The sequence below is a fragment of the Tenrec ecaudatus genome, chromosome 10 (assembly GCF_050624435.1).
Source record: "Tenrec ecaudatus isolate mTenEca1 chromosome 10, mTenEca1.hap1, whole genome shotgun sequence".
In the NCBI taxonomy this organism is placed as follows: domain Eukaryota; kingdom Metazoa; phylum Chordata; class Mammalia; order Afrosoricida; family Tenrecidae; genus Tenrec; species Tenrec ecaudatus.
The window spans coordinates 50,914,118-51,120,578 of NC_134539.1; the positions used below are offsets into that span (position 1 = coordinate 50,914,118).

The 206,461-nt window shown below is 57.0% G+C and overlaps 3 protein-coding genes and 1 long non-coding RNA gene across 6 annotated transcripts; 2 read left to right on the plus strand and 2 right to left on the minus strand.

Moving 5' to 3' along the window:
- The first annotated feature begins 3,180 nt into the window (after positions 1 to 3,180).
- COL27A1 (collagen type XXVII alpha 1 chain) lies at positions 3,181 to 139,382 on the plus strand. Its single transcript, XM_075560363.1, has 61 exons — positions 3,181 to 3,702; positions 9,614 to 9,684; positions 13,576 to 15,320; positions 23,916 to 23,969; positions 28,876 to 28,929; positions 36,461 to 36,514; positions 37,790 to 37,843; positions 44,552 to 44,596; positions 45,214 to 45,267; positions 45,615 to 45,659; positions 48,285 to 48,338; positions 48,438 to 48,482; positions 56,992 to 57,045; positions 59,604 to 59,648; positions 66,547 to 66,600; positions 67,239 to 67,283; positions 70,193 to 70,246; positions 71,450 to 71,503; positions 72,195 to 72,248; positions 74,795 to 74,848; positions 74,978 to 75,031; positions 76,616 to 76,660; positions 77,798 to 77,851; positions 79,755 to 79,799; positions 87,693 to 87,746; positions 89,470 to 89,523; positions 89,706 to 89,759; positions 94,573 to 94,626; positions 99,805 to 99,858; positions 100,465 to 100,509; positions 100,616 to 100,660; positions 101,127 to 101,180; positions 102,044 to 102,097; positions 102,736 to 102,789; positions 103,912 to 103,965; positions 104,841 to 104,894; positions 110,425 to 110,532; positions 115,328 to 115,381; positions 115,463 to 115,570; positions 117,247 to 117,300; positions 118,107 to 118,160; positions 120,445 to 120,501; positions 120,593 to 120,646; positions 120,969 to 121,022; positions 121,274 to 121,327; positions 121,984 to 122,037; positions 122,115 to 122,222; positions 122,650 to 122,757; positions 123,866 to 123,973; positions 127,738 to 127,791; positions 128,310 to 128,372; positions 128,709 to 128,762; positions 128,901 to 128,936; positions 129,040 to 129,057; positions 129,244 to 129,279; positions 129,483 to 129,509; positions 131,570 to 131,635; positions 132,311 to 132,473; positions 133,329 to 133,438; positions 134,840 to 135,058; positions 137,516 to 139,382. The coding sequence occupies exons 1-61, from the start codon at positions 3,650 to 3,652 to the stop codon at positions 137,660 to 137,662; spliced, it is 5,538 nt and encodes a 1,845-aa protein (XP_075416478.1). The 5' UTR covers positions 3,181 to 3,649; the 3' UTR covers positions 137,663 to 139,382.
- LOC142459123 (uncharacterized) lies at positions 103,383 to 111,465 on the minus strand. The gene is made up of 3 exons (XR_012786447.1): positions 111,123 to 111,465; positions 109,302 to 109,523; positions 103,383 to 104,157 (listed from the first exon to the last, which is right to left on the minus strand). It is a non-coding gene; the product is annotated as an uncharacterized LOC142459123 (long non-coding RNA).
- Positions 139,383 to 144,414: 5,032 nt separating the features above from the next.
- On the plus strand, positions 144,415 to 147,672 carry ORM1 (orosomucoid 1). Its single transcript, XM_075559523.1, has 6 exons — positions 144,415 to 144,528; positions 144,805 to 144,947; positions 145,143 to 145,213; positions 146,253 to 146,360; positions 146,480 to 146,583; positions 147,589 to 147,672. Exons 1-6 carry the CDS (start codon positions 144,415 to 144,417, stop codon positions 147,670 to 147,672), a joined length of 624 nt encoding a protein of 207 aa, XP_075415638.1.
- Positions 147,673 to 149,703: 2,031 nt separating this feature from the next.
- AKNA (AT-hook transcription factor) lies at positions 149,704 to 203,399 on the minus strand. 3 transcript variants are annotated; one of them, XM_075560364.1, is made up of 23 exons: positions 203,304 to 203,399; positions 187,017 to 187,376; positions 181,557 to 182,605; positions 180,159 to 180,233; positions 175,236 to 175,392; positions 174,381 to 174,535; positions 171,699 to 171,758; positions 168,701 to 168,828; positions 168,227 to 168,428; positions 165,702 to 165,835; positions 165,399 to 165,575; positions 163,572 to 163,803; positions 162,474 to 162,580; positions 161,650 to 161,870; positions 159,960 to 160,116; positions 158,239 to 158,400; positions 157,453 to 157,568; positions 156,764 to 156,910; positions 154,579 to 154,674; positions 152,818 to 152,994; positions 152,497 to 152,680; positions 151,638 to 151,817; positions 149,704 to 150,773 (listed from the first exon to the last, which is right to left on the minus strand). In XM_075560364.1, exons 2-23 carry the CDS (start codon positions 187,282 to 187,284, stop codon positions 150,515 to 150,517), a joined length of 4,443 nt encoding a protein of 1,480 aa, XP_075416479.1. In that variant the 5' UTR covers positions 187,285 to 187,376; positions 203,304 to 203,399; the 3' UTR covers positions 149,704 to 150,514. The 3 variants fall into 3 exon arrangements, with proteins under 3 accessions (XP_075416479.1, XP_075416480.1, XP_075416481.1); XM_075560365.1 differs by lacking the exon at positions 203,304 to 203,399 and adding an exon at positions 197,802 to 197,952; XM_075560366.1 differs by lacking the exon at positions 151,638 to 151,817.
- Between the last annotated feature and the right edge of the window lie 3,062 nt (positions 203,400 to 206,461).

Sequence of the window (206,461 nt, forward strand, 5' to 3'; positions counted from 1 at the left end):
CCCCGCTTCAGCTGGCAAGGCTCACTTCCTGCAAGACATCCCTGAGGAGAAGCCACATAGATTTATTCCGATGCAGCCATGGGTGCTGGAGCGGCCATGTGGATTTCCTTGCCAGTGCTGAGATGCTTACACGTTCACTGACTCAGCTTTCCTCCTGCGGTTGGCATCATTGCATGTGTTTTTGTGAGGTGGAGGAGAACTTTGTGGATTGGTGTCAGACAAATGGACTAATGTTGGATTTGTGGGCTTGGGCAGCACTGGGTTAGGATGTTTCTTTATATAAAACTCTCTCTTCTCTTATACGTATGAGTTTCTGTGGATTTGTTTCTCTATTGTACCCAGACTAACACACTTTGGTAATATCAACCACACTCTCCCTGTATTATCATGATGACGGAGGGCTTTCTGTTACAGAGCAGATGTCTGAGGTGTCCCATGCTGGCTGGCTTTCCTAATCTGTGTTTGTCTTCTGTCCACGTTACAAGCATTCACATGCCCATTTGGCAGGACCGTGTACAAATGTCTGTCCCTACTCACATTGTGACAGGCCCACTTCCCCCCAAGCTTGGCGCAGAGGCTTGTACACCACAGGAGTAAAATAAACACTTTTTTCAATGACCACTGGGTTGAGTATATATCGTGTCCCAGGCCCATGCTGGGGGAGGGGACGCAGAGTTTGATCTGACTTGACAATGTCATGTGACATGTGCGACACTATGGGTGCAGCACAGAGCCTCTGGTCAGAGTCCAGGAAGCTTTGAGCACCATCTAGAAGGGCAAAGAAGCCGTGAACAGGTAGCAATGGGAGAGAGGAGTGAACTGGGAAGAAACAGCAGGGACCGCAGGCCTCGAAGTGGCCCAAGTCCAACTTTTCCAGGGTCTAGTTGTAAGTATTAGGGAGACTGGCGCTTTCAGGAAGCTGGGGAGGCCGGCAAGGATCTGCTCAGAATCTCTTAGAGGCTAAGATTTGGGTCATTGTGTCCAGAGGCAGACAGCAGACAACCCAAGTCAGACTCGCTGGGTCTAAACCCTACCTCCACCACTGAACAGTTGCGTGGTCTCTGGAAATTTATTTAATGTTTCAGAAGCTCAGCTTCTTCAACCTTACATGGATGCCAAGAGTATGTAGCACAGGGTCTGTTAGGTTGAGGTCAGTAAGAACCCGAATTATTAGGGGGACCAAAACCAACCAACCATAACACACACACACACACACACACACACACACACACACACACACACACACACACACACACACACACATACACCCTCAGTAATCTAGCTATAAAATAGTTTATGCAGAATGCGATGTTTTAAAAAGACAAATTAACGCGAAATCCAGAAGAAACAAAATACCAAGGTCTTAAATAAATGTAGGGACTTCTCTCTCCAGGCGCAGGAGCACACACCGTTTGTTCGCAGCATCGGGTGCTCCCGCACGCACGTGCCCAGGCTCGTTCGCACGGAGGCCAAGAGGCCAGGTTCAACGTGGTGGTGCTGCGTCCCTGGGGGCTCCGCGCGCTCGCCACCGCCAGTGAACGTCTAGGCACCCGCCGACCCTCCTTCCCGGCCGGCCGCCGGCCACGGGCGCTCTGCCCCCTGCAGGAAGCAGCCAGCGAGCAACTCTGAAACCCTTTCTGCTTCTTTTTAAACCACTGCCCCCCTCTCTGGCTTGGGACTTTTCCTAAAGTTTACTGAAACCAGACACCTGGCTCGGCCGAGCCCGCGTGCTGCCGCGGTTTAAAAGGCCGCCTTCGGCGCCCCCTCCCCGCCCCCAGCGGAGACTTCAAAAGGCTCGGCGGGCGCCGCGGCCCCAGCACCTATGAGCCACCCCCTGAGCCCGGAGCCCGCGCCGGAGCTGGAGGACGCAAAACGGCCACAGTTCCAGCGCAGGCGGACCGAACTGGCGGCGCAGTCCCGAGCGCTCATGCCCCTCCCGGCGCCGCTGCGCTCCGCGCGCCCGCGCCCCGTTTAGGGAAGGGGACTCCGCACCCCCGCCTCCGCGCCCGTGCCCGGGGCTGCGGGGACCCATGAATACAAATGCCGTTAGGCGCCGGAGGAAGGACCGACCGGCCAGCCTGGAACCACAAGACCCGGTAAGTGGCTAGAGGCTCCTAGGAGCGCCGGGGATATCTGAGTGTATGCTCAGAGGTGTGTGCGCATGGGGAGGGCGAATGTGCACGCGTGTGTTGGGCACTTGGGAGGGCTGTGTGCACCTAGGGGGTCCTCGGGGTGTGTGCACGTGTGATGTGTGTGTGTTTGTTTATGTGTGTGCGCGCGTGTGCTGTGTGTAGTGGGAAGATCTGACTCGCCAGTTCGGTCCAAATCTTCGGAGTACGCTTTATAGGAGCCCCGCGTAGTGCGCAGCTGTGCCTACACGGGAAAGAGTGCGTCCGTGTGGGTGACTGGATGTGGATGCGCACCAGTGACTGTGTGCGAGAGAGGCTCTTCGCTTGTGAGGTGGAGAAGGCTTCTTGTAACAGAGCTCTGCCCGATCGGAGTTCAGGAGTAACAGTTTGCCCAGGTGTTTGGGGCACCTCAAGATGCTCAGTTGTGTTACAGCAGGCTAGGATCAGAGGGTGTCTTTGGACAAGTTTCCGTGCTTCCCAGGAGTGGTTAAGAGTCCCCTTTCTTTCTGAAAGGAGAGGGAAGAGAGGATGTGTGTGTGTGTGTGTGTGTGTGTGTGTGACAACACTTAACAAGCGACCCCCCCACCCCCGCCCACGGTGTGCCTAGGGCAGCTCTCTAGGGCGCTCTCAATCTGGGAGCGGCGGGGTGGGAGCGGGGGGGAGGGTGGCGATCTGGACACTGGTTGTCTCTGGATCTGGGACATCCAGTCTTGGCTTCATCGCTGTCCCTAGAACTCCCAGATTCCATTCAGTAGACTATGTCCCCTTCTAAACGACCCTCCTCCCACCCCCACCCCCACCCCCCGCAAATCGGAGACCCTAAGCCTCACAAGCGAGAAGTCCTGGATTTCAGAACCATGACCTCGCCGGCTGCGTGACCTGGGTTGAGCGCTGCGCTCTGGGAAGCTCTTTTTTCCCATCCGCACCGGGATGCAGGGCTAGGTAGCTTCTCGCTGGCCGGGCCACCTCGGGTCGGCGGCGCTGTGTCCCGGATGTGGCCGGCAGGGGGCGGCAGCGGGCAGCCCGAGCGCGGCTGGGAGGGGAGGGGGAAGGTGGAGAGCCGCCGCGGGCCGAGACTTTAAATCGCCTTCATTTCCCCCAAATCCTTCCTTTTCCACTCCTCCCCCAGGCCGGCGGGGAGTCGGCTTCCACCGCCCTCCGCGCGCCCTCGCCCGGCCTCACTCGGCCTCCGGGGACGGCCAGCAGCCCGCCTCCAGAAGTTTGATCCTCCCTCCCCCCTCCCCCCGCTTCCCCTTCCTTTTCGGTGGAGGCAGAAGAGCGGCGAGGCGGGGGCGAGCGCGGCGCCCCGACTCCTGGGACCATGGGCCTGGCGCGGGCGCCCGCGGGGCCCCGGCTGCTCTGCAGGCCCGCTCCAGCTCCGCGGGGCGCGGGGCTGCGCTGGGGCCGCGGGGCGCGCGCGCTCTGAGCCGGCCTGGCGCGGCGGGGCGGGGGGCTGGCCGCCCCATGGGGCGCGCCCACACTTGCCCCCCGGGCTCGGAAGCATGAAGTAGGGGCCTGCCATGGGAGCGGGATCGGCGCTGGGGGCCCGAGGCACAACGGCGGCGCGCGGGGGGTGAGTACGAGCTCCGGGATGCCCTCTGCCTCTGCTCCAGCGTCGTTCGGGGAGGGCTGGGCTTCCCTGCCGCGCTGGACGCTTCCTGCGGAACGTCAGCTTCCTGCCCCTTCCAGCGCCCCGCGAGGCGGGCAGCCAAGGGTTAACGCGGACTGAGTTCCAGGCGCAGGCGAAGATTGGCCGGGGCTGCCCCGGGCTCCCCAGTCTTGCTAGGACGGGGCCCGAGTTAGGGAGGGTCAGTACTGGGCCAGCCCCCCCCCCCCCGGGTCCAGGGGTGGGGGGTGGACGGTGGCTCCTGGAGCCGCAGGGGCCTTTCTGGATGCCTGGGGCAGGCTGAATCTGCAGGTCCTGAGCCTGGACATGTCTGTCGCCGTTTCTGTCTGTCCTTGTGAAACTGCCCACAGTTTTCCAGGTGTGTGTGTGTGTGTGTGTGTGTGTGTGTACGCGCGCGCGCGCGTGTGTGTATGAGAGAGAGAGAGAGAATGAGAGAAAGAGAGAGAGAGAGAGAGAGAGAGAGAGAGAGAGAGAGAGAGAGAGAGAGAGAGAGAGAGAGAGAGAGACAGAATTAGCATTGCAAGGGCTCTGTGAAGTCAGAAAGCTCAGCCCCTTCAGCCTACAGATGTGCATATCCCTGAGGCCGGCCGCAGGACTTTCAGCCTTTCAGCGGAGATGCTGTGAAGTGGGAATCGTAGCCAGGGGAGCGTGGACCAGAGCGAGTCACCGCGTGTGGGGGTGTGGGGCTAGGCCCTGGGTCCTGTAAGCCCGTGGCTCTTCCACAGTGCTAGGAGAAGCACAGCACCAAGCTCTCTTCCCACCGCCCCAGGGCCCAGGAAGACACTCCCCAGAGGCTACTCAAGCTGTAGCCCCGCCCTCCCCACATGCCCTGCCCCCTCTGAGCTGGAAGCAGGGGGAATGATGCCCCCCTTCTTCTCCATGTCTTGGAAAAAACTGGCAGCCTGAGATTCCCTGTCCTCCACCGCAACATGGGCACGGGTGCGCATACACACACACACACACACACACACACACACACACACGGCACACTGACTAGTTTTCTCCAGGAGACCTTGTGCTAGGGCACATGCCGGTGGGTAGGCACTGAAGTGCTGCCTGGCCAGCACCTCACAGTGGGCCAAAATTTGCTCCAGTGGGCAGTAGTGGCGCTTTGAGCCGAAACATTTGACTTCTCCTGCCTCCTGTCACCCTCACCCCTGCACTGCCGGACCTTGCGCCCTTGGCTCCCGGTGGGCCTTTCAGCCTCACTGCCCGTTGCACTTGGCTCCCTGACCAGGCTCCCGGGAGTCTGCGTCTAAGGCACATCCTGGGCTCTTCTATCCTTTCACCTCCTCTCTCCATCCAGAACACCCTCCGTCTTCCTACTGCCACCGGTTCTGCTGTCCTGGGGGCTCAACTACCTGCCTCCTTGGTAGAAGGAGAGGCCTCCCCCCGCCCCATATTGTAAGTGCCTTCTGCCTTGCTCTGAGCACACGTCCCTGTGTGACGGTTACTTTGCTGGGATATTCTTTTTTCATTTCTGTGTCCAGGGACCTAGCAGGGGGGCGTGGGGGCCCACATCAATCAGCAGGGGTTTTACAGTGGTACACAGGCTGCAGGGCAGAAAGGACCAGACCTGGATGGAAGATCTTGATTTTGCCCTGTGAACCTGGGAGAGCCACTTGCCTCTGCTGCTTGGTGATCCCGTCTGCAAAGTGGGCCTCTCGGTGTCCCGCTCGCTCGCAGGGCTTTTGTGAGGATGAATGGGATGGTGCCTGTAAAGGACTTCGTGCAGTGTCTGGCATGTAGTAAGCACTCAATAAACGACAGCTGCTATTTTCATTCTTCCTCACGCCACCATGAATGGCTGTGTGAGTCAAGGGAATTGCTCTGGGCTGCATTCTTTCCAGCCAGACGACTTCCCTGGGCTCCCACGGAGGAGGCGGAAGGTGTGAAGAAAGGCCCTTGGGCGTTGCCATCTATGTACCTGGAGCCTCATCCGTCCATCCCTTCCCAGTGCCATGTCTCCCTAAGAAACTCCCTTCCTGGCAGATGCTGTGGGAACACAGCCAAGTGCCCACAGGGCTGCCTTTTGTTTGTTTCTGCTCCTGAGGTTGGTTGGGTTTCGGTGCAGAGCTCCCTGCAGAAGCTCAAGCTATGGGAGGGGCCTGCAGGATCCAGGGTGTCCCCAGGTAGCAAGAGAACAACCAGGCAGTCTGGCTGTGGGTTCTGTAGCTTAGCTGTCCCAGAGTAGCTGTACTTGGCACATTGACTAGGAGACGTAGGGGACAGGAACACCTGGAGTCCCGTCTTGTGGGGGCTGTGTGGCCTACTTGTGTCTCCAAGGCCGGGCTCTTGTCTCTGTGGTCCCTGCTTTGCTGTTGTCTGTCCTCTTTGGCCCCTGTGCTCTGGCCTTCGCAACATGCAGAGCCCTGGGTTCCCCAAGCCAAGACCCACGAGGCCGGGTGAAAACAGAAGTCTGGAAGAACACCGCCCAAGCCAGCGCCTGCACTGAACGTTATGAACAGTAGCCTAAACACGACTGGAATGGAAGCAAGTGAATCCGCAGGGCCTCCTTCCAGGAGCCAACTTTCCATGCTGGGAGCTTCGATGGCTCGCTGGCTCCCCGGGCTGCACCACTGTTTCCGTTGGTGAGAGCTGAGCCTCTGGTCTCTGGCAAGTTGGATTTCTTCTCGCCAGCAGCAGACAGTCACATGAACAGGACTGTCTTTTAAGTGGTACTAATCATGTGTATCACGGACATGCCGTGTGGCTTTGGACAAGTCACGCTGCCCCTTAGTTTCCCAGGGCTGCGATGAGGGCCTGGGACTAGAGGCTGGTTGCTGGATGAGCACCAAGGGCCTTGGCCTGCTCTGAAGTGCTTGAGCAGTTAGAAGTTTATGGATCAACACACACAAAATCCAGTTGCACTTGGCCTGGACTAATGAATGGGGAGGGGGTCCTTTGTCACAGGCCATAAGGGCTGAACATTTCAAACCAGAAGCTATGGTGTTAGGAGGTTTGGTTGAAGAGGAGATTTTGATCCTGTCTCCCCTGTGAGTATTTCTCTTGGCCCTTTGGGGGAAAATATTTCCCCCCACATTTACCTTCATAGTCACTTGGGAGTAGCCATACCAGCCCCCAAAAATGGGCTGAGAAGGATCTGTGTGGTTCCTGCATCTTCACCTGTCCACCTGGCGTCTCTTGATCAGTTTGAGAAATATGCCAAGGTGGATCTAATACAGGAGGGAGTCACGGGGTGAGGGCTGGTGTCAGAAGGAGGCTGGGAGGAGAGGGCGGGTCAGGAGGAAAATGAAATAGAAACAAGTGGGATGCTGGGAAGCGGAGGGCTGGAGGACAGCATCTTCTAAGGAAAGTGGAGCCAGCCTTTGGAGGAGAAGTGAGCCCCTGGTCTGCGCTTAGGGAATGCCGAGTGACAAAGCGTAGCCAGCGTGTTGGTGGCAAGGCTTCACCGAGCCTTTGTCTGCAGTGTGCCATGAGAGCTTCCCAGACTGGACTCTCCGAGATAGCTCTTCCTCAGCCTACCTACCCACAGCTCCCTGGAGGCCCTGCCGAGGCAGGTTGCTAACTCCTCTGTGGGTTAGCCATTCGTCAAATAAACAAAGCGTCTCACACCTAGACAGGTAGGCAGGTCGTGCCATGAGGGCAGCCTCTGCCCTCCTCTCCAGCAACCCCAGGGGAGCTGGCCACTCTGACCTTTTGTTGGGGCCAGTGGTGGGCTGGAAGGGAAGGCACGGAGCTGCAGGGGCTAAGGCCCCCTCGAGCAAGGCTTTTTCCAAACCAAACTGCCCTGGGATTGAGACCAACTTACTGTCTCCCTACAGGACACGGTAGAACTGCCCCCTGAGTTTCCGAGACCATAACTCTTTAGGGGGATGGAAAGCCTGCCTTTCTCCCCCAGAGTGCCGGGTGGTTTCCAAACTGCTGACATGTGGTTAGCAGCCTGATGTGTAATTACTAAGCCTCTGGGGATCCTGGAGCAAGGCTTGAGGGAGACAAACGCTTTAAAGTCCAAAGTTCTGTGGTAACAGGCGATAGCCATCCCTTCAGCCAAACCCAGACAGGAGTTGGTCGGATGCTGGGAATACAAGAGGGGGCCAAATGGACACGTCCTCCATCCTCCAAAGACTTCAGCCAGAAAGGGCATGGCAACGGTGGCCACCTAGGGCCTGCTGGCTGAGGCAAGTCTGTGCAGCCAGCTAGGGGAGTTGGCATCTAAACCCTTCACGATGTACGAGAAGGGACCCGGGTAGGCAGGAGCAGTGTGTCTGGAGAGGGGCGCACCGGCTGCCTGACTCAGAGGCTGGAGAAGGCTTCCCACGAACCACCGTCAGCCTCTGAGTGCTGTTTCAGCAAGTTTGCCTCCAGCCGCAGGAAGACAGAACTCAGCGCGGCTTACGCAGTCAAGAGGACTCAAGGAAGAGCAGGGCTAGGCTCCGTTCCTTCAACATCTCCACTTCTTTGCAGCTCTGTCTTCCGTCGTTCGCGCAAATTCACTGCCGCCTAGGGGCTAGACACCTCACCGCTCCATACCCTACATGTTCACGCAACAGTGTAAGGGACCCAGAAGAAAACCTCTCTTTGAAGCACTTTTCCTTGAGCCCCCGACAGCCGTCCCTCATGGATCACTGGCCAGACGATCACTCACAATCTTATACTGAAACCAGTTAGTGGCATGGCAATGGAAAGCCCAGAAGGAGCCTCCCAGCCTCCTTCGGAAAGTGCTGGAGGCCATGCTTACAGTCATGCCGCTAGGAACCCCAGGTGTCAGCCCGTGTCCCGGTTATTACTGAGCATAATTGCTACTGGAGTAGAAAGTAGAGGGGGCCGGCAGAGGCTATGATCTTGTCCTTCAAGGCCTTGACTGATACATTTCCTAGATAACCTGGTTCCCCAGCTGTGCCACCCCCACCCGTACCCTCCCCAGCACCCCAGCTTCCCTCTGGGGAGAGGAGCCCTAGCCTGCTGGCCTGTCCGGCCCAGCCTTAGCTCTCACCACCTGGCTGGTGCTGCTCCCTGCCCGTGACCTGGCTGGCTGGCCACGTGCCGCCCTCCCCTCTGTCTGCTCTGGGATCAGATGCCCTGGGTGGCTTTGAGTGTCTGCGGTGGCTGCTCCCACAGGAAGGGGAAATCGGATCACCGCCTCTTGTCCATCTTGGCAGGGACAACCGAGCAGAGCATTAACCCTTCCTGTCGGCAGAAGGGGGCCTCAGGGGCCTTCTCGGCAGCATTTTGGTGGCTGGTGCCAGACTCAGCCCCAGACTTACAGGGGTTCATCTGATTCTCACACCTGTCCTGCAAGGTAGGGAGTGACAGCTAGGCTGCTGAGCAGGAGCAGGCTCAGTGAGGCTGAGTGACCGACCTGTCCTTCCCTGCCACACTGTCCGCAAGCAGCAGGGCCAGGTTGGACCCGGGTCTCCACTGCCTCTGCCCTCCCCTCTTGTTTCCCGTTAGCACAAGGTCATGTGGGCAGTGCTAGTCCTGGTGAATCCCCTCTGTCCTGTCTGCGGACTGGCCTGGCGTCCTTGCTAACTCTTGGGCCCTGCTTCTGCTGGGTGGAGTGTTGGGCGGGAGACTGAGGACCAGAGAGGGAGGGCGGCTTGTCCAGGTTGCCCAGGGGACTTGGTGGAGCTTGCTTGAGCTGAACCCTAGTCTCCTCTCCTTGCCCTGCCCTGCCCTGTGAACTTGACCTACTGATCTCAAAGAAGTGATGTTTGTACTATGGGCCAGGTCCTGTCCGGGAAGGCTGTGCCGGGGGGTGGGGGAGAGCTGGCATGTGGGCTGCACCCTTCAGGTGCGAGCCCTGCACTTCTCCCCCCACCCCTGGGTGAGGCTGTGATGGGGCCAGATCTGGGCCCCAGGGGCAGAAGCTGATACTCTGTCTCCCGGTCTCTAGGGGGTATCTCTTCACCTGGATCGTAGTCTCCTTTACCTGTCACCTGGCCTCCACCCAAGGAGCTCCTGAAGGTAATTTTCTCTTCTTTGTCCAAGAGGGAGGCGGGTGTGTGTGTGTGTGTGTGTGTGTGTGTGTGTGTGTGTGTAAACAGAAAGGGCCTGGGAACGTGGGGATAGTAGATATATCCCTGTCCCTAATCAGAACCGATTGCCTCAGTTTGCCCATTTGTAATTTGGGCACGGTTTTCTTTGGACTTGAAAGAGCAACCTTCGATGTTTTGTTAAAGTCTGGTGCAGCAATGTTTAGGAAAGGTGACCCTACAGCTCTGGTCTGAGCCAGGGTTTGAATAAGTCACTTTGGCTCAATCGGTCTCTGTTGTCCCCATAAGTTGAATGGGGACTCCAGGTCTGCTGAGAGCCAAGGCCACAAATGTGTCTGCCCAAGCCGGGGATCCACTTTCTTTCTCCAGAGAGCCTGCTTCCCCGCCCCTATTTTGGAGGAACTGTCCATTGGAGGAACTGTCCAGGGGACTGAGGCCGGGGCCTGGGCTGGGGCTGGGGCCGGGGGAGCTGCTACCCAGCTGCCCATGGAAATCGAAACCTCTCCCACATTTGCTTGTCCAGCAGCCACAAGGCCTCTTAAAATAGCCACCCCTTCCCTCCCCACCCTGCCGTGTGCAGGGCAGGCAGGGTACCCCGGAGCCCCGGTGGCCTGACCTGGCCTCTGAGCAAGGATTGGGCCCATGGGAGGGCAGGGCCTTGCCGGAAGACTCCTGCTGCCTGGTAACATTTTGTGCAACTGTCATATTTTCCAAGCTTGCTGTTTCCCCGGCAAAGTAGGTGAACAGCTGTCCAGAGTCCTGAGTCAGGCACTGGGGGCTGGGGAGAGGCGGAGCGTGTGGAGCCAGGTTTATGTAATAAAGGGATCCTGCTGGGGCCAGCTGGCTGGGTTCTCCCATCTAAGTATTGGGACGGTGCTCAGTTCCCGGTCCCCTATCTCCTTGCCCCTGGGGAGGTCCTGGCTGTGGCTCCACTGGACCTTGCAACTGACGGGGCTGAGGGGCAGGGAGACAGCTTCCAGCTGTAGCTCGGGGCCTCAGTGCAGGGCCCCTGGGACTCACTGGCATGGCTTCACATCCCACCCTGGCTGTGCCTTTGACAAGCTGGGTGACCTTGGGCAAGTTGCTCCCTGTAACTTTCCTGAAACTCACTGTCCCATCTATAAAATGGACATAAGACACAGTCCCTGGCCCAGAGGTGGTTGAAATCATGCCTGTGAAACACTTGGTTCATAGTAGGTGCTCAATAAGTCCCAGTTTTTATTATTGTTGGTAAATATTTTTATTAACCCCAAGAACCTTGGGACAGACGGGTCCCTCCTTAATCCCTTCCAGCCCCACAGTGGCCGGAGGTGCACACAAGCTGAGCGCTGACCGCCTGTGTCAGCGCCGGACAGCACCCTGGAGTTGGCCTCCCTAGCTGCAGACGGTCTTCTGCGTGAAGGGAGGTCCTGGGATGTCCTTGGCTCTGAAGCCCACCCGGATAGGATGATGAGGGGCAACCTCACTGTGGCTGCCTGGCCAGTTGGGCTCCTCCCCAGTCCGCAGCTCTCGGCAGCCTCCTCTGAAGCAGTGTGTGAGGAAGCATGGGGGTGGGGTGGCCTTCTGTCCTCTTCCCTCCCCCCTCCAAGTGGTTCCGTCTGCTTCCAAGTATTTCATAGTGAATCATGTTTCATAATAGACAGCGCTCCCGAGATGAATGCCTAGGGGTTCGCCTGCTACTGACAGCACCCTTAAGCAGTGGTTTGCTTTAGCTTGAAATCTGGAGACAGGAGCAGGGGTGCAGGGCTGGAAGGAGGAATTTGAGAGGAGGGGAGGCCCTTGTGGCTCTAGGGTAGGGGTGGGGGTGGGAGTAAAAGGTCTTCACCCCAAGCCAACCTGAACCAGCAACGACCTGGAGCTTTGGAATCCTTAGTGCCCTGTTAGCCCTTTGTGGTCTACCTTGGGGTCAGCTGGAGGGCCTCGGAGGGCCTGGGGTCAGGAGGATACTCTCCCATAGCCAGTTGGTGCAGGCTTTGGGTGTAAATTGTGAGAGAATGATGGGCTCATCCTCTTGTTGATGCTAGGACTGTGAGCATTTTTCTTAGCCCCATGCTCTAGGTGAGGAAACTGTCTCAGAGGTGCACAAAATCCTGCCTTTGCAACCCAAAACCTACTGGGCAGGGGAACTGTGATACCGTGTGCCCACCAGGCTCTCTGTTCTCCCCTCCCTCTCAGTTGTCCCTCCGTCCATTCATCCGCCCATCAGTCCGTCCATTCTGAAGTCGACGGAGGGTCTACGACGTGCCAAGTGCAGCCTTCGGCCTGTGGGTCTCTTCCCCAATGCTCAACGTTGTGCCAGGGAGCCCAGGGGTGCCCCTCGGTGCTGGGTGGGGTGGCTGCACTCTGCAGGGGTCCTGGTGCTGGAGCTGGCCTCTCCCTGTTGGGCAGCAGGGAGGGAGCTGGTTGTTTCAGATAGTGGGGGCTCAGCCAACTCCAAGAGCTCCAGTGACCCTGGAGGGGCAAGGTCAGAAAGCCTTTCCATAAACACCCTGGAAGCCCTCGAGCTGCTCTGGCAGGCCCTGCAGCCACAATTACTGAGCGGATGTGACCTGGCCAGTTGTCCCAAGCCTGCGCCAGGGGCCAGAGGTTGTGCGGGTGGGTGCCTTGAGTCCTTCTCCTGCCTGCTGCAGAAGAACCGAGGAGGAGGAGCCAGAGACATGGTCCCGCCCTGCTGCGTGGAGCAAGCACCTCCTGACATTGGATTGTAGGTGTTGACCCCTGCTTGAGAGAGCTCAGGATCGGCCAGGGCACCTGCGTGGACTCCCAGGAGACCACCTGGACATCCTAACCAAGCTCCGGGGACACTTCCGCAACTGTCAACCTTGGCCCTTCACTTCTGGGACAGCTTCCTGGAAGCGCCAGTTTTTGAGGCTGGGCCAGCCCTAGGAGTGCTTGCCCTCGAAATTGAAGAGGGTCTTTCTTTCCACTCCTGCTGTTAGCTGCCTTGGAGTCAGCACTGACTCCTGGGACCCTGTGAACAGCAGAGCAGAGTACTGCCTGGGCCCGGGCCATCTCCACCACCGTGGGATGCTCCTGAGCATTGTTTCCATCACTGCCTTCCAACATCTTCCTCCCGCTCCATAGTGGATGCACTCTATGGTTAGCCAGGGGGTCCTCATCAGCCCATTTCCACCAGCACATTGCCCGGCCTTTCTTACTTGTCAGTTTGCCGAAAGCTCCACTGAAACCTCCCACTCTGCCAGACTCTGAAAGGCCGGTTGCACAACTTCCAGCGTCATAGCAACAGCTGAGCCAGCACCGTACGACAAGCTGACAGACAGGTGGAGGTTTGCATTCGAAAGTGCTTTTGTTGTGCCAGGGAGCCTTGGTGTTGTGGTGTTGGCCTGCTAACCTCAGGATCGGCAGTTTGAACCCACCAGCCACTCCTCGGGAGCAAGATGAAGCAATCTGCTTTCGTCAAGGCTTCTCAGCTTGACGAAGCGGTTTTAGTCCATCCTATAGGATCACCTATCGATTGACAACCGTGGGCTCAGTTTGGTTCTGTGCCAGAAACGGTGTTGTTTTTTTTTATTAAGTATCTTAGTTTGTTTAACCTTTACAAGATCGTTTTGAGGTCGGTACTGTTTTTCTTCCATTTAATAGATGGGAAAGCTGAGGCATTCAGGTCCCAGAACTAGGAAGTGGTGAGCTGGGATTTGTGTTTGAACGTGCTCCTCAAGACCACATGAGCAGAGGGGCATGGCGTCTGGCTCACCCTGATCTTGGCCAGCACTGTGGTGCAGCCTGCCCAGGTGTCTGTAGGCAGACAGTGCCCGCTTGCTGTGTGCTTGGAGCTTGGGTATCTGTGGCTGGGGCAGGCCCTGATGGTACCCTCCCTTTCTCCTTCTCCCCCTCCCTCCAGATGTGGATGTCCTCCGGCAGCTGGGCCTTGGCAGGACCAAGGTGGCAGGCGGGCGGAGCCCTGCCCCCCTAGGGGTCATTCCTTTCCAGCTGGGGTTCATCTTCACGCCACGGGCCCGGCTCCAGGCGCCCACAGCCGCTGTCATCCCTGCTGCCCTGGGCACCGAGCTGGCGCTGGTGCTGAGCCTCTGCTCCCATCGGGTGAACCATGCCTTCCTCTTCGCCATCCGCAGCCGGAAGCACAAGCTGCAGCTGGGCCTGCAGTTCCTCCCCGGCAAGACGGTTGTTCACCTGGGGCCCCGGCGCTCTGTGGCCTTCGACCTGGACGTGCACGATGGCCGCTGGCACCACCTGGCCCTGGAGCTCCGAAGCCGCACAGTCACCCTGGTGACAGCCTGTGGGCAGCGCCGGGAGGCTGTCCCCCTGACTTTCCACGGGGACTCCGCACTTGACCCTGAGGGCACCTTCCTCTTCGGGAGGATGAGCCTGCACGCTGTCCAGTTTGAAGGTGCCCTTTGCCAGTTCAGTGTCTACCCTTTGACGCAGGCTGCCCACAACTACTGTACCCATCTGAGGAAGCAGTGCGGGCAGGCTGACACGTACCGGCCCCAGCTGGGACCCCTCTTTCCCCGGGACTCTAGCTCCCCCTTCACCCTCCAGACCAGTGTCCAACTGCTGGGTCTGGAGAACCTGACTATGGCCACACCAACTCTGTGGTCACGGCCAGCAGTCAAGGAGACCAAGGGGATGGTGGCACCTGCCACGCTCACCAAGCCCCTAAGGACTAGCACCACAGGCTCTTACCAGCATGTCGCGGCCAAGGGCCCAGTCAAGACCCCACTGCCACCTGCTAAGCTACTGACCAGTCATGTACTTCCTCCTGAGCCCCCGGGCTCCCTGGCCAGCACCTCCAATGCTCCCCACCCAGCAACCCTACCTGGCCAACCATCCCGGAAGGGTGCAGGCACCAAGGGTCTTCCAGCTGAGCCTTCCACTCCTCCCTCAGCTCCCCATATCAGAAGTCCACGGCCCACCCAGAAGGCAGCTCCCCCACGTCAGCCTTCCTCCCTGGCAGCAGCTCCACCAACCTCCCGCCCCATGCCAGCCAAAGCCTCCAATCCCATGGTGAGGCCAACCCAGAGGCACATCCCCCGGACGCCCAGACCACCACCCCCAAGTTCCCAGCCCCTGCCTTCTGCTCTGGTCCCCCGCAAAGCCCTCTTTCCCAAAGCAGCTCAGAACAAGGCTAAGATGAGCAGTCATGCCAGGAAGCCCACCTCTGCCCGCTCCACCACTCATGTACTGCCCCATACCAAGGTTTTGCCCCCATCTCCTTCTAGTCCTGTCTCCACCAGGACCCTGGGGCCACTAGCCACAGTGGCATCTCCACTCTCAGCCACTAGAACTCCCCCAAAGGCCCCTCCTGCCACCACTCCGGCTTCAACCACCACGAGAAACAAGAAGCCCACTCGTTCAGAAGTCACAAAGAAAGTTGGACCCAAGAGCAGCTCCCGGAAGCCTGCTCCCTTCCGTCCTGGGAAGGCAGCCAGGGATGCCCCGTCAGGCAAGCTGTTGAACCGACCCAGCCAGCAGACCACCCCGGCCCCAGCCCCGGCCCCGGCGAGATTCCTGTCATCCAGTCCTGGGCCCACGAGCAGCGGCTACCCATTCTTCCACCTGCTGGGGCCTACGCCATTCTCCCTGCTGGTGGGACCTCCAGGGCCCAAGGGAGACTCTGGCTTGCCGGTAAGACAGGGTGGGGTCTGCATGCTGCTGGGGCTCCAGCGGCTGGCTGGAGCAGGTGACTAGAGCAGGTTGCTCCAGGACTCCTGGGAGGGCAGCGACCAGAGCACTGCAGAGCAGGGAACTCTGACCTGAGCCTCCAGGTGACTGCCCACTGCCTGGTCTGGTGGCTCCCTTCAGGTGAGGAACACCTCCGGGTGTCTTCATGACAGCAACAATGGGTTTGCCTGGGTCAGGCTCCCAAACCGAGCCCGAGTGGGGAGCCCTGGATAGGTTCGGCTTGGCATGAGCAGGAATCTTTTTCATTTTAAACTCAACCGTTGACTCACATTTAAAAGGAGCCTCCTGTGGAGTGGTGGGTTACGCGTCAGGCTGCTAACCGCAGAGCCATCAGCTGGAAGGCGGCAGGTGCTTCCCGGGAAAAGGATGAGCCTCCCATGCCTGTCAAGTTACCGTCTGGGAAGCCCCCTGGGACAGTCCGGCCCTGTCTCAGGGTCACTCTGAGTCAGCACCCACTCCATGCAGTGAGAGATCAATGAAAAGCAACACAAAGTGAGGTTGCAAGAACGGCAGGGTGGGCCTGGCCAGGATGCCCTCTCCTCTCTGCTCCTCCCACTCGTTCCTGCCCGGACATTTTTGATTTGTGGCTCCTGGGACAGGCGTGTGGGATGGACCGATGGACAGAGGTCAGGCCAGCCTGGAGCCTGGAGAATAGTCACAGGGTCTCAGGGTGGCTGCTTCTGGTCTGCCTGGGACGATCTCCCGGGCAACGACCTTTCCACAGCTGGGGGCGACAGCAGATGGGCTGTGACTCTCTGGGAACCCAGTGGAGGAATTTGATCCATACAAAAACCAACTTGTCCTGTCTCCCGGAGGTTCCACAGAGCTACCCTGCCAGTGGGGTAAAGGGGCCATGGGGAGGGGGGAGACACAGGCTTTGGCGTTAGAATGCCCCCGAGTTGCACCATTCCCACATCCGTCCATCCAGGCGGCTGGTCATTGAGTGCTTTTCTGGTGGCTGGTGCTGTGTGAGTTTGCAAGTCACCTACCGTCTCTGAGGCTACTTCTGTGAAGTGGCCCTATGGCACCCCTCCCTTCCCGTGGGGCTGCTGGATGGGTTCAGGGGATGAGGGATGGAGTTCCTAGAAAACTCATCCTGCTCGGTCTCCTTCCTCCCAGGAGGTGACTCCCTCCTCCTCCCGCCTGCTGATGACCTCAGCACATCTCCCCTCCCCCCTCCTTCCTGGGGGCTGACTCTGCCACTAGGCTCAGTGTTTGAACTGAGGGCTCCCCGCAAAGTGAAGACAGTGGCGGGAATTCCTGGGCCTTCCAGAGGCACTTAATTAGTTTTAAATAATCATTTGGAATAATATTTATCCAGCCCGTCTCCAAGGGGACCAAGAGTCTGCTTCTATTGTAACCATATTGTGCGATTTATGGAGAGCGTGTGCATTGCTGTGCAGTGACGTCAGCCTGCACTCCGAGTCCCCTCTTCTGGAGTTGGCAGGGGAGTGGCTGGGAACTGCCACTTTCCTAAGGAAGAACAAGGAGCCCTCTCCAACCCTGCAGGCTACTGGGGCCCTGCACACATACAAACACGCGCGTGCGTGCGGCAGGCACCAGGTGCCAGGCCTCTCTGGTCTTTGAAGTCACCAAGGGTGAATGATCCTACTGGAGGGTGGAGCGTTCAGGGTCTCCCCCAGCCCCGAGGTACACACGCAGCAGGAGGAGACCAACACTGCCTCTCAGGGCTCTGGGTGGTGTGGAGTGAGGCCGCTCTCTGTCCAGGCTTGCAGATGGAGCCAGGGTGGGGTTGTCGGACCTGCCTGTGCATGTCTGAGCCACGGACTCCTTCCCTGACTAGAAGCTCTAGGCCTGGGTGAGGGGCTGCCAGATCACTTCCCTGAATTTTCCCCATCACTAATATCTGACCCCTAGTGGGTCATTTCCTTCAATCCCCCTCAGTGGGCAGGAGGGGGAGACTGGAGAGTGTGCCAAGAGAGAGCCAGGGCATTCCCTGGGCCCCACAGCATGTAGATGGTAGAGCTGCAGTGTGCATGCCAGCTCTGGACCCCAGGATAAATGATGCCCGTCTCAGCCCACTGACTGCCCACTCTCTGAGAGCTGGGGGCGGGGCTACCCAGAGGAAGCAGGCCCTGTCCTTGGTCTTGAAGGAAGGCTCGATGTCTGAAGATGTTTCTGCTTTGACAACTGGTCAGATTTATGAACTGCTTCTGTATGTGGTGTCCTTTAGGACCCCAGGGACTGGTTGAGGAGAGCAGGGTGCGTGTGACAATCCTATTGTACAAGTGAGGGGACAGGGGACACCCAGAATGCTCTTGTAGGAGCTAGACTGCAGCTCCAGGTCCATGAACTCCAGGGAAGCCCAAGACTCCTTCTGCCTCTTTTGTCGGCTACTATCTCATCCCCAAGCATCTTCTAGAACCTTCATCTGGTCCCGAGTGTGTCACCCTGGCCCTTTATTTTCCCCAGGGACCAGAAATAGTATCATAACTGAGGTGCCATCATTAAGCAGCAGTGAGCTCTTGCCTAGAGTCACCCCAACATTCGGCATCTAAACCCAGCAAAGCCGATATGGTGTCTGGGGCACAGGGCAGAGGACAGGCAGACCTGGCTCAAACCCCAGCTCTGCCAGGTACTAACTCCGTGACCCATAAGGAGCCTCCGTTCTATAAAAAGTGACATGGTAAATGCTCTCAGGTCCCTGGTCCAGGGACAGAAATGGGTTTTTTTTTTTTTTTTCGGAGAAAGTAGCAGTGTGGGAGGGAAGTGTTCTAGCCGATATCCAGGGGCACCTGCAGTGTACAGCTGTGCTGAGTGATTTGGGGGAGCTCTTTTATCTCCCTGAGGCTGTTTCCAATCTGTTAATCAGGACCTAAGAATTCCCTTTTGAGACGGTCGGTCCGTGGGGACCTCTCCTTGCCTGAGGCGGGTGCTGGGGCAAGGCTGCACACAGGTACCTGTTCTATTGGCTCCAAAGGGCCTGGGCAAGGCTGAGGCAAAGGCTGCCAGTCCTGTAGCCACTGAGTGAGGAGGCTCCGTGGGAGCCCCGAGCGTGGGGGGAGCATGGAAAAGCTGAGCTTGGCCCTTCTCACAGAGGCTCACAAAAGCCCCACGCCCGGGGGGAGGCCAGGCAAGGCCTTACTGATTCACCATCGGGCTGCTGGCATTTACACTCGCCCGCTGTGAGAGTCCTCTTAGGGAGGACCCAGCACAGGGCCTACCCACAGCACATGGGCTGTGACTCTGGGAACCCAGTGGAGGAATTTCATCCTTACAAAAACCAACTTGTCCTGTCTCCTGGAGGTTCCACAGAACTCCCCTGCCAGTGGGGTAAAGGGGCCACGGGGAGGGGACAGACACAGGCTTTGGCATTAGAATGACCCCGTCCACACCCATCCATCCAGGCGGCTGGTCACTGAGTGCCATTCTGCTGGCTGGTGCTGTGTGACCTTGGGCAAGTCACCTACCGTCTCTGAGGCTGCTTCTGTGAAGTGGCCCTATGGCACCCCTCCCTTCCCGTGAGGCTGCTGGGTGGGTGCAGGGGTTGAGGGATGCCTCGCACACTGCCCTGGCACCTGGGTCTCAGAGTGTCTTTGTGACAGCTTGTACACAGCCAGGGGGGCGTGAAGGCAGGGACATGGTTTCATTACGAGGACACGGCCTCTCCTTGACTTGGAGAGCTGTACAGCCCGAGGTCCCAGAATGGACAGGAGACTAACTGGTAGCGCGGGGACAGGAGCAAGCTTGGCTCAGAGTGCCTTGACCAGTGTCTCCCCCTCTGCTCCTGTGGCTTCTCTCCCAGCCCCTGGCTGTGTTCTCACCTGCTTGTCTTTTTCCTAGGAGCCCTGGTGGCATAGTGGTTGGGCTGCGATCCACAAGGTTGGCAGTTCAAAACCACCAGCTGCTCTGCAGGAGAAAGGGCTTTCTACTCCCCCACACAGCTACTGTCTTAGAAATTCACAGGGGCCGTTCTGCTTGGTTGCTATGAGTTGGCATTGACTTGATGGCAGTGAGTTTGTTCGTTTTCTCCTGCAGAGTGGCTGGTGGGTTCAAATTGCCAACCTTACAGTTGGCAGCCCACCGCCTGCCCTACAGCACCCTCAGGGCTCCTTAAAGAAGAGTCACCATCAAAGTACGGCATGGTGGTGGTGGTGGGGCAACCAGGGATAAATATTCCCTCCTTTCTCTCCTTCATTCCCCCCTGACTCTTGTCTGGGTCCCCTATTAGCCATACCCAGCCAGAATCCAGGGTGCAAGGGAGCCCCGAGTGCAGCCCCAAAGGTCAGCTTCCCAGGGCCCAGACTGTGGAGAAGAGCAGCTTGCACACAGAGACGTTATCCCCAAAGATGGGTTGTATGTGTCCATTTCACAGCTGGAGACGCTGTGGACTCCGAAGGCTGAAGCCATTCATGCAGGCCATGCAGGACCAGATTCTCCCCCAGAGGCTCTGGCCAAGCTGATCGTACCTAGGACAGAGGCTAGGGCAGGCTCACCATTCCCCGCAGCTTCCTCTTGCCCCCACCACTTCCCCGGAGCTAGTCTTAGGAAGATGGTCAGAGAAAGGCGAGAGGCCCAGACATCCCAGGCTACAGGCAGGAACCAGAGGCCCAGAGATCAAAAGGCCCTTGCTCAGGGTCCCACGGCAGTTAACCCAGCGGGACAATGCCTGGCCTCTGGTCTCCCAGGTCCTAGGCCTGGGAAATCTCCCCTTGTTCCCTGCCAAGGGAGGTGCCAACCAGGCCCTCTTTCCTTGTGATGGGGTCTGGCGACTGGACACAGGGTGGATTTGTTCCGTGGGCTGGGGTTCCCCCAGGCTTGGCTGTCCAAGGCTGGGACTCTTGGGGGAAGCCCAGAGGGCTGCTTGGCCGTTTCCATGGTGTGGTTTGCATGTGTCCTGGCTGGGCCTCCCCCGGACAGGCCTGCAGCCCTCCCCTTCTGCTCCAGGCCCTCTCTGAGGCCCCGTTGTTTGCAGTGTGGAGTGGAAAATCCCACCCCGGCCTTGTGAATCATCCCGCCATCACCCGCTCAGGCGGCCCTGGAAAGAAACGGCGGCATTTTTCCACTGTGAAAAATAGGCATGGTCTCCCATCAAGGGAGAGGGGGCATGGGGTGCCCGCCCTCGCCCAACCACTAACAAAGTGAGCACTGAGTTGGGAGTGTGGGGAAGGGTCAGATCTCAAGCTGGAGCAGGGTGGCCGGGCACCCAGTGGCCCAGCCCAGGTTGGTGGAGCGTCCGGGACTGGCTGCCTGCTGTGGGGGCTGGGCAGTCGTGGGCTGACATCAGCAGGCCATGCCGTGGGTCCTAACTGGCACGGGGCTGCTCTGCAGATGTTGTGGATGAGGTCAGACTTCAGCCTGGACACCCCTGTTTCTGGGGCACAAGGAATGCCAAGAGGGAGTGTCCAGGGCTCTGCTGCCGTGGTTCCAGGAGGGGCCACGTGGGAGCTACACCCACAGAGCCTGGACCTTCCCGGCCCTCGCCCCATGTCTCCTCAGGGACATGGAATTGACCCCATTTTACCTCTTCCTCCTGGCGGGGAGGAGATGCTAGCAGTGGAGCATGGCTGCGTGGATGCTCCTGTCACAGATGCCACGTGGGAAAGTACTTGATCCAGGTCACACCTCATCTGAGACATGCCTGACCCAGGTTCTTAGTCAGCCTGGCGGCTGATGGTGCAGAGGGGGACGACTTTGAATGCAGACTGTCCTGTCAGCATGTAACCATGGACAAGCCACTGGTCTCTAGGGGCCTTCTCCCTCGGGCTTCTCGTCTGTTGAAACAGCGTGGCCATGCCTCAGGGCATCCTTAGCTGCTGCTGGGTTAGACCCCACGTGCCACGCACCCCCTCCAGGCCACACACACGCTCCACTCCTGGTGACCCTGCATAGGGGGACAGAATGCCACCCTGTCCTGCACCATCCCTATGAACAGCTGCAGAGTGGCCTGCTGTGGTCAACAGGTCTGTCATTGGCTGGTATTGGGAAGTAGTTTGCCAGGCCTTCTTAGTCTATTGGCCATCATGGCCACATGCCAGGCTCTGCGGACAGCCAGGTGGTGGCTTCACAGCAGGGGCACTGGCTAGGAATTGGGTCCAGATTCCCAGGAGGAGAAAACTCCCCAAACCGTTACGGTCTCAGCCCTTAGCCTTAACTGCTGTACTTCCCTTTAATTCCAGGTCACACGAGAGAGGGGATCAGCGAGCCTTCTGGGAATGGATGTCTTTTGCTGACCTCCCCAAACAGATAAGGGCATAAGTAGGGTGTCCAGAAAGGCAGGTCCCAGGAGCCCCCTTCAGAGACAAGACTGCTCAGAGCTTTGGCGCATTAACTGTGCCTCAAGCACCTTCCCGAGGTCTCTCTCTGCCAACGATTACTAGCATCCTCATTTCACATTTACAGGGAGAGAGAGGCTCAGAGACGGGCGCATTTGCCCAGAGCCACACAGCCAGTAGTGGAGTGTGCCCACCCCGGGCACAGACGTCCTTCCTCTCAGGCCCCCTGTCTTCCAACCAACGCCCCCATGGAAGTGGGGAGGGAGGGAGAACTGAATCCCAAACCCGCAGGATTGGCTGTGGGCACTAGCGACTGGCTGCCTGAGCTCTGGCAGGCTGCAGGCCAGGAAGTGGCCTCCTCCCCTCTCCCCTGCCCTTTCCCAGTGACCGTGCAGCCTGGGCGCCCGTATCTGCCTGTCAGGATCTCCGTTCACGGCCCAGCAAGCACGGGGCGCTCACAGGCCAGGACTGTGAGCAGACGCTGCCCAGCATGCGATCTGGGTTAATTACCAGCCAAACCGTGCTGGGTTTTCAACACCGATTTTAACTCCGGGCAGGAAACCTGGCATCGCATTGATGGTTATTTGAAACAAATGAATTCCCCAGGCCTCACACATCCTCGAAAGCCTGGCTTCTTCCCACGCAGGCGTCCGTGGGCCCTCACTCCTGCGAGGCAGGTGGGCAGTCACTCTCGGGCCCGTTTATAGTGGGGCAGCGCGGCAGGCTGAGGGCCGTGGGCAGAGTCTGCAGCAGCTCGAGGGCAAACAGGCATTTGGACCCAGGCCAGCCCCCCTGCTTCGTTTAGTGAGTCAGCTTGACCGACCGCCTCCCCTCAGAGGCATGGGGCCAGAGAGGAAGGGGCAAGGGGTGGGACCAGACCTGTGAATGCCACGCTTCAGAGAGGCCCTTCTGTGTGGGCAGCGGGGAGTCCTCTCCGCGTTGTCCGGCTGGTGGCTGTGTGGAGGAGGGCTGCTGGGGATCAGGAGGACAGAGGCTGGCAAGGCAACAAGGGTGCTGTTATGGAGTCCGGGCAGTGGAGAGGAAGGCTGGTTGGACAGATGGAAACATCGAGCACTGATCGTTCCAGGCACGATGCTCAGGGCTTGCTACCAAATCTCCTTTTGTCCTCATGATGACTGGGCAGGGCCTATTGTTGCTCTTATTTTAAAGGCCCCCCCCCCCCCGTGCTGCGGCAGGATAGACTCGACCTCCATAGGGTTTGCAAGACCGACACTTCATACGAGGAGAGTCTCATCTTTGTGGTGAAGCGTGGCAGCATCGCTACCGTGGGTGGCGGCTTTGCTGCTCGGTGCTGTTGCGCCCTTGCGTACAATAGAAGGCACGCACCTGGCCCCAACTGTCCTCGCGTTTGTGCCTGTGTCTGAGCTCACAGTGGCAGCAACCGTGTCAGTCCGTCTTGTCGAGGGCCTTCTACTTTGCCTTGACCCCTCGGCTTTAGCAAGCAGGATGCCCTTCGCCAGGGACTGCTCTCTCCTGACAGCGTGTCCAGAGTACACGAGACGAAGTCTCACCACCCTGGCCCCTAAGGAACATTCTGGCTGCAGTACCTCCCAGAGGTCACTTTGTTCGGCTGGCAGTCCAAGGTACTTTCGGTATGCTTTGCCAGCCCTGGGATTCACATGCATCAATTTTTCTCCAGTCCAATACTCAACCCACTGCGTCACCAAGATTCCTGTTTCATCAGTGCATACTGGCTAAAGAACTTGCCCGTGTCTAGCTGGTAAGCAGCAGCATTGGGATTCGCAAGTCTGCCTTTCCTTGGTACTAAGGCACTCAGTGTGACTTTGGACAAGTCCCTTCTCTGCTCTGTCTCTGCAGAGACCTTGGCTGGGCCCTACGATCTCTTTCCTGCTTGGCTTGATCAAACAGGCAGGTGAGCCTTGTGGGTAAAGAGAGAACGCTGGCCCAGTTGGTACCTTTGAGAAGAGCGTGGGCAAATGGGACAGGTGGGCTTATAAGCAGACAAGTAATATCGAGGGAAAAAAGGGACCTGAGCTGACTTGGAGAAGGGATCCAGGAAGGCTTCCTGGAGGAGGTAACATCCTGACTCCTGGATAAACTACGAAGAGGGCCTCAAAGGCTGAGAAACAGCATGCAAAGGTCTGAAAGCCATCCCCCCCAACTGAGCGTGTTTCCCCAGGCAGGGACCTCAGGGGGCCTCTCTTCTCAGCCATGGAGTTCAGGGCCCTTAGAGCTGGGCAGACGTGTGGGATGACAGATCAAATTCATTCCCTGAAGCTGTTTGTCTGACAGCATCTTCTTGCTTCCTCTCTCTCCTCAGGGACCCTCGGGGCTCCCTGGGCTGCCTGGACCCCCTGGTGCTCGAGGGCCTCGGGTAAGTAAGTGGGCACACACAGTCCTTTGGGGTTCTGGTTGCCCCTTGGCCTGCACTCCACGCTCCTGAAATCCCAGCCTCACTGTGGGTCATGGCTTGCTCTCTGACTCGGGCCTCTTGCTAACATTCTGCCTCATGGGAGTAGACTTGGCACTGAGAACAGATGTGGCACGGGACACGGATGACCTCCTAGGGCAGTGGTTCTCAACTTTCCCAATGCCGTGACCCTTTTATATAGTTCCTCGTGTTGTGGTGCCCCCCCCCAACCATAAAACTATTTTCGTTGCTACTTCATCACTGTCATTTTACTACTGTTAAGAATCGGGTGACCCCTGTGAAAGGGTCATTCGACCTTCAAAGGGGTTACAACCCACAGATTGAGATCCGCTGTCCTAGGGTCTCAGTTATCCATTGTGTTGTGTGTGGGGGGGGGGAGGGAGGGGCACCCTTGGGACAGGTGAGGTGGTCCGAAGACCGCATCCTCTGGGCAGATGGACTTTGACGTAATTCAAGGCAAAAGCTGACTTGGGATCCCATGGCCCTCGCAGCCTTGGCCCGTCTCTGCCTCTGCAGGGCTCTCCTCGGGTTGGGGTGCTGATCGGTGTCTGGGAGGACTGAGTGCCTATCCTGGGGGATCCGACTGGGGGCTCCTGAGCCTCAGAGGGGGCACAAGGGCGAGGTTGGTCATGAAAACAACCCAACAGGTGATCCTTGACAAGTGCCAGGCCCTCCATGAACCCATCTGACACTCTTGTTTTCGGAATAAGGAAACCGAACATCCGGGAAATGGCAAAGCCAGAACCCAAAGCTAAGCTCCTAACTCACCAGATACTGGGGCCTTGGAGGGGAATCTGGCCCCTGCCACTGGGCGGCCGTACCTAGACTGAATCAGCAGTTCCCACGCGGTGTGATTGGCGAGGCCCTGGCAGAGAGATAGCTGCCTCAGGCGTATTTTTAGCTCTGGGCCCAGCGGATGGTTCTGGTTATGCAATTACATGAGCCCTGGTTCCCTCCAGGCCTGGCCTTACGCTCCCTGGCCCAGGGCTCAGAGTCTGCTGGCTGCGCGGCATTTCCTCCTGGCTATAGCCATTGCACGGAACACGTGGCCAGAGCCAGGGACCACTTAGGTATGGTGGATTCTGCTGGCCTGGGGCCTTGTGGCCCGGGACTGAGATGATGCCCTTTGATCTGGTCTTCTAGCCCCTGTGGCCTGCCCCTGCCACCAGACTGACCAGGCATGTCTCCCTTCATCAGCCCCTCCTTCATGGCTCAGATCAAATGCCACCACCTCTTCTGATGGGAACTCCACACCCGTCTGGGAGCTCCGTGAAGCTAGCCATCCCTGCCCCTCCAGGGACACGGGTCACTCTGTGTACCAAGAATGGCCACCGAGGTCTGTGGCTGAGCTGCATCTTCCCAGCCACCCTCAGAAACAGGCCTTGAGATGGTCCCATGTTACAGGATGCCGAGGCTCAGAAAGATGAAGTCACAGTGCCTCAGGTCACAGGAGAGAAACCTGGCAGTCTGACTCCAGAGCCTCTGTCTAGCGTGCTGAATTTTCTGTTTACTCAACCACGGCCCTGTAGACAGACTGCCGCCCCCACACTGCCACTGAGTTGGTTTCCGGCTCTGAGAGACCTGACACAGGAGATGAGGTTTTCTACTCCCTTATATCTCAGGGACCCACAGGGGCAGCTCTGCTCTGCTCTATAGGGTCGCCATGAGTGGCCATTGACTCCGTGGCAGTGAGTCTGGGTTTAGAAATTTATGGGAGCAGCTAGACTCCACTGTGCCCTGCAGCTGCGGGTGGGTCTGGACTCTGTGGCATATCTTGTGATGCTGCCACCAGGTCTTGTTCATTCTTCTCTTGCTCTGCGCCGAGCAGAGTACCCTGCATGTGACAGATGCTGAGGAAATGGGTGTAAAAGCAGCAAGTTGGGGGGGGCAAGATCATTTCCACCAAGGCGCTGTGTGCTCCCCTCTCTGGGCCTCAGTTTCCCCATCTATAAAACTAGGCATTGTGGTAAGGCAGTTCCACGGTTCCTACCAGCTCTGAAATTCACAAGTGCATGACTCTGCTGACAGCCTCCTCGGGCTCTTTGCCGACGCTGCCCTCCCTCCTTCATGCCCCCCCCCCCTCCACTCCCGGCCACTGTCCTGTTTCTAGACTAGAAATTCCACAGATGACAGAATTCCAAAGATAACAGAACACCAGGATTAAACAATCCCAGCTCCTCTCTTCGCAAATGGGGACTTGGTCATCCAGAGCTCTGTGGCGGGCACCGTCTGACCTCCACGGACTCCGCCAGCCCTCGAATCGCCTGGCCCTCCCCCAGCCCGACTTTCTGGACCACAGTTTTTACAGCATCGGTCTGCTTGGCCCATGGTCAACTATGTGCTTCAGTTCTCTGCGAAGCTGTGTCTAGAGAGGGGTGGGGATGGGATGGGGAGCAGGAGGCAGGAAGCCCTCACCCTCCTGGGCTGTGGCATTTTGGTCCTGCCTTTGGGGGACAGCTAGGGCATGATGGGGAAGGAGCAATCCTCACATAGCCCCTGGCTGGTTCTCGGGGTGCTGGGTACCTCCTCAGACACCCTTGTGTAATCCTGATCCAGGTCAAACCGAGCTTAGCTCCCAGGAGCCTGTCTGGGGAGGGCATCCTGGCTCTCCCAGGATCCTTAAAAACTACTGGGTCCAACTTCCTCCTCAGTCCCATGGGGAGACTGAGGCCAAGGGCATGGTGGGCAGATCAGAACCGGGGCCAGGCTTTGACCCTTCCATGTGGCACCAGGCACTAGGAGATCTCTCAAGGGATGCTGGGAGGGGGCAGCCAGACCCTGCATGGTGTCTCTTCCAGCACATAGCGACCCCACAGACCTGGGCACAGCTGCTCTGTAGCGGTTCTGAGACTGTGATTCCTTAGTGGGAGCAGGCCACCTCCCCTGTGTCCATCCATAGGAGTATCTAGTGTGTTTGAATCTCGGACCTTGCAGTTAACACCATAACTCACCATGCCACCAAGGAGTGGGCAGGCTAGCCTGTTGAGAGGGAGGGTGACACGTGACAGTGTTACCAACTGCCCAGGCTGAGTGTGTGCTGTGAGCACTGTTGCTTCTGGCACCTTTGGGTCCCAGTTCAGCTGTCGAGGAAGAGGGAGGGGCCTGGGTTGGACTGTGACAGGCGGCAGCTGGGAGGTTGGCCTCGGAGCAGGAGGGAGGAAGCAAGTCCATGCACAGAGAGCCAGATGGATCAAGAAGAGGCAAGGGAGGAGGGCCGGATGTTCGGTGCTGGTATGCTAGGACGACCAGCGGGCCCTTTGGGGTGTCTCTCACCATCCTCAGCACCCTGGATTATCCCTGGGTCATTTATCTGCTGGACAAAGACCCTTGGGTCCTCATCCAACTCAGGGCTCTGTTTATACTACGGGACTTGACGCTTCTAGCCTTGGGCTGTGATGGGAGAGAGGGGACGTCAGAAGACCCAGTGTTGTCAGGGGACTTGGATATGGCCCAGGAAGCTCTAGCACTGAGAATCAGCCCAGTAACTCACGCCAGCAGACTCAGACCCCCCCCTCACTTGGCCACTGCTCTGCTGTGTGTCTTTGGCCAAGATTCTGGGCCCAGCCTTCCCGGCTTCTCCACGGTCCCTTGCGTGCTCTGCGAGCTTGGAGCCTGCACGCATGTAAGGGAGAGAGCCTACGGCATGTGCTACCAGCAGAGGCGGGGAGCCTCTGTTCAGAAGAAGCCAAGTGCCCCCCTTCTACTTCAAGCACTCTGAAAGTCCAGTCGGATGAACAGGAGAAACCCAAGAATGTTTCCTAGAGGAGGTGGCCCTGAGCCAGGCCTTGACGAATGGGAAAGGCATTCCAGCTGGTGGGAATAGCCTGGGCAAAGGGAGAGGAGCAGATGGCCGAGTGTGGTTGGGGAGTCAGGAGAGCAGTCTGGGGCCCGGCTCAGTGAGCAAGAGAATGAGTGAGGTCAGGAGGGGCAGGCGATGGAACCCCGGGGGAAAGACCTGCCCTCTGAAATCAGGCAGATCTGAGACTGTGGTCCTTGGCTTCCTCTTCTTCAAAAAGAGGAATCAGAGCCATCCCCAACTTGTAAGCTGATAGAACCCCACCGCCTCTGAGCCCAATCCAACTCCTAGTGACCCTGTAGGACAGAGTGGACTGCTCCTTAGGGCATTGGGGACAGAGGTCCTCATCTTTATCCCACGGAGTGGCTGGTGAGAACCTGACAGTAAAAAAAACCCAGCACTTAACCCGCGGTGCTACCTGGGCTTCTTAGGTTGGTCCCCACCCAACCCACTGTTGAGTCAATTCCAACTCATAGCGACCCTGTACAGCAGCAGTTCTCAACCTGGGGGGGGGGGAGCGTCAAAGGACCCTTTCACAGGGTTCGCCCGATTCGTAACAGTAGCAAAATGACAGTGATGAAGTAGCAATGCAAATAACGTTACGGTTGGGGGGGTCACCAGCACACGAGGAATGAATGGAAGGGCCTGGGCATCAGGAAGGCCGAGAACCACTGCTGTGGACGGTTTCTGAGGCTGGTCACTATCCATGTGCACAGGAACAGCCAGCCTCCTCGTTCTGCTGCAGAACCCCTGCTGGGCGTGTACTGCCCACCTTGTGGCTGCTAGCCCGGGGGCTTAGCCCACAGGGCCACCAGGGCGCCCTGGGTTGAGGGTCAGGATCAAACTAAGTGACATGTGGAGAGAATTTAGCACAGGGCCTGGTGTCAAGGGAGCCCTGTGGGAGCAGGCTGCCATGAAGTTATCATGAAGACTTGGTCTGGGGATGGGATGTCCCCACAGAGAGCCCGAGCCAGGGGGATGATGCGGAGCCAGGGGGAAGGGAGTGAGGTGGCCTCACTTTTCTCTCATCTGTGTGTTCCCTTTCCTTTCCAGGGTTCTCCTGGACCTTACGGAAACCCAGGCCTCCCAGGACCTCCTGGGGCCAAAGTGAGTATTTGTTGTGGGACTTGGGGCGGTGCTGTGCAGTGGGCATGGGGACTGGGGGCCAGTTCTAGGAGCTTCCTGCGGGTTCTGTGGAAGGGATTGCCCCTCCTGCCCCCCAGGCACTTCCTGAGCAGCTCTGAGGTCAGATCCTTGCAGGGGTGGGAGATCCAGAGCTGAATCCTGCCCTTCACTCCCGACTGGGAGGGACTGGAGAGAGAAGGGCAGTTAGAACCGAGAGCCCTCACGGGGTCAGAAGAAAAAGGGACTGGATGCTCAGAGGGAGGGTCCTGAATGCCAGCATCAGGACTAGGGTCAGCCCAAGTTTACTGGACTGGAGGGTGAACCCCGGGGTGTTCTGCCAATCTCTGGATGGAGAAAGAGACAAAAGATTGTGTTTTAGAAAGATTGGATGGATTGAAGTGCCGACCAGAGTAGAGACAGGGTGGCAGGGTGATATGGGAGGGAGATGAGAGGAACACGGGCTGGCTGAGGGATGTAGGGGGTTGAAAAGTGGGGGCCGTCATCTAACCATGTGGAGGTAGGGTGTAATGGATGCAGATGAAGAAAGGAAAACTCTCTGGCATTCCCCTGAGGGACTGACCAGGGGCCCCGGAGAAGGAAGGGGTCAGGAGACCTGGCTTTGGGAACCTGTAGACTGTCTAGACCCAGAAGACCATTCATGGACAGACATTCTGAAACTCAGACCTGGGCTCAATTGGAGATAGAGCCCAGAGAGTGGCCAGTTGGAGCTGGGCCTCCTAGCCCCTCCTCAGGGAGCTTTCTTGAGCCATTCCAGTTAACTTGTGCAGGAGGCCCTAAGCTGAGCGTGTGGTACACGGTGCTCTGATGATGATGACGGGGAGAGCCTGGCCCTCAAGCTCTTCAGCCAGCTTCTGGCGCTCAGGCAGAGGATGGGGAGTGGACAGGGCTGTCCAGGGAGTGTGGAGGAAAAGGCTCAGAGGCTCAAGAGGAGAGCTGGGGCAGCAACATTGAGGACCTGGACAAGAACACAAGCTCCCAAAGCAATATCTCCTGAGCCCTTCCAGTGGGCCTTGGCCAGGCATGAAGTCTCAGGGAATGACTGGAGGAGAGAAGGAAAGAAGGATTAGGTCAAGGAAGCTAAGAGGCCGTACCCAAGGATACAGGGTAGGCCAGGAGAAGCCCTGGGGTAACCTCCGAGCCCAGCCTGGGCATTGGGAACCCAGGAGGCATCTGGGGTCCTCGGTGGAGTAACGAGGACATGGCATGAGTGTGGACGCAGTGCCCTTGCACTGAGCTGCAGGATTCCAGGCCTGGAATCTCCTCAAGTTCCCTGGCTGGGTGACAGGGCCTGGCTGGGGTCCTGCTTGGATGGTAGGCTCTTGAGTCTCAGATGGCCAGTTCTCAGTGATGCCTGGGGGCGCTGGAACTTCCACCCTCCATATTAAACCCGTTTTGTGTGCTTAGGCACTGTGCACGATCCCCTAAAGCTGGGAAGAGATGGGTGGGGCTATTGACCCTGTTTCCAGGTGGGCACGTGGAAGCAGATTGAGACATTTAGAGAAAGAGGCAACCAGAGTTCCCCCTCCCGACACACACACACACAGAGGGGAGCACTTCTGGAGGCTCCTACTTTGAGAGGCTGGGGTCCTCCAGGCCACAGGTCCACCAAGGTGCTGAGGATGTGCAGCTGTCTCTGCCTGTCCAGTTTGCTCAGGAAACGCGTCTTTGCTGGCCCACTCTGAGTTGGGCGTGGGCCCTTCCTCACAGACTGACCCCCTGCTTCTGTGGCAGCCCAAGCTCCCACCACCTGCCCCTCTCTGGCCCATGCTGGCCCCACTCACTCGGTGAGTGCTGCAGGGCCTCCGCCCCAGGCCCCAGCAGCCATGGCCAGCCTGCCAACAGATATGCTAAGGCGCTGCCAGCGGTTTTTCCCTCCGCTTTGCAAAGCTGCTCTGGATGTGCCGTGATCTGGACCTGGCAGGTGAGACCTCCTGCTGCCACCTGTGGACCCAGTGCCTCAGGGCCAGGACCTCAGCCAGCTTCTGGGGATGAGGGACTTCGAATCGTTAGTGGGAGCATCCCTTTGCCTTTCAAGTCGGTGCTTTCTGCAAAGTTTGACGCCCCCTCTGAGAACAGAGCAGGGTGTGGGCTCTGGACCGAGCACTGGCGTGAGAAGCTGCTTCTCCCGCTGGGACCCTTGGCCCTGAGTCCTGGGCGAACAGAAGTGACCGCAGGGCAGGTCAGTTGGGTAGGGGACCCAGGCCTGCCTGGGTTTGGGCCTGCTCTCGATCCGTGATATGGCCAGGACAGGGCTGAAGTTGACCTGGTTGACCTGGTTGACCTCCATGACTTTACTGAGATTGGATGAGAATGCTGTGTATCTGCCCGTGTATGGGCAGGTCCTCACTGCTGACTGCTGGATTGTAGGACTGGCCTCCCCAAGTCCCATGCCTGTCTCTTCTTTCAGCGCAGTGCCCCTTCCTGTCCATCTGTGCTGCACCTCGGGCAACAGCTGTTTGTCCAGCACCTACTATGTGCTGCTGACCGAGCAGTGGGTCACGCAGTCAGGGCCTTCCTGCCCTGTGGCCCAGTCATGACCACCTTTCATTCAGGGCACTCACAGAACCCCTGGGTCTGGTGGCCTGGGGGCAAGACAGGTGGGTGCAGGGAGAGCCAGAGGGGACAAGAGAAGAAGGCCTGGGCCCCCATGAAGTCACAGAGAAGAGATGGCCCAAAGGGCCCGGGTGGCGTGATCAGGCTGCCTTGCTCGCAGCATGAGGGCGGCATTGGGGGTCTGCTTGCCTGAAGATGCTTGTCAGGACTCCACCGCTGCTCCTGGCTGGCCCGCCCTGGGCTTCAGCCCATCTGCCCTGTCAGAGCCCTCCGAGAGGGGTCTGTCCAAGTCCGTCCAGGCGAGGGCTTGTCAGCTCCCGCAGAGTGAGAGCGAGGCGTTCAGAGCGCACGGAGCCTGGGAGGGGGTGCTGGCTGGAGGGGGGTGCTGGGTGGCTACAGTTGACGTAGCTGCTGCTGCAGGAGAGGCAGTACTTGAAGACCCAGGCTCTGGGACACAAACCCTGCTCTGCGCCTCCTGGTTCCCATGACCACAGACAAGTTCATGGACCTCCGCGTGCCTCACGATGCAGCCGTGGTGGTGTAGTGGGTTGAGGACTGGGGCGGCAGTTCAAACCCATGAGGCGGTGGTTGTTAGGGTTGAGGTGACTCATGAGAATTTTTATGTGTGCACACGGATGATGAAGGCTTTACTTCTTCTAAGGATATATATATATATATATATATATATATATATATATATATATATATATATATATATATATATATATATATATATATATATATATATTCAGTTTGTTGTTTGCCTATTGAGAGCATCCGGGAAGATGTTGCCAGTGAAGGTCCATGAACTTGTTTGTTTCTTCCTCACCTCAGCCCTAACTAGCGTTGATGAGGTGTCCCTATGGTACCACCTATGGTTCTTTCTTGCCCTTATCGACTTAGACCTTTTTCTCCCATCCTAAGATCAGATCAGATCAGATCAGTATCCACTTAGGTTTCTAGTCGTTTTAAAAGTGTCCGTTGTACTCTTAAAAAAGGGACTCCTTGTGCAATATTAAGCTTCGTGGGAATGTGCGAGGTAAATTCACTTCTCCCCACAGCCAGCCGTTTCCCAAGGAAACTTCCCTCAACTGGCCGGGCCGGGTCCACGCTGTTATGTTCATGGCTCTATTTGTATATTTTCATGCTAGTAAAATATTATTTTATGTGACATTTACTATGCTGACATATGGGCTTCTCCTTGTTCTGCTTCTTGTAAAGCATTGCAGGCTATTTATTTTTCCAGAGGAAACTTAGACCCATCTGAATCACTCTTTTAAAAAAAACACTTTATTTGGATTGTATTAAATGTATGCATTAATTTATGAAGCCTTGACTTCTTTTAAATATTGAGATTTTCCTTTCTGCAGACATGATATGTCTCCCCCATTTACTTGTTCTGAGGACATCCTTTATTGCATAAGCTCTGCATAGTTCTTAAGCTTATATTTAGAAATTTAATATGTCTTGTCACCGCTGTGAATGAAATTTGTTTCCTCTTTTATTTTCTCTCTGGCCTGCAGCTCTTGAAGAAAATGATCGATTTTTGCTATTTGGTGTTGATTATTGAAAGCACGCCCCTTACTGGATAATCTCCCTAGCTTTGCTGAGTTCTCCAGAGAGCCTGTCATATTGTTTATAAAGCGAGACCTTTGTTTGAAGAGGTATCTCCTGCCCAACTGCTGCATCCTGGATGTCCGAAGTGTGAATTGGTAGTGGTGATAGGGAAGGACCAGGAACTCTTTGGAGAAGGTTCCTCAACTGGGGCCAGACCCAGTCTCACACCGTCCCTAGAAGGCTTGTCTTTTTGAGACTCCATTCATCGATTTGCTAATTTGTGAGATGGTTGATGAGTACCCACTCTGTTGCAGGCCCTGTGCTAGGCTCTTGGGACCAGAGAGGACTTACCCCAGGGGACCAGTCCAGAACTTCCCAGTCCTTGGCGAGCTTTCCTCCCTTATCTCAGCCTTCCTCGCCGCCTCGGCCATCCAGCGCCCTCTCATGCCTCCCACACTCAGCACCCCTGTAGAAAAAGAACCCACACGGTCCCGCATAGCTAGCCCTTTGAATCGGAAAGCCACTCCCGCTCTCTCCTTCCAGTGCCCCACAACTCGGCCCGAGCCCACCATTCCCCACTCTGAGAGGGCGAGGGGCTCTCCCAAGGCTCGGAGGCGCAGGGCCTGGAGAACTCGGTTCTCGTCCCCATCCAAGCACCCAAGTGACCAGCACCCAAACCAAACCAACCTCACTGCCAGCGAGCCAAGGTGCTTATCCTCCCGTGCCTTAGTGTTTTCTTCTGTAAAATGGGGTCAGGATGGTTGCTGCTAACTGGATTCAGTGTGAGGATGAACTGAGAGCGCTCAACGCTAGTGTACATATTCATCCCTGGCCTCTCTGCCTCTCCCAGGAGTTCTCCACAGGCACGAGCTGTGTCCTGTTCGGTGGTCACATTCCCGGTATCTACGGGCTGCTGCGTGGCTCAGAGTAGATGTTCGGTGCATCCCTGTATTGGCTGATGTTGAACTTGGGCAGGGAGTACACAGTAGGCACTGTGCTGGCAGCTGGGAGCACAGAGAGAAATTCATGCATCACTTAAAGGCTCCAGGTGAAGAACCTGGGTAGGGACTCGGGGCAAGTGAGCAGGTGTGTCACCTCTCCTGGTCTCATTTGCTCCTTTCGTATGAAGACAAAAGAATTGGTCTCTGAAAGCTGGTACGTCCCTCTCCTCTCTAGGCTGCAGGCAGATGGGGGCAAGGGCAGGGTGTGAAGGAGCTGCTGCCCTTTTTTGGCCATGAGCGTCCCTAGTAGTCCCGGATCTGGCCTGGCCTTGCTTCATGAACATAAAAGGCGCTGGAGCTGGGTTTGTGCACGCTGAGGTGGGCACGCGCCCGGGGGTGCAGCGGGGGCGGGCGAGTGTGTGTGGCTGCAGCGGAAGGTGCAGGCTCCTGGAGGTGGGTCCTGCAGAGGCAGTGGCCACAGGCCCAGGGGCTTTACTAGAGGGACGCATTCCCCTAACTGGTGTCTGTGCGGAAGCTCAGGTGGACAAAGAGTTGGGGTTCTGAAGCCTAGTGTGGGGCTGCTGGTGGGTGGGGGGCAGTGTGGGAGAAGCATCCAGATTTCAGTTTGTGAACCAGGCCTTTGAAGCCAGACAGACTGGGGAATAGGCAGCCTTTGCCTCTGACCCACCGCGGACTTCTCAAACCCCAGTCGGTGTTGCAACCGGGACAGGTGGGTGTCATGAGGGCGCAAGGAATCTGTGCCTGGAACAATATGCTTTCTAGAACTCGACCGGGAAGACTGTTCCTGATCGGTGGAATGCAGCCGCTTCCAGCAGGCGGAATCAGGACCCAAGAGCTCTGAGTTCTGCCGAAGGGAAGACCGCCCAATGGGAACTAATTAAAGTTGACACACCGCTTGCATCACGCCCATTATTGTGAAGCCAAGTGATGTGTGTGTGCGCGTGTGTGCGTGTGCATGCGCGTGACCTCACTCACGTGTGCACACACTTACTTCCTAGGTGAGGCATCTGAGGCACAGAGATGTGAAGTGAGTCACTGAGTCTCACTATGTGACCATGACAGGCCCAGTGCTTCGTCTCCCACCTTATGATGTGGGCCCACCTGAGGTAGGAGGCAGGGGATGTAGCTCAGAGGATCCTGGAAGGTGACATCAGCGGTCCAGCCTTCTGAGCATGTGAGCAGGGACCAGGAGCATGTGCATTACCTGTAGGAGACGTAGTTGGTGAGCCTTTCTTCTGAGCTCCTGCTTTGGGTCACAGGGTCCTCGTGGTGGGGACCTCCCGCCGGGGGTCCAGCTGGAGGTATCCAGTCCACTCCAGGAGCTCTCTGAGCAGCGCTAAGCAAACAAGGCAGGAGGCACGAGCCCCAGCTCCTCACCTGTGTGGTGGGCGCCGCCACAGTTGGCAGGTTGGCTGGGGAGGACGTGTTGGAGTGGCATCTTGAAGCGTGCACAGGGTTTGCGGAGTGATGCAGGGCTGGGTGGGAGGCAGCCTAGGCTAGGCCCTGGCTGAGCTGTCAGGTCTGGCCGGCCTGTGGTCTGCGCTGCAGGCTGCAGCCTGGTGACTGGAGCAGGTGCAGTGGGGCAGAGGGCCCAGCCCAGCCAGGTGACTGGCTAGGTGATGGAAGACTCGGGGCCACTGGCAAGAGCAGCTTGGATCTTGTCATTGTGCAGCCAGCGGGATGTGGACCGTGTCGGAGCTGGGGAGTGATGGGTCCAGAGGGCTATGAGTCCGGGGTGTGGGAGTGGTGGGCGAGGCTGTAAGAAGGCTTTGTGGGAGGATGTACACTGGTACAGATAGGAACTGGAAACACAGGGAATCCAGGACAGTGAACGCCTCAGGACCAGTGGTGAGAGTGGCGATACCGGGAGGGAGGAGGGAAGGTGGGATAGAAAGGGGGAACTGATTATAAGGATCTACATATAACCCCCACCCTCGGGGACGGACAACAGAAAAGTGGGTGAAGGGAGACGTTGGACAGTGTAAGACATGACAAAATAATAATAATTTCTAAATTATCAAGGGTTCATGGGGGAGGGGGTGTGGGGAGGGAGGGTAAAATGAGTGGATACCAAGGGCTCAAGTAGAAAGCAAATGTTTTGAGACTGATGAGGGTAACAAATATACAAATGTTCTTGACACAATGGATGGATGTATGGATTGTGATAAGAGTTGTACAAACTCTCAATAAAATAATTTTTAAAAATTAGGAGCTGATACAATGGGCTCAAGTAGAAAGAAAATGTTTGGAAGTGATGGTGGCAACATATGTACCAATGTGCTTGATACAATTGATGTATGGATTGTTGTAAGAGCCCCCAATAAAAATGACTTCTTAAAAAAAAATAAAAGAAGGCTTTGTGGGAAGATAAAACTCTAGACATGACTCTGCCGCCAAAAGTGGACTTGTTTTTGTTTCAGGGACAGAAAGGTGACCCTGGGCTCTCACCAGGAAAAGCCTACGATGGGGCAAAGGTAGGTTTCCAGGGACGCCGGGGACACCTGGGAATAACCACACTCTTGGGAGGTGGTGTGTGTGTGTGCATTCTGGCCCCTGCCTGACAGAGCATGGGAAGCGGAGCGGTGACCGAGAGCAGGGTTTGGATGTTTGTTTGAAGTTCTTCACGCCTTTCCAACACCGAAACCAAGACCTTTTCCCACTGCCTTCCTCTAGGGAGCAGCCAAGACATAGAACATTTTTTTTTGGGCGGGGGGAGGGAGTGGGAGGACGGTGATGGTCATCCAGGGAAGTGCCTGTCCAGGAAGCTTCCGGCAGACAGACTGCAGAGTGCCCCTGAGTTGTGAGCTTGAACTGGGTGGTGGGAAGGGAATGGGTCTGAGCTGAAGAGGGCATCATGCATGGAGGGAGCGCTCTCTCTCTTGACCAAAGGAGTCAGGAGAGGAAACACGTCATTCCCAAACTTGCTGCCCTGAACCATCCACCCCAGAAACTGAGCCAGGGCACCGGTGGGTCAGGACAGGTGAAAACAGGTTACGCCCAGACCTGCCTGCAAGGTTTCCCAGTATCCCTGATGTCCATACCTTGGAAGGAGCATGCAGGCCCATCTAGTCTCTTTCTGGGCCCAGCCCAGTGGTCATCCCACACAGCATCACTACTCAGTTCAGCCCACTGTGCTTGTGTGCCTGGTAGTGTTGATTTCTGGCTCCATTGATTTCCTGAGACACACCACTCTCACACTTCCCCGTTGATTCCCCGCCCCCCCCACCCCAGTATCCCAGCATTCCAAGACCATCTCCACTCTGCATCTGTCACCAATAACACGTGTGTCGTGTGGCTCTCACATGTTAGCTTCCCAGGCTTGGTGCTGGTGCATCACCACCTGGGTTAGTTATGCAGCCAGCTCATCATTGCTTTATAAGCCAGGACCAAGGGGGCCAGGTCACAGGCAGGAAACCTGGGCCCCAGGGAGGGCAGCCTCACCCCAGGTCATGTTGCTGGCGAGTGGCAGGGATGGGACTTGTGTCTAGGTCTTACAGCGTCCAGTGGGGAGCAGGTCCTGGGGGCAGTAGGCTTGGGCCCTCATCAAATGGTATCTTATGCTGAAGCCCCTTCTGTAGACTAGTGCCCAAGTTGATTTTTGGGGTGGATGAGACTTCCCTGTCTTCTCTCCAGGCTGTTTCCAAGGCTCCAGGCCTATGAACCCAGCTGGGGAACAACCGGTCACCATTCAAGGTCACGCCTGCGTTTGCACGTGTTCTTGCCTCACGCCTCTTGTCTGTGTTTTGCAGGGTGATGCTGGCTTGACTGGGCATCCTGGGAATCCAGGACCTCTTGGACGAAAGGTACACCCTTGGTTTTGATGCTGTGCCTTGCCAAGTTGGGGTGCTGATGAGCACACCCTCTGGGCTAGAGATGGGTATGCGTGCGTACATGTGTGCTTGCCTGCCTCTCCTAGATCAGCCTGGCCTGGCTCCCCAGGGCACAGGACATGTTGGTAGGAAGTGTCAAGAGCTTCTTGGAGGTCCTCTAGGCCTTCCAGGTGCCCTGATCCTCCCTGTTTTGGGGCAGGGAGCACCTGCACATGGAGTAGATGCCCCCCCTCCCCCAATTAATGAGGTGTGATCTTGGCACGGTTTTCTGCCTCCTGGGGCCCCCTCAGGAGAGGGTGGTGGGTAGAAGGAGTGCAGTCCTCCCCGACAGGAGGACCCTGCTGGCCCTGCGCCTGGAGGACTCTTCTCTGAGTCTCGAGTCTCTTTCTGCGGGAGGTGGAGCTGGTGCTTGGTGTTGCCCACTGACCGGGACCCTGACGCTGGCAGTAACCCTGAAAGAGAGATTTGGAGAGCGTGGCTTCTGGGGTCACCCCAGCTGCACCCTCTTCTAGTAGGGTGACCGTGGGCACATCAGCGACTTCTTTGAATCTGATTTCCGTTCTTCCCTGATAGGCCACAGGTGAGCGCCAGTCACCAGCAGTGACATTCCAGTTAGAGATGGGGAGCCTACGGGGAAGGCACATGGACTTAGGAACATTGCTCTGTGGTCCCCCCGAGCCCTGACACACACACACACACACACACACACACACACACACACACACACACACACACACACACCCTGCTTTGCTGTGCTGCAGGAACTGCTCCTCCCCACCTTGTAGTGAGAGTACATTTTCCTTGTTCTAACCGACAGTGCCCCTGGATTCCTAAAGGCACTTTCTCTGCTGCACCTCATTCGTCCGTCTCTCGATCCCCCTACTCCAGGAAGCCCTCCCAGAACACTCTGCCTCTGGGCTGTGGGCCCACTGGTTATTTAGCCACGCTCAGCTTAGTCATTTTCAGCCAGTCTACCTCGCCACAACAGATTGAGAACAATGTAGGCCAAAGGTCAATTGCTTTTTTTTGCAGAAAATCCCAAATTGCTGATGGGTTTTCCAGTAGATCCATGAAGCGAGGTCACGTGCTAAGCTCAGGCCCTGGCTCCTAGCTGTGGCCACAGCTGCCCTCTCTCTGGGGCCCTCTGGTGCTTGGTGAGACAGCTGCGGCGTCTCCTAGCTCCATCCAGCACTGAGGGTCCCCATGGTGCAAGGGGACTTGGAAGGTCATGTTCTCTCATCCGTCTCTCCAACCTCCTTGGTTAGAGGCGGACAGGATCCCGGCTGCCTTTTGCTGGCACAGAGGGACGCCCTACCCCAGGTGTCCCCTCCGGGCTGCAGGTCTTTCTGATGGATGAGGTGTGAGTGGAAAAGGCTCCTTCCAGCCCCGGCTCATAAAGCAGCCAGTGGTGGTCTCGCTCTGCATGGGGGCGGGAGCCTCGCCTCAGTGGCGGAGACAGGAAAACAGACTTGGCCCAGTGCCTGGCTGGGGCCCCAGGGCTCCCCAAGGAGGCCAAGCGCCTCAACAATGAGGAAGCAGCTCACCTGAGGTGGCGGAGGCTAAATCAAAGAAGAGCCTCTGGGCGGCTGGAAACAGATTTGGCAGAAACCATTTGCTCTGAGTTCCCTGGCTCGGGCCCAGGTGAGCGCAGAGGCATTTGGTCCGTGGCAGGCCAGCAGCACCCACTCAGCTCTGGAGCATGTGGCGAGAGTAACAGGGAGCTAAGGGCCCAAGACCGAACCCTTGTCTGGCGGTGGGCGTCTGGGAGGAGGACTGATGGGGTGGACAGCCGTGCCGAGTTGGCACTGTTGGTAACATCTCCATCTGATGACCACAATGGTCCTTTTCTCCTGGCCTCTTGCTTACTTTTTCTGCCCCTTCTCCTGTGGTAAAGCTGGGGAGCGGAGGGGGACGTGGGGTGGGGGGGCAGGGGTGAGGTCAGCTTCCTTCTCCCTTACCGCCTTGTTGGATATTGGTGTCCCTTTGAGGTGATGCTGCCAATCCTGCTCATTTACTCTTCATTCATTCATTCACGGCACAGGGAAGGCAGTGAGTGACTCAGCCTGTCGCAGCTCCCATCCTTGTGGGGAGACAGGCAGTGAATTGAAAAACAGCGCAGAGCTGAGGCCACTAAGGAGCTGAGCAGTAAGAGGGGACAGAGGAGCTTTGGTGGAAGGGTCCCACTGTTGATGGCAGGTGAGATGCTGTCCCTGGGCCCTCATGTCCTTACCATCGTCCCAGCACTACTCCTCTCTTACAGCTGGGAAACTGAGGCCCATAGGTCTTATCCACCCATCCATTCATTCTGGTTACTCAGAAGACCATGTGCGAGGCCCTGGGCTGCCTCTGGCATTCAGCAGCAAATGGGCTCCTCTGGGGTGCACTCCAGAGCTGGGGTTCCAGTCTCAGGGCCTTCCTGCGAGCTGCAGTTCTGCCCCCCCCCACACCCCCAAGGATGCTGGTTCAATTGGTCTGAGAGTGGGCGTAGAGAGTGGGCTCTACCTCCTAGTGACCCCCATGCACAGTAGACAGACACAGCATCTGGCCCTGCATCATCCTGAATTGTTTGAGCCCATCACTGCGGCCACTTGGGCGTGGGGATGAGGCAAGGCATAGGCATCAGAAGTTCTAAAAGCATCCCGAGTGGTTCTCACCTGAACCCAGTGAAAAGTCTCTGGTTTAGGGACACACCTACCTTTCCTCTCACTGGTGATGCCGTGGTTACGCATTGGGCTGCCATCTGCACGGTTACTTGGGAATCACCAGCAGTGCCTCGGGAGAAAGACAGGGCTGTCCACTCCCGTGAGCAAGTGACTGTCCTGGGATCCCACAGGGGTTGCCATGATGCAGCACGGGGACTTGATGGCCGTGAGAAGTGGCAGGGCTGGGATTTGAACCCTGGTCTTCTTCACTTCGAAGGAAGCCAAGGCTGAGGTGGAGCTTGGGTGAACAGTGGAGATCCTGGGGACCTCCCAGACCCCTAGGCAAGGACTGGTTGCCCTGCCCCCCCCCTCTGCTCAAAGCCCGAACAGCATCCCCACTGGATGGGAAGACTGTCTACAGCAGCAGTGAGGTGATGTCTGGCTTCTCTGTGCATACTGTAAGCAATGATTAATCTGGCTCGGAAACCAAAATATAGACCGAGCTCTATTATAAACACGGTCCTGTGGAGACCCGCCTGCTCAGCTGCCCGAGGCCCCTCACAGGCTCCCTCCCACTCCGCACCCCCACCCACCCCAGTCCTCAAAGCTTTCCTGAAGCACCCATCTCCCCTGTACCAGCCAGACACCCATCACACGTGGGGCAATCACTGTCCCTGGGTCCGTCCACCTTGTGCCCAGCACCCGCCCTGTAATTGCTGGGGCCCAGAGAAGATGATGACTTAGATTCTTGCGGGTGCTGGGCCCTGTCATTTCGAGCAGTGTGGCTGGGCCCAGCTTGGTAAACATTGCTAAGGTGATTCCAGGAAGCTGAAGAGCCCCTCCCCACCTCCACCTTGTCCGCGTGCAGACCCCGATGGCCCAGCCTGCCATGAGAAACCGGGAGGTTTGGGGCAGCATCCATGGTTCTTCCAGGGCCATTGGCTGGGAGAGAGTTAGGAACCACGGTCTTCTGGACAACACAGAGCTGAGCAGGCCCAGCAGCCTGGGCATAATCTGAGCTTGGCCATGTCACCGTGGGCTCGTGCCTTCCCCTCTCGGAGGCCTGGTTTCTCAGTCTGCTCAATGAGGCTGTCGGAAGGATGGCTGGGGTCCCTTCAAGCTCAGCTGCTCTAGCCTGTGGCCAGCCTCTACCTGAGCATTGCTGCTTGGATTCTTCAGGTCTGTCCCTGGCAGGAGGTCCCCGGGGTCTTTCCTAAGGTGTCCCTGATGCTCTTCTAGAAGCTCTCAGCCCAGGACTTGGTCAGCCCAGACAGGTCTTGACCTGGCCCGGCCCTGGGGAGCTGTAGGGCCTTGGAAAGGTGTCTGAGCCAGTGGCACTGCCCTCCCTCTGCCCCATGAGAGTGATTGCCTGAAGTGAGTGAGCTGATGTGTCCCCGTGCTGGGCCGGACATGGGGCCAGCGACTGTCCTTGTCCCTGACGGTCACTTGTTTCCTTCTGGCTGCAACCTGAGTCACAGGTGAACTTGAAGACCTCCTTCTCCTCCTCAACCCCCGTTTCGGGCTGAAATGCAGAATTTCTACAGGCTTCTATGGGGCTGCAGATGCCCGTAACTCTGGGCCTCGTTGGTGCTTCTCTGAGGGATCCTGGCCCCTCTGATCCCACTCTGCAGAGGGAGGCTCAGAGAGGACAATGACCGGGGCCAGGACACACAGCCCGGAATGGAGGCGAAATTCAGCTCATCACTGCAGGGAAGCATTGCTTCTTCCTTCTCACCAAGAGCTGCCAAACGGCAGCACCATACAAATGGCGATGATGTCCCTCTTGTCCCGGGGCCCGGTGGTACAGCAGTTAAGCACTCAGCTGCGCACCAAAGGTGCTGGCGTTTGGAGCCCACCCAGAGCTCTGTGGGAGAGAGATCTGATGGCCTGATTCTGCCAGGGCTGCAACAGGACCTGGGGCCACTCCCCCTGTTCCCTCGAGTCACGCTGAGTGGCAGTCAACTTAGTAGCACCTCACAACATGCGTCTGTGCTGTCCCAACCCCCAGCCCTCCATGGCCGCCTCCCACTTCAGAGAAAACACAACAACAACACACACACAGCCCTCCATCAGTCTGGACTCTGCTGTGTTCTGACTCCAGGGTTTTTCTTGTCTTTCTCTCTCTCTTTCTACCAGTCCCTCCTCACCCCTCCCTCCTTCTGCTCTTCCTGAAGCCCCCCGGAAGCATCCTTCCACACCCCAATCCTGTCACTCCCTGGTCCCCCCTCCCCCACCCCTACAAGTCACTACCCTGCCGTTCTCATGCACCTAACTGCTGCATAGGGTCTGTGATTCCCAGACATAGTCTTTTCTTAGCATCTCTGTGAGGAAAACACAGATGCCATTCAGATGGAAGATGCTGTCAGCCTCACTCACCCCAGGCCTGGGACAGTGCTGCCCCCAGAGCTCAGGAGGTACCTACTGCACAAATGCATGAATGAGGAAGATCACACTGAGAGTAGCAGCTGGTCTCCCAAGGGCCCCGGGGGCCAGACTCTGAGTGAGTGTCGCGCCCACCTGGACCATGGAGCCCACCGGCCAGCCTGGTCACCCGGCCGGCCAGGAGGGGCACGGGATTGGAACCCAGGGCAGTTCAAAAGGGTAGACCTGACCCACTCTGCTTTCTGATCTCTGACTGAGGCCCATGGCTCAGTTGGCCCATGGCAGGAAGGGGCACACAGCCCAGGGGGGACACTCTCCCCCAGCCTCGCTGCATCAGTGCCCACAGGCAGTTTCCTCGCCGAGTGGTCTTGCGGCCTGAGTCCGGGCAGAAGGAACCCTTGTCAAGTCCCCAGAGCACTTGGACCAGACGGACATGCCTGTTATAATTACGAATCCCTGTTTCCTGGGCGCTCAGGGGTGAGGGGTGGGAGCGAGTACATGTGCCTGTGTGTTTGCGTACGTGCGTGGGGACCTTTGCCAGAATGCCCTGGTGGTGAGCGGTGAGTCAGCCCCTCCTGGGATCTCCCAGGGGCGTGCTGTCCCATCTGCAGAGGGGAGGCTCCCCCCACCGTTTTCAGGGTGAGGTGGTACAAGGTCTGCACTCTGGAAGGGTGTGTGCATGGAGGATTCCATGGAAGCCCGGTCCCTGGTGGTATGCTGTGGGGAGGACTTGGAACTGTGAGGGTTAAAGGCTTTGCACCGAAGGTGGGTGGGTGGGTGAGGGGGGCTTGAGAATTTAAACTCCTGCGCTGCAAGTGCAGGGAAGGCCAGTGATCGTTTGCCCAACGCTGCCCGGGGGTCAAGGGCATTGTCTAAACCACGTGGCAGGACTCCTTGTGTGAGGGGCTCTAATGTCCGACGCCCGCCCGCCCTCACGTAGTCTCTTGTGCACAACAGCCCTTAGCTGATCGAGGCTTGAAGCCTGGCGTTTTCGCCGGAGACCTCTAGGCGCTAAGGGAATATGGCAGACCTCCAGCCTGCTGGACAGCTACTGTTTGATTCTCTGGACCTAGAGGCGCGCCTGGACTCCCTGGGACCATACTTGGCAGTTGGACCTTGAGGACACTGGGTGACAGTGCTGGGATGTTCCCAGGGCCTCTCAGGCAGGAATTTGGATGATCTTTTCCTCCCTGGAGTCAACAATGCCTCGGAGGGAGGCAGCTGTGTCGGCTGACATGCTTGGTGGCTATGTGAGGTCTTTCTTTTCTGAGCTGCGGTTTATGAGAAGAGGCTGGTCCTAAGGCCAGCATCTCATGGCCGCTAGACATGCCCTATCCCTGAGGTCCTGTCCCATCTGTCTATCTATCCATCCATCCATCCATCCCCAGCCCCCCACAGCCTCCCCTCTGGCCAGTCAAGGAAGGATGCTTGGGACACAGTACACTCTGTCCTGGTTGTGCCTCCCCTCGCTGGGTCCCTCAGCCTAAGGACAGTGGTCGCAGAGAGGAATGTGTAGGAAACGGTGAATCCTGACTCACGGAGCACATCTGCCCCGCAAGTGCAGACTGCGACGACAGGGGTAGGCGGGGAGGTAGGGCCTCGACCTCTGCAGCCCCACACGTGCCCACCTGCCTGACCTGGCTCTCCTTCCCCACAGGGCCTCAAGGGCTACCCTGGACCTGCGGGGCACCCCGGAGAACAGGTGAGGGCAGCCGCCTCAACCCCACCCCCTGCACTGCCTCCTCCCTGGGCCCTGTGCTGCTCCACACCAGGCTGCCTCTCCCCCACCCCCACTTGCCCCATGGGATCTCCATCCCACCCACCTCCCCTGCAGCCATACCTCACGGCCTGAGAGAGCCAGTGTCGGCGCCTGCCTGGTGCTGGCATGGGCTGCTCGGCTCTGGTCAGAGCCATGAATAGCTGGCCTGTCCCCTAAGATGTTAGGGGATATTTATGATCCACACCGCCACGGGGTTTGTAGGAATTTGGGCTGCCCTGGCCCAAGTTAAACAGCAGCACTGCCAGCGTGGGAGAGCTGGCCAGTCTTCAGTGCCCTCTGATTCCTGGGCTTCACACAGGGGTAGGGGGTGGGGTGGGCCCTGTAGGCCCTCAGAGCTTGTCTGACCGGTTTCCCAGGGTGGGCTTGGGGGCCCTGCAGGTGGTTGCCTCCTATTCTCACCCCCCCCTTCATCTCACATTCCTGGTCCCCTCTTTGTCCATTGTAAGTCCCAGGCCCTCTGTGGCCCACCCCCCACCCCTCCCCTGGGGTGGAACTGGGCAGGGTCTCCTGTCCTCATCACTTTCTCCATTCTTTTGCAGGGGCGGGCAGGACCTGAGGGCAGCCCAGGGGCCAAAGGTTACCCTGGCAGGCAGGTGCAGTATATGGCTTCCAGAAGCTCTGGTGGCCGATGTGGTGTGGATGGCCACGGGGTGCCCAGGCAGAGGGAGAGGCTCGGGCTAGGGAGCTGCACCCTCTGGGTGGAGGCCAGGCCAGCAAAGTGGGGTGGGGGTGGTGGTTGCAGGAGGCAGCAGGGAGGCTACTGAGTAACAGAGCTCTGGGTCTGGGGCGGTGGGGGGGGTTTGGGGGACACAGTGAAGATACCCCTCATTTAGCTCCCACCCCAGTTTTCCGGAGGGGCAGCTGAGACCCAAAGGAGGCAGACCTCCCGGGGCTGCTGGCAGCAACTCCATATGTCCCTGCCTTTTGTCTTGTGTTTCAGGGCTTACCTGGCCCAGTAGGAGCCCCAGGCCCCAAAGGCAGTCGGGTAAGTGTTCCTTCGCAAATGTCATACACGTGGGGCCCTGGGTGGGCATTTCTTGCCCCTTCTGCCTGGCAAGACTGCTGGGAGCCAAGGGCTGTAAGACCTCCCTCAACCCTGTGGCCTGAGGCCTGGGACCAAGTGCCTCTCCCTCAAGTGTCCCCTGCAGAGTGGGGGAACAGTAAGATGACAAGCAAGGTGATGAGGGACCCTTGAGCCAGGCAAGCCGACTTGGTCTCCGTGGCTGGGCAGCTAGACCCACTGGAAGCTGAGCCAGGATCGGCTGCAAACACCCGGTGTTTGCTTGGCATGCCTCTGGCACATCCCAGGTAGCCGGCTGGAGCACCAGCACCAGGGGTCCCCAGGTTACCCATGGTTGGAGACCTCAGGACTCCCTCCTGGACTGGGACTGGGAATGGGCAGCCAGTGCTGCCTGGGGGTGACAGCTGCCCAGACCTGTGGTGGACGGACCGTTGGCTCGCCCTGCCCTTCCAGGCCAGCCTGGGAAGAGCTTGAGAGGCGACCAGCCTGCTTGCCCATCTTTACAAGAGGGTGTTAACAGCTTGGTTATGGGGGTGCCAGGATTTGGAACCAAGCCCTCAGGTGTGCTGGGGCGGGCGGGGTAAGAAGGTTCCAGGTGAATCGGGTGAAGGCCAGTATAGTGAGGAAGTCTCACAGGAGGTCTGGCTGGGTCCTCTCTTTGACAGGGCAGTTGGCTTCCCTGTGGGGACTGACCACCCAGTTCTTGATGTCCTTCTGATGGGGACCCAGGTGTCACCCAGTCCTTGCTGGGGCAGATCACTCGTGATATATCCCCCCTCCTACTGGAAGACAGGGCCTCCAGCACCATGGACTAAAGCCTCTCTGCAGGAAGGAGGGGTCAGGATGCCACAAACTGGGCCCCAGGCCTGTGAACTTCAGGGTGGGGGTAACAGGGTTCCCAGAGGTGCGTAGGCTGAGCAGGGCTGAGGAGGTGCCTAGCAGACTGGGCTCCCCACCCTCTACTCAGCTGCTCCCTCTGGGGACCTCAGCCCAACTCGGTTCGACATGCCAGGACCTGCCAAGACGAGGGGCAGGAGGACATGCTGGTGACATCTGGGGCCTCCTGGTGTTTGGGGAGCTGGTGGCTTCTTGAAGCCACATGATGGCTGGAGGGAGGGGGCGCTGGCACCTGCTGCCCTCCCAGCCCTGCTGCTGCTTGTCTCCGGTTATGAAGCAGGCAGTGTGTAGACTGGGGCATCAGGACCATGGGCTGTGTGATGTGGAGCCAGTTGCTGGGCCTCTCTGTGCTCAGTTCTCCCCTGCCCGTCTGGGCTTCTAGCCCTGCTTGGAAGGCCCAGTATAAGAGTCCCTTGGTAAGACTGTGGGTACTGATCCCACTGGACACTCAGGATGAGGCCTGGGCAGCTGCGTGGTCGTCCGGAGTGTCCCTTGTTTGGGATTGGAGGTGGTATTGCAGGGTGGTTAGAAGCCTAGGCCCTTGAGTCAGACGACTTGAATTCGGAGGCCATTTCTGACCCATTCCAGCTGTGTGCACGCACCAGAGCACTGGGGCCCTGCCTGGCACCTAGCGAACACCCCGCCAAGCGAGCCTTAGTCACGGTCCTTTGACCAAGGCCCCCCATCTCTAGGGTGTCCATCGTGCAGAAGCACTGGGCTCCAGTTACTGAAGACACGGCTAGTGGAGACACGTGGACAGTGGTCAATGCTGCTCCACCACTTACCTCTCAGTTGACACAGCCTCGCATGTGTGGGGTTGGGGGGTGGGTGGGGGGCTTTTCCCTGTGAGGTCGTCCATGGCGGCCTTTTCAGAAGGTGATCCCCAGGCCCTTCTCCTTCATGCACCTCTGCCCCAACCCCAGTGCCCAGCCTCTCAGCCAGCGGCTACATATATTCACCAGGGACTCCTGGATGTCCCTGCCTGGGATGTAGACATGGTGCTGGGGGTCAGGCCAGCAAGGCTGCCTTGCCAGTGGGGGCAACTTTGAGCTGGGCCCCGGCGGATGTGAGGCGGGGGAAGGGCAAGCTAGGAGGAAGGCTCGGAGGGGACGCAGCCTGGGTGTCAGCAAGCAGAGGCAGGTGCACTCACGGTAGGTCCCAGGGTCAGCTGAACCCAACCTGGCCACCTGGTCTGTGCGGTGAGGGGTGCCAGTTAATGGGCAGGGCCCTTGCGGGTGACGAGTGCCTGTACGTGCCTGCATGACAGGACATTGGCACCACTGAGTGGCCACGGCTCTTGCTGCTGCTGCACTCAGGTGCCCAGGGGGAAGTCCCACGCCCCCCTGGGAGTGGCTGGGCCCTGGTGTCAGCCTGTAATGCAGCCTGGAGCTTCCTTCCCACCCACAGGTCCTGCCCCCACAGCAGCGCCCGCGCCCTTCCCTGGCGTGAGGGTATGTGCCTTTGGACTACATCGTGGAAGCCAGCACCATGCAGTCCATGGGCATATACACTTGCCTCAAGGTCTATGTCATCGAGGAGCCGTTGGAGCCACCCGCCCGCTGCCCCAGCGTGGAAGAGGAGCAAGGGCGCGGGGGGAAGGGGGGCAGCCTAGGAGGTGGGGGGAGCAGGAGCTGTGGAGGCAGCCACATCGCACCGCTCGTCCCCGCTGACCCTCCATCTGCTCTTTCCTAGGGCTACATCGGACTCCCTGGCCTCGTGGGCCTGCCAGGTTCCGATGGAGAGCGGGTGAGTATGCTTGCTCCGACCCTCCCTCCACCCTCCAGCTCTGCGGGCTCTCACCTGCCCTGCCCTGCCCTGATCTCCTCCCCATCTCTCCCCCTACAGGGTCCGCCTGGCGTTCCTGGCAAGAGGGGCAAGATGGGTAGGCCGGTAAAGATTTTCCGTGTCTATTACGCAGACTCTAGGGGTGAACCACCTCGGGCTGGCCACGCTCTCCGTCTGCCTGTGGTCTGGGCAGTCTCTGCTTTGTCTGCCCGCGCCTTGAGCCCCTGTCAGACTCCAGCAGGTGTCCTGCTGCCAGAATGGCTTCATGGCTGCTGCCTGGGTGGGGTGGGGTCGGGTGGGAGCTTGGGGCAGGATGGAGGGAGGGGGCTCTGGGGCTCTGGATTGCATTTGGCCTATTCCTCTCTGTGAGCTGTGTCGGGGGGCAGGTGGGTGGGGGCTTCTGCCTGGGGTGTTCTCCATGGGGTGTTCTCCAAGGCCGAGCCCTTGGTCAGGCAGGTGAGCAGACAGTAAGTACCCAGTACTCCACTTACCAATCTCTCAGACTCAGCCCCCAGTTCATCTCGGTCACCCAGCTTGTTCACACCAAGGCCCAAGGACAGTGGGGGTGTGAGCAGCCCCGACAGCCTCAGAGGTCACTCCCCAGCCCACAGTTCTGTACCTGCTTCTGGACGGCACCACGTTGTGCAGGGCCATGGGTCGGTTCTGACTCTTAGGGACCCTGTTTGGGATGTCTGAGGCCACCATGGCAGCCACTGTGTCTGTCCATCTCATTGGGGATCTTCCTCTTTTCCGGTGACTCTCTACCAAGCCGGATGTCCTTGTCCAGGGACTGGTCTCTTCTAACAGCATGCCCCCGAGAACATGCCCAGAGTATGCAAGACCCGAGCCTGGGCATCTTGCTTCTCAGGTGCTGAACTCTGTCTGTCCTTCTGTGAGGACACGTGTGCCTCTCCTTCTGGCCGTCCACGGTACTTTGAGTATTCTTCACCAGCCCCGTCATTCAAACGCACCGATCCTCTACAGGCTCCTTCAGTCGTTGCCCAGCTTTCACGTGCACAGGCGGCAGTTGGAAAGCACTCCAGCCAGGGCACCTTAGTCCTCAAAGCGGCATCCGGGTGCTTCCGTACTTGAGCCATCTCGTGCAGCAGATCTTTGCAGTGCAGTACGCCCATGGCTCTCTTCGCCGCTTCTCCCGAGCGTGTCCATTGTGGATCTAAGCAAAATTAAATCCCTGACGATTTCAGCCGTCATGATAGTATCTCTGGGTGTCTCTGGTGGTGGTGGGAGATGGTTCTGCTTCCTGTCTGGACATTCTGGGGTCACACCCGAGGGAAGGGAAGCCTGCTGAATTTTCACCATGGGTTAGCAGTGGAGCCGGGATTGGCTGGTTTGCTGTCAGGTGCTCAGAGCTTCTCGTTGGTGTTGATTCTGTCAGAGCAGATTCCCCTAGACCCCTAGCCTGTGGGGAAAGGCCTGGTGCTAGTCAACTCATCATCAGGCTCTGAGAGGCTGAGCACTATGGCCAGCCGGAGACAGACAGAGCCTGGGGGCCAGCGGAGGCTCTGTGCTGCCCTGGGGGGCAGATCCTGGTCATTGTTTCTGCTGCTGGGCAGCACGTGGTGACAGGAAAGCATGACTTGCCTCAGGCATTTTCTGAGGGTCAGAGGTTGACTTTGCTGTGTGCTTCTGGCTCAGGGTCTCTCATGAAGCTGCAGTTCACGGTGTTGGCGGGGCTGCAGCGCCTGTAGTTCGCGCGTATGGCCGTGGGCAGGGGTTCTCTGCTCCTCCTCATGTGGTCTCGCTATAATGGAGGGTGTTTTTTGGAAGGCCCCTCCTAGAGAACACTCAAGCAGGACATGGAAGGGGCGGGGGCAGAAGCAGCAACCTCTTCTAAGTCCCGTATTTGGAGGTCAAATGCCATTCCTTTGAGTTCTGTGGGCCTTGCCGCTCAATCCCGGTGGCAGGGGAGGGGACTTCACCAGGGCCCAGATGCCAGGAGGTGGGCACTGTTGGGTGCCACCTTGAAGCTGCCTGCCCAGGAGAGTGCCTTCCTTGTGGGCCTGCTGGAAGTCTGTGGAGCAAGGCAAAGGGTGTGGCATGTGGATGACCCTCCATCAGCGGGTGCTGTTCCTCCCGGGCAGGATGCCTCAGGACCCGGAGAGAGAAGACGGTGCTTGGTTGGATGCCATCTTTCTTCCTTGGGGGAATCCAGACCCAACACAGGATTCTAGAGGACCCCTGGCCCGGTTGGTGCCAGGAGGCCCCAGTGCTAGTGTGTACCTCACTGCTAATTCATGAGGTGACCTCGGGGAAGCCTGTGTCCTCTCGGGGCCTCAGTTTCCCCATCCCTTCATCTCTCTGAAAAGTGATGGCATTCGGCTCTTTTCTGAAGGATCCCTGCTCCTCAGCCTCGTCCCGTCCCGCCCTGCCTCTGGCTGACTGTGAGACAGCTCTTGGAGGGTTTGGGCCACAGCTCCCCCGCTACCTGGAGCCCCTCTCTGCTCCCACCACCAGCTGCTGCTCCGTTCTCCTCTGTGACCCTGTCTCCTCTCTGCTGGGCCTTGTGTTCTCCTTGGACGTGTGGCTCAGAAGGTGGCATCCTGCCCTGGGGCTCAACACCGTTTTCCCAAGGGGCCCTTCGTTCCGGTCATACAGATGGACGGAGCACCAGGATCTGCCAGGAGCCGGGATAGCGGGGACAACACAGACGTGGTCTCCGATGCGACACACATTTTAGAGAGGGAGATGGCCAGTAAGCATGAGATGGCCGTGGCACACTGTGGCACAGTCCTCTGAGGCCCTCTCCCTGCCAAGCCCATGTGACCCCCCAGTACTCTGTAGGGGAGAGATTGTTGGTCCCCATTCCCAGATGAGGACACGGAGGCTGGGAGATCAAAGTCGCTTGTCTAGAGACCCTGTGAGGCTTCCTGGGGACTTGGGTCTCATCCCTGATGCATCCTCCCTGCTTCTTTGCTCTGTGGACCATCTTAAATGCTGCCTGCCTCAGGCTTCAGCTCCTCAGGTCAGTCCTGTCCTCCCTGACCACGTGTCCTTAGGGTGCCATGGGCGGGTGGGAGAAGGACCCTCAAAGACCCCATGGCCACACACTACCCTGGAGGGCCACAAAAGCACCCTGAGCTCATAGCCAGCTCATTGGCCAGGTCTCCATAGGCTATGATGCCATGTGTTGACTGGGACTTGGTGTCGTCTGAATCCCTGTGGCTTTATCTCGGCCTCTGCCTTGGCCCCTGAGACCACCATGCCCTACCACCCACACACTCCTCCAGGGGTCTTTGGGGTCATCTCCCAGTTGCCAGTGTTTCTGCCTCCTTGAGCCATCTTGTGGGGTGGGGAGCATCTTCCCAAGGTAGCTGTTCCCCTTCTCGCCAGCACTTTGGGCCCAGAGGCTTCTAGGCACTCCTTAGTGAGAGGCAGTGTCAGGAGAGTAAGCTGAATTCCCTTGTGCCGCCTGCTGGCCTCCTTTCCGGTGGAGCTAGGGATGATGTCACCGTGGCAGGTGCCCATCCCGATTACCCCCACCCCCACCTGCAGGCAGAGCCACCCCCACCTTCTCCGTGCCCAGTGTGTGGATCTTTGGCTAATAGGAGCCCCCCCCCAAAAAAGGGAGGTCATGGATGGTAGAAGCCAGGAGCATGGTGCTGACATGGTCGAGCCCTTTGTCAGACAGGTGAGCAGACAGTACCCAGAGAGGGCGAGGACCTTGGCCATGATCACACTGCAAGTTGGTGCCACAGTCAAGACTCAAGCCCAGGACCCGGCCCGGCGGATACAGGATGTTCTGCACGGCAGCCCCGCCTCCTTTCCCTGAGCTCCTCTCTCCGTGCTCCAGAGGGCAGGCCATGTGCAGGCCACGTGCTGGCCTCAGGGCCCTGTCACGCAGGTAGTGGTTTCCTGATGAAGAGGGTGCACGCTCCCGAAGCCTTCGGCTTGTTTGGGGCACAAGGCAGTGTGGGAAGAGCCTCGGGGCTGGCTCTCCGGAAGCTGCTGAGAAGCTGCTGTCACCATCTCCCTCTCCCGGACTCCGGGCATTCCCACCGCACTGCCTGGAGTCCCTGGAAAGACTAACCACCACACGTAGCTGTGTTCATGCCCAGGCCAGGCTGGCCGAGGCGGGCTTGTGAGGGAGATCCTGACGTCCACCGCTGGAAGGACCCGGCTCTGGCCCCAGCCTCTTCGGAGTGTGGCTCCAGGCAGCCTAGGGCTTGGGCAGTGCCAGCCCACAGCTCACCCTTGTGGTACAGGGCTTCAAGCTCAGGGCTTTCCCTTCCTCAGACTTCAGGCAGCAGGGAGCATGCCAGAGGTCTTCTGTTTCCATGTGGGGTAACTGAGGCCAGCATGGATTAAAAGGCTGGTGACACTCTGACCTAGAGATGTGGTCCCCAGAGTCCCAGACATGAGCCAGACTGATTGGTGACCCTGGGGCCCTGGTAGGACCTCTGCCTGCCCATCTGGTCCTTGTTTCCTGCAGTGATCTTTCCTGGGTGGATTTCAAAAGGCTCCAATAGACAACATGCCCAGCATTGTGAGACCACGATACTGGGGGATGCTGAGGGCTCTTTCTGTGTTGGCACATGTGGGGTGCATGCCTCCTCTAGAAAATTGTTCACACTGTTTTAAGTGCAGTAGGAAGGATGCAGGTTAGACTTGTACAGGAACTTCCTGACTTTGGAAAATGTGAACGTCCTAAGGAGGCCTCTGAGACCTTTCTGTGGGCTCTTCTCAGGGGTTATTAGCTGTCCCCTCTGTGATGCAAACCCCAGCTAGCAGACTGCTTAGCGTTTAGTGTGACTTCTTTACCCTGGCCTTAAGAAGTGAGCTGGTCAGGAATGACCACTTTGAGCCTTAGAGACCGTTTCCTCCCCTTCTATCCCACCTTCGGGGCAGACGGTTGGGACAGGAACTGCCTGGAGGCTTCAGAGACTGCTCCAGCCCTCAGAGTCCTGCCTGGACATTGTGCCGAGGCCTCTCCTTGTCCTTGGCCTATTCCTCTGGGAATACGGAGTCTCATCCCCTCCCAAGCTTTGTGCTACTCAGAGCACACGGCGTTCACTTCCCCAGATCGGCCAGTGGAGAAACCACGTGGCTGGGGCGCTGGCTTTGGTCCTCAGGCCGGGCTGCTGCAGCTGGGAGCCGGCCTGCAGAGAAGGTCCTCACCCCCCACTGACCTGGGGTGATCACCATGGGGTCGCCTCTCACAGGCAGGCACAGCCAGGGACGGAGTGGGCCCCATGCTGCCTCCCTGAGACCCTGCGGGCCTAACCTGGGGGTTCCTGGGCTGAGCCCCTAGCTCTGCTAGGGAGTGGGGTATGAGGCAAGATTATGGGGCATTGGGGCCTTCCCTGTGCCTCAGTTTCCCCACTGGTCCAGTGATGTACTGAATGCCAAGAGCACCTAGGGTCCTTCCACTTAGCTCACCTGTGAGCGTTCCAACCAAAGCATTGTTCCTGCCTTCTTAGAGCGCATCACTTTCCCCAGCCTTGTGTCCTCCGTTAGAAACCTGTACCCCCCACGGCCATTGCTTAACCCCTTCATCTGGAGGGTGAGTCTGAAGTCAGAGGTGGCATGGGGGATGATGCACGAGGTCCCTCGGCGATGCCACCTCATTTTGTGTCTTGGCTCAGGGTCTGCCATCCGCTCTGTGCAGTGACAACTAAGAGAACAGACTCTGGAGTCAGGCTCCTTGCGTTCAAACCCCAATTCTGCTCTCTAGTAACTGAGCCTTTAGACAGTTCCCTAACCTCTTGGACCTGTTTGCTCTCTTCCCACCCCTGCCGGTCTAATACAGGACCGGCACTAGGTCATGTCCATTGGGCTGTGGGGAGGTTACTTCTGGAACTGACTGTCACTGTCATAAATACTGCCCAACCTGCCTCGTCCACTGGCCTGTCTGCCCTTGGCTGTACTTTGCTCTTCAGACGCAAAGTCATCATGGGAGGACGTCTATTCTGAAGGCCTCCACCTCTGAGACGTGCCCACACACTGTCGGTGCCCGCTGTGGGCTGGCCAGGGCTTCCTGCCCATGGTATTCTCACCTCCCCATTGTACAGCCAAGAAAACAGAGTGGTGGACGCCGGCCTGGACTCAGGAGGCTGGTTTCAGAGCCTCCCGGGGAAGGTGGGCCCACAGCTGGTCTGAGAGGAGCCCACGGACTAGCCTGGAGTGGCCACTGACTGAGGGTCTCAGGAGACCTCCCTGAGCATATGGGGTAAGGCAGCCAGGATGGGTTGCAGGTTGAAGGGTGCCCCCCAGGTTAGGCCTTGTCTAGGGCTTGGGCGGAGCTCATAGGCCCCTTGGAGACCACATAGCCCCACCCTGATCAGGCCAGGTGACTGAGTGGAGGCTGAAGAGGGCAGGACCGGCCCAGAGCAATGGTGGCTGGAGGTGAGCAGGCGAGAGTGCCAGGCTATCCCCAGACACTGCTCGGGTCCTGCCCCTGGTGAGTCATGTGGAGCTGACCGAGGGCCCAACTGGACAACAACCTCCTGTCCCTTGAGGGGCTTGCCCTCCTCTCTTGCCAGGGCACCCCCAATCTCCATGCCTCTGGGACGTTCCTTTGACCGTAACCCACCTGATTGATGTCTGCCCTTCCAGGTGAGAGAGATTGAGGGGTGTCTGGAATTTGCCAGGGCAGCTCTAAGGATGTGGAGGAGAGAGCTTGGGTAGGGTCAGATGCTCCCCTCCCTCTCACCTAAGACATGACTGGAGAGGGCCCTGTGTATGTGTTCGTGTGCGGCGCACCTCCTTCCCCAGAATCCCCTTCCCCAGGACCCCCACCTCCAGGACCCCCGAGTCCCTCTCGAGTCCCTTGGGTATACATCTGAGCAGCCAGCCTGCCTGCCAGGCTTTGCCCAGGTGCAGCTCACACAGATAGGGTCCAGTTCAGAGAGCAGACCTGGGTCCAGGTGTGACCACACCTGGCTTTCTGACTCGTGTCCCCAGAGACTCAATTTCTCCATCTGTTAGCAGATCCCTCACCTTCCCCCCAAGGCATGCTGTCAGGGTGTGGTGAGGCGTTGTATGCAAAGGGACGTCCTTGGCCCCACCACATTATCTTGTCCTTACCCCCTCCTTTGGTGCCTGAACGTAGTGGGTTGAATGCTGATCCCACAGCCCCTTCTGGCCTGAGAGGGTTTCCTGCTGCAGGAGCGCTCTGCAGGGGGCAGGGCTGTGGGCAGGACGGGACCAAGGGCTTGAGCACACAGAGATGGCAATGTCTCTCCTCAGCCAGGAGCCCGGGTGGCACAGTGGCTAAGCACTCGACTGCTTGCTGAAGGTCAGCCGTTCGAACCCACCAGCCACGCCATGGGAGAATGATGTGACTGTCCACCCCCATAACTATGTCCAGTTCTGGGGGCCCTCTGCATTGTTCTCCTCTGTCCCCTGGGGTCACTTCGGCGAATCGGAGTGGACACAGGGGCAGTGAGTTTGGCTCTTGGTTTGCCCAGCCAGTGATCAACTTCATCACTGGGTGTGCGTCTGATGTAACAGAGGAGTTCTTTGCTGCTGCTGTTGCTGAGCACACACATAGCGAAGCCTACCGCCGGCCCAGCAGTTTCCGGGTGGGTGTCCGCTCCCATGCCTGGACACCTTCAAGCCCTGCGAGCGCTCTCACGGGCCGTCTCCTGGTTGTCTCTCCCTCGCCAGCCTGACCTTGCCCGCCCAAGGTCCCCTCTCATCAGTCAAAGACCTTTGGATCATTCTTAGCGCGCGCCCTCTGTTAGCAGCTCGGCTCGCCCGTGCTCCGCTTTAGACCCTGGCAGACGCCCCGTGAAGACTCACTGTTGTTTGAACAGCCCGGGCATCTGCTTGGTCCCAAGAACACGTGCTCTGTTTTTATTACATTTCCCTGGAAAAGCAATCATTTGAATTCAGGGAGGGAGGGAAGGATGGGCTTCCCCAAAGGCCCAGCAGGAGGACTTTCCCTTTTGAAGTGGGAGTGGTGTTTCCTCCCCAATCCGAGCCTGGATGTTGTTCCAGCAGCTTCTGACCCCAGAGAGCAGGCTCCGGCCGGCTGGGGGCAGGGCAGGGCAGGCCTGAGTGGGCCAGATTGGCCTAGGCTGGCTCCAAGCGACGGACGCCCCACGGTCTGGTTGGCACGAGCGGTGTGACCTCATGAGACCTTTCCTTGCCTGGCTTTTCCCCATCTGCCAAGTGGGTGGGTGGTTTGGGAAGAGCACTTCACCAGGATCGGAGCGTCCATCAACTGAGCTAGAAAATGCACAGGGACCTTCCACCAACAAAGGGAACCAAGTTCACATCTCGCCAGCAAGTCAGTGGGGCTGGTGAGACCTAGCCTCGATTCCTGACCCCCCAGTTTGTGCAGCTCTCACTGCATTGCACTGACGAGGGGGGCCCTGCAGGGTTGGGTTGGCACTGTCTCCATACAGGGGAGCCTGGTGCCAATTTCCTTCCGGGCGTTCTGCACAGCTCTTTGTGGGGGCTGTTTGTAATGGGGAGGCGGGCTGAGGATCTTCCTTGTTGGCCATATTAACGTCGGGCCCCTGCTGCCTGCCCAGGACCAGAAGTTAGGACGTGAGATGCTTGGGCAGTGCCCGGGCTCCTGTGACAAGGGGCTGGGCCACAGCTGCCCTGACGTCCACTCACCTGCAGTATCTGCTCTCTCCCGACTCAGGGCTTTCCTGGAGACTTCGGGGAACGAGGCCCTCCGGGACTGGACGGAAACCCCGTAAGTATTTCAAGTCTTTGAGCACAGGAAAGAGATTCTGAGGAAATGCGCCCCAGTTGGTTTTAGGAGCCCAGAGGTTGGGGTTTGATAGATCCGGCTCAAAGCCCAGTCCATCCTGGGTCCCTCGTCACACAAGAAGCCAGTGCTGCCGCCTTCTTAGAATGGTTCAGAAATGTTTTCAGGCCGGCAGATGTGGAAGCAGATGGTGTACGGGCCCCGTCAGGAGAGAAGAGCCGACATGTAGAGGATTCTGCACCATGGCCGTGTTGACAGACTTTGTAAATAACCGGAGGCTGCCCTCTGCTCCACAGAGGAGTGGGGTCAGCCTGCCCTGGGGTGTGAGCTCGCCTCTCCCACCCATCCAAGCCTTCGGGCTTGAGTGGGAGAGGGCATTTGTTCTCAGCCTGAGTGGGTGTAGACTGGGATCAGGGCTCCTGGGACCAACTGCCATGTCCCCCCATCTCCCTGAAGCCAGAGGACACCAGGCTCCTTGGGTTTCCTGTCTGAGTACCCGTGCCTAGCCCTGTACCTAACCATGCCCTGCATGGTCAGCAGTCAGTAGTCAGTCATGAGCTAGCCAATCCTGCAAATACTCTGGAGCTCACCTGCCTAGAGCTCAACCTGGGCCGGGCTGGCCACCAGGCTCACGTAGGAGACAGCATCCTGGCCTTGGAGCCAGATGGGCCTGAGGTTGGGCATGACTGCACCTCCCCCAGTTCTAGGGACTCTAATACACAGGTTCATGTCTCTGCGTGCCGCTTTCCTCCCCTGGGCGCGGGGGTCAGAGGCCAGCCTCAGAGCCTCCCTAGGAAAGAAATAGGAAGGTGCTTGGCCCCACTGGCCAATGGAGCTGCTGTCAGTAGTCCTAATAGCAGGAGGCCACAAGCTCTCTCCCCCGTCCCCGGCAGGAGGCACAGTGAGGCCGGCTGAGCAGAGGTCTCCAGTGTGGTGGGAAGAGCAGGGCAGGTGCCTGGGGAAGGAGGCTTTGCAGCTGGGCTGAGCAAGACATGAGGGGACATTCTGGGCAGGGAGAAGAACTTAGGTGGGGAGTCAGGTCCTGTGCAAAGTCATGCACAACATCTGACATTGTTCTGGAAGATTCTTTGGATGAAAGGCAGCCATGTCTTTATACTCCACAGCCTAGAGGGACAGAACAAGGACTGAGCACTTGCCATCTGGTCCCAGCTCTGCCACACAGTGACAGTCTGACCCTGGGCAAGTCTCCCTTCTTTAAGCTCAGTTGTTGTGTGCTGTTGAGCCTTTCCCGACCCCTGGGAGCTCCGTGGGACAGGGTTGAACTGCCCCGTAGAGTTTCCTGGGCTGCATTGGTGGCCTAGTGGATTATGACCTCATGGCCAGCAGCTGGACACAGGCCAGTGTGTGGGAGAAAGATGAGGCCCCCTACTCTCTCGAGAGTGGCAGTCTCAGGAACCCAAGGGCAGGCCTACCCTTTCCCATAGTGTCACTGTGAGTCAGAATTGACCCGCCAGTAGTCTGTAAATTTAATCTTTATGGGAGCAAATCAGCAGGCCTTTTCTGTGGAGCAGCTGGTGGGTTTGAACTGCTGACCTTGCGGTGAGTGGCCGAGCGCATGGCTGGTGCCGCCTTATCGGGACGTCCTCCTTACAGCCGAGGTGCTCTCTCGTCTCCCTGGGAGGAAGTCGGCAGTTCTCACGGCAAAGCTTGTTTCCAGAGCACCTGTTTTTATTCATGCCATTGCATTTTGAACTTGACCCAGCCTCTTCTGCCTGTCTCTCTCCCGGGCACTGCAGGGCCCACATGTAGTGAGGAAGAGACAGAGGCTTGGAGGGCTGACCTGCTAACATGCCCATCACAATGCTTTAGTGGCCAAGCTGAGCCTAGAACCGTGTCTCTTCCGACTGCAGGCACGAACTCTTCTTAGCATCTTCTCGGGCCTGGAAGGAGACGTGTGAGGGCCTGGGGTGCTGGCTGAGGGTGGCGTAGATTTCCCCAGCACCCCCGGCACCTCCTGGTGGCTGCGGACTCTCGCCCTTGCTGTTCTGTCCGTTGCTTGCTTGGGATCCTGAGCAAATCAGCTAACTTCTCAGTTTACCCGCCTTCAACGTGAGGGTGAAATGAGGTTGTCCAGGTCAGCGCCCGGCAGGTGGCTGGTACCCACACCGCACGGTCAGGGATGAGGTTCCGTTCATTCCTTCAGACGTTCAGTTGGAAGCTACTAGATGTGACAGCCGATTGCCACGCAGGAACAGGTCTGGCCCAAGCCCATGGTACAGCTGTGGCATGCCCTGCCAGCAGGCGGTGCGGGGAGATTCCAGGTCAGCTAGGGGAGGTGGCGGCCATGAGGGTGAGCCGCAGGTGGTGAGGTCCGAGCAGGCCTTGGACATTGGAGGCTGGAAGGCGAAGCCCAGGGGGGGTCCCTGACCTTGGGATTAGGAGTGAGGTTCAGCAGCTCCCCAAGGGTCCTGCTGCTGCCCACCTGGAGGAAGGTTAACGATGCAGGGAGGGGGCTCAGGGAGACAGGGCAAGGCTGGACCTCACTTGAGGCAGTAACCACCTTAATTTCCTTCTTTTTGCAGGGAGAATTGGGGCTGCCAGGGCCCCCAGGAGTCCCCGGCCTCATTGTAAGTACACAGATATGTGGACCAGGGGGCTGTGGTGGAGCGTGGGCATGGGAGTAAGCCACTGACCCTGCAGCTGAGGCTGAAGGGGTCTTTCTTTCCTCAGACCCCAGCATAGGCTCAGGGAACAGGACAGACTGGCCTGGACATGGGGTTGAGGGTAGGAAGCCTACTGTGTGGTCTTGCTTGGGCCGCCTGCTTCTTCCGAGCCTGATTCTCTATGCGTTCGTTAAAACAGGACATGGGCACCAGATGCAGTTGCACACCTGCTGCCGGCCCATTGCTCTGTCACCAGGGGTGGGTGGGTGGATGGGGGACAGCATGTCCAGCCCACAGGTGAGGGGCGTCAGGCCCAGAGGGAGGAAATGGCCAGCAGAGCCGCTGAGACTCGGCCACACTGGGCAACCTTCCCCGCCCTTTTGCTCAGAGTCAGACTCCCTCTGTTCAAGACACAGCTCTGCTGCGTAGCCTAAGGCAGGTCACTTCCTCTTTCTGAGTCTCAGGGCCTGGTGGTCAAAGGGGGGCATTAGAAGAAGAGTCTGTGAGGCACTGCAGGTACTGTCTGTGGCTTCACACCAGCAGCTAGCACCTAGTAGGTGCTCGGTCCATGGGAGATGTCATTCCAGGACACAGTGTGATTGGTCCTTGACATGCCCAGAACAGAGCCACAGCTGTAGCGTGGCAAAGCGAGTGGCAGAGGGAGCCTGGGAAACAGCTCTAGGAGCTTCCCCTGACGTCAGATGCCCCTTCTGCCCTGGCCTCTAGCTCATAGGAATAGGGGTTTCATTCGGGTACCAAGGAAGGACATCCCTTAGCAGCCACTTTACTGAGAAATACAACTCAGAGGGAGGCTGCCCAAAGCCCTGGGGAGTAGTGAGGCACCGCTGCTCATGGCAGGCTGGCCTGGAAGAAGACCCGGAGGCTCCGAGCGGCACCCTGCTCCTGCGGAGGTGTGTTTAGGATGGGGCCTGGGCAGTGGAGGAGGAGTCTCTCCATTGGTGTCTGAATCCCTGGTCTTGCCCCCTCCTGTCTTGGCAACCTTCCCTGAGCTGTGGGGACCCTCCACCCCGCCGTGAGTGGAATGACTGTATCCAGTCCAGTGGTAAAGAGGACAGTCCCAGAGGTCAGACCTCCTTCACCTTGACTTCTTCATCTGTGAAGTGGGGGCAATGTCTTTAGCAAACATAGAGGGCTGTCGTGAGGATTTGGAGGAGCGAGATAATCTATGCAAAGGGCCACAAAGGGCCACGGGCCTAGCAGGCAGGCAGGAAGTATTAGTCACGATATCCATGGTTACTATTGTCATGCAGACACCCCTGGGGTGTGTGATGCCCGGCAGTAACCGCTGTCTGGGTGGCAGAACTAAGATCTCAAACTCACTCTGGAGCTCCGTGGCAGAGTGCTGAAAATGTTAGCGATGTCCAGCTTGACGTCAGATGGAGGAGGGCCAAGCCACGAGTCAGGTCTCTGCTGCGCACCTTCTTTGGCAGAAGGTTTTGACTTAGATGCTTTGGGAAAAAAGTAACCAGTCTCTCTGACTCACACGATGCATTTCAGTTACGACACACATGCTTCAGGCCACTGGCTTTGTCTTGCCTTGTTTTCTCTTGGTGTCCCTTCCGGTCAGATGTACAGAACAGACCGATGTAGGAGGGTGAGACAGGGTAGGTCGGCAGCGGCAGCCTGGGGTGACCTGCATTTCTTTGTCCACAACATCTAGGGCGGTGCCTTTTGCCAAAGGTGCTCGGAAAGATCTGCTGAGTGCGCCTCCGGGATGTCAAATGCCTGGCTCGTGTGTCCGCATTGGTAGCATCGTTGGCCTGCTAACCATGAGCTTAGTGGTTCAAAGCCAGCAGCGGCTCCATGGGAGAGAGATGAGGCTTTCTGCTCCAGTAAAGATTTATATCCTTGGAAACTCTTAAGAAACAGTTCTGCTGTGCCCTATAGGGTCACTAGGGGGTCGCTACGGGATCGAGTCAGCATCGACTTGATGGCAGTAGGCTGGGTCTGGCTTATCGTTTGTGATCTGCGCTCCATCCGGTACTGCAGTGTGCAATCTTCTGACCGTGTCATTCTAGCCCAACCCCCCGAAGGAGAATGCAGGGTTTATAAAGACACGGATAATAAAAAGCAATAATAATGAAAACTGAAAACCATTTCAGAAGAAGTATTGAAATATTCAGGACAGGACAGGAGGGAACCCTGTTGTAAAGTGTGCCCCCCCCATATCTGGTCTGAGAGTTAGAGCGTCGGAGTTTATAGGGCCCACTCTGCAGCCTCTCAGCCCAATGGAGCTCCTTCCCCTTAGACTCCCCTTTGGACACCTCCGGCTCCCCTACGTCCCCTCACTCTGGCCGCAGCCCAGGCTGGCAAGACAGAGCTCTCATTGTGCAGCGGCTATATGTATCCTCGGAGCCTGCTGTCCCAGCCGCGCACCATCCGAGCTGTGAAGACAGCCACTGTCTGCCCTGCCCAAGGCTCCCCCTTTCAGCCCCAACAATCCGAGTCCCCAAAGCTTTTCTACAGGGATGCCGACCTGTTCTGGCTGCCATCCTTGGCACAGGCCCTGCCTGTCACAGCCCGGGCATCCGCTGGCGGGGCTGTTGGAAGGGCAAGAGTATTGGTTGGCTGAAGAAGCCGGGTTCTGGAGGCCCTCGGCTCTCTTGGCTCTTTACAAAGCCCTCTCCCCCTCTGGTCTCCTTTGCTCTCTCTGTAGGTAGGTCCGCCAGCTAAAACATGAGATGCTCAGGAAAGCTGGGGTTTCAGATGCAACCTTTAGAACATGTTTATACAAAAATAGCATTCGTTGTTTATTTGAAATTCAAATTGTAAAAGGCATCCGGTGTTTTTTAACGTGCTAAACTTGGCAAGCCCCATTCACAGTATCTCTGACGAGAGTCCCATTTAGCGGACAGGAAGATGGAAGTCCCTGGTCAAAGTCACCCACCAGGCAGGGGAGGATAGGGCTGTAATCACAGGCGTGGTCTCCTTGCCCCTGCCTGATTCAGGGTACTCCACTCTAGGTCCCCGGCTGGGCACAGAGCTCAGCTTCTGAACCTGGGTGGGAAGCCCCTTTCCAAAGAGCTCCCTGCCCAGCCTTGTGGCTCAGCCATACCCTGTGTTCTTTCTCCAGTCCCTTTCCTGCCTCAATTCCCCCCTCCCCCTTCCTGGCTTTCTGCCTCCTCTTGCTGCCAAGGTGAAATTCTCCTTTGCCTCATCCCTGGAGGTCACATGGCTGGCCTGGGCTCTCCCACTCTGGAGTTTGGGGCACAGCTGCTTCTGCCTGGGGAAGACTGGATCTTCCCGAAGAGCCAGGGAAGAAAGGAATGTTTCTAACCAGGAGCTGTAGGGAAAGAGGGAGTGAGTCGCCAGTGGTCTTCCAGGGGATGTGGGCTTTGCGCCCAGCACAGGGGGAGTCTACGTATTGATATTCATGCTCGTGGACATGCAGATTCACTCTGGGCCTTTGGTCTAGGCAGCTGAGGTGATTAGCATGCAGACCGTGGCCACCGAAGTCCTTACAGCTGGGAGGAAAGGCAGGAGAGGACAGACCCAGGCTTGCGGGTCACCTGTCTATTCTGCCTGTGGGTCTCGTGCATGAGGCTGCACGAACCCTACCATACTCCAACTGGGTGGCAGTGCAGGGGGCCGGGAAGCTGGGGCCTGAGGCCACTAGCTGAGGAATGGCAGTGCAGGACATGAGCCCCGGGCCTGTGCCCACCCCCATCCAAACAAACCGCCGGTGGCCCCTCTCAGCCTTCAAGGTGAGACTGCCGCCAAGCGGCCCCCTCTTGAGTAATGGAGACCCCCCTTTTGGCCGGCTCTCAAGAACACGGTGACTGGCTCCAGAGTCTGCCCAACAAAGAAGTTTCTGTCCTGTTTTTATGCTGAGTGACTCGACGGGAATGAGACCCAAGAGCACGTGACCTGGCCAGAACCCAGCGTTCAAGATCTGGTGTGCCGGTCAACAGGAGTGACCCTGTGAAGGAAGCGTCTGCCTTTTGTTTCCTTGTCCGTGAAGCCGACCAGGGGCTCCAGGAGCTGACTTGTCTCGGACCTTTGTGTGCCAGGCTCTGTGCTAAAGATTTAGCCCAGGGTAGGAAGTGGTGTCGCCATCCCATAGTCTAGGAAGCTGAGGCTCAGAGAAGCTAAACGCCTGCCCAAGGTCACTCACCAATCCACCGGACCCAGGTTCTTCAGCCTCCCGGCTCAGGTTCATGTCACGGCTGGTGATCCTCGCCGGGGTTTCTGGAAAGAGGCTCTGTTGCTCTTGAAGCAGAGACCAGGACAGCCCAGCAAGGTTTTTCCCCAGAGGGTTTGCCGGGGTGAGGGTGCAGGCTTCTTTCCCATCTGTCCATGCAGCTGCTTTTCTTGGGGGGCTGCCCTCAACCTGGTGGGTGGACAGGCCACAGCCACCTGCGCACACACGCAGATGATCATCGTGAGCTCTGGGCTCTGGCGGCAGAGGCAAATCTGGGAGGCCGGAGTGGCTAGTCTCTGCATTTTGCAGCAAGTGCAGCCAAGATTCCCTCCTTCGGGGCCACCGACCCTTGGTTCAGCTCCACTGTGTGGCCTGTGCACACCTTTCGGCTCCACCTTTGTGACACTGCTGCTGCTTTCAAACAATGGAGGGCCTGGGCAGTTTCACAGGTGGTCTTAAAATGGACCCGAAGGTCCAGCCCTGTGGATCTGCATGATTTTGTGGGGTTTTCTGAGTCCAGCGAGTAGTGAACCATTTTGGTAGACCACCTCAGGCCGCTGCGGGCAGAGCTAGAAGCAGGATTTCTCAGCAGAGGTCCAGACAGAGCAGTGGTTCTCACCCTTCCTAATGCCACGACCCCTTCATACACTTCCTCACGTGCTGGTGGCCCCTCCAAACATAACATTATTTTCATTGCTACGTCATCACTGTCATAGTGCTACGGTGATAACTTGGGCAACCCCTGTGAAAGGGTCGTTCGACCCCCAAAGGGGTCACGACCCACAGGTTGAGAACCGCTGAGCTGGACGAGGTTGAGGAACCCTGTCCCATCCAGCGGCATTGTAATGCCTGGAGAGGGAAGTGGAAGTGTTTTGCCAGAGGGACACGGCCAGTGGTGGGTGGGGGTGGGTAGGAGCCAGGGTAGGGCTGCTCTTTTAGGTGTGGTTGGGTTTTGACTCATGGTGACACTACAGGACAGTGGGACTGGCCCCATCAGCTGTCCCGGCGGTGTTGGGATGGGAGCTGAAGGCCAGGCCTGTCTCCCACCAAGGTGGGCATGACCTCAGCCTTTTGGCAGATCTTCAAGCACCTAACCATGTGTGCCACCAGAGCGCCTTGTGGGACAGTCATCATGGTCCCCACTCCACCAGCAGGGTCACTCCATGGCACTGCCCAACTGTGGGAGACAGGCTGCAATGCAGATTTCCATTCATGGTCCACGCCTCCCTCTGCGATGCGGTCTCCAGGAGGCTGAGCTAGGAGCCCTCATTTCTCACGCCTGGCTACCTGTGGCAGCCGCGGGTGCTCCCGGTCTCCTCTCTGAGGCTCGCGCGCTGATCTGGCCTGGAGAAGTGGGAGACGGAGGGTCAGAGGGGCCAAGTGCATAGATGGAGGCCCTACAGCAGCTAGACACTTGGATCGGCCCCAGAGGCTGGAATAGGGAGAACAGAAAATATCTTCGGGGAGTGGGGGCACTGCGGCAGGGCCTGGCCTGAGGAGGAAAACAGCAGTAGGAGTGGGCAGAAGTGTGAAGCCTGGGGGAAAGATGGCAGCCCGTTTAGAGCAAGTGGACCAGAGATCTTCCCCCAGAGCCTCCGCAGTGACTCCTCGTAGCAACCCCCAAGCTGTGTCTACCCCAAATGCCTCCCCGCCTTGCCAGGTGCTTGATACGTGTTAGCTAGTGAAAGGAGCCTGGTGGGATAGCATGAAGCTCCCAGCTGCTTCCTCAGGCTTGGTGGTGTGAATGTCATCACCATCAGCTCTCCTGGGGAGGGGGGAGAGAGAAACAGAGAGAGAGAGAGGTGGATGCCCACTCCTGGAACCGTTACAGCCTTGGAAACCTTCTGGGGGCAGTTCGCTGACCTGCAGGTGGGTGCGGAGTCAGAATTGGCTCAGTGACCGTGAGCTGGACACCTGCAAGCAGTTAGGTCCGAGGAGGTAATACGGGTCTCCGGTTGTTAGATGAAGAAATAGGGGCTCCGAGAGGTCACCCCGGTTGTCTGGTGGAGTCCAGCACAGAGTGAGTGACCTGGCAAAGCAGGAAAATAAGGCTCCTGCTGCTTCTTCGGGTTTCTGAGGCTGCATCTCCCTTTATGGGAGCAAACAGCCGCCTCTTCCTCCTGGGGAACCTGGAGAGGCAGCTGGTGCGTTCGAGCTGGTCGCCATTGAAGAAGTTGGGTCTCCTGCCCGTGGTCTAGGCCTACCAGCTGATGTCGGCATCCTATGGTCTGTCTCCGGCTCGGAGGTTTCTGGGGTTGGCAGCCCACTCCTCACCGCTCCACAAACATGACCGACTCTCCGGCAAGCAGGAAGCACCGCCCTCTCCCTTGGCCGGGAGGCCCGAGTTGTGCCATCTTTAGCCTTTTCGCTGCCTCTGGGGTGGAGGGATCACGGCCCTCGGCCTACGGGTGGGGAGACTGAGGTCTGAAGGAGTCCACTGCAGCCCAGGTCCCTGAGTTAGTGTGGTTCTCCTGCTCCCCAGGGGAAGGAGGAAGTGTGTCAGGGGGTGCAGAGGCAGCAACCCAGAAATGATTCCAGCACTTCCAGGGAGGTAGATAGAATGAGAGGTGCTCAGTGCCCACATATGTCCAGAGGCCTTTGTCCATGAAAGCCCAGCCACAGGGCCCTCAGGCCGCAATGCTCTGGGGCCAGCCTCCCATAGGCTGTCTCTCACAACATCACCTCCTTCTCTCTCCCCAGGGTGACATGGGATCATTGGGTCCTATTGGTTACCCAGGACCCAAAGGCATGAAGGTAAATGGGAGCCATCCCTTAACTGGGGCCTTATCCACTCACTCCTTTCAATCCCAAGGAAGAGAGTCTTTGGTACCTGCATGAGTGAGGGCTGTGGGAGGGAGGGAGGCTGTCTGGAGGGAGGGCTGGGGAGTGGGCACCAGGGCATGGCAGGCACTCAGGTCTTCTCTGACCCAGACAGTCACTGTTTGCCTGATGTCTGTGGCAACCATCTTTACTGGACGCTGGTTCTCAGGCTGAGCATGAGCCCCCTGTGGTCCTGGGCCTCTGGGTGCTGGAATTCGAGTCAGGGAGGGAGATGGCCAGGGGCAGAAGCAGCCGTGTCTGAGTGCTACTGAGCTCATGACATCCCTGGCAAGAGGAAAGGGGTTCGAGGTGCTATGCCACATTGTGAGGATGACAGCCCTGGGCGAGTGGGCATGCGGCACAGCCCACAGGCTCCTGTCACCCTGTCAGCAGGGGTTCCCGAGTCTAATGCCCCTTCTCATCCTCCACTATCTCGGGAGATGGGGGTCAGGGTCTCCGTTCCGGTAGGATAAAGCTGAGCACTGGGCTTGAGGGTTAAGGGTGCCTGGGGGTTCCTGGCCTTTGTCACTCTGAGCCTCCCTCACAACTGATCACGGGCCTTTGTCTTTCAGGGACTGATGGGGAACGTGGGGGAGCCCGGACTGAAAGGTGATAAGGTGATCGGAATACTCCCTTATTGCACTGTGTTTATCTGCATGTGAACCCCCTCTTACCTCAACACTGCTGCTGCTGCCTGTTCACCTGCCTTCCACTCCTGCCACTCCCCATGGAGACCCGCAGGGGACTCTGGGAACATGAAGGTTTCAGCCAGAGAGCTCACTCGGGGAATGGAGAGAAGTGAGATCAAGGGTGGGAGGGTAAGCTCAGTCTATCTGAATCCAGCCTTGCCAGCACCAGGACCTTGAGGCCAAAGCCAGGGGCCATGGAGTTGGGGCACTTAGATGAGGTCCTGAGGCAGGCAGCAGCTGGGGTCCTGTGCCTGGGAGAGGCTTCAGAGGACATAAAACCGCAGGGACTGTCCTGCTATGGAATTTGGAACCCACCCCAAAGCACATGTGCTCTGATTCTACAGCCGGAAACGCAGAGCAGGCTTCGGAGCTCCTGGGGGCTCCTCCTAGCTGCCTCTAGGGAGTGGGTGGGGGTGGGATGTACACTAGCCATATGTTCCCTAAACAGCCCTGCAGTTGAACCCACGCACCCTCCCAGCGCCCAGCTCACAGTCACATGCACAAGTGGGGCCCAAGGGCCCAAGAACAGCGGCGGGGAGGACAGACGCAATGTGGCTCTGGTGCCCTGCTCTGTGCCCGTCTCCTCCATGTCCCGCGGGGACCTCCATGTGGCATTCTGCAGGAATTCCGGGGGGCTCTGGTGCAGCAGTCCAAGTATCCCCCAGAAGCTGAGCCTCCAGATCCCCTTTCTGCACCTGTCTTCAGGTGGCTCTCCTGGAGTACCAGGCACAGCCTGGACAGCCTCTCCCAGGGATTGGAAGCTGGCCCGAGGCTAGTGTCAGGATTCAAACTCAGACCATGCCGAGCTGAGGTCATTGCTGATGAGGCCTCGGGGGTGGGGGCAGGGGGGTGCGCAAGGAGGGCCACCGCCTTCACTGCCTGCCCCTTAGAGATGGAGGAGCTGAGCCCCAGTGAAGGGAGATTTGCCTCATTGTAAAGGAGACAGTGATTTACCAGGGGAAATTAGAATCGTGGGGCTGTAGCTCACACACCCAGCCCCTCTGCCTTCCACACTCCAGCTCTGGCCCCCTGACTCCACCCTGCTGGCTGCTTGCCCCCCCCTCCCCTCTCTAGATTAAGGGTTTTTTTTGGGGGGGTAGCGTTTCCCCGCAGCTACCTGCTTCTCCCGAGGCTCGAGACTAGAGATTTCAGTGTGCTGGAAAGGCTGATGTCCTGGACGAGGGCAAGAGAAAGGCAATCGGGGGTGGGGGACGGGGAGGGTGGGAAGGAGCTTTTTATAGGTCCCTCTGCAGAACTGGCCGCCAGCTCCCCACTTCTTGAGGAACATGGAAATGAATGTGTTACGTGTATATACTGAGCTCAGTTGGCTCACTGACTGGTGGGGCTGGGGACATGGAGAAATGTCAAAGCTCTGGGAAAGAAAGGGGGTGGGGGCAGCAGGAAGAAATGGTCTCCCTTCCCATAGCTTTTAAGAAAACCCCGTCAGTTTCTGGGGGAGAGAAAAGGCAAGTCTTATGTCTGATCAGCCTCCTGTCCCCTCACTTTCCCTTTGCATGACAGAGCCAGCCCTTGGTGCTCTGTGGTCGCTCCTGCCTGGAAGCCCACATTTTCCATGACCCAGCCTGGCCCCTGTCCCACTTACAGCCTGCTTCCCTCCACTCCCAGTGCTGGAGGCGCCTCCTCCCCGCCGCACCCCCCTCCCCGCCCCGCCACCGCCAATGGTCCTGACTGCTTATGTGGCTTTTAAATTTTCCTTTAAAAGCTATGTTTACCCCCCTCTTGGACATTAAACCTCTTGGACATTAGCAACAACAAAAAAGTGTTCGTTAGTTCTCTAGACGCTAGGATATGGGCCAGGATTTTCCAAACTGGAAAATCCAAAGTAAGTCCATTCTGGCTTTCCATCTCCCAGGACCATCCTGCCGCCTGCTGTGGCCGCAGCAGCTCAGTGCGGGCTCTCTGAGGTTCCCTATCCTTCCTGGACTTTGCTCTCCTCTCTGCCTTCTGAGGCCCGTGCCTCTGCCTTCTGAGGCCTGTTGGCCCTCTGTTCCTCAGTTGGGAAGCTGGGCGTGGGGAAGGCTGTGAGAGACAGTTCTTCATATGGGCCCGTCTATGTCTGCCCCAGCTCCCTTCTGGGGTGTTGGTCTCAGTGGGCAGAACATGGCTGTAAGCAGGGAGGCAGCAGAACTGGCTTCTGATCATCAGAATGGGGATACCCAGTCTGTGCCCCCGACATCCGCTTAGAGCAGAAATACCCAGTTTAGCAGCTCCCCCACCCCCTGCGCCCCTGACAAGGCAGTTGGGTGTCAGATGAGGAGGATGCTGTGAAGGGGCTTTCAATGGCTGATGCTTTGGGAAGCCAATTTCCAGGTCTTTCTTCCAAGGTGCCTGAGGGGGCGGACTTGCACCTCCAGCCTTTCAGTCGCAGCTGCGTGCGTGAGGGAGGGGTTGCAGGCCCAGAAATCCCAACAGAAAGCCGAGGCGAGGGCTCCCAGCCTGGTGATGCAGTATCAGGAGGCAGGGGCAAGCCCCCAGAAGCCACCAGGGTGCAGGGCCCAGGCTGCACTTCCCCGTGTGACAGCGTTGGTTGAAGATGAAGAGGTGGAAGGATCAAGAAATTGTCTGTCCTAGTACTACCAGTTCTCCAGGAGAGGGCTGGTGACTGGGGCTGGTTTAGCATCCCTTAGAGCCGTTTCAGCGGCGTGCGCTGGCCCCAGCAGGTGCTAACCTCCCCGCAGCAGCCTGCTGTGTTGTACTCTAACAAGGCCCTTGATGGTCAGGTGGACACTGCACCCTGACTGCTGGGTCTGGAGGCTGGGGAGGACTCCAGCTCACCACGGTGCCCATTGTAACCGTCTTTGCTGATGTGCATTTAGGGTGAACACGGGGCTCCAGGTGTGTCAGGGGACCCCGGATTCCAAGGAGACAAGGTTAGTGCGTCTGATTCTCATCCCTGCCCCAAGCCCTCCTGTCCTGACCTCCTCCTCAGAGCCAGGGTCTCCTGTGGGAGGAGTCCCTTTCCAACAGCCTGTCCCCTCCATCCCCAAGCCACTCTGACCACCTCTTTCCCACACTGTGCCGCAACTTGCTAGCATAACAGGGGGCTTCAACAAGTTCATGGAGAGATTCCAGTATCTTCCAATCCCATTTTGCCACGGCCGTTATGAAGCCCTCTCTTATTTCTAGGGCCCGGCCACTTGCTCTCCAGTTTCTCATTCTCACTGTTCCCAGACGGCAGAAGCAATTCTGCTCTGTGTCCAGGGATTGTCTGTGGCTCTCATCTGCTCCCACAGTAAAGACTTGGCCCCACACCCTGGACTCCCAGGACCCTTCTGCCCTCCTCTGTCCTCCACTCCAACCTCACTCGGCTGCCTAGGGTACCTCGGGGCTTTTGCGACTTACTGCTTCCACCTGGACCACCTACCGCCCCGCCTCTGTGGCTGACCCAGCCCTGCAGGGCTGGCCTTTTGGGCCCCATTCGGTTGTCACTCTTGCACCTGGCTGGGGAGGGGCCCTTTCCTGCTCCAGACACCTGAGCAGCATGCCTGCCCCTCTGATTGGACTGCCTTTTCCCCCCGGACGTGTACCGGAGTCCCTGGGGCAGGGCCCTATCCTTCCTTGCTAGAGCTGGGCTCAGGGTCCTGACCCAGCAGCCGCCGTTGAGGGCTGGCACATGCACTGAATAATAGGCCTTCCTGACTGATCGCCCGCCCCTGGGACCAATCAGGGCCTCCTCGACTCTCCACACCCCACCACACGCCTGCTAGGGCGAGCTCCTCTTTTTGCCAGAGTCCAGCACCGTGGCCAACATCTGGCCCTTGCCCCGCCAGTCAATGAGGCCCAGATGTTGGCTAGTTCACCCTCTTCCAACCTCCCTCCCATGGGCTGCCCTGCCCAGGCCTTGGTGTCTCCTGGGCTTGTGTTAGGAGGAGCCACACAGGGCTGCCCTCATACCCCCTGCCCAGGGAACTTGAGCATAAAGTGCCTGCTTGGGGCCCAGGGGCCAGGACCCGGGCGGGTGTGCACCAAACTGGGGCCTGCAAGTGAACAAAGTGGGGTGGCTGTCCTCCAGGCCTGGCTTGGCTGGCCGCGGTCTGCCCCTCCCCAACTCCAGCCCTCTGGGTCTTTTCCAGGGAAGCCAGGGTATGCCAGGGTTCCCCGGTGCACGTGGGAAGCCAGGACCTCCGGTAAGTACCTCCTCCCACACCCCTGACCTTGACCTCAGTCGTACTTATGGAGGGCAGGTCCTTCACACCTCGGACTCGGACCTTCCTCTGCAGCGCCGAGGGACACGCTGAGCAGGGCAGGGAAGAGTGCTTGCCCTCGTTACAGAGAGGCCACTGGGGACCAGCCTCTTAGATGGCTGCTAGACACCAGCAGGGTTCTGCTGGGAATCATAACTACTAGAAAGGTTGGCCATGTGAGCCCGCGGCCTTGACACCCCCTTAGAGCTCAGCCCTGCTGTTGAGGGCCTGGGGCTACCACCATCTCAACTGGTTTTGTACTTTGGTTTTTACTGCCTCGTGGACGCTAGTCACGTTACTAATACGTGGTGCTATTAACAAGAGCAGGCGTCTCCGAGCGTGACCATGTGGCTCAGACACTCGCTGCACCGTCTCTCTGAAGGCTGCCAGCAGCCCCCAGGAGGGCAAGGGGACTGCTAGGGCTCCCGTTGTACAGGCGCGGAGACCGAGGGTCCTCGAGGAGAGGCCATTTCCCTCACCCTGTGACTAGGAAGCACAACATCTCCATCCGTGTGGCTAGGCAGAGTGCGTGCACAGGGCCCCGGCCTTTCCCAGCCAGCCGGACCAGGAGACTAACCCAGGGAGCCGGTGGGCTTGTGCTTACCCACTCCCTGCCACCCCTTCTCTTCCGTAGGGCAAAGCTGGAGACAAAGGACCACTTGGCTTTCCGGGGCCCCCTGGACCTGAGGTATGCTCCTATTTCTCTGGCTGGCTGGCTCCTGGGACAGGGGGTTGTCCTGGGGAAACTGAGACCCAGAGAAGGGGAGAGACTTGCCAGAGGACACATAGCAAGTGAGAGACGGCAGAGAACTCCCTAGGCCAGCATTCATTCCTCTCAGGGGGGGGCCTCTTCCAGTTTGCCCAGGGACACTCAAAGCACCCAAGGACAAGAAGTGGCCCCCAGGCTCCCCTCCAGCCTGTGGGACCTCAGCCACTCCAGGCGTTGACTGGAAAGCCAGCTATGCTCTCTTGTCTGGGCCCTCAGCTAGCGCTCCCCACCCTCTGCCCACGGAATGAGCTCTGCGGCCCTTCCCTACAGTGGGAGCAGCTCCCAGGAGGAGCTGGTGGCTTCTCCTGTCTCCCTCTCCTCCGAGTGGAGTTAGAGAACCAGGCAGAGCAGGAAGCAGGGCTGTGGGTCTCAGGATCGGCAGCACCCCGGCCCTCCTGGGTCTAGGCCATCTGCAGGGTCTCTCCAGTTGAAAGAAAAGTCTGGCTCTGCTAGATGTCTGGTCCCCTCCAAAGATGACTCCTGGGACGGCCCGGATGGGTGAGGGAATGTTTCCTGAAACTACAGCAAGTTCGGACTTTCCACTGTGTTGACTTTGGCCCCAGCAAAGTCCTATCTTTAGACAGATGGTGTTGGCCCCTCTCCTCTGGCCATGGCCCTGATTCCCGCCTGGTCACTGGGAGTCGGAATTTCCCAGTGGTCTGGCCAGGGAAGTTTAAGCGAAGCCTGCTCACTGGCTCTCAGGAAGGACCTAGGTGGACGCTTAGGGGTGGGAACTTGTTGCCTGGCCCCCCTACCTGTGTGACCACCGCCGTTTCACAGATGAGGAAACTGAGCCACAGAGCCCAGCACAGCCACCTCCTTGGGGTCACTGTGATGGTGATTGGCTCTGCCCAGGGTCCCTTGACAAGTCTGGGGTCTGCCTCTCCCCTATTCCTGTCCTGCATCAGTGGTGGCCTCGGTACCCAGGCAACTGGCTGAAGACGGAAGCTGACAGCACCTCCGGCCTCCCTGTCGCTTGCCTCCTTCCCCAGAGCCCATTTCCAATCCTGCCTCCAGCTGAGTTTTATCTCTCACTCATCAATGGGCCAGATGGAGGGAGCAGGCCCGCCCAGCCGCTGGCTGCTTTCTCAGGACTCCGGACCCTGCGTCATTTTGGATGCAGATTTTATTGAGTGCTTCCTGAGGGCCAGGCACTGAGCGGAGAGGGCTTTCCTCACCTACCCAGTCGGAGCCTCCCACTAGCTCTGTAAGGTGCGCACCGCAGCACCCTCTCTCAGATGGGGAGGCTGAGGCCGCTGCGGGGCGCTGCCAGGCCTGCCTGCAGAGGGGCACACCGAGTCTCTGATCGATGGGGTCTTGAGGCTCCGTCTTAAAGAAAATTACTTTTAATGTGTTATGTTGGCTCCACACCCAGGAGCGTTCTTGCCTTTTCATGGTGAGACATGTGAGAGGGTATGTAGGTTGGAACAAAGCAGAAATTACTGGAACGCTGGAAGAGAGAGAGAGAGACGCAGGTTGGGTGTTGTGGCTACGGGGACTCCAGTTTTCAGCTGGCAGAGAACTGAGAGAGAGGACTGGGGCTGCCCTGGGAGCCATGAGGCTCAGGCTGGATTAGCACAGGTCACCCTAACACAAGAGTGGGGCTTTGCATACTATCCTGGGGGGTGTGTGTGTCACAGTCCCCCTTGGGCTTCCCGCTACTCAGAGCGCTCTCCCGGGAATACCACCCACCGCAGAAGCTGTGCAGCGGAGGACCCTGGCTACTAGGGGTGAGGGGACAGAAGAGGGGGCTGCTCCTGGGCCTGGGGTGGCCAGCCTTCACGTGATACAAGGCCTTTGTGGGCAAGCGGAGTCCCCATGCTCTGTCAGGGCCGGAGAGGCAGGGCAGGGATGCTGAGAGATGAGGGAGGGGAGTCCACTCCATGTCAGGAAGGATTTTCCATGTGGCAGTTGGCCAATCCAGCTGGGCAGGCGGCAGCAGGCTCCTAGTGGTGGTGTGGGCAGTGTCCATCAGACTTGGCCCGGAGGGCAGGGGATTTCCACTGTGATGGGAGTGGGCTTGGTCAGCAGTGAGCCTCCCAGCTGTTTGGCGGACACAGCCAATGCTGAAAACAATTGCAGTTGGTCTCCCTGCAGACCCAGGATGGGCTGTCTTGGACAGGGCTGGAAACCCCGGGGTGGGGGTGGGTGCTACCCAGGCCCTACCCAGCCTCCTCTAGGCCTAAGGTGGAGTGACACCTTCACACACACGCCACACCCCCACCCTGCCCCCTAACTGCTTTTGAGCAGCACGTGAAGCAGGAGACCCCAGGCTGTCCCTTTGGCCAGTGCTTGCCCACACCTTCATCTAATCATCTCAGCAACTCTGAGGTCCCTGCTGACACTGCCCTCCCCATTGGGAGGTGCGGATTCTGGGCCAGGGTCAGCATGACGGGTGGCAGCCCAGGTCAGCCCCACGCCCTTCACAAGCCCTGCGGATGACCCTTCTCTCTGCTTTCCCCTAGGGGTTCCCTGGCGACATTGGCATCCCTGGGGACAATGGCCCCGAAGGCATGAAGGTGAGCGGCTGCCCTGGTCGGTGACCCGCCAGTGAAGAGTTGGCAGCTTCGGGCTTCCAGGGCTGGCTTGGGAGGAGGGGGCATCTTGTCTGCTCCTGATGGAGACTTTTTTTGTCCCCTTCTCTCCAGGGGAAGCCTGGAGCTCGAGGTCTGCCGGGACCCCGAGGGCAGCTGGGATCAGAGGTGAGACCACCTGGCCCTACCCAATGAACACCCCCATGCCCATCCACTCCACCACGTCCACCCTGACTGGGGACACCCCTGTCCTAATAGTGAGGACTGAGCTGGGGCTGGAGAGCCCTCAGTGGGAAACTGCCTCCAGTTCCTCCTTGTCCCTTCTAGGCCCCTGCTCGGCTCTGGTGTCCAAGAGTGTGTCCCCTCCCTCAGAGGCTCTCTTCACCCCACCCCACCCTGCCCATTCTCTCCCAGGGCCACCCTCACTGCTCATGGGCATCATAGCACCCTTCAGGAGGGCTTATGTCTGTGGGACTGCGGTGGGCTTGGCAGCCCCCTTTAGCGTGATGAGGCCAAGTGAGACCGAAGGAGGGGTCCCCTGGTGAGCAGCAGGTAGCATGGATTCCAACCCAGGCCTGCCTGAGTCCAAAGTTTGTGGTGGAAGCCTGTGCTGCCACCGTCCGTGTGCCCAGGCCCGGGGGTTGGCACCCAGAGAGTGGTACCCCTGGCACAGGGTCACACAGCCAGCAAGTGTAAAGGCCTGCCTGATCCCTCGTGTGTGAGGCTGCAGGGGATCCAGGGTCAGGGTGCAGTCCTCCCTGCAGGCCTGCTCTGCTCATGCCCAGCCCCTCCTAGTGCTCCTCCCCAGTTCACCTTGGCGAGGACCCAGGGCTGTCCCGACCCACAGTCTTGGGAGAGGAGGCAGAGGGCTGGGACTGTTCACCGCAGGCAGGCATCCTGCTGACATGGAGCCCTGCTCAGGGCTGGGTGTGGGTTTGGTAGGATCCCAGCTCTAGTGCTTTCGCTGGGAGCCACCACATGGGGCCTTTCCTGGAAGCTGGGGGGCAGGGGCGGGGGGGACTGGCTCCAGAGGGAGCTCCTTGGTTAGGCCTGCCCTACCAGAACAGCCAGTTTGGAGGCTGCCTGGGCCAGCGGGAGAGTCTGGAGTGTCCCTGTGGTTCAGAAGGGGTAGGGGTGGGGGGGGGGCGGCAGTGTGAGCCTACGTCTGTCTTCCTGAGTCATCCCCTGGAAGCCCATTAGGCAGCACCAGCTCCAGGCTTTATGAATTTACCAGTGCGCTTGCTCATTCAGCCCCACACTCTAATTCAGTTCTCCCCACGCGAACACCCACGTGCCATCCTCGGCAGCAGTGCTGGGCCCTGGTTTCCAGAGAGGGTAAGGCCTCATCTCTGGCCTCCAGTAGTTCAGTGTAAGCCAGTCCTCATGTTTAAGCTCGATCTTCTCCACTTTGTGCCATGCACAGACAGGGAAACTGAGGCATGTGGAAGGCAAGTGACCAGGGAGACTGGTTGAGCTCAGGATGGAGCCTGCACCTGGGAGCGGCAGGCTCGGGCTCGGGCTCTGTTCCACAGCACACACAGCTCTGCCCTGAACCTGCGCTGATAACATTCAGTTGATACCACCGCACCCCCATTTATCCAGAAGCCCAGGCTGTGGCTCTGGGTGTGTCTGGCGGGTGGACCAGGAGCCCTGCTTCTCTCTTCCCACTCTTTTCCTCCCAAAAGGACTAATCCTCTAAGAGCCCCACTGGATTAACTGCCTCCCTTTTACCTCTGTCTTCCCCCACTCTAGGGAGACGAGGGGCCCATGGGGCCTCCGGGGGCACCCGGCGTGGAGGTGAGTGTCCTTGTCAGAGCTGAGTCAGCTGTCCAGCTGGTGAGGCCAGTAATGTCACAGGGGAGGATGGGGGGCCAGCCAGACAGCAGCCGGGACTAGGATAGAACCCAGAGGTGGGTGGGGAGAGGCGGCACGCTGGCCGGCATGCAGCACGCCTGCTGGTTGGGGAAATGGAGTCCCCATGCACGTTTGGAAGCCCCCTCCTGTGTGCTGGATGCTGTGAGCCCATTTCCCCTCTGAGTCTCCCACAAGGGAGGCACAAGAGACCAAAATCACTGGGGGGCGGGACCCAGCCCCGCCTTTCCCTGCTGCTCTGCACAGCCTCATGGAAGTCACAGATCCCGGCTGCCCACCTTCTGCATACACCCCCAACAACGGCATAAGCAGCCGTGCATCAGGCGTGCGTCAGAGTGGTCTTGAGAATTATTGAGGACCTCAAAATGCTCTGGGCTGTGTGGGGCACAGCTGTGAGGACTTACCACATTGATAGTAGTGAACACTCAGGTATTGAAAAGGAACCGTCTCTGTGGTTTCATCTCCAACGAAGACCGAGCTACTGCACGTTGCAGCAAACAATGCGGTGATGAACGCAGCCATAGGATCCAAAGCAAAATAATTTAGCGAAAGTAGTGGCGCTTTTTTTAAATGAAAAGAAAAGCATTTTTGCAAATCTCTTTCACATCTGGTTTAATGAGAGCCAGCTGGCCGTTCACACCTGCTTCTTCGTGCAGCCTGTTGCCATACTGGACCACTTCCTTCCACTTCAGCTCCCAAGAGAAGCTGGGGAGGGCAAAGTGGAATGGGGCTTTTGGATTATGAGGGACATTGCTCTGACTTTGTGAGTTCCTGGAAGAGCCTCAGGGACACCCAAGGGTCCCCTGGCCCCTTTATGCTCTGTCAACACACCTCATTTGCCCTCACTCCTTGAAGCTGGGAGCACCACCCCCATTTACAAGTGAAGAGAGCAGCCCAGAGAGGACTCCCTGGAGCTCAGGGCTGGAGACTGCCCCACTGGGATCAGCCTGGCACCACGGGGGCCCTCCCTGCCCGTGGCTCCGCCATGCCAGGTCCCCCAGGCCCTGGTCCTCCAGCATCGCTGCCCCCAGCAGCCCCTCCTACTCTCTTTCTCGGTTGCAGGGCCAGCTCGGCCGGAAGGGCTTTCCTGGGAGGCCTGGCCCCGATGGCATGAAGGTGAGAGCAGCTGGGCATGGGTGTTGAGTGTCAGCTGATGGAAGCTGGGTTTGGGGGGGCGGGCGGGGAGCAGAGGTATGAGAAGACCAGGGGAAGAGGAGGGAAGGAGCCAACCCAGGACAAGGCCTGTACCCACAGCCACTTGTGGAATGGTGGTGGTGGGGGGGGGGCAAGGATGTGGTGGTGCATAGCGGAGTGTAACGTCATAGGAGTCAGACAGCCAGCAAGGTGGCTGCGTGGGTTGTCTCAGTGTTGAGATGGGGAGATACCACGGCAGGTGGGAGCCCAGCAGGCTCTCAAATGGGAAGCAAGGAGACCTGGTGTGGCTCCAAGGTTAAGCACTCAGCAGCTAAACCAAAGGTCAGAGGTTCAAGCCCAGCAGCCTCTCTGTGGAAGGAGGACATGGCAGTCAGAAATGCAGCTACGCCACGGGGTTGCCTGTAGCATGGCTGTGGGTCATCATCAACTCGGTGGCAGTGGGTTTGGTTTTGGTGAAAGATGACCTTGCTGTAGAGCTAGGGAAGACCAGGACCCGTCTCAGCCCAGAGCAGAGGCAGGAAGGTTGATGGCAGAGGCTGGCATCCAGGATTACAAGAGAGTTCTTTTCTTCTCCGGCTCCCTGTCTGTCTCCATGTGTACAGTGAGCATCACACAGCTCGGCAGTGTGTACGTGCAGGCACCAGTGTGACGATCACATTCACCATGTGGGCCAGCCCGCTGTACTATCGGCTTCCAAAATCCGCCTTCACCCCCAAAATGTGTGACTTTGTTAACAGTTTTTCTCCCTTTTAAAAGTCATTGGAAGAGAATCGGCCTGGGTGGGAGAGGCAGGGGGGAGCAGGAATTGTCGGGCCTGGTTTACAAGTGGACAAAACCAGCAGAGGACCCTCAGGTCTCCTGCTCCCCGGGCTCAGGGCTCCATTCTTCTCCCCTCGGCAGGAATGGCCCACCTTACAGCCTGGCCTGAGCATGAGGTCTGGGGCAGGACTCTGGGCGAGGCCAGCGCTTTGACGGCATTGCAATGAACCGTGTCCAGTTTTGAGCCAGAGCGTGGAAGAGACTTGGCTGCTCTGAGCCCGTGCCCTGCCCACTGAGGTGGCAGCCTGGCTCCCCCAGGCACCAGCTGTGCTTCTGTGGGGGAGCAGTGATAGGCCTGGTAGATTGGGCCCATGGCCTTATCCCATGACCAGCCACCTCTGTCCCGCTCACTCAGATTGAGTTACACTACTCTGGGCCCCGGCTACCATTTCCAGGGGCTTTGGGGATCCAAGAGGGCAGCCTCCTTTCCTTCTGGCTGTCTGAATCTACAAACCACCCCTGCCTGGGATGGAGTTGACAGACAAGGCTGTGAAAGGTAGAAATGACCCCCGTCCCAAAGAAGACTGGATCGCACGTGATCACTGGGGAGGCTGAGCCCATCCCGGTGAGAGGCAGACTTGTGATGGTCAGGCCAGAGCTGCTAGCAGAGCTCAGGTGGGTTGGGGTCTTGGGTGCTCCAGCTCAAACCGTGTGATGAATGGGAGTTCAAGTCAGGTAGGCCAAGGGTCAAGTCTAGCCCCACCTGTGTGACCTTGGGCAGGTTACTTCATCTCTCCGGGCCTACGCTTCCACTTCCATAAAACAGTTATGGGTTAATAGGAGCCTCGATCACTTGTAAGCATTAGGGTGCTCAGTAATCTGCCTAGGGTCACTCAGAAGGAGTGGCTAACAAGGTCATCCCTGGGGCCAGCGGTTCTGTCTAAGCATCCTTTGTCCCTAATTTGTTTGGTGGTGTCCACAACCAAACTTTGGTCATGAAATTCCCGGGTCATCCCTACCAATGAAACAAAGTTTGGCAAGTCCCCCGGAAGGCCTAGACACCCACCTGCTATCCTGAGTGGCCCTCATCTTTGTTTCTTTGCAGGGAGAGCCAGGGAACCCTGGGCGGCCTGGACCCATGGGCGAGCTGGTGAGTCTCTGAACCGCCTGTCTCTGTGTATGGAGCAGTTCCAATATGCCTCCCTCTCTGTGCTTAGCACTCTGCATACACCACCCCCCTCAGTTCTCAGACCGGCCCTCTGGGGAGGCCCACTGACCCTCCCTGCTCGGGGATGGGGACACGGTGTCACTGGGTGGGAGGCCTGGTCCCCGAGGCCTGATACCACGGCCTTACCCCAGTGAGGCTTCAGGCGATCGCTCCAAGCAGTTTGCCGCTGGAGGAGTCCTGAAAGGTTTTGTGTGTGTGTGTGTGTGTGTGTGTGTGTGTGTTCTCCTCAGTGCACCGAAGGGCAAGCCAAAGATTGGAGTGTAGCGGCTTGCCCAGCTCTGTTGGTCCAGGCCTCTCTAAATTACAGAGAACATGAAATTCAAACCAGCGGCGCAGCCTGTGGGCAGCCTGGCCGCGGTCTGAACAGGAGAAGAGGCGACCACTAGCCATGAGAGAGGTTTGAGGCCCTGCTTTCCACTGATCTAAGTGCCAGGGCTCTGGGTGCTGGACAGAGACCGCTGGTGAGACGGACAGCTCCAAGTCCTTTTCCCAGGCCCCCGTGCCTCCTGGAAGCTTGACATCTGGGCTCAAAGGGTGGGAGGTGACGCTCTCTCCTGCTCCTGTAATGAAGGACCCCCCTCCCACCCACTCCAGAGTCCCAGCAACCTGGGGATAGGGGGGCAGGGTAGACGGGAGCAGAAGGGAAGCTGAAGAACCTTGCTGCTGTCTGGAGAAGCACCCATGGTGGTCTGAGAAATGCGCAGGATGGGTTTCCTCCGCAGACCTGCCCCGTCTGTCAGGGAGGAGGGAGGAACTAGAAGAGGGGGGGGGGGGCAGCTTGGAGTTTTGAAATCTTTCCAGCATCATTCAAGTACATGCTGTGGGAAGCCCGGGAGTTTGGAAAGGCTGCCACAGCCTGGATATGTTTTCCGACTGGAAAAGCAAACTCAAATTTTTGGCTATGCAGGCGGGTAGGTCCCCAGGGAATGTGTATGCTCAGAGCCCTAGAATGCCAGGACACACTGGTTTCTATTGTTGTGAGGTGCCAACAAGTCAGCTGCCACCCAGAGTGACTCTGTGGACAGCAGAAGGAAGCACTGCTGGACTCTGTCCCACTGCCTCGGGGTCCTGTGGCTGCCCCGGGATCAGTCCGTCTCGCTGAGGGCCTTCCTCTGTTCACTCACCCTCTGTTTCACCAACATAGCCTGCTTCAGGGGTCAGAACGTCCTGATAACATCTCCAAAACAAGCGAGACAAGTTTCCTCACCCTTGCTTCTCAGGAGGTTGTGGCTGTACTTCTTCCAAGACAGACACGTGTGTCCTAGTAGTCCACGGCATGGTCCTGGGGAGTTCCTTTAGCCACGTGCTCCTAACTTTTCTATGTCTCCGACCCCTTGGAGGTCTCTCCAGAACAGAGATCTTAGGTGAATAGAATTGACACACACACAAAGGAGGACCAAGGGTGGCCATGGTATTGCAATATGATTACGAACCAATGCGGAGATGATATATTTCTAGGTAGGTGTCTTTACGAATACACTAAATAATGAGATCTAGCCAGGAGCGTCCGCCTTTTGCCTGTCACTTTGTCAGACTGTCGTGGTTTCCATGTTTCTATGCTGCAGGGAGCTGCTAATTGGATGTGCAGGTGGGTCGCCCACAGTGGACAGGCTTTAGTGAGGCTTCCAGCCTGAGACAGACTGGGGAAAGGACGTGGTGATCCATTTCTGAAATACCTCCTGAATGGCAGAGAAGCACTATCTGATACAGTGGTGGATCGCAGGCCCCGCAGATGAGAGAGCCCTCGACATATGAGCGCTGCCCCCTCATTGTAGACCTTAATGGTGTGGTGGAGTAAGACATGTGGGACATCCGCTTGATGATGTGGCAAGACTCAAAATGATAAGACAGAACTCCAAACAGCCATTAGTAATCAGTATGTGAAACATGCAAAATATAAACATCGGAAAATTGAAAAATGGTCTAAATTAAATGGAACCCTTACAGGTGCATGTTCTAGACGTTGATGAGCGGAAATAGACAGGTATTATGGTCTACTATGCCGGAAGTGTCAAATCAAGCCGGAATGTCTTTGTGTTCATCATCAGAAAGGACTTCTAAGATCCACCCTAATGTACAATGCAGCCAGTGATGGAGTGATACCCAGACATCAGCAAGGAAGCCAACTAATATGACCATCATGCAACTTTATGCACCAACTACTAATACTAAAGGTGAAGAAATTGAGATTTTTATCTGAATTGGATCAAGTGTACAGCCAGGATGCATGGCCAGTTCCCAGTCATTGGGATCCGAGAGCTGGTCGCAGAGAGGATCTGTAGCTGGAAAATAGGTCCAGTGGTTGATTTCAGAAACACCACCAGAGATCACAGTGTAGCGCTCTTCAAGCCCACTGACTTATTCACTGCTAATATCCTTACATTTTTCCTCACAACGTGAACAATGGCTGTACGCACAAACCTCCCAGGGTGGGATGCACAGAAATCGAATCACTTACATCTGTGGAAAGAGATGGAGAAATTCACTATCTTTACCCAAAACAAGGCCAGGGGCTGACTGTGAAACAAACCATCAATGGCTCACAGGCAAGCTCCAGCTGCAGCTGTAGAAAAAGAAAAGTCCACCAAAGCCAAATGATCACCTGGGGCATAACCTGTTTCGACCGAGAGGCTATTATCTCAACCATAGATGTGATGCAGCATCAATGGCCGAAGACCAGAGAAGTCATGGGGAGACGTCACGGTCATCATACCTGAAGAAGGAGATCATTTAAAAGAAAGAAAGGACCAACAGGGATGTCAGAAGAGACTCTGAAACTTGTTCTTGAATGTAGAGTAACTCAAATAAATGAAAGCAATGGCTAAGCGAAGGCGCTGCACAGAAGCACTCAAAGGGCAGCTGGAGAAGGTACCGCACAGAGTTATAATGAATAGAGAAAGACGAACAGAAATCCAAGGGGGGAGAATACATGCTACATTTCTCATGCTGAGGGAGCTGAAGAACAGTGAAATTCAAGCCTCCAGTTGTAACATTGGCAGAGTCTTTGCACAGTTAACACCGTGGAAAGCATCGAAGGAGGCCAGAGTCACTGTACTGAAAAAGAGTGGACCAACATCCAACCGTTTCAAGAGGTCGCAGGTGACCAAGAACTGATTAGACTAAAGGAAGACGCCGCAGCTGCCCTAAAGGCATTGGCACGCCAATAAGTAACAAGGCTCCAGGAACAGAAGGAATATCCATTGAGATGTTTCAATAAATATGCAGTGTGGACCTTCTCGCTGATCTCTGCCAAGAACTTGAAAGACAGCTGTCTGACCGAACAATGGAAAGAGATCCCTATTTGTGCTCATTCCAAAAAAAAGTTGGCCCAACAGCATGCAGGGATTATTGAACAGGATCATGAACATCACACACCAGTAAAATGTTGCTGAAGGTGATTAAAAACCATTGTGTGGACAGGGAATTGCCCAGAAATGCCAGGCACGCCGAGACGACGACGTGGAATGAGAGGTATCACTGCTGGTGTCAGATGGCTCTTAGCTAAAATTTGAGGATACCAGAAAGGTGTTCACCTGTGCCTTACTGATGGTGCAAAGACACCAGATCCTGCGAATCCCAACAAATTATGGCTAGCATTGAAGTGGGAATTCCAGAGCACTAGACTGCTCAAATCGAACCTGAACACAGACCACGAGGCCACTGTCGGACCAGAGCTAGAGAATGCCGTATGGTTTTAAATCAGGAAGATGGTGTGTCAGGGTTGTAGCCTTTCTGTAAATGATCTGAGAAACTGGACCATATGAGGAAGATCATGGCATCAGGATTGGAGGAAGGCTCATTAACAACCTGTGATCTGCACATGACCCAACCTTGCTTGCTGAAGATGAGGAGCACTTGAAGCCCTTGCTGATGAAGATCAGGATGGGAGTCTGTGGTGTGGATTGTACTCTCTGTGCATCAAGCCAACATCACGACGATGGGCCCACTAGATACAAGCTGTCAAGGATTCCATTGTCCTGAGAGCCATAACCAATGCCCATGGAAGAGGCAGCCGTGGGATCAGATGATGTATTGCCCTGGGTCAATCAGGTGCAAAAGACCGTGTTAATGTGTTAAAAATAAAACAGAGATGCTGCCTTGAGAACTAAGACCCAAGCCACGGTATTTTCAATCATTTCCTACGCATGGGAACGCTAGACAGTGGGTGAAGAAAACTGAAGAATTGATGTCTTTGAATTGTGGGGTTGGCGAAGATTGTCAGATAGACGATGGACTGTCAGAAGCATGGGAGCCCTGGTGTCGCAGTGGTTACAAGTTGGGCTGGTGATCGGAAGGTCGGCAGTTTGAAACCACCAGCTGCTCCAAAAGAGAAAGCCAGAGCTGTACTCCCATAAAGTCTCAGAAACCCACAGGGTCAGTTCTACCTTGTTCTATAGGATCCGGGCAGTTATCTCCTGTCCTCTAGGGTCAAGATAGCAAGTGGGTTGTTTTGTGGTTTGGTCAGAGGAGCGAACCAATCTATCTTTGGGAAGCACAACGGGAGTGAACGCAAGGGGGTCAAGACAGTCTTTGGACATGCTAGCAGGAGAGGGCATGCTTGGTGAAGTCGAGGGTTGGCCAACTAGAGGGAGACTCTCAACCAGATGGGTTGGCACGGTGGCTGAGAGCCTGGGCTTCGTCTCATCTATGGCTGGGAGGGAGGTACAGGACTGGGCTGTGCCCGCTTCGTGTCCACAGTGTTGACGTGAGGCCATTTAGCAACAGCAAACAGCAGCAGGCCCACAGCTGCCTTCATTTCAGAGAAGCGCCAAGCCTTCCCGAGCCATCTTGTGGGCTTATGCAGCAACAAGGGCCTTGTGGCGATTACATGCCCCTGACAAACTCATAGATGTCCCACAATTGGGGGAGAGGAACATGGGAAACTGTCCTTTCCCCCATGCACGGACCCCCTGAATTCCATCCATGTAGACTTCTATGAGCCCCCGGGGCAGAGCCCCTGGATACTAGTCTACACCGGCAGTCCTGGGATCATGAAGGACACATTGGATCACAGTGCCAAAGCTGGATAGGGGCAAAGCTGGAACTTGGAGGCTCATCAGCACTCCCAGCCAGCTTGGCCAAAGCAAGAAGGAGAGGCCTGCCGTCCTCATGGCCCTGTGGTCACGGTGGGAGGGTGGGGTGGGGGGAGGGGACAGCCATTTCCAGCTACGGCAGAATCGTAGCAGAGGAGGGAGACCTAGAAGGAGTTGTAAAGCGCACGGAGCAGGACAACAGCTACATTGACCGGGCACCTGCTACAAACCTGCGCGACACCTGCTGTTCTCTCCAGCACCCCCCAGCAGGAGCTATTATCTCCATTGTGCAAATGAGGTAGCCCAGGCTCTGGGAGCCTGAGTCATTTACCTGAGATCACACAGGTGATAACCGTTTGAGCTCAGCCTGACACCTACGTCTGTGGATTCCCAAGATCACACTCTGTCCACGTCCTCAAAGCCTTGCTTCTGCCTATGAGCCCTAGTCGCTGGCTGCTGACTGGGCCCTGTCCTAGGTGCTGGGGATGCAGGGTGATGACGTGGTTGAGAGCCTTCAGGAGCCTCTGTCAATCGGGCAAGCCCAGCATACAGATACCTAACTCTGAGAAATCTGGCCCCTGTGGAGATCCATGACCATCTTGTTCTCTTTCACACCTCCCAGCACCTAGAGAGAGAGAGAGAGAGAAAGAGTGAGAGAGAGAGAGAGAGAGAGAGAGAGAGAGAGAGAGAGAGAGAGAGAGACTCTCCTAGCAAACAGTGGCCCTGCCTGTGGTCCACCCAAGGTCCAGGACCCTCTGCTCTCCTGAATCAGAGCCCAGGTCCTGCCTGTGCAGTGCTGGCTGTAGGGAGCCTGATGCCTCCTACCCACACCCTCCTGCCAGCCCCATAGGAGCCAGCCGTACCCACAGTGCCTTACAGAAGCATCCCCCGCTGTCCTGGGCCTCCGCCTGGCCTCCACCCGCAGGAGGCCTGCCAGGATGTTCTCGGGCAGTCCCCTGGGGGTGGGGACGTCTCACGGTGGGGCTGTGGAGCGGGCCACTGGTTGTATGGTCCTTATTCATTGGGATCCTGTCTAGCTTCTTGTTAGAGGTTTATGACCTGCCTGCCTTCCAGGCCCTAACAACTCATAAATTTAAAGTAGCTATGAAATTTCTGTGTCCCTGGGCCAGTGAAGCCGGGGCCTCTGGACAGAGTGGGTTTTATCCCCTCCATCCGGCGGCATTTGGCATCTTCTGACTGCTCGCTTTCGGGGTGGGCAGCCCTCGGGCTTCACCCCCGTGCCCCTTAAAAACAGCTTGCGGGTGGGATTGGAGGGAGAGCACTTTTGTGGAGTGGCTGGGTGTGTCTCTCATAATCTCGGATCCTCTGAACCCACCCCGGAGGTCAGGGCCTTCAACCCCCCACCCCACCCTGCAGGCAAGGTTGAGAGGGGTTCAGAGACTTCCCTGGGGTGCCCCCCACTTGACGATTACGTGGCAGATTGCATAGGTTAAGTGCCAGGCAGACACGCTGGGCACACGTGAAGTACTGCATGGGTTGTGGCTACGATCGTCGACGCGGCTGGTGCTTTAAAGGAAGCTGCTCCCGGGGTCAGGCACTGGGTGATTCTTTGCCACATGCCAGCTGTGACCTCACACCTCGGGCTGCACCCTCACTCCTCAAGGGTCGGACACAGGGTCCCCACATGTGGTGGCAGTGCCGGGTGTCAGGGGGCTCTGTGTCCCAAGCACAGCCATCCTCTTTGGGGCCTCAGGGTGGAGGGAAGGGGTGTGGGCACAGAACCCAGCGGACTAGCCGACATTACCATGCTAGAGCTGCCTTTTAGATCTCCAAGTGCCAGTCTTTTAAGACTTGCTACCCCCACCCCTACGTCCACCCCAGTTACCTCCTGAGCATGTGACTGCGGACCTGTTTCCATTCGGGTCCTGTTCTTCTCTGGCCACGTGTTAGGGGCTGAGGGTAGGTTGCGGGGGTGGGGGGTGCGATCTCCCCACCTCTTCGTTCTCTTAGACACGTGTGCTTCTCCCAGAGCCACTCAGGAAGCCCCCTCAGGGTGCAGGAAGGAGCTCGGGGCCTGAAAAAGAAATTGAGATCCCTGGCTTCCGGGCCTGCTTTCCAGGGGGCCTTATGTGCCCCTTGCTGTGTGCATGGGAATTTGCCAGGTCAGGGGGCTACAGCAGCGAGGCCAGCAGCCCCCTGGGATAGAAGCAGCAGCTCACGCCACCCCTCCACCCCCATCCCCTGTGGAGTCACAGAGCAACCGGAACAGTGTGTGTGTGTCCGTGTCCGTGTGCACGCGGGCACGCGTGTGTGCGTGCAAGAGAGGAGAGAGGAAGCCTGTGAGAAGACAGAAAGGCCTTCACTTCCTAGCTTCCCATCGGGTCTCTTGGCAGAGCCTGTTCGTCTTCTTCTGCTCCAGCCAGAGGGCTGTGCCTCCCTTGGAAACAGCCCCGGGGCCCCGAAAGATGGGGACAGATTTGTTCCAGGCAGGCTTCTTGCCAGCACAGCTCAGCGCGTGGGTCCCCTGCCCCACCCCCTCCACACGTGGCCGCCTCCCAGCCTGCTCCTGGCCCGGGAGGAATGTGTGGCTCTCCTCGCGATGCTGGCAGCGGCCCCACCACTTGGCTCCCATCTCAGAGCCATCTGGGGGAGTGAGGGTGAGAGCCTGGTTGCCCAGAGAGGGGAGCCCTCGGCAGTGGGGAGGACCAGGCGCGGGCAGGGGACACGGGGTGGAGCTGCCTTTACAACTCAACAACTTAGCTCGGTGCCGCATTCACACTGCACCCCGCTTCCTCCTGCCCACTTCACTGTTTTCTCCCAGGGCCTGCCAGGCTTCATCGGTCTGGTCGGGGAGCCAGGCATCGTGGGAGAAAAGGTACGTTTGTGCGGAGTGGAAAGAAGTAAACAGAGCTGGTGTTTTGAAATGTTTAAAGGGTGAAGGGGGTCCCTAACCTGGGGAGTCCGAGGACCCTCCCCTGGTGGCCCAAGTCCCCACTGCCAGACATTCAAAGGCCATCGTCCCATTTCCCAGCATCCCCTGGAACTCCTGCCCTGCCCTCCCGTCCCTGTCCTCAAGGCCAGATTTTCATTTGCCAACTGGCTACCGCTGGGCTCCTCGTGGCCACCCACTGGCACGCTCAGAGCTGGGCAGCAGGGAGGGAGGTGAGGCATCACTTGCTTGAAAAAGGAGCGTGTTTCCTGAGGTCCCCTGAGTACCCACTCCCCCCGTCAGTGGCTCCATTTTACAGATGAGCAAATTCAGAGGCTCCCCCAGAGGCATGAACTGACTGAGTGAGTGTAGCGCAGCAAGTCCGTGGCAGAGCTGGTACTTGAACCAGTTCAGTCCCTCAGGCCAGGTGTGGTAGCTACACGCAGGCCCTAGAAAGTGAACGCCTTCCTTGGGGTGGGCCCCCAACCCCGAGAACAGGCCCTTGGGGAGAAGTCAGATGCAGAAGCAGCCGCCCCAGTCGGGCCCCACTACCTTTACAAGGCAGTCTTGCACCTCATTCCTCACCACTCCCTGTATCCCGTGCCCTGCGGTCACCTTCCCTTTGGATCTGGCTTTTCACTGTGGAGGAAGTATGGGGTCCTGGAAGAGAGAGCTCTCGCCGACCCTTCCCCCAGCTTCCTCCGTGGTGGCCACGTGTGTCACTGCAACACACTGTCAGAACCAACCCTGCACACTCCGTGCTCCTCCGCGCCTCCCAAACATCTTCCACAGGGATTCCTTGGCCATACACCTTCCCCACCCCCACCCCCCCACACACATACTCCTGCCCCCAGGATGCCGAGGATGCTCCCAATTGTCCTGCAGCTCACTCCAAGCAGCAGCCCCTGCTTCCTGAGCACCCCTGTGCCCAGGTAGGGCAATCCCATCCTGCTGCCTCAGCACCATGGCCCACTCCCTCATTGCCCTCGCCCTTGGTGACACTTGGTGACTGTCCTCCGCCCACTATCCTTGTCCTCTCCATGGAAGGGAGGGTCAGTCCCTTTCTGCCCAACTTTGGGTGATTCGGGGGCACAGAGTAGATGCTCAGTAAATGTTTGCTGCCTGTCCGGATACCACATGGCCTCCCAGCCGTAGCTCCCTCTGCTACCCCCACTGCCCGCCACTGTCCGGTCCAGCTGGGTCAGACCAGAGGAACTGAGCCCTGTCTCCTGTGCTCCAGTGTTGTCTTGAGGTTTGGGAGGAGGGTGGAGCAGGCAAGGAATGGCCTTCTCTTGCCATCTTTGTCCCCGTCAGCCCAGCCCAGAGGATGCCGGGCCTAATGAGGGCCACATGACGTGGGCCAGGATCAAAGAGGACAATGTAATAAGTGCATCCTTAATCAGGACCATCCCTCCCTGCCCCTGGGAGGCCCACTGTGTGGCACACTGCCATGGGTGCAGAGCCTGCCCAGGTCATTGTACCAGGGGTCTTGGCTTCTGCTGAGTGGAGCCTCGGATCCCGACCCCTTCATGCATCCTGGGCAATGCCCTGGTGACGCCCTATGAGGCCGGCAGAGTCTGTAGGCCTTGGGCAAATCCTTCCCCCAACACAAAGAGTCCCCCCCCCCACCGCCAGCCATGCCATCGCTGAATTTCTGTCTCCATCACAGGGTGACCGGGGCATGATGGGACCCCCAGGCGTGCCTGGACCCAAGGGGTCGATGGTAAGGAGTAAGTCCGCCTCCTCCTGTCTTGGCTGCGGTGACAGCTCTGCTCCCCACCTCTGTCTCCCCAGACCTTGAGGATGAGGGTCATGTCCTGCCCCGGGCCTGCTGCTGCCCTGCTGCACTGGGGGAGGAAGAGCCCCCTCCCCTAATTGACTCCTTTCCCTCCTCTATCTTGGTAGGGTCACCCTGGAGTGCCAGGTGGTATTGGGACCCCCGGAGAGCCTGGACCCCCGGTAAGCAACGCCCTGCCACAGCCCCTGGGCATTGCTCTGACAGCAAACCCTCCAGTGTGTGGCTGTGAAGGGCAGGTGTTGGTTTTCTCAGTGTCCTCGAAGCTAAATGTCCAACTCTGGGTCTGGTCTTTTCAGTTCCTTCCTCATGGACAGCCTTGGGCCATTCTTACCTGGCGTCTGCCCTCCAGGTGTGAGTGTCTCTGCGTCCAGTCTGCTCCTTTTGTACCTCCCACGTCAGGAGCTGTAGAGCCCAGCTACTCAGACCCGGCCCGGTCGGTGTGCATAACAAAGGAAACCCTGTGTGCACACACAGTTGCACACACGGGCCACTGCATGCATGGGGTTCCCACGCATGGGGGGTGGGGGGGACACATCATTCAATCTCCAACACCCTTCGTGGTTCTTGAGCGCAGACCCACAGTTCTCAGAGTCAGACTTGAGTTTGCATCCCAGCTCCTCCAGGGCAGGTTCTGTGGGTTCTCCGAGTTTAAATGTCGCTCCTCAGACAACAGGAATGGACGGTGCAGGCCACGGAGCCCTGCAGCCCACGTGCTTTGCACGTGACAATGTCCCTCTTGTCATCGGCGCCTTTCAGAATGGATGTTCTTCTTCCTTAATTCATTCATTCATTCGCTCCAAAACTCAGGCTGTGCAGCAGTGGCCGGGGCAGCTCCAGGAGCTGGGAACGGGATTCCCAAAGGCAACAGGATAGGAGATCGCCTCGCCCTCCAGAGTTTCTGTTCCTGGCGTGGGGAGGGGTGGGAGGGGGAAGCTCAGAATCCAATGAGTCAGCAACCCCTGCTGGGGCAGAGAGGTGGAAGCAAGTGCTGGGGACACCAGGCTGGGGCCTGGGCTGAGGCTGGGGCTTCTGTGGTAACAAGGGGCTCTAGGCAGAGCAGCTGGGGGCCAGGGAGCACGGGAGTGGAGCCAGCAGCCCCAGGATTCCAGGGCATCTCACTCTACTCCCTGAGTGTGTCAGTGTGATGTGGGGCTGGGGAGGAGAGGGTCTCTCCTATTTAGTTCTGTCTCTTACTATGGGTGAAGGGCTGGACTCCAGACAGTAGGAAGGGGTAGGTGGGTTTGTGTATGTGTGTGGTGTGTGTTGGGGCTGCGTGGGTGTGAAGTGGGTATGATTTGTGTGGGGGGGAGGTGTGTGTGTGGTGTATATGTATGTGGGGAGGTAGTGTTTGGTGTGTGTGTGTGTGTGTGTGTGTGTGTGTGTGTGTGTGACAGGTTGGGAGGGTAATGGGAGTTTAACTTGCCCACATCCTCTCCACAGGCCAGACTGGGGAGTTCCTGGGTCTGCTGGATGGTTGGCTTTAGGCACGTTCACAGAGATCTGTTCTCTGCACCCTTGGTGCCACCCAGTCAGCCCACCCTGTGACTTTTCTTGCATACCTACTACGTGATGGACACTAGTCTGATGCTGGAAGTACAAAATTGATCAAAATAGATTTTGCCCATAGGAGTTTCACTGTTGAAGGGGGGGGGGTCAGCTATAAATACTTTGTCACCCATTAACAGATCCTTGTTGATCACCTACGATGTGCCAGGCAGTGTGCTAGAGGCAGATGGGGGACAGGAGCAGGGACAAGGAGTGGGGGACACTGGTAAGCACTGTGCAAAGGAGGAGGTGTTAGCATGAGGTGAGGCGGCAGGTCCCGTTGTGCAGAGGTTGGCTCAGTAGCTGGCACCCTGGCTCTGTAGGATGTGCCTGCGCCCTGCTCACCAGGAAGGAGAAGAACCACATCTGGCCAGGGCCTGGGAGGTGGGGCTGTTGAGGGCAGAAAGCAGACCAGCATTCGGGCAGGTGGGGATGATATAATGAGCCAGTGTGCCCTGCTTGGGATCCAGAGCCCAGCGCATCCAGGCAAAGGCTGCTGTCTGGTCGCCCTCCCCAGTGTCCCTGGGAACCAGGACCCCATCAGGTGTTCCCGGACTGTGGCCTGGGTCTGAGATCTCAGAGTCCAGCATCACGCTCTAGCTTGTGGGCCCGGCGACTCTCTGAGCCTGTCTCCCCATCTGTCCCCGGCAAGGAGGAAGGGCTGGGAAGGAGTCCCAGGGACAGGATGGACAGCCAGTGGGAGACGTGAAAACTAGACTTGGGGACACTCTGCTTAGTCTTGGAAGGTGGCCATGCTAAGAAAGCCCTACTGTGGTTCTTGAACCCCCAGTTCCTCACTCTCAGAAGCTTCCAGCTACTTATGCACTTGGTCTCCAGCAGGCCTGAGCCCAGTGGGCGCTCGCTGTGCAGAAGCTGCAGTGGCCTTCCTCAGCCGACCTCGGCTTCCATCTCGCCAACGGGTTAGCCCGGGCTAATCCGTCACTGTCCGGCCTCATGATGACTATGGACTGATGGTCACTGAGGGTCATCCCTTGGCCCTCTCAAGGTTGCGTCTGGCCAGCCAGCTGCCCATAGTGCCCCCGAGGGGACAGGGGCAGCAGGGAGATGCAGAAGCCCAGCTTCATGGTGTGGGTCCAAATCCTGACTCCCCGTTTACTGGCTGTATGGGGGAGCCGTGGTGGCACTGTGGTTATGTTTTGGGCTGCTCACTTCAAGGTCAGCAGCTCGAAACCACCAGCCCTCTTCAGGAGCAAGGCATCTCTTCTGTAAACAGTTACCGTCTCGGAATCGCACAGGGCCAGTTATACCCTGTGAGTCGGCCTCGATTCCATGGCAGGGAGTTTGGGGCTTTGGGGGCTCGCTTTCCCGAGCCTGTGCCTCTGACTGCCCTCCGTGTGAGGTTACTGTGAGGCACCATGAGCAGGTGCATGGAGAGACACTCGGAACACTGCCTGCTCATAGTACGTGTTTACTGAGCATGGCTGGTGCAGGTGATCACTGCCGCAGGGACACGTAGGACTGTCACCATGTGACATGACATTTCCTGGGTGTCCAGTCACTCTGACTACCCTGCTCTCAGGCAGCCCACGGAGGCCGGTGAGATGTCCCCCCATGTTTGGGGGAGGAGGAGACGTGGGGGCCTGCTAGCATCACCCCGTGAGCACAGCGGGGTCTGCTAGCCCACTTTCTCCCAACCCAATGGCTCATCTCCACCTAGAATGCCCCAGCTTGTCTTCCTTGCAGCTCTAGCGAGCAGGGCTCTGCTTATTCCCGTTCTATAGGCAAAGCGACTGAGGCCCCAAGGGTCGGATGATCTCGTCTGAGGTCACGGAGTTAGTAAGTGGCAGAGGTGGGGTTTGAACCCAGTGTCTCTGCTGCCCCCTGACTGCTCCTGTTAGCACGCCTCGCTGCCACCTTCAAGCAGACACTTGGCTCCGGGAGTGCCCATGGATGCCTGCCTGCCTTCCGCACGCAGGGATGGCTCTGTAATACTGTCCCTTCTCACCCAGTCTGCACGCCCTCACCATCCATCCGGGAATCATTCTGGACTTTTATGGGGCCAAGTCAGGGCCCACACCCTTCTGAGATCTGCTGACAGGGGACTCAGCAGCTGTCAGAGGGTCTGCCATGTCAAGCGTGGGGTGTGTGTGTTTGCACGCGCGGGAAGTGGTGGTGGAGTCTGCACCCCTCCAGGTGATGGGGAGAGAGAAATAGAAGAAGTGAGGTCTTTTCCCCAGACTGCAAACAGGGCTGGCCCGCCCCCTGGTACCAGCAGAGGGATACGCCCCCTCCTCCTCTCTGAGCCTGGGATGCTGAGCAGACAGGCACACCCTGTGCTCGGGAGCCTGGCGGTTCCTGTGGGACTGGAGATGTTGCTGGACAGACAGTGAGGGGCTGGAGAGAAAGGGAGGGGCAACAGGCTTCCTGTCTCTGCCTCCATTCTCAGTCTCTCTCTCTCCTGTGTCTGGTCATGGGCTTATTTGTTCATTCATCGGATTCCTCAGCACGCTCCATGCGTCCTCATAAGCTGGGGTCTGAGAATTCACAGAGCAGAGCCAGCCTGGCTGTCCCTCCCACCCCGGCCAGCCCCCTGCTCCTTTTCTTCCCATACCTGCAACCAGTCAGGATAACGGGGTCCTTCTCCTGACCTGCCCCACGCCTCTCGGGCAGTTGCACTCCTTCCCATCTCCCCTTGCTCATCCCTCACCCCCACCCCCTCTGCTGACCAGGCTCATCTCAAGATTCTTGGTGCTCCTCCCAGGCCCCCTCCACCCCATCAAGTGCTTGGGAGATGTCTAAGGTTATGTATATTTGAGTCTGGGTTTGGGTAAGGGACAGGACTTTGATTTTCATGATCTGGCTGGGGGGTGGGGGAGTGGGCAGGGAGAAATGGAGAAGTGGGACAAACTGATCTGTCTTGGAAGAAGTACAGGGGAGTGCTTCTAAGAGGACGGTATGGAGAAGCTTCGTCATTTACACTTGGGACACATTGTCAGGAGACACCAGGCCTTGAAGAAGAACATGGTACTTGGTCAAGGGAAGGGGGCAAGGGAAAGAGGAAGGAGGGGGATGGACAGACACCGTGGCTGCAACCATGGGAATAGTCATGAGGTTGGTGCAGCACCGAGCAGTGTGGTCTTCTGCTGTGTGCTGGGCCGCTATGGGTCAGAACCACTGGATGGCACCAAATAGCACCAGGACTTTGTCCGGGACAGGTGAAGACGGACAGCCAAGGAGCCACCCCCAAGGAAGGTTGAAATCTCTCCCCCTGTCGCCCAGGCCATTCACACGGCCACCTCTAGTGGCCACGGCGGGGTTTGTCTAGAGGTGGCCACGGCGGGGTTTGTCTCCCATGAGCAGTTTCTCCCAGCAGCCAGCCCTGCCACATGGGGGTGTCTGGGTCTGCAGGCCTGTAAAATGTGCAGGGGCTTCTCCAAACTCACTCCCTCCTTCTCACCCCACCCCCAGGGCCCTCCAGGATCTCGTGGCCCACCAGGCATGAGGGGAGCCCAGGGACGCCGGGTAAGTCAGGCCCAAGCTGGGGCAGTGGGCTGGGCAGGGATATGTGGAATGGGACCACTGCTGAACCTGTGAGACCCAAAGAGGCACAGCACCAGCCAGGGCTCCAGGCCTGTCCATCCCTCCTGCTCACTGCTCTGCTGAGTACCAGGCCCTGCCATCCAGTGGGCGCAGAGGGCTTCCTCTGCCTGGGTTGTGTCTGTGCCTCCTTCCCAACGGCCTTTAGGTCACACATGTCATGCACCACACGGGAGCCCTGTGAGCATAGTGTTTCTGCACTGAGCTGTTAACTGCAAGATCAGCAGTTTGAGACCACCATCCACTCCATGGGAGAAAGATGGGGCTTTCTACTTCCGCCCGGAATTAGAGTCTCAGAAACCCACAGAGGCAGTTCTACCCTGGCCTATGGGTTACCAGGAGTTGGCATCGACTCGATGGCAGGGAGGGTAGCTTATTTGATTTTTAAGTGCCGCACACCTCTGTGGGCACTGTAGATACTGCAGGGACTAGAACAGGAGTGACCCCACTGGCCCTCAGGACCCAAACAAGCAGGTCAAGCAGTTCACTTAGCAGATGACGTAGTTCAGCCTGCAGCCCTTGAGGGTGGGAACATGAGGCTCAGCAGCTAGGGAGCCCAGGGAGGGCGTCAGGAAAGCTTTCTGTAGGAGGGCGGCAGTGCCTGGGCAGATTCCAGGCTCCAGGAGGGGTGAAGACAGCTGGGGAGGAAATGTATAGACAGAGAATGTTTGGGTGCCTGGGGATTACCCCCACGACTCCACAGAGGAATGGGAAAGGGGCCAAGCCAGGCGGGGCCTCAGAAGCCACAGTCAGGCCTCTGGCTGTGCTCTTAGGGCAGTGGGGAGCCCCAGGGCGTGAAAGGAGAGCTGGCCTGAGCACCCAGTGGCTGGGTAGCTCGACCGTCTATGTGCTCGGCTCCTGGTGCTTGGTTTGCATCCTGGGGCCCTCAGAAGGGAGGCTCCCAGGCCTGCTGCAGAAAGTCAGCCACTGAAGACACTGTAGAACACAGGTCTGCGCCGACACCACGTGTCACCACCATGGTGGGAATTCATTCAGCCTCTGCTCTGGGCTGGGAAGGATGGCTAGGCATTGCCGCGTGCTCAAGACCCCTGGCGGTACTGTGCTGAAGCGCCCAGCAGAAAGGTTCGCGGTTGGAAGCCCCCAGCCATGCCAAGAGAGGAAAGACGCAGCTGTCTGCTTCCGTAAAGGCTACATCGGCGAAGACCCCAAGGGGACAGCTCTCCTCAGTCACCCAGGGTCACTAAGTGTTGGACATCTGTGGGACGCATGCAGAGACTAGGTACCAAGCATGATGGTCTCCTGCACTCTCCAAGGGAGGTGCTGTTCTTACCCCATTTTATAGGTGAGGACGCGGAGGCACAGAGAGGTGAAGTCACCTGCCTCGTGATACACAGCTAGAAAGTGGTGATGCAGGGATTTGAGCCCAGGGACTCTGGCTCTTTTCCACACTGGATCCAGCCTTATTTCCCATTATGCCGGGAGGGCTGAGGCTCTGGTTTCCTGCCCCACCCAGTCCCCTTAGTGTCCAGGAGAGCCCAGTTGTAGGAGGGAACGGGATGTCTCAGGTAGAGCAGGCCACTAAGGCTCCCACAGCCAAGCTCTGAGCTCCGTGCTGGGATTGAGGATTCCTAGTCTCCTCCTGGCTGGATTTCAAAGATCTTTAACACCCTCCCCTTCCCCAACCAGATGGCCTGAGCAGGCCTGGGTGAGGGGGGATTAAGCTGCATTCCTCTAGCCCCAGGCCCCTCCCCAAGCCATGTCCTGGGTCAGGTACCCAGGCCCACAGCAGCCAGTCCCCCACCCCTCACCCCTTTCCTCCTGCCCCGGAAGCTGGGAGTGTTGCGGCCCTGCCCCTATCCCAGGGTGGGCATGAGAGAGCCCCACCTGTCTCTCAGCCCTTCCCTGCAGAAACTTGAAGAATGCATCTTCTATTTGGAGAAACCCCTAGCCCCCCCAGCCAAATCAGAGGCTCTGGGGCTCAGGGAGGGAGTCAGCAGGAAGCCCAGCCTCCTCCTGGGTCAGGCAGGGCTCCAGAACCTAGGGGGTTGGCTCCCCCAGTCCTGGCCCAACAGGGGTCCCTTTACTGACACGGTGGCTGGGGTCCATAATTCAGGACAAGCCCCTGCACAGCTCCAGGCTCAGCATGTGAGCCTTGCTGCTCGATGAGCCTCAGTTTCCCCGCATGGGCCAAGAATACAAAAAAGGCCCAGACAGCAGTGGGGCCCTGCCAGTTGCTCTGCCTGGGGGAGACAGGCCACCTGCCCAGTCCCTCCGCCTGGGAAAAGTGAGTCCTAAAGCCAAGTCTTCCGACTGTGGCCCTGGGATGGAGTGTAGCTGACTGAGGTCTGGCCCTGTCCTGAAGGTCTCAGTGACCCCAGGTACCAGCCGCAGACCCCTCCAGCTGCTTTGTTCTCTCCTCCTCTGCTCCTGCGAGTGCGGGGCTAGAGCTCAGTAGACATGGCTTTAACCCCTGTGTCTCCAGTTTGACCTTGGGCAGCTGCCTTCCTCCACAAAGCCTCCAGCGCTTCCTCTGTGGAAGAGGTCAGTAACACAACTGACCTCACAGGGATGCCATCCCTTAATGAGTACCATGCACACAGTGGGCACCTGCTCTGGCAGCAGCACACAGTAGGGGATCAGCACATAGGCCTTCCCTCCGGGTCATCTGCCCTTTGTCGAGGGCGCTGTGGTCGGCTGCGTTTTCTGTCGTGCAAAGGACTCTCACAGTTGAATCCTCCCACTGAGCTTTACCCCAGGCCTGCTGGCAGGCGAGCGGGCCCCCGTCACCAGCATCTTCCGTGGGGAACAGATACAAGAGAGGACACATGGCTCTGATCAGAACCCAGGCGTGCCTCCAGAGGGGCGGGGGGGCTGCAGAGTCACTCCATCCAAGGGGCGGGGTGAGCCGCTGCCCCGCCCCTCTCCCTGCAGGCAGGAAGGTTGGCCCTTTTCTCCCCAGGGTGGGCTGGGATGAGCTCATCCCATCTGCTGGACAGTGGCAGGTCGTGGTGATAAAGAACGGGCCATTCCCGTTCCTCCCTCTGTGTGTCCGTGGACAGGATGACCTGTACCCTGAGCCTGTCTGTGTCGTTGTAAACTGAGGAGCTGAACTTGCCGCTGCAATGAGTATCGCTGCTGGGACTAGAACACCCAGCCTCCTCCAGCATGGCTTCGACTCCAGGATAAGCAAGGTGCTGTGAGATTCAGGCCAAGCCCTCGGCTCCCCTGGGCGGCCCTCTTCCAGGCCAGGTTGTGCATCCCTCAGCTCAGCCTCTGCCCTGCCTCCTGGGGCTTGGAACCCCACTCTGCAGGTTCCAACTCCACCAGGCCTGGCCACCATTTAACACAGGCCACCAATGGACACTGAGTCGGGTGTAATGTCTCCTGCACAGTCCGACGACACTGTTCCTACAGGCCAGAGACCAGGGCTCAGAGAGAGGAGAGTTCCCTCCCCAGGCGCACAGCAAGTCGGTGGCAGAGCCAACACCAGCACCCAGGCCCTCTGATGCCCAGGAGGGCTTGTTAAGTAACCCTCATCTTGAATCTTGAAAGTCCCCATGACAATATAACGTGAAATGTTTATTTCAAAAAGGGGACCAAGGAGGAGTTGGATAAGCCACCCCTCCCTATCCCTGGGGAGCCAGACGCCTCCTCTGGCAGAGACAGGCAGGGACAGGAATCAGCCACAATTGAGTGTCTCTGTATGCCAGGGGCTGAGCTGGCCTGTCTTGAGGGGGCACTTCCTTGTGCCCATTTCAGAGATGAGGTGACTGCGGCTCAGAGAGGAACTGTCCCCACGTGCCTAGTCCTGGCCCTGCAGTGGTCCTCTGGAGTGGGGGGCTTCAAGAGGAAGCACAGTGTTCGACCCTGTGGCCTTCTCTTGGGGCTTTTAAATTAATCAGTGGCTCGCTGGTTAAGACCCTGGTGTGGAATTGAAGCACAGTGAGTCCCAGGCAGCCGATGAATTGCCAAGTACCTTGTTGGATTTAAATGAAACTCCTTGTCCCATTTTAAAATGACTTTCCCCTTCTTAGCTTTTACATTCTGCCTCCCACCTGGGCTCTCACTCGGTCCCCTTGGCCATCGGGCATAGGGCAGGAAGCCCCCGGCTCTCAGGATCCATGTCGCCCCACTGTGACCCTCTGGCCACCTCTACAGGCCCCTCCGTGGGCCCTTCCCAGGGGACTGCACCTCCTGTCCCTGTGGAGCCTCCACGGAGGGGTGCGTAGGAAGGCCATGTGTGGACCCCAGCGGGCACTCAATGCCAAATCATTTCCATGGGGGACAGAGTAGAACTGCCCTGCGGGGTTTCCGATGCCGTGAATCTTCGGGGAAGCAAACTGCCCCATGGTTCTCCTGTGGAGTGGCTGGTGAGTTCAAACCAGTAACCTTTTGGTTAGCAGTCGCAATCATGAAGCCTCCAGGGCACCTTCTAGACTTCAGCTGACTGTGCTGTGTGACCCTGCACAAGTCACTCAGTTAGTTTCCTTGCCTGGGCCTCAGTGTTCCCGGCTGTCCTGAGACCCTCGCTGCTCTCGAGGTCTGAGTTGGGGGTGCGGTGGGGTGGGGGGTCATGTTAGCCCTGGGCCCAGACCTTCAGGAGGAGCTGCTGTTGCCTGCACCCCACTTCCCTGTGAGCTGGGCCCAATGAGCTGACAGCTGTCTGGAGATGGAGCTGGCTGCACACATCTGCCACATCCAGGCCCTCCCTCCCGGGGCGCCCCGGGGCTGTGGCCCTGACCTGCTTCTTCTCGGCTGGTTGGCATGAGAGGCTCGTATACCCATCCCCATGCTCGTGTGCCCTGGGAAGAGCCCAGAGCAGAGGAGGCTGGGCGTGGGGCTGCAGGGTGTTGGCAAGGACTTCTCAGCTCTCCCCCTGGCTTTGCCTCTGTGGGATGGCTCGGATGGCTGCTGGCTGTCTAAGAGTTAATGAGATGCCACTCTCTTTTTGAAGGGCAGGGAGGGCTCCAGGCTGAGACACCCACACCTTCTGTGTGGACACTTTGCACAGGCTGACCTGCCTTAGGGGAGGTGTGGGCAGAAGGGGAGGGCACAGAGCCCCGGGCTCTGGGTTACCCCACCCACCTGGTTCCAGCCAGAGGGAGACCTCTGCCTTCCACTAGTCCCTTATTCCTATTCCAGGGCCCCCAAGGACCAGACGGAACAACTGGGGAGCCGGGGTCCCGGGGCCTGAAGGTACTGACCCCCCATGGTGTACCTCCCCTCCCACCCTAGCAGGTCAGGAATCGAGGACCCCACCGTATGCTCTCCTCAGCACCAGGCCCCTCAAAGACTGAGGTGTCCAGGGAGCCTTACTCATCTCCTGCCCTTACAAGCCCAGAGTAGTGATAATGGGTGTGGGGGTGGTCCTCTGAGCAAGCACATGCCTTCGGGCCACTCCCCCAGGCCCCAGACCCTGGAAGCCCAGGCATCTTTGATGGGCTCATCCATAGCTGGGAGTGCTGACCTCCTCCCAGACACTGGGGGCTGTGGTTAGCCACGCCCCTTGTGGACCTACCTTTACCGGCCTGCACAGGGGGTACAGGTTGACGCCCTGGTCCCCCAGGTTCTTTCATCCCCTTGGAGTGTTTAAGTGTCCCTGTGTGTGTCTGTGTCTGTCTATGCGTGTGTTACTCTCTGTGGCCTTGTGTGTGTGGCCCTGTGTGTGCATATGTCTGTGTCTCTGTGTGTGTGCGACTGTCTCTGTCTACGTGTGTGTTTCTGAATGTGTCTGTGGGGGGGCACCCCCAGTGAAGGCCCCCAAGTACCCCTTCCCTGCTTCCCATGCTTTGTTTCCTGCAGGGCCTTCCAGGACCACAGGGCAGACCAGGCCAACCTGGGCAGCAGGTATGTCCCTACGTCTCTGCCCCCAAAAGGTCAGGCTGGTGCCCACCAGGCCCTCCCACAACCTGCCCTGGTGCTCAGCCCCTAACGAGCCCAAATGTGCTTCCAGGGTGCAACTGGTGAGAGAGGGGACGCTGGCCCCCGCGGCTTTGCCGTAAGTTGTGTGTTCTTGGCCTTCTGTATGTGGGGTGGGGGAGCCGTGGAGTGGAGCACTGTGGAGTGGGGGGCTGCAGAGTATGGAGGACACGAGGTGGGGTAACTCGGGTGGAGGGTGTTGGGGTGTGGGGGCCAAGGAGTAGGGTGCTTCAGAGTAGGGGACTGTGAGTATGGGGGCCATGAGGTGGGGGACTGCAGGGTTGTGGGGTGGGGAACTTTGGGGTGCAGGGCCACAAGGTGGATGCTGGGCACACTTCACTAAGCACCTTCACCGGCCTGCAGCTGCCCCACCCACCACATCCCTCCTCTACCTGCACCTTGGCCTCCCCCTCAGTCACTGGGATGGTGGGGGGAGTTGAGGAAGGACCCTGAATTCGCTGCCACCAGCTTGACCTGAGACCAGGGGCCTTGCAGGCTGCAGCAGGCCCTGGAGGGACTGAGGTCCCTTTGTCTGGTCTCTGCAGGGCATCCAGGGTCCCTCGGGCCCCCCCGGTGCCAAGGGCCTCCCAGGAGAACCGGTAAGTGCCCTTTCCCTCCCTCTTGTTCAGGCTGGTCAAGACGGGCCACCTGGCTGTGGGTGGGGACTAGGTGGGCTTGGAGGGGACAGTGCTGGTGGTCCACCATCCTGATGGGACAAATGGAGGGAGGGCAAGAGCGCATAGATGGGGCTCATCTGGGTTCCATTCTAAGCTCTGCCCACCCTGCCCCAGCTCAGTTTTCTCAGCAGTAAAATGGGGATCCTTGTCTGTCTCTTCATTCCACCCTGGGGATTAAATGGGAAGCTGTCAGGGCTGAGCACAGCGGAGGAGGGAGGGGGGCAGGGATAGAGAAACAACACCAAGTGGAGGTGGGCTGGGGCGAGAGGGAGCAGGGAGCCAGGAAGGGAGCAGGTCCCTCTGGGAAAGCTGGTTTAGGGAGACCTGGGAGAGGCTGTGGAGGGTGGTGGGGTTGACCTGGTGGTGCTCAGTGGAGTGGACCCAGCCTAGGCAGAGGTCTGGGGAGTGGGTGGAAGAGAAGAGTCTTACTCCCCAGGGCCGGGCTGCTGCCCCATTCTCAGGTCTTGAGGTCCAGGTCAGTGGCCTCTTTACTCCGTGGATTCATTCTGGGGCAGGCTCCAGCAGTGGATGGTGTGCCAGGGCCTGCCAGGACGAGGACAGTGAGCTGGGCTCGGGATGGGGAATGGGGGGGGGGGTGCTGGCTGCAAGCTTTCTGAGCTGGGCTGGCCCCCCTGGATCTGTGCTGAGAAGATGGACAGGGACCCCGTGGACATCTCACCTCTCAGGGTGTGGGGTTGCTGCCTCGAGGGGGCCTCTCTCCCACCCACCCAGGGAGAGCCCAAGCTGGCTCCTCCCAACTGTCTGTGCACCTGTCTGCATTCTAGGGCCCCCAGGGTCCCCAGGGACCACTCGGCCCGCCAGGAGAGATGGGGTCCAAGGTGAGTGCCCAGAGCCCAGTGTCTGGTCCGTGCACTGCAGGCTCAGGTTCTTGCCTGCCAATCCCTGCCCTGGTGGGGTTGGGGGTGGGGTGGGGGATGCTCTGTCCTGTGCACTGCAGATGGGAGTGGAGGGGTAGATCAAGCCACACTGGGGGCACAGGCTGGGACTCAGGCTTGGCAGTGCCCCTGTCGGCCCCACTGGGTCATCCCCCCAGTACAGAGGGGGCTGGCAGCAGAAACAGCCCTCTCCCTGCCTTGGCCTGCCTAACTTAAAACTGGGTACCGGGCTTTATGCTCAAGCTGCTGCCCAGGAGTGCTCCCCAACCCTGGCCTCCGTGGGCTAGTGCAGAGAGAACACTGATGTGGCTCAGTCCCAGCACATCTGCCCACCGTGGATCAGGACACTGCCACCCCCAGCCCCACCTCTGTGCCTGCCAAAGGGTGCCTGGTATGGCATACCACACTTGTGGGCAGCCTGGCCCCACCCGGGCCCACTGTGGTGCCAGGGCCGAGCTGGAGGAGGCTGTGCTGTGTGGCCACGGGCTTGGCTCTTGCCCTGTCTGGGCCCCGCTCGCTGTCCCCTTCCCTAGCACGGGCCAGCCCTTGCTCTGGGAGGGCCTGATGGAGTTTCCTTTCAGGGGCCGCCAGGCACAGTGGGAGAGGCAGGCCTTCCCGGGGAAACCGGCATGAAGGTGAGCTGTGTGCGATGAGGGCAGAGAGAAATGTCGTGTTGAAGCCAGTCCCCCGCCGGCTGCCATGTCCTGTCTGCAGAAGAGGGCTCCCCTTTCTTGTGCCCGAGATAATGGGTTCTTTGTGCTTCTGCCCCTACCCCACCAACCTGTGGCCATAGCAGGGCCCCTCCTTGGCCTCCGCCCTGCTCCACTCTGGGGAGGGAAAGGGCACTTACTGCCCATTTTCCGTCGATGCCATCTACACTTTCTGCCTGGAGTGCTGGACAGTGCCTCTCGTGGCCTCCAGGGACCCAGGCACCCATTGACCCCCAGGCTCTGGGGGCAGCCCTCTCCAGGCTCCAGAGCTGATGGGTGAGGCTGGCTGGCCCCGGGCCACTGCCCAGGCAGGATCTGAGGAGCATGAAACAGGACACACACACATACACACACCACATACACCTCCCCCCACCCTCCTGAGCCTGTATCTCCTTGCCCTTTCAAAAGACAACTGGGCCTCTGTGACTCTCAGGCTTGGCTTAGTCCCAGAGCCCTCTGCTCAGGCAGCAATAGGAAAAAGCACACCTGTGTATAAAACAAACAGAGTGGGGCTGTTCTTGGTCAGGTGGGTGGCCCTGGGGGTTCTGAGCTCCCTCCCAACCTGTGTCCTGGAGCCTACAAGGACCACATCCTGAAACTCAATGGTTGGGGGCTTGGAGGGGACCTTTATTCTGGCCGATTGAGGGCCTCCTCACCTGGGTTTCCCTCCAAGTTCTTGAGGAGAGGGAAGAGGTTGCTCACTCGCATGCCTGTGCATTGTAAGGGTTCCCTCTAGCCTCTGGCTCCTCGATCCCCTTGGTGCCTCTGTTCCTTCATCTGGGAGGCAGGGCCAATAGGGCTGCCTTCTCCCGTGGGAGGGGCATGCGAGTGCCTGGAGCACAAGCACTTAGAATGCCGCTTGCTGCTTGGGATGTGCTCCCCAGCCCGGGGTGGAGATGGGGAGCGAGCCCTCGGAGCGGGGCTCCTGTTGGCCTCTTCGGGCCCTCGGGAAGAAGGCCTGTTCTGAGTCCTTCCCCAGGGATGGAGCAGTGAGGCCCAGGGGTGACTCTACCAAGCCCTGATGGACCCATCCTTGGTTTCTCCTAGGGTGACCTTGGACCCCTGGGCGTCCCTGGCGAGCAGGGCCTCATTGGGCAGCGGGTAAGTGGAAGCGAATTCATCCTCTCTGCAGAGTCGCTGGGCCGGCTTGGCTGGTGCTCGCATGACAGGGGAGGGCAGGGGGAGACTGTGCTTGACCTTCCTGACCCTCGGTGACCTCAGCAGCTCAGATGGACCAGGATCCTGCCCAGCCCTGTTGGTTGTGGGCCGGCATTTCCACAGCACCTTGATGTTCTGCAAAAAAATTGTAAAAGGGCGCTGTGGTCACGCCATTGGTGGTCCTCTGCGACTCCCCCTGTACGCGGGCCACGGCACTTGCTTCCCGGGTGCTGGGAAGGCCTGCGGTCACGAAGCTGGCTCCACTGGGCTTAGTCCAGGACCTCCAAGCTCACCTCACTTGACCTTTGTGCACACTCACTAAGGAGGACCCCTGACCCCTCAAGAATGACCCGTGGGCGCTGTCTTCCTCACACTAAAAGAAACCCACAAAGCTTGGTTTCCTCCGGGAAGCGCCGGGAGGTCTTTGCCCGCCTCCCTCTGCTCTACACCTGGCATCTAAGGTGCCTGCATAATCTTGGACCCCAGGGCACTGTGCGGGGTGTAGAGCAGGCACCGCTAGCCCCTCCCAGAAGGGAGAGCCTCGGGCAGAGGAGTTGATCTAGGACCCAGCCCCTGTCCCCTGAAGACAGAGCAGTCTGTGGCCAGGGGTCTGTTCCCATCCAGACAGCCAAGGGTGGGTCCCCCAATCCTCCCACCCACCCACCCATCCATTTACCACTATTTCTGCGCACCCCATGTGTGCCTGCAGATCAGCCCCCTGAGCTCGGGATCCTGTCCTAGAAAGATGACAGGAGGAGGTACAGCCTGGCTGTAGACCCCTTCTCAGTGATGTCTCTCTTCTTCACCCTTCTTTCTAGGGAGAGTCCGGCCTGGAGGGTGACAGTGGCCCCACAGGGCCTGACGGACTGAAGGTACGTATTCTTCTGGGGCAGGGTCTCCCTCCACTCTGCCACCGGTGCCCCCACCCAAGCGCCAGCTTTCTCCCTGGAGCCACCACATCCCCGTGAAGCTCCGACAAGAAACTTCTGGCTTCTCCCTCCCATCAGCTTTCCTGGCGACCCGCGTGGGCAGTACCAGGCCATCGATGCCCACTACTCTTCTTGCAGAGGGTGGTTCTGAGCCCAGCCAGGCCAGAAAGGTTAGGAATGTCCTTTTGGCCCCGAGGCTGATAAGCCACCGGCAATGGGGAGCGGGGGTAGCCCTGGCAGCGTAATGGTTACATCTCTGGCTGTGATCCACAAGGTCAGCAGTTCGAACCACCAGCTGCTCTATGGGGAAAAGACCTGACTTTCTACTCCCTTGAAGAGTCGCAGTCCTGTGCTGAGCTGTAGCATTGCTGTGAATCAGCACTGACTCGATGTCAGTGAGGGTGGCTTTTTGGTGTGCGGAGGGTGTCCACACATGTCCCCAGACGGTACAAAGCCCTGGATAGTCTTGCAACAAAACCAAACAACACAGGCACATTCCCTGACCTCCCATCGATGCCGATTCACAGCAACCCTGTAGGAGAGAATAGAACTTCCCTGAGGAGCCTCCAAGACAGTAAGTGTCTAGAGGAGTACACAGCCCTACCTTTCTCCCATGGAGCGACTGGTGGTTTCGAACTTCAGACCTTGCATATCATGGTGAGCATAGCCTCGCCTAAGGCGGTCAGTTCCGCACAGGAGGATCAGCCTCGACGAGCGGGACAGACTCAGGGAGCAACTTGCCCAAGGATGCACAGCTAGAAATTTTCACCCCCAAGACCCAAAGTGAGGCTTTCCGGCATTGACTCCACACCCCTTTCTAAGGGGGAGAGACGGAGCATGGAGGGAGGCGGAGATGTTGGAGTACCCGGCTAACAGTTCAAACCCAGGGGCTCCCTCAGCCCTGTCGCTCCCTGTGATGCTCTGAGAATGGAGACCAGCAGCTGCTCCCCCCCTCCTCCCCAGCCCTGGGCCTGGTCTACCCCCCAGACCTACCAGGGTTGCTTTCCCCAGAGCTGGCCTGTGAGTTGGTTCCTCAGCCCAGGGTCCCCAGGTTCACTTCCAGGGCCCCCTTCTCTCCCTCATCACCTGTCCGGGTGACATAAGATGAGCCCCACCCCCTCCCTGGAGCTCAATGCCTCCATCTAAACTAAGAGGAGAACTCCAATCACTTCATCTAGGGGTGGTGGGGCTCTTCCAGCATCACTGCCTGGTCTAGCCACCATTTGAGTCTCAGAACTCCCCTCTCCGGATCACTGCTGCTGCCCCCCAGGCCCCCTGTTAGAGGGGTGAGCTCCCAGTCCCCCAGCTGTGGCTTTTGTCCTCCCTGGCTGCCACCAGGTTGTCCTGGCAAGGCTGGCAGCGCCCCCTGTCGGTCATTTCCATCCACCTCCCCTGGGCCCAGCCCATCGGTACCACCTAGCCCTGGCAAGGGGGGCTCAGTGCACTTGGCAGCCCCCCACCCCCCCCACACACAGACACACACACACTCAGACACGGCTATGTTCTGCGGTGAGGCTGGTGATCGACACATTGCCCTGCTCACCTTTCCACCAGCCCTGTGTGCTCAGTCTCCACGCTGTTGAGTCCAGCATGACTCACAGCGGCCCTGTGCGTAAAACTGCCCCGGCAGCCCCCACCCCCTGGCCTGGCTGCACTGTTCGTGACCAGGGATTTTCCCCTGCACACTGGCTGATGGGTTTGCCTCTGGGACTTGACATATGGGCAACCAAGGCACCACGCATGGGGCGGTCTCCCCACACCTCTCCCCTTTGGGGTTTGTAGGCGGGGGGGTGAGGCAGGTGAGCTCCAGGCTTGAGTGCCTCCCACCACCTTTCTGGCCCCACCTTAGTCCTGGGACCAGAGCAGTCGCTCGGGGCCGTACAGTGTCTGCCGTGGCCCTCGAAGGACCACCAGGAGAGAATCTATCCTCAGGGTGTTTCCCAGGAGTCAGGATGCTCCCCTCCTCTGGGGGGTGCTGTGCTCAGCTAGCGCTTCCCGTGGGGGGCGCCATGCTTCTGAGTTTGCTGAGCAGCAGCTGATGGGAGGGGATGGTATGGACCCCCAACTGACACAGCTCCTCCGCATGCCCCCCCCCACCCCAAGCTAGAGAGTCCTCCTTGTTTACAAAGACAGGGCAACTCCCAGCTGGGCTGACTGAGTGAACCCAGCGCTCAGGCAGATTCTGCTGCAGGTCTTGAGGAGACCCTGCATGTCTCCACGCATGTCTCCCTCCTGGGCAAGACTGCTGGAGAAAGCCCTGTCTGGATCTTCTCACTCATGCACCTCAGCGTGGGGACCGCGCTTCTGCTAAGGGCCACTTGGATAGTTACACCCTCATTCGAGGACCCTGCAAAATCGTCACCTTGAAATATATCTGCTGTTTCATCGGACAGTTAATGAGCTTCCCCCCTAGCGTGATGTCTACGACTGCGCCTCTTTGGTGAGGCGTGTGAGGTGAGCTGGGATTGATGACTCCTGGGCCACCTGCGGCGCCCCCCACCAGGAACCCCGAAGTCCAGAGCAGTGGTCCTCAACCTTCCCAATGCCGTGACTGCTTCATACAGTTCCTCATGTCATGGTGACCCACAACCATACAATTCTTTTCATTGCTATTTCATAACTGTAATTTCGCTACTGCTATGAATTGGGTAACCCTTGCGAAAGGTCTTTCGACCCCCAAGGGATCGTGACCCACAGGTTGAGAACCGCTGATCTGGAGCATCATCCTGAAGGCCAAGCTACCTCGTCCACCCAAAGTGTGCTTTGAAAAGCAGCTACTCACCCGCATTCTTTATGGGAAGTATCTCTCTGAGTCTTCCCAGCCACCCTCTGATCCTTAGTTTGCAGATGTGTGCCCTGTCCACACAGCTGGTTTAACCAGTGACCCCGGGTGAGGCAGGGGTTGTCCCTGAGTTAATCCAGAACATGGGACCCATGTGTGCTCCTGGGGCTTCCTGGCCAGTGTCCTTCAGGAAGCAGATGGCCAGGCCTTTCCTCTGAGACCCCTTTCGGCTCATCCAGGAGCACTCAGCTGTTTCTACCCAGGAGCAGAGGAGAACTGGGAGCCTTGGGTTCTCACCCACACTCCACCACTGTGGCACTGGGAGTCTCCAACAGTCCCCATCTCAGGGCCACAGTCTACCCATCTGTGTGCATTGAGAGAGGTTTGAACAAGGCAGTTATAAGCCTTTTCTGAATATTGACAGATGGGATGCTGGGATTTTCTAAGACCCTGCCCCCTTACCCCGAGCCTGTTGTGTACATATAGACAACACCCACCCCATTGGGGTAGCATCCAGGCTGTGGGGTCTGGGCAGAGCGTGGGACAGCAGGCCAGGGCCCCTTCTGCATGCCAGCCTCACACGGGAGCAGGCCGTCTGCCCCAAGAGCGAGAAGAGCACTGATCAGGGCACCATCCTGGAGCCAGGGAAGCTGTCTAGATCATCTGGGCCGGGCTGAGCCTGGAATCTGAGCGTCTCATGGGAGGGGACCTCATAAACCAGACTACCCAGCCTGGTGCCCAGACCTGACTGCCCTGCCCCTGCCTCAGCTCAACTCCCTCCTCTCTGGACCAGTCCTCAGAAAAGGCTCCCTGACTCAGGTAGAGACCGAGCCAGCCCCTTCCCACTCCCTCCAGGCATCCTGAACCTGCGGCCCAGGGCACCCCCAGCACCCACAGGCCTGGCAACTGTGCCCTCGCCCCTATGCCTGGCAGCTGAAGCCCAGACTCTGGGTGAGCCTGGTTTATCAGGGCCCTCAGAAAGTCTGGAGCCTGGAGGAAAACAGACCCAGATGCAGGGATGCCTCTCCCACCCACCCCTTCCTTGCGCCCTGACTTCATGCCATCTCCCTGGGGCTGAGCTGACAGTGATGGCTGAGCCACATGTAGATTGGCCACAGGCCTGCCAACTCGGCATCCACTGCTAATGCTGAGCCCCATGGCACCTGCAGAGACACGGTGCCAAGGGAAACAGCGTGTGCCCCCACTGGCAGGCCAACCTATACCCAGCTGCCCAGTCCCCCTGGGAGAATGTGACAGTGACAGTGACAGTGATGAGACAAGACAAGCTTGGAGGTCTGCTTGGGCACACGGTTTCACAGAACCAAGGGACCTGTGCCCGCTTGGCTTACGCACCCCAGACCGAGGCATGCCTTCCAAGGAGATCGCCTCACGTGCCCCCAACGCCCTGCAGCCCCTCCCGGGCCTCGGCTGCATCCCTACCGGGCCCTGCCCCATCCCTGGGCTCCTGCTTGTCAGGAGCAAGTCCCCTTTTTTAGGCGAGGGTTGAAGTCACACACATGTGCACAGCCCGGGACACACCCTTTCAGCCACGCTTACGCACCACGTACCCTTTGACAGCACTGGGGACGTTCTCCAAGCCGGGCTGCCAACCTCGCTGGCTTTTCCCAAAGGCAAAGACAGGCCTTTGTTTAAAGATGATCTCGGGGCCATGGTTTCAGGCTTCCTTAACTCCAGAAAATCGGCTTCCATGGGGTTTGAAATTCTGCCAGGAACTCCTCCGGCTGCCACCCTCACCAGCGGTGGGAGGGAAATGCAGATCAAAGGGGGTGCTAGGAGGAACCAAGGAAAGAGTCTGTTATCTGTGAGCTGAGCAGTGCTCCTGACACGGGGAGCTTAGGCATGCATCCCTAGGGCCCCCTGTCACCTGCCACAAAGAGACCCTGGGCGGGGCAGCCTGACTTCTTTCCTCATCTGTACTGTGGGACAAAGGCTGCCTGCCTTGGGTTCCAGAAGGATTTAGTCACTGAGACCCAGAAGCCGTGCCCCTGTTGGACAGAGGCGGGCGGTCCTTCAGTCAGGGAGGGCAGGAACCGTGTGACACAGACGGCAGGGGAGAGCGGGGCTCCGGGGGGAGTGAGGCAGTAAATACAGAAGCAGACAAACAGCCCCCTACTGTGGGACATGGACTCCTGCCTTTAAAGCGTGGGGTGTTCCTGACCCCCTCCTTCATCTTGGAGCCCCAACCCAGAGCAGAGCGGCCCCCATTCTCTGTGGTCATGAGCCCTGTTGTCGTTGTCTTCGTTGTTAATAATTAGAGACCCATTTGTGTGGGCAAAGGTCAGAAAGCGAGACTCAACACAATGGGAAGAGTTAGTTCTGAATTGAAGGATCAGAGACAGGGTTGGCTTCTGGGAGTTTCTTCCATATTGAGACAATTCTGGACCAGTTGCGAAGTCTCTAAGTTGTAGAGGAAGGGCCCTTGCCCCACACCTGACCTCTCCTGAGAGCTGCCTGGGGCAGGTGTGGTCCGGAGCTTGTCTTCTCTCTGGGTCACTCTCCCACCCTGGCCGGGTGAGCCTGGGGAGAGCCCACCATGTTGGGGACTGTCTTCCCTGCTGGCCAGGCTGGATCAGCCCCCGCTCCCCTGGTATCTGACAGATCTGATTACTCATCAGTGTTCTCTCTCTCCCTCTCTCTCTCGTCCCCTCTCCTCATGTCCACGCCACCCAGGGGGACAGAGGCGACCCAGGTCCTGATGGCGAGCGTGGTGAGAAGGGCCAGGAGGGGCTGCAAGGCGAGGATGGGCCCCCCGGCCCCCCTGGCATCCCCGGCGTCCGGGTGAGTGTGCGTGGTGAGTGCCCTCGCTGGGCCTCCACCTTTGGAGTGAGTGCGGTCTCCGCAGCCAAGGGTGCTAGCTCAGGGAGCTCTTGCCATGGCCCCCCTCCACCAGGGAGTTCCCCGAGTACAGCCAGACCCCAGCTCTTCCCTGCCTAGCCTGCCATGGCTCCTGAGTGCCCTCAGAGAAAACTCAGGTCTCCCTAGCCTGGCTGGCACAGCCCTGCTGATCTCCTGCCTGCCAGCGCCACCTGTAGCCCCGCTGAATGTTTTCAGTTCCTGAAACAAATCCGGCTCCGACTTAGGGCCTTTGCAGGTGCTTTTACTTCGGTCTCAGGTGCTCTCTCTCCCTCCTCTTTCATCTGCTGAGCTCCTCGTTGGCCTTCAGCTCTCAACACAGCCAGGACTTGGCCCCAGCTCTCAGGCTGGCTCACGTGCCCTGGTGGCATCTGGCCTCTCACCCCCCCTGGTGTGTTGAGTGTGTTACTGCTATGAAGGCCAAGGTATGGCCAACCCACTACCTGTCACCCACAGGTGACCCCAAAACTCCACAAAACCCCAAGCTTACTGCCATCGAGTCAATGCCAACTCACAGTGGTCCTATCGCACAGGACAGATGAGACTGGAGCTCCTTAGGGGAGTAGAAAGCCCACCTCTCTCCCTCGGAGCGGCTGGTGGTGCTGAACAGCTGGCCTGGAGGACTGCAGCCCAAGGCATATGCCCTCTGCCGCAGGGCTCCGCGGAGAGGGTGAAGCCTGTGTCTTGATGGAAAATATAGCTTCTGCTCTTTACCCTACAAGAAACTCGACTGGCTCACCAGCACTCGGGAGCCTCTCCCAGGGACGGGTCCCCTGAGGTGCCCCGGCGAACCAGACGGCAGCCCTGCCTCTCCTAGAGAGACATGCAGTCTGGTAGGGAAGGACCGGAACTGCCCTGCTCCTGGTCCTCCCGAGAACATTCCGTCTTTGAAGCTCTGGGACGCTGAGTGCAAGTCTCCGAGGACTCGGAGGAACAGAAAGGGGAAGGAATTTGCCCAGACTCATGCGATAAGAAAGGGCAGAACCGGCATTTAACATTCCTCTGCTCTGCCTGGGACTCAAGGCTCAGAAGTAGCCCTGCACCTCAAGTCCAAAAGTTGGTCCCTGATTTCTGGCTCCATTCCATTCTCTCTCTGACCTTGGGTGAATGGCTGTCCCGCTCGGAGCTTTGGTTTTCTGGTGTCTAAAAGAGTCCATGACATGTTGGGTAGGAAAACGTTTTCTAAAAGGTACCAGGAATGCACCAGATTATCTATACAGGCAGCTGGTGGTGCAGTGGTGCAAGTGGTGCTGATGGTGGTGGTAAAGATGGAGGTGGTGATGATGGTGGTGGCAGAGGCGGTGGAGGTGGTGATGTTGGTGGTGGGGCTGATGGTGGAGGTGGTAATGGTGATGGTGACGATGGAGGTGGTGGAAGTGGTGGTGGAGGTGGAGATACTAGTGATGGAGGTGGTGACAGAGTTGCTGTGGTAGTAGTGTTAAAGGCATTTAACCTTCCCCTCCAATCTTCACATGCCGGCAGTGGAGATCGGTTCCGTGGGATCAGAGCGCATGCGTATGGGGAGCGTGGAGTGTGAGGGGCCAGGCTGTGAGTTTCTTTGGCATCAGGTTTGCAGATCAGCTGTTTCCCACTCTGGGTCCTGGAAATAGGAGCTTGCTTAAAAATAGAACTTTATGAGCCACCAGGGCCTTCCCAGCAATGGATCTAGATGGATAGGCGCCCAGCAATGGGCCTCACTCCTGCCCTCCGCGCTCACCCAGCTGGACGGCCTGGCCTTCCTCAGCCAGGTTTCCCACCCTGCGAGACGCCTCCGTGGGAGGGGGTCTGGACAGCAGGGCGCCTGTCCTGTGGCAGAACCCACCCCCGGCCCTGCACCCGGGGCTTCAACGGGGTCCCATTCTGCAGTCCAGGAGGAAGCAGTGCTCACAGTCAGCTCAGCCCACAGTCTCCCGATGGCATCATTGCCCAGTGGAGGTATGTGGTGGGGATGGGGGGGGCTGGGGGGTCGGGGTGAAGCTTGGGGCAGAAGCTGGCTAAACCACCCAGGGTTCACACCTCTATCACCCCCAGCCTCAGTCTCTCCACACCACCCTCCCTTCCTGCCAGCTCTGTGGAGGGACCAGAGGGAGATATGTACGTGTAGGGGCAGACGCAGGCCGTGTGTGTGTGTGTGTGTGTGTGTGTGTGTGTGTGTGTGTGTGTGTTAGAGCGCAGTCTTCGAGCAGCTCATGTCCTGGAGATTGTCCACCTGGCACTGCCCCATGAAGTCAGAGTACAGCAAAGCCAATGAAGTTCTGATTGGATGACAGACTGAGGGAGTAAATCTGTCTGGAAGGGCACACAGCGCACAACCTCGCTTACATGACCTAAGCAACTTTAGAGATGATTCATGCCTACCAGGGCCCGCAGGGAGCGGGAAGGGGAGATGTTTGCTGAGGGGGTGCCGAGCTGATGCTAATGGTGGTGGAACGATTAGGAGAACGGTGGCAGGAATGGTTGAAGAGTACCGTCAGTGACGTGGACCTGTGCAGGGGGCCGTTGTTTGGGGGGGGGGGGCATAGTTCTCGTCAAGTATCTCTGTGCCACAATAAAATACAAAGCCATTGGGTGGGGGTCACAGGTTCAATTTAGAACTTTCTGGCAGCCACATTTCTGACACACACAAAGGAAAAGACGGGCTTCGTTTTCATTGGCTTGCGGTGTGGATCAGCTAAGGATTTCCAAAAGTTTATCACTTCAGTATGTAATCAATATTTTAAAAGCCATCCGTGATATTTTGTTGTCGCTTTTAACTAAGGGTTTGAAATCCCGTCAGATGCTAACTTCCCTTTGACAAGGCTTGATCTGTACATGGGCTCTGAAAATGTTACCATTGAGATGGTGGAACCGTGTGCCCAAGTCGGTCCAACCGTACTTACGTGTTTCCCAGTGGCCTAAACAGCGTGTTCGTTTTTGAGCTCCATTTTTGGAGAGTCGAATGAGGAATGCAGTCCTTCTGCCGTCCTGGCCACATGTCACTCGCTCAGGAGCTGCATTTGGCAGGTGGCCCCGTGCTGCTGCCCTGGGTGCCAGGGAGTCGATCTGACCCGTGCGGCCCCACGCCGTCCCCACAGTGGGGTTTGAGCTCACTGTTGAGCCTCTATGTCCACCCCTCTGTTGGAGGGCCTTCCTCGCCCCCTCTGCCCCTCCACTCTACCAAACACGGTGCCCAAAACATGCCAGACCAAGTCTCACCATCCCTGCCTCTAAGGAGCTTCCTGTCCGTACCTCTTCCAACACAGACCGGTTTGTCCTTGTGCCCTCATGTGGTGACGGCCCCCACACAGTGGACCATAGAGGACTGGCCCGTAAGATGGTCCTATCCCAAGTGGAGACACTGAGGGGAAGGGGAGGGGCTTGTCTCGGCTTAGGGAGAGTCACTGGTCTGCTTGGCCTTTCCCTCAGCCCTCCTGCTGGTCCTTTGGGGGCAGAGTCCTGGCTTGAGCAAGCTCTCCCCTGCTGACTCCCAGCTGTCCCCCTCCCTAGTCATTCCGTCACTGGCCACCCCAGAGAACTTGGCTCGACAGTCTCAGGTCAGGTGTCAGCATTTCCAGACTGGACACAAGGCCATCTGGGTGGCCCGGGTGGTCCAATTCCTGTAGGGCCTCCCGCCACTTCCTCCATCTCCTCCTTCACAGTTGGTACTCCCCCCCCCCCACTCCACACCACCCCCAAGTGCTGCTGTACCTTTGGCTCCGAAGGGGCCCTGGTTAGTGCTGCAGCGGGCCCAGGACAAGTCATGCCGGTACTTTCTGTGACTAGAAGTGTTCTTCCCAGTGGCCTCTGAGGCTTGGGCCTTGAGGGGACCACCCTCTGGGGGCCTGGTCAGAAACACTGCCCACTCTCCCCCTTCTTCTGCACCCAAATCGAGTGCCAGTGGGGTCCTGGCCCCATACTTTCCTCGCCTCCCTCCCTTGCGTCTGTGGTCAGCATCTGGGCGCAGGACAGGCTGAGCAGGTTTGGCGATGGTCCTAGGGAAAGCCCATTACCATTGGGTCACCCCACTCACAGGGACCCTGCAGGACTGCCCACCGGGCCCCCAAGTTGCCAGCTTGGTTAGGTTGCTTTCTGTCTCCCTAAGCACAGTTGATGGGTTCACCCGGAGAACCTGGATAGAGAGGAGACTGGCCCCCACTGAGGAGTTCCTTCCACAGCTGTGCTCAAGAGGTGGGGGTGGGGGCAGTGTCCTAGCACCATGACCCTTGCAGAGGTCAGGGAGCTAGAGCCCCTCACCTGCCTGCCTCAGGCAGGACACTGAGCAGAGGTGGGAAGGCCCCAGCCTGTGAACGGATAGATCTCCGGTGCATTCACAGGCAGCAGGCACCCTGGTAGTGTGTCACTGCAGGAGACTCGAGCTTCCTCCTTCTGTGGAAGGGGGCTGGGCCACGGAGTTGTTGGGGGCGGGGTGGGCAGGGCTCAGCTCAGAGCTGTCCCCATTAGGATGCATCTCCCCCCAGCCCCTCCCAGTACCCACACCTCTGTCGCTGCGAGCCTGACCAGTGCTCACCCTGCCCTTGCTGCTTGAAGCACGTTGCTACATCAGGCAGTGGACCCTTTGGCACCCTGCCACTGTACCCACTCCACAGGTGGCAACACTGAGTAAGGGGCAGTGAGGTCTCAAGGTACTGGGTGGTGGGAGTGGCGTCCTCGCCACCCATGGGTCAGCCTCGCTTTCTCTCCTGCCTCATGCTCTGCTCACTCTCCCCTCCTCTCCCTTCAGGGTCCTGAAGGGAAGCCAGGCAAGCAAGGAGACAAGGGCCGGCCTGGAGCCAAGGTACCCCCACCTCCTTCCACCCACATCCCTGCCACGCACTCCTGCTGGGGTCCGGTGACCTCTTGACTCCTTCCCATGCAGGGCGCCAAGGGCTACCATGGACAGCTGGGTGAGATGGGCACACCTGGAGACCCCGGAGCCCCTGGCACCCCAGGCCCGAAAGGGTCCCGGGGCACTCTGGGACCAACGGTGAGGACCCTGAAACTGGCATGCAGGTGGAGAGCCCAGCCACGGGGGTGGGGGGGTGGGGGTGGGGTGTGTGTGTGTGTGTGTCCAGGACAGAGAGAGAGGCATCAGGGTGTCCCAGGGGCCAGGCTCAGTGGTCAACGAAACCCCTGGGCAGCCGAATCCCAGCTACTTCTTGTGGATCATCAGCTCCTCTCCCCTGAAAAAGCACCCCAGCACCACAAGTCACCTGCTGTTGGCCAGAGTCCCAGCAGCATCGTGGTTGAGCGTTGGGCTGTGGCCTGCAAGGTCAAAGCCACCAATCCCTCCACGGGAGAAAGAAAGGTGGGGCCCTCTACTCTCACGAGGAGTTAGGGTCTGGGACCCTCACAGGCAGGGCGACCTGTCCTCCAGGGCTGCTAGGCATCAGCATGGGCTTGATGGCAGAGAGCTCGGTCTGGTAGTCTTTGATGGCTTTCCCAAGGAGCCTTGGGGGCGGAGAGGGGGACCCGTTGAGCGGCCAGCAGATTGAAGCTGCCAGCTGCCCCCTGGGAGGAAGATGCAGCTCTCTGCTCCTGGAGGGATGTAAAGTCTCGGAAATCCACTGACAGTTGTGCTCTGAATGGCTGGCAGTGGGTTGGTGCTGGAGGAGTGTGTGAGCCCTGGGGGCACCGTGGTTACAGCACCCCCTGCCGGCTGAACGGTAGGCAGTTCACCCACCCCCCAGCCCTTCCTGGGGATAAGATGTGACCATGTCCCTTCATGAAAGCCCACAGCCGCGGGACCCCGTGGGCGGCTCCGCAGTGCCCTGCAGAGGTACTTGGCATTGTACCAACGTGAGGGCAGTGGATTTCGATTTTGTTGTTTTGCCCTCTGTTGACTTCTGTAGCGCGTTCGGGTGAGGCCCTGGTGAGAGTTAGAAGATGCTTTCCCAGGGGAGGGGGTCTCGAGGATCCAGCTGGGGATGGTCCAGGCCATGGCTGCGCTGTCGGAAGGGAAGACCCCACAGGGGCTGCCATCTGGGGCGGCATGCTGGTGAACGCACGAGGATGAAGCGGCACCTCTCGCCAGTAGCTGCAGTGTGCTGGCCATCAGCAGCGCTGCTCTGTGGTGTGGATCCATTCCTGTGGTGGACACACTCACATCCCAGCACTGCTGAGCCCCAGCTGCCACTGAGACGCTGGGAGGGACGCTCAGGCCCCCCATGATGTTGTGTTTCTGCCACACAGGTACTAGAGTGCACATAGCCTTGGAGCGAGTCTCAAACTCACTGCACCCGAGTTGAATCTAGCTCATAGCCACTGCACAAGACAGGGCAGGACCGCCCCTGTGGGTTTCTGAGACTTTACATCTTCATGGGAGTAGACAGCCTCAGCTTTCCTCTGCAGAGTAACTGGTGGGCTTGAACAGCTGACCTGTGGGGAGCCACTTAGTTCTGTCCCGCTGTGTCACCAAGGCTCAGGCAGCAGTTAAGCAGATGAGCATGTTAGGAAGGGGCGAGTTCTGAGTGTGTATCACTTTGTATCAAACTAGTTCCAAGTTCAATCGTTTGAGTTCTAACAACAGCTCTGCTTTACCACTGGAGGACACCTGGGCATGAAGACGTCGGCTCTCCTGACGGGATGTGGAGGGCAGGAGCCTAGGAGTGAGACTTGCCTAGGTTCCTTCCACAGAGCCAATAAGGGTCTCTCCTCCCACAGGGTGCTCCTGGCCGGATGGGGCCCCAAGGAGAACCGGGACTGGCTGGTTATGACGTAAGATAAAATCTTAAGGAAATCTCCCCTCCCCATCCCATAGGAACTCTGTCCTACCACCTCCCAGCTAGCCAAGGGTCACAATGAGGTCACTCAGCAAGGCCATGGAAGATGGCATTGTCACCTGCCTCTGAAGCGCCTGGGCCCATAGAGGAGCAGGGGCACAGGACCCCCACTGGGCAGCTGGAAAGAGCCACACGGTCCCCTTCCAGTGATGGGGGCTGCCCCTGCTCTCTGGGGGAGGGAGACTGCCCAGCCACTTCTGCACCCCACCCAAGGGTGGCTGGGCCAAACCTGCTCACTTGTCCAGGGAGACCAGTGCTCTGAGCCCTGCAGCAGGTAGGGGCAAAACTGGGGCCCAGCCACAATTTCCAGTGTCCAGTGTCCCCATCTGTGTTTGACTTGGGTCCCTCCTGAGCCCTCTGACCACACCCCCCCATCCCCAACCCCTCGCTGTTACTACCTTGTTTTCTTCTCTTTCTCTTTTAAATCATTTTATTGGGGGCTCATACAGCTCTTATCACAATCCATCCATCCATCCATCCATCCATCCATCCATTGGGTCAAGCACATTTGTACATTTGTTGCCATCATCATTTTCAAAACATTTCATGCTACTTGAGCCCTTGGTATCAGCTCATTTTCTCCCCTCCCCTCCATCCCTGATGAACCCTTAATAATTTATCATTGTTTCCATGTCTTATATTGTCTGCTGTCTCCCTTCACCCATTTTTCTGTTGTCTGTGTCCACCTGGGAGGGGGTTCTATATCAATCATTGTGATCGGTTCCCCTTGTTTTCTCACAGGGGCACAAAGGCATTGTGGGACCCCTCGGGCCTCCTGGGCCGAAAGGTGAAAAGGTGGGTCTTTGGTCTTAAGCAGCACCTGGGCCCTGGCATGCATGGGTTCACAGAGCAAGCTCCGGGTATCTGGGGCATGGGGGTTCTGGGGCGGCCGCTCACAGCCCTCCTGGCCGGGGAACCACTGCCCTGCCCCAGCAGGACCACCTAATCTATGTATGTCTGGGCGTTTCCACATGGCTGCATGGGTGGGCAGTCATGGACACAGCTCCAGCCCTAGAGAAGCTTCCGGTTTGGCAGGGCCAGCAGGCACCAATTGTCATAACTACTGTAGCATCAACCACTCTGACCCCTGGCAGCCCTGCGTCAAGGGGTGCAGGGAGGGAGGCTCCCAGCAGAGGAGGGGACCCTGAGCAGGCTGACTCAGGAGTCCAGGCTCCAGGAGAGGGAAGAATTGCAGGTAGGCAGCTGTCTGGTCGGCGCTGCCTGACCAATCTGCAGGGGCAGGCAGCAAGGGCTAGAAGGGCCATCTAATCACCTACTTGTACCACCAGAGGGGCCCAAGCGCCTCCACCCCCTGCAGCCCCAGGCTCCATGTCCCCCTACTCACTCAGCTGTCCTGCCCCCATGCAGCCTGCCCCTGCCCACTCTCCTTGATCTGTCCTCTTATCCTCTGCTGCCCTGTCAACTCTCTGAATACTGACTAAATCCCACCATCCCTGAGCCATCCTGGCCTCCAGCAGAGCTGAACAGGCAGCTGGGACAGACCCAGAAAGGAGGAGGGGCCAAGGGGCCCACACCAGTGCTCTGGGCCATCTGCAGCCCCAGAAGTAGTCTGTGTGGTGGCTGAGAGTAGGACCCTAACACCCAGTCTGCTCAGAGCCACCCAGGCCTGGGGGTGGTTCCTTGGGACTGCCCGAGCCCGGTGGCCTCATCTGCTCAGGGGCGGCCGAGAAGGACATCAACAGTGTGTCCCACTACGGGGGCCCGGCCGCCTCTCCCACAGATGCCTTTCCTGCCTTCTGGGACATCTCATGATTCATTATTCCCTGGTGTCACTGGGAGTCATGCAGGCCTCCGTCCGACTCTCGGAACTTCTGGGTGGAGAGAGGACTCCATGCATCCTGGGCTCTGAGCTAGGCGGTAGCGGTGGGGACGGTCCTAGGGAGGGAGAGGCGGGCTCTGGTATAGGCTGGCTGAAAGGCAATCACTGAGTTCAAAGCCTCCTCTCGGTTTACTCCTATGGCCTTCACCATGACCCAGGCAGAGGGCCATGGTCCATAGGACAGCGGTGGGGGGAGCAGGTGGGGCGGGTGACCATTCTTCCCCACACTGAGGGACAAGCTCAGGAGCAGTGGTGACAGTGGGAGGTGGCAGGGCCAGGAGATGGACCTCTGCCTGTGTGACTCTGAGCTTTGCTCCCCAGATGGAAACACCAGGCCCCAGGGGACCAGTGTCTGCAAAGCCTGTGGCTAGAGGACTTAGGAGGTGGGATGAGACAGGGAGCAGAAAGGAAGGGCCCCTGCCAGCATCCAGGCTGTGCAAACTGTATCCCCACATGGTCAGTCACGATACCCGAGGAAGAAAGGCCTGGCTCTCTGCCACTGGGTCCTTCCCCCCCTCAGTTTCCCCATCAGGAAAAGGGGACAGTAGGCCCTAAAGAATAGACCTGCTAAGCTGGCACAGGACTTGAGAGGAATGGACCCCTCCCCTGAGCTCCTAGCCCTGCCACCTTCAGAACAGGACCCAGCCTGGGCAAGAAGGGCCATGGAGAAGGACCCAGCTGGAGAAGGCACAAGAGGGCACCCCCTCTCTCTGGGCCACCCCTCTGACTATACCTGTTTCTGGGCCTTAGGTCAACTCCTGTCAGCCCAGGACCAATTCCCGGCAGAGACGCGGCCCCTCTCTCAGGCACCATGCAGGGTCTCTGTCATTTCCCGGGCTCTGAGTCTCCCATGAGTGTGGCTGTTAGCCGTCCCTCTGCCACCCCCCCAACTGACTGCCCAGCTGAGGAGACCATGGTGAACAGGAGGAACCTAGTGAAGCCTCACACAGACAGATGGCATAGGCGGCATCCCTGGCATCCGGAGACTACATGGGCTCTGCCAGCCTGAGGGGGGCACAAGCCAGATGAGGGCACCTTGCTCTGAGGGGAGCTGAGTGGGGCCCAGCCAGATGGGGGCGCCTTGCTCTGCCCTTGGATCTGCTGACCCAGCTTCTGGGCCCCAGCCTGGCTCAGACCTGCATGGTATCTCTGATTCAGGCCCTGTGGGCATCCGCGGTCTGGGATCCCTGCGGTCACCAGGCACAGAGGCTTGTCCTCACCCTGGTTTTGTATCTGCAGGGGGAGCAGGGGGATGATGGCAAGGCTGAGGCCCCCCCCGGACCACCTGGAGATCAGGTAAGCACCCCAGTGTGTCCCCTGGGCCATCCACTGCGTGGCCTGCCCTGCAGCGGGTGGCCCACGGTTTGCTGTGGTCTTTGTTATTCAGGGGCCCATGGGCGATCGTGGAGACCGCGGGGAACCGGGGGACCCTGGATACCCTGTAAGTATCGACAGGACCAGGGACTATCATGGAGAGGCGATCCCGGGGCCCCGGGAATTAGAACAGACATCACCCTTCCACCTGTGGGGAGCAGAGCTGCCTTTCCCTAGGTGTGGTCCTGAGCACCCCCTCCGCCCATAGCAGCCTGGTTGGACCTGGAGAAAGCTGTCCACCCCCAGCAGGGTCCCCTCCTCTGCCCCCTTCACCGTGCACCCTGGGAGGGGGGCCATTACTGCAGGGCTAGGAACAAGGGCTCCTTGGCATCCGTCTTGGGCCCCAACCCCCTCCCCATCCCCCTCACCTGTTTCTCCTTGGCTTCCAGGGCCAGGAGGGTGTACCAGGCATCCGAGGAAGGCCGGGCCAGCAGGGCCGTCCTGTGAGTGGTACTTCCTGTCCCACCCCCTCCTGCCTTGAGGGTGGTGGATGGGGGAGTCAGAGAACCCGGACCCTTTAAAGCTTAAAGGAGTCCTTCCTGCAATGGGTTCTGGTTTCTCCTTCCCCGGCCCTGGGGGCACCCCAGAGCCTGCCTCCCCAAACCCCTCCCCACCCTCCCCCTCCAGGCAGAGACTGGCCACCTCCCCGGGAGAGTCCTGGGGCTGCCTTGTGTCATCTCACCTTGGTTTGCAGGGGCACCCTGGACCCCGGGGGCGGCCGGGACCCAAAGGAGCAAAAGGCGAGGAGGTAAGAGGACAAACTATTCCCTGAGGAGACAGAGGCCGTGGGAGGGACAGAGACTGGTCCCGGGTCCACAGCAAGCCGGAGGCAGGGCTGGGAGAGAGCGGGAGAGGGAACCACAGGAGGGGTGGCCCATCTGAGCCTTGCAGGGCCTTCCCTGGCTGGGACCCCTCCACACAGCTGGGATGATCAGCCCCTGTCTAGTAGCCCTGGGAGGCAGACAGCTAGCTCCAGAGGCTGGCCCACTGAGAAGGAACAGAGGGCTTAGAGTCCAGGCCAGTGAAGACCCACTGCCCGCTGTCTCCCACCACACCGTGCTGCAGAGAGCACGAGCCTGAGCTAGGGAGGGGGGGCAGGGATGCTCCAAGCTGGGCTTTGGGTGACTGTCATGCCTGTCCCTGCCCCCGAGGGCTGCATGGCCAGCTGCCTGTGGGCTTGGGCTCTGACCTGGAAACTGCCAAGGGCCTGAGCCCTTGGGAGCCCTAGTAGGGCCAGTGATAACACTTAGCAGATCCCAAGGCCAGCCTGCCACCCTACTTACCAACTCAGGCTGACCGGTCCCGGGAACTAAAGGGGCAGGCTAGCCAGTCACCTGGGCCCCTGTTCCCACAATGCTCCCCCGCGTCCAGGAAGCCTCCCTCATGTACCTCTCGATTTTTCAGGGACCAAAGGGGAAGCATGGCAAGGCTGGGACACCAGGCAGGAGGGGCACCCAGGTGAGTCCGCTGTGGCAACTGCCCTCCAACCACTCTGCTGCCCCCACCCGCCCCCTCACCACTGTCTGTTCCCCCAGGGCCTGCATGGGCTTCCAGGACCCCGGGGCGTGGTGGGGAGACAGGGTCCCGAGGGTGCTGATGGACCAGATGGGCTTCCCGGCAGGGATGGCGCGGCAGGACAGCAGGTGAGCTGGACTCAGGAGAGCAGGTGGTCGCTCTGTTTGAGAAGGGTTGGGGGCTGCGTCAGTCATGAGCAACGTCTCTGGAAGCTTGGGTCAGGCAGAACTCACCTGTTTCCTGCAAAATCTACCACTGCTTCCCCTGGGATTGAAGAATGGGACCCCTCTTCCACCTGTCTGTTCTCAGTGCCAGCCCCTGTGCCCCTCAGCTCATCCCTGCCCTGCGGGAAAGGGGGCTCCTGGCTGACAAGTTCTTCCCTGGTCCATTTGCCAACCTGCAGCTCATCACATCCCCCCTTGCCCTCCCCTTGTCCAGCCATCACCTGCGGACCCTCACCTGCCAACAACCCCCCTCCCTGCTGAGAACGCCCAGACCGGGAGCCACTCTGCCCCCTGGGACTTGAGACCCCACCCTTGCCCTCTTTCCTCACAGGGGGAACAGGGAAACGATGGAGACCCCGGCCCCATAGGCCCTGCTGGGAAAAGAGGGAGCCAAGGTGTGGCTGGCTTACCTGGAGCCCAGGGACCCCCAGGATTCAAGGTTGGGCACTGGTTTCCTCCAATCACCCCGCCCCTTCCTGCCCAGCTATCAGCACCAGATACAGACTCTTCAAGAACCCACGACCCGTGGGAAGGTGGGGTCCCTGCCCCAGCTAGGAGAGCTCCCCCCACCCCCTCAAACTCGGGGTGGCGCAGATGATTAAATGCTCAAATACATGCCCAGAGTCTGGGCCGTGAGCCCTGCAGAGGCTCCTGGACACAGGCCTAGCATTCTGCCTTTGAAAGGTCGCAGCCTTTTGAAAGGCCCCTGGAGAAACAAACAGGGCCCGGGGAGGGAGTTGGGGCAGTGCTGGGATACCTGTATATAACCACAACTTGTAAAAAGAACTCAAAACACCTGGGAGCCAAGTCCTACTGTGACCCCCACCATCCACTGGATAGCAGCACCCAGCAGCCACTGCCAGACCCATGCACCGGCCATCTGCTGGTTGAGTTGTCTGTGGGGGCCCTCTTGTGGGCACTTGCAGAAATAGCTGTTTCTTGTCGCTGGGATCCACCCCCCCCCCACCCCCGCTCTAAAAATAATGCCAAACTCACTGCGGGACTTCTGGCGCCCCTGTAGGACTGGGTAGAACTGCCCCAAGTGGGTGTCCAGGGCAGCCCCTCTTGACCAATTAGAACGCCTCGTCTTTCTCCTGAGGAGCGGCTGTTGGTTTAGAACGGCTGCCTTCGCGGTTAGAAAGCCCAACGAGTAACCACTGTAAATGACTGCCGTCGGGCTGGGGGTGGAGAAGGGCAGTGGTAAATTAGCCCATGGCAGAGGCACTGCCTGGGGAAGGCTGAGGGGAAGGAACGAACACACTGTGAGGACAGCAGGCGGTGCCGGTGGGCTGGGGGTGGCTTTGGCCCCCAGGGCATCTCAAAGGGTAAAGACATTCTGAGCAGCAGGGCAGGCAGATGGACAGAGAGCAGCCCCCGGGGGAGACGATGTAGAAAAGTGAAAGGGGCCTTGAAGGGCAGCGTCAGTAAGGGACTTGGGCCTGGACCTCCATCCTGAGACAGATCTCCCCCCCCCTCCAATGGAATTACAGTCTTCCTCTAGAACTATCTACCCACTTTGACTGGTAACTTTGGTGTCTTCCTCTAAGGGGGAGAGCGGGCTACCTGGACAGCTGGGACCCCCTGGCAAGCGAGGGACCGAGGGCGGCACGGGCCTTCCTGGACACCATGGGGAGCGTGGATCCAAAGGCCAGCCGGTGAGTGAGCCCAGGGACCGCACGCGCTCACAGCGCTCACACACACACACACACACACACACACACACACACACACACACACACACACACACCTGTCCGTGCCTGCACACGCACCTTGCAGCTCTGAGACAGTGAGAGAGCGGCACTCAAGCACTCTGGACGCCAGATGCCCACCTGCAGGGAAGGCGAAGCTGAGAAAAGAGACCAGGTGGCCCTTTGAGACAAGGAGGGGGTGCATGAGCACCGGCTCCCGGTCTAGTGCCCCCCATGTGCCGTGCTGCCTGCCTTCCTCCTCCTCTTGCGAGGGCCAGGCTAGATGAGCCTGCCTGGAGAACGAGGCAAGAGAGCCAGTGCCAAGGAAACCAGTGGAGACCACCAGCGAGGGCGTAACGCGCACGTCTACAGCAGGGGTGGTCTGCACTGCACTGCAACCAGGAACAGCACAGCGAAAGCCAGCGTCCGGGCAAAGACACTGCGCTACCATTCACGGAAAGGAGGTCAGAGCGACTGTCTCCATAGACAACGAGATCGATTTCAGAGCAGGGGGTGCGTCATCTGATGGAGTTCATTTCACAGTGATAACGGGGTCAGCTTATCAACATGACTCACTCCGCTCACTGCCATTGAGCGCATGCTGACTCCCCGCATGCCACTGTGGGCTTCGGAGCCTGCCCATCTTTATGGTGCAGGAAGCGTCCTCTTCCCCCGAGGAGCGCCTGGTCCGCTGACCCTGTGCTTAGCAGCCCAGAGAGAGCCTACTGGCCTAATTCTAAATGTCTATGAACTTAATAGTAGAACGCTAAAATATGTTCAGCAAGAACTGGCAGAACTATACAGAGAAAAAGGCACTTGTGACCTTATAATTAAGGGCTCTCATGACTTTGTCTCAGTCACGGCTGGAATGAGTGGACATGAACCAGGAAGGCCGTAGAAAGCTTCAGCCCCGACAGCCAGCTTGATAGGATGCAAGCACCCTTCCCAGCACCAGCTTGAACCCGCCTGCTTTTCAAGCGCACCCAGAACACTAACCAAGCCGAGTCTGTGTTTGAGACCAACCAGCCTTCATAAGTTATAAATATCCAAATCTCCAAACCACACCAGGATTCAATTAGAAATCCACCACCAAAGGATATCTGAACGCGCTCCTTTTTCAGGGTTGGGAAACAGAATGACAGACTTCTAAATAACCCAAGGACGTTATCAAAAGGCAAACCCAGCTGTTGAGTTGAATGAAAATGCCACTTATCAGATTGGAGGGTGCTGACGCGTGAAGGAAAGAAGGCCTTGGCTCAGGGACCCTCCCTCCCCTGGGGCCGGGCGCGCTCTGGAAAAGATGAATGGGAAACAGAGTCAGGAGAAACGAAATAGGAAAGGTCAGAGAGATTGTCAATGGAATGAGACACAGAAAGACAACAAGGAAACCAAAAGCTGAGGTTTTTTCTTTCAGTAGATTCATCAGATAGATGAACTTCTAGCCAGACTTAACAGTAAAATCACGAGAGAGAGAGAGAAAGAGAGAGAGAGAGAGAGAGAGCGAGAGAGAACAAATTAGCAAAACCAGGAGTAAGGGAAATGACATCACTACAGAGCCTAAAGATATTACAAAGGAATATGATGAGCAGCCTCATGCAATAAGTTAAACAACGTAGCTTGTACAGACAGCTTCCTTGAGAGAAAACACACCACCAGTCAGAAAACTCAGTCCAGAAAGAGTGGATGACCTCAGTCAGCGTGCCACGACCCTTTCATACGGTTCCTCATGTGGTGGTGACCCCCAGTCATAACACTATTTTTGTTGCTCCTTCATCACTGTCATTTTGCTACTGTGATGAATCAGACAACCCCTGTGAGAGGGTCGTTTGACCCCCAAAGGAGTCACAGTCCACAGGTTGAGAATCACTGTCCTAAGTAGCCTTCTGGGTGCCCTGGTGGTGTCGTGGGTTATGTGTTGGGCTACTAACCCCGCAAGGCCAGCAGTTCGAGACCACCAGCCCATCCATGAGGCTCTCTAGTTCCATCAGGAGTTACAATCTCAGAAACACACGGAAGCCATTCTACCCTGCCCTGCAGGGTTGCTCTGAGTCAGAATCTACTCGATGGCATGAGTTGTGAGTAGCCTTATCTACAAAAGAATTGAAATCTTCTTAACTCCAGCCTCCATGACTCAGCGGCGGAGGAAGAAATAACATCCATCGTATGCCCACCCTTTCAAAAATCGAAAGACAGAGAAGACTTTCTGCTCATTCCGTGAGGCTAGCAATCCCCTCGCGTCAGAGCCAGTCCGAGACACGCGGACATGCGCAGTGATGTTGATGACAGCGTGGTTCTTCTTGCTGACTCAAAAGGAGAAACAAACAGACTGCGTTCCCGAGTGTCAGTCTAACTCACGAGGGTGTCGTTTACCCACAGAAATTTATTTTCTCACAGATGAGGGGGCTGGAATTTGAATACAGGGTGCCGGCTCTAGGGGAAGGCTCTGCACCCCTCTGGGAGAATAGTCTCAGCATGCATTGGTGTTGGCCACCCGGCAGGCACCCCGCCCCATTCCTGAGCCGTTTCTCTCTCACACCCTACCCGGACGTGGCTGCTCAGACCTCACAGTGAAAACCTGATTCCCAGACGGAATTGCACCCACCGGTTTGGGGCTCAGCATCTGCCATACTTTTCGGCGGGGAGGACATAGTTCAGTCTGTGACACAAACCCAAGTGTCCACCAAGTGATGCTGGTCCACCCGTACGTGCCATGTTACATTATCAGCTGCTTGCAGCAATGAGCTTGTAACGCGAACTGTAGTGTGGATGGATCTTGGGAATACCACGCTAGACCAAAGAGGCCCGTCACCAAAGGTTGGGGATCGCCAGCTTCCCTTTGTCGCCTCATCCCCTTGCCAAGGTCTGGGCTGAGGAAGGAGGGAGGGAGTGCTCATGGGCACAGGGGTCTTTGGAGGGTGGAAGGCAAGTGTTCTGAAGCGAGATCAATTGATACTGATCAATGCACAAGTCTGTGAATATCCTAAACACTCCTGAATCACACATGCTAAAAGGGTGACATTTATGGTGTGTGAATTATAACCTAATTAAGCCACAACTTAAAACAAACAAACAGCTGAAGGGCCAATTTGGTGGGTTCTCCCACAGCCATGCTGGAGGCCTGTGTGCCTTTCTCCCCTGCCGCTTGCTGCCCTGCTTAAAGGGGCAAGTGGGGGTTCTGGGCCATATTTATATATGGGGAAACTGAGGCCCACGAAGGGGAAGTGGGTCATCTCAGGTTTCCCGATACAGAGCAGAAGGTTCTGACTCACGAGCCTGCACTTTGGGCCAGAGGACCTTCCACATAATGACAGGCTCTCAGGGCCCACTGGCCCGTCCCCCTTTTCCCTGACCCTAGGGGTCCCTTTGGAGAAGAGGAGCCAGAGATGTGTACTCCATGAGACCCAGACCACCCACCCGGGTGGGTGAGAATCCAGTCTGCTCCACAGCACATCTTCCTTGCCGTGCCCCGGGCTCCTCCCCTATGACCAGAGAATATGGTGCCTCCTGCCTGGTCTGGGAACACGCCGAGCACACGGAGGCCCGTCACTAGCAGGGGACCACTCCTCAAGAGTGTCCTTGGGAACGGGACACGCAGAGTCCTTTCCACAGACCTTTCCCTCTTCCCCAAAGGCCCTGCAGGCTGGTGCTTGGAGCACACCTCTGGGCAGGAGGGAGGCCATTGGCTCAAGGACCCTGTCCTATGTACCCCAACTTCCTTCTTTTCCCCACAGGGTGACTCTGGCGAGATGGGCTTCCCAGGAATGGCTGGCCTCTTTGGACCTAAGGTACAGACCCCTCACTCCTCACTAGTCCTGCTGGGGTTCCAGCCCGTTCCCCCAACCATCCATCCATCCACCCATCCATCCATCCATCCACCCATCCATCCATCCAGCCACCCACCCATTCACTTATTCATATATCCAGCATGTACTGAGTGTCTACAAGGAGCACTGGAGCACAGGTGGGCTCCAACTTGAGCATCTTTGCCCCCGCCCACTCCACCTGAGCATATTCATGTCCCAGCAGGCCTGAGCTCCAAGCCCAGCCCCACACCTGACTCGGTTTTCTCACCTGTAAAATGGGATGGTGAGAGTGGAGGGACTGAGGGAGCCCAGGGGCACATGCCTGCTGGGTCACAGCCAGCATGGCAAAGATTTCTCTTCCTGGGCATCTCAGGTGAGGCCTCTCCCATCAGGGAGGGTGCAGGCAGGCCAGGCCCCAGATGTCAGGGAGCTGCTGGCACCTGCCCACCCCCCCCAACTGACCACCCAGGCATGGACTGTCCCCCCTCTGCCTCCTCCAGGGGCCCCTGGGAGACATCGGCTTCAAAGGCATCCAGGGCCCTCGGGGGCCACCCGGCTTGATGGTGAGGCCCTCTCTCTCCAGGGGGACATTTCCCCGAAACCCAAGGCTGGCTCAGCTGGCTGGACCCACGTCTTCCTCTGCTTTCTTCCTGAGCCCCCTCTGTCTGCAACCTCCATTCATTCCCCTGTCCAGACCTGTGCTCACGCTGGCCTCATCACCCTGCGTGCCTCTGTGCCCGCCCCTGCCGACTCTCCTAGTTCCCCCCCAGGCACAGAGGAGGGGCTGGGAGCTGTCTGGGGAGGGCTCCCTGCCTTTCCTGTCCCAACACCCTCCCCCCACCCCCAGGGAGTGCTGGAAAGGAGCCAGGCCCCACAGCTGCTCTCTCTCCTTCCTCCAGGGCAAGAGAGGCATCGCAGGGCCCCTGGGCATCCTGGGACCTTCGGGACTCCCGGTACGTGCAGGCACTCTTGGGTCACCCCACCCCCACCCCCTCGCTTCCCTGACTCCAGATTACCTGTGTGACCTGGAGTCGGGCTAAGCCTCAGTTTCCCCCGTGGGCCCTCTCTCACCAAGTCTGGGTTTGTTGCAGGGCCCGGAGGGTGTCAAGGGCAGCCGAGGGGACCTGGTGAGTGGCTGCTGCTGGGCCCAGAGAGGGTGGACTCTCAGGCTGGGCCACGGCCCATCCCAGGCTCCCCTAACTCTTCCTCCCTGCTTCTCTTTCCCTCCAGGGGTTACAAGGTCCAAGGGTGAGTGGGCACTCAGGGTTCTCTTCCTGAAGACGATTGTCTCCCTCCCCGGACCTCAGTCCATGGGCACCTGCCTGTAACCCTGGTCCCTGGGTCTCCGTGCTGCATGCGGAGGGTTTGGGCTGTGTGTGGAGGGTGGAAGGCTTCTGCTGTCTGCACCTCACTGTTGTCTCCTCCCCCCTCCAGGGTCCCCCTGGCCCAAGAGGGCGGCCCGGCCCACCGGTAGGTAACAGTGCTCATTGCCCTGGGCCTCGGGGCCAAGCCTGTGCTTGCCTGGGCCTGAACCTCTCTGGAATCATGTGCCTCTGATGGCCACAGGCCTCCGGGAGCACCAGACTGGCATGGGGTCCCCTCATTTCCCAATGGCACCCCGGTCCCTGACACCCCAGACCCATCAAACCCTGACATGACCTCTCCTTTCGCAGGGTCCTCCCGGGAATCTTACGCCGTTTGTAAGTTGGAGAATGTTCTCTTTCACCCGCTTGGGGTAGAGCTGGGGTACAGCTATGTGCAGGGTGGGTGGCTAGAACCCCGAGCTGGACCTGGGGATGCCTATGTCCTTGTGTCCTCCGTCCTCGAGGCATGGGAAGCCCTGGGCCAGGAGGTGGAGGTGTGCATGCCCCTCACTGGGATGAGCTCAGGAAGGAAGCCTCCAACCCAGGGCTCCCAAGTCCTTTCTGAGGGTTCCTCTGCCTTCCTGCCTGGGGTGCTGCCCCCTAGCGTCCAAGCAGGGACTGTCCCACAGTCCGTGTCTGCACTGGGGGTGAGTGGGATTCGGGCTTGATAGTGTCCCTGGAATCAGCTGAGAGGAAAGAGCGGGGGTCCTTGGGCCTGTGACCTCCATTCCCTCGGACTCTGTTTCTGTCCCATCTCAGCCCTCCCTCTGACCATCCACAAAAATGGAGCGACAGCCTGGCCTGCTCTAGGACACCCCCGGTCCTTCCCACCAATAAGAAAGGCAGCTGGGAGAGGGCAGAGGTCCTGGACAAACCCGCCCCCTTGACAAACAGGACAGGGAAGGGGAAGGGGGTGCATGATACGCAGTACCCACTGAGAGCTTGATGGAACAGACCCCAGGAGAGGTGCTCTCAGGCTGTCATGTGCTCACGCCCCCCAGCAGCCGCGGGCCCTGGTCTTACTGTCTTGCCCATCTTAAAGATGAGACGGCTGAGGCCAGACAGGTGAAACAACCTGGCACAGGTGGCCATCTGCTGTGTGCTTAGTAAGTGGTGGGGCTGGGCATGGGCTCTGAGACGGATGCATTCCCAGAGCCTGGCGCTGAACCCCAACCCCAGGGGCCCCTGGTGGGGAGAGGCTGTGCTAGTGGCTGCAGCTGGGCATCCACCAAGCCCAGTGTGGCATGGAGATGCCTGTGTATGCCAGGCATCTGGGGTCTGCCCCAACAAGTGCTCAGTGGGTACTGTGTATCATGCATCCCCCTCCCCTTCCTGTGTCCTGTTCATTAAAGGGGTGGATTTGTCCAGGACCTCTGCCCTCCCCCAGACGGCTTTCTTATTGGTGGAAGGACCGGGGGTGTCCTAGAGCAGGTCAGGCTGCCGCTCCATTTTCATGGATGGTCAGAGGGAGGGCTGGTGAGAGGCTGAGATGGGGGCAGGAACAGTGTCTGAGGGAATGGCCACAGGTCTGTGTCATCACGGCAACAGACAGAGGGTTTGGTTTTTGATGGGGAGACACGGGGCTCTGACAGAGCCGAGGGTGGCACCTGGAAAGGCTTCCCTGCCTTGGTGCTCCTGCCATGGGAGACCAGATGGTCCTTCATCGTGGGGCTGGCCAGGCGTGGTAGGAAGCTCAGCACTCCCCTGGCCCAAGTGCTGTGACATCGCCTACAGTTCTGACAACCCCAGATGTCTCCAGAAGTTTCCAGATGCTCCCTGGGGGAACTACCCCAGGACAGGAGATGGCGAGGAGGGGCCTAGAGGGAGGAAATGAGCGAGGGAGGGAGTCAAGTGGGCAAGGCCCGGCAGCATGAAGAATCTAGAAGCTTTGTGTCATGACTGGTGGGTGCATGGACCATGGGCCAGAGGGGACGCAGGCTGGGAGGCCCAGCACTTAGCTGGGTCTGGCCCACTTGACCCTGAGCATGATGGGAAGCTGTGGCTGGCCTGAAGGGACGTGGTGGCAGGGTTAGATTTGGGTCACATGCACACCCTCTTGCCAAAACCCAAAGCCAGACTGCCATCAAGTGGGTGCTGACTCACAGCGACCCCTTAGGAAAGGGTAGAACTGCCGGGGGGGCGGCGGGGGTGTGTTCTAAGACAGCCCCCCGGGATGGAAAGCCCATCTTCCTCCAGAGGAACAGCTGATCTGGAGCATAGCAGCCCGACAAGTACCACCTGCAGTACCCGGGCTCCTCTCTGCCCTCAGAGGGAGGGAAAACGAGAGTGTGCATAGGGCAGGCTGGCGGCTGGCACTTGCTGAGGGCAGTCGGGGAGGGAGAGATGGGCTCGGGCCCTGGGCAGGGAGCAGGCAGGCATCCTCTCTCCTTCAACAGCAGCAAGACGGCCTTGGGGCAGCTCTCCACACATGGATGGATGCTAGCGGAGCCCTCAGAACAGAGGTAGGGCGCGAGTGGGTACTCCCTGGGGATATGGTAGTGTGTCCTCCATGTGCCTTGCCGAGCTGTCCAGAGCCCTGGTGCTGAGGCTCAGCGTGGGCAGCAAGGAGGCAAGGTCATGCAGCCATTTCAGCCGCACACACACACACACGCACACGCACACACACTTAACCCACGCGACCCCAGAGGGAAGGGTTCGCTTAGTCCTACTTTGTGTCTGTGGAAACTGAGGCTGGAGGTCATGTAGGTGGTACCTGCTCTTTCCTTCCCTCCTGGCAGCAAGCTCCTCCGCTCCCGGGCGGTGACTGCTGGTTCAGCTCTATCTCCTGTGGCCTCACAGACCGCCCACCCTCCTGCCTCAGGGACCCCTGCGAGCACCCACCCACAGCCCTATGACCACTGTGTCCCTTTCTGCCGCAGACTCTTCCCAGAGAGAGTTTTGGGGCCACCCTGCCTCCCTGCCTCAGCAGCCTGGGCAACCCTGTCTGATGGGTGCCCAAGGGCTTTGCCCATCTTTGCCAGAGAATATGGCTGACCGTCCGGGCTGCCCTGGCCCCTTGCACTGTATCTTGTCGCTAGTCCTGTGCTTACCTGCAAAGGGAGGGAGGCCAGCTTCTGTACAAGGTCACCCCGGGCGGGGGCTGTGGGCAGCACCGGACATGGCCTCTCCTCGCACAGGGCTATGCAGACCGGCTGGTGCTGGACCAGGGAGGGGAGATCTTTAAAACCTTACACTACCTCAGCAACCTCATCCAGAGCATTAAGATGCCCCTGGGCACCAAAGAGAACCCCGCCCGGGTCTGCCGGGACCTCATGGACTGTGAGCAGAAGACAGTGGACGGTAAGAAAGACCACAGGGTCTGGAGCAGGAGTGGCCTGGCCTGGGTGGGGTCAGCGGGGGGCTCCTGAGGATGGCTGCAGGTTGAGAGTGGGTGTTCTGGAAGGGCCTGGGGCAAGCCTCTGGCCTGGAGAGGCACCTGAACATTCAAGCAAGCAGGTTGGAGCCTGCTATGTGCCCGGCCTCATGTTTCCTGGGACATAGGGACACTGGGGGACACAGCGGAGTGACCCCATGCTCCCAGAGCCCACAGATCCACAAGGTGGGACAGGACAGAAGTCCCACAGGCCGTAGCAGGTCCAGACCCAGGGGACGCTGTCCAGGCTTCTTAGAAGAGCCTGCTTGTTCCCTTTTCTGCCACCTCCAACCTCTTCTGAGCTGGTGCAGTTCCAGGAGACATGCCTGCGCTGGAATGCCGGTGCCCCCTGGGGACCCTGGCCCACCAACGCCCTCTCCCTACTGCCCTCCCTTGTCTGTACACATCCAGCCACCGGACCCCACTTCTGAGAAAGGGACCTATCTGGGAGCAGTGGGGTGATCCCCGACTCCCAACCCGGACTGAGAGTCCTGGGTGTCCACAGAGAAATAGCCCGGTGACCTCAAAGTCCCCAGGGGAGCATCTCGGTTGTCTCCTCTGTGTCAACACTGACGGGTGGTCGGCCTAGAGGACCCACCAGGGCCCCCAGCTCAGAGTTCTGCCTACGAGCCTTTCCTTCCATCTCCGTGGCGCCAGGAGCCCCTTTCTGTCCCCCCTACCCCCTATGACTTCATGCCTGACTGGGGCCCCCCAGTGGCAGGGTCCCAAGCCCAGGGATCCTCAACTCTACATGTTCCCCCACCCCACCCCCCTCCCTGCAGGTACCTACTGGGTGGACCCAAACCTTGGCTGCTCATCCGACACCATCCAGGTCTCCTGTGACTTCACACACGGTGGACAGACATGTCTCCAGCCCATTGCGGCCTCCAAGGTACCCCCTGTACCCCATACCTGGGATACAGCCAGCCCAGACCCCAGTCAGTGCTCTTTCTTGCTGTGTGGGCTCAATTTCTTCATCTGTGGATCAGGGATGACTCGGCCTAGAGCCCTGGTTTCCAAACCCTTTGAAGTTCTGTGCTGTCTTCCAGACAGTACCTCCTGCTTGAAACAAATCAGCGGCCTTAGCCAGGCAGACTTAGAGACCCGCAGCCCACCTGGCTTGTGGCTGGTACCTACAGATCCTGAGCCCCCTTCCAATGAGCCCTCCCACATGCCTATTTCGGGCTTGGGAAGCTCAACTTTAAGTCAGGCAGGCAGCAGCTGCTCCGCAGCCCAGGCTGTCCTCAGTGTATGGAGGAGCCGCAGTTCCAGTGGAGTTCTGGTGGTGCAGGGCTTGAGGGCTTGGCAGTGAACCTGAAGGTGGTCACTTCACACTCATGCGTGGCTTCAGTAAAGAGTACTGCCTTAGACACCCTAGGAGGCAGGCAGTTCTGCTCTGTCCTCTGCAGTCACTGTGACCCCACAAGGATACAGGGGCAGTGGGTTTGGTTTGGGGTCCCTAGTTCCTGCAGGCTCCCCAGAGGGGGCACCGTGCATGCCAGGAGCTGAGGCAGCTGCTCCAACTACAGGGGCCCATCCCGGCAGCCCCCGGTGGGGAGGGCATGAGCTGACCTGTCCAACACAGAGCTTGGGAACCTCTCAAATCAGCCAGCCAACCAGCTGGCTCCCTCCTCGGGCCAGGCCTCAAGCCAGGGGCTAGGATTTAACAGGGAGCCTTGCAGGCAAGCTGCCACCCACCCCCACCCGCCAGCCATATCCCACAGCCATCCAGAACTCCAATCTCTATAGGCACCACACACACACACACACACACACAGACTCTGAGGCTTGGTGGCCATGCATCCAACCCCCAGCAGGGGGGTTGGACCAGAGCTGGCTCCTGGCTTCCCCAGATGGAGCTAGCTGCCCATCTGGGTGACCATCCCCTCCAGGAGCAGCAGCAGCGACAGGCCCTGGCACACCAGGCCCACCCCACCTACATGGGGATCTTGGCCACGGGCTCAGGGGCGGGGGGGGGGGGGGACTCTTCCTCACTCTTGAGCAGGGCCCTCAACCTCTCTGGGCCTCTTGGGTCTCGGCTGCACCCCAGAGGCCACCCATGCAGTGGGGGGAGGGATCAGGTGACCTGGGGACCCTAGCAGCTCCCTCCTTCCCTTCTCTGCCACCCAGCTGCCCTGGAGCTCAGCCTCCTGCCTTTCACATAGGCACAGGCCACTCCTGCCTTCTCACCGGGGCTGGGGAAGGGTTGGATCGTGCTGGCCAGGACAGGCGAGCTGATCTCCCACCAAGCCAGGCTGAGCGGGACCATGCCTCTCGGCTATGCGCCCTGCAGGTGGAGTTTGCCATCAGCCGTGTTCAGATGAACTTCCTGCACCTGCTCAGCTCCGAGGTGACACAGCACATCACCATCCACTGCTTGAACATGACCGTGTGGCAGGAGGGCCCTGGGCGGACCCCAGCCCCGAAGGCTGTGCGCTTCCGCGCCTGGAATGGACAGGTTTTTGAAGCTGGTGGTCAGCTCAGGCCCCAGGTGCCCATGGATGGCTGCAAGGTAACTGCCCGCACCCCTCATGCAGGCTCAGGGGAACTGCTTGTGGTGTAACCATCAGTGATACATGTTCTAACAATGTGTATCGTTCTCGGGTGGCACCACCGGCTGGGACCCTGGTGACATTGTGATTATGTGTTGGGCTACTAACTTCAAGGTCAGTAGTTGGAACCCACCAGCTGGAGAAGACGGGGCTTTCTGCCCCCATCAAGAGTTACCATCTAGGAAACCTGCAGGGGCCCTTGTACTGTGTCCTCTAGGCCAGCCTAGAGGCAGGAGGATACACTTCTGCCCCTGCCCTGCACTGGCTACTCCTTCCTCTAGCCGCATTTGGTCTTCTCTAGATGCTCAAAGCAGAGTCGGTTATTCTCAGAGGGGCATGGGGCAGACTGAAAGTTGCCAAAAAGCAACCACTGATTGATTTCACGGGGAAATGGGTACTGCCCAGCGATTGAGAGGGTGGGGGTGGGTGGGACGGGGGGAGAGTCAGCATCGCAGAGGTGCCCATGGGAGAGGCTTTCTGGGCAGCAGCAAGGGGGCAGTGAACACACAATTTTAGACACTACCACTCTACTTGTAGACTCTCTCCTGGGGAAACTGTTCAAAGCAGTTAATGAGTCTAGATAGACTGGAGAAACAAGTCCATAGATGCTCAGATGTGCATAAGAAAGCTTTAAATACAAGAGCAATTGAATATTGAGAAAGCATCCCAGCCCAGTCCAGACCAAGTCCATAAATCCGATGTTAGCCCACTCTTCAGACTCATGAAGCACGTACAGTGATGCCGAAGCTGGGAAGGTCACAGCTAGTGGGTCTTGTGGATGCAGTCGCAGTGGGAGCATCTCAGCGCTGACAGGGGTCTCCATGCGTCTCAGATTGGCAACAGATTATGTAACTACCACAGTGAGCATATGCTAACAGGTCATTGGAGTGGCCAGCCAACACGTGTGAAGGTGCTCACTGCCCGTACCCATGGAGCAGTGGTTCTCAACCTGTGGGTGTCAACCCTGTTAGCGGTCAAACGACCCTTTCACGGGGGTCGCCTAATTCATAACAGTAGCAAAATGACAGTGATGAAGTAGCAATGAACATAATGTATGGTTGAGGGTCACCGCCACATGAGGAGCTGTGTGAGAGGGTCACGGCACGAGGAAGGTTAGGAACTGCTGCAATTGAAAAGGAGAGTCAGATTCGCCAGGGTGGGGTGGAGTGGGGTGGGGTGGGGAGGCTCAGCTCCGACCTGGATCAAAAGGAGGGAAAGTGACATTGAAATTGACTTAACTTCTTTGGACCAGCAAGCTAGTTTCCAACCAAGAAGAACTGTAACACTGTGTCTTTGTGAAACTTTTGTATCATAAAGACCTGAAACAAATAAACAAAAACTTATGAGATGCCACCACCTGCCCCCTGCTAAAACTATGTTGATTTTTAAAACGTGGGAAGGTTGGAATGCTCCCCAGCAAAGGAGGGGAGTGTAACATGGTCAAGGCATTGTGGAAAACGGTACAGCAAGTCCTGAACAAGTAAAATAGAATTAGTGTAGGACCGGCAATTTCTTTCCTGGACACATATATACCTTCTCAAAACAAACAAAAGCCTCAATGCCATTGAATCCGTTCTGAAGCATAGCAATACCAGGGGGCCAGAGCAGTGCTCACAGGAGCAGAAAGAGAGGATCGAGGCCAGTGGGCACCAACAGATGAGCCTGTCAGCGCACGTGGGCCTCACGCGCAATGGAACCCTGCTGGGCCTTATGAAGAACAGGCTGCAGACGTGGGTGAACCTTGAAGGTGTGTGGCTGACCCAACTAAGCCAATCATAAGAGAAAATGATAGGCTCTTCTCTGAAATGATAAGAATGGGCATTTATACAAAGTGAGCATAAAGATTTAGTTCCAATGATGCCTCACCCTTAAGAATAAACAATGGGAGGCCATCTACCCGTCTGAAAGTGGGCAGTTGCCACAATGGACTCGCCGCAGCCGTCAAGGCGCTGCTGACTCACAGCAACCCCAGGGGGCAGAGTAGCCTTGTCCCTGTGGGTTTCTGAGGCAGCAACTCTTTTTCAGGAGTAGAAAGTTTCCTTGTTCTTCCTTGGGGCAGCTAGCTGGTGGTCTCGAACTGCTGACCTTGCAGCCAACTGGTTACTCTCTACACCACCAGGGGGCCTGCCACAGTGAAGGAGCTGTTAAAATATAGAAAGGCAAGAGCCACCAACCGGACCAGATCAAAAAGATGGTGTTTGTCCGGGGGTGGAGCCCTGAGCAGGAAGGGCTGGGGAGGATGGGCCAGTAGGCAGCGTGCGGGCACACTGTGGGTGTGTGTCAGGAAACACAATGGTCAGGCACTGCTGAGTGGGACCCCATCTCCTCTCCCAGGGGAGAAGTAGCAGGCTGGTAACGGAGCAGGACTGTGCTGAGTTAGGGTCCAACATACGAACAGCATTGCCTTCTGCCTTCAGATCCTGGATGGTCGATGGCATCAGACGCTCTTCACCTTCCGCACCCAGGACCCCCAGCAGCTGCCCATCATCAGCGTGGACAACCTCCCTCCTGCCTCATCAGGGAGGCAGTACCGCCTAGAAGTCGGACCTGCGTGTTTCCTCTGACCTCTGACCTCCTGGCTTCTCTAAGCCTCATGGGGGAGGGAAGAGGAGGAGGAGGAGGAGGCGGCCAACAGAGGGTACCTAAGGGCAGGTGGGCCTAGGAGAGGCACCCCACCCACCCAGGGATTCTTGGGCAGATGTTGATGTCTGCACAGAAGTGGGTCAGGGTTAGCAGGCAAGGGACCCAGCCCAGTCCCAAGGACCAACCAAAGAGGCAGTCAGGGCACACTGGACCTGTAGCCCTCCTGGCTCCGTGGCCTGTCTCCCAGCTCGGCAGCCATCCCTTCCCACCCAGCTTCCTGCCCCAAGAGCCCCACGTTCAAGCCAACTGGAGGGAAGGGCCATCTCCGTCAGCTGGTCCCTGCCAGGGAGCTTTTGATGTGCAATATGGGGAGGGGGGCCTGGAACAAGGAGAAAAGGAAAGAAGTATATATATATATTATTTAAACAGAGAGAAGATGTGTTACTATTTTTTTCACCTGGGAAAGGTGTGAGCATAAGGAAGGGGCAGCCAGGGGTGGGAAGCCGGCTCCACCACGCCCCGGCCCCACAGAGGGAGAGGGGAGACTGCTGGCCCAGGGAGGGGGGGCGAAGCACTACCTCCCACTGTGAAATCGCTGGTGCTCAAAATTGTCTTGCAGTGTTTGAGTGTTTTGTTTTTTAAAAGGAAAACAAATGAACAACCCTATTTAAGATTCTACAGGTGCTACCGTTTTTGCCCCCGGCATTGAAGAAACCTATTGATGGGGGACAGGGTCCGTATCTGGCTCTCCTCCTAATGAAGGCGCTTGGGGAATTTCACTGTTCCCCACCCCCACCCCTCCCCATTGTCGCCTGCGCTCATCAGGGTAACCGTGTAAAGAGCAAAGAAACAAAGGTAGAACCTGCCGGAAGCCAGCAGGAGAGAGGTTTCTAGCTTTTACCTTGCACACTTTGGGGCAGTTGCCCTCTGCAGGCCAGGGGAGGCTCAGGGGCAAGGATTTGATGTGGCCTCTCTTGGTCCAGCGGGGAGTCATGTCCTGGAGGGGCCGGAAGAAGGCTGGATGTCCAAGAAACCCTTACACCAGTGGCCGGGCCAAGGGTGGCCCGGGAGTGGGGGTGGGGATGGGGCTTAAAGACGGCGCCCTCTCTCCCACGTGAACACGACTCCAAGGTCTGCCCTTCCAGCGGAGTGGTCCTTCTTGCTTCCCCCTTGTCAGTAGATGCTCTAGAAACCCAGTGTCTGTATCTCCTAGTGGACATGGGGCTGAGGAGGAGGAGTAAGTCATGGGACGCTCTGCTCAGCGTTCCCGCGACCTGCAGCGTCGGTCATCGGAACTGGGCTGTGTCAGCTGACACATGAAATGTGGAGGTCGTTTTAACCGTGGAATTGTTTTTATAGAAGGGGAAATGTATGTGAACGTCTCTATTTGTGTATTTTTTCTCTCTCTCTAAAGTTGTGTCTCTTTGGGAATTGGATTTGGTTTTCATTATTTAATACCTCATTCCGGCCCACCCTCTCGACTGGTCACTTCCTCTCCCCCTCTCCTCCCTGCCCCTGCCAGGATGTCCCCACGGAAGTGCATTTTGTAGCAGCTCGGGCCTCACTCAGCCCCCGGTCTCCCCTTGGATGTGTTCTGCTTTCCCCGTGTCTGTCTGTCTCTGTCCACGTCGGTGTGTTGGAACCCCAAGGGTTCCGTACCTTCCCTTCCCTTCCCTTCTGGATTTTAAATAAATATTTAAAACTGAGGCAATGGAAGGGCTTTTCGGTGCGGTGCTTCTTTTCAAAGGTCGACGCTGAGGAGGAAGAAGAGGGGCCAGGAGAGGGGGTGTGGTGGGCTGCGGGGGTGCAGTGGGGGGCTTAGGAGGGGCAGTGTCCAAAGATAGGGAGCTTGGGGTCTACAGGGGCCAGATAGCTGAGGTTACCATGAACACTTATGTTTTTATTATAAAACATTCTGAAAAAAACCATATATATATATATATATATATATATATATATATATATATATATATATATATATATATATTACTGTGTTAGTCCAGGTAGACTAGAGAAACAAATCCAGGGAGACTTTCATATGTGAATAAGAAAGAGGCTTATGTCCAAGAGCAATTAAATATTGAGAACACATCCCAGCCCAGTCTAGATCAAATCCATAAGTTGATATTAGCCCAGATGTCTGATACCAATCTAGAAAGCCCTCTTCAGACTCATGAAACACATGTAATGACACCAAATGGAGGATCACAGGCCAGTGGGTGGGAAGTCTTGTGGATCCAATGGCGTTGTGAGCATCTCAGCGCTGGCAGGGTCTCCACGTGGCTCCTCCAGCTCCCAGGGCTCTGGCTGCATCAGAATAGTTTCATGTGTCTTGTCAACAGGAATGTCTCACAGAGAGTCGGCCTGCGTCCCGCCTCCAGGGAGCTATTTATCTCTTTAGCGCCTCCAAATGAGATCATCAAGCTTTGACCGGATTGACAGCTTCACTCTTAATCTTCTCAAATTGACAATAGATTATATAACTACCACATATACATATACACACACATATATATAAACAGAGGTATAGGTATCAGAAAAGGCTAAAGCACAGGAGCCCTGTGGTGTGGGTTAAGCCGTTCACAGGTTCTGCAGCCATCACCCAGGTCTCCTGCTGGGACATGTTGGTGGCCCCGGAGCCCAGTTTCTCACACGCCCACCCCAGCCCTGGCCTCCTCCACTCTGCTTCCACATCTGGGTCTTAAAGGCTTTCCGTCACTCAACACCAAGGGCCAGCCCCTCCAGAGCCTCCACTGGGAGTTCATTTCCATCTGCTCCCAAACAAAACCCAAAGTCACTGCCGCCGCGTCCACGTCGACTCACAGGACCGGGCACGGCAGGCCCTGTGAGTCTCTGAGGCTGCCCCTGTTGGTGGGAGCAGAAAGCCCCATGTGTCTCTCACAGAGCAGGCTGGTGGTTTCAAGGTGCCAGCCTTGTAGATGGCAGCCGATGCGTAACCACCACACCTCAGGGCTGCTCGTGTCCCTTAAGGGCTGGGGAAATGCTCCATTGGGTGAGCCTTCTGTGCTCCGCTTATCCACTTACCCCGATGGCCCTTTGTAGTCCCCACGATTTGACTTCAGCAACATGAGCCATGCTTACTTGCCTGCAGTTCCCCAGGGGCGGCACAAAAACACCCCCATTGGAAGAAGTCGGAATCGGCATTGATAGATTCCACTAAATCAAAACGCAGGATGCCCAGATCAATACAAATTTTAGATAAGCAACCAGTACTTTTTTTAAGTCCGAGTACGAATCTCCTGTAAATAGTTGGAATATACTTACACTGAGCACGTGATCTGTTTGAAATGCAGTTTACCTGGGCCGCCTGCCTTTTATCTGGCAACCCTTATGAACCTGCTGGGCTTGAAGCCAGTCCTGGACCCCGGGCTCCAAGCAGGGCCTGCAGAAGAATTGGGGTCTCCCTTCCCTTCTCACCACAGGTGGGTGAGGGAGCTGATAACAGGGCTTTTAGCTCTGAAAACTGCCCACCTGCTGTGGTCATGGGATAAGCAGGAACCAGTTCCTGGAGGGGAACCTCCATGCCCAATCAACTAGACGTGAGTGAAAGGAGAGAGAGACTGTCCACATACAGATTGATACAGTGGCTACAACCATTGGTCCAAACATCAGAGAGGTGGGAGGATGGCGCAGGACCATGCAGTAGGTTGCTGTGCGTCTAAAGTGACCCCATGGCCCCCAACAGCAGCCAGAAGGGGGGCAGGCATGGTGAGGAGAAGGCACAGCACCTACCAAGGTCCCGAGCTGAAAGATGGTTCCTGAAGGCGCTTCTTCACCGAGGGGATTCTCCGTCAGCAGTCCCCAAGGACGGGCTAAAACCACCCTGTCAGTTTCTGACACTGTGACTCCTCACAGGAATAGAAAGCTTCGTCTTTCTCCCTCGGAACAGGGGGTGCTTTTGAACTGCTGACCTGTGGTTAGTGGTCCAATTTGTAATCCTCTCTGCAGAGGCACAGAGGCAGACTGCCAGGCCTTTTCTCCGCAGAGGAGTGGCTGCCTTTGAACTGTTGCTGACTTTTACTGCTCGGCGCTGTTAAGGCTTCCTGGCGGCGAAAGGCAGCGTTGTGTATTTGGGGCAATGTAAGTGGTGAGCTGAGAACAAGACAGGTCACGGATTTCAACAGGAGAGAAGGGGCGTGGGCCAGTTGAGCTGGGTCTGCAGCCTTGTAGGGATGGGGGTGCTGTCCTGCAGCTGCTCGGGAGGAGCTGGAGGAGATTGAAAGGCGAGGTCTGGAGTCAGCATCCGATGTGGGAGCCATGGGAGCCCCAGGAAGGAGCGGCAGGGGAGGAAGAGGAGGGGGCTATGTTAAAACTAGAGTAACTTTCATTGGAGCATGTCTGTGCCCCGGCCAGTCACACAGGCCCCTAGAGCCAAGCCTGCTCATTCCCCGCAGGGGCAGGTAGCAGTTGCTGCGAGCAGAAATGAGCCCCCGAACGGGAACTTGCCCTTGCTAACCCTGTTGCACAACCAAGTGCCAGGAAGCACCCCAGGTGGATTCCCTGGGGCAGCTAGCCCACCGGTGCCCCCAGGACAAAGGCCGGACCAACCTGTGTTTGCTCTGTACACAGGGACTCCAGGGGCAGCCCTGGGAAGGCACCTCCACTAGGCCACTGCCCAGGACTGGGGAAGTGAGGGAGGACAGACGAGAAGGGGAGAGGCTGGTAGCTGGGGACTGACCCCGGCCTGTGGCCTTGAACGGACCCTTCCCTCCCTCCGCCCAATGGGAATGATACGCCTGCCGCTGTTTGCCAACCACAGGCAGGGCTAGTGTTCAGTCATGAAATTCCCCCAACTCACGGCCATCAAAATCAACTCGATGCCGACTCATGGTACCCTGTAGGGCAGGCTGTAACTTAAAGGCCGTAAAGAGTCCACAACCTTCCTCATGCCGCGACCCTTTCATACAGTTTCTTGTGTGGTCGTGACCCCCCCCAACCATAACTTTATTTTCATTGCTATTTCATCACTGTCATTTGCTACTGTGATGAATCAGGTGACTCCTGTGAAAGGGCCGTTTGACCTCCAAAGGGGTCTCGACCCACAGGTTGAGAACCATTGCTTTACAGGAATAAAAAGCCCATCTTTCTCCCAAGGAGTGCCGTTGGTAGTCTCAAACTGCTTACCTTGTGGTTAGCAGCCTAATGTGTAACTACCACACTAGCATGGCCCTAGGAAGCTTTGGCATCAGGCTCCTCCACGCGGTTCTTGCCCTGGAAGGGGCCGGTCTTCAGGCACAGAGGTCTGAATGCCCAAGGCTTGCTTGGTCTTGTGGCTGGTACCAGTAGGCTTGGCTTGATCGGGCCCTGCTGGTGGGGACCTCTACCGCTGTTGCTCAGGCCCTGCCTTCCCCACTCGGCCGGGTGTCAGGGCCCCAAGTGGGAGGACAGCTTTGACCACTAAGCACAACACGACAAGGGGTAGACAGCTTTACTGGCTTAATCCCTCTGTACATGTCTGAAGTGTCCCTATACCTCCAGGTCCCAGGGGGCCTTCCCCGGCCCCACTCCTCTGCCCAACCCAACTACTGCATCCTACCCCTTTGCTCCTTGTCACCCATGGATGCCCTTGCTGAATGTCCCCGAGTGTGTGTGTTTAAAGGGACTCACACACATCTGAATGTATGGCCCTGTATCCAATAAAAGATGGCAAGCCTGGGAGAAGTAGAACTTGAACTTGACCAAGCCGAGGCAAGGCTGTTCACACTGTTCCATTTGCCGCAGGAATCCCCAGTGGTACACATGGTGAATGCACCCAGCTCTCTTGAAGTACCTAGGAAACAAGACCTGGTGATAGGCTTTCAAAAAAGAAGAGTCAGCGTTGAAGCCTTAAGGAGCTTACCCGGTACCCTTGGGTGACTGTGAGCTAGAGAGAGGGAACCAGACAGCAACTGACCCACTAGCACAGGAACATCTATGGAAAATAGATTGATAGGGTAAAAATATAAAACGGTCAGTATACTATCACAATAAAGTGCTTTAATCACATGGATAATGATTTGGCCCTATCAGGTAAAATGATTCCAACTCAGTCCAGTGAAGAAACTCCCTGGCTACTATGTAAAGCACCTACTGTGTGCTGGCACAGTCCAAGGAGTAGGGGTATGCTGGTCAAGAGAGGCAAGCCCCTTGCTTCCAGGCAGGACAGGAGGACAGCACAGACCGCATTTCTTGTAGTAGGCGTTGGAAGTAATACATTTGCCGGAAACTGACATTCAACTTAGCTGCCGCCTCCTTTGGGAAAAGTCCCCATCACACATTTCCTCTTCCAGCTGAGTCTGGTGGACTGGCGTCTGTGTCTCTACCCGCAGCCAGCTGGGAATGCTTCAAGGTGCCATCAGCATTTGCCCTTGGTCCTGCTCAAGCCTTGGCTCAGGAAGTGATGGGAACATCAGGCTGCCCCATGGGTGATTCTTTCATTGCTATCCAAGGACGGACGCCACCCCTCATCCAACTTGGACTGGAATCAGATGTGTGTAACCCCTTCAACCTCAGGGCTCTGCTTTAGACCTGGCCTTGAAGAGGTTGCCTGCGGCTGGCCTGGGGGTAAGGAAGCGCTGTTTCATGCAAAGCATTTCCCAAGTGTTCATGGGATTGCCTCACAGCCCTGGCACTGTCCTTGCTGGGGCCCAGGTGACCCGCTCACCGCTTGCAATAAAGGTCAGTGAGCTCTCAGGCCACCAGTCTGTTTGGCTCCAGGTCCCCATCTCCCGGCATGGCGCTGCTTTGGGCCCTCGCTGTCCTGAGCCTCCTCCCTCTCCTGGGCGCCCAGGACCCAGCATGCGCCATTCTGAAGCCATCCGCTATCACCAACGCCACCATGGAGCAGGTGAGCACAAGACCCCCCCTAGCCCCCCACCATGCCAGGTCTCTGAACACCCTCTTCTGGGGTGCCGCCCTTTCTTCCTGGGTGTGCGGGTGAAACTCTGAGAAGTTGGGCAGCCTTCAAGATACCTTGGTAGGGCACTTATGTGCTGGCTAGGGGCGGATCTGCGAAATGGGAGTGAGAGATTCATGGCGTCCACCCCCCACTCCCAGGTGTCCATTGAGGATTTGACCCCAACCCCCCTCCCCCCAATCACCAACCCGTGGCTTCTCCCCCCAGCTGTCTGGCAAATGGTTCTATCTCGCCTCCGCCTTCCGCAACCCAATGTACAAGAAGGAGACTAAAGCGATCCAGGCGGCCTTCTTTTTCTTTAGTCCCAACGTGACAACGGACGAGATCCTGCTCAGAGAATACCAGACCGTGTGAGAGACCCCCCCCACCTGCCAGCCACCCCCACAGGCACCAGCTCCAGCTTCCACTCACAGCAGTGTCCCTGGGACCCTGCCCTCTGTCTCCCCATCCTTGAGTGGGAGGGCCAGCCCTGACCCCGTGGGGACTGGGATGGGGGATGCTGTCTCCCTCTTGACCACCCCTCTCTCCCGGTGTCTTGACTGTAGCCGGGGTCAGTGCATCTATAACTCCACCAAGCTGTGGGTCCAGCGAGAGAACAGGACTATCTCCAGACAAGGTAAGGGCTCGCCCTCAGACTGGAGGTTACCAAGTCAGGTGGGCTGGCACAGCCTCCACCAGGTGGGCTGGGGCTGAGGGCCCTGGAAGGCCAGAGATAATCCTCACCTTGTACCACCAAGCCCTGGTGCCCTGCCCGCACACTGCATCCATTGTAGTAACACCTGCCGGCGCTGTGGTTTCTTCCTGTGAGCCTGGTGCCGGCTGCCGGGCACCGCAGAAGCACTTCTTGTGAATCAACTCGGTGATACAGCCAACTCACAGCCATGACAACAATCATGCCCAGGTCATAGAGGAGGATACTGGGGTGGGGATGGGGCACAGAGAAGTCATTTCCCTGAGGTTACCCCGCTTGTCATTAGAACTAGCACTCAATCTCAAGGCTGGCTCCAGGTCTGGGAGGGGAGAGGGTGGTCCGGACTTTGGCTCCACTCATGTCAGTCATCATAGTGGAAATGGCATGGAGTATGGGTAGGGGCAAAATGCAGGTAGGACCAAAACACTGCCACTGCCTGCCCTGAGGCTCCTCAGGGGACCTCCTCTCCCTCTGCAAAATGGGGAGACACCCCCCTTCTCCTTGTGTACGTGCGTGTGTGCATGCACCCTCTGTGGACAGGCTTCCCCTGTGCAGATGTGCTCGTGTGTGCATGCACCCTCTGTGGACGGACTCCCTACCACTCTGCGCACGCGCGTGTGTGTGTGTGCACGAGTGCTCTGTGGACGGACTCCCTGTGTGCGCGCGTGTGTGTGTGCACGAGTGCTCTGTGGATGGACTCACTGTGTGCGTGTGTGTGTGCACGAGTGCTCTGTGGATGGACTTACTGTGTGCACGTGTGTGTGTGTGCACGAGTGCTCTGTGGACGGACTCCCTGTGCGCGCGCATGTGTGTGTGTGTGCGTGTGTGTGTGTGTGTGTTCCACCCATGCATGCAGAGCGTTCACTAGGGGCTGGGGACCAGGTGAGCCCTGCGTCTTCATCCTCTATTAGGGGCCCCGTGGTTCTACCTGGTGGTCTCACCCCTGGGCCGTTCTCTCCTCCAGAGGGGCACACGGAACACGTTGCCCACCTGCTGCTCACCAAGGACCCCAAGACCTACTACTTATCCTTCTTCATAGACGACGATCTGAACAAGGGGCTGTCCCTCTATGGTAGGCAGCCACCACCTCCATCCCTGACCCTAGGACTGGGGTCCCCGAATTCCCACCCTGCCCACACCCATACCTGAGCCCTACCACCTGCTCACCTGACACCCCCCCCTGCCATGCAGGTGACAAGCAGGAGGCGACGGAGGAACAGCTACAAGGGTTCTCCCATGCTGTCAAGTGCATGGGCCTGGAGGAGTCTGAAATCCTGTTCACCAACGGCAAAGAGGTAAAGGCTGGAGGTAAAGGCTGCATCCCAGAGCAAGAGGATGCAGCCAAGGAGGCAGCAAAGCGGGGGTCCTGCTCCCAGGCGGGGCAGGGGGGCCTCACATCGGCCTGGGTGGTGGATCAGAGGCAGGGGGGAGCGTCATGTGACATCAAGGACACTGGGGTAAGCAGGGGAGGGTCTGCAGGGGAAGCAGGAGGGGAAGAATCTGACCAGAGGCATGGCAGTGGGACACCCAAATGGTTAAGCATTCAAGGCCACCCAGAGGTGTGGTGATCTGCTCCCCAAAGGTCAGTGGTGGGGAACCATCAGAGAAGAGCAGGTGAACCCTGTTGTTAACTGACCCAAGGGCATCAACTAGCCCGGCCTTGGCTCCCATGCTTCAGTTGGACTCGTGCCTGCTGGCTGGGATGGAGGCTTCAATGTCCATGGCCACTGGTCCAGTTTTGCGTCCCAGAGACTTGCCAGCCCAAACCCTTCTGCCATGCCTGTCTCTAAACAAGTAAGCGACAGGCTTTCTTGAGTCTCCTTCTGGGCCAATGTCTGTAGATATCACAGCGGGTGAGTTTGTCACGCTTCATTGATCTACACGAAACCGGCCCAGAACAGTCCCGATAAACCTCTTCAGTTTGCCACTCCAGCCCCTGGGGAAAGGGGGATGAACTCAGACCACCAGGAGGTGCCTTCCTCACCTAGGGGGTGACCACGGGACCTCAGTGTCATCAGCTGTACAAAGGGCATGGCTATGAGGCACTCAGGACACCGTCGAGGGGCCTGTCTAGTCTGCAGTGCGCAGGAAGGGCGTGAACCCCCCGTCACAGGGATAAGTCAGCGGAGGCTTGGCGGGGAAATGTGATGTGCTCAAGGTCACCTAGACAGGAACTAGCAGGGCCAGGGCTGGGGGTCCTGGGAGGACTTATCCTAGAGTCTGGAGCAGACTCTACCCCCTGGGAAAGCCTCCCTCCACTGTCCATAACTGTGCTTTCTCCTGGCTGTCCCTGCCCCCAGGATGCGTGCGGGCCACTGGAGAAGCAGCATGAGGAAGAGAGGAAGAAGGAGGACCAAGTGTCCACAGGGGACAAGTCCTTGTGATAGCAGCCCGGGGACTTGGGACCCAGACTCATTCTGTCTGAGGCCCTGCGTGCATCAATAAAGCTCCTGACCTTGGAATGGGCTGCTCCGGAGTCTCTGTCCATTCATGCATGTGGCAGGTGTTGCAAGTCCAGCTCTGGCAAAGCACTGGGCCAGCCTGTCCAGGTGGGAAGAGCTCCTGCGAAGACCCAACTCAAAGACCCGGGGCTGGACCTCCATGTGCTGGAGGAGCCCGGCGCAGGGAAGCCTTCCTGGGAGGGGCATCTGGGAGGCTAGGGGCTGGATAGAACGGTACCCCCTGCAAGCCAGGACCTGGGAGGGTACAGAGGGTAGGGCGAGGCCAAGGACTCTGCTCGGAGTTGCAGTGGAGAAAGGGTGGTGAGAACACAGGCACGTGCCCTGGGCAGAAGACCCGTATTCAGACACACCACCCTGGCTGCCTGGAAGGGCTGGTGAGGAAGGGCCACACCCAAGACAGGAAGCCCCCAAGGGGAGCCTGCTTGGAGCTCCCGGGAAAAGGAGTTGGGGAGGGGGAAGAGGGATGCGGAGGACCTGGTCCTAGCCGGGGAGGGGGTCTGGCTAACCACTGGGCCCCTTGAGGGACCTAGAGAGAGAATGGCACCCAGGTAGGACAGCTCCTAGGGATCAGCCAGCATCTGGCCTGTGTGTCCGGAGCTTGGCAACAAGATTCTGCTGAGGCTCTGCCCACTTCGAGGCAGGAAGTGGCCCAGGCCTGCAGCCAGGAGCCCGGCTGGAAGGGCCAGCTTGCCACTAGACCAGGGGACTGTGCCTGATGGCTCTCGTCACTGAGGAAAGCAGCTGTTCAGAAGTGGCAGTCAGGGCTCGATGTGTGTGTACATGTGTGTGTACAAGTGCACATGTTCATGTATGTTGTGTATATATGTGTGCATGCATGCACGCACATGTGTGTGGCAATTCTGTAAGTGGAACTACTCAACTACCTACCTACCCACCCACCCACCCATCCATCCACCCATCCATCCACCCACCATCTATCCATCCATCCACCCACCTACCCATCTACCTCTCTCTATCTTGGCAGGACCATAGCCCTCTGTTCTGATGCCCAGTCATCTGCCCTCACATGCCAACACCATTTTTGGCTTCCCCTCCTAACACCAAGCTCCACAAACTCAAGACTCCAATATTCTTCAATCAACAGAGGATACCACTTTGGTGCCTAGAACATTAAGACACCCCCCCATCTTAGGAGCCCCTTCCCATCCTGATGTCCTTAGCACATTCACAGACAGCACATCCTCCTGGACCCCCGAGGCAGGGCCAAAAGAACCTTCCTATTTCACTGGAACGGCCAGCAAGAAGCTGTTTGCCGCACTCCTGAGGAGGACCTGCTGAGAAGTCAGCGAGCATCTGGTCCTGGGGGTGGTGGTGGTGTGTGTGTGATGAGAGCAGGCATGACTGAGGAGACACATGTGACGCAAAAGCAAGTCTGAGAGAGAAGCAACAAACAAACCCTGAGGTCGAGGCAGAAAAAGAAAAGGATGGAGAATCTGGGTGTCTGTTTCAGACAAACCTGGATTCAAGCACTTTGGGAAGGCAGCCCGGGAAGCCTCCGTCGTCTCCTCCATAAAACGGGGGCGGGTGGAACCTCGGGGCTGATGGGTGGATGGCGCCGAGGATGATGGCCCAGAGACGGGCGTCTAGTAGGTTGCCCCTCAGTGCAGCTAGCTCTTGCTGCCGTTTGTGGCTGAAAGGCGAGCTGGGCAGGCTCAGGGGTGCGCAGCTGCCAACCCTCCTGGACCCATCTTGGGCCCCAGGACCGAGGGGCTCAGTGGGAAGCCAGATGGGCTCTCCTACGAAGGTCCCTCTGTGCAGGGGGACGAATCCGCTAGAGGAACAGACACCATAGGCAGGGAGCAGGAGCTAGATCAAGCGCATCCCAGGGCCCCACGGGGAGAGGCCTTGGTGGGCATCAGCTCGCCACGCCCACCCCCCTGACCCCCAAAGAGCACACCTGACACAAGCACAGGCCCAGGAGGCTCTGCGGCCTTCTTTTCTAAGATCAATATTTATTCACTGGCCTCATAACGAAAATAGATCTTTAAATGCCTCAAATATACAAACGTCACCAATGGGCACACATGGCAGAAGTGCTGAGGTAAGTACTGCTGCAGGAGTGGGGAGCGGGAGATGGCCGCCTCCAGGGTCGCTGGCCACTAGCCAATGACACGGGGGCTAGAGCCAGGTGAGGGCCTCGAGAAGTCCTGAGGGGAACCATGGACAGCGTCTCTCTGGGGGACCACAGCAAATGCAGTGTCCGGGCCTTTCGTGGGGTGTCTCCAAACCACATCCTGACATGATCAGGGGTCCCCCAAATGCCCCACTGGCCACCGGTCCCCAGGAGCAGAGGCCCCCAGCCATGCTCCATCCCAGGGACGCTGACTGGGCGTCACGCTTGTCAGATGGACAGGTTTGTGAGGCAGAGCCGGGCTCCTTTCCTTCTGATTCGGCTTGCACACCCCTCCAAGAGGCGGGCGACTCGTCCGTTTAAAAAATAAACGTCCATTTGTATATAAAATATATATTATCATCCAGGGGCAGGCAAGGGCAGGACTAGGGCGAGAGACACCATCTGACCAGAAGGTAGCCCAGGTGTCAGCGCCTCCTGGATGAGGATGGTCACCCAATAGAGCTGCTTCTCCTGATGGCCAAGTGGACAGCCCTGGGAGAAAATCCCACTGGGCAGGGCCTGTGCTGGAGGGAGGCCCACAGGGAGGGGCCCAGCGAGCCTGGGGGCAGCTGCAGCATCATCGGGCTGCCTGCCCTGCCCTGCCCAGTCGTTGATGCCCCTGGAGTACCCTCAGAAGAGGCAGGAGCCCCGCAGGCCTCGGACCTGGCGCAGGTCGGCCGACAGGGAGCGGCTCATTTGCTTGGTGGTGAGTCGGACGCTCTTGGCGGCCTGCACGGCTCGGCTCAGCGCCTGGTTGAGCTCCTCCAGGCTGCCCAGGTCCAGCTGCACCGAGTGCCGGTGCCTTGAGGGTGGCTGGGACGAGGCTGCGGGAGGCCACTCGGTGGCGGTGGCGGTGCGGGCTGAGGTAGGTCCTGGGGACACGTAGTACCTGAAGAGAGAAGTGACCTGCACTCACCAATCCTGGAGCGACTGAGCCGGGACACCAAACCCAAACCAAGCTTACAGCCATCCAGAGAAGAGTCTCATCTTTCTTCTGCTGACGGCTTCAAACTACAGAGCCGTGGTCTGCAGCCCACTGCGAAACCACTACACCTCGGTGGTTCCTTTCATGGGGCTCAGAGCACCGGGAAATGTGTCATGAGGACCCTGAAGGTGTGGCAGGGGCCATGGGAAAAGGGCGTCCTTCCCAGCCCGACCCTGCAGGAGTGTGGGTGCTGGGGGGAGGCAGAAGACAAGGTGGAGCACAGATTTCCCCAGGAAGTGGCTCCTGCACTTACCCCGGACAGCTCGGCTAGGGTTCAGAGACAGCAGCAGGGGGGGAGGGGGCGGTACTGTGTGCTGTGGAATACAGAGAACCCCCAAATCCAAACTCATTGTCATTGGGTTGGTTCTGCCTCAAAGGGCAACTGACCAGCAGGGGGCAGCACAGGTCCATTTACCTTTCTAAAAGCAAGGCCTGGCCAGGGCCACTGAGCAGGCTCAGGTCTGCTGCCAGCGGAGGAAAACCCACCCAAACTCCAACAAGCACAGGCTGACAGTGGTTCCGGCCGGGAGTGACCCCGCAGGAACAGAGCAGAACTGCCCTGGTGGGTTTCCAAGCCTGTAAATTATCACAGGAGCAGAGAGCCTCATTTCACTCCCGTGGAGTGGCTGATGGGTCTGAACTGCTGACCTTGTGATTAGCAGCCCAACACAGGGTCCCAACTGCCCCGATTCTAGGAGCCTTATAAGCACTCTGGTTTATAGGCCATGGGCTACGTGCTATAGCTTTCCACGGTAAGTGAAAACTCACAGTAGCCGTGAATTCCGACGCAGAGTGAGCCTATAGTCAGGGTAGAACTGCCCCTGTGGGGTTCTCAGACGGCTCTTTACAGGAGTGGAGAGCCTCCTAGTTCTCAGTACATAACCCACAGCACCACACGGGACCTGAGGAGCCGGTGAGATGTCCTGAGGGTGGTACCCGGATGGCGTCCTGGAACAGGAAAAGGATACTGGATACGCAGCGAGGAGCCCTTGGCCAACACTCTGGCTGCTGACCGGGAGACAGGGGTGGACCTGTCCAGGAACACCTCTGCAGAAAGGCCTGGTGATGAACAGGCAGCCACTGAGACTCCTCCGGCCTAGTTTATGCTGGCGCGCACATGCATGTGTGTACGGGGCGGGGGCCGGGGGAGGGCGATGGCTCAGAGTCAGCTGACAGCAGCTGCTAAGGAGACCTGAATAATGCGTGAATTCACAGTCCTAGTCATCTAGCCACACGGCCTCCTTGCTTGTTACAACACACTTACCCCGGAGGAGGTGGGGTACGGTGGTATTGGAACACTCTCGGCCATCTGTTTGATTTCTCCGGAAATCTAAAACTATTTGTTGTCTTTTCAGTGCTCACTACTTGGTTATGGAAAGAGCTTCAGGGAAAGGGGAAGTGGGGAGAGTTCTAGAGCTGGCTCCCCTGCCCACCCCACGCCCCCACCAACCGAAGCTGAACACTCCCAAGAGAGCCGAGCACCTGCTGAGCCGCTCAGGGCCTGCTGAGCGGGGACCTTCTAAGGGTCAGCTGGGCTGTCTGTCTCACACACTGCCCACTTGGGGTAAGACGCCTGGGTTCTCTGTGCCTGGCGCAGGCTAACCACCCCACAGACAGAAGCCCTTACACAGAGGCTGGCGGGTATGGGACAACAGGCAGGACAGAGGAGATGTAGGTGAAGGCCGGAGGGGCTGGTGCTGGGGGCGCAGCTGCCAGGTACCACAGTCCAGCGGGCTGCTCTGCCGGCTTGCTCCGCTGCTTGGGGCTGGAACTGGAGGGCGCGTGTCTCCTGGTGGTGGCCTTGTCTGCCCCTGTCAGGGAGGGATAACACACCGTCCAACACTTCGGAAGACCAGCAGAGAATGGGGGCTTTGCCCAGCCGCTCCTTGTTGGAGCTGAGGGACAACTTTCTGTGGGAAAGCAAACCCCCCACCCCACACCCATTTACCCTGAGCAGTGACCCCCAACCCTGGCCGAGAGCTGAGGGTCTGGCGGAGAGAAGGGGAACTGGAGGCGGCTGCATCGGGGCCACCCCCCTCTGGAGGACACAGAACTTGACGGCACACGGGACAGCGGGAGGCATCGGCTGCAGATGGTGTCAGTGGGTCTCGGGTAGCAGCACCACCTGGGGAGGAAAAAGAGAAGTCAGGTCCTGGAGGCCAGCATGGAGCTTTCTTCCTTGGGGGAGGGGTGGGGGGCTGCTGTGGAAGTGAGTCCTCAGCGCACTGCCCTGGACCGTGGAGTCCTCACCGGCACGGCACGGGAGGAGCCAGGCGCTGTGCCGGGACTCACACACATATCAAACCCAGCAAGCGGGCGCTGGCAGTTCCAGCACCTCCCCACGTTGCAAATGGCTGAGGAGCATGCAGGGTCTCAGAGATGCCTGGGGGCTGAGGTCCTGAGGACAGACTCCCGTCCCTGTGGCCACCCCACCATGGTGAGACAGGCCTGTGCTCACAGGGACATGGCCGGGAACAGCCCCAAGAACCAGGACGTTGCTCCTGTCTCTGTCTGCCTCACTTCCCAACGCTGCTCCTTCGTGGTGAGGTCCATGGGTGGGCTGCTTCTCCTGCAGGCCTCAGCTCAGGAGCCACCTACTGCAGGAAGCCCAGCCCGCCCTGTATATCTCGGCTTTTCCTCCCTGCTGTGATCTCAGCTTTCTCCTTGCCTGGGAGGGGCCTGGAGGCCAGTGCGGCCAAGTTCATTTGTTGAATTTTATAAGAATGAGCGAGTGAGTAGAGAGACCTGTGAGAAGGCCAAGTGGGGAGAGTGGCAAAGAGCCGTGACTCTGGAGGTACATCCCGCTGGGCTTAAGTTCTAGCCCGGCTGCTGGGAGCTGTGTGCTGCAAGCAAGTGACTCCACCTCTCGGAAACTGGGCGCACTTACCCAGGAGGTGCACGCGGCGGTAGGGCCTACCATGTGGAGTCGCGAGTGCCGATGCAGGTCAAAAACCCGTAGCACGATGCCCTGAATACCTGAACACAGAACCCCCCCAACCAAGCTCCCTGCCAGTGAGTCTGCTGGCTCAGAGCCGGGCGGAACTGCCCCAGTGCATTTCTGACTCTGACTGGTCACAGGAGTAGAAAGCTGTCTTTCTCCCGAGGAGCAGCTGGTGGTTTCAAACTGCTGACGTGGTGGCTGGTGGTTAGTCTAACTGGTAACTGCTGCCCCAACAGGGCTCCTGAACAGCAGGTGGTAAGTAACCCAGTTCCACCATCATCATCACCATGGAGAGGTCTGTCTCTAACCCTTTCATTATGCACGTGGAGCCGGAGGCTCAGAGGAGTTAAGAAACTTGTCTGTTAAGAAATGGCAAGTCCTTGGCATTAATGGAAAGACGCACTGGCTGTCTGGATTCCCTGGCCACCACACTCCCCCGCACCCCCCATGCTGAACTGAGGGAAGAGAGAAAAGAAGTGGGGGGAGATAAAACGTAACCCCTACAGCTAGCCTCCCCTGCATCAAGCCCCTTAGTGAACCCCCGGAACTGTGGCCATGGTTTCTCCATGTCAAGGTCACACAAGGTGGATTCAGGCAGCAGCACGGAGCAGCATGTAGGATGGCGGTCACCCTGGCTAGTCCTAGTCCCTCGTTCAAGCTCGCCCCTGCTCAGGGCAGGGCTCACATCCGGCCCGCCACCACCACCAGCCCCAAGACCATGGCTGGCAGCCTCAGCTGCCCTGGCTGCTTCCACGGTCCCGACCTTACCTGGGTCCTGGGTCCTATCGGGCTGACAGTGGGGACAGGAAGCGGTGCCGCCGCCTCTGGGGACAGTTCTGGGAGACAGGACGTGGTACTCCTGGCCTGGGGAGGAATTACACCAGTCACCACTCCACAAAGCACGAGGCGAGGTTTGCCTGCCACACTCGCTGCTCTTCGCTGCGTGGTGTTAAGAGGCTCATGCACAAGCATGTTCCTTTCTGTGTGCACAGGGTCGCCAGGGGCACAGCCCACTGGACGGCACCTACAGCAACAGTGCACAATGACTCTCATGCCGCGGGTACGGGCCACCTACACTCGTGCCGCGTGGATGGGGCCTCCACACTCGTGCAGTGTATATGGTGCATCCACACTCGTGCAGTGTATATGGGGCCTCCACATGCGTGCTGTGTATATGGTGCATCCACACTCGTGCAGTGTATATGGTGCATCCACACATGAGCAGTGTATATATGGTATATCCACACATGTGCCATGTATATGGTGCCTCCACACTCATGCAGTGTATATGGGGCCTCCACACTCATGCAGTGTATATGGGGCATCCACACTCGTGCAGTGTATATGGGGCATCCACACGTGTGCAGTGTATATGGTGCATCCACACTCATGCAGTGTATACGGTGCATCCACACATGTGCAGTGTATATGGTGCATCCACACATGTGCAGTATATATGGTGCATCCACACATGTGCAGTGTATATGGTGCATCCACACATGTGCAGTGTATATGGTGTATCCACCTACGTGCAGTGTATACGGGGCCTCTACACTCGTGCTGTGTATATGGTATATCCACCTACGTGCAGTGTATATGGTATATCCACCTACGTGCAGTGTATATGGTGTATCCACACTCGTGCAGTGTATATGGTGCATCCACACTCGTGCAGTGTATATGGTGTATCCACCTACGTGCAGTGTATATGGTGCATCCACACTCATGCTATATATATGATACATCCACACTCATGCTGTGTGTATGGTGTATCCACCCACGTGCGCACAGATAACTGCACACACACACATTTCTACATATGTACTTCACAAATATCATTAAACATGCCTCACTTTATCATAAGCCCTCTCTTGACTCCTATTGCTTCATCTCAGATCCTAGTGGAGAACCAGATCACCAAGCAATACGGAAGTGGCACTCGGGCAATCACATCGTGTTTTTCATGGGACAGCCTGCTCCAAAAGACCCATACACAGAAAAGGGGCTGCTTTGAGGGCGGTGGTGGCGTGGGTCCCGCCCCGGCATCTTCAAGTGCCTTGTGTGCATGAGAAAGGCGGGCTGTTAATAAGGGAGGCCGCAGAGGGAGTGGACACATTGGAATGATTGTGTGGGTAGAGAACATGGACAGCGCCACGGACTGCCAGAGCGGATACAGCTCTGTCCCTGGAGGAAATGCAGCCAGATGCTCCTGAGAAGCAAGGTCGTGTCCTTCGTCACCAGGAGTGACCAGTTCCTGGAGCAGGACACCAGGCTTGGTAGCGTGTCATTGTTAAAGAGGAAGACTCTTGCTGAGAGGGACTGACGTGGTGATATCAACACTGATCTCAAGTGTGACGATTAGTGAGGTTGGCACAAGACAGAGCACTATCGTTGGGTTGTGCACTGGGACGCCATGAGTCCTAGCTGAACCACTGGCACCTAACAACAACAATCAACAATACAGTTAAGCACCACATGCCCATCTCTCAACCTGCAGCAGCCTTCATGCTGGGCTCGACCGCAAAGGGAAGCCAGGAAGACATGGGACACGATGAGCCGCTGTGAAGGCTTGGGCTTGAGGCCAGTGGGACCAATACACCCTCAGGGATTCCCCCACCCCTGTGTCCTGAGTGGCTGCAGAAGGTGGGTGATCACAGTGCCGGTCCTAGGCTCGCTGGGAGAGCTGAGTGGGGCCCTAACTGTGAAGCAGCTGCCAGAGGCTTCCCCCCAGAAAACTGCACCGGGGAGGAGGGGGTTCAGGGACCATGCGTGGAAGGAATCAGCAAACACGTGCGATCCACGGGGCAACACTCCCTTGCGTGCTTCATACTACAGAGCATGAAGGAAAGCCACTTTCTGGACGACCCGCTGGGTAGGTGGAAATGCTTGCTCATGACAAAAGAGCCCACCCAAGGGATAGGACCCTCTCCTCCAATGCCTGCTCCCAGCCTACCTGTGTAGTGGCCGCGGAAGGTGGCCTGGTCTGGCCGCCCGGTGGTGGCCCCTGCTCTCATTCTGTCCCCAACTGCTCTAGGATTTTCCTGGGAGGTCCTCTTCTTCTCAGAGGAGAGGCGGGGGGAGGTGGACTCAGATTCGGAGGCTGGAGGGGAGAGAGCGGGGACTGAACACAGAGGCAGGGTGGGAGTGGGGGAAACAGCTCAGGGGGACACCGGGGTGGATACCAAGGACTGAATACCAGAAAAACACTGGCTCAGAGCTGAGCATCGGTCTGGACACTAGATGCGTGCTGCCATGTCCTTTCATGGCAACCCCGTGGGGATGCTGCTGCTGCCACTCAGAGCAGGTACAGCTAGCCAAGACCAGAAGGCCAAGTAGGGGCAGAGCCCGGCCTGCACCCTGGCACAGCCGGCAGGACCTGAGAGCATCCTCTTTCAGCTCCCTCATCCTCACCACGTGCATGGCAGGCCCACCTGGCAGGGAGATCAAGCACATTGCTATGCAGAGCCCTCAGCAGACAACTGGCTGGCAGACAAGAGACATGCAGTTCATGGTGGCCAGTGTTTGAAACCATGACATACACATAGAAGACCTTCTTCCAAGGTTCCTCTGAAGAAGATGCTGCAGGTCCTGACCACTGAGCGAACAGACCCAGACTGTGGCCTCCAGGAAGCGGTCACTTACTCAGGGACAGCGGGGGCACCTCCCGAGGCACCGAGGAGGACCTGGCTCGCCGTCGTCCTCTGAGAGCCGCTTGCTCTGCAGCCCCAGGCTCCGCAGACAACCTCTCTGTGGATTTACTGACAAAGGAGAGCAGACCATGTTACCTGGGTCCCGGTCGTAGGGCAGCCCTGCAAGATGCCCAGTGAGGAGGGCAGCCTGGAGAAACACCTGTAATGGGGCTGGGGGATGGGGAGGAGAGCCCAGAAGACAAGGTCAGAGACAAAGGAGCCGGGCTCTCCGAAAATGGCTCTGGGCCTCTGTGACCTTCAGTGTCCCCCTCTGTTAAATGGGCTTCAGAACCATAGAGGTTGCTGAGAGGATTGATGAGACCATGATTATAAAACCCTCCTGCGATCCTTTCCCCCAGAAAATCCTTCATCCACAGGAGCTGCTTTATGATTCAGCAAGGTCAAGGGAAAGGCGTCTGAGTGAGTTGCTCTAGCTCTTAGCTGGCTCCGAGAACACCCATTATACTGTGCTCTACTAAGACCCTGGTGGTGCAGCGGGTTACACACTGGGCTGCTCACCATGGGGTCATGGGTTCAAACCCACCAGCCACTCTGAGGTTTTCTATTCCAATAAAAATGCCTTGGCGATCCAGCGGGCAGCGAACATTACGCGGCAGAAAGAGTGGGCATGAAGTGAGTGGGTGAGTGAGTGGCAAGGCGAGCCCACTGGTCTGGGAGGGTCGGAGGCTGACCAAGTCTGTTGGCCATCACTGCCACCAAGGAATGTAGGGGCACACACCTGCCCGAGTGGGAGCCCCAGGTGACCGAGGAATCTGCTGGCCGGGCCCGGGCCCGGGCGGGGCGGTTGGAGGCGGAGGCTGGGCGGGCCGGACGGTGCAGGCTGTCCTCCAGCTGCAGGCGGAGTCTGGACACCTCCTCTTGCAGCTCCTGGATGGCCTGGCTGGGGTGGGGGAGACAGACACGAGGAATGGAACTGTCCGAGTGCAGCCTGGGCCAGGCAGCAGGCCCAACCGTGTCTGAAGGTCCCAGAACTCGCCCCGCATCCCTCGTGCAGCTGGAGCCTTGGCCACTCCCTCTGAGCTCATCGCTGCCCATTTGTGGAGTAGGATGGTGCCTCCCCCTGAATAACAGACAGATCCCAACACGCAGGACCTCACAGCTATGGTAGGCCAGGGTCCAGGGCAAGGCCACGGCTTGCTTCCATGTTTGAGCTGACCTGCCATGGGTCCTAGGCTGCCTTCCTCCTCTGTCCTCTACCCGCCGAAATCCCCACCACCCTGGCTCAGCCTCCTCCTGGGGGACCCTCCCTTGGTTTCTCAGAGTAGCTCTCTGCCCCTCTGACTGGCAAGGAGGAAGTCTCCCTACCCTGTTGCCCCCGGGCCTGGCATCTCCTAGGAACTCGGGAAAGTTACTGAGCTGGGTGCCAGGCTTCAAGAGGGAGCAGAGGAGAGGGCCAGGCATGAAGGAAGTCCAGGAGAGAGCAGGGTGCTCCCCACCCTTGCCAGGACTGCAAGGGCTGAGCACCCAGGAGCAGGTCGGAGGGGGCAGGCCTGTCATCCCTGTCATCTGTGGAACATAGTCAAGCCCCACTTGGCCTCTTACCTGCAACCGTCTGTCTGCATTGCACTTCCCTTTCTTCAGGCCCCGAGTCTCTCACTGCTGGCCCTGCGTGCCTGCAACTCCTCCCAGCATCCCCCCTCCTGCCACCACACACACACACACACACACACACACACAGCACCCCAGGCCCCGCGAGGCCGTCCTCTAGGCAGGGGCCAGCCCTGCAGCTACTTGGGGGCCAGCTCTGCTCCAGGCGAGGGTGCAGGTGGAGGCTGTCTTCAGGGTGAGCTCTTGCCTGGTGGTCTCTGGATTGCGGACAGTGTCTCCCAGAGCTGCTTGCAGCAGACATCTCAGAGGAGCATGCAGGGGTAGGGGCCACGCCGCTCAGGCTCTGCCCTGGCATGCTGGTTCCCCTGGCAATCCCCAGGGAGACAGTGTTGGGGTTTCTGAGGCCAACTGTGAGGGCGAGTTCGCTAAGAAAGGATACCTGCCACGAGTTAACCCCTGGAAGACCGAGCTGGGTGCACCTGTGCTGCATGCACTCTCGGGGTGCACAGAGGGAAGGACTCAGAAAGGTTGGTTTGTGAGACTAGGGGCTGGGAACACCCCCTGTCTCTCTGTATCCGGAGCTTAGTCCTCCTGACGCCACGCTGGAGTCACGGTTAGCTGGCACATAAGCTTCATCTTCCCCTGCGAAGCCAGCCCACTTCCTAACCCCTCGTCCCTGCACATGCCATCCACGTCCCGCAGACAGGCCAGCCGGAAATCAGAGTCCTTCCAGACTCTTCTATTTCACCCCTCTCGCCCCCGGAAGATTCCCAAGCATCAACCAGCTGCCAAGTCCCACAGGCCCCACCCACAGCCCAAACCTCTCCTCTCAGATGCATCACTGCCTGCCCAAATATGCCTCCAGCCCGCCTCCCCGAGGAGTCCACTTACTCTCGCCCCATCCGACTGAGGAGCAGGCTGGGGGTCTCTGTTGGCGGGTGGGTCAGAGGGGCAGCTGCAGGCGCCAGGGTGGGGGGTGGGCTGGGTTCCCTCTTGGGAAGAAAATGCTCAGAATCCCGCTTGGGTCCCTTGAGCTCCTGCGAAGGTGCTGGGGGCAGACAGGCGGAGACCAGAGCGAGGTTACCACAGAGAGGGCCCTTGGGGGTCACACTCAGGGGATCACAAGAGATCACGAGGGACATTTTTGATGAGGTCAGTGAGGGGCCCTTTGGCCTTGCAGCCAGGAGATGTGCCTTACTGCGGAGGGACTTGGGGCACTAGGATGGGCCCCCAAATCCACTGCTCATGAGCGCCTCCTGCAGCCGCCCATTAGAGCATCCAAGCCATGTCTGCAACACAGTCCCTGCTCCAAGAGGGGTTCTGCTAGCGGCTTGGACTCCCCCCGCCTCATCCTGCACCTCTCTGTGTGATTTGGGGGCTGTCCCAGTATGGAAAACTAACAAATGTCATTCCTGCAGATTCTCCCCCAAAAGCTATGCTGCCTTAAAGTGAGCACATGGTTGGGTCTGTCTCCCTGTAGAGGCAGACATTCTTTGACTATCTGCTCCCACAGAGGCACCCATCCCCCTTGTGTCTTCCTCCAATGCAGGTATTAGGTTTCCTCACCTGTGAGCCCAGGGACTTTACTGAGATTCCCACCCACCTTGTGACGTATGTAACTCCTGAAAATGCATGACTAATGGCTAACTCTCCCCTGGTCCCTGTCCTCTCTCTCCTATCCCCTCTCCTCTAGTCCCTTCTCCTGCGGTCTCTCTCTCTTGCTCTCTCCTACCCTCTTGTCTCCCATCTCCATGTGGATAACCAAGTGGGGCTAAGGTGAGCATGCTACTATGAAATGTGTCTGACTCCTTTATTTTACTCTCTCTCCTATCTCTCTTATTCTCTATGACTTTACTATAATCTTTATTTATTATTGCTGTACAATTGCACCTGCTGAGCGTGTGATGATTTGCTAGGGGCTGGCTCCCCTGACATCCCAGGGCTTCAGTGTCTCTCTGAAATGGTGATCACACCTTTGCACGTGTGTGTGTTTCCACATGCATAAGGGGGCTTCAGAAGGTTTGTGGGAACAATGCAATGAAACAATCATGGAATGTTCCCATGAACTGGTTGAAGTCCCTAGGTATGTGTGGGTGTGAACACACACACCAGCATAGGAAGCCGCTCACTGGCACGGCCCACGATGCTGGGAGTGACTGTTTGTCCTGACGGCAGCGCAGGCTGAGTGAGAGGGCTTTTGCCTTCCCCGAGGGAGACCTGGGTTCAGTCCGAGGCCAGTACAGCTCAAGCCCCTCAGTGGAGGAGACAATAATGCTGAATGGGTCTCAGTAGGGCTTATAGACTATGAGAGACTAGGAAGAAAGGCCTGGAAATCTACTTCCAACAACGAGCCCTGAAAACCCTGTGGACCCCCACAGCCCAGTCCCATTGTGCCTGGGGTCACCCCGACTCAGGGCTGATGCAACAAGAGCTGGCTTGGGAAACTTCACATGTGCCCGCAATTAACCAGTGCATCTAGTATCCCAAAGGGCAGGACTGGTTTTCTGTGGGGAGTTGTTTTGCTTTATTTCTATGAGGTCAGGACACTCCCGATTCTAGCCCATCCCACTTGTCCACTCACCCATCTCTAGAGCCAACATCCGTCCCAGGTGAAAGTTGGGTGCTCCCTGCTGGACATGGCTGTCTGGAACAGAGGGGTGCTTCTGGGTCCGGCTCCTGGCTATGCTGGGCTCAGCAGCTGTTCTGAGCACCAGAGGGCCCCTGGCCCTAGAAGGAGAGGTTCCATCCTGGGGCGCAGACGTAGGGAAGTGCTGGGCTGGTGTTCCTGGGGTGCTGAGAACCCTAGAGAGAGAGACCCGTTGAGGTCACACAGAGAGCTTCCACTTGCTAAGGCAGCGAGCTCCAGCCTTGGGGACTGGCAGCGCTGGCAACAGGACATTCCTGAGGCTGCAGGCCTCACACGTGCACCTCTTTATGAATACAGAGTTGCACATCTGCGAGCCCGTGCTCACGAAACAATACAGCTCAGGTGGGTTGGGTTTTGTTTTCATATTAAGAGAAATCGAATTTCTAGCACTTTCTTGCTGGCACCTGGTTTTGGAAGTGGCCGCTCTGCACGGTGCCCCGAGTCGAGTCCCCAAACCCTCTCAGCCAACGGTGGTGCTCAGAGAGTCACCAAGCATGCCCTTTGTCCATGTCTCTCCTCTCACTGTCATGCTGATCCATTCACGCACTCCTTCCCTTGTCCTTGGCCCTCATTGACGGAATGACAAAGAACACGGCCCTAGCCCCCTCGGCCCTCTGTTCCCGTCTGCCAGGAAAAGAGCACCTCAGACCACTGGGAAGTCAGAACGAACGTTCAGACTGGGGACCCCTGACTCTGGTTCCAAGAGCACCCAGGTCTGAGGACACCCGATGGGACAACAGAGGGGCTCCCCTGGGTACCTGATATGGGAGAGCCGGTACTCTGGAGTCTGGGTGACGGGTGACACTCTGCTGGTTTCCGAGCCCACAAAGCCACTGTCTGTCTCCGGAGATGCCATCCAGGGCTCCTGAAAGACAGTGTCCCTTTCAGTCTGAGGCATGTGCCCAGTCACACTGGGGAGCCCTCGAGACGCCGGCCTGGGCTTGCATCCCAGAGGCGCTTCGCTGGGAGCCCAGTGAGCCAGGCCCAGGGTGGGAGGATCCTCAGGTTCAGGCTCAGTCAGTGTCTGGGGTGCCCTGCTCCCCTGAGGAGTGAGGGGTGAAGACCCTGGAGGAGTAGATGTAGCAGACATCCTGAGACAGGAGGAGGAAAAAACAGTCTGGTTCTCAAGGGTCTCTTGACTTGGACCTGGGGTTCCTCTGCCTTTTTGGATAGCAGACATGGCCTCCCTGATGTACTGGGCACATAAAACCCATCACACATGCACATCGACCCCACCGCTTCCAACCACCATCACTTACACACATACACACTCACACTGACACCACCAAGCCAACACCCATCACACACAACCTTACACCACCAACTCCAACACCCATCACACACAGACACTGACACCACCAAGACCAACACCCATCACACACACACAACTCCCCCAGCAAACCAGAGCATGGAGACCCATGGTATCCCAGTAGAAGTGAACTCCAGAGGGTGTGCAGTGCACAGGTCTGAGAGGATGTGGGGCATCAGCCACCTTTTCACAGTGGCTGGTGAGCCCTACAACCGTTTGAGTTTCCTGCTCTCCTGGCGTTAAGGGGACACAGTGTCAGGAGGTAGCCAGTGAGAGTGGCAGACAGCTGGGAGAGGCAAGCATTCAGAGGGGCAAGAGCTCCTGGCAGGGGGATGGGGATGGAGTGGGGACCACAGCAGCGAGGTGGCATTGAGCCAAACACCCAGATAAAGAGCTGGAGTATGACTGTGAGGCATGCGAGCAGCAGGCATTGGTGGTAGGGGGAGCCAGGGGGGTTGCGTGCAGGGGGAAGGCAGACAGCTCTACATGATCCACACAATGGCCCTGAGGCGCTGAACCTGAGCACCCCTGCCCCAGGTGGACTTACCTCCACGTGGGCCCCACCGTTCTGCCGGAAGGACTTCTGCGGAAGGCGGTCGGAAATGCCACTGCCTGCCAAGCTAGTAATACTGCTCTGGTGGGACGCTGTGGACTTGGTGCCTCCAGAGGGGTGTGGAGGGGCTGTCTCAGTCTTGCCCAGGTCTGATGGGCACCTGTCTCTGGCCATGGACACCTGGAAGCCTGCAGGCTTCTCCGACACCCGCTGCTCCATGGTCTCTCTGGCAGGACAAAAGCAGTGAGCCAGCTCTGAGCCCCAGCATGGCCAGGGAGCTCTGTCCCCGGGACTCTGAAGTCAGCCCGTCCCAGGACACAATCATGACAAACACACATCCATCAAACACACAACCACACCACCATCAAATCCAACCACCATCACATACCTCCAACTACACCGCCAACCCCAAGCCTGTTAAATCACATACCTACACCACCAACAAGCGTAAACGCCAGGTGCCCATCCTGGCTCCACAGCTTCTAGCTGGGTGACCTTGGGCAAGGCACTTCCCCTCTCTGAGCCTCACTTTCCCCTAGCTCTGTGAGGTGGAGCTAAGAAAACCCACCCAGCAGGCCAAGCACCGTGAGAACAATGAGTTCAGGTCCCATCTCTGGAATGTGTATGTCATCTTCCCTATTCCAGCCAGCTCCACAAACGTCCATCTCCATAAAGTGCTTGGTATTCTCTTATGAACAGATGGGCAACGCACGTTACAAATGGAACGTCCTTTGTAACAACGAGGGGCTTCAAAGGTTCATAGAAGAATTCCTTTATCTTTGAATTCCATTTTTCCATGATTATTTGAAGCCCCTTGTACAAGACTTGAAGGAAGGAGATATCCAAAGGGCAGCTTTGGACCAAATCAACTCTCAGAAGGGGGCAGGGGCAGGGAAGAAGGACAGGTGGTAACAGGGGGTCTGGGGTGGGGGTGGGCGGGTAGGGGAACGGGTGCTGTCACAAAGAGGGGACTGCACACAAGGTCAGGAGACACGTGTGCACAGGTGGCCGGTGGAAAACCACTCTGCTCTGTCTACCACCACCCAAAGGACAGCAGGAAATGAACCGCCTGTGACACTGAGTCTCTATCCAGGATGATGGCCAAGTTTAGAAGGTGGATAGTCATGAAGTTCGTACAACATGGGGAAAGGAATTCATGCCCTTGAATGTTTGTATAACTCCCTGCCGTCGATCCCACTTGATTCCTTGCCACCCTATTGGACAGGGTGGAACTGCCCCCATGGGTTTCTGAGACTGTAACTCTACAGGAGTAGAAAGCCTCATCTTTCTCCCGCAGAGCGGCAGGTGGTTTTGAACTGCTGGTCTTGTGGTTAGCAGCCCACCCTATTACCCACGCCGCCGCCAGGGTGTGCGTAGATATAGAATGAGCCCTTGACCATTCCAGGTCTCTTCGTACCTGTAAGGAGATGCCGCAGAAACGGCCAAGGGCTCATTTTTAATATGTGCGTGCTGACTGCAATTTTAAAAAGGTGATAGGCAAGCAAATACAAGAAACACGGACCCAACGGTGTCACATTCTAGAAGCTAGACCTCTTCCTTCCTCTCTCTTTGGAAAGGCACATGAAGAGAGGCTTTACAGCCGCAATAGAGACCTTCTCCTTGGGGCAATAGACTGAGACGGAAAAGGAGGTGATGCTATGTAGCACCAGCCGGTCCAACTGAAACCATCAAGTCATCGCAGCCGCCATCCACGGTGTGAGCACTGCCCACGGCCAAGCTCACTGAGACCCTCACTACCCATCAGACACATGGCCACCCGGGGCTTCAAAGCCACGTGGGGAGGGTGGTTTGCTGACGTACTTGAGGGGGATGCTGTGACTTCTCTCGCTCTGCTCAGAGAGCTTCCTGGGGGTGCACCTCGTGGCCCCTCCTTTCTCTGGAGCTGGGGTCGGCAGGTCAACCTCCAGGTCACGCAGCTGCTCCTCCTTGTCCTCCTCCACCCTCAGGGCTTCGGACAGGGACTTCACGCCCATACACCTGCAGCCAAGCACACACAGGGCCATGACCTCTGCCCAGCAGGCGCAGACGAAGTCCAGCTAAGGAGATGGCCTTGCTCCCGGGGCCGGAGGGGTGGAGGTGGGGTGGGGGGACGGGGGCACTCACCGCTCCAGGAGGCCCTGGGCTTCTTGCTCCACCTGCAGTTCCTGATGCCTGTGTGGGGCTGGGAGCTCCCAGGGTCTGCCCTCCACCTCCCTGCTCTCGTGCAAAGAGCAGGAAGCAGCGTCCTTGGTGTCAGGCTGGGGACCAGAAAGGTGCAGGGGCAGAGGGTCAGAAAAGACCCCAACACCATCTTTGGGCACAAGCACCGCCCTCCTGCCAGGCTCGTGGTCCAGTGCTGAGAAACGTGCACTCAATGGACCCACTCACCCTTCCACCCTCCACACACCGTGTGTGGTCACTCGGTGGGGAGCGGCCTCGAGGCCCTTCAGAGCCAGCTCCTATAGACTGAGTGCCTACAGTGTGCCAGTGTACACTCCCACACACAGAGCCACTGTGACACCGTGCTGCTCTCACCACCCCTTCTGCAAACAGGCTCCACAAGGCAGAATGGTTGGCTTAAAGCCACACAGAGCAAGTGACAGAGTTGATGTCTGGCCCGACCTTTGGGGCAGAAGCATGTCTCTGGACTCCTCACTCCCACCGGAGAGCGTGAGATTCTGCAGGGGGCGTTTCATACCGTCACAGACAAGGGACATTCTAAGAAACATTTCCCCAAACCAGCGGGCCACCAAGACCTGGTCTGTGAGGGTTCATAGGCTCAGCGCCCTCCTAGCTCCCTGCCCCTCCTAACACACCAGGCCCTTCCCCCTGCTCCAGTCCTCAGCAGCAGGGGAAGCGGGGAGGTTAGGGACATGGAGATCCCCTGCCACTGCCAGTTCGCTCCGCTGCATAGTGAGAGGGTAATTCTCTCTCCGGGGTCGGTGTGGGCTGGAGAACATTCCACAGAGCTTCTCCCATGTGTGGTCCTTGCTAGTGCATCCCGTCTTTGCAAATAGTACCATCACCCATCGGTTCTCCCAGCTGGAAGCCTGGAGGCCGTCCTCAGATCCCTTCCCTCCCCTTGTCACCTTAAGGCCAGTCAAACCCACCTTTTTGGTCCCTCTCAAGTCCGCACATCTCTGCATTGGCCCTCCCCTGCCCTCTCCTTGACTGGTCTACCTTCACATTCTCCTAAGCCAAACCTCTACTGTGGGAAAGCTCCAGCAGTCTACACCCACTCTCCTCACGTGACCCACCAACCCCTTCATCACCAGGGCGCTGCCCGCCTCTCCGGCCGCATCTCAGGCAACTGTGCCCTTGCTCTCCACACTCCAGCCACAGGGCCTTGGCACAGCCTGCTTCTGCTGCCCGGTGGCATTCCTCCTTCTGCAGCTGGCTATTTCTCCACCCTCCCCAGTCCTCCGGGAAAGCTTCTCGGTTGCCTACAGCTCAGCCCTGGTACCTGCTGTCCACGCCCACAGAGCCCTGTCATTCTTTCAGCAAAATTGCTGTGCAACGGGTCCCCCTCCATCGGGGCAGAGAGCCCCCTGAGGACGTAGTACAGCTCATCCTTTTTGTCTGTTTCCCACCCGATTCCCACCAGGTGGACTCGCCCCCGCACTGTTGTTACGTTAGCGGGATCCCTGGTAGCCTAGTGGGCTCTGTGTTGGGCTGGTGCCTGCAGGGTCAGCAGTTCGAAACCACCACCCATTTGGGGTAGTTACATAATGTCATGTCAACTCCATATATAAAAGTGCAGGGGGAGGAGCCTAGCCTGTCAATCAGGCCGCAGTCTGATGGTACCTCCTGGTGGCCGTGGCCTTCTCATAAGGAGGACCCTGGGAATCTCTCTTTCTCTCCCTCGACCTTCACCTTCCTGCTGGCTGACCCTGACGGTAGCCAAAGCCCTATGATGCAGCCCCTGCTATTGGATGCACATGACCCTGCACACATTGGCCTGTGCTCTCCTTGCGTTCTGCATCATTGCAACGTGCTGCGTGAGCCTGAAGAGGGACGTATGGACCAGCATCTGACTGAGTCCAGCTTGATCTGGACCAGGCTGGCATGATTTCCTGGTACACAATTACGTCTTGATAGAAAGCCCTGCGTTACACATATGTGAGTGCCGTTGGATTTGTTCCTCTAGTCAGCCAGCCTGGCACCCCACCCCCTGGAGAAACCGGGGGCCCTCTACTCCCATGAGCAGTGATGTCATGGAAACCCGCGGGGGCCGCTGTACCCTGCCCTCCAGGAGCGCCAGGCATCAGAGCCAACTCAACAGCAGTGAGTTTGTTTTTGGTGAGAACACCACTGGAACTAGGCCTTCTCGTCTTGAAAATGAGTAAGTACTGTGTTGATTAAGGAGGTCCTGGACGGTATCGCCCACTCACTGCCACTGAGTCCATTGTGAAGCAACTCTGGAGGACAGGCCAGAACTTAGAACAGGCCCTGTGGATTTGTGAGAGTGTTCCTCTTCATAGGACTGGAAAGCCTCATCCTTCTCCCTCAGAGAGCGTGCTGGTTTTCAACTGCTCACCTTGTGGTTCACAGCCCAACACCTACCGCACTATTCCATTATATTTAATTAAATGGATTGGTGACGAATACATGGAGAGACAATGACACGAACATGGTGGGCTGAACAATACCTCAGGGTAGGGGGTCTGGATGTGGATGGTCGGCCTTGGGGCGTGTTTGGTGGGAGAGGGCTGGCCGAGGAGAGGCAAGATCGCAGGGCTGTCAGGAATGGAGTCTGACCCCGCTCGCTCAGGCTCTGGCAGCCCCTGCTCCATGTGCTCCTTGAACTCTTCCAGGCGAATTCCCAGCTGGAATATCTCCGCCTCCAGCTCCCTGCACATGGACACACACCGGGATCCTGGGGTCGCTGCATTTTCTCCAGGACTTGGAATAAAGAGGTCTCCCGTGGGGGTCTGGAGTAAGACACCCCCCTCCATTGTCCTGCTCACTACAGGGTGCTCAAAGACACACAGATCTCCGGGTCCCAGTCACCCACCACTCAGATCTGTTGCTATTTGGGATTGGATTTCTCTGTGCCCTCCTGGTAACCCAGTATCCGGCAAGATGCCCCATCAATCTCCTGGGCCCCCATCCCCAGCACATACCTGCCAGGATCAAACTTCTCAGATGCCCCCTCGGAGCTGGCCGGCTGCAGAGTCAGATGCTGGTCCCTGCAGGCCTCTAGGTACTCTTCCTCTAGGGCCGAGTGGGCAGCCTTCAGCCACTGGAAGCCCTGAGAGCAGAGTAGGCCAGAGGCCATGAGTGCAAAGGCTCCCCCATGCTGCCCCTGCAGACTTACCTGGGTCTCCCCCCACCATCAGACCCACACACCCAAGGTCTGGCCTAGAGCCTGGGCACCAGCCCTTCCAGTGTAGACCTCTGTAGAAACCAATGTTCCAACATAGTTCCAAGTCAAACCTTCTGCCGCCCTGTCCCCAAAAAGACTAGGGCTGGATCCTCACTCTTGGCCTGCAAGACTGTGGGCTGTGGGCAGTGAGGGACCCTTCTCCCCAGTTCTTACAGACTGTCTGTGACTGATGTCTACCCCCAGTTGGAATGGTCACTAACATTTACAGCGCAGGGAGTCTCTGGCTAAGGCACTTCTCCTTCCTCCTCTGACCCTGTATCACAATCCTAGTGAGAGGGGTCATTTACCATCAGCACTGAGAGGGGAGGAAACTGAGGCACAGAGAGGTTTCTAAGTTGGGAAGGTAACAAAGAGAGACAAGAGCTGAACCCAGGCCTGGGGGTTTTGGGTCCCAACCGTTGTGCCTGCCCCCCACGGTCAATGTGATACTAGCTAAGACTTGGCTAAAATTATGGGTGGGGCGATCATCCCCATTGCCATCTGTAGAGGACAGACCAAGGCCACGGCCAACCTAGGACCCAGTCTTCAGTCAAGCTTGCTCTTCCAGCAGCTCACAAGCCCCCTGGACACCGGGGAGTAGCAAAGAGAGGAAGAAGATGAGTGGGTTTACTTTCTAAGAACCTCTCGCTGTCCCGAGGAGCCCTGGTAGGTTATGCATGGAGCTGCTAGCCACAGCGCCAGTAGTTTGAATCCACCAGCCGCTTCTCCGGAGGAAAAGGAGGCTGTCTGTTCCTGTGAAAACATACAGCCTTGGAAACCCCGGAGGAGCAGATGCACCCTGTCCTGTAGGGTCGCTGTGCACTGGAATGGACTCGGGGGCGGGGTTCCGTTTTGTTTTTTGGCAACTTAAAGTGCAGCAGACTCCCTTGCTGTGTTAGGACAGACAGCACACATCTGTGTGTGGGAAAAGGCAAGGGATGACTCTAATGACAGAGGAAAAGCCACATAGGGAATGTTCGTTTGCAAAACAGGTGTGCCGGCGATGCTCCACCTGCCCCTCCAGACCCTCTCTCAGCCCTGCCCCCCTCCACCGACTTGGTGTGTTGTGAGTCAGTGGGCTCCCCACCCACCTGCTTCCTGTGGGGCCTGTGGGCACACCCATTTCCGGCGGGGGGTGGGGGTGGGGGTGGGGGGGGAGGGCTGCTACTCCCAGGTCCGCCACTCCCCAGTCGAACACTCCCTCCCTTCAGGCCCCTGCCGGCCCACGCTGAGTCACATCTGCTCCTTGACCAGACCAGAGCGATGCAGCAGGAACTCACGCCATACACAGCCATTGAGGAAGGCAAGCTCAGCTGCTGTGGTGTCCCCCTTTCCCCCCCCCCCCTCGCCCACAGCACCCACGTGCAAGGGCTGTTTGGGCAAGTAGATAGCCTTTCTTGTGAACGGCCTGAGCGTGAGTGTGAACTAGCAACCTTTCAGTTAGCATTGAGCGCATCAGTCATTTGCACTACCCAGGGACTCCTATCTGAGTATAAAGGAACAAATCCAAATACCCCAAATCAAACCCAACTCTAGGTCATCGGGTCGATGCCGACTCCAGGGACCCTGTAGGACCTGGTAGCACTTCCTGTGAGTTTCCGAGACTGCTGCTGCTTATGAAAACAGAGCGAGCCTGGTCTTCCTCCTGTGTTGGGGCTAGTGGTTGCCAATGGCTGACCTTGTCATCGGCAGCCTGACACATACTCACTCCGCCTGCAGGGGTCCTAAACCACATACAGTTATCTAAAAGCATCCAGACCAAAGCCCTAAAGGAGATAGGCCACTAATGATAAGGTAGGGCTTCCTCCTCCTTTCATGGTTCCGACTTCCCACGTTTTTGGAGATTGGGCAAGAGAAATGACCTTATGGCTGCTGGGAGGCAGGCTCAGTGACGGGAAGCTGTGTCTGAGACCCTGGGTTTGGGAGCCAGGCCCTGCCACCTGCTAGAGGGCGAGCCTTCAGACCCTCTCTGGGCCTGGGCTCCATCTGAATCTGTGGAGGCGATGATGTCATTGCTCTGTTGGATCCATGCAATGATGTGGTAGTTACATACTCTGTTGTCAACTTGAGACTTATGAGTGAAGGGGTGGAGTTTAGCCTGTCACTCAGGTCACAGCTTGATGACCTCATTTGGAGGTGCTAAAGAGATAAATAGCTCACTGGAGGCGGGACACAGATACACTCCCTGTGAGACATTCCTGTTGACAGGACACCTGGAGCTACACTAGAGCCCTGGAGCTGAAGGAGCCACGTGGAGATTCACGCTAGTACTGATATGTTTCCACCGCCACTGGATCCACAAGACCTTCTACCCACTGGCCTGTGATCTTCCTGCATTCGGTGTCATTGCATGTGTTGCATGAGTCTGAAGAGGGACTTACAGACTGGTATCAGACATATGGTGTAATATCAGACTTATGGACTTGATCTGGTCTGGTCTGGGGTGCTTTCTTAATATACAATTGCTCTTGGATATAAAGTTCTTTCTTATACACGTGAGTGTCTATGAATTTGCTTCTCTAGCCCACCCAGACTAACACAGAGGATGAGTGAAATCCTGGGCAGCAAAGGCTGTCCATGGGGCCTGGCACACAGCACCGGGCTCAACTAGAGGCAGTTCCTGTGCTAGGGGGGAGCGTTATGATGGAGAGCCAAGCTGGGGCTCATTGTTTTAAGAGAAGCCAAGTCTGGGATTCTCTGGTCTTGCAGCAAACGGAGTTTCAGCTCCGCGGTCATCCCCGTGGGCTGGCCATTACCTTGAGCTGGTCCTGCGGTGTGAGCAGTCCCGTACGCAGCAAACCTTCGAAGGACTCCACCTGGGCGTGGGAAGGAGCAGGGATGTTGTCATTGATCTGGACTAGGGGTAGTGGGCCCCGCAGACGCCTATCCACACCAGCCACGTGGCGAGCTGGGCCCAGCCCAGGTGGGGCTGGCTGTCCATCCCAGAGGAGCCCCAGGAAGCCCTGTGCTCCTAGGGTGTCCCATGGCTGCATCTTCACAGTGAAGCCCCCAGGAAGGTGTGGGCAGTCCAGAACACTCACGGGTGCCCTTTGGACCTGAGCCAAGCCCCACCCAGCAGCCCAGGTGGAGGGAGCGGGGAAAGGCCTAGTGGTGTGTGGAGGAGCACGCAGCCCTTCCCAGGACTTGGGGAGACAGGTCTGTGCAGCCTCATGCGGCAACATCTCTAAGACCTGCTCTCTCATCCCAAAGCACGCAGCCAAACAGTGCGTCGAATGCTACCTCTGAACACCATCTTTACGGAGTGAGACCTGTACAGATATGCACATGGTGCTCTTTCTCAGAAAACACACAAGAAACCAGGAGGGAAGCCGGGTGGCTGGGGGATGAGGGCAGACAGATGGGTGTGAATCCAGCCTATTTCACCAATGTTCACACCACTGTGGCGCTGGGAGCTCCTTAAAGGGCTGAGGGACTGGGGTGGGTGGGTGGGAGGTGAGAAGGGCGGGGGGAGAGGACAGTTCTTCACTGAATACACCTTTGGCTTGGTGTTAGTTTTAAAGAACATTTTTAAATTATAAAAACCCTACTATTTATACTGCCATATGACATTAAATAGCACAATGGTGTAATGTAATGATCTATAGCAGACATATTCTGTAGAAGGCTACCGTATGTTATATAGTATATTTAGGATAGCAATGATATAGATGTTGCCCATGTATGTATAACATAATATGTAACGCAGTACCTTACATAACATACCAAGGGGTACCGGTGGCCCAGTGCAGAGCCCTAAGGGCATCGTGGTTGCGTGTTGGGCTGCTACCAGCGAGGTCTGCAGGTCAAGACCACCAGCCGCTCCACAGCAGATAGATGGATGAAACTTTCTACTCCGGGAAAGAGTCATCTCAGAAACCCAGAAGGGCAGTTCTACCTCGTCCTATCGGGTCGCTGTGAGTCAGAATTGACTCGAAGGCGGTGAGTTTGTTATTTCATTTTTTGGGGGAGGCGCCTCAGGTTAAGTCCTCGGCTGTTAACTCAAAACAGAATGATATGTCATCACTTAAACATGGTGTGAGTTACACTCGTCATTCAAATGTTTGCAGTAGCCACATGAGTAATAGACTTTCCTTAACACAAAGTATCATTTTCAACACTGTGGCACAGGGAATTACCTGAGATGGCTCTTCTAGCTGGTCTTTGAAATGTCTACCAGATGGCCAGATAAAAGCCAGGCCAAACTCACTGGCCTGGAGGCAATTCTGACTCACAGCAACCCTGTAGGACAGGGTGGAACTGGCCCTGTGAGATTCCAAGACTGTAACTCTTGACTGGAGTAGAAAGCCCTGTCTTTCTCCAGCAGAGTGGCTTGTGGTTTTGAACTGCCACACCACCAAGGCTCCAAGTGACTGGATAGGTTGATGCAAATCTGAGATGTTTGTGACCCACCACAGGGAACGGAAAGCTTGCTATTAATGTACACAAGGTATCTGAACCACGTGGGGTGGGTCCTTACAAATAGGGTGTGGGGGACTCTGACATGAGGATTGGTGAGTTTTGCCATCAGGCTAGATTTAAAATGAACCATCGCAGAAGCAGTGAATCACACCACGATCAAGAAAGAGGGACCGAAGGGGTAGTATGCCTTTTGGACCCTGAGATCCCTATGCACTGAACTTCCATGAAGCTGCTATTTAAAATATGGCGGTGTTTCTCTGGGGGATTTAGTTCGCTTTATGGACATGGTGATACGTGTCACTACTGTATCTCCTTTTGCGACGACTGACTGCTAGGGAGCTCAAAGTGCTGGTCAAGTGGGCAGGGCCCACGCAGACCTATTGTTTACTGGTGTCATCCTGAGTTCATTGAATTTTTTTCTGCCTTTACTTCCCCTTCACCCCAGCTTCCTCGTTCTGTCTCCAGAATGTGGTTATAATGCACGCATCTTCGGAAGAGGCTCTAAAGAACTTCGGGGAGAAGACCAAGTGTGTGCATAAAAATAGGCTGCAATGTACAAGCCCCCAATAAAATGATTTATTAAAATTAAAAAAAAAATTTTTAAAGAGGCTGCAAACGATTCACTGTGCCTTGGGACTGCTTGATGAAAGTCTAAAGGCCCTGTGAGAGGTAGCTGAGAATTGATTTTGCTAATGAAATGGACTGAGAAAGTGAGGCAGTTTATCTTCAAGAGAAGGTTCCATTACTCTGCCAGAATCCCCAAAGAGCTGGCAGTCTCCCCAGGAGCAGATGAGGGGCCACTGGCGATCACATCTGGAAGGACCAGATGAAATTCAAAAAGCCCAAAAGCAAGAGGTTGAACTCTAGCTCTGGGTACATGGAGGTGGATGGAGCCATGTGGTCCCTAAAACCAGGGGAGGGGGCTCATGCTCCCCAGGGGCTGAGTTCATGCCAGTCCTGGGGCAGGGGGATGGGCATGCTGGCCTCTTCTGGGCAGGAAAAGCTAGGATTGTACTTACCTTGGCCAGGAACTGGCTGGCCTGAGACGCCAAGGCCTGGGTTCGCTCCGCTGAGGGTTGGTGCTTGGCCATGTCTTGGTTCTCGGGAAGCCGGCCTGGGGTGGCAGCGTTGCTGGGTGAGGAGGGGCTCAGTTCTCCTTGCTCTGACTGCCACCCTAGAACATACACCCAGTGGAGGCTGGAGTCAAGAGCAGTCCCTCAGGGGCTGAAAGACAATGCCATCCTCCAAACCACCAGCTCCACCATCAAGTCAGAGCTCAGTCCTCTCAGCAGATCCTCACATCACCCTGAAGCGCAGGCAGGGCATAGCACTACCCCAGCTACAGGTGAGAGCAAGGTCTACATCTGCCTGGGATCACGCACCTGGGAAGAAGGAGGCCAACGCCCTTACTCTCCCTCCACCAACCTGAGCCACCTCAATGGTGTGATCAAGAGCTCTGGCTGGGCTCAGAGGCTGCGGGTTTAGGTCCTGGTCCTACCACCTGGTGGCTGGGTGACCTTCAGCCTCTCTGAGCGTTGGCCTCCTTCCCTGGCAGTGGGGCAGACCTCTCAGGTAGATGGCGTGGGACTGACTGATAGGGGTATCCAGGGCGTGGCTCAGGGCCTGGCCACAGGAGGCAGCAGGTGATCCTGCTCTTTGCAATTTACCCAAGATGCCCTGCTGCTGAGCAGAGCCTGATCTCGAGCAGGCTGCTCTGGCTCTGAATGGGGCACTTCTCACAGCTCAGTTTTGCTTCTGTAAGTCCAAGGGCCACAGAGGGAGCTCAGCCCAACTCACCCCGACCTGAAGCCAGTGCCATCCAAAGGTAACTGTGTCCCGTGAGAGCAGGCGCCCAGTTCCTCTCTCACGCTCACCTGAGACCTCAGTGGCCTGAGGAACCTCTGCAGTGCCCGGCTGCCACTCTGCTGTGCGGGGCTGGGGAATGGTGAAGGACAAGACCTTGGTGCCCTGGGACACTGTCCCCATGTGGACACTGTGGCTGGGCCGGGGTGGGTCAGAGTACAGGTTCACCTGTGGGAGAGGGGAGGAAGAGCCAAATCAGGGTCAGGCGAAGCCACCCCAAAACGGAGATTTTCTTCAGTCATACCCCCATCCACTTAACACACAACCCTGCCTCTGCACAAGGGGCCTTGGGTGAGGACAGATGCTGGAGAGGTGCGTCCACGCCCTTCCGTGAAAGAGGAGCCAGGCAGGAACCATCACCCCCCATTTTATAGAACTCCTGTTATAAAACTGAGGCTCTGAGAGCAAGTCCCGTGCTAACAAATCTCGTCGATGGTCTTTCAACTGGGGTGAAAACCTGCTCGGTATAACCCCAAGGCCTATGGTTTCCACTACTATTTTTTTTAAATGAATCACACTCAAAGCAGTAATTACAATACGTTCTATAAATCTCCATCGTTTGAAGATGACATGCAGACTGCGAACAGCCCCATGGGAAGCCTACAGCCAGGCAGATAACCAGGAAGACCATCTGAGGGTTCACGCGTTAGGAGAACCAAGTGCTGTACAGGAGCTCTGTGCAGGGACCGGCCCTGACGGTCTGCTTGGGGGAGAAGGGTCCTGTTCAGCTCGGCATGTGCCGGTGCCGGTGCACGCCCCACGGTGGCCATGTGCTGCCAAGGCCCAGCTGCCCCCTCTGCGGTGACAGACCCAATGGCCTACAAAGTATGCTATGCACACTTTCTATTGGCCCTTTAGAGGAAGCTGGTCGATTCTTGGGTTAGAAAATGCAGACAGACTGAGGGTCACATCAGGCTCCACCTCCTCACCTTTGGGTCCCAGGCCAGCTGACTTAGAGCCCATTGCCATCGTCACCCTTACCACCACCATCACCACCACCATGACCACTCTCCACCACCACCACCACCACCACCACCACCTCCACCATCACCTCCAGCACCATCACCTCCACCACCATCTCCACCTCCACCTCCACCTCCACCATTATCACCACCACCACCACCACCACCACCACCACCACCTCCACCTCCACCATTATCACCACCTCCACCACCACCACCACCACTACCATCATCACCATTATCACCATCACCATTATCACCATCACCACCATCATCACCACCACCACCACCACCACCTCCACCTCCACCATTATCACCACCTCCACCACCACCACCACCATTATCACCATCACCACCACCACTACCATCATCACCATTATCACCATCACCATTATCACCATCACCACCATCATCATCACCATCATCACCATCACCACCATCACCATTATCACCATCACCATTATCACCACCACCATTATCACCATCACCACCATCACCACCATCACCATTATCACCATCACCATTATCACCATCACCACCATCACCACCACCACCACCACCACTATCATCACCATTATTACCATCACTATCATCTTCACCACTACCATCATCACCACCACCACCACCACCGTCATCATTGTTATTAATGCACCGATCATGGAAGGATGACCCACTGGAAAACTGTGTACCGTTCTACCAGCCTCGGTGGAAAAGCTCCTCTCCCATTTGCCCCCTTGGTCTCTGCTTGTCGTGATGCCAGGTGGGTTTCGTTACTGGCTCTCTGCCATGCCAAGGGCAGGTGATGGGCCGCCTGGGGGAGCTGGCTTTCTGCTTAAGCTGCTCTTCACGTCTGGCTGTGGCAGAAAATCTACTCCAAAATGAGGGGCAATCACTCAGCGTGGCTGCGCCCCTCCCCTCTGCCAGACTGGGCCTCACTGGTTGAGAACAAAGCGGGATCTTAATAATCCCCAGGCCATCTGCTCACCCTGGCCTGTGAGGCCCAGCCAGCCAACACAGCCCTTCCTTCTGAAGTGACCTAAACCCCAGGGGATGCTATCTGCTGCCGAGCTTCTCCCCACATCCCCTCCCCAGGTCCCTGGGCCCACCAAGGCCTAAATTAGTGGGGAGGGGTGCTAGAAACCAGCAGGTGAGGCCAGGGAGACCCTAGGCCCCTTTGTCTCAGGCATCAAAGAGGAGCATGAGAAATGGGCTCAGATGGCCATCCGCGGAGAGGGGCTCGGGCACAGCGCTCAGGCCCTGCTTCTCTGGACACAGTCTGAACCCACCACGGGGCTAGGACACCCCTTTTAAGCCAGGTGTCCCAGAGGTGCTCCACAGACACTGGCGCCTCCGGCAGGCTGTCCAGCAGGTTTCTATGCAGCTGAGCAGCGAGTTTGGGAAACAGTGGGTTAATGAATAGCCATTCTCAGCACAGGCCCTTCTCACAGCCTTTTAAATGCTAATGGATTATGAATGGGCACCAGGAGGGGCAGAGAGAGGAGGAAGTGCTTCCCCCAACCCTGTGAACACAGGAACCGTCCACAGCAACCCCACTCTACCCCGCCAGGGGCTCTGGACACACTAGTGATCCTCTGGACACGCTATGGGAGAGGAGGTTTTATACTCCCCCCCCCTCCCGCCCCCGAGCGAGTTCTTTCTGAGGGAACTACAGGGTTCCTCAGCCCTCTGTAGTCACCCAGGCCCCCACAGCTGAGATGGGCAGGGAGGTGGGGCAGGGAGCTTTGAATGTGGTCAGATCCCCAGGAGCGCCCCTTGGCGGCTGTGGAGGGAACAGCCCACCAGCAGCAGCTGATGAGGTTCCCTACCCATTCCCTCTCAGCACACCACCCCAGGCTGGGGCCTACCTCTGTTCGGGCCAGACCTTGCTTAGAACCATGGCCTCGTCTCCCTCCCTGGGCAGTGTGGCAGGAAAGGCTGCCAGCACCGTGTCTAACCCTAGCGCTGGAACTGCTGAGTAGCCTGGGGCGAGTTCCTGAGTTGCCCTGGGCCTTGGTTTCCCCAAAGGCGTGTTCCTTAGGGCCACAGGCATACATACTGCCACCTGTTGTGATGTTAGGATGGCGGCTGCCATTCTTTTGCTGCATCCACTAGTGCCTCGGGGCGGGGGGGCACCCAGGTGTGGGGGAAAGGGTGCGGTCTCTGGAACCAGGTAGACTTGAGGTTCTTTCTCAGCTTTGCCTCTGAACAGCGATTGGCCACTACGAGCCCCTGCCCTTGACGGAACCCCAACAAGAGGACATCGCTGCATTGCATAGCCTTGCTCTCTGAGGGTCTTCTCTTGGTCAGTTCCCACCAGGTACCGCCTCTCCCCCCACACAGGGGCAGGCTGAGTGGCCCAGGGCACACCCCCTGGCTTGGCTTCTTCCTCCTCTGAGCTCTGAGCAGAGTGCAGGGGCTCAGCAAGTCCAAGGGTCCCCAAGCTCAGTCTGAGGGGTGGCACTGCCGGACTGGAAGTGTGGGGGAGAAGGCACATTGCCTGGACAGAGTGAGGAAGTCCCGGAAGCCCGGATGCCGGTTCCTCTTCAGGGCCCCGCGGGACCAGGGGCCAGCTGCCTCCCGACAACCTGGGGCCCCGAGTTCCCCTCTGAGGTGGTTACTGGGGGCCCTGCACGGAGCTGCTCTTGCAAGGCTCTGGGACTGGGGTCAGCAGAGTCCAGAGTGACCGGCCACACCCTTTCCTCATGGAGAACCTCAGGTTAAGGGCCTCAGCTCCAGACAAGGGGTGAGCCACCCCACCCCCCCTTACCCTCTAACACAGACACTCATACACACATGGTTCCCTCCACACAGGGAGGGTCTGAGTCCCCACTGGGTTGGGTCAGAGCTCCAGCCACGACGGGCTGTCAACAGGAACCGCCATGGCATCCCCTAGCTCACAGGGCGACCGTCAGGTAGACCGGGTAGAGACTTGCATGTGCCGACTGGTTTAGGGAAATTGGGAGGGAGGAGCTGCTCGGGCCCTCTGCCCTGGATGGAGCCCATGTCCACGTTAGTGAACCTGGAACAAAGGTTTGGGCCAGATGCCCTGCCCTCTCCGACTGGGTCCGGCTCCACAAGGAGCTTAGACACCTGGCCCAGCCCGTCAGCTTCTGTAGGCAGGAGGGGGGGGGGGGCTTTCCAGACGAGCCGAGTGCGGCCGGGAAGGGAAGAGACCAGGTGTGGGGACGTGTAGGGGCACCTGCTCTCCCAACAGGTCCCCTTCCGCTTTCCCAGCATGGCTGCCGCTGTTCATGGGTCACGGGCTGTAACTCCAGATGGGTCTCAGGCAGAGCCAGCAGCTCTGGGAGGGACTGGGGAGCCTGTGAGAGTGCAAGGCTGTCCTTGCACCCCACATCCAGACCGCAGCTCCCCACCCCCCTCCTTGCCTGCCTGGTGGGGCAAGAATGGGGCACAGGCAGCCGGAAGCCACAAGGAACTGCAACAGCCCCCACTTCCTGCCTCAGCCCAGAAAGGCGGAAGGACCCAAGTGCAGACCTCAGAGCCTCTTTCCAGATGGGGTGTGGGAGGGGGCTGGGTCGCTCCCTCTCTGGGCAGCCAGGCTGATGAGAGTCTCTGGGGCAGACAGTGGGGAGACCACCAGCAGGGGCTGCACAGAAACTGCTGTGTCCTTGGGCTCGGAGAGCCCGAGGAGCCTCCTTCCGGTTGCCCAGCCCTGGGGCTGGGAGCTAGGCCCAGGTAGTCTTACGCCCAAGCCCATCTCAAGACGGTAAGAGTTTTGAGTGGGCACCCCAGGATCCTGGGTTGCAGGCCCTAAGGACGTCACAGCACATCCACGGCAAAGGGGAGCCCAGAAAAGGCAAGATCAGTGCCCAAGGTCAGAGGGACCTGAGCAAGACAGGGGCTGGGCTCCCTCCCAAGATGCAAAAAGCAACACCCCCACCCCTAAGACTGTAGGAAAGTGGCATCCCCACAGGGCCCCGTCTCACACTCCGAGCCCCCCAGCCTGGGTACCTTGGCGCCGAGGCGCAGCTGGTCGATGGTGTTCTCTGCCTCGGCGTACTTGGTGAGGAGCTTGTGGTAGTCCTCCTGCAGGGGATGGAGAGTGCCCCAGTCACAGCCAGACACACAACGCCCTCCTCCCAGCTCCTCCATGGGGGATCCCCCTTGGACCAAACACCTCATGCTGCCCATGGGACTTGTGGGCTCCTCAAAGAGGCCGTTTGACGGTGGGCACTCCCATGACCCACCTCTGCAGGGTCAGAGGTCCCAGCCTGAGTCACAGGGAGTGTGGGCCAAGGGCCTGGGGGCTGCAGTACCTTGATGCCTGACTAAGGTGACCAGACGTCCCGCTTTTGGCAGGACAGTCCTGATTTTTAACAAATTTTCCCACATTCTGCGGTGTTTTTTTAAAAAAATCCTGATATTTGGGAAGAATGCATGACAAGGTAGGGTATGTGGTTTCCGGCTGCCATGTGGCTATTTCACCAGGATATGAGTTTCATCAATAGCGTCCCGCTGGTGTCCCACTTTACCAATGTTAAAATCCGGGCACCTTATGCCTGATCCCCAGCCCAAGCGCTGGAATGGCTTCTTCATCTGAACTCGCTGCCCATCTATGGGGTCAGACTTGCCACCAAGATAGGTGCTCTGCTCCCAGTGTCCCTAGTACTTTCAAAGGCTGCGTGGCTGACTCCTCCAATCAGTCAGTCACTCGAAGGACAGTGAGCAGACATGCAAGTCACCGCTCTGTCTGCTCCCGTCTCTACTTCCCCGACACCAGCCCAGAGCGCTTCGTCCTGACTCGCCAACACAGGGGAGCAAAGCAAAAACAGACACAGATCTCCTGGGCTGCCTTTGAATGGAAAACGTGTTTAAATCCAGAAGACATAAGCTAGCGTCTCCTTTGTCTATCCCACAGAAGCAGCCATCCCTTGGTCACCAAGTCATTGACGAGGGCAAGCTGGAACGGCCCTGGAGAATCCCAGGCCTGCCCCACAGAAGGAATGTTGGGTGGAAGACTAGCATCGGAACCCAATAGAACACGCTGTGGGGCCACCCTGGGGGAACCATCGCACCCAGACAATGGCCACCAAGGCCAGCAGGCCCCACGGCCTTCCGAAAATTGCTCTCACCCAAAGCCCCTCCATGCATGTTGCTCCGGGTCTCGAGGGGAAAGTGACCTGATCAGGTGGTGACAAGTAAACAAAGGACATCTGACCACACAGGTGTACTCGCTGCCTGTGGACGAAAGCCCTGTGCTACCTTCAAGTCTATCTCTGGGCACAAGTCCTTGCTCCGCCATCCTGGGACTCCTGTCCCGATCCATGGCCATCCCATCCCAGCCAGTCTCCAACCCAGGTCAATTGAGCACTTGGGGACTTGGGGCCCCTATCCATTCATCCAGCTTACCTGAAGCTGGTGGACCAGCTTGGTGGCCTGCTCTGGTGTCTGGAACTCTTGGGGTACCCTGGCGATGGAGGGAGCAGGGGGCAGGTCCCGTGCTGAGCCGGCTTCCCCGCTGCTGAGCAGCACCTCCCGTACAATCTCCGCCGGCGACTTGAAGATCAGGGGCCGGGCATGGCCCTGCGGCTGCCAGCTATGGCTCTTGGCCTTGGGGGGTTGGTAGCTCTCATCTTTGGGGAACCTCACCCGGGGTCCCACTTTGGAGAAATCAGGCAGTGGGTAGTTTAGCCGTCCCCGGCCATACTTGGAGGCATCAGAAGAAGAGCGGCCAGCCAGAGTGGCCCCCTGCCTGGGCAGCCTGTCCCGGGGGGTTGGCTTAGGCTGAGGATTTAGAGGGCTGATGGAGCCAGTGAATCTGGAAGGCAGTGACCTTGGGGCTATCTTGGATTGCTTCCAGGTTGGGTCCCTGGGCCGAGGGTGGGAGAGGCTGGGGGGTTTTCTCCATCCATCTCTGGGGCACTGGAGGCTCGGGGGTGGGGGTAGTGAGAAGTCATGGAATTCTGTGGGGGTTGCCTGAGCAACACCCCCTCTGGTTCTGTCAACTGGATCGAGGTGGCAGCTGAGGGGCTGTGGGAAAGTTTCTGTTGGGGGAGTGGGCTGAGGGATATGGGTCTCTCCTTCCCACGCAGAATCCAGGCTGTCGCTGGGATGGCTGAGGCTCACGGTCCCACTGCTCCAGGCCCTTGTAGAGTAGAGGTCAACGGATGGGCTGACCTCAGAGTGTTCTGCAGGCTTGTCTCCACAAGTCTCCTTGTCAGAGGCCACCCAGCCCCTGGCCTGGCCCTTCCCCAGAGTCAGAGAGCTGGGGCTCCTATTGCCCTCTGAGTGGAGATCATCCTCATCCCCCCGCCTGGGCGAGTGCTTTCCAGCTTCCTCAACTTCCTGAGGATCATCCGGCTCCTCTTCAGTCATGTCCTGCTGAGAGTCCTGCTGGGGGAACCAGTACAGCGGCAAGTTGGAACTTTCTGGGCTGTCCACATCCTCGGCTTCAATCTCTGGAAAGACAGGTTGACATTGACTGGGCTTACCGAAATCATCTCCACCTTCCTGAGCTTCCATGGGTGCTTCCTGTGGTGAGGCCAAGAATCTCTATGGCCAAGTGCTTGCCTGGCCTCCGGAGATCCTCTAAGCTCCAAACCCCGGCTCATGATCGCCCCGACCTCAAACCTGGACCCAGTGTTCACCATTTCAGCAAAGCCAACACAATCCCCGCCAGCTGCCCCTGAAAACCAGAAACCTAGGAGCCACCTTGACACTATTCTTCCTCCGGCCCCTGCAGTCCAATCCATCACTTGGCCCTGTCCATTCTACTTTGTACCCACCGCTCAGACTCACTGCTACCCCATCCATCATCATCATTACGAGCCCTTTCCAACATTCTCTCTCACCAGGATGACTCCTGAAGCTCCCTAGCCATTTCTCCAATGGTCCTCCTCAACCACCAGCTTAAAACCCACTGATAGCTCACCATTGTTCCCAGTAGGAGGGCTCACCCTCTAATGGAGTGGTTTTCAACCTTCCTATTGCCGTGACCCTTTAATACAGTGCCTCATGTTGTGGTGAGCACCCAACCATAAAATTATTTTCATTGCTGCTCCATAACTATCATTTTGCTACTATTATGAATTGGGCGATTCCTGTGAAAGGGTCATTTGACCCCCAAAGGGGTCACGACCCACAGGTTGAGAACCATTGCTCTAATGTGTTCTTAGGTCCCTGCCACTCAAGCCCCATGAGCTCTCTGGTTCATTTCTCATCACCCCTCACCCCCAGCCTCTCCTTGGTTCAGCCACATCGAGTACATACCAGGTTCCCCCTCCCCATGGGCTTTGCACGTGCAGGTGATCCTTCCTGCTTCCCTTCAGGTAGTTCACTCCTATTGGCCCTTCAGGCATTAGCTTGATCTTTACCTCCTGAAGGAAGTCTTTTTAGCTCCTCCAAAGTAAGTAAAATCCTCCTCCCTTTGATAAGTCTCAACACTGGATACCTCTGCCTCACATCACTAGCACTGCTACAGTTTTCTCTTTGTTTGTAGGATAGTTTCATTGATATTTGTTGCCCTCTATGAAAACAATAATAATTTATAATTTATCAAGGGGTCATAAATTTGGGCGGGGGTTAGGGGAAAGAGAGGAGCTGATACCAAGGGCTCAAATAGAAAGTAAATGTCTTGGAAATGATGATGCCAACATATGTACAAATATGCTTGATACAATGAATTTACAGACAATGAATTTACAGAATGTTATAAGAGCCCCCAATAAAATGAATATATATATATATATACATCCCTCATTATACCACAGGCTCAATGAGGGCAAGTATCTGCTTCAGTTATTGGTACGGTGGGTGCTGCATATTTGTGCCTGACTGAAGGGAAAGATGGGAAGAAAAAGAGGGAGATGAAGGAAGCAAATCCAAACCTACTGCCATCAAGCCGATTCAGACTCACAGGGAGCCTGAGGATGGCAATACTTATGGGAGCAGATAACCTCTTCTTTCTTTGGAGGGGTGGCTGCAGGGCTTGAACATGGACACTTGTAGTTACTGTCCAATGTGTACCCAACAGCTCCACCAATGCTCCTATGCAGAGTTCCCAAGAAATAGAGAGGCGCTGTAATCATTGCACAGTCAGGGCTCAAGAAATAGCCATCCATCCACCCACTCAACCTGCCAGCCAACCGACCTATTCCGCCTTCCATCAATTCATCCACTCACATCACCTGTCCATCCATCTCTCCATCAGTGCATCCAGCCCCTGGCCCATCCATCCTCTTGTCCATTCACCCACTGCCCCTTACTCCTACAGCACTTGTCTGGCCAGTCACTGTGAATTAATGCACCTAATCTGTTCTAGACACCGAGTCAGTCTCTGGGACATATTCAAAGCCTCCTAAGTCACAAGCCGAGTCAAAGATGCGTCTCTACTCTGGCTAGATGAAGCTCTGTACTAACCTGGACCATTCTCTGCTCCACGGGGCTCTTCCCCTTAACTTCAGAACCCCCCACCCAGCAAGTCTGGCTTGTTACAGCAGCACACCTGAAGCCTGGACCAGTGAAGATCACACAGGGTGGTCAGCACCATCCTGACCCCACCAGGGCCCTAGCCCCGCAGGCCAGTCTGGCTCAGCTGCTGGCGGTGGTGAAGTGGAAGGGAAGGGCGCGGTCCCTGCAGTCAGGAAGCCCAGGTGTCAACACTGCTCCCTCTGGTCCCTTACTGGGAAAGCGATGCCTCTGTGAGCGCAGGGTCCTCACTCAGATGTGACACTGACTAGCCCCTCCTACCTGGCAGAGATGGTGAAGAGGAGGGCGGGAGGGAAGGCCTGGGTCCTGCCTGGCCCAGTGCCTGGCATGCAGTGAGGCCAGGGCTGTGGTCTCAGCTATTACATCATAGCAGAGGGTTACCATGTGACCCCTGGGAGAGAGGCCTCTGCCAGCTTGGAACACTTCCGGAGTGGGCAGCTGAGGCAGCTCACACAGGCCAGGCAGTGGCTCCTCTACCATTCACGTGGGGTCTGTCTGATGCCAAGCGAGGCTCATGCAGGACAGGCGCCTCATTCATGGGCACACACAATAGCCACCGCCCGCCCAGCTCTTTCTGAACGACACTCCTCGCACACTTGATCAATGTAGCCCGGCACGACCTGTAAGGTCAGAAGCATCGCACCTGTCTCGCAGACGGGAGCCCAGCGCTTCAGGAAGACCAACAGTGTTGCCAAGCAAAACTAGGATGTTCGTCCTTGCTGGTGTTAGCGCAAAAGGAACTCGGCTAATGCAGAGGACAAGGGGCACCAACTCTGCCATTGGGAACTGGAATGTCAAACACCGGAAAAAGGGCCACACTCTGTGATCACGGGGTGTCGAGGGGAGCAGGTATCAAGCATCAGAAGACACAAACAAACAACCATTCTGATGTGAGCAAGGGGGGGGGTCAGAGTGGAGACTCAAAACCCATCTGTAGACAATTGGACACCCCCTCACAGAAGGGTCACAAGGAAGGGACGAACCAGCCAGGGTGCGGTATAGCACCGACAAAACACACAACATTCCTCTAGTTCTTTAAGGCTTCCTTCCCCCCAACCCTCCATCATGACCCCAGTGCAGTCTTACAAATCTGGCTAGACCGGAGCATGTACACCGCTACAGACAGGAGCTCTCAACACACAAAATCCAGGACAGATAACCCCTCAAGAACAGTAATGGGAGTAGCGATACCATGAGCATAGGGGAAAGGTGGGGGAGAAGGGGGAGAAAGGGGGAACCAATCACAATGATCCACGTACAACCCCCCTCGCCCCTGCAGGGGGGCAAACAACAGAAACGTGGGTGAGGGAGACAGCGGACAGTGTAAATTATGAAAATTTAAAAAATTTATAAATTATCCAGGCTTCACCAGGGTGGGAAGGTCAGGGAGGGAGGGAAGAAAGAGGAGCTGATATCAAGGGCTCAAGTAGAAAGAAAATGTTTTAGAAATGATATGTACAAATGTGTATATGTACAAATGTGCTTGATACAACGGATGTATGGATTGCTATAAGAGCTGTAAGAGCCGCCCAATAAAATGACTGATTAAACTAAAAAAAAGGGGGCACGCTCTTGTATTTAGCTCTTCAAAGTACCAAAGAAATGACCAAGTACACAAAATTGTACTGCTAAATACTACTTACTATCCAAAGTCAGAAAGCGCCCTCATGCCAAGAAACAATGGCACAGTCAGGCCGGTCAAGACCATGCAGGTGTTAGAAAGAGCTTGGGGAAGAACATTGGGCCACAGGGGGTAAATGTTCCTGTCCATCAAGCCAACCCGAAGCAGGTTACAATATAAGGCAAAAACCAAACTCACTACCATCGAGTTGATGCCGACTCATGGGACAGAGAAGAACTACTTGTGGGTTTCCAAGGCTGCAGCTCTTTCAAGCCAAGACCTAAGTCGCTGCAGGAATAGAAAGCCCGGGTTTTCTCCTGTGGAGTGGCTGCTGGTTTAGAACTGCTGACCTTGCAGATCTCAGCCCAACTCGTACCTGCGACACCAGGGCTCCGACAATGTAGTGCAGAGACTCCCACTCCCTCTTCATGGCACCTCTGCGTATCTATACGCAAGGAAAGGAGTGCTGGGGAGCGCTTAGCAGGGAGGGCTGATACATCATGTTTCATTTTCTCGCCTTTTCTATTTGCTGATGATTTCCACAGTGAACACTATTATCACTTATTTTTGCTGACATTTTAATTTTCATTAAGTTAGAAGTGTTTATGGCTTTAGATTTCCCATTTTAATTTTAAAAGCTCAAGCAAAGATTCTAATTTAAAACATTTACAAACACCCACCCACCTCCCCCCTACAGTCAGGTATTGGGGGGGGCAAGAGTTGGGGGCCTACTGGGAGTTGGGGGGAAGGATCAGTCTCACCTGTTTCTGCAGACTCTTCAGATTCGGAATCCTGACACCCACCAGCCTGTGGGTCCCACTCTGGGGCCACTGGGCACTGCTGGGCCAGACGGAAGTCCTCCAGGAGCTCGGGGCTGGCGGCATCGGGGGAGGGCTCGTCTCCCCAGCCTGGGGCACCACTCCCAGTGACATTCTTCTCCTCCGCTGCCCAGGCCCAGCGCCGCCTCTGCCGGGGCCCCTTCCCCAGACTCGGCTCTGCCCAGTGGACCTCAGTTCCTGAGCTGGCCATTGGGCCGGGCCCACACCTCACCTGGGCCACTTCATCCTTGGGGGACCAGAGTCAGAAGTGGCTCCTCTCAAGACCTGCCATCCTGCTATGACCTGTTGAGACACAATCAGGGGAGAGCATTAACCCTCAAGTCCCCAGCTTTGTTCCAAACAAAAAGTTATCACAGGGACCAGACGGCCATGGGCTCACCCGTGAGCATGTCACCCTGCCTTGTTGTTGTCCACGCAGTAAAACTGGGAAAATAATTCCTCTCTCCCTCTATGAGTTTGTCAAGAGCTTTAGGTGCTGGACAGAGACCCAGTGGTGGGCACTGGGCGTGGGAGCCCTGTCCCTTAATGTAGAGAGGAGAGAGACAAATAACCAGGTCACTACAAATCCAGGTCCTAGGGGATGGGGCAACATTGGGCTGTCACCCAAGAGGCCCAGAAGACAGCAAAGGGCCCAGTTTAGGCGCCACTCCCCCTGGAAGCCTTCCTGAGCTGCCCACAGTACAAATTCAGACTGGGAGCTGGAGTGAGTTGGGGGAAGGGGGTATAAAAAGAGCCATGAGCCAGGCTCAGGCCCGGCATGCAGTCTGGTGGCAGGAGGGAGCAGCCCCACCAGGTGCCTTCCTGGATGTGGAGGCGGCCCCCGCTGGCCGCAGTACTGAGGGCAGGGGCTGGATGAGGAGGACACCAGAGTGTGTGAGGAACCACTGGCGCTGGGCACACTGCGGAGCGCTCTCAGGGAGAATGGATCTGCCTAGGATGTCGGAGGACAAAGAGACCCGTTAGGAGACTCCTTTCTGCCTCCCTTCCCCTCCTGCTTCTTTCCTCTTCAGCCACTCAGCTCCTTTCCCGCCCTCCTGCAAGCCCAGACATGCCCCAAACATGCTGCCAGTCCCCAGAAGCACACAGCCCACAGGCCAGGAAACCGAGGTCGCTTTCAAAAGGAGACCCCAGTCTGGGAGGGCCCAGAGAGCCTCAACAAGCCAGCAGGGACCTGGGGGTGAGCTTACCCACAGTCCTGGCTCTGCAGATGCAGGTCAGCAAGTTGAGGGGCCATGCCCAGAGCCACACTGCACACAGGACTCAATGCCTTGAGTGGATGCCGACTCATAGCTCCCCTGAAGGTGGTAAACTGAGCACATGGTAGAATGTGTTTGGCATCATTTCTACACTCGTAACCACAGGCATAGAAAACTAGCCCGATTTTGATAAAGATCTCCAGTGTTCCGAGATAGAAATGTTTTCAAATACACGTTCTCCAGGCCGAATGGTGTGCCTCCCCCTCCCTCACCTCCCCCCCACCCGTTATAGCCCTCCATTCAAAAGCCTAAAGGAGCTGCCATGAGTGACATCTCATACTTGCATCTGCCTACTCACTGTGCCTAAAGGTTATCTGTAGATAAGAGCCATCACATTCTATAGCCAACCCAAGACTCTCTTGCTGATACTGATCCCAGATTGCGCCCCTGGGGAGGGCTCAGGGCATCCGAGGACAATTAACCCTAGGTCAAGATGAAGACTCGCCTCCCTCATTGCTGGTTTATCGTGCTACCTGCTTATGATATTCCCCATGGACTATGTAATGTTGGCTACATGACGCGCGTGCCTTAGGAACCTAGATCCGTAAGCCCCATTACATATGCTCATTGGAACATACTTTCACGCTTGGTCCTGGCATGGAATGAAGAGCCCCTGTGCCCTGCTGTCTGTTAGCCTTTAATATTTTCCACAATCACGTTTGACTATGGGGAAACCCTCAGCCCACATCGTAGCACAGGGCAGAACTGCCTCTGTGAACTTCCGAGACTGTAACTCTTTACTGGAGCAGAAAGCCTCGTCTTTCTCCATGGTGGTTTTGAACTAGTGTCCTTGAGAAACACAACGCAACTCGTAACCACTAGGCCACCGGGGCTCTGATGTACACAGGACAGCCAGGGGCAAACGGCCAGCCTCCCGTCCCTCCACGCACCATAGCAACAATGGACAATGGAGCAAAACTGCAGGCCTCCCTGGACAGGCGTCTGTGTCTCAGCCTCGTGAGCACTTGGCTCCTAATCTGGAACCTTGATTTATTGAGAAAAATCAGCAGGCAACTATTTCTGGACAGAGAGTTCCCCAGGGAACCGTCCAGTCAGGGAAGGGCTGGGATAGGAGCCGGGAGCACAACATTCTCCCCCAACGGCCTGCCATGTCTGTACTCCTGCCCAGTCGCCCTCTCTGACTCCGCAGAATCATCGCCCACGGCACCTCTCTCTAACCCACAATCCCCTCACATAGGCTGCATCCAGTCAGGGCTGGCTTGGGCTAGAAACATCCTTGTGCTGGATTTGCCCTCACAGAAAAACTATAGCATGCAACGGTGTGACATCACCCCGCTGACCAGCCTGGGAATTATCCATCTGGATCCAGTTCTAATTTTTAAAAATTTTTAATTACAGAGCTGCCCATCACGAAAACCTTGTTTGTTCACATGCTCACATGCATAGTCTACCCTAGTTGATGATAGGTTTTAGAAAAAAATACAACAACAAAAAATTTAAGCTGTAGTGGAAAATAAATAGTAAGTATTATAAATAGTTCTAATCTCTGTGTCCCATATCCTTGGGGGGGTGCAGGGGAGGTGGAAGTTGTACTCATTAAAATCCCTACCATGGCTCTCACCTGGTGAGCACGTAAGTAAGAAGACCTGGTGGCACAGGGGGTTACAAGTTAGAACGGTGTGTTGCAAGATCAGCAGTTCGAATCCACAGCTGCTTCTCAGGGGAGAGATGAGGCTTTCTGCTCCCATGAAGAGTTACAGTCTGAGAAACCCAAAGAGGCCATTCTACTCTGTCCTGTAGAGTTAGGAGAAGTCAGCACTGACTCAGCAGCCTTAGGAGAATATTGTTGTAGAGTCTACTGAGCTGATTCTAATTCACAGGGAGCCCATGTGCCCGAGCAGAAAGTGGAACTAGGAGCCCCGGTGACTTAGTGGTTACGTGTTGGGCTTCTAATGACAAGGGCCACAGTTCGAAACCACCAGCTAGTTCTGTGGGAGCAAAAGGAGATTTCCCTACTCCCGTGTAGAGTTACAATTCGGAAGCTCACAGTGGTGATCCCACCCTGCCCTACAGGGTCTCTGTGAGTTGGCATTGACTGGAGGGTGGCGAGTGATCTTGATGGAGGCAGACTCCCAAGTCTTTCTCCCGCAGTCCCAGACCGTGTTTCAATGCCAACCTTTCTGCTAGCAGATGCAGGAGTGTGCAATCATTGTCACATCTTGGGTGCTTTCAACATTGTCTAAGAAAAGGAAACAAAAGTATCCTGAATGGAAAAGCAAAAGTATCTCTATTTTCAAAGGATGCAATCCGATGTAGAGAAAGCCCTAAGGTCCGCAAGGCAAAGTATAGAAGCATGCAGCAAAGTTGCAGGGTACAGAGTCAACAAACGAACTCATTTGAGTTCTACACACTAACAATGAGATATCTGAAAGGAAAATCAGGGACATAATTCCATTTATCATAGTGTCTAAAAGAATCAAATGTCTAGAAATAAAAATAACCACTGGGAGAGATTAAAGACGATTTAAAGAAATGAATGTTCATGAATTGGAAGACTTAATATTGTCAAAACGTTATGATCTATAGATTCTCTGCAATCCTTGAACTCCATTGGCAAGTGCTTCAAGCCCTCCTCATTTTCAGCACGGTTGTGTCATCTGCATATTGCAAGTTGTTAATAAGCCTGCCTCTAAACCCAATGCCACATTTTTCTTCACATCATCCACCTTCTCTAATGATTTGTTCAGTATACAGATTAAACAAGTATGTCGAGAGGTCACAGCTTTGTCACACACCTTTCCTGATTTTAAACCATGCAGCGTTCCCTTGTTCTGTTCACAGAACTGCCTCTTGATCCGTGCACAAGCAACGTGTGAGTGCAATGACGTTCTGGAAGTCCCATTCTTCTCAAGGTTATCCGTAGTTTGGTCTGGTCCACACAGTCAAATGCTTTGGCATAGTCAATAAAATACAAGTAAAGATCTTTCTGGTATTCTCTGCTTTGAGCCAAGATCCATTTGACATCAGCAGTGATATCCCTGTTCCATTTCCTCTTCTGAAATTGACCTGAACCTCTGGCAGCTCCCTGTCAATCCACTGCTGCAACTATTGTTGAAGATGAGACCTGTCAGCATTGCCCCCGTTTGTTCTTACAAGAACTGCATGTGTGGTAGTCACGTAATCTGGTGTCAATTTAAGGATTAAGAGTGTAGGGGTGGAGTTTAGGCTGTCAATCTGGAGATGGCCAATGAAAGTTCTGTGGGCATGGCGGTCTCTGGAGAATTCTGGGAAATCTGGTACTTCCTCCTTGGAGGTGGAAGACGCCTGTCTCTCTCTCTCTCTCTCTGCTACTCCCTGGGAGACATTGCAGAAGACAAGCCACATGGACAAAACCAGACCTCGGAAGCTGGAGAAGCCACAGAGAGACCCCTGCAAGCACTGAGATGTTTCCAATGGCACAGGATCCAAAGACTTTCTACCCACTGGCCTGTGATCTGCATTTGACTGTGTTTCGTGAGTCTGAAGAGGACTTTATAGATTGATATTGGAAATATGGGCTAATATCAGACTTATGGGCTTCATCTGGACTGGGCTGGGATGTTTCCTCAATGTTTGATTGCTCTTGTATATGCATCTCTTTCTTATACACATATTTGTGTCCATGGATTTGTTTCTCAAGTCTACCCAGACTAACACAGTATGGCTTTAGATGGCACAGTCAGGGCCTTAATTGAGTTTGGTATGAAAACCTTAAGCAAAGCAAAATGGATCAAGGCCCTAACTGTGACATAGAAAACCACACAATTCTTACAAGAACTAACAGGGGCAATGCTGTCTAGCCTAGCTTTCAATGAGAGATTTTTAATATAATAACAAAATCATAAAAATGCAAAATATTAAATAAATACACATGGAAATTAATATAAATGAAAAAGTTTTGTTCATCTAAAGACTTTACCAAAACCAAAAAAAGGAAAAAGATAAGCTACTAACTGGTAGACTATCTTCAGAAGCTATTTATCTGATGAGACCCTAATAACCGAACTATATATATAACTCCGACAACTTGCCAACAAAAAGACAAATACCAATCATAAAATGGGCAAAAATGTCTTCTGATGCCTGACACCTGATCCCATCAACACCTTGTGATCACACAGGCTGGTATGCTTCTTCTATGTAGGCTTTGTTGCTTCTGAGCTAGATGGCCACTTGTTTACCTTCAAGCCTTTAAGATCCCAGGCACTATATCTTTTGATAGCCGGGCACCATCAACTTTCTTCACCACATTTGCTTATGCACCCATTTTTTTCTTCAGTGATTGTGTCAAGAAGGTGAGCATCAAAGAATGCCAGGTTATTAGAACAAAGTGTTCTTGCATTGAGGGAGTACTTGAGTAGAGACCCAATGTCCATCTGCTACCTTAATACTTAACATTTAAATATATGTGTGATCACAAGGTGTCAACAGGATCAGGTACCAGGCATCAGAAGGCCTAAACCAAACAATTATATCAATGAGAACAAGGGGAGTTGGAGTGGAGACCCAAAACCCATCTGTAAACAGTTGGACAGCCCCTCACAAGAGGATCACAAGGAAGGAACAAGTCAGCAGGGTGCAGTATAGCCTCAACAAAGCATACAAAGTTCCTCTAGTTCTTTAATGTTTCCTGCCCCCCACTATCATGACCCCAGTTCCACCTTACAAATCCGGCTTGACTGGGCATGTACACTGTCCCAGATAAGAGCTCTTGACACACGGAATCCAGGACACATAACCTTTCAAAAACAGTAATGGGAGTATTGATACCATGAGATAGGGGAAAGGTCGGGGGAGAAAGGGGAAACTGATCATAATGATTGACATAACCACTCCCCAGGGGGACAAACAACAGAAATGTGGATGAAGGGTGACAGTGGACAGTGTAAGATATGAAAATAATAATAATTTATCAAGGGGTCCCGAGGGCGGGAGGGTGGGGGAGGAGGGAGAAATAAGAGGAGCTGATACCAAGGGCTCAAGTAGAAAGAAAATGTTTTGAAATTGATTATGGTAACTTATGTACAAATGTGCTTGACACAACGGATGTATGGATTCTTATAAGAGCTGTAAGAGCCCTTAAGAAATTATATATATATAGCTTGTGAGCAGCCCAATATCAATCAATAAGATAAAATGGGCCAAAGACTCGACTAGACATGTCACTGGAGGACAGTCAAAAAGCCAACAGCAGCAGCGTGCGGTGTCGTCAGCCATCACAGATCCAAACCCAAACCCAAACGGCACTAAGCTCTCCTTCCACTCCCACTAGGATGGCTAAAGTTGAAAAAGAGAAAAATTTGAACAAAAGATGATAAATGTTGTCAAGAGTGCAGGGAAACTGGAACCCTTACCCATGCCGGTGGGAATGCAAAATGGGAGAGTGGTTGGAAAACACAAACTCCCTGAAGACAGAGAACCCCAGGGACTCAGGCAGAGACCTGCCACCAGCGTGCACAGTGGCACTCGTCACAACAGCCCGACAGTGGAAACGCCCTAAGTGCTCATCGACCGATTGAACAAAAGGGGGTGCAGACACACTGCTCAGCCAGAAGGAGAGATCAAGTCTTGACCCCGGGCAGGACAGTGTGGGTGGAACTTGCAGACCCGGTGCTGAGCAAAATGAGCCCATCACAGAGGGACGAGTGTTGTATGACCTCATGCATATAAAAACACAAGAAAGGGTAAATGTATAGAGACCAAAGTACATCAGTGGATACAGTCAGGGGATCCGTGGTGAGGGCAGTGGGTATGGGGAGGGGGTTCGGGGAGCGGAAAGGAGGCTTAATAATAGTGAAGGAAAAGTAGAATTGATTAAGGTGAATATGCACAGCTGATTATCATTGCTATCAAGAAGTAAAACACAAATTTGGCACCAGTCGTGTTATAAATATTTTTATAACTATATAAAGTGTGCTTCTTTAAAAATAAACAAACAAACAAACAAAATCTCTCCAAATTCCTTATCCCTTGGACCTACATATTGGTCTGAGTGGCCAAAAAAAAGGAAAAGTAAGACTGAAATAGATGTGGTGTCTTTAGTGACAAGCAAGCTCATTTCGAACATATGAAAACAGACACATTGGTAACAATGACACACAAAAAAGAAAAAGTAGCGACTGATGCTGCCTATGTCCAATCAAACACCTCATGGGGGTTGGTTCCTTGATTTGGGGGATTGGGGTCAGGGTTTCATGGGACATCCTGTCCCAGTTCATTGGCTAGTGTCACGTTCAGCGTGTCTGTTCTCCCTCCTCGTCTGCTCCTGGAGTCTGAAGAGCTTGCAAGCATCCATCCGAGACACAAGAACAGGTCTCGTTCCACCAGAGGCACAGAGGAGGCAGGTCAGGAATGAGAGGAGGACATGAAATGAAAGTGTGGAGCACTGCTTCCATGAACAACTGCCTGCTTTGTCACGAGACCCAGAGAACTGGATGGTGCCTGGCTGTGATCACTGAACATCTTTTCTTCCATTTTATTTCCTATTCATGCCACAATAATGACCCCTTTAACTTAAACTAAAAACCATAGAGGATTCTTGAAGGGGTGGCAGCAAAGGAACAGGGGTATAATAGACTGAGGACCGGGTGGAGAGTCAGCAAACCGTCCTGACCAGGCTCGTGAAGGTGCTGGCGGCTTGCAGCTGCAGCTGGTAGGCCGTCAGGATCATGGGACATTTTGATCAAAGATTCCATAATAGAATCCTGATCAAGAAGAGGAGAGCATGGAATAGATTTTCAAATGCTCATGGGCTCCAGACTTTCCAGGCCCATGAAGGTGGCATGAAGCCCTGAAACTACTGCCTGGAGATAAGTCTTTTACCCTTACACTGAAAAATATTCCTTGAAGTCACCTGAAAACCGAACAATCGTTTCCCCTACCTAGGAAAAAGATGCCTGCTGTGGACTTTACACTCTTTTAAGAGCTAACTATATGAGACCAGATTAATAACAGTAACTCAAAAGACTAGACGGGAAACCTCAGGGAGGTTTTACACTGAGCGGGAGGAAGAACTCAGACAAGAAGGATGAGGGTGGCCACCAAGCCCAAGAACAACATCCGTGTCGCCAAGCTGTACGTGTAGAAACTGTTGAATCGGTGTGTGTTTGACTGGGTGTGTTCTCATCGACAACAACATGAAGAAAACATAGAAGGAAAGGGAAGTCACCTTTCTGGGGCTCCCCGTAAAGTGTGTCTCAGTGGCCCTTGGGTGAGGCCTGGACTGTCTTTGAAGCCTGGGTCTCCGGCAAGGCCCCCAGTGTGCGCCCTGCGCCTTCCGGCCTTGCTGTGTGGGCAGGTGTGGGAGGGGGGCTGGGTGAGCAGTTACCTTTTCTCTCCCCTGTGGTTTTTAGACCTTTACAGGGCCCGTTTGCAGCCCAGCCACAGAACAGCCTGGCCAATCACAGAGGCCTCAGGGTGCCTAAAGGGGAACATCCTGTCTCCCGGAGTGACTCAGTCCTCGCCGAAATCTCACTGCGCGACCAGAGGAAGCTGTGCGTCACAGGCAGCTGCGGTCACAGGCTGGAGTTTTTTGCAAATGCCCCTCAGGCCCCTGAGCCTGTGAGCCTTGGCTGAGCAAGGCCTCTGCCTTCCACACAGTGCCCAGGGTGTCACAGAGCCCTGCACCAGCAGCGGGGCACACTCAGGTCGGTCAGTCAGTCAGTCAACAAACACACTCGATGAGGAGACAGCTCCCTGGGCTGCTGAGTGAGAGAGAGCTAGGCTGGGCCCCACCCTGGTATGGCTGCTACTCTCTGGCTTCTCCCCTTGCCTTTCCGGGCTTTATGGAGTCTCACTATTAAATGGGGGCAAGGCCACCTGCTCTTTCCACCACAAGGGGTGTCGCTCTACTAGGCTGGGCCTGAATCTGATTACTAGTTGACCCCATTGGCTTCTTAGAAGAACAGCCTCAGAATTGTCACCCTCCCTCTCCCCGCCCCCTCCTCCTCCCTGGGGTTACACTTCCCAGGAACACACACATGGGGTGCCTAGCTTCACTGAGCAGCACTGCTCCAGGGCTTCTCAGCTTGCGACCTTTCTGCAGCCGAGCCAGGCTTGTCCTTGGAGGAGCCTCTTGAGGGAGGATTGAACCACCAACGTTCCAATGAGTACTCTAGTGGTTAACTAGCTGGGTCACCCAGGAAAATAACTTTGAAAAAAAATTTTAAACTTTTAAAATAATTTCTGTGGTTTCCTGTTGTGTGCCAGGCACGGTACCAGCTATAGGAGTACAGAAACGAGTAAGAGTGCTCCAGCCTCTCAGAGGGGTGTACCACCATGCAGGGCTTACGCATGGAAGATGCTTTCAGGGGGATTTGCAAGAGGAAGGGATCCCATGCAGAGGGAACAGCACAGGCAAAGGTCCAGCAGCCCGAACATCATTAGGAGGAAGGCGAGCCTCCCATGTCAGGCAAAGGCCAGGCTGTTGCAGGCAGCAGGACTTCGGGTGCTGAAAGGTGCGGGTTTGGTGAAGGCTCCAGCCATTGGGGAGGGGAAGGGCAACTGGCCCCAGGACAGCCCCTTTAAATTCAGTCGCCCTGCCACCCCCACTGGCCACTTTCTCCAGTGCCCTGCCTCGTTTTCTCTGGCACCCCACCAGGCTTCTCTGTCCTCTTTTTCGTGGCTCCATCTCTCAGAATCACCCAGCCTCCGGGTCCTCCCGTGCCCACAGTAGCCAGACAGCCCACCTTGTGCCTCCTCGCACCTCCTGAGGCCTTTGCCCACACAGTAGGACCATCTTCTCCCCCCTGGCATCTCCTGGATGAAGAAACTGAGGTGCAGAGAGGTGGAGGGCTTTCAAAAGAGCTCCCCGACAGGAAGTGTCGTCTGGGATTCAACCCGGGGCACTTTGACACTGTACCCAAGGGCGTCAAGCTAGTGAGGCTGGGAGGGAAAGGAGGGGAGACACCCCGACACCAAGTAGCTGGACCCTCCAGAAAGATCCTGAGCTCAGCCGCCTTCGGAGACCCTGGAGGACACAGAGCTGGTCTCCCGAGGGTCTCCTGAAGCCCCTAGTCTGTCCCACCAGTCTGAAAGGTATTCCTCAGAGCCTCTCCTCGCCTCGGGGCTGTCAAAGTGGGCCACTCCTTCCTGAGGACCAGCCTGTAACCTCCTGCCCGCCCGGCATCTTCTCCGAAGCCCGGAGCAGTCATGGAAGAGGTCTGCAGCTGCAGTTGGGGACGGCCAGGCCAGAGAGGGGCCAGGCTTGTCCAAGTTCACATGGAGATCAGGCCAGAACTGGGACGGGAATGCAAGCAGGCCCACGGCTTGACAAAGTAAAAACCCGCCCACAAGGGGAGTGGGGCTCCAGTAAGCCAAGGGAGACGCCATCCAGCTGCCGCAGCCACGACTTCCTGGCTGGGCTGGTCCGGCTGCCCCTACTGTCCCAGCGAGTTGTGAGTGGTTGGTCCAGCGGGAAGGCGGCCACCCCTGCCCTCCTCCGCGCCCTTACCTCTCCCGGGCCTCCACCACCATCCTGCGGGCCCAGACTCAGGGTCTTTGTTCCCAACCTGGGGAGCCCCCTGCCTCCATCTCGCCCTGGCGCGCCTCCAGGCCTCTCTGCCAGCCCGAGCTGCTCACAGACAAGCATCGCTCCCCACTCTCCCCGCCCCGCCTCCCTGAGGCAGCAGGAAGCGCCCAGCCTGATTTCCTACAAGTGTCTGCGGCAGAGCCAAGCAGGACTGAGGCACTTAACCCCTTGCAGACCCTCTGTGGGTCTGTGTAGGCCAAGAGAGGAACTTTTCACACCAGGACGTGGGGCCGGCTCAGCTAAGACCCTCTAGGGAAGGTGAGGAGACCAACCTCCCAATGAATGGAGCAGCTTGGCCAAGGCCACAGGGATGCTGACCTGGCAGGAGGCCTCCCTCCGTCCAGGCCCCTTCCCCCCACCCCCACCCCAGACCCTGTGGCCACCCATGCAGTGGGAGCTCAGTGTTATCTGTGTGTCTCTCCAGCTCCCGCCCTCACCTGCCCGCCTGGGCAACCCCTCACCTCCTGATGGCTGCATTGATCCACATCACCCCACCTGCTGGCTCTACTCCCAGCTGGGCATCCAGCTATAGGGCAGTTTTCCAGGCATCTTGCGGGGAGGGGACTTCTCTGGATGTAAAATGCCTTCACAGGGTTCATCAGGGGGCAGTGGCAGTGTTCAGATTTATCCCAGTGGGCAAGCCGTCCTCTCCCAGGCCTCCGGCCCATGCATTCACCTGTACCAAGTGCTTTTCAAGCTTGCTAAGCACAGGTTGCCAATGCATCAGGTTGCTAAGCACAAGGTCAGCAGTTCAAAACCACTAACCGTTTATCAGGAGAGAGATGAGGCTTTCTTCTACCCTAAAGATTCACAGTCTGTGAAACCCACAGGGACAGTTCTTCCTCGTCCTACAGGGCTGCCAGGAATCAGAATTAACTTAGTGACTAGAACCAGTGTCCTGGATAACCACCCCTCCAGCGGCCCCCCTTGCCTTCCCCCGCCTACATCTGGGTGATAGAGGGGCTCTATCTGCAGCCCTCTCTCCAATGTGCAGCTGAGCCAAACCCTAATGAAGCCGGTCCCTGCCAGCTCTGGTGACCATGTGGGCCATTGTGTGAGGGGCGGGCTCATCTGACACCCTGTCACTCAGTCACCCTCTCTCCCTGGTCATTAACTCAGGCAGTGCTGCCATCAACGCCAGGTGGCTGCCACTGCTGGGCATGTCCCATGGCCCTGGGTAACCCCAAACCCCTCTTTAGGGGCAGCTGCCTAGCACCAAGAAGAACCACCCTCTTACCACCCTTAAGCCAGACTAGCCACCTCCCTGCCTTCCCCTCAACTTCACCAACAAGCCAACTCTGACTGCCCCACAGCACTGAGCCCAAACCTCCCTCCCACCATCACGGCCATACCAGGTCCTCCCTAGCTTGGCCCCTCTGCCATCCAGGTGCATAGGCCAGAGTTCACTGTCACTCGGGGCCTGTCCCTCTGCCCTGTGCCTGATAATCAATCTATCCTCGGCTCCTGCTGGTCTGGCTTCCTAGCCCTCCTCAGCCTTTGTGCACGTCTCTGCTGGACTCCCCCATGGCCGTCTGCAACAAACCCTTTCCCACTCTGCACTGGAGCGATCGTCCCCAAACAGAAGCTCCTACACTCAGCCTGCTGTGCTAACCCCTCCTCTGGCCGCCCTGCTTGCTGTGCGCTCTGCTGCCCGCACCCTCTCCGCACCCCCACACGCTCTCTGCCCTCACTCAGCCCCTGGCTGTTCTTTGGATGGGTACAACCTGCCTCAGGCATCACTCACTGCACATTGTCTACCCATGAACCATCAGACAACCTGCAGAGCTTGGTTCCAGTAAGCAGCCCCTCCTTGGTGACTCATCTCCATTCAGAATTCAGCGTTGCTATGCATGAATATTTGGCTGAGGTCGCTGTCAGAACTCAGTGTGACCCTTGCCATCGGATCCCCAGCATGCGGCACAGGCTTGGGTGTACACACAGCAGAGGCTCAATGAACACAGTAGGCAGCCACCTGGCCCTGGCTCAGTGCTCCTCACAAGAGCCCCCTAAACAGAGGCCTCAAGAGTCTGAACAACTTGTCCAAAGACACAAAGCTAGTGAGTGGAGGACAAAGCCGGGTCTGGATACCTGTGCTTGGTGTTCAGCCCATTGCACCCCTTCAGAACAGTTTATCCCTGCCCGGAGCTTATTACCAACAAGTTGTTGTTCCCTTGGCCCATGCTCTCTCTGTACGACGAGGCTCTGGTCCCCTGAAGAGCCTTTTGGTTTTCCAAAGAGCTTTCTCACCCTTCACTATACCAGAAGCTTAAGAATAGCCCTGGGAAGGGGGCAAGGCAGGGGTATGAATGCGTTATCTCACTGTCACGGAGTCAATTCCCATGCATAGTGACCCTATGGGACAGGGTTCCCAAGAACTCAAGATCGATCATGGGAGGCTCCCTTCACGATCAGGTGAAAGGCCAGACAATTTGGCCTGGATTCGGGCTCAGAGTGACCTGCTCCCAAGCCAGAGGTCGGCTGCATTGCACAACTCAAACTGTAGCCTCTAAGCCTCATCTCCTGACAGGCTCCTCCTTTTCACTCTAGGCAAAGGGGAGCAGGGGAGCTGCTGTATGGTTCAAATTCAGGGACAGGGGGACATCAAGGGATCTAAAGTCGATGGTGAGGAGGGTGTAGAATGCCTGGTGATGTTTGATCCACTGTACAGAAGTCAAGAGGAATTACTGAGAGCTGAATGATGGTGGGGCAGGAGGAAAGTAAAAGGAAATAGAAGAAAGAACTAGGAGGCAAAATCTATAAATAGAGGTATACATATAGATATGTATCTATGTAAATATATTAATATAGAGAGGTAGGGGTATTGGGCTATGGATATATATATTTATAGGGTAAAGCACTAAAGTGGCAGATAGACTTTGGGCCTCTACAGAAGTCTTCCCTCAACACAAGAACACTTTGTTCTAATAACATGGCACTGTGTGATACTCATCTTCCCAACACAATCGCCAAAGACAAAATGGGTGCATAAGCAATTGTGGTGAAGGAAGCAGACGGTACCCGGCTATTAAAAGATACAGCATCTGGGGTTTTAAAGGCCATCTAGCTGAGAAGCAACAAAGCCCACATGGAAGAAGCACACTGGCCTGTGTGATCATGAGGTGTTCGTGTTGACGATATCAGGTATCAGAAGATCAAAAACAAACACTTATATCATTGTGAAGGAGAGGGATTAGAGACCCAAAGCTCACCTGTTAATAATCGGAAACTCCTTCACAGAAGGGACCACATATCCAGGGTGCAGTGTAGTGCCGATGCAACACACAACATCCCTCTAGTTCTTTAATGCTTTCTCTCCACACTATCAACTCTCAGTCTACCTCACAAATCCTGCTAGATGGGTGTATATACATTGGTACAGATAACAGCTTTGGACACAGGGAATCTAGAATAGATAACCCCTCAGAAACAGTAATGAGAGTAACAATTCCATGTGGGTACAGAAAGGAGGTGAGGGAGGGATAACTGACAACAATGATGGATGTATAACCCCCCCTCGAGGGGGACAAATTACAGAACTGTGGGTGAAGGGATATATTGGACAGTGTAAGATATATATATATATGATATATATATATATATAAAATTCATTAAGGGTTCATGAAGGTGGTAGGGTGGGGGAGGGAGGGAATAAAGAAGGGCCGATACCAAGGGGCTCCAGTAGAAAAACAGTATTTTGAAAATGATGAGGGCAGCATCTGTACAAGTTCACTTGATTTAACTGATTTATGGGTTATTATACTACTATCTGTAAGAACCCCCAATAAAAAGGGTCAACAGACAAACAGAAAAGCCTGGCATTTACTAATGTCCATGTATAAACAGTCTCACTGTGGCCGACTTCAAACTTCCACCGATGTCACTAAACACAGGATTGGGAAGAGATGTGCACCATCAGCCCACTTGGGCTGACACCCACACATTGTTGCATATCCCAAAATAAGCACTAGCTAATCCCAATAAGAGCTGTGTAACCTCAGGTGAGTGGCTGAACCTCTCTGGGCCTCAGTCTTCTCGCCTGTAAACCAATGGAGACAACAACAGCACCCACCTGGGGGCGAGATTGTGAAAGCTAAGTGATAAAATCGAGATGAACAACTGTGCGCTGGGTACTGAGCTCTGGGTTCAACAATGGGAAAGGAACAGGTAAAGGTGCCTGTCCTGCCAGACCTCACTCTCCCAGGCAGGAAAGCCCTTGGCACGGTGGCTAATATGATCAGTGAGTGTTATGATGATTATTATTTCTGCTGTTGCTATTCCAGGCCTTAGTTTCCTCATCTGCAAATTGAGCCTGTGAGCTGAGCAAAGGCTCTCTGTGACATCACCTCACTGGCAGTCCGGAGGGGCGTCTCCCTCTTCTCCCTGAGGCTCTGAGAACTGAAGCCAGGCGGATGGCAAGAACCCAGGTCTTCCCACTGATGAAGCACAAAAAGGGTCTGTCATTCAGCAGATGACGGATGACGTGAACACGTGGGAAATACTCTCCCTGTCGCCCCTCCAATGGGGGTAAATCAGAATGTTCAAGACGGCATCAGCTTCCAAACATACCATCTCAGCAGGGGCCCCTACAGTGCTGGAGGGGTTCCTAGTTTGTACAGGAGCCCCAACTCTGGCGCCTCCAGTGGAGTGTTCAGACCATGGGAGTCGTGGGAGCTGATGAAATCCCCTCGCAAGAAATAACCCACATCACATGTTTCAAATGCAAACCGGCTGGACTCTGAGAGGCACAATGCCACATGGGCTGGCCTGGCAACAAGCCACATAAAGAGTTTACCCTAAATAGTATGGGTTCCGTGTTCTTCTTGTAAGTTAAGCCAGACGTAGCCCCGCCCCCCACCCTTCCGTACAGGTGGGCAGCTTTCTGCTTTCCTGCCTAGGAAAACTAACAGCTTAAAAAGAAAATCTACCAACCCCAGAGGGGGTGAAATCTAGGAAGTCCTTGTAAGTATCTAACCTCAGTCCTTCCTGCTCAATTGCAACCCATCTCCTCTGTCCTAAAGGGCAGGAACAATGTCTCTTTTCAGCGAACACGTCTCAGTTCCAAATACCCAGGGCATGTTATCAACAACTCTCCTTTCCAACGTTCTCACTCAGATACACAGTGTTTCAGCTTAGGAAATGACCGTTCCCAACCTGTCAGCCCTTTCAACAAACGCGGAGGAAACCAGTGGAGATGAGTTTCCTTCAAGGTCGCAAAGCAAATAGGTTCATACTCTGCCAGCGCCAGTCACCTGGGGAGAGGCAAGCTCTGTGCCCTTGGCCTTGTTGTGCGCCCCCTCTCTGAGTCGGTCGCCCATTTAAAGACCAAGAAGAGATTGACTAATTCTAGAGCCCGGATTGTCCACCCCCACGCTGGCCCTCGCTCTATCCACCCTTCCCCTGCCAAAAAGAGGAAAAGAAACTTGCGTTTGGAGTCGTGGGGAAGGCGCTAGGCTCCGAGCCTCGACGCGGCTAGTGTTGTTGCCCGGTGAGCCAAATTTACACAAATCCTGGAGGAGGGAGCCCCACCTCCCTTGGTAACCACAGCAACTCAGCCACGCCTTCGGCCCAAACACAACCATAGGCCCCGCCAAGGACCACCCCCGGTCTCCCTGGGGACCCCTCCCCACCCAGCGCCCAGCTCGGGCTAGAAAGAGAAGAGGCCAGTGTCCCCATTGCACGGAGATGCAGACTGAGACCGGAGTGCGCAGCGTCCATGCAATCTGGGTTAGGACTCGATCGCGCGCCCAGGGCTCCCTCCCATTCCTGGCACTGCGACCCGTATCCTTCGCGGGCGCGTGGGGATTCCACGTGGGGGAGACCGTCCCAGCAGAACTAGCCCATCCATTCCGTCCATCCTGCTTTCCTTTGCCCGGACGCAGAAACCGAGCTGGATCAGGGTACCAGTACTCGGCCAGAGCCCACCGCGAGCCCCTCCCCGCGCCTCACCTGCTGGCGGCCGCGGCGCGCGGGTGGTTTCCTGGAGTTGATGGGCAAACCAAGGCCTCCAATCGGGGCGCGGGGCGGGGCGGCAGTCTTTTTGCCTAATCCTCCAGACCCGGCTGTGGTTGACGCTGGGCTGCTCGGGGAGGCGGGGCCTTAGTCAGATCCACCAATCGCAGCGAGGCAACGGCCTCCGGCCCGCCCCCAGGGACTCTAAATCGGGGCAGCGGGCTCCCAAACTGCAGGATTGAAAATCCCCAAACGGAGCGATGCGTCCCGAACCTGCACCCGCGAGACTGCAGACGAGGCCGGGAGGGTAAGGAGTGTGTGCAAGAAGGCCCAGAGCCACCGAGAGGGAGAAATAGCACCATTGTATAGCCTGAGCGAACTGCTTACTAACAGTAATAATAAACTTTCCTTGAGCACTAAGTGTTAGGCACTGTTGCAGTCGGACGTTGCTGCTGCTCGGTGGCACAAGGAGACTGACTCAAAGCGACTCCGTGTCACGCAGTGGAGCTGCCTGCCTCATCTGGTTGTCTAGGCTGAGATGGGCAGGGGGCGCAGGGTGGGCTCCTTCCTGCTCACAGCCAGCGCTTCAGTGTTGTGCCACCAGGTCCTTTCCTAAGAGGGTGGGAAGCCTATTCTAGTCCAACCCCCCATTAGACAAGCAGGAAAGCCCTGAGGCAAAAGAGAACGAACCCTTGTTCCTAGTGACACCACTCTGCCTTGCTGCCTGACAGTGACTTGATGTGTCACTGAAGCCAGCTTCCCGGTCGTCCAGGTTTGAGTCTATTGCAGCTATGACGTCCATGCACGATTCGAGGGTTACCCACGTTTCATTGTCTATTTCACCCATTACAACGCCCTTCTCTGAAGAGCGGTCTTCCCTTTCGTGGCAATCAGGAGGGAGTCTTGCTAGCCAGGCTTCTGAAGAACACTCTGGTTGTATTGAAGACTGACCTGCTGCTTCTTTAGGCAGAGATCGGACAGCAGTCGTCCCTGCGCACCTTGAAGAAAGGCACCTCAGGGTGTCTATCCTGGACACCTGGCACTTTGGCCATTTGGTGCCACTGAATTTCAGGAAAATGGGAGCCAACAGCGCCCCCTATTAGGGTTGCTCTCAAACCAAACTCCCTGCCACCCATCGACCCTAGAGGGCAGCGTAGAACTGCCCAGTGAGAACTGCCCAGTGAGTTTCAGAGAGGGTCACTCTATACCGAGAAGGAAACCTCATCTTTCTCCCTCGGTAAGGCGGATGGTTTCGAACCACTGACCTTGCAGTTAGCCGCCCAACACATCACCATTATGCCCCCTGAATAAATAAATTAACATGTGTGCCAGGCTCACAGTACAGAAATAGAACTCATTTGAAGAGCCACTGTCATCGGTCATGCTGTCCTGTGGTGGCTTTAGTGATGTCCTGATGCTGGAAGCTGTATCGCTGGCATTTCAAATGCCACTAGTGATCCTATAGAGAATAGGGAACGCCACTATGGTGCTTCCAGCCTGAGACAAGAAGGGTCGGAAAGGCCACTTCTCAGGGATTCGCCACAGAGAACACCGTGAAGGGCAACAGAACACTGCCTGATGCAGCGCCTCAGTGGAGCCTCGGTGGTTGGAAGGCATTCCGAATATGACTGAGGAAGAGCTGCCCCCTCACCATACAGTCAACCTGGATGGCGGAGGGAGAGCTGTCTTTCCAAACAACCTGGGTGGAGTAACGCTTTCAGGACCTTCGTTTGCTGATTGGGACATGACTCAAAATTAGAAACGACAAACAAAAAAACAGCTGCAAGTGGCAATTAGCAATTGGAAGGTGGATCTACAAAGTACGAATCCGGGAAAACTAGCAAGTTATCAAAAATGAAAAGGAACTGCAAAGATGGTTGCCCCAGGTAGTCGAGGGCTATGGTGGACTAACCCTCAGCTGCCATCTCAACGGCTGTTCAAATTAATTCGCAATATCCTCATTTTGCAGATGAGGACTTGAGGCCCAGAGAAGTGCAAATGCTTGCCCAGGACCACACAGCAATTGAACTAGAGTCTGATCTCAGAGATCTGAGGCCCTGACAAACACCTCTTGAAGCCAGGAAGGCAACTACGGGACAAGGTGAGAGTATAGAGATCTCCTGGAGGGTCTAGAGGCTTCCGGGAGGGGATACCAGCTGCCTTTGAAGTTCAGAGGAACCCACGGCCCTGTTTGCTTAGGCGAAGGAGGAGAAGCAGCAGCTAAGAGCAGGATCTAAGGCAGGTATGGAATCAGGGGCTCCCCAATGCACCTTGATAGTCCCCTGGTATGATAGCAGAGTTTTCAGTCAACTTGTGTGGGCCAGGATTCTAAGTGGTTTGATAGTTAAGACCTAGTAATCCCCAATGATGAGCTCTAATATAATGTAATCACTCTCACAATGAGATCTGCTATGAGCAGCCAATCAACTGAAACAAAAGTTTCCTCAGGGAAATAGCCTGCTTCCAATACATGTAGACATAGAAAAGTTTGCTCGCCTTTTGTTAGGTCCGAAGCCTGCACCAAGCTCATCATTTTACCTCCAGTCCATGGGACTCGAGGCTGCCATGCCGCCTGCTTACCCTGGGCATCAGCAGCAGCTGGCCATCTTACTTGTTGACCTTGGATTCATGCA

Excerpts from the sequence above, each read along its gene's own strand:
- AKNA (XM_075560364.1), bottom strand. The coding sequence starts at position 187,284 with ATGGCCAGCTCAGGAACTGAGGTCCACTGGGCAGAGCCGAGTCTGGGG. Across the intron at positions 156,911-157,452 it reads GGTGCCCCCGCTGTCCCTGA|CCTCCGAATCTGAGTCCACC; the intron begins GTAAGTGACCGC and ends TCTCCCCTCCAG. Across the intron at positions 154,675-156,763 it reads CTTCCGCGGCCACTACACAG|GCCAGGAGTACCACGTCCTG; the intron begins GTAGGCTGGGAG and ends ATTCCTCCCCAG.
- ORM1 (XM_075559523.1), top strand. The coding sequence starts at position 144,415 with ATGGCGCTGCTTTGGGCCCTCGCTGTCCTGAGCCTCCTCCCTCTCCTG. Across the intron at positions 144,948-145,142 it reads CTCAGAGAATACCAGACCGT|CCGGGGTCAGTGCATCTATA; the intron begins GTGAGAGACCCC and ends TCTTGACTGTAG. Across the intron at positions 145,214-146,252 it reads CAGGACTATCTCCAGACAAG|AGGGGCACACGGAACACGTT; the intron begins GTAAGGGCTCGC and ends TCTCTCCTCCAG.
- COL27A1 (XM_075560363.1), top strand. The coding sequence starts at position 3,650 with ATGGGAGCGGGATCGGCGCTGGGGGCCCGAGGCACAACGGCGGCGCGC. Across the intron at positions 102,790-103,911 it reads CCGGGGAAACCGGCATGAAG|GGTGACCTTGGACCCCTGGG; the intron begins GTGAGCTGTGTG and ends GGTTTCTCCTAG. Across the intron at positions 122,758-123,865 it reads AGGGACCCCCAGGATTCAAG|GGGGAGAGCGGGCTACCTGG; the intron begins GTTGGGCACTGG and ends TCTTCCTCTAAG.